The 288358-nt window shown below is 46.0% G+C and overlaps 2 protein-coding genes and 1 long non-coding RNA gene across 4 annotated transcripts; 2 read left to right on the top strand and 1 right to left on the bottom strand.

The window, feature by feature from the left end:
• The first annotated feature begins 159465 nt into the window (after positions 1-159465).
• On the top strand, positions 159466-181311 carry COL1A1 (collagen type I alpha 1 chain). The gene is made up of 51 exons (XM_077252546.1): positions 159466-159669; positions 161356-161547; positions 161742-161761; positions 161870-161905; positions 162274-162366; positions 162458-162526; positions 162720-162764; positions 162877-162930; positions 164271-164324; positions 164767-164820; positions 165077-165130; positions 165218-165271; positions 165365-165409; positions 165790-165843; positions 165938-165982; positions 166205-166258; positions 166522-166620; positions 166705-166749; positions 166872-166970; positions 167186-167239; positions 167327-167434; positions 168523-168576; positions 168868-168966; positions 169102-169155; positions 169259-169357; positions 169446-169499; positions 170173-170226; positions 170322-170375; positions 170953-171006; positions 171754-171798; positions 172114-172212; positions 172522-172629; positions 172841-172948; positions 173303-173356; positions 173447-173500; positions 174373-174480; positions 174580-174633; positions 174750-174803; positions 175562-175723; positions 176237-176344; positions 176694-176801; positions 177250-177303; positions 177394-177501; positions 178143-178196; positions 178284-178391; positions 178521-178574; positions 178687-178794; positions 178892-179165; positions 179263-179453; positions 179583-179825; positions 180012-181311. Exons 1-51 carry the CDS (start codon positions 159588-159590, stop codon positions 180156-180158), a joined length of 4335 nt encoding a protein of 1444 aa, XP_077108661.1. The 5' UTR covers positions 159466-159587; the 3' UTR covers positions 180159-181311.
• A 7688-nt stretch (positions 181312-188999) lies between these two features.
• On the top strand, positions 189000-193676 carry LOC143765661 (uncharacterized). Its single transcript, XR_013213440.1, has 2 exons — positions 189000-191376; positions 192282-193676. It is a non-coding gene; the product is annotated as an uncharacterized LOC143765661 (long non-coding RNA).
• Positions 193677-193828: 152 nt separating this feature from the next.
• Positions 193829-280453, bottom strand: SGCA (sarcoglycan alpha). Of its 2 annotated transcripts, none has more exons than XM_077252544.1 (10): positions 280330-280453; positions 210403-210525; positions 203530-203672; positions 203369-203441; positions 201037-201235; positions 197951-198110; positions 197360-197559; positions 196571-196597; positions 194150-194373; positions 193829-193967 (listed from the first exon to the last, which is right to left on the bottom strand). In XM_077252544.1, exons 1-9 carry the CDS (start codon positions 280391-280393, stop codon positions 194184-194186), a joined length of 1179 nt encoding a protein of 392 aa, XP_077108659.1. In that variant the 5' UTR covers positions 280394-280453; the 3' UTR covers positions 193829-193967; positions 194150-194183. The 2 variants fall into 2 exon arrangements, with proteins under 2 accessions (XP_077108659.1, XP_077108660.1); XM_077252545.1 differs by lacking the exon at positions 280330-280453 and adding an exon at positions 233462-233534.
• Between the last annotated feature and the right edge of the window lie 7905 nt (positions 280454-288358).

Genomic DNA, 288358 nt, shown 5'->3' with positions numbered 1-288358 from the left:
ACCACCATAGGCAGTGTCAGGACTCTGAACATTTTTTATTACCTTTTGTGCATTACTGCCCTTTTCCAAGATGGCGTCTTTGGTCTCATGTTCACTGTGTCTTCCTGCTATAAAACTCCACCCCAGCCTTCAGTCTGTGCTAGAGTATTCTGCCTTGCATGCAGTCCTGACCCTGGTGACTCCCTGGCTATATACCTGCTCCTGTGAACCTGTATGGTGATCCTGCTACTCTGCTCTGAGTTCCTGCTGCATACACCAGTTTCCAGTAATCCTCCTTCATCTGCTGCTTGTGTTTTCTCCATCTGCATTTGTTTGACATGTAAGCTGTTGCTGCTCTGCAAAAAACCTGAGACTATTTCCCAGGCCTCCCTGGTTGAGCTAAGATATTATTTGAACTGCCTTATAAGCATATCTATCTGTGTTTGGACTAAACAAGGACTTATTCGTGTCAAGTATCCTCAAGAATAATTGTGCTTCATAGACTTTCTGCGTGATTGCATTTTCCTCTGAAGTTTCCTATAGACTGTAGAGCTGCGTTTAATATTTACACCAAGTGTTGTGGACTTGAGTTTCTCTCTGCACCTGTTTGAATCACCGTGTGATAATATAGACTTTACCACTTATAAAACTGTGTCCTGTAGTTGTCTTGTTCCATGCAAAGAGTCTCCTGAGTTATCCCCTATAATTATTACAGGCAGCCTGTATAGTATATTGCACCCTCATCCATAGGCAGCCTGTATAGTATATTGCACCCCCATAGGCAGCCTGTATAGTTTAATGCACCCCCATAGGCAGCCTGTATAGCATGATACACCCCCATAAAAAAAATAAATCTAATAGTCACCTCTCTTCCCCCTCTGAGCGCCTGCACTTCTCCGGACCGTGGGCACCAAGTAGATGTCTGTAACATCGCTCCTTTTCTCATCAATGCAGTCAGCTATATCGGCTAGATGCCGATACAGTTAAACCTGCGATGCAAGGCTGGGGGGTCACTGCTGGTACCGGGCCCCCCACTGCTGGCTCAAAGGCCCCATAGCGGCTGGGCAGAAGAGCAGGGAGATTGATTCTGCCTGCTCTGCCGCAGAATGTAACTGTATCGGCGCGCTGTGCACACCGATGTAGTTACAGTAGTGCAGCGCTGGGTGGGCCCCGTCAGAGCGCTGGGCCCATTGCGATGGCCCTCTCGGCCCCCCGGTAGCTACGCTACTGCTAAGCAGTGAATGCAGGGGCTGACAAAATTTTGGAGGTACTCCAATGCCCCTTTGAAGAAACATAGAGAAAGGCCTCATGAAAAAATGTTCCCATTATTAGGAAGTGGGTCTCCCATAGTGTTTGCCTATCCAGAGAATGCAAAGGCTGCCAAAAATTTGGAGGCACTCCAATGCCCCTTTGAAAAGATGTAGAGAAGGGCCTCATGAAAAAATGTTCCCATTATTAGGAAGTGGGTCTCCCATAGTGTTTGCCTATGCAGTGAATGCAAGGGCTGACAAAATTTGGAGGCACTCCATTGCCCCTTTGAAGAGACTTACAGGAGGGCCTCCTGAAAACAACGTTTCCATTATTAGGAAGTGGGTCTCCCATAGTGTTTGCCTATGCAGTGAATGCAAGGGCTGGCAAAAATTTGGAGGCACTCCAGTGCCCTTTGGAAGAGACATGGAGGAGGACATCTTGAAAAAATGTTCCCATTAGAAAGGTGTGGGTCTCCTATACTTGTAATGCCCATGCACTAAATGTATGGGCTGACAAACATTTACCCCTGGGGGGGGGGTATACATGAACATACTGTATAACCATTTTTTTTTACGAGCATCATAAACACCCTTTAAAAAATTATGTGAGTGTTCGCATCGCAGGCCACGGTCACCATGGTGATATGGTGGTGGAGGATGAGGAGAAGGAGGAGGACAACAGCAAATAGCCAAAATCAGAAAGAGTATACCCATGTGTGGGTGTGAAGAGGTGCATAAGAATAGACCTACCAAAAAAAGACAAACTGGAGTTGAATTTATGTTACACTGCTATCATTCGGTGGTGTTGAGAAGTTTGGCCCAATCAAGCCCTTGTTCATTATTATAAGAGTCAGCCTGTCAGCATTTTCAGTTGACAGGCGGATGCGCTTATCAGTTATAATTCCACCATCGGCACTTAAAACCCACTCTGACAAAATGCTAGCGGCAGGGCAGGCCAGAACCTCCAAGGCGTAGAGAGCCAGTTCATGCCGAGTGTCCAGCTTCGATACCCAATAATTATAAGGCACAGAGGAATCACAGAGGACATTGTTACAGTCTGCAAGGTACTCCCTCAGCATCTTCCCAAACTTTGCACTCCTTGTGAGAGTGCCCCGTGCATCAGGGCCTGTGCGATGGGAGGGTCTGAGAAAACTCTCCCAGAACTTTGACAGTGTTCTCCTGCTGGATTCGAGTTGTGTCTCTCTCGCCTGTACTCCTTGGTTGTCCAATGAACTGTGACCTCTGCTGCCAGCGTTTTTAGATGGGAATTTGTTTTAATATTTCTGCAACAAGGGCCTTCTGGTACTGCCAAGTTTTAGTAGACCTGTCCACATCAAGAATAAGAGATAGAAAGTTCTCCTTGTAGCATCGGTCTAGAAGTGTCACCAAACAGTTATGACTGTCACCAAAAATTTTGAGAACGCAAGGGTCACCGGAAAGGCAGTGTAACATAAACTCAACCATGCTTGTCAGATTGCTAACAGGCAAGACTTCCATGTCCTCACAAGAGGACGACTGACTATGCTCTCCTCCTCCCTGTCATTAGGCCATCCACACTGAACAGACGTATGACAGTTGTGCAGGTAGTACCATCTATGGTGCATGAAACTAGCTCCTGTTCTTCCTTTTCCTCCTCTTCCTCATTGTCACCCAATCCACTTTGGGATGAGATGAAGCTGGGCTGTGTGTAATCACGTTGTATGATTGATTGCTCCATCTCATCGTGCTCCAACTGCAATGCATCATCTTTGATTGTGAGCAGGGAGCATTTCAGAACACAGAGAAGGAGGATGATGATGCTAATTACAGCGTCATCACCGCTCACCATCTTGGTGGAGTACTCAAAGTTTTGGAGGATGGTACATATGTCTGACATCCATATCCACTCCTGAGGTCTTATGTGTGGAGTCTGAACTGAATACTGATGGTCTTGTTGATGCTGGTACACCCCCATAAAAAAAATAAATCTAATAATCACCTCTCTTCCCCCTGGTTCCTGCGCCGCTGAGGGCCTGCACTTCTCCGGACCGCGGGCACCAAGTAGTGACGTCATCGCAACCCCCTGTCAGTGTTGGCATCTGTGACATCGCTCCTTTTCTCATTAATGCAGTCAGCTGTATCGGCTAGATGCCGATACAGTTAAACCTGCGATGACGGGCTGGGAGGTCACTGCTGGCACCGGGCCCCCCACTGCTGGCTCAAAGGCCCCATAGCGGCTGGGCAGAAGATCAGGGAGATTGATTCTGCCTGCTCTGCCGCAGAATGTAACTGTATCGGCGCACTGTGCACACTGATGTAGTTTACAGTAGTGTACCTCTGGGTGGGCCCCGTCAGAGAGCTGGGTGTTGTGAATTCCGCTCTTGGGCTCCCTCCGGTGGATTTAAGTGGAACTGCTGCTCCTTGGATTTAGCAGTCAGCAGCTGCTTCCACTGATCGTTTATTCTGGCTCGGCTATTTATCCTGGCTCTATCCTTCAGCCAGGGCCAGCTGTCAATGATTCCTGGTTGGATTCACATCTCTGCTTGGATTTCCCTGATATTCTGACCAGTTCAGCAAAGATAAGTCCTTGCTTTGTTCTTTTGCAGTCCACTTGTTGTGGACTTAATCTTTCTGCACTTTCTATGTTTTTTCTAGTCCAGCTTGTCACTATGGATTTATTCAGTTAAGCTGGAAGCTCTGGGAAGCAGATTTACCCTCCACACCTTTAGTCAAGTGTGGAGATTTTTGTAAACTCTGTGGTGGATTTTTCTAGTTTTTAATACTGACCGCACAGTATTCTGTCCTGTTCTATCTATCTAGCTAGACTGGCCTCCTTTGCTACACCCTGTTTTCATTCTGCGTATGTCATTTCCCTCTCCACTCACAGTCAATATTTGTGGGGGTCTGTCCTATCCTTTGGGGATTTTCTCTGAGGCAAGATAGCTTTCCTGTTTCTATCTTTAGGGGCAGTTAGTCCCCCGGCTGTGACGAGATGTCTAGGGAGTGACAGGAACATCCCACGGCTACTTCTAGTGTTGTGTTAAGCTCAGGAACTGCGGTCAGTACAGGTACCACCTCCTCCAGAGCACGTCCCATGTTGCTCCTAAACCACCAGTTCATAACAGTACAACTGGCCAAAAATGAATTAAATGCATCTCAAAAGATGGAAAAAAGGAAAATTTTGAGCCATTTTTTTTTCTGCAGTCTGTTTTGTCTTTTTTTTCCTCTTAATCTTTGGGTGATTCAGGATTTTGGCGCTGGCATGGATGTTCAGGGTTTGTTTTCTCGTGTGGATCAACTTGCTGCAAGAGTACAGAGTATCCAAAATTATGTAGTCCAGACACCGGCTTTAGAGCCTAAAATTCCTACTCCTGATTTGTTTTTTGGGGACAGATCCAAGTTTCTGAACTTTAAAAATAACTGCAATTTGTTTTTTGCTTTGAAACCCCGTTCCTCTGGTGATCCCATTCAGCAGGTTAAAATCGTCATCTCTCTGCTGTGTGGTGACCCTCAGGACTGGGCATTCTCCCTTGAATCAGGGGATCCGGCATTGCTTAATGTAGACGCATTTTTTCAAGCGCTCGGATTATTGTATGACGAACTTAATTCTGTGGATCATGCAGAAAAAACCTTGTTGGCCCTATGTCAGGGTCAGGAAGCGGCAGAATTATACTGTCAGAAATTTAGAAAATGGTCTGTGCTCACTAAATGGAATGAGGATGCTCTGGCCGCAATTTTCAGAAAGGGTCTTTCTGAAGCCCTGAAAGATGTTATGGTGGGGTTCCCCACGCCTGCTGGTTTGAGCGAATCTATGTCTCTAGCCATTCAGATTGATCGGCACCTGCGCGAGCGCAAAGTTGTGCACCATATGGCAGTGTCCTCTGAGCGGAGTCCTGAGCCTATGCAATGTGATAGGATTTTGACTAGAGCAGAACGGCAGGGATTCAGATGTCAGAATAGGCTGTGTTTTTACTGTGGTGATTCTGCTCATGTTATTTCTGATTGCCCTAAGCGTACTAAGAGGGTTGCTAGGTCTGTTACCATCAGTACCGTACAGCCTAAATTTCTCTTATCTGTGACCCTGATTTGCTCATTATCGTCCTTTTCTGTCATGGCATTTGTGGATTCAGGCGCTGCCCTGAACTTAATGGACTTGGAATTCGCCAGGCGCTGTGGTTTTTCCTTGCAGCCTTTGCAGAGCCCTATTCCTTTGAGGGGGATTGATGCTACACCGTTGGCCAAGAATAAACCTCAGTATTGGACTCAGCTGACCATGTGCATGGCTCCAGCACATCAGGAAGATTGCCGTTTTCTGGTGTTGCATAACTTGCATGATGTTGTTGTACTGGGTTTTCCATGGTTACAGGAACATAATCCGGTGCTGCATTGGAAATCTATGTCTGTGACTAGTTGGGGTTGTCAAGGGGTACATTGTGACGTTCCTTTGATGTCAATTTCCTCTTCCCCTCTACTGAAGTCCCTGAGTTTTTGTTGGATTTCCAGGATGTATTTGATGAGCCCAAGTCCAGTTCCCTTCCTCCACATAGGGACTGTGATTGTGCTATTAACTTGATTCCTGGCTGTAAGTTCCCTAAGGGCCGACTTTTCAATCTGTCTGTGCCAGAGCATGCCGCCATGCGGAGTTATGTCAAGGAGTCTTTGGAGAAGGGGCATATTCGGCTGTCTTCGTCACCATTGGGAGCGGGATTCTTTTTTGTTGCCAAGAAGGATGGCTCCTTGAGACCCTGTATTGATTATCGCCTTCTTAATAAGATCACGGTCAAATTCCAATACCCTTTATCTTTGCTTTCTGATTTGTTTTCTCGGATTAAGGGGGCTGGTTGGTTTACTAAGATTGACCTTCGAGGGGCATATAATCTTGTTCGTATTAAACAGGGTGACGAATGGAAAACTGCATTTAATATGCCCGAAGACCATTTTGAATACCTTGTGATGCCTTTCGGGCTTTCTAATGCTCCTTCTGTATTTCAGTCCTTCATACATGATATTTTCCGCAATTATCTTGATAAATTCATGATTGTGTATTTGGATGATATTTTGATTTTTTCCGATGATTGGGAGTCTCATGTGAAGCAGGTCAGGATGGTATTCCAGATCCTTCGTGATAATGCTTTATTTGTAAAGGGGTCTAAGTGCCTATTTGGAGTTCAGAAGGTCTCTTTTTTGGGTTTTATTTTTTCTCCCTCGTCTATAGAAATGGATCCCGTTAAGGTCCAAGCCATTCATGACTGGATTCAACCCACATCGGTGAAGAGCCTTCAGAAATTTTTGGGCTTTGCTAATTTTTATCGCCGTTTCATTGCCAACTTTTCCAGTGTGGTTAAGCCCCTGACCGATTTGACGAAGAAAGGCGCTGATGTGACGAATTGGTCCTCTGCCGCTGTTGAGGCCTTTCAGGAGCTTAAACGCCGATTTACTTCTGCCCCTGTGTTGCGTCAGCCGGATGTTTCTCTTCCTTTTCAGGTTGAGGTTGACGCTTCTGAGATTGGGGCAGGGGCCGTTTTCTCTCAGAGGAATTCTGATGGTTCTTTGATGAAACCGTGTGCTTTTTTTTCCAGAAAGTTTTCGCCTGCGGAGCGCAATTATGACGTTGGTAATCGGGAGTTGTTGGCTATGAAGTGGGCATTTGAGGAGTGGCGACATTGGCTTGAGGGAGCCAAGCACCGCGTTGTGGTCTTGACCGATCATAAGAATCTGATTTACCTCGAGTCGGCCAAGCGGCTGAACCCTAGACAGGCTCGATGGTCCCTGTTTTTCTCCCGTTTTGATTTTGTGGTCTCGTATCTTCCGGGATCTAAGAATGTTAAGGCTGATGCCCTCTCTAGGAGTTTTTTGCCTGATTCTCCTGGAGTCCTTGAGCCGGTTGGCATTCTTAAAGAAGGGGTAATTCTTTCTGCCATCTCCCCTGATTTGCGGCGGGTGCTTCAGGAATTTCAGGCTGATAAACCTGACCGCTGTCCTGTGGGGAAGCTGTTTGTTCCTGATAGATGGACTAGTAAGGTAATTTCTGAGGTTCATTGTTCAGTGTTGGCTGGTCATCCTGGGATTTTTGGTACCAGAGATTTGGTTGCTAGGTCCTTTTGGTGGCCTTCCTTGTCGCGGGATGTGCGTTCTTTTGTGCAGTCCTGTGGGACTTGTGCCCAGGCCAAGCCTTGCTGTTCCCGCGCTAGTGGGTTGCTTTTGCCTTTGCCGGTCCCTGAGAGGCCCTGGACGCATATTTCCATGGATTTTTTTTTGGATCTTCCTGTTTCCCAGAAGATGTCTGTTATCTGGGTGGTTTGTGACCGGTTCTCTAAAATGGTCCATTTGGTACCTTTGCCTAAATTGCCTTCCTCCTCTGATTTGGTTCCACTGTTTTTTCAGCATGTGGTTCGTTTGCATGGCATTCCGGAGAATATTGTGTCTGACAGAGGTTCCCAGTTTGTTTCTAGGTTTTGGCGGGCCTTTTGTGCTAGGATGGGCATTGATTTGTCTTTTTCTTCGGCGTTCCATCCTCAGACAAATGGCCAAACTGAGCGAACTAATCAGACCTTGGAAACCTATTTGAGATGCTTTGTGTCTGCTGATCAGGATGATTTTGTGGCTTTCTTGCCGTTGGCCGAGTTTGCCCTTAATAATCGGGCTAGTTCGGCTACTTTGGTTTTGCCTTTCTTTTGTAATTTTGGTTTTCATCCTCGTTTTTCTTCGGGACAGGTTGAGCCTTCTGATTGTCCTGGTGTGGATTCTGTGGTGGACAGGTTACAGCAGATTTGGACTCATGTGGTAGACAATTTGACGTTGTCTCAGGAAAAGGCTCAACGTTTTGCTAACCGCCGTCGGTGTGTTGGTCCCCGGCTTCGGGTGGGGGATTTAGTCTGGTTATCTTCTCGTCATGTTCCTATGAAGGTTTCTTCCCCTAAGTTCAAACCTCGGTTTATTGGTCCTTATAAGATTTCTGAGATTATCAATCCGGTATCTTTTCGTTTGGCCCTTCCAGCCTCTTTTGCCATCCATAATGTTTTCCATAGATCTTTGTTGCGGAGATATGTGGTGCCCGTTGTTCCCTCTGTTAATCCTCCTGCCCCGGTGTTGGTTGATGGGGAGTTGGAATATGTGGTGGAGAAAATTTTGGATTCTCGTTTTTCGAGGCGGAGGCTTCGGTATCTCGTCAAGTGGAAGGGTTATGGCCAGGAGGATAATTCTTGGGTTGTTGCCTCCGATGTCCATGCTGCCGATTTGGTTCGTGCCTTTCACTTGGCTCGTCCTGATCGGCCTGGGGGCTCTGGTGAGGGTTCGGTGACCCCTCCTCAAGGGGGGGGTACTGTTGTGAATTCCGCTCTTGGGCTCCCTCCGGTGGATTTAAGTGGAACTGCTGCTCCTTGGATTTAGCAGTCAGCAGCTGCTTCCACTGATCGTTTATTCTGGCTCGGCTATTTATCCTGGCTCTATCCTTCAGCCAGGGCCAGTTGTCAATGGTTCCTGGTTGGATTTACATCTCTGCTTGGATTTCCCTGATATCCTGACCAGTTCAGCAAAGATAAGTCCTTGCTGATGCTGGTACACCCCCATAAAAAAAATAAATCTAATAATCACCTCTCTTCCCCCTGGTTCCTGCGCCGCTGAGGGCCTGCACTTCTCCAGACCGCGGGCACCAAGTAGTGACGTCATCGCAACCCCCTGTCAGTGTTGGCATCTGTGACATCGCTCCTTTTCTCATTAATGCAGTCAGCTGTATCGGCTAGATGCCGATACAGTTAAACCTGCGATGACGGGCTGGGAGGTCACTGCTGGCACCGGGCCCCCCACTGCTGGCTCAAAGGCCCCATAGCGGCTGGGCAGAAGATCAGGGAGATTGATTCTGCCTGCTCTGCCGCAGAATGTAACTGTATCGGCGCACTGTGCACACCGATGTAGTTTACAGTAGTGTACCTCTTGGTGGGCCCCGTCAGAGAGCTGGGTGTTGTGAATTCCGCTCTTGGGCTCCCTCCGGTGGATTTAAGTGGAACTGCTGCTCCTTGGATTTAGCAGTCAGCAGCTGCTTCCACTGATCGTTTATTCTGGCTCGGCTATTTATCCTGGCTCTATCCTTCAGCCAGGGCCAGTTGTCAATGGTTCCTGGTTGGATTCACATCTCTGCTTGGATTTCCCTGATATTCTGACCAGTTCAGCAAAGATAAGTCCTTGCTTTGTTCTTTTGCAGTCCACTTGTTGTGGACTTAATCTTTCTGCACTTTCTATGTTTTTTCTAGTCCAGCTTGTCACTATGGATTTATTCAGTTAAGCTGGAAGCTCTGGGAAGCAGATTTACCCTCCACACCTTTAGTCAGGTGTGGAGATTTTTGTAAACTCTGTGGTGGATTTTTCTAGTTTTTAATACTGACCGCACAGTATTCTGTCCTGTTCTATCTATCTAGCTAGACTGGCCTCCTTTGCTACACCCTGTTTTCATTCTGCGTATGTCATTTCCCTCTCCACTCACAGTCAATATTTGTGGGGGTCTGTCCTATCCTTTGGGGATTTTCTCTGAGGCAAGATAGCTTTCCTGTTTCTATCTTTAGGGGCAGTTAGTCCTCCGGCTGTGACGAGATGTCTAGGGAGTGACAGGAACATCCCACGGCTACTTCTAGTGTTGTGTTAAGCTCAGGAACTGCGGTCAGTACAGGTACCACCTCCTCCAGAGCACGTCCCATGTTGCTCCTAAACCACCAGTTCATAACAGCTGGGCCCAGGGCAATGGCCCTCTCAGCAAACCCCGGTAGCTACGCTACTGCTAAGCAGTGAATGCAAGGGCTGACAACATTTTGGAGGCACTCCAATGCCCCTTTGAAGAAACATAGAGAAGGGCCTCATGAAAAAATGTTCCCGTTATTTGGAAGTGGGTCTTCCATAGTGTTTGCCTATCCAGAGAATGCATAGGCTGCCAAAAATTTGGAGGCACTCCTGTTATGACCCCAATGGCGAGGGTCTCAGAGGAACAAGTAAGTCTGCGACGTACAAAAATCCAGCTCATAGGGCAGTGGTAACTGGGTTGACCATATAACTACTCCTAACGCCAACACTAGAAGTAGCCGGGGAACATGCCTACGTTGGTCGCTAGATGTCTCGCGCCAGCCGGAGGACTAACTACCCCTAGAAGAGGAAAACAAAGACCTCTCTTGCCTCCAGAGAATAGACCCCAAAAGTAGGATACAAGCCCCCCACAAATAATAACGGTGAGGTAAGAGGAAATGACAAACACAGAGATGAACTAGGTTTAGCAAAGAGAGGCCCACTTACTAATAGCAGAATGTAGTAAGATAACTTATATGGTCAACAAAAACCCTAGCAAAAATCCACACTGGAGATTCAAGAACCCCCGAACCGTCTAACGGCCCGGGGGGAGAACTCCAGCCTCCCTAGAGCTTCCAGCAAGGTTAGGATACAGATTGTGTACAAGCTGGACAAAAATGCAAACAAAAACAAATAGCAAAAAGCAAGAAAGCAGACTTAGCTTAATTTAGCAGGAACCAGGATCAGTAGACAAGAGCACAACAGATTAGCTCTGATTACAACGTTGCCAGGCATTGAACTGAAGGTCCAGGGAGCTTATATAGCAACACCCCTGACCTAACGACCCAGGTGAGCATACAAGGGATGAATGACATACCCAGAGTCAAATCACTAGTAGCCACTAGAGGGAGCCAAAAGGTAAATTCACAACAGTACCCCCCCCTTAGTGAGGGGTCACCGAACCCTCACCAAAACCACCAGGGCGATCAGGATGAGCGGCGTGAAAGGCACGAACTAAATCGGCCGCATGCACATCAGAGGCGACCACCCAGGAATTATCCTCCTGACCATAGCCCTTCCACTTGACCAGGTACTGAAGCCTCCGCCTGGAGAGACGAGAATCTAAGATCTTCTCCACCACGTACTCCAACTCGCCCTCAACCAACACCGGAGCAGGAGGCTCAGCAGAAGGAACCACAGGCACAACGTATCGCCGCAACAAGGACCTATGAAATACGTTGTGGATGGCAAACGACACCGGAAGATCCAGGCGAAAGGATACAGGATTAATGATTTCCAATATCTTGTAAGGACCAATGAAGCGAGGCTTAAATTTGGGAGAGGAGACCTTCATAGGAACAAATCGAGAAGACAGCCATACCAAATCCCCAACGCGAAGTCGGGGACCCACACCGCGGCGGCGGTTGGCAAAACGCTGAGCCTTCTCCTGTGACAACTTCAAGTTGTCCACCACATGACTCCAGATCCGCTGCAACCTATCCACCACGGAATCCACCCCAGGACAGTCAGAAGGCTCCACATGTCCCGAGGAAAAACGAGGATGGAAACCAGAGTTGCAAAAAAATGGCGAAACCAAGGTGGCGGAACTAGCCCGATTATTAAGGGCAAATTCAGCCAACGGCAAGAAGGTCACCCAATCATCCTGATCAGAAGAGACAAAACACCTCAAATAAGCCTCCAGAGTCTGATTAGTTCGCTCCGTTTGTCCGTTAGTCTGGGGATGGAAAGCGGATGAAAACGACAACTCAATGCCCATCCTACCACAAAAGGATCGCCAGAACCTGGAAACAAACTGGGATCCTCTGTCCGACACAATATTCTCAGGAATGCCGTGCAAACGAACCACGTTCTGGAAGAACACAGGAACCAGATCAGAAGAGGAGGGCAGCTTAGGCAAAGGAACCAAATGGACCATCTTGGAGAAACGATCACATATCACCCAGATGACAGACATGCCCTGAGACACCGGAAGATCAGAAATGAAATCCATAGAGATGTGTGTCCAAGGTCTCTTCGGGACAAGCAAGGGCAAGAGCAACCCGCTGGCACGAGAGCAGCAAGGCTTAGCTCGAGCACAAGTACCACAGGACTGCACAAATGACCGCACATCCCTTGACAAGGAAGGCCACCAAAAGGACCTGGCCACCAGATCTCTGGTGCCAAAAATTCCCGGGTGCCCTGCCAACACCGAGGAATGAACCTCGGAAATGACTCTGCTGGTCCATCTAGCAGGCACAAACAATCTGTCAGGTGGACAAGAGTCAGGCCTACCAGCCTGAAATCTCTGTAACACACGTCGCAGATCTGGAGAAATAGCAGACACGATAACTCCTTCCTTAAGAATACCCACAGGTTCAGTGACTCCAGGAGCATCAGGCACAAAGCTCCTAGACAGAGCATCGGCCTTCACATTCTTAGAACCTGGTAAATACGAGACCACAAAGTCAAAACGGGAGAAAAACAATGACCAGCGGGCCTGTCTAGGATTCAGGCGTTTAGCAGACTCGAGATACATCAGATTTTTGTGATCAGTCAAGACCACCACACGATGCTTAGCACCCTCGAGCCAATGACGCCACTCCTCAAATGCCCACTTCATGGCCAACAACTCCCGATTGCCCACATCATAATTTCGCTCTGCCGGCGAAAACTTCCTAGAGAAAAAGGCACAAGGCCTCATAGTAGAGCAACCCGGGCCTCTCTGCGACAAAACGGCCCCTGCCCCAATCTCCGAAGCATCCACCTCAACCTGAAAGGGAAGTGAGACGTCAGGCTGGCACAAAACAGGCGCCGAAGTAAACCGGCGTTTCAACTCCTGGAAAGCCTCCACGGCAGCAGGAGCCCAGTTAGCTACATCAGAGCCTTTCTTGGTCATATCCGTCAGTGGTTTAACAACGCTAGAGAAATTTGCGATAAATCGACGGTAGAAGTTAGCAAAACCCAAGAACTTCTGAAGACTCTTAACTGACGAGTGTTGAGTCCAATCATGAATAGCTCGGACCTTGACTGGATCCATCTCCACAGCAGAAGGGGAAAAAATGAACCCCAAAAAGGGAACCCTCTGTACACCAAAGAGACACTTTGAGCCTTTTACGAACAAAGAATTTTCACGCAGAATCTCAAAAACCATCCTGACCTGCTCCACATGCGAGTCCCAATCATCAGAAAAAACCAGAATATCATCCAGATAAACAATCAAAAATTTATCCAGATACTTCCGGAAAATGTCATGCATGAAGGACTGAAAAACTGAAGGGGCATTAGAGAGCCCAAATGGCATCACCAAGTACTCGAAATGACCTTCGGGCGTATTGAATGCGGTTTTCCATTCATCGCCCTGCCTAATGCGCACAAGGTTGTACGCACCACGAAGGTCTATCTTGGTGAACCACTTGGCACCTTTAATCCGGGCAAACAAATCTGACAACAGCGGCAAAGGATACTGAAATTTGACAGTGATCTTATTTAAAAGCCGATAGTCAATACAAGGCCTCAAAGATCCGTCCTTTTTGGCCACAAAAAAGAATCCCGCACCAAGAGGGGAAGAAGAAGGACGGATATGCCCCTTCTCAAGAGACTCCTTGATATATGAACGCATCGCGGTATGTTCAGGTACCGACAGATTAAACAGTCTCCCCTTAGGAAACTTACTGCCAGGAATCAAATCTATTGCACAGTCACATTCCCTATGAGGAGGCAGTGCACTGGACTTGGACTCGCTGAAGACATCCTGATAATCAGACAAATACGCCGGAACTTCCGAAGGCGTAGAAGAAGCAATAGACAAGGGCAGGGAATCTCCATGAATTCCATGGCAGCCCCAACTTGACACTGACATAGCCTTCCAGTCCAAGACTGGATTATGGGTCTGTAACCATGGCAAACCCAAAACAACCAAATCATGCATTTTATGCAGAACAAGAAAACGTATTACCTCCCGATGTTCGGGAGTCATGCACATGGTAACCTGTGTCCAAAACTGCGGTTTATTTTTTGCCAATGGCGTAGAATCAATACCCCTAAGAGGGATAGGATTCTCCAATGGCTCAAGAACAAATCCGCAGCGCTTAGCAAATGACAGATCCATAAGGCTCAGGGCAGCACCTGAGTCCACAAACGCCATGACAGGATACGATGACAGTGAGCAAATCAAAGTTACAGATAGAATAAATTTAGGTTGCAAATTACCAATGGTGACCGGACTAACAACCTTAGTAAGACGTTTAGAGCATGCTGAGATAACATGTGTAGAATCACCACAGTAGTAACACAAGCCATTCTGGCGTCTATGAATTTTCCGCTCATTTCTAGTCAGGATTCTATCACATTGCATTAAATCAGGTGCCTGTTCAGACAACACCATGAGGGAATTTGCGGTTTTGCGTTCCCGCAACCGCCGGTCGATTTGAATAGCCAGGGCCATAGAATCATTCAGACCTGTGGGAATGGGAAAACCCACCATCACATTCTTAATGGCTTCAGAAAGGCCATTTCTAAAATTTGCAGCCAATGCACACTCGTTCCACTGGGTCAGCACGGACCATTTCCGAAATTTTTGGCAATACACTTCAGCCTCGTCCTGGCCCTGAGACAAGGCTTTTTCTGCCTGAATCTCAAGATTGGGTTCCTCATAAAGCAAACCGAGCGCCAGAAAAAACGCATCAATGTCAGCCAATGCCGGATCTCCTGGCGCCAGCGAGAAGGCCCAATCCTGAGGGTCGCCCCGTAAAAAAGAAATAACAATTTTTACTTGCTGAGCGGAGTCTCCAGATGAACAGGGTCTCAGGGACAAAAACAATTTACAATTATTCCTGAAATTTCTAAATTTAAATCGGTCTCCGGAAAACGGTTCAGGAATCGATATCTTAGGTTCTGACACAGGATTTCTGATAACATAATCTTGTATGCCCTGCACACGAGCAGCAAGCTGGTCCACACTTGTAATCAAGGTCTGGACATTCATGTCTGCAGCAAACACAAGCCACTCAGAGGTAAAGGAGAAAAGAAAAAAAAAATGAGAGAGAGAAAAAAAAAACTCAGAACTTTCTTTCTTATAATCCCGCTTCTGCAATGCATTTAACTTTTTATACTGGCCTGGCAAACTGTTATGACCCCAATGGCGAGGGTCTCAGAGGAACAAGTAAGTCTGCGACGTACAAAAATCCAGCTCATAGGGCAGTGGTAACTGGGTTGACCATATAACTACTCCTAACGCCAACACTAGAAGTAGCCGGGGAACATGCCTACGTTGGTCGCTAGATGTCTCGCGCCAGCCGGAGGACTAACTACCCCTAGAAGAGGAAAACAAAGACCTCTCTTGCCTCCAGAGAATAGACCCCAAAAGTAGGATACAAGCCCCCCACAAATAATAACGGTGAGGTAAGAGGAAATGACAAACACAGAGATGAACTAGGTTTAGCAAAGAGAGGCCCACTTACTAATAGCAGAATGTAGTAAGATAACTTATATGGTCAACAAAAACCCTAGCAAAAATCCACACTGGAGATTCAAGAACCCCCGAACCGTCTAACGGCCCGGGGGGAGAACTCCAGCCTCCCTAGAGCTTCCAGCAAGGTTAGGATACAGATTGTGTACAAGCTGGACAAAAATGCAAACAAAAACAAATAGCAAAAAGCAAGAAAGCAGACTTAGCTTAATTTAGCAGGAACCAGGATCAGTAGACAAGAGCACAACAGATTAGCTCTGATTACAACGTTGCCAGGCATTGAACTGAAGGTCCAGGGAGCTTATATAGCAACACCCCTGACCTAACGACCCAGGTGAGCATACAAGGGATGAATGACATACCCAGAGTCAAATCACTAGTAGCCACTAGAGGGAGCCAAAAGGTAAATTCACAACACACTCCAATGCCCCTTTGAAGAGATGTAGAGAAGGGCCTCATGAAAAAATGTTCCCATTATTAGGAAGTGGGTCTCCCATAGTGTTTGCCTATGCAGTGAATGCAAGGGCAGCCAAAATTTGGGGGCACTCCATTGCCCCTTTGAAGAGACTTACAGGAGGGCCTCCTGAAAACAACGTTCCCATTATTAGGAAGTGGGTCTCCCATAGTGTTTGCATAGTGTTTGCCACTTCCGCACCCTGGTCCTCCTCCTGACTTTCTGGCAATTGTGTCTCATCATCGTCCACCTCTTGTGACACTTTCCCACCGTTGCCTTCGTATGACCATGGCTGCTCAAATATTTGGGCATCACTACATGCGATCTCTTCTTGCTCCGCTTCAAGTGGACCAGGTGAGAGGCCCAAATTTGTAAATGGAAAAGTGAATAGCTCTTCGAAGTGTTCAAGTGTGGGATCAGTTGTTTCCGGGCACTCGGAATGGTGGGAGGAAGGAGGATCAGGGTGAGGAATATGCGGTCCAGACTCATGGCTACTGAGACTTGACCGTGTGGTGGTGGGGGTTGCAAAGTGACTGGAAGCATTATCCGCTATCCAACCAACAACCTTTCGACACTGCCCTGGGTTCAGTAGTGATCTGCTACGGTCCCCTAGTAATTGGGACAGGAAGGTCGGGTGAGAAGATGAGGGTGTTTGATGTGGCATAATTTCAGCTTGCCCACGGCCTCGGCCTCTGCATGCACCATCACATCATGTCCAGTTCCCCGTCCCTTGCCACGCGCCCATTTTAAATGGAGGACAATATTATCCACGTTCACTACAAATGGCTGAATTTGGACCGAACTTACAGTACTGTATATGTGATCCGTGTGACAGAAAACCACAGTTTTAAATAGCTGGCCTGTAGGTAACTATTTTTACCAGCAAACTGGTGTCAATAACTTCGCTAACACACTGAAACAAAATTTAAAGGGAGGCCAGAAATGGCAGAATTTTGAGCTCACTTTTTATCTCTGATCCATGTGACGGACAAACCAGTTTAAAATAGCTGGATTTTTAGCACTGTAATATGGAAAGGATCTGCCTGTATTCTGCAGTGCCAACAAGCAAATGGAGCAGAAAAACGGTGTTCTCTGGATTGCATTTTAAGCAAATAATCAGGATTAAGATCCAAAAAAAAATATTCCTGGCCCTTCATACCTGGGGCTATGTCTAGAAATATCTGTAATAGCAGCAGCAGACAGAACTGGAAAGGCCCCTCTTAATATATGCACTGAAGTCTGCCACATACACTGCCTGCCTGCCTAGTACTGATATCTATGCAGCTTTATTAGTCCCCAGAGGAACTGTTAGTTGAGATGGATATGTGTATAATATATTGTGGTATACCCACACTCAGTAAGAACCAAGCAAGTCTCTCCGTAGCTCAGCAGCAACTCTCCCTACACTGCCTGATTCCGTAGTAGACTTGACGAGCATGGCGGCGCCAGGTCTGATATAGACCTGATGACGCAGTGAAGTCAGCCAATCGCTGTAATGCCACAACCAACATGGCTGCGGATTACAGTGCGTGGCAGACAATCCGTGCATGTTCATTGGCTCTCTAAAGAGTGCCAAACATGCAGGGAGGGGACCCAAGCTCCCTCCGAGCAATCCTGGAAATACTTGGCGAGCTCTGAGCATCTCGAGCAGTGAGATGCTCGGGCGAGTAACAAGTAGTGGCGAGCATGCTCACTCATCACTAGTGCCTATATTAATGGACTCATGACTATCAACATGTGACTGGTAATGCTTGGATTTTCCAACAGGGTGGCGGTAGAGAGCATTTGCACAGCAAATTCTCTACAAACCAGCTTTTAAAATGAGGTTACCAAATGTGGCATTTCAACCCACGTTTGGTTGTCCCAGTACCAGAAAACACCATGAATAACTAATCATTGGCTCACCCTTGTAATAAAAAGAAATTGTAAAATGCCTTTTAGGTACATCTAATCTTATATGATCTCCATACTTCTGCATTATTTATTCACCGACTTTTTGGTAAAGTTTGGGACAGTAACCCCTGTCGATCAGTATATATATGTACCATACAGCTCTTACTTTGTCAGAGAGTTTACATCTAATAGCTCTTTTCTCTTCCTAGCAACAGCCAGCTCCCTGACCGTCAGCAGCATCCCACCCCCACATATTATATCCCAGCTGTAATCTATAAAACAGTACTTTCTGGCTAAAATTCCTGGGCTGTGGGATCTGCGTCTCAACCTCCCCCTTTTAAATCCCAGTGCTGGCGGCTGGTGCAGTGATATGGAAAGTATTACTTGTCCATATGCAGTGCTCAGACCCCCACCCACTGCACATATGGTATATGGTTATAGGAAGAATAGACTTTAAAGGGTTATTGGCCATAATGGTATGACGTGGCCTAAAATCTATACATGAAATCACCACCCATAATGGAATTAGAAAGAGTTGCCATTGTAATGCACACTAGCGGATCTATAGTACGGTATTGGTATATGTTCATAATCTCTTTCAGGAAGCCTCTATCCACATCCCTTCCTTTTTATGTAGACACCAAAATTTGTCTTATCTCTTCTATGTACAATCCCAGTCTCCATGTCGCCTCCTCAGAACCTCCCCCATCTCCAGAACTTTATGCGTTGTGTTCTGGACTTCTATTTTCCCTCTTCTGTCCTTTTTTTCTGCCTTTTACAATTCTTTTCTTTTTCCTGTATTATTTTTTGTCTTTCTCCACCCTCATCCCCCCTTGACTTTTCGTCTATAATTCTTTTCTGCCTCTGTGTTTCTCCCCCCTTCCCAGTTGCTCTGCTCCTGAAGAATCTGGAAAGTCAGACACAGTGGAAAAAGTGATGTTACAACCCTCAGTTAAAATACTTCCACATCTCTGATCCAGGCATAACCTGGCTCTTGTCACTGACCCATATAGCACATTCATGTAACATCATATATGTCGGTTGAAAAAATACAATGTATGCCAGCCGCAAAAAAAAACACCATTTCTACTAAGTATTTTGTTCCATTCCATCGGCACCATATTTTACACACTATCCATTTTGGGCCCGTTGTTGAGCCATTAGGCCAATAATTTGGAATGAGTGCATCTAAAATGCTCACTGTGATCACTTTCTTGATATGCTAAGATACAGCTTACCTATTAGTAAGACCCTCCCAAATTTGAACACTGGTCAAAGATAAAATATGTAATAATTTGGAAAGTACTCAACTGCAGAATAGGAAGACAATGTAATTTATAATGGACTCCAATGGACATAGACAAGTCAAGGTCTTAAAGTTGTTGACCAACTACCACCAGTATAATAAATGTTAAATGGTAGGTGTTGGACCCCATGAATGAAACTCTAGTAGATGCAGCCGTTGCAGTCACAGCCAGGGCCCTAGAGTCTCTGAGGAACAAAAGCTCCCTTTGATCCACAAGAGAAACCAATATTTTTAAAGAATTTGGAGGAGATTTAGGGGCCCACATACTTCAAGCCACACCACTGAGGGAGGGGATCCTGTTTTTGATTTGGCATCGGGGCCCAGAAGCCTCAAGTTATGCCTCTGCACATTATAAATAGGGCTCAGCCATATAGTTGTCAAGATAATCTTTGAATTTTTTTGCTCTTCTAGCTAGCTCTACGTGTAGAGTTTGATCTTCTATCATATGTGTGCATGAACATACATGAGAAGTGTAAGCTTCAATCTCATAAGATGGAAGTAATTTCAGAAATAACCCAGAAGATAAATGTAATTTCAACAATCTCTGAAGTATAATCTGTATTATAAGTCCAGTATAGAATCACTGCACATAATTGAAGGAGTATGCTTCAAGTGGGTATTTTATTAACAGTGATAGGTGAAGTGACAGCTAGAGATGTTTCGGCCGGACAACGGCCTATATCACATAGTCGCCTTTTGAATGAGGAATGACCAGGTAAGCAGTGTCACTTGCTACGCAATGTTTCATAGAGCGCAATGTGTCCAGTATGGCAGGCAGTCCAGTATGAGTCTGAGGTTGCCAGGAAACCGTTGTCCTGACAGTTTTGCCCAAGGATCATTGGTGGCGCAGTGTATCATGCGTGCACAGCCATAGTGGACACATTGCGCTCTATGAAACATTGCGTAGCAAGTGACACTACTTACCCGGTGATTCCTCATTCAAAAGGCGACTATGTGATAAAGGCCGTTGTCCGGCCGAAACGTCTCTAGCTGTCGCTTCACCTATCACCGTTAATAAAATACCCACTTGAAGCATACTCCTTCAATTATGTGCAGTGATTCTATATTGCACTTGTGTAGCGCCCCCACTGCCGCAGGGCCGAGGGGTACCCGGTACCGGGCCTCTGAGTCTCTGTTCTGGGATTGTCACGGTGGCTAGACCCGGTCCGTGACCCTGCTGAGGGGCGTACAATGAATGTGGAGATATGGGGATGATGTTATGGTGCAGTGCAGGTCGCAGTAAATAACGAGGACACCAGGTTGCAGTCTCTTTACCTCTTTACTGAAGGCTTCAGGATCCTCAGTCCGGAATACGGTTAACCAGGCTGCGCAAGTCCGGCCGGTCCGATGGCACCTCCAGAGTCCCCTTTGCAGGTGGAAATCTGTGCCTACCTTCTAGCGCTTGTGTGTTGTGGTCCTCCCCTGCTGTGCTTACGGGATAGTCCCCACAACTGTTGTGTCTGTTTCTGAAGTTCCCTCACAACTCGATTATGATGTTCTGCTTCGTCCCCCAGATGATATGGCTAGGACGCACCCGTATGACGGGTAGGCTCGGAGCTCTTCCTGGACTCTAGTGTCGCCCTTCTTCTGTTGTTGCCCCCTGTGTCTTCATAGGTGATTTGTGTGAGACAGCCCGCCTATAGCTGACTGTCCTGCCGTAGGTTTGAAGTTAGGCCTGGAGCTCTATACTTCCTCGGCGTTCCGGCCACCGGCTGCGCGCCTCAGTAGGATGTTGCCTCGTCTTACAGCACGACTCCTACTGGTGTTTCTCCTTGTTGCGTTGATCTCGTTTCTCACTCAGCACAATAAACCTCGCTTCTTGTCCTTTCTTAGGGTACCGCCGCGATCAGGTGCAGGCGCGGTCCCGTAACGTTCTCTCTGTTCGCTAGGCCTCTGTCAGGATCCCACCCCTGACAGGGACCCCCCTGAGTCTCTCCCCGCAACACCCTCTGCCACAGGATGTTGCCTGTTCGATTCCCAGTCAGCTTCAGTCTAACTTCCTGCCTAACCCCCAGTTTACCAGATTGTGAGGAGTGGCCTAATACATAGCACCCTTAGCTCCCCCTGGAGGCCAGACTGTGAAGTGTATTGGTGTCTGTGATACCTGGTCAGAAGAACTCCTTCAGTGCCATCAGACGTACCATAGCCCCCCTTAGCGGCGGAGCATCAGTACTGCAACGACCAGGACTCTGGGGCGCTGCACTTGTATTTATGGAACCAATGGTTCCCTTTCACTAGCACCTTACTTATCTTCTTCAGTCGAGTGCTAACAATCTATAGTATATAATCTGTATTATAATCTGATGATTCTCAGAACTGATTGTCGTTGGTCCTTTTCTTTATCTGGTCTTAAAAGAGCTGATATGATATGTGTAGTACACACAGTACTGGGCAAAAATTTTAGGCATGTGTTGAAAAAAATGCAAGGTAAAAATGCTTTAGGGTTGTAGTACTGGCAGCGGCCGGAGTAGTGTCCATAGATGGGGTCTCACAGACGGTGATCCAGCTTCTGGCGGCAACTGGCGGTCTCCGGTTTTACCCGTTGAACCCCTAGTCCATGAGCCTGTGCAGCCAAAGCAATGAGGACTGCACCAATCCTGGAATCAAACATGAGCTCAAGCGTGCTGTCTGACATATGGTACCGCAGCCTAATGTCCTGTAACCGGTCCACACTTTGCACGTGCGCGGTCTTAAGTGCCTCTGGGCGCGCAGCACTCTTTACACGCACTCTACCGCTGACGTTACCCGAAGGTGTCGGCTGCTGTACATCGCAGCGCCGCGGCTCGGGGTTCTCACCCTGCTGCGCTCTCCCTGACGGCGAGAAACTGTTGCTTTGCACGCTTTTTTCTTTTTTTTGTTTCTGGCTTAAACAAGCCCCCTCTTCCTGCATCATGTGACCTGTCCACTCCCCTATTCCTTCCCCCGGACAACATTGGACGCAGCTTCCACAGTTCCAGAAGCAGCTCAATACAGGTACCCGCAGCCTGATCTTCCTCCTTACACTACCCGTCTCCTTTAGCTCGCCATTCCACAGGTGACAGTTTTTTCAGCAGACGTTGACACTCTTCCATTTCTCGAACAATGCATTGCCAAATAAACTGATCTTGTTCATAATAGGCGGAAGGTATTTCAGTGGTCGTCCGCTCAGTACGGCATAGTTCAGGCAGAGTGGTAGAGTCAGGTTGAGGGGTAGAAGACGGGAGCACATCCGGGTCAAATGAATCAGCCATCTCCAGAGTTTCAGGGCTACGCACTTCCCTTGGACTGGCAGGCAGCGGACTATCCAAGGCTGAGAACAAGGCATGTGGTTCTTCCTCATCCTAGTCGGGAGCCGTGGGAGTGAACATTTGGGTTGGGCTTGACTCCCTCTGCTCTTCTTCAGGGTCCCATGACACACAAGGACGCAACATGCTTCTATGGACTATTCAAGTAGGCGCCTCCTTCTCCCCTTCGGGTTGCACTTCATACACTGGACCATCAGCTCCAACTCAACCTTTCACCCGATACAGAGTTTTTTACCATTGATGCTCTAACTTGCCCTGAGGCCTCTTGTCTCAGACCAGCACCCGCTCTCCTACCTTTAGAGCTGTCCCTTGAAGGGGCAGCACTTCATGGTACTCGAGTTCTCGAAACTTGGTCTGCACCAACCGATGAAGAGTCTGCAACCGATGTCTATGTTCTCGGGCCCAGGAAGACACCCATGTCTGTGGGTAGTCTTCTTCTGGATCCAATTTCAACTCTGTTATCTCTCGTTCTTTTTGCCAGAACAGCAGGGTATACTGAGTGTATCCTGTTGTACTGTGCACTCGGTTGTTGTACACCCAGACTAATTTAGCTACGTACTCAGGCCAGCGGACTTTCCGATCTTCTTCCAATGTTCTCAACATCTGAATCAGTCTGGTTGAAGCGTTCACAGCCTCCATTTCCCTGAGGATGGTAAGGCATTGTTCTTGACTTTTCAATCCGGTACATCCTATGTAACTCTTCCATGACTCGGCCTTGGAAACAAGCACCTTGATCGGAATTAATTCTCTTGAGTCAACTATACACCCGGATTAAGTCTCGACAGATAGCTTGCGCAGCTAACTCGTCAGTCTGATCCCAGTCGGAGCCACCACAGCAAATTTGGTAAAGTGGTCGGTCATCACCAGACAATGTTCATATCCGAGATAAGTTAGACCCACGGTCAAGTAGTCGATCATCAACAACTCTAAGGGGGCAGACGTCACAATGGTCTGTGTGGGGGCTCTCTGTTCTAGAAATTTAGCCAGTTCGCAGCTCCGACATTGCTGACAGGACTCCTCTACTGTTGTCTTCAATCGAGTGTGATAGACCAGCTTATGTAACCACTGGAACATCTTTTCTGGCCCAAAGTGAGCCCCTCCATGGCCAATATGCCGATCAAGTTCTCTGGGAGGAACACTTGCCAGGTGATCCCCAAGTCTTGTACCAACCGTACTTTTCAATACAGCAAGCCGTCTTTCAGTTGGAGCCTCTCCCTCGGCCTGAGAATCTGCAGAGCACTCGGGGGCCAAAGAGCGCCTCTTTCACTTTGACTGGGAAGTCACTTCAAAGCCACCCACTGTCTCAACTGGGCAAGCTCCCTATCTTCCTGCTGTAATTGCACCCAGTCATCCCAAAGTTGTCCCAGCCCTTGTTCTTTCGACACCTCCCTGATCTATCTCTGCATCACCGCCAACGACCTGGCGAGGTCCAAGAAGCCAGGAATCTCTTCTGCCTCCAACTCTTCATCGCGGTCGCGTCCCGGTCGCTCATGAGTCACTTGGGACAGAGCGTCAGCATGCATATTCTTGGCTCCTTTCCGATATGCGATCTTATATCAATACTTTGCCATGCGGGCCACCCATCTTTGCTCCAGGGTCCCCATGTTTTGCATTTTCTAGGTGGGCGAGGGGATTGTTATCGGTGCGCACCAAGACTTCGGACCCCGACAAGTATTCAGCAAATTTTTCGGTCATTGCCCACACTAACGCCAGCAAATCCAACTTGAAGGAACTGTAATTGTCCGGGTTCCATTCAGATTCGTGGAGGGACTGGCTCACGTAGGCAATCACTCGTTCTTTCCCTTCCTGCATTTGTGATATCACAGCCGCCAGACCATGGAGACTTCCATTGGTGTGTAGAACGAAGGGCTGAGAAAAGTCTGCATAGGCGAGTATTGGAGCCTAAGTCAAGGCCATCTTCAAGGCTCAGAAGGCTTGCTCCTGGCTATATCCCCACTGAATGGTCCGATTCTTGGCATCAGATGTCACACTAGGAAATGTGCTCCACAATTGTTAATGCCATCCAGTGTACATCTTGCCACATGTATGCAGTCCTTGACCAGCCGATCGAGGGTGCATACTGCTGTGCGAGATGTGAGCACGTTGTGCATTTGGAAACCCAGATACTGGATCTAAATGTGCAGCTGGCAACACTGAGATCCATAGACAATATGGAGAGGAGTCTTCTGCTCACAGAGCAGACGCTCAATGGGATAGATGAGAAGGGGGATGGTAGGATGGAGCTGCAGGACAGTGTGGCAGTTAGCTGGGTGACAGATAGAAGGCGGGGTAGAGGGAAGAGTGCCAGGGAGGCTAGTCCTGATCTGGCACACCCCAATAAGTTTGCTAAGTTTGCAGATGAGGGGGGTGCCAGTACAGGGGTAGCACTGCTGCAGCCAGGCATGTCCTCTGAAAGCCGGAGGAGTGACTGCTCCAGTAAGGAGGGAAAAAGGAGAGCAGGGCAGGCCAGACAGGTGCTGGTAGTGGGGGACTCAATTATTAGGGGAACAGATAGGGCAATCTGTCACAAAGACAGGGATCGTCGGACGGTGTGCTGCCTACCTGGCGCTCGAGTCCGACACATCGCTGATCGGGTGGACAGATTACTGGGAGGGGCTGGTGAGGACCCAGCGGTCATGGTGCACATTGGCACAAATGACAAAGTTAGAGGTAGGTGGAAGGTCCTTAAAGATGATTTCAGGGAATTAGGCTGCAAGCTGAAAGCAAGGACCTCCAACGTGGTATTTTCCGAAATACTGCCTGTACCACGTGCCACGCCAGAGAGGCAACGGGAGATTAGGGAGGTTAATAAGTGGCTCAAGAATTGGTGTAGGAAGGAGGGGTTTGGGTTCCTGCAGAACTGGGCCGACTTCTCAGTTGGCTACAGGCTCTACGCTAGGGACGGGCTGCACCTCAATGGGGAAGGTGCAGCTGTGCTGGGGGAGAAAATGGTTAGAAGGTTGGAGGAGTGTTTAAACTAGGGATTGGGGGGGAGGGTATTCATTTTATAGGAGGGGAAGATAGTGCAGATAGAGACCTGGGCACAAATAAGGAAGTTGGGGGTGGCGGTGGCATGGGGGGTGGGGTTAGAATAGTTAGTAATTTAAGAAAGAATAGAGGTACAGAGAGTAACATCAAGTGCATGTATACTAATGCCAGAAGCCTCGCCAACAAAATGGATGAATTAGAACTAATGTTGTTGGAGCATAATTATGACATGGTGGGGATATCTGAGACGTGGCTGGATGCGAGCCATGACTGGGCTGTTAACTTGCAGGGCTATAGCCTGTTCAGAAATGACCGTACAGATAAGCGAGGGGGAGGGGTGTGTCTGTTTGTAAAATCGACCTTAAAACCCATCCTGCGTGATAATTTAGGTGAATCTAATGAAAATGTAGAGTCTCTGTGGGTGGATATAAGGGGAGGGGGAAAAAATAATAAATTACTGATAGGGGTTTGTTATAAATCTCCAAAACTAATGGAAGCAATGGAGAATATCCTCGTAAAGCAAATAGATGAAGCTGCGACTCAAGGAGAAGTCATTATTATGGGGGACTTCAACTACCCTGAAATAGATTGGGGAACAGAAACCTGCAGTTCCAGCAAAGGTAATCGGTTTTTGACAACTATGAGAGACAATTACCTTTTACAACTGGTTCAGGACCCAACAAGGAGGGGGGCACTGCTAGACCTAATATTAACCAACAGGCCAGACCGCATATCAAATATAAGGGTTGGGGGTCACTTGGGGAATAGTGATCACAAAATAATAAGTTTTCATGTAACCTTTAATAAGATGGGTAGTAGGGGGGTTACAAGGACACTAAACTTCAGGAGGGCAAATTTCCAACGGATGAGAGAGGATCTTGGTGCAATTAACTGGGACAATATCCTGAGACACAAAAATACACAAAGAAAATGGGAGACATTTATTAGCATCCTGGATAGGACCTGTGCACAGTATATACCATATGGGAATAAACATACTAGAAATAGGAGGAAACCAATATGGCTAAATAGAGCTGTAAGGGGCGCAATAAGGGACAAAAAGAAAGCATTTAGAGAATTAAAGGAAGTAGGTAGTGAGGAGGCATTAAATAAATACAGAAAATTAAATACATTCTGTAAAAAGCAAATCAAGGCAGCAAAGATTGAGACAGAGAGACTCATTGCCAGAGAGAGTAAAAATAATCCCAAAATATTCTTTAACTATATAAATAGTAAGAAACTAAAAAATGACAGTGTTGGCCCCCTTAAAAATAGTCTGGGTGAAATGGTGGATGAGGATGAGGAAAAAGCCAATATGCTAAATGACTTTTTTTCATCAGTATTTACAAAAGAAAATCCCATGGCAGACAATATGACTAGTGATAAAAATTCCCCATTAAATGTCACCTGCTTAACCCAGCGGGAAGTACAGCGGCGTCTAAAAATAACTAAAATTGACAAATCTCCGGGCCCGGATGGGATACACCCCCGAGTACTGCAGGAACTAAGTACAGTCATCGATAGACCATTATTTTTAATCTTTAAAGACTCAATAATAACAGGGTCTGTACCACAGGACTGGCGTATAGCAAATGTGGTGCCAATATTCAAAAAAGGGGCAAAAACTGAACTCGGTAATTATAGGCCAGTAAGTTTAACCTCTACTGTGGGTAAAATCCTGGAGGGCATTCTAAGGGATGCTATGCTGGAGTATCTGAAGAGGAATAACCTCATGACCCAGTATCAGCACGGGTTTACTAGGGACCGTTCATGTCAGACTAATTTGATCAGCTTCTATGAAGAGGTAAGTTCAGGACTGGACCAAGGGAACCCAGTGGACGTAGTATATATGGACTTTTCCAAAGCTTTTGATACGGTGCCACACAAAAGGTTGTTACATAAAATGAGAGTAATGGGGATAGGGGAAAATATGTGTAAGTGGGTTGAGAGCTGGCTCAGGGATAGGAAACAAAGGGTGGTTATTAATGGAGCACACTCGGACTGGGTCACGGTTAGCAGTGGGGTACCACAGGGGTCAGTATTGGGCCCTCTTCTTTTTAACATATTTATTAATGACCTTGTAGGGGGCATTCAGAGTAGAATTTCAATATTTGCAGATGACACTAAACTCTGCAGGGTAATCAATACAGGGGAGGACAATTTTATATTACAGGATGATTTATGTAAACTAGAAGCTTGGGCTGATAAATGGCAAATGAGCTTTAATGGGGATAAATGTAAGGTCATGCACTTGGGTAGAAGTAATAAGATGTATAACTATGTGCTTAATTCTAAAACTCTGGGCAAAACCGTCAATGAAAAAGACCTGGGTGTATGGGTGGATGACAAACTCATATTCAGTGGCCAGTGTCAGGCAGCTGCTACAAAGGCAAATAAAATAATGGGATGTATTAAAAGAGGCATAGATGCTCATGAGGAGAACATAATTTTACCTCTATACAAGTCACTAGTTCGACCACACTTAGAATACTGTGCACAGTTCTGGTCTCCGGTGTATAAGAAAGACATAGCTGAACTGGAGCGGGTGCAGAGAAGAGCGACCAAGGTTATTAGAGGACTGAGGGGTCTGCAATACCAAGATAGGTTATTACACTTGGGGCTATTTAGTTTGGAAAAACGAAGACTAAGGGGTGATCTTATGTTAATGTATAAATATATGAGGGGACAGTACAAAGACCTTTCTGATGATCTTTTTAATCATAGACCTGAGACAGGGACAAGGGGGCATCCTCTACGTCTGGAGGAAAGAAGGTTTAAGCATAATAACAGACGCGGATTCTTTACTGTAAGAGCAGTGAGACTATGGAACTCTCTGCCGTATGATGTTGTAATGAGTGATTCATTAATTAAATTTAAGAGGGGACTGGATACCTTTCTGGAAAAGTATAATGTTACAGGGTATATACACTAGATTCCTTAATAAGGCGTTGATCCAGGGAACTAGTCTGATTGCCGTATGTGGAGTCGGGAAGGAATTTTTTTCCCCATGGTGGAGTTACTCTTTGCCACATGGGGTTTTTTTGCCTTCCCCTGGATCAACATGTTAGGGCATGTTAGGTTAGGCTATGGGTTGAACTAGATGGACTTGCAGTCTTCCTTCAACCTTAATAACTATGTAACTATGTATGTAACACCTTTCAATAGTTCCAGCAGCGGATTAGCGATGCCAGTGAAATTCTTCACGAACCTTCGGTAGTATCCTGTAAGCCCCAGGAAGGCCCGAACATCCTTTACTGTCTTCAGAGTGGGACAGACCTGGACTGCCGCTATCTTCTCACGTGCAGGTCTCACCCCTTCAGCGGAGACAACATGTCCCAGGTACTCGCTTTGCTCACAGAAGAGGTGACATTTTTGGGGCTTCACTTTCAGGCCGTGCTTCTGCAGTTGACTCAACACTTGCTCCAGCCACTGGAGGTGCTCTTCAAAGCTGCATAGACAATGATATCGTCCAGGTAGATAAGTGTTGCTTCGAAGTTCAGATCCCCCAAACACCTTTCCATCAATCGCTGAAAGGTCCCAGGAGAATTAGTCAGGTCGAAGGGCATCCGATTAAATTCAGACAATCCCACGGGCAGTATGAATGCTGTCTTCGTCCGGTCATGTTCAGCCATGGGAACCTGCCAGTATCCACTTCCTGTAGGTATTTCATGGGTTATAGCTGTAGTGCACCCGAAGTCATCTTCATAACTGGCGAAGACATCCTAGTAATGCTCCAGTACAGCTTCCACCTGTTTCACCTGTCCCATCACTTCAGCCCACATCTGCTCCAAGATTCGGCGCCCCTCCTTCATACTTCCAGGTGGGTGCTCCGGAGTCATTGTAATGGCAACAGTCCATGGATCTCCTTTTTTTAAGGCATACTGAATGGCCTCCGGCTGCATCAATTCTTCCAGCATGCCCAGCAACTGAGCCACTTCACTCTGGGGCAAGAGAGTAAGATTGTCTTCCCCCAGGTTGACCCACCACCACGTTACTATCATGGACGATGGCTAATGTCTGAGCAATGAGGAGTCCTGAGGGTATTTTTTCCATTAAGGTTGGCTCTATCTAGACTTCCACCCTTTTGAGGGGTGTACAAGGTCGTACGGGCAGCGTGAGCACAGTCTGACCAGGCAGTAAAATGAGTTTAGCAGCGGCAGGGACTATCATTTTTCCTAAGACTTTCCCTTCACTCGATGTTTCTTTGGTCTGGGCAACCTGCATCAGTTGTTGAAACACTTTCCTCTGGGGAGTTTGTGGGCTCCATCGGTCCAGCAAAGCGTCTGGTGACTCGCTGATCAAAAGAGTCCCGAGTTCCTTCAGCACATTCATCCCCAAAGTCACTGCAGGGCCTCCTTGACTCCGGGCGGCATTTCCCAGCCATGGAGCCCACTAGTTTTAATGGCTGCCGAGGTAGGGACCGCCTCCGTCTCACAAACCCTCAGGCATAGTGTCCGGCATTTCCACACTTGAAACAAGTCAGATTCCATTCTGCATGGGGTTGTCCCATTCCCCAGCGATGTTCAACGTGCAAGCGGGACTCGGATTCAGTCTTGTCTCTAGGCATATTTCAGGCTGCAGTGGGAGCTCTCCTGAGGCTTGACCACTCTTCCCACATTTCATGTATTTCCTTCTGGATTTCTGGGGCCCACTCTGGTTCAGCTGTGGACAAGGCGGGTACCTCACTACTCCGGACCCTCCCTGCCAAGGCTGCTGTCCCCTGCTCCTGCTCTCTTGGGCGCACTTCTGCCCCAATTTCTAGGAGGGTCATACGCGGTTTGGCACGCAGGCGCTCCCACAGAGCTTGCTTAAGCGACGCATCCCTGAGGTCTGCCACAAATTGGCCCCTCAATATCACATCAGGGTCCCCACTCCTATTACCTCTACGTCATCCCGTCGAGCGATATGCGCATGCACTCTTGTTGCACATTAATGTATTGTGTCACTGACTCCCCCTCCCTCAGAACACGGCGGAACAATCGCATCCGCAACTCTCCAACATTGGTGTAATCCCCATGCATCTCTTCTAAAATCTGTAACACCTTGTTCAAAATGTCCAGTTCATGAGGGGGCAAAACATTACAGTACGTCTAGCCTCACCGTCCAGGGCCATCAGGGCAATCTCTGCCTGTATACCAGGAGTCACAGGATGCATCTTCAACATGCCTTTAACCCACCCAGTCAAGTCCACAGCATTCAATTACTCACCGTGAATATAGGGAGATTGCTAAGCATGGCCCCCAGCAGCAAGCTGCACTTTGGGGCACCCATGACAGATTGGTCTGCTGCCTCTGCGTTCCTAGACTGCATCCTGCCAACCACGCCAAATGTAAGCTGGTTGCGGGATGCAGTGACACAAAAGGGAGACAGAGCAGGGGGTTAACAATATAACAGCTTAATTAACACAAAGGAGAAACCTCCTCGTAGGGAGATAAACAGTTACATTTGAAAAAAGAGCAAATGTAAGATGACAGCAGTCCAATTATCAAACTTATTGTGTCCTTATGGTCCTCCACTGCATATGGTCCCTTGAGTGTTGTAGTACTGGCAGTGGCCGAAGTAGTGTCCACAGATGGGGTCCCACAGACGGCGATCCAGCTTCTGGCGGCAACTGGCAGTCTCCGGCTTTACCCGTTGAGCCCCTAGTCCATGAGCCTTTGCAGCCAAAGCAATGAAGGCTACACCAATCCCGGAATCAAACGTGAGCTCAGGTGTACTGTCCACCATTTGGTACAGCAGCCTAACTTCCTGCAACCAGCCCACACTTCTTTGCACGTTCACGGCCTTATCAGCCTCTGGGAGCGCAGCGCTCTCTACACGCACTGTCCTGCTGATGTTACCCAAAGGTGTCGGCTGCCGTACGTCGCAGCGCCGGGGCTTGGGGTGCTGCGCTCTCCCTGACGGCGGGAAACTAACTGTTGCTTTGCGCTCTTTTTTTCTCTGTTTCTGGCTTAAACATGCCCCCTCTTCCTGGGTCATGTGACCTGTATGGTACCCTATTCCTTTCCCCGGGCAACATGGGCCGCAGCCTCCACAGTTCCGAATCTGGCTCAATACAAGTACACGCAGCCCGGTCTTCCTCCTTACAGTACTGCATTATGAGTAGATATCTTATATTTCTCAGCACTGAGGACATCAAGAAATGGGCAACTTGAGGACCATAGAATCAGCAGTTGGCCAAGGAAATTTAGTGCAGCAGATGAAAGACACATGTTTACTTGAAGGAATCGTAAGAAGTCCAGCAGTGCCATCAGCTCAAAACTGTCAGAAACTAGCCATACCATGATTTAGGCTTCTACCTGAAACGTGTCGTTTATGTATTGTGGACTTTCAGGCTATGTGCACACTTTGTAAACATATAACCCAGACCCATCTCACCAAGCCAAGGGATGGGCTACACTCCGATCAACTATTAAACATAAAGATCCATGGAGCAGCTATTAAGGTGCTTATTGAATCAAGAAGTGTTAGGCTTTTTTGTCCAATAAAACACTATAACTTTATTAATGTACAAACTACATACAATAAAAACACATAATAAAACAATGCCTCATCAACTTGAAAATTTCTAAATTATCATGGCAGAAAGGGACTGAAAAAAGTCCAAAGGCTAGCAGGAGCAAACGGTAATAACCAAGTTTCAATAGTTAGATAATAGTCTGATCCAGTGCTTCTATGTAGCACAACCACATAATCAGGTGCATATAGTTATCATGCCCTTTAATTGTACTTCTATATAGGTGTATATAATTATCATGCCCTTTAGTTGTACTTGATGTAACTGAAATATATTACAGCATATTGCCAGTACAATAATACCGGAGCTTTCAATATTATGAAATTTAAGAAGATTTCACAGGGCAAATGCGATTACTCGATTTGTAACATATAAATACGGACTAACACTGCAGCTGTGCTCAACAATGAAGCACTAGGTCAGACCAGTACACATCAAAAAATGGCCTTTAAGCCAAACAATACATTGCTACTAAGCATATGTTCGGCAGCAGCTAAATGTCTTCAGTATAAAGCATGGCTTCTACGCACACCCATGAATTCAAAGTGTCATTTTGCTACTATCTAATACATCTTACTATAACAAGATCCGCTGCTCGCCGGTACATGGCATATGCGAATAAAGAAAGTTAACAGAAACTGCAAAAATACATATTACCTGGAAATATATTGTAATGCTAGGCTTCCTGCTGCCAGCCGCGTGCGGCACACCAGTCTCTGCCCAACCCCGACGCGCGTTTCGTGACAGCTTCCTCTTGGGGGCGTGAGGAAGAGGAAGAGGAAGCTGTTGCGAAACGCGCGTCGGGGTTGGGCAGAGACTGGTGTGCCGCACGCGGCTGGCAGCAGGAAGCCTAGCATTACAATATATTTCCAGGTAATATGTATTTTTGCAGTTTCTGTTAACTTTCTTTATTCGCATATGCCATGTACCGGCGAGCAGCGGATCTTGTTATAGTAAGATGTATTAGATAGTAGCAAAATGACACTTTGAATTCATGGGTGTGCGTAGAAGCCATGCTTTATACTGAAGACATTTAGCTGCTGCCGAACATATGCTTAGTAGCAATGTATTGTTTGGCTTAAAGGCCATTTTTTGATGTGTACTGGTCTGACCTAGTGCTTCATTGTTGAGCACAGCTGCAGTGTTAGTCCGTATTTATATGTTACAAATCGAGTAATCGCATTTGCCCTGTGAAATCTTCTTAAATTTCATAATATTGAAAGCTCCGGTATTGTTGTACTGGCAATATGCTGTAATATATTTCAGTTACATCAAGTACAACTAAAGGGCATGATAATTATATACACCTATATAGAAGTACAATTAAAGGGCATGATAACTATATGCACCTGATTATGTGGTTGTGCTACATAGAAGCACTGGATCAGACTATTATCTAACTATTGAAACTTGGTTATTACCGTTTGCTCCTGCTAGCCTTTGGACTTTTTTCAGTCCCTTTCTGCCATGATAATTTAGAAATTTTCAAGTTGATGAGGCATTGTTTTATTATGTGTTTTTATTGTATGTAGTTTGTACATTAATAAAGTTATAGTGTTTTATTGGACAAAAAAGCCTAACACTTCTTGATTCAATAAGCACCTTAATAGTTGCTCCATGGATCTTTATGTTTAATAATATGTGCACACTTTGCCGGGTCCTCTGCGGGTTCTCCCGCAGCGGATTTGATAAATCTGCAGGGCAAAACCGCTGCGGTTATCCCTGCAGATTTATCACAGTTAGTTTTGCGGTTTCCGCTGCGGGTTTACTCCTATACTATTGATGCTGCATATGCAGCAATATGCAGCATCAATAGTAATGTTAAAAATAATAAAAAATGGTTATACTCACCCTCTGACGTTGCGATCTCCTCGGCGCTGCATGCGGCGGTCCGGTTCCAAAGATGCTGTGCGAGAAGGACCTTCGTGACGTCACGGTCATGTGACCGCGACGTCACCGCAGGTCCTGCTCGCACAGCAACCCTGAGACCGGACGGCCACGTGCAGCGCTGAGAGGTGAGTATATCATTATTTTTTATTTTTATTCTTTTTTTTACACTAATATGGTTCCCAGGGCCTGGAGGAGAGTCTCCTCTCCTCCACCCTGGGTACCATCTGCACATGATCCGCTTACTTCCCGCATCGTGGGCACAGCCCCATGCGGGAAGTTAGTGGATCAATGCATTCCTGTGTGTGCAGAATCGCAGCGATTCTGCACACAGAAGTGACATGCTGCGGAATGTAAACCGCTGCGTTTCTGCGTGGTTTTTCCCGCAGCATGTGCACAGCGGATTGCGGTTTCCATAGGGTTTACATGTAAATGTAAACGCTATGGAAACTGCTGCGGATCCGCAGCATCAAAATCGCCGCGGATCCGCGGTAAAACCCGCAAAGTGTGAACATGGCCTCATGGTGACCAGTGCTTTTTTACATTTTTTACTACTTTAATATAGTTTTTTTTCACTTTTAATTGGATTTGTCTTCGCTGGAGAACCACCCTCTTTCTTCTGTATGCTACTATCACGTCCCAGAGTAGGACGGCTCCGTGCGATGATCTCTGTCTAACCAGACTGCATCTAAATGTGGTGAGCTGACTTTCCTTGTCCCATATACCTCGGTTATCTGTCAGAAACTAGTGGGACCATCTTCTGGCCAGATGTGATCTTCATAGAAGAATTGTGGCCAAAAAAACCTTACCTTCGACACCTTTATGCAAACATAGTAGCTGCAGTGCAGAAAAGTGGCAGCAGCTGATCTGGACTGAGGAGTCAAAATATGAAATATTTGGCTGTAACAAAAGGAAGTTTCTTCGACAAAGGGCTGATGAGCAGTACAATATGACTGACTGCAGGCAACAGTGAAGCTTTGTATATGTTCCTTGTGGGTTGGGAATGATTTCAGCAAATGGAGTTAGAGATTTAGTCAGGAATAATGGTGTCCTCAATACTGAGAAATACAGCACATACTTATTCATCATGCAATGCCATCAGGAAAGCATTTGATTGGCTCCAAATTTATTCTGCTGCAGGACAGCGATCCAAAACATATAGCCAATGTAATTTAGAACTATGGGAAGTGATGATATGGCCCCTACAGAGCCCTGATCTCAACATAATCGAGTCTGGGATAATAATAATTTTACTTCTATTGCGGCAACAAATTCTGCATCACTTTACATTTTAGAGGGGGCTTGTACAGAAATAAGACATTACAGAGCAGAGTAACATATAATTCAACAGATACCAATAGGAGTGAGTGCCCTGCTTGCAAGTTTACAATCTATGTGGCCTCTCTTTTGTTTAGGGAGGGCTATAAGTTACCGCACTGGTGCTGGTGCTATGCTTGCTGTCACTGATACATCCGTTCCTGACTGAGTAGCTGACCTTTATATACCTGTGTATATTGCCTGCTTCTGTATGATTGCTCTGTGTATGACCCAGTCTGTTTCCCATTTGATATTCATCTGCTGATTCTGTACTTTCTGTGTTACTCTTGGTTCTACCCCGACTACATCCCTGACTTCCCGCTCACCTGTTCCCCTGGCACTGCGTTGCTCTCTTTGGCTTCTGACTTCCGGTTTGCTTCTTACCACTCTTTTCGTGTTGCCTGCTTCTTACTGGCTGCCCTCTGGTCTGACCTCGGCTTTTCTGACTATTCTCCCGGCTCTGCTGGGTCCCAATATCCTGCTATGAGTTCGGGACCTAGCTCCACCCCCAGTCACTCCCCCAGTGGTCATGTGTTGCAGGTCCTGTTCCTCCTGCAGCACACTTTCAGCCGTGTTCACATTCCACTGCAAAAACTCCTCGGGTTTCCCCAGCACATCTTTGGACATGCATACAGTCTCTGATGGTGAGTCTGATACTGTGTCCATCATACCTACTCAATGCAGGATTCACTAAACCATCACAGACAGATGTCTGTCCAGCCTCTGTTTGAAGACTTCCATTGAAGGGGAACTCACCACCTCTCTTGGCAGCTTGTTCCACTCATTGATCACCCTCACTGTCAAAAAGTTTTCTAATATCTAAACTGTATCTTCTCCCTTTCAGTTTCATTCCATTGATTCTCGTGCTTCCATGTGCAAATGAGAATAATGATGATTCCCCCTACACTGTGACATCCCTTCAGATGTTTGTAGACAGCTATTAAGTCTCCTCTTAGCCTTCTTTTTTACAAGCTAAATATTCTCAGATCCTTTAACCGTTTCTCGTAGGCATATTTTGCAGTCCACTCACCATCCTGGTAGCTCTTCTCTGAACTTGCTCCAGCTTTTCAATGCCTTTTTTAAAATGTAGTGCCCTGAACTGAACACAGTATTCCAGATGAGGCCTGACCAAGGAGGAGTAGAGGGGGATAATTACTTCACGTGATCTAGACTCTATGCTTCTCTTAATACATCCTAGAATTGTGTTTGTCTCTTTTGCTGCTGCATCACACTGTTGACTCATGTGCAGTCTGTGATCCTTTAGTATACCCAAGTCTTTTCCACACATGCTGTTGCTTAGTTCTATTCCTCCCAATCTATAGATGTAATTTTCATTTTTCTTGCCCAGATGTAGAATCTTTCATTTGTCCCTGTTAAATACCATTCTGTTAGTCACTGCCCATTGTTTAACCTTATCTAGATCCTTCTGAATCCTTTCTCTGTCTTCTCTAGTGTAAAGGCCCCGTCTCACTAAGCGATTTACCAACGATCACGACCAGCGATATGACCTGGCCGTGATCGTTGGTAAGTCGCTGTGTGGTCGCTGGGGAGCTGTCACACAGACCGCTCTCTCCAGCGACCAACGATCAGGGGAACGACTTCGGCATCGTTGAAACTGTCTTCAACGATGCCGAAGTCCCCCTGCAGCACCTGGGTAACCAGGGTAAACATCGGGTTACTAAGCGCAGGGCCGCGCTTAGTAACCCGATGTTTACCCTGGTTACCAAAAAAAACAAACAGTACATACTCGCCTTTCGGTGTCCAGGTCCCTCGCCGTCTGCTTCCTGCTCTGACTGAGATCCGGCCGTACAGTGAGAGCAGAGCGCAGCGGTGACGTCACCGCTGCGCTCTCGCTGTACGGCTGCTCAGTCAGAGCAGGAAGCAGACGGCGAGGGACCTGGACACCGAAAGGCGAGTATGTACTGTTTGTTTTTTTTTACATTTACGCTGGTAACCAGGGTAAACATCGGGTTACTAAGCGCGGCCCTGCGCTTAGTAACCCGATGTTTACCCTGGTTACCAGTGAAGACATCGCTGGATCGGTGTCACACACACCGATTCAGCGATGTCAGCGGGGCCTCAACGACCAAAAAAAGGTCCAGGCCATTCCGACACGACCAGCGATCTCACAGCAGGGGCCTGATCGCTGGTACGTGTCACACATAGCGAGATCGCTATGGAGGTTGCTGTTGCGTCACAAAACTAGTGACTCAGCAGCGATCTCGCTAGCGATCTCGCTATGTGAGACGGGGCCTTTAGCTATCCCTCCTAGCTTAGCATTGTCTGCAAATTTGATTAGTTTACCTTCAGTTCCCTTATCTAGATCATTTATAAAAAATGTTGAACAACAGTCGGGCCAGGACAGAGCCTTGTGGTACCCCACTTGAAACACTTTTCCAATTGGATGTGCAACCATTTATTACCACTCTTTGAGAATGATCACTGAGCCAGTTATGAATCCACCAAACCATAGCCTTGTCAGTCCCATACTTGGTCATTTTTTTCAATAAGGATAGTATGAGATACTTTATCAAATGCTTTGCTAAAGTCGAGATATACTAAATCTACTGCATTTCCCTGATCCACCCAGTCAGTGATTCCATCATAGAAGGAAATTAGATTAGTCTGGCATGACTTGTTTGCTACAAACCCATGTTGGCTCTGGTTAATTGATGTATTCTTATCCCAGTACTTACATACATGCTGTTTAATAATTATTTCAAATATCTTTGATGGTATAGATGTTAGGAATAGCCACTCTGCCAAGTCCCTTTAAACACTGTGTACAACGGTACCTGGAAGAGATGATGCTCTTTTAAAGAAAAAAAAGGAGGTCACACCAAATGTTGATGTCATTTAGATTTCTCGTTTGTTCATTCACTGTGCATTTTGTCAATTGATGAAAATAAACCAGCAATACTTATATTTGTAAAAGTATACTTACTGTGCAGCATTATTTTACATCTGCCTAAAATGCTTGCACATTACTAAATATATTTTAGTTTTTTCTACTGTAACATGCATAATAATTTTAACACAGACATACGGTGTGCTATTTCAGTGCCACGATGCATTAATCATATTGTATAGTGCATTCTACATATTCATAATACACTCCTATGGTGTAATTTTACCACTGCATGTTACAGTGACAAAAAGCATTTCTAATACAGACCTACTGTATAATATATTATTAGACTGCCAACAAGCATTCAACAATCAGTACTTTAGTGCATTTTCAAGTACTGTGAAATATATACACCGCAGATTGGTGGTGTACTATTGGAGTCATATAAAGCATTCATCATATAACAGTAGAGTGTACTAAAGTAGTGTCTTAAAGAGTTATTCATCCAGCCCCGTAAGGTACTATAATATTACCCTATTGCATTCATCCTACAGCTCAATGGTGTATTATTATTTCACTATATGGTATGCATTGTACAGCTCCATATTGTTTATTATATCACTACATTGTATCCATCATAAAGCTCTGTAGTGTATTATTAATTCCCTTTAGTATATAATAAACGAAGCTCTGTAATGTTCCATTAAATTACTATAATGTATGCATCATACAACTCTATAGTTGTCCTGTCGGACGCTGTTCGGACCAGGTCGTTCGACAGACAGCGGTAATTCCGCTTTTGACCACTATTTGCTCATTGGCGTCGGTTGGATTTTGTCTAGCTGTTCCGGGGTTAATTTACCTGTTCCTCAGATTGGAAGCTGGGCCATGCCCATTGCCTTTAAATAGTTCTCCTGATCATTGGGCGTCGCCGATTATAGCTTCTGTCTTGTGCGTTGTTATCTTGGTCTGGAGTGGAGAGCTGGTTGTTGGAGATTCGTTGCTGGTGGTGTATTTTCCTTAGTCTTATTTACTCCTTCCTATATTTGTATTTATTTTGCCCTGCACATTTATAGTGTTTTCCTGAGTGACTGCGGCGTGGTGTATATTTTCCGTTATCCCTGTCTGTGCTAACTGTGGGTATTGGTGTATTACCTCTTCACTGGGTGGTGGGCGGTTGGTTTCAGCCTAGGGTTGAAACAGGAGACAGGGCGAGGGTCAAGGCCTGGACATGCACACCATCAGTGTAAACTCCAGGTAGAGGGTCAGTCAGGATTTCCCTAGTCTGAGGGAAATTGCAGGGGCCCGGGTTATTAGCTCTCGCTCACCTAGTCTCCCCGTGACAATAGTGTACTATTATAGTAGCATATTGTATCCATTATACAGCTCTTTAGTATACTATTATATCACTAAATTGTATCCATCTCACAGCTATACACTGTACTATTATATAAAAATAGTGCATCCATCATACAGCTCTATAGTATACTATTATATCACTATATTGCATCCATCATATAGCTCTGTAGTATACTATTATATCACTATATTGCATCCATCATATAGCTCTGTAGTATACTATTATATCACTATATTGCATCTACCATACAGCTCTATAGTGTACTATTATATTACTATATTGCATCCATCATACAGCTCTATAGTATACTATTATATCACTATATTGTATCCATCATACAGCCCCTATAGTGTACTATTATATTACTACATTGCATCCATCATACAGCTTTCATAGTGTACTATTATGTCACTATATTGTATCCATCATACTGCTCTATAGTGTACTATTATATCACTATATTGCATCCATCATATAGTCCTATAGTATCTATATATATAATTGTCTAAGGGTTTTTCTGTCTGTCTGTCCTGGAAATCCCGCGACTCTGATTGGTCGAGGCCGCCTGGCCTCGACCAATCAGCGACGGGCACAGCATGGCGACGATGATGTCATAAAGGTTGCCTCGACCAATCAGCGACGGGCAGTCTGCCGCGAATTCGCCTCGACCAATTAGCGACGGGCACAGTATCGACGTAGATGTCATAATAGTTGCCATTGCGATGATGATGTCATAAAGGTTGCCTCGACCAATCAGCGACGGGCACAGTCTGCCGCAAATTCTGGAATCATCATTGTCCATATACTACAGGGACATGCATATTCTAGAATACCCGATGCGTTAGAATCGGGCCAAAGTCCGCACAGTCTGCTGCGAATTCTGGAATCATCATTGTCCATATACTACGGGGACATGCATATTCTAGAATACCCGATGCATTAGAATCGGGCCACAGTCTAGTCTATATATAAGAGGCATCGTGATTACTCGCTAATCCCGCCCCCTACACAGTAGCTCCGCCCCCCACCACATCACCACACACAATCCCGCCCCCCACCACATCCCAACACACAATCCCGCCCCACCACATTACCACACACTATCCCGCCCCCACCACATTACCACACACAATCCCGTCCCCACCACATCACCACACACAATCCCGCCCCCAACACATCACCACACACAATCCCGCCCCCAACACATCACCACACATAATCCTGCCCCCATCACATTACCACACACAATCCCGACCCCACCACATCACCACACACAATCCCGCCCCCCCACCACATCACCACACACAATCCCGCCCCCCACCACATCACCACATACAATCCCGCCCCCACCACATCACCACACACAATCCCGCCCCCCCACCACATCACCACACATAATCCCGCCCCCAACACATCACCACACATAATCCTGCCCCCATCACATTACCACACACAATCCTGCCCCCAACACATCACCACACACAATCCCGCCCCCAACACATCACCACACATAATCCCGCCCCCACCACATTACCACACATAATCCCGCCCCCCACCATATTGCCACACACAATCCCACCCCCCACCACATCACCACACATAATCCCGCCACCAACACATCACCACACATAATCCCGCCCCCACCCCATTACCACACATAATCCCCCCCACCACATCACCACACATAATCCCGCCCCCAAAACATCACCACACATAATCCTTCCACCACATCACCACACATAATCCCGCCCCCAACACATCACCACACATAATCCCGCCCCACCCCATTACCAAACACAATCCCGCCCCCATCATATTACCACACACAATCCCGCCCCCCCACCACATTACCACACACAATCCCGCCCCCATCATATTACCACACACAATCCTGCCCCCACCACATTACCACACATAATCCCACCCCCACCACATCACCACACATAATCCCGCCCCCCCACCACATTACCACACATAATCCCGCCCCCACCACATTACCACACACAATCCCGCCCCCACCGCATTACCACACACAATCCCGCCCCCACCACATTACCACACACAATCTCGCCCCCTCACCACACAATCCCGCCCCCACCACATCACCACACATAATCCCGTCCCCAACACATCACCACGCATAATCCTGCCCCCACCCCATTACCTCAAATCCCGCCCCCATAACATTACCACACACAATCCCGCCCCCCACCACATTACCACACACAATCCCACCCCCCACCACATCACCACACATAATTCCGCCCCCCCACCACATCACCACACATAATCCCGCCCCAACACATCACCACACATTATCCCGCCTCCCAACACATCACCACACATAATCCCGCCCCCTAACCCCATTACCACACATAATCCCGCCCCCACCACATCACCACACATAATCCTGCCCCCCAACCCCATTACCACACATAGTCCTGCCCCCCTTCACATCACGACACATAATCCCCCCACCACATTACCACAGATAATCCCGCCCCCCACCATATCACCACACATAATCCCGCCCCCCACCACATCACCACACATAATCCCGCCCCCCCCCACCACATTACCACAGAGAATACCACCACCCACTACATCACCACACATAATCCCGCCCCCACCACATTACCACAGATAATCCCGCCCCACCACATTACCACACATAATCCCACCCCCCGCCACATCACCACAAATAATTCTGCCCCCACCACATTACCACACATAATCCCGCCCCCAACACATCACCACACATAATGCTGCCCCCCACCCCATTACCACACAATCCCGCCCCATCACATTACCACACACAATCCTGCCCCCACCACATTACCATACACAATCCCGCCCCCCACCACATTACCACACATAATTGCGCCCCCCCACCACATCACCACACATAATCCCGCCCCCCACCACATTACAACACATAATCCCGCCCCCCCACCTCATTACCACACATAATCCCGCCCCCACCACATCACCACACATAATCCCGCCCCCCACCACATCACCACATAATCCCGCCCCCACCACATCACCACACATAATCCCGCCCCACCACATCACCACACATAATCCCGCCCCCCCACCACATTACCACACATAATCCCGCCCCCCCACCTCATTACCACACATAATCCCGCCCCCACCACATCACCACACATAATCCCGCCCCCCACCACATCACCACACATAATCCTGCCCCCCAACCCCATTACCACACATAGTCCTGCCCCCCTTCACATCACGACACATAATCCCCCCACCACATTACCACAGATAATCCCGCCCCCCACCATATCACCACACATAATCCCGCCCCCCACCACATCACCACACATAATCCCGCCCCCCCACCACATTACCACAGAGAATACCACCACCCACTACATCACCACACAATCCCGCCCCCACCACATTACCACAGATAATCCCGCCCCACCACATTACCACACATAATCCCACCCCCCGCCACATCACCACAAATAATTCTGCCCCCCACCACATTACCACACATAATCCCACCCCCACCACATTACCACACACAATCCCGCCCCCACCACATTACCACACACAATCCCGCCCCCCACCACATCACCACAAATAATCCCGCCCCCAACACATCACCACACATAATGCTGCCCCCCACCCCATTACCACACAATCCCGCCCCCATCACATTACCACACACAATCCTGCCCCCACCACATTACCATACACAATCCCGCCCCCCACCACATTACCACACATAATTGCGCCCCCCCACCACATCACCACACATAATCCCGCCCCCCACCACATTACCACACATAATCCCGCCCCCACCACATCACCACACATAATCCCGCCCCCCACCACATCACCACATAATCCCGCCCCCACCACATCACCACACATAATCCCGCCCCCACCACATCACCACACATAATTTCGCCCCCCCACCACATTACCACACATAATCCCACCCCCCCACCTCATTACCACACATAATCCCGCCCCCACCACATCACCACACATAATCCCGCCCCCCAACCACATCACCACATAATCCCGCCCCCACCACATCACCACACATAATCCCGCCCCCACCACATCACCACACATAATCCCGCCCCCCCACCACATTACCACACATAATCCCGCCCCCAACCCCATTATTACACATAATCCCGTCCCCCACCACATCACCACACATAATCCCGCCCCCCCCACCACATCACTACACATAATCCCACCCCCCCACCACATTACCACAGATAATCCCGCCCTCCCACCACATTACCACACATAATCCCGCCCCCCACATTACCACACGAGGCTCCGTTCCCACACATTACCACATGAGGCTCCGTCCCCACACATTACCACACGAGGCTCCATCCCCACACATTACCACACGAGGCTCCGTCCCCACACATTACCACACGAGGCTCCGTCCCCACACATTACCACACAAGGCTCCGTCCCCACACATTACCACAAGAGGCTCTGTCCCCACACATTACCACACCAGGCTCCGTCCCCACACATTACCACACGAGGCTCAGTCCCCACACATTACCACACGAGGCTCCGTCCCCACACATTACCACACGAGGCTCAGTCCCCACACATTACCACACGAGGCTCCGTCCACACACATTACCACACGAGGCTCCATCCCCACACATTACCACACTAGGCTCCGTCCCCACACATTACCACACGAGGCTCCGTCCCCACACATTACCACACGAGGCTCCGTCCCCACACATTACCACATGAGGCTCCGTCCACACACATTACCACACGAGGCTCAGTCCCCACACATTACCACACGAGGCTCCGTCCCCACACATTACCACACGAGACTCCGTCTCCACACATTACCACACGAGGCTCCGTTCCCCTACATTACCACACGAGGCTCCGTTCCCCTACATTACCACACAATACTCCTTCCCCCTACATTACCACACGAAGCTCCGTCCCCGCACATTACCACACGAGACACCATCCCCGCACATTACCACACGGGGCTCTTGAGCGTGCCGAGCGTTAGCTGGCTGGAAACAGCTAGTACTATTATATCACTATATTGTACCCATTATACAGCAAAACAATGCACACACAAGTACAGAAGGAGAGAGGACCCTGCCCGCGAGGGCTCACAGTCTACAGGGGAGGATACACTAGGAGAGGGTAGAGCTGGTCGTGCGGCGGTTCAGCAGACTAACGATCACTGCAGGTTGTAGGCTTGTCCGAAGAGGTAGGTCTTCAGTTTCTTCTTGAAGGTTTCCGTGGTAGGTGAGAGTCTGATGTGTTGAGGTAGAAAGTTCCAGAGTATGGGAGAAGCACGGGAGAAGTCTTGTATGCAGTTGTGAGAAAAAGAGATAAGAGGGGAGTAGAGAAGGCGATCTTGAGAGGATCGAAGGTTGCATTTGGGTAAGTACCGGGAGACCATGTCACAGGATAGCATAGGTTATGGATAGCTTTGTATGTCATAGTTAGGGTTTTGAACTGGAGCCTCTGGACAACAGGAAGCCAGCGAAGGGCTTGGCAGAGAGGAGAGGCTGGGGAAAAATGGGGAGACAGGTGGATTAGTCGGGCAGCAGAATGTAGGATGGATTGGAGTGGTGCCAGAGTGCTAGAGGGGAGGCCAGAGAGTAGGAGGTTGCAGTAGTCGAAGCGGGAGATGATAAGGGCATGCACTAGCGTTTTTGTGGTTTCACGGTCAAGGAATGCACGGATCCGGGAAATGTTTTTGAGTTTAAGTCGGCAGGAGGAGGCAAGGGCTTGGATATTGGCTTGAAAGAGAGGGCAGAGTCAAGGATCACCCCGAGGCACCGAGCGTGTGGGACTGAGGAAAGTGAGCAGCCATTGACATTGATGGATAGGTCTGGTGGAGGGGTAGAGAGAGATGGGGGACAGATGATGAATTCTGTTTTGTCCATGTCCAGTTTTAGAAAGCAAGCAAAAAAGAAAGCTGAAATAGCAGATAGACATTGTGGGATTTCGGTCAGTAAGGAGGTGAGGTCACGTCCGGACAGGTAGATCTGCGTGTCATCGGCGTAGAGATGATACTGCAAACCATGGGATTCTATGAGCTGTCCCAGGCCGAAGGTGTAGATGGAGAAGAGCAGGGGCCCTAGGATTGAGCCTTGGGGAACACTGACAGACGGGGGGTGAGGTGAGGAGGTGGTGTGGGAGAGGGAGACACTGAATGTTCAGTCTGTTAGATATGACAAGATCCAGGATAGGCCCAAATCTGGGATGCCAAGAGATGAGAGAAACTGTAGCAGGAGGGAATGGTCTACAGTGTCGAAGGCAGAAGACAGGTCCAGGATCATATCACTATATTGTACAGAGTACATTATACAGCTCTATAGTGTACTATTATATCACTATATTGTATCCATCATACAGCTCTATAGTGTACTATTATATCAGTATATTGTACCCATTATACAGCTTTATAGTATACTATTACACCACTATGGTGTATCCATCATACAGCTCTATGGTGTGCTATTATATCACTATATTGCATTAATCACCTAGTTTTATAGTGTACTTTTATATCACTATACTGTACGTCCTTAATCACAGCACTCCAGAGTTCTTTTTTTCAACCGCTAGAATGGCGTTTCAAATATAAGTCCCTGGTCATATACTCACCCCCTCTGGCATCTTCACCGTTTTTCGGTGCCGCACCGTTCCCGTGATTCCATCTTGTGAGCGCTGCTTCTGACTGCCCAGAAGTCAGAAGTTACGTCACAAAAGCTCAATGCAAATCTACGACAGCCAGAACGAGGCTTTCATAGACTTTTATTGAAAAGTGACCCCCGCGAGTTCCATGAAACACTGGAGTTGCGGGGCAGGTAACTTTTCACAGGAAACTGATGGGAGCAATGCTGGAAAACAATGAACGCAGCGACAGGTGAGTATGAGACAGGGATCGGGGACTTGCATTTAATGCACAACTCTAATATGCAATAAAAAAATGCTGGAGTGGATCTCTAACCCCTTAGTGACAGAGACATATTGGTACTTAATGACCAAGCCAATTTTTACAATTCGGACCACTGTCACTTTATGAGGTGCTCGCATTGACATCAGAAAGGTGAAGTGAGTTCATAGCGGTGAACTCACAGGACCTGTCTGACGGCACCGCGAGCAGGAGAACTGTAATAATTATAGGGGATAACTCAGGAGACTCTTTGCGTGGAACAAGACAACTACAGGACACAGTTTTATAAGTGGTACAGTCTATATTATCACACGGTGATTCAAACAGGTGCAGAGAGAAACTCAAGTCCACAACACTTGGAGTAAATATTAAATGCAGCTTAGTAGTCTATAGGAAACTTCAGAGGAAAATGCAATCACGCAGAAAGTCTATGAAGCACAATTACTCTTGAGGATACTTGACACGAATAAGTCCTTGTTTTAGTCCAAACACAGATAGATATGCTTATAAGGTAGTTCAAATAATATCTTAGCTCAATCAGGGAGGCCTAGGTAATAGTCTCAGGTTTTTGCAGAGCAGCAACAGCTTACATGTCCAGCAAATGAAGATGGAAGTAAACACGAGCAGCAGATGAAGGAGGATTACTGGAAACTGGTATATGCAGCAGGAACTCAGAGCAGAGTAGCAGGATCACCACACAGGTTCACAGGAGCAGTTATATAGCAAGGGAGTCATCAGAGTCAGGAGCTGGATGCAAGGCAGAATACTCTAGCACAGACTGAAGGCTGGGGTGGAGTTTTATAGCAGGAAGACACAGTGCACATGAGACCAAAGACGCCATCTTGGAAAAGGGCAGTAATGCACAAAAGGTAATAAAAAATGTTCAGAGTCCTGACAAGAACTTTTTTACGCTCACGGTGCTCTCAGACAGGGAAAAGCAGTTAACAGGCAGACAATGAGAACACGGTGCTCAGTGTCTACTGGATGACAGGCTGCATGGTCGCATCGTGCAACCACACATCCTGCCATTTAGATGTAGCAGAGCTGGACCAGTCGTGGATTAGCAGCATCTCTGAGGAAAGGTGAGAAATATTGTTGTTTGTTTTTTTTTACTCTTGCAGATGACGAGGGCATCGGGGGAATGGGCTAGGTCTAAATATGGTTTAATTAAGATTACAGGAATCTGAGCCATTCTTTCAATTAAAATACTTTTTTCTGGGTGTCTGTGTTTTCATAAAATGTGACTTTGAGGTTAGTAATGGGGGCGTCTTATTGAGGCCTCTCCATTACTAACCTCGGGGCTTGATGTCACCTGACAATACAAAGGTGACATCAAACCCCCAACTATCACCCCACTTGCCAGCGAGGCTAAGTGCCAGAATTGGCGCATCTTAGAAATGCACCTTTTCTGGGGTTTTTAGGGTCCTTCATTTTAATAGCCAGTAAAGGCGAAGTATACAGCTATAAGTTGATATTACTAGTGTGGGAAGCTCCATGGGTATTACCCCCTTCCCATTATCCAAGAAGTAATGGTCTGACACCATGGTCTGTCTCACATAGCCAAACTAGACCTCCGCTTTGCACTGATGAGGGGCAGTACCCCGAAACACAGTGTCTACAAATTGAGATTCTGGTTTGGCTATTATCCTAAGTTATGTGACAAGGTTCGTTAAAGGGTCAACATTGACTTGTAGGATTGCTACCTTCCAATTCTAGCTCTCTTCCTCTCTGAAGAGACAACTTGCAAAACTTACTGTACGTGGCACGTGAATTGTCGACTTTTCAAAGGACACCGGTGGTAAAAATCAGACAGCACTCGCATAGTCCGAGTGCTGTGCGATTTTTTTCTCGCACCCATAGGCTTGCATTGGTGAGTCTCGGACGATATACGCATACAATCGCAGAATGCTGCAATTGTACATGCACGCTGAATACGCCTGAGAAAATAAATGGTGATGTGAGCTGCCCCATAGATTAACACCGGGCTGAGTACTATGCAATGTTTTCTCGCATAGCACTCACCAGTATTCTACGCTAGTATGACGCCGGCCTTAGGGCCATTATGCTTTGCAAATATTTCATTAATCAATTTGCGCCTATTTTTAAGTTCTCATTTGTTGTACGGTTTTCAAATTTTTATGTCATTGTGCCTTTTCCAGATGTTTTAGATAGATTGATTCATCAAATGTCACTTTTTGAAAAAGTTTAAAAATTTGGCGTACCGTAACTCTACCACTGGGAGTAATTTTATGTATGCCAGTTATTTTGTTCAATTTTTGCAACATTTTTGCGAAATGTGTTTGTACAAAAACAGCTGAAAGGCAAAAAGAAAGACAATTTTGTGCACTGCTTCAAAATTCATGAACATCGTGCGTGATTTTTATGAATTAGGCACAAAAATAAGTCAGCAGACCCACAAGTCAAAGAAGAAAAGCAACTTAAAACTCCCCACAAATGGTGAATAGGGCAGACAATATGTACATTTCTTTTCTTCTTGCTCTAAATGTAACTATGACATACTGTATCATATATCAGTCACGGCTGTTTCCCTAGTTCCCCCATCTTCAGTGATGGCTCTGATCAGCCGGTGATTGGGGAGGATCAGTGATTCATGGTCTATATGGTCTCATACATGCTGGCACAGGCACGCTCATACATTGACAGTCCGCACCGCAGAACACACACCTCATTGTTCTGCCGCTGTGTTTCCAGTGTAAGTGGCTGTGTTAATGGTTATTTCAAGTTTAATTTCCCATGTCCCAGGAGTCGCTGGAATAAGACTTCCACTTTCTATTAGACTTTTGGGTAAATAAACATCTCATTGCACATCTGTATCTGCTTAAGACAACATCTGGCAGAGACGGCACAGGTGTAATGTGCCCATTTTCCAAAAAAGCATGGATTCTCTGTGCACAGACTTGTATGTATCTTATATAGTCACGGGCATATGTACCAAAGAGCTGGGCCCTGGGGTTGTTATGGGACCCATAATGAGGGTTATTAAATACATCCCTGGGTGATTTATCGCCTATAAAACAAATTAAGTTTCTAAAGACTTATTAGCATGCTCTGCCAATAAATTAAGGAATAATGGTGCAAACCATTTTAGCGACAATGTTCTCGACACAAATCTGTTAAAAAAACCACTGATAAGTCTCCAAAATTTTGCTTAATTCAAGATTGCACAAAATTGTCTAGACATTCAGCGTTTTCATGACAGTTTTGGCCAGCTAAACCAAAATGGGCAGAGCTGGGGCAGGACAGGGGTGTATTGCCACAACTCGTCTAATTTATGACGAGCTATGGAATACCTCATGTCAGAACTCTTACTCCAGTCTCTGACTAGAGTAGCATTTGCAGCGAGGTGCACGCCACTTGTTAGAGGAGCCTGATTCATTTAGAGGAGGCCAATCTAAATAAATCAGAAATGTCTGACTCTAACACATCTCCTCATCAAGACCAGCTTTGTTCACCTGATGAACTTGGGCCGTAGAGTGACACGCACAGTGTAGGAAAGACTAAGTACAACTCGAAGGGATAAGGGGAAGGGAACTGTTGTGAATTCTGCTCTTGGGTTCCCTCCGGTGGTTGTTGATAGTAATACAGTTGTCCCTGGGTTGCAATCCTGGGCAGGTGTTCCTGCTGATTGCAGCTCTGACTGGGATATTTAGGTGTGCAGGATTCATTAGCCCTTGCTAGTTGTCCATTGTTCTTGGAGGTTTTGCATCTCTGTCTGGTTCCTCCTGCCCTGCTGCCAAATCAGCAAAGATAAGTGTCTGGGTTTTGTTTCTACAGCACACATGCTGTGTGCTTTACAATTCAGTGCTATTCATGGTTTTTTCTTGTCCAGCTTAGACTGTGTTTGGATATTTCAGTCAAGTTGGATTCTCAGGAGAAGCAGATATACATTCCATGTCTTTAGTTAGATGGTGGAATTTTTGTATTACCTGCTGTGGATATTTTTAGGGTTTTAATACTGACCGCTTAGTATTCTGTCCTATCCTATCCTATTTAGCTAGCGTGGCCTCTTTTGCTAAATCCTGATTTCTGCCTGCGTGTGTCTTTTCGTCTAATACTCACAGTCAATATTTGTGGGGGACTGCCTATCCTTTGGGGTTCTGCTCTAGGCAAGATAGAATTCCCATTTCCATCTATAGGGGTATTTAGTCCTCCGGCTGTGTCGAGGTGTCTAGGATGTGTTAGGTACACCCCACAGCTACTTCTAGTTGCGGTGTCAGTTTAGGGTTTGCGATCAGTACAGGTTCCACCTCTCCTGAGAAAGTCCCATGCGGCTCCAAGGTCACCAGATCATAACAGTACAACTGGCCAACAATGAGTTAAATGCATCTCAGAAGAAGGGAAGAAAGGTGTTGAGCCATTTTTTTTTTTCTGTAGCCTGCTTTGTCTTTTCTTCCCTCTTTTTCTCTGGGTGACTGAGGAGTCTTGTGCTAGCATGGATGTTCAGGGATTAGCTTCTCGTGTAGACCAGCTTGCTGCTAGGGTACAGAGTATTTCTGATTATATTGTTAAGACTCCAGTTTTAGAGCCTAAGATTCCTACTCCTGATTTGTTTTTTGGGGACAGGTCCAAATTTTTGAGTTTTAAAAACAACTGTAAACTGTTTTTTGCTCTGAAACCTCAATCCTCTGGTGATTCCATTCAGCAGGTTAAAATTGTCATCTCCCTGCTGCGTGGCGATCCTCAGGATTGGGCATTTTCCCTGGAATCTGGGAATCTAGCCTTGCTTAATGTAGACGCCTTTTTTCAGGCTTTAGGATTATTATATGATGAACCAAATTCTGTGGATCAAGCGGAGAAGACCTTGTTGGCCCTGTCTCAGGGTCAAGAAGCGGCAGAATTGTATTGTCAGAAATTTAGAAAGTGGTCTGTGTTGACCAAATGGAATGATGATGCTTTGGTGGCAATTTTCAGAAAGGGTCTTTCTGAATCCGTTAAAGATGTTATGGTGGGGTTTCCCACGCCTTTCGGTCTGAGTGATTCTATGTCTTTGGCCATTCAGATTGATCGGTGCTTGCGGGAGCGCAGAACTGTGCGCGCTGTGGCGTTGTCCTCAGAGCAGATGCCTGAGCCAATGCAGTGTGATAGGATTCTGTCTAGAACGGAACAACGGGGATTCAGACGTCAGAATAGGTTGTGTTTTTATTGTGGCGATGCTTCTCATGTCATTTCAGTCTGCCCTAAGCGTACCAAGAGGATCGCTAGTTCATTTACCATCAGTACTGTACAACCTAAATTTCTGTTATCTGTGTCCTTGATTTGCTCATTGTCATCATTTTCTGTCATGGCGTTTGTGGATTCAGGCGCCGCTTTGAACTTAATGGACTTTGAGTTTGCCAGGCGTTGTGGTTTTCCCTTACAGTCTTTGCAGAACCCTATTCCTTTAAGGGGCATCGATGCTACACCTTTGGCTAAAAATAAGCCCCAGTTCTGGACACAGGTGACCATGTGCATGGCGCCAGCCCATCAGGAAGATTGTCGATTTCTGGTGTTGCATAATTTGCATGATGCTATCGTGCTGGGTTTTCTGTGGTTGCAGGTACATAATCCTGTGTTGGATTGGAAGTCTATGTCTGTGACTAGTTGGGGATGTCAGGGGGTTCATAATGACGTTCCTTTGATGTCAATCTCCTCTTCTTCCTCTTCTGAAATTCCAGAGTTTTTGTCTGATTTTCAGGATGTATTCGATGAGCCCAAGTCCAGTTCCCTTCCACCGCATAGGGACTGTGATTGTGCTATTGACTTGATTCCAGGCTGTAAGTTTCCTAAGGGCTGACTTTCCAACCTGTCTGTGCCTGAACATACCGCCATGCGGAGTTATGTTAAGGAGTCTTTGGAGAAAGGGCATATTCGGCCATCTTCTTCACCGTTGGGAGCAGGATTTTTTTTTGTTGCTAAGAAAGATGGTTCCTTGAGACCCTGTATTGATTATCGCCTCTTGAATAAGATCACGGTCAAGTTTCAATACCCTTTACCTCTGCTTTCCGATTTGTTTGCTAGGATTAAGGGGGCTAGTTGGTTTACGAAGATTGACCTTCGGGGGGCATATAATTTTGTTTGTATTAAGCAGGGTGATGAATGAAAAACTGCGTTTAATACGCCCGAAGGCCATTTTGAATACCTTGTGATGCCATTCGGGCTCTCTAATGCTCAATCTGTTTTTCAGTCCTTCATGCACGATATCTTCCGGACTTACCTTGATAAATTCATGATTGTATATTTGGATGACATTTTAATTTTTTCCGATGATTGGGAGTCTCATGTGAAACAGGTCAGGATGGTATTTCAGATCCTTCGTGATAATGCTCTGTTTGTGAAGGAACCTAAGTGTCTCTTTGGAGTGCAGAAGGTTTCTTTTTTGGGCTTCATTTTTAATCCCTCATCTATAGAGATGGATCCGGTTAAGGTTCAGGCCATTCATGATTGGATTCAACCCACATCCGTGAAGAGCCTTCAGAAATTTTTGGGCTTTGCTAATTTTTATCGCCGTTTCATTGCTAACTTCTCCAGTGTGGTTAAACCCTTGACCGATTTGACGAAGAAAGGCGCTGATGTGATGAATTGGTCCTCTGCGGCTGTCTCTGCCTTTCAGGAGCTTAAACGCCGATTTACTTCTGCCCCGGTGTTGCGTCAACCCGATGTTTCCCTTCCGTTTCAGGTTGAGGTTGACGCTTCTGAGATTGGGGCAGGGGCCGTTTTGTCTCAGAGGGATCCGGTTGGTTCCTTGATGAAACCGTGTGCCTTCTTTTCCCGTAAGTTTTCGCCTGCTGAACGCAATTATGATGTCGGCAATCGGGAGTTGTTGGCTATGAAGTGGGCGTTTGAGGAGTGGCGACATTGGCTTGAGGGAGCTAAGCACTGTATTGTGGTCTTGACCGATCATAAAAATCTGATTTACCTCGAGTCTGCCAGACGGCTGAATCCTAGTCAGGCTCGATGGTCCTTGTTTTTTTCCCGTTTTGATTTTGTGGTCACGTATCTTTCGGGTTCTAAGAATATTAAGGCTAATGCCCTCTCTAGGAGTTTTTTGCCTGATTCTCCTAAGGTCCTTGAACCGGTCGGCATTCTGAAAGAAGGGGTGGTCCTTTCTGCCATTTCCCCTGATTTACGACGGGTTCTTCAGGAATTTCAGGCTGACAAACCTGATCGCTGTCCAGTGGGGAAACTGTTTGTTCCTGATAGATGGACTAGTAGAGTGATTTCTGAGGTTCATTGTTCTGTGTTGGCTGGCCATCCCGGTATTTTTGGTACCAGAGAATTGGTTGGTAGGTCCTTTTGGTGGCCTTCTTTGTCACGTGATGTGCGTTCTTTTGTGCAGTCCTGTGGGACTTGTGCGCGGGCCAAGCCTTGTTGTTCCTGTGCTAGTGGGTTGCTTTTGCCTTTGCCGGTCCTTGAGAGGCCCTGGACGCATATTTCTATGGATTTTATTTCTGATCTTCCGGTTTCCCAGAAGATGTCGGTCATCTGGGTTGTTTGTGACCGGTTCTCTAAGATGGTCCATTTGGTGCCTTTGCCTAAATTGCCTTCCTCTTCTGATTTGGTTCCGTTGTTTTTTCAGCATGTGGTTCGTTTGCATGGTATTCCGGAGAATATTGTGTCCGACAGAGGTTCCCAGTTTGTTTCTAGGTTTTGGCGGGCCTTTTGTGCTAGGCTGGGCATTGATTTGTCTTTTTCTTCCGCATTTCATCCTCAGACAAATGGCCAGACCGAGTGAACTAATCAGACTTTAGAAACTTATCTGAGATGCTTTGTGTCTGCTGATCAGGATGATTGGGTGGCTTTCTTGCCATTGGCCGAGTTTGCCCTTAATAATCGGGCTAGTTCGGCTACCTTGGTTTCGCCCTTCTTTTGTAATTTTAGTTTTCATCCTCGTTTTTCTTCGGGGCAGGTTGAGCCTTCTTACTGTCCTGGTGTGGATTCTGTGGTTGACAGGTTGTAGCAGATTTGGGCTCATGTGGTGGACAATTTGGTATTGTCTCAGGAGGAGGCTCAACGTTTTGCTAACCGTCGTCGGTGTGTTGGTTCCCGGATTCGGGTTGGGGATTTGGTCTGGTTGTCTTCCCGTCATGTTCCTATGAAGGTTTCTTCCCCTAAGTTTAAGCCTCGCTTTATTGGTCCTTATAGGATTTCTGAGATTATTAATTCGGTGTCTTTTCGATTGGCCCTTCCGGCTTCTTTTGCTATCCATAATGTCTTCCATAGATCTTTAGTGCGGAAATATGTGGTGCCCGTTGTTCCCTCTGTTGATCCTCCGGCCCCTGTGTTGGTTGATGGGGAGTTGGAGTATGTGGTTGAGAAGATTTTGGATTCTTGCTTTTCGAGGCGGAGGCTTCAGTACCTTGTCAAATGGAAGGGTTATGGCCAGGAGGATAATTCTTGTGTTTTTGCCTCTGATGTCCATGCTGCTGATTTGGTCCGTGCCTTTCATCTGGCTCGTTCTGATCGGCCTGGGGGCTCTGGTGAGGGTTCGGTGACCCCTCCTCAAGGGGGGGGTACTGTTGTGAATTCCGCTCTTGGGTTCCCTCCGGTGGTTGTTGATAGTAATGCAGTTGTCCCTGGGTTGCAATCCTGGGCAGGTGTTCCTGCTGATTGCAGCTCTGACTGGGATATTTAGGTGTGCAGGATTCATTAGCCCTTGCCAGTTGTCCATTGTTCTTGGAGGTTTTGCATCTCTGTCTGGTTCCTCCTGCCCTGCTGCCAAATCAGCAAAGATAAGTGTCTGGGTTTTGTTTCTACAGCACACATGCTGTGTGCTTTACAATTCAGTGCTATTCATGTTTTTTTCTTGTCCAGCTTAGACTGTGTTTGGATATTTCAGTCAAGTTGGATTCTCAGGAGAAGCAGATATACATTCCATGTCTTTAGTTAGATGGTGGAATTTTTGTATTATCTGCTGTGGATATTTTTAGGGTTTTAATACTGACCGCTTAGTATTCTGTCCTATCCTATCCTATTTAGCTAGCGTGGCCTCTTTTGCTAAATCCTGATTTCTGCCTGCGTGTGTCTTTTCCTCTAATATTCACAGTCAATATTTGTGGGGGCTGCCTATCCTTTGGGGTTCTGCTCTAGGCAAGATAGAATTCCCATTTCCATCTATAGGGGTATTTAGTCCTCCGGCTGTGTCGAGGTGTCTAGGATGTGTTAGGTACACCCCACGGCTACTTCTAGTTGCGGTGTCAGTTTAGGGTTTGCGGTCAGTACAGGTTCCACCTCTCCTGAGAAAGTCCCATGCGGCTCCAAGGTCACCAGATCATAACAGGGAACCCAACACTAGGGAAGGGAGAAGTGGAGACCCCTAGGCAGGTCTAATGTCACGCTGTCTGCCCTAAGTGTCCCTATATAGGTTCCGCACCTATTGCCAAGCAGGATACCTAACCCCTGCCTGACCCTGGCAATAAGCCCTGCATAGGGAAGGACAGGGAGACAAAAGTCAATCCCCACTACCACTAAAGACAGACGGGATACAAAAATAAGGAGAACACTTAGCTTGAGTAGACCCAGAGAGAAACACAGACGTCCTTCAAACACCAAAGAGGAAGATAGCCAACTGCTACAGCTCCAAGCCTCAACAGGAAAATAAAAATGGAAATATCACTGGCTATAAACACTCCGGTCCAGGTGTGTCAACTAGAGCTGAGGGGGAAGATTGCCACTGGGTCCAAGAGTCAGAAGAACCAGGAGAAGTCTGCAAAGCAAACCACTAAGACCCTCTGCAGTCAGAAGCAGTGTGATGGTCTGCAGCCTCTGACAAACCCGTGTCATAGAGTTTCCCACAGAAAGACTATGTTTGGCAGATCAACAGGATGTTGCACCTCCATATTTCCATTTCAAAATTTGCTGATATATGAGTGAAACACTACCAGAATATTGGATTAGATGCATCGTAAACAACCATTCATCAATGTTGTGCTGGCCTCCACCATCATTAGATTTAACAGCCTGTGACTTCTTTCTGTAGGGCTACATCAAGGGCTCAGTTTATTCCCCCCAGCCCTATGATAATAATAATCTTTATTAATAATAATCTTTATTTTTATATAGCGCTTCACACCGTGACCGTCACCCCTACGTCACGGATCGGGGTGACTTTAGGCCAACAGACGGCTACCACATGTGCAGAGGCTTATCTTAGTTATCCCTCCACTCGACAATGTGATGAAAAACACACACAAGGCTATTGACCTCTTAGTTTACAGCAGGGGCTTATTCTAGGTATCCCACTGCTCTTCAATATACCACGAACTGCAGGGATTTATGTATATCCCGCTTACAGTTCCACTTAAACCTTGCAGCTCTCTGGCGCCCCCCTTACTCTCAGGTCAGATTAGGTACTGCACCTTGGGTAATTAGTCGCCAGAAAGGCTGCCTGCTATGCACTGGCTATTGGGCATGCTGCAGCGACGCGATAAACTACTCCCACTCAGGCAGGAACAATAATTATCAACATCGCAGTCGCTACAACAACACCCAAAGGCCTGCACGGTATGCTGCCACCAGCTTCGATTAAACGGGTCCGAAGCTAACTCAACACAGTAGCGTAATTCCCTTCAGGAGACAGGGTATGTTTTAGAGCATGAAGAACGAACTAGTACTTTAAATATTTTACTCCGAAAGAAGGCAGTGTTTTTATATAAAAAAAAATATTACACGGATGTTACAGAAGAGACAATTGCAAATATGTACAAGGTAATTATAAAAAAACAGGGATTACAATAAGAAATAACACTTACATGTGGTCAGATCATTTGAGGCAACCAGGCTAGTGGAGTTTCCATCTGTCCCAGTGCATTAGGACTCTGGGTAGGAACAGCTCTTCAAGTCAGACTCCAGCAGACAGACCCTTGCTGGAGTCTGGCCAAAAACTTATAGCTGCAGCCTATGACATCACCAAAAGGGTTGAGTTAAGATCGCCCTCCTCTTTCTTCAGTCTTAGTAAATGTCACACAAGTTTGTCTAATACCTATATCTCTGCTCCAGAACATTTCATAGTCATAACAAACCCAGCATTCATCTCGTCTTAATATTGGCATTTTAATGAGATCAAATATGTCCTATTTGTGATGCATAATTACAGAGAAATCCCTACTTCTTTACCAGATGGAGTTAGAAGCCCGTGGTTACCGTGGCGGATAGATCCACCGAGGGAGATTAAGAATATGTATTTTCCTGTTCCTATCTTAAATGGTTGGCCCAATATCTTACAATAATGGAACAAAAGACCCTTATGGATTCTAGAGATTTCTAATCCAGTTCTAGCTGGCAAAGCTTTCCCATGCAGCTATGCCGGTCGTAAATTCCTTTCTTCAATAAAACTCCGCCCACATACATTGGCAAGGCAGCTCTTGGCTGAGTGAAAGGGAAAGGGGGTTTTTGTAGCCCACAGCATGGGCTGAAGGACAAAACTACAACATCATATTATACTTCATACAATATTGTGACACCTCCCCCTTTTGGTGTGCGCTACGGAGGCAGAACCCCTCAGTATGCCTCCATGCGTACCTCAGTAGGTTCACCCTGGCGGGACAGTCCATCTGCATTTCCATGATCCCTGCCCGCTTTGTGTTCAATGGTGAAGTCAAACTGCTGAAGGGCAAGGCTCCAGCGTAGCAACCTGCCGTTGGTTCCACACATGGCGTTTAGCCAGCGCAGAGGGTGGTGGTCGGTCACCACGGTGAAGGTGCGACCGTACAAGTAGGGCTGCAAGCGCTGCAGGGCCCAGACTATTGCCAGGCACTCCTTCTCGATGGTGGAGTAGGCCACTTCCCTCGGCAAAAGTTTCCGGCTCAGGTACAACACGGGGTGCTCTTGGTCCTCCGAGTCAACCTGGCTGAGCACAGCACCAAGGCCAAACTCGCTGGCGTCGGTCTGTACCAAGAACGGTCAACTGCTGTCGAATGCTTTAAAGGGAACCTATCACCCCATTTTTTAAAAATTAGATAAAAATAGTGTGAAATAGGGGCAGAGCTGGGCTTTACATTAGTGCCTTTTTGGTGCCTTTACACCCCCGTTAGGCTGCCGAAATACCTTTGTGAAGTGGCCGTTTTGTCCTGTCACTCAAGTTGGTCAGGTCGGATGGGCGTGGTCACAGCGCTGTTTCTCCCCCAGATCAGGCTCATCATTACGTTGGTGGCGTAGTGGTGTGCGCATGTCCAAAGAGAAGATCCACTGCCCAGGAGATTCAAAACAGCGCGGTCTACGCTATTCGCCGTTTACCGGTGGGCGCGGCCATCTTTCCTGTGGCCGCGCGTGCGCAGATGGAGCGCTCTGCTGCCCGGGGCTTCAGGAAAATGGCCGCGGGATTCCGCGCGTGCGCAGATGGAGATCGCGGCGGCCATTTTCCTGAAGCCCCGGGCAGCAGAGCGCTCCATCTGCGCACGCGCGGCCAAAGGAAAGATGGCCGCGCCCACCGGTAAACGGCGAATAGCGTAGACCGCGCTGTTTTGAATCTCCTGGGCAGTGGATCTTCTCTTTGGACATGCGCACACCACTACGCCACCAACGTAATGATGAGCCTGATCTGGGGGAGAAACAGCGCTGTGACCACGCCCATCCGACCTGACCAACTTGAGTGACAGGACAAAACGGCCACTTCACAAAGGTATTTCGGCAGCCTAACGGGGGTGTAAAGGCACCAAAAAGGCACTAATGTAAAGCCCAGCTCTGCCCCTATTTCACACTATTTTTATCTAATCTTTAAAAAACGGGGTGATAGGTTCCCTTTAAACACAGGGGCGTTGCACAGTGCTGTTTTCAACGCCTGGAAGGCCCCCTCACAGCCATCTGTCCAGTTGACGATGTGGGGTAGCTTCTTCCTGGTGAGGTCCGTCAAAGGTTTTGCCAGGCTACTATAGTGCTGAACATCACGGAAACATTGGAGCCCAGATAAGAGGACACGCTGGCACGACAGTATTAGACTGCCAACTAAAAATCTGCCGATGTCATTAGTGGAAATTGCTTTGAACATTTGTAGTGTCTAGGTAAAACTTGGATACCTATCCAAGTTGCTTTTCTTGTAAATAATTTTTGGTCTCTTGGTTATGATTTCCAGGGTTAGGATTATTCCCCATACTTTTTGAACCACCGTGTATTGTATATGTCCTCAAATTTGAGTATTAGGAGCAAATGTGAGGCACACATATAACCTAGATATTTTAGTCTACTAACTAGTAGGGGGAAATAAAGGTAATAAAAGAGAGTATACAACAGGGTCAGCGTCAGGTTTATGAGGACTCTTGGGTGACTATTTCACATTGAGCCAATCTTCAATTTTTATGTTTCCTCCTTGATTTCTAAGAGCTATACATTTTTAATGTTTCAGTCGATAGAGTAGGATGAGAGTTTGTTTTCTGGGGTCCATATGAATTTCTGATCTTTTTTTTCTTCTATTTTTTGGGGGGGAGTGAGACAAATCAACCATTCTACAATTTTGATTTTTTTTTTCCAATTTTGACATTCACCACCTAAAAATCTGCCGATGTCATTAGTGGAAATTGCTTTGAACATTTGTAGTGTCTAGGTAAAACTTGGATACCTATCCAAGTGGCTTTTCTTGTAAATAATTTTTGGTCTCTTGGTTATGATTTCCAGGATTAAGATTATTCCCCATACTTTTTGAACCACCCTGTACTATATTAGGAGCAAATGTGAGGCACACATATAACCTAGATATTTTAGTCTACTAACTAGTAGGGGGGAAATAAAGGTAATTATTATTATCATTATTTATTTATATAGCACCATTAACTTCATGGCGCTGTACATGAGAAAAGGGGTTATGTACAGGGTTATAGATATCGTTTACAGAAAACAAATTTACAGTGACAGCTTGGTACAGAGGGGAGAGGACCCTGTCCTTGCGGACTTAGATTCTACAGGATAATGGGAAAGAGACAGAAGGTCGGGGGTGCAGCAGCTCTGGCGGTGGTGAGGCGGCAGCTCTGGCGGTGGTGAGGTGGCAGCTCGGGTGGTTGGTGAGGCGGCAGCTCTGTTAGTGGTGAGGCGGCATCTCTGGCGATAGTGAGGCGGCAGCTCTGGCGGTGGTTAGGTGGCAGATCTTGCCGTGGTGAAGCGGCAGAATGGTTATTGCAGGCTGTAGGCTTTCCTGAAGAGATGGATTTTCAGGTTCCGTCTGAAGGATCCAAGGGTGGAGGATAATCGACCCAGGCAAGAATGGATGGGCTCCTGGTAGGGGACCCAGACTAGAATGGATGGGCTCCTGATAGGGGACCCAGGCTAGAATGGATGGACTCCTGGTAGGAGCCCAGGCTAGAATGGATGGACTCCTGGTAGGGGACCCAGGCTAGAATGGATGGGCTCCTGGTAGGGGACACAGGCTAGAATGGATGGGCTCCTGGTAGGGGACCCAGGCTAGAATGGATGGGCTCCTGGTAGGGGACCCAGGCTAGAATGGATGGGCTCCTGGTAGGGGACACAAGCTAGAATGGATGGGCTCCTGGTAGGGGACCCAGGCTAGCATGGATGAACTCCTGGGAGGAGACCCAGGCTAGAATGGATGGGCTCCTGGTAGGGAACCCAGGTTAGAAAGGATGAACTCCTGGTAGGAGACCCAGGCTAGATTGGATGGGCTCCTGGTAGGGGACCCAGGCTAGAAAGGATGGGCTCCAGGTAGCGGACCCAGGCTAGAATGGATGGGCTCCTGATAGGGGACCCAGGCTAGAATGGATGGACTCCTGGTAGGAAGCCCAGGCTAGAATGGATGGGCTCCTGGTAGGGGACCCAGGCTAGAATGGATGGGCTCCTGGTAGGGGACACAGGCTAGAATGGATGGGCTCCTGGTAGGGGACCCAAGCTAGAATGGATGGGCTCCTGGTAGGGGACCCAGGCTAGAATGGATGAACTCCTGGTAGGAGACCCAGGGTAGAATGGATGGGCTCCTGGTAGGGAACCCAGGCTAAAAAGGATGAACTCCTGGTAGGAGACCCAGGCTAGAATGGATGGGCTCCTGGTAGGGGACCCAGGCTAGAAAGGATGGGCTCCAGGTAGCGGACCCAGGCTGGAATGGATGGGCTCCTGGTAGGGGACCCAGGCTAGAGTGGATGGGCTCCTGATAGGGGACCCAGGTTAGAATAGATGGGCTCTTGGTAGGGGACCCAGGCTAGAATGGATGGGCTCCTGGTAGGGGACCCAGGCTAGAATGGATGGGCTCCTGGTAGGGGACCCAGGCTAGAATGGATGGGCTCCAGGTAGGGGACCCAGGCTAGAATGGATGGGCTCCAGGGAGGGGACCCAGGCTAGATTGGATGGGCTCCTGATAGGTAACTAAGGCTAGAATGAATGGGCTCCTAGTAGGGGACCCAGGCTAGAATGGATGTGCTCCTGGTAATGAACCCAGGCTAGAATGGATGTGCTCCTGGTAGGGGACCCAGGCTATAATGGATGAGCTCCTGGTAGGGGACCCAGGCTAGAATGGATGGGCTCCTGGTAGGGAACCCAGGATAGAATGGATGGGCTCCTGGTAGGGGACCCAGGCTAGAATATATGGGCTCCTGGTAGGAGACCCAGGATAGAATGGATGGGGTCCTGCTAAGGGACCCTGACTAGAATGGATGGGATTCCTGGTAGGGGGCCCAGGCTAGAATGGATGGGCTCCTGGTAGGGGACCCAGGCTAGAATGGATGGGCTCCTGGTAGGGGACCCAGGCTAGAATGGATGGGCTCCTGGTAGGGGACCCAGGCTAGAATGGATGGGCTCCTGGTAGGGGACACAGGCTAGAATGGAGGGGCTCCTGGTAGGGGACCCAAGCTAGAATGGATGGGCTCCTGGTAGGGGACCCAGGCTAGAATGGATGGGCTCCTGGTAGGGGACCCAGGCTAGAAAGGATGGGCTCCAGGTAGCGGACCCAGGCTAGAATGGATGGGCTCCTGGTAGGGGACCCAGGCTAGAATGGATGGGCTCCTGATAGGGGACCCAGGTTAGAATAGATGGGCTCTTGGTAGGGGACCCAGGATAGAATGGATGGGCTCCTGGTAGGGGACCCAGGCTAGAATGGATGGGCTCCTGGTAGGGGACCCAGGCTAGAATGGATGGGCTCCAGGTAGGGGACCCAGGCTAGAATGGATGGGCTCCAGGTAGGGGACCCAGGCTAGAATGGATGGGCTCCTGATAGGTAACTCAGGCTAGAATGAATGGGCTCCTAGTAGGGGACCCAGGCTAGAATGGATGTGCTCCTGGCAATGAACCCAGGCTAGAATGGATGTGCTCCTGGTAGGGGACCCAGGCTATAATGGATGAGCTCCTGGTAGGGGACCCAGGCTAGAATGGATGGGCTCCTGGTAGGGAACCCAGGATAGAATGGATGGGCTCCTGGTAGGGGACCCAGGCTAGAATATATGGGCTCCTGGTAGGAGACCCAGGATAGAATGGATGGGGTCCTGCTAAGGGACCCTGGCTAGAATGGATGGGATTCCTGGTAGGGGGCCCAGGCTAGAATGGATGGGCTCCTGGTAGGGGACCCAGGCTAGAATGGATGGGCTCCTGGTAGGGGACCCAGGCTAGAATGGATGGGCTCCTGGTAGGGGACCCAGGCTAGAATGGATGGGCTCCTGCTAAGGGACCCTGGCTAGAATGGATGGGCTCCTGATAGGGGGCCCAGGCTAGAATGGATGGGCTCCTGGTAGGGGACCCAGGCTAGAATGGATGGGCTCCTGGTAGGGGACCCAGGCAAGAATGGATGGACTCCAGGTAGGGGACCCAGGCTAGAATGGATTGGCTCCAGGTAGGGGACCCAGGCTAGAATGGATGGGCTCCTGGTAGGGGACCCAGGCTAGAATGGATGGGCTGCTGATAGGGGACCCAGGCTAGATTGGATGGGCTCCTGGTAGGGGACCCAGGCTAGAATGGATATGGTCTTGGTAGGGGACCCAGGCTATAATGGATGGGTTCCTGGTAGGGGACCCAGGCTAGAATGGATAGGCTCCTGGTAGGAGACCCAGGCTAGAATGGATGAGCTCCTGGTAGGGGACCCAGGCTATAATGGAGGGGCTCCTGGTAGGGGACCCAGGCTAGAATGGATGGGCTCCTGCTAAGGGACCCTGGCTAGAACGGATGGACTCCTGGTAGGGGACCCAGGCTGGAATGGATGGGCTCCTGGTAGGGGACCCAGGCTAGAATGGATGGACTCCAGGTAGGGGACCCAGGCTAGAATGGATGGGCTCCTGGTAGGGGACATATTATTCCAAAACAACTAATACCTAAAATACCTTTATTTAGAAAATTATTTAAAATGTAGTAGACAAAAATTATTACCCTGCAACAATGTGACCAAAATTAAAAAATGAATGCTTAGGGCTATTGTTACCATATCCTTCCTTAATGCACTTTTTTTTATATATATCCGTAAGGGGTGGTGCCCCACCCGGTATCTTATATCACCTCCTTTATATATATCCGTAAGGAGTGGTGCCCCACCCGGTATCTTATATCACCTCCCCACTTTATACCGGTTTATACCAAGAACACTAGTCGGCCCTACTGCCCACAGGACTGCAAGATACCCCGTGCTTATAAGGGCATGCCGCTAGAGAATGTGCAAACGGGGGATAGATGATACATATAGGAAAGATATGCAGTAATGATATCAAATTGTCAAAATGCCACAGGCCTACTGCTTTGCCTATGGTTAGGGTACACAATAGCCTAAAATTACCAGATGATAATAGGACACCCGCAATATTTGGAGTGGGGGTATAATGTGCTTTAAAGGTACTGTAATCTAACCTTACCAATCCCTATAACCCCTGTCCCTACCTAGCATGCGGAGGTTGGCACCCCTGAATAGTCACGCAAATGGCGCCCCCGGTCTCGTCGACTATCCCTCAGTAGCCCTATTGTCTTGACCTGACCCATATGCCATACATGCAATGGGAAAATGGGTCTGAAGAGAAGGGGAGAGGGAAATAAGGAGATAGGTATGGGATAGTATAGGGACAAACAACAATACAGGTAGGTATGAGGAGTATTTAGATAAGAATATAATCAAAACACAGAAGATATTAATACAACAGTGGTACCATCTTTCTATATCATGTGCACCCTATTTATAAATCTCCGGATAGTAGTCAAGTAGTTGCACAATATCATATTAGGGTACCCTCTAACCAATCATTGGTCAAATAATGACCTGCACAGTTTTTTAGTTATAGGGGACATTTATGCAGTGCAAAAAAATAACCATGCTCATATACTTTGTGTTTGACCAGCAAGGACGCCTCCTCTCATTGTACACTACCCAGCACGTATATATACCACATAATACTCAATAATATGCAATTATCTTATCTGGTGTCCGGACGATCATTTCATGCCTCAACGCGTTTCCCTGCCATGATACCAGTTCATCAGGAGGCTGATGGAAAGACCGCTATGCGGGGATACAGCATACGGCCGTCATCATACACTGCTTGTAGGCGTGCAGTGCCCCTAACTGCAGGGGACCCAGGCTAGAATGGATGGGCTCCTGGTAGGGGACCCAGGCTAGAATGGATGGGCTCCTGGTAGGGGACCCAGGCTAGAATGGATGGGCTCCTGGTAGGGGACCCAGGCTAGATTGGATGGGCTCCTGGTAGGGGACACAGGCTAGAATGGATATGGTCTTGGTAGGGGACCCAGGCTAGAATGGATGGGCTCCTGGTAGGGGACACAGGCTAGATTGGATGGGCTCCTGGTAGGGGACACAGGCTAGAATGGATATGGTCTTGGTAGGGGACCCAGGCTAGAATGGATGGGCTCCTGGTAGGGGACCCAGGCCAGTATGGATGGGCTCCTGGTAGGAGACCCAGGCTAGAATGGATGAGCTCCGGGTAGGGGACCCAGGCTATAATGGAGGGGCTCCTGGTAGGGGACCCAGGCTAGAATGGATGGGCTCCTGGTAGGGGACCCAGGCTAGAATGGATGTGCTCCTGGTAGGGGACCCAGGCTAGAATGGATGGGCTCCTGGTAGGGCACCCAGGCTAAAATGGATGGGCTCCTGGTAGGGGACCCAGGCTAAAGTGGATGGGCTCCTGGTAGGGGACCCAGGCTAGAGTGGAAGGGCTCCTGGTAGGGGACCCAGGCTAGAATGGATGGGCTCCAGGTAGGGGACCCAGGTTAGAGTGGATGGGCTCCTGGTAGGGGACCAAGGCTAAAGTGAATGAGCTCCTGGTAGGGGACCTAGGCTAGAATGGATGGGTTCCAGGTAGGGGACCCAGGCTAGAATGGATGGGCTCCTGGTAGGGGGCCCGGGCTACGATGGATGGGCTCCGGGTATGGGACCCGGATTGGAGTGGATGGGCTGCTGTTGGGGGGAACAGGCTAGAGTGGATGGGCTCCTGGTGGGGGACACGGACTGGAGTGGATGGGCTCCTCGTGGGGGGCCCAGGCTGAAATGGATGGGCTCCTAGGAGGGGGCCCAGGCTGGAGTGGAAGGGCTCCTGGTAGGGGACCCAGGCTGGAATGGATGGGCTCCTGGTAGGGGACGGTAGGGGACCCAGGCTAGAATGGATGGGCTCCTGGTAGGGGACCCAGGCTAGAATGGATGGGCTCCTGGTAGGGGACCGAGGCTAGAATGGATGGGCTCCTGGTAGGTGACCCAGGCTACAATGGATGGGCTCCTGGTAGGGAACCCAGGCTAGAATGGATGGGCTCCTGGTAGGGGACCCAGGCTAGAATGGATGGGCTCCAGGTAGGGGACCCAGGCTAGAATGGATGGGCTCCTGGTAGGGGGCCCAGGGTAGAATGGATGTGCTCCTGGTAAGGGACCCAGGCTACAATGGATGGGATCCTGGTAGGGGACCCAAGCTAGAATGGATGGGCTCCTAGTAGGGGACACAGGCTAGAATGGATGGGCTCCTGTTAGGTGACCCAGGCTACAACGGATGGGCTCCTGGCAGGGGACCCAGGCTAGAATGGATGGGCTCCTGGTAGGGGGCCCAGGGTAGAATGGATGGGCTCGTGGTAAGGGACCCAGGCTACAATGGATGGAGTCCTGGTAGGGGACCTGTTATGAACTGGTGGCCTAGGAGCAGCATGGACGAGCTCTGGAGTAGGTGGCCTCTATACTGACCGCAGACCCTGAACTTAACACATCAACTAGAAGTAGCCGTGGGATGTTCCTGTCACTCCCTAGACACCTCGTCACAGCCGGAGGACTAATTACACCTAAAGAAAGAAACAGGAATACTAACTTGCCTCAGAGAAAATACTCAAAGGAAAGGCAGCCCCCCACAAATATTGACTGTGAGAGGAGAGGGAAATTACAAACGCAGACTGAAAACAGAATTTACCAAAGGAGGCCACGCTACCTAGAAAGAAAAGACAGGAAAGAGTACTGTGCGGTCAGTATAAAAAATACTACAAAATCCACCACAGAGAATACAAAAATCTCCACACCAAACTAAAGGCATGGAGGGTAACTCTGTGACTCCAGAGCTTCCAACTTGGCTGAGTAAATCTTAACACAGACAAAGCTGGACAAGAAAAAACATAACAATTCACAGAACTATTAAGTCCACCGCATGTGGACTGCAAAAACAGAGCCAGGACTTATCTTTGATGATTTCGACAATCCAGAAGGAGAAACCAAGCAGAGATGTGGATCCCTAGAAAACAATGGACAACTGGCACTCACTAAAGGAAGAAGCCAGACTAAATAGCCCCGTCCAAAGTGGAAGCAGCTGATGACTGTTGTGAAGGACAAACAGCAGCACCACCACTTATAACCACCGGAGGGAGCCTAAGAGCAGAACCCACAACAGAAATCACAACAGGGACCCAGGCTACAACGGATGGGCTCCTGGCAGGGGACCCAGGCTAGAATGGTTGGGCTCCTGCTAGGGGGCCCAGGCTAGAATGGATGGGCTCCTGGTAGGGGGCCCAGGCTAGAATGGATGGGCTCCTGGTAGGGGACCCAGGCAAGAATGGATGGGCTCCTGGTAGGGAACCCAGGCTAGAATGGATGGGCTCCTGGTAGGGGACCCAGGCTGCAATGGATGGGCTACTGGTAGGAGACCCAGGGTAGAATGGATGTGCTCCTGGTAGGGGACCCAGGCTAGAATGAATGGGCTCCTAGTAGGGGACACAGGCTAGAATGGATGGGCTCCTGTTAGGGGACCCAGGCTACAATGGATGGGCCCCTGGTAGGGGACCCAGGCTAGAATCGATGTGCTCCTGGTAGGGGACCTAGGCTAGAATGGATGGGCTCCTGTTAGGGGACCCAGCCTAGAATGGATGGGCTCCTTGTAGGGGACCCAGGCTAGAATGGATGGGCTCCTGGTAGGGGACCCAGGCTAGAATGAATGGGCTCCCAGTAAGGGACCCAGGCTAGAATGTATGGGCTCGTGGTAGGGGACCCAGGCTAGAATGGATGGGCTCCTGTTAGGGGACCCAGGCTAGAATGGATGGGCTCCTGTTAGGGGACCCAGGCTAGAATGGATGGGCTCCTGGCAGGGGACCCAGGCTAGAATGGATGGGCTCCTGGTAGGGGACCCAGGCTAGAATGGATGGGCTCCTGGTAGGGGACCCAGGCTAGAATGGATGGGCTCCTGGTAGGGGATCCAGGCTAGAATGGATGGGCTCCTGGTAGGGGACCCAGGCTAGAATGAATGGGCTCCTGGTAGGGAACTCATGCTAGAATGGATGGGCTCCTGGTAGGGGACCCAGGCTAGAATGGATGGGCTTCTGGTAGGGGACCCAGGCTAGAATGGATGGGCTCCTGGATGGGCTCCTGGTAGGGGACCCAGGCTAGAATGGATGGGCTCCTGGTACGGGACCCAGGCTAGAATGGATGGGCTCCTGGTAGGGGACCCAGGCTAGAATGGATGGGCTTCTGGTAGGGGACCCAGGCTAGAATGAATGGGCTCCTGGTAGGGTACCCAGGCTAGAGTGGATGGGCTCCTTGTAGGGTACCCAGGCTAGAATGGATGGGCTCCTGGTAGTGGACCCAGGCTAGAATGGATGGGCTCCTGGTAGGGGACCCAGGCTAGAATGGATGGGCTCCTGTTAGGGGACCCAGGCTACAATGGATTGGCCCCTGGTAGAGGACCCAGGCTAGAATGGATGTGCTCCTGGTAGGGGACCTAGGCTAGAATGGATGGGCTCCTGTTAGGGGACCCAGGCTAGAATGGATGGGCTCCTGGTAGGGGACCCAGGCTAGAATGGATGGGCTCCTGGTAGGGGACCCAGGCTAGAATGAATGGGCTCCCGGTAAGGGACCCAGGCTAGAATGTATGGGCTCGTGGTAGGGGACCCAGGCTAGAATGGATGGGCTCCTGTTAGGGGACCCAGGCTAGAATGGATGGGCTCCTGGCAGGGGACCCAGGCTAGAATGGATGGGCTCCTGGCAGGGGACCCAGGCTAGAATGGATGGGCTCCTGTTAGGGGACCCAGGCTAGAATGGATGGGCTCCTGGTAGGGGATCCAGGCTAGAATGGATGGGCTCCTGGTAGGGGACCCAGGCTAGAATGGATGGGCTCCTGGTAGGGAACCCAGGCTAGAATGGATGGGCTCCTGGTAGGGGACCCAGGCTAGAATGGATGGGCTCCTGGTAGGGGACCCAGGCTAGAATGGATGGGCTCCTGGTAGGGGACCCAGGCTAGAATGGATGGGCTACTGGTAGGGGACCCAGGCTAGAATGGATGGGCTCCTGTTAGGGGACCCAGGCTAGAATGGATGGGCTTCTGGTATGGGACCCAGGCTAGAATGGATGGGCACCTGGTAGGGTACCCAGGCTAGAATGGATGGGCTCCTGGTAGTGGACCCAGGCTAGAATGGATGGGCTCCTGGTAGGGGACCCAGGCTAGAACGGATGGGCTCCTGGTACGGGACCCAGGCTAGAATAAATGGGCTCCTGGTAGGGGACCCAGGCTAGAATGGATGGGCTCCTGGTAGGGGACCCAGGCTGGAATGGATGGGCTCCTGGTAGGGGACCCATGCTAGAATGGATGGGCTACTGGTAGGGGACCCATGCTACAATGGACGGGCTCCTGGTAGGTGACCAGGCTAGAATGGATGCGCTCCTGGTAGGGGACCCAGGCTAGAATGGATGGGCTCCAGGTAGGGGACAAAGGCTAGGGACAAAGGCTAGAATGGATGGGCTCCTAGTAGGGGACCCAGGCTAGAGTGGATGGGCTCCTCGTAGGGGACCCAGGTTAGAGTGGATGGGCTCCTGGTTGGGGACCCAGGCTAGAGTGGATGAGATCCTGGTTGGAGACCCAGGCTAGACTGGATGGGCTCCTGGCAGGGGACCCAGGCTAAAGTGGAGGGGCTCCTGGTAGGGGACCCAGGCTAGAGTGGATGGGCTCCTGGTAGGGGACCCAGGCTAGAATGGATAGGCTCCTGGAAGGGGACCCAGGCTAGAATGGATGGGCTCCTGGTAGGGGACCCAGGCTAGAATGGATGGGCTCCTGGTAGGGGACCCAGGCTAGAATGGATGGGCTCTTGGTAGGGGACCCAGGCTAAAATGGATGGGCTCCTGGTAGGGGACCCAGGCTAGAATGGATGGGCTCCTGGTAGGGGGCCCAGGCTAGAATGAATGGGCTCCTGGTAGGGGGCCAAGGCTAGAATGGATGGGCTCCTGGTAGGGGGCCCAGGCTAGAATGGATGGGCTCCTGGTAGTGGACCCAGGCTATAATGGATCGGCTTCCGGTAGGGCGGTAGGGGGCCCAGGCTACAATGGATGGGCTCCTGGTAGGGAACCCAGGCTAGAATGGATGGGCTCCTGGTAGGGGACCCAGGCTAGATTGGATGGGCTCCTGGTAGGGGACCCAGGCTAGAATGGATGGACTCCTGGTAGGGGACCCAGGCTAGAATGGATGGGCTCCTGGTCGGGGACCCAGGCTAGAATGGATGGGCTCCTGGTAGGGGACCCAGGCTAGAATGGATGGGCTTCTGTTAGGGGACCCAGGCTTGAATGGATGAGCTCCTGGTAGGGTACCCAGGCTAGAATGGATGGGCTCCTGGTAGTGGACCCTTGCTAGAATGGATGTGCTCCTGGTAGGGGACTCAGGCTAGAACGGATGGGCTCCTGGTAGGGGACCCAGGCTAGAATGGATGGGCTCCTGGTAGGGGACCCAGGCTAGAATGGATGGGCTCCTGGTATGGATCCCAGGCTGGAATGGATGGGCTCCTGGTAGGGGACCCATGCTAGAATGGATGGGCTACTGGTAGGGGACCCATGCTAGAATGGACGGGCTCCTGGTAGGGGGCCCAGGCTAGAATGGATGGGCTCCTGGTAGTGGACCCAGGCTATAATGGATGGGCTTCCGGTAGGGCGGTAGGGGACCCAGGCTACAATGGATGGGCTCCTGGTAGGGAACCCAGGCTAGAATGGATGGGCTCCTGGTAGGGGACCCAGGCTAGATTGGATGGGCTCCTGGTAGGGGACCCAGGCTAGAATGGATGGACTCCTGGTAGGGGACCCAGGCTAGAATGGATGGGCTCCTGGTCGGGGACCCAGGCTAGAATGGATGGGCTCCTGGTAGGGGACCCAGGCTAGAATGGATGGGCTTCTGGTAGGGGACCCAGGCTTGAATGGATGGGCTCCTGGTAGGGTACCCAGGCTAGAATGGATGGGCTCCTGGTAGTGGACCCTTGCTAGAATGGATGTGCTCCTGGTAGGGGACTCAGGCTAGAACGGATGGGCTCCTGATAGGGGACCCAGGCTAGAATGGATGGGCTCCTGGTAGGGGACCCAGGCTAGAATGGATGGGCTCCTGGTATGGATCCCAGGCTGGAATGGATGGGCTCCTGGTAGGGGACCCATGCTAGAATGGATGGGCTACTGGTAGGGGACCCATGCTAGAATGGACGGGCTCCTGGTAGGGGACCAGGCTAGAATGGATGGGCTCCTGGTAGGGGACCCAGGCTAGAATGGATGGGCTCCTTGTAGGGGACAAAGGCTAGGGACAAAGGCTAGAATGGATGGGCTCCTGGTAGGGGACCCAGGCTAGAGTGGATGGGCTCCTCGTAGGAGACCCAGGTTAGAGTGGATGGGCTCCTGATTGGGGACCCAGGCTAGAGTGGATGAGCTCCTGGTAGGAGACCCAGGCTAGACTGGATGGGCTCCTGGCAGGGGACCCAGGCTAAAGTGGATGGGCTCCTGGTAGGGGACCCAGGCTAGAGAGAATGGGCTCCTGGTAGGGGACCCAGGCTAGAATGGATAGGCTCCTGGAAGGGGACCCAGGCTAGAATGGATGGGCTCCTGGTAGGGGACCCAGGCTAGAATGGATGGGCTACTGGTAGGGGACCCAGTCTAGAATGGATGGGCTCCTGGTAGGGGGCCCAGGCTAGAATGGATGGGCTCCTGGTAGGGGACCCAGGCTAGAATGGATGGGCTCCTGGTAGGGGACTCATGCTAGATTGGATGGCTCCTGGTAGGGGACCCATGCTAGAATGGATGGGCTCCTGGTAGGGGACCCATGCTAGAATGGATGGGCTCCTGGTAGGGGACCCAGGCTAGAATGAATGGGGTCCTGGTAGGGGACCCAGGCTAGAATGGATGGGCCCCTGGAAGGGAACCCAGGCTAGAGTGGATGGGCTCCTGGTAGGGGACAAAGGCTAGAATTAATGGGCTCCTGGTAGGGGACCCAGGCTAGAGTGAATGGGCTCCTCGTAGGGGACCCAGGTTAGAGTGGATGGGCTCCTGGTAGGGGACCCAGGCTAGAGTGGATGAGATCCTGGTAGGGGACCCAGGCTAGACTGGATGGGCTCCTGGCAGGGGACCCAGGCTAAAGTGGAACGGCTCCTGGTAGGGGACCCAGGCTATAGTGGATGGGCTCATGGTAGGTGACCCAGCCTGGAATGATTAGGCTCCTGGTAGGGGACCCAGGCTAGAATGGATGGGCTCCTGGTAGGGGGCCCAGACAAGAATGGATGGGCTCCTGGTAGGGGCCAAGGCTATAATGGATGGGATTCTGGTAGGGGGCCCAGGCTAGAATGGATGGGCTCCTGGTAGGGGGCCCAGGCTAGAATGGATGGGCTTTTGATAGGGGGCACAAGGTAGAATGGATGGGCTCCTGGTATTGGGCCCAGGCTAGAATGGATGGGCTCATGGTAGGGGACACAGGCTAGAATGGTTGGGCTCCTGTTAGGGGACCCAGGCTAGAATGGATGGGATCCTGGTAGGGGACCCAGGCTAGAATGGATGGGCTCCTGGTAGGGGACCCAGGCTAAAATGGAAGGGCTCCTGGTAGGGGACCCAGGCTAGAGTGGATGGGCTCCTGGTAGGGGGCCCAGGCTAAAATGAATGGGCTCCTGGTATGGGTCCCAGGCTATAATGGATGGGCTCCTGGTAGGGGGCACAGGCTAGAATGGATGGGCTTCTGGTAGGGGACCCAGGCTAGAATGGATGGGCTCCTGGTAGGGGGCACAGGATAGAATGGATGGGCTCCTGGTAAGGGACACAGGCTAGAATGGATGGGCTCCTGTTAGGGGTCCCAGGCTAGAATAGATGGGATCCTGGTAGGGGACCCAGGCTAGAATGGATGGGCTCCTGGTAGGTGACCCAGGCTAGAATGGATGGGCTCCTGGTAGGGAACCCAGGCTAGAATGGATGGGCTCCTGGTAGGAGACCCAGGCTAGAATGGATGGGCTTCTGGTAGGGGACCCAGGCTAGAATGGATGGGCTCCTGGATGAGCTCCTGGTAGGGGACCCAGGCTAGAATGGATGGGCTCCTGGTAGGGGACCCAGGCTAGAATGGATGGGCTCCTGGTAGGGGACCCAGGCTAGAATGGATGGGCTCCTGGTAGGGGACCCAGGCTAGAACGGATGGGCTCCAGGTAGGGGACCCAGGCTAAAATGGATGGGCTCCCAGTAGGGGACCCAGGCTAGAATGGATGGGCTCCTGGTAGGGGATCCAGGCTAGAATGGATGGGCTCCTGGTAGGGGACCCAGGCTACAATGGATGGGCTACTGGTAGGAGACCCAGGGTAGAATGGATGTGCTCCTGGTAGGGGACCTAGGCTAGAATGGATGGGCTCCTGTTAGGGGACCCAGCCTAGAATGGATGGGCTCCTGGTAGGGGACCCAGGCTAGAATGGATGGGCTCCTGGTAGGGGACCCAGGCTAGAATGTATGGGCTCCCAGTATTTGACCCAGGCTAGAATGTATGGGCTCGTGGTAGGGGACCCAGGCTAGAATGGATGGGCTCCTGTTAGGGGACACAGGCTAGAATGGATGGGCTCCTGTTAGGGGACCCAGGCTAGAATGGATGGGCTTCTGGTATGGGACCCAGGCTAGAATGGATGGGCACCTGGTAGGGTACCCAGGCTAGAATGGATGGGCTCCTGGTAGTGGACCCAGGCTAGAATGGATGGGCTCCTGGTAGGGGACCCAGGCTAGAACGGATGGGCTCCTGGTACGGGACCCAGGCTAGAATAAATGGGCTCCTGGTAGGGGACCCAGGCTAGAATGGATGGGCTCCTGGTAGGGGACCCAGGCTGGAATGGATGGGCTCCTGGTAGGGGACCCATGCTAGAATGGATGGGCTACTGGTAGGGGACCCATGCTACAATGGACGGGCTCCTGGTAGGTGACCAGGCTAGAATGGATGCGCTCCTGGTAGGGGACCCAGGCTAGAATGGATGGGCTCCAGGTAGGGGACAAAGGCTAGGGACAAAGGCTAGAATGGATGGGCTCCTAGTAGGGGACCCAGGCTAGAGTGGATGGGCTCCTCGTAGGGGACCCAGGTTAGAGTGGATGGGCTCCTGGTTGGGGACCCAGGCTAGAGTGGATGAGCTCCTGGTTGGAGACCCAGGCTAGACTGGATGGGCTCCTGGCAGGGGACCCAGGCTAAAGTGGAGGGGCTCCTGGTAGGGGACCCAGGCTAGAGTGGATGGGCTCCTGGTAGGGGACCCAGGCTAGAATGGATAGGCTCCTGGAAGGGGACCCAGGCTAGAATGGATGGGCTCCTGGTAGGGGACCCAGGCTAGAATGGATGGGCTCCTGGTAGGGGACCCAGGCTAGAATGGATGGGCTCTTGGTAGGGGACCCAGGCTAAAATGGATGGGCTCCTGGTAGGGGACCCAGGCTAGAATGGATGGGCTCCTGGTAGGGGGCCCAGGCTAGAATGAATGGGCTCCTGGTAGGGGGCCAAGGCTAGAATGGATGGGCTCCTGGTAGGGGGCCCAGGCTAGAATGGATGGGCTCCTGGTAGTGGACCCAGGCTATAATGGATCGGCTTCCGGTAGGGCGGTAGGGGGCCCAGGCTACAATGGATGGGCTCCTGGTAGGGAACCCAGGCTAGAATGGATGGGCTCCTGGTAGGGGACCCAGGCTAGATTGGATGGGCTCCTGGTAGGGGACCCAGGCTAGAATGGATGGACTCCTGGTAGGGGACCCAGGCTAGAATGGATGGGCTCCTGGTCGGGGACCCAGGCTAGAATGGATGGGCTCCTGGTAGGGGACCCAGGCTAGAATGGATGGGCTTCTGTTAGGGGACCCAGGCTTGAATGGATGGGCTCCTGGTAGGGTACCCAGGCTAGAATGGATGGGCTCCTGGTAGTGGACCCTTGCTAGAATGGATGTGCTCCTGGTAGGGGACTCAGGCTAGAACGGATGGGCTCCTGGTAGGGGACCCAGGCTAGAATGGATGGGCTCCTGGTAGGGGACCCAGGCTAGAATGGATGGGCTCCTGGTATGGATCCCAGGCTGGAATGGATGGGCTCCTGGTAGGGGACCCATGCTAGAATGGATGGGCTACTGGTAGGGGACCCATGCTAGAATGGACGGGCTCCTGGTAGGGGGCCCAGGCTAGAATGGATGGGCTCCTGGTAGTGGTCCCAGGCTATAATGGATGGGCTTCCGGTAGGGCGGTAGGGGACCCAGGCTACAATGGATGGGCTCCTGGTAGGGAACCCAGGCTAGAATGGATGGGCTCCTGGTAGGGGACCCAGGCTAGATTGGATGGGCTCCTGGTAGGGGACCCAGGCTAGAATGGATGGACTCCTGGTAGGGGACCCAGGCTAGAATGGATGGGCTCCTGGTCGGGGACCCAGGCTAGAATGGATGGGCTCCTGGTAGGGGACCCAGGCTAGAATGGATGGGCTTCTGGTAGGGGACCCAGGCTTGAATGGATGGGCTCCTGGTAGGGTACCCAGGCTAGAATGGATGGGCTCCTGGTAGTGGACCCTTGCTAGAATGGATGTGCTCCTGGTAGGGGACTCAGGCTAGAACGGATGGGCTCCTGATAGGGGACCCAGGCTAGAATGGATGGGCTCCTGGTAGGGGACCCAGGCTAGAATGGATGGGCTACTGGTAGGGGACCCATGCTAGAATGGACGGGCTCCTGGTAGGGGACCAGGCTAGAATGGATGGGCTCCTGGTAGGGGACCCAGGCTAGAATGGATGGGCTCCTTGTAGGGGACAAAGGCTAGGGACAAAGGCTAGAATGGATGGGCTCCTGGTAGGGGACCCAGGCTAGAGTGGATGGGCTCCTCGTAGGAGACCCAGGTTAGAGTGGATGGGCTCCTGATTGGGGACCCAGGCTAGAGTGGATGAGCTCCTGGTAGGAGACCCAGGCTAGACTGGATGGGCTCCTGGCAGGGGACCCAGGCTAAAGTGGATGGGCTCCTGGTAGGGGACCCAGGCTAGAGAGAATGGGCTCCTGGTAGGGGACCCAGGCTAGAATGGATAGGCTCCTGGAAGGGGACCCAGGCTAGAATGGATGGGCTCCTGGTAGGGGACCCAGGCTAGAATGGATGGGCTACTGGTAGGGGACCCAGTCTAGAATGGATGGGCTCCTGGTAGGGGGCCCAGGCTAGAATGGATGGGCTCCTGGTAGGGGACCCAGGCTAGAATGGATGGGCTCCTGGTAGGGGACTCATGCTAGATTGGATGGCTCCTGGTAGGGGACCCATGCTAGAATGGATGGGCTCCTGGTAGGGGACCCATGCTAGAATGGATGGGCTCCTGGTAGGGGACCCAGGCTAGAATGAATGGGGTCCTGGTAGGGGACCCAGGCTAGAATGGATGGGCCCCTGGAAGGGAACCCAGGCTAGAGTGGATGGGCTCCTGGTAGGGGACAAAGGCTAGAATTAATGGGCTCCTGGTAGGGGACCCAGGCTAGAGTGAATGGGCTCCTCGTAGGGGACCCAGGTTAGAGTGGATGGGCTCCTGGTAGGGGACCCAGGCTAGAGTGGATGAGATCCTGGTAGGGGACCCAGGCTAGACTGGATGGGCTCCTGGCAGGGGACCCAGGCTAAAGTGGAACGGCTCCTGGTAGGGGACCCAGGCTATAGTGGATGGGCTCATGGTAGGTGACCCAGCCTGGAATGAATAGGCTCCTGGTAGGGGACCCAGGCTAGAATGGATGGGCTCCTGGTAGGGGGCCCAGACAAGAATGGATGGGCTCCTGGTAGGGGCCAAGGCTATAATGGATGGGATTCTGGTAGGGGGCCCAGGCTAGAATGGATGGGCTCCTGGTAGGGGGCCCAGGCTAGAATGGATGGGCTTTTGATAGGGGGCACAAGGTAGAATGGATGGGCTCCTGGTATTGGGCCCAGGCTAGAATGGATGGGCTCATGGTAGGGGACACAGGCTAGAATGGTTGGGCTCCTGTTAGGGGACCCAGGCTAGAATGGATGGGATCCTGGTAGGGGACCCAGGCTAGAATGGATGGGCTCCTGGTAGGGGACCCAGGCTAAAATGGAAGGGCTCCTGGTAGGGGACCCAGGCTAGAGTGGATGGGCTCCTGGTAGGGGGCCCAGGCTAAAATGAATGGGCTCCTGGTATGGGTCCCAGGCTATAATGGATGGGCTCCTGGTAGGGGGCACAGGCTAGAATGGATGGGCTTCTGGTAGGGGACCCAGGCTAGAATGGATGGGCTCCTGGTAGGGGGCACAGGATAGAATGGATGGGCTCCTGGTAAGGGACACAGGCTAGAATGGATGGGCTCCTGTTAGGGGTCCCAGGCTAGAATAGATGGGATCCTGGTAGGGGACCCATGCTAGAATGGATGGGCTCCTGGTAGGTGACCCAGGCTAGAATGGATGGGCTCCTGGTAGGGAACCCAGGCTAGAATGGATGGGCTCCTGGTAGGAGACCCAGGCTAGAATGGATGGGCTTCTGGTAGGGGACCCAGGCTAGAATGGATGGGCTCCTGGATGAGCTCCTGGTAGGGGACCCAGGCTAGAATGGATGGGCTCCTGGTAGGGGACCCAGGCTAGAATGGATGGGCTCCTGGTAGGGGACCCAGGCTAGAATGGTTGGGCTCCTGGTAGGGGACCCAGGCTAGAACGGATGGGCTCCAGGTAGGGGACCCAGGCTAAAATGGATGGGCTCCGAGTAGGGGACCCAGGCTAGAATGGATGGGCTCCTGGTAGGGGATCCAGGCTAGAATGGATGGGCTCCTGGTAGGGGACCCAGGCTACAATGGATGGGCTACTGGTAGGAGACCCAGGGTAGAATGGATGTGCTCCTGGTAGGGGACCTAGGCTAGAATGGATGGGCTCCTGTTAGGGGACCCAGCCTAGAATGGATGGGCTCCTGGTAGGGGACCCAGGCTAGAATGGATGGGCTCCTGGTAGGGGACCCAGGCTAGAATGTATGGGCTCCCAGTATTTGACCCAGGCTAGAATGTATGGGCTCGTGGTAGGGGACCCAGGCTAGAATGGATGGGCTCCTGTTAGGGGACACAGGCTAGAATGGATGGGCTCCTGGCAGGGGACCCAGGCTAGAATGGATGGGCTCCTGGTAGGGGACCCAGTCTAGAATGGATGGGCTCCTGTTAGGGGACCCAGGCTAGAATGGATGGGCTCCTGGTAGGGGATCCAGGCTAGAATGGATGGGCTCCTGGTAGGGGACCCAGGCTAGAATGAATGGGCTCCTGGTAGGGAACTCAGGCTAGAATGGATGGGCTTCTGGTAGGGGACCCAGGCTAGAATGGATGGGCTCCTGGATGGGCTCCTGGTAGGGGACCCAGGTTATAATGGATGGGCTCCTGGTACCAGTGGCGTTACTACAAAGCTATGGGCCCCGGTGCGAACTTCCAAATGGGCCCCCCCCCACATTCCCCTAGATACGCCTCGGACTGTTGCAGGAATCTCCTGCACTGCAACATGGTGTTGGGTGCCAGCACAGCCCGCACAGTGGTATATCCAGCACAGCCCGCACAGTGGTATATTCAGCACAGCCCGCACAGTGGTATATAGAGCACAGCCCGCACAGTGGTATATCCAGGACAGCCCGCACAGTGGTATATAGAGCACAGCTCGCACAGTGGTATATCCAGCACAGCCCGCACAGTGGTATATAGAGCACAGCCCGCACAGTGGTATATCCAGGACAGCCCGCACAGTGGTATATCCAGCACAGCCCGCACAGTGGTATATCCAGCACAGCCCGCACAGTGGTATATAGAGCACAGCCCGCACAGTGGTATATAGAGCACAGCCCGCACAGTGGTATATCCAGCACAGCCCGCACAGTGGTATATAGAGCACAGCCCGCACAGTGGTATATAGAGCACAGCCCGCACAGTGGTATATAGAGCACAGCCCGCACAGTGGTATATAGAGCACAGCCCGCACAGTGGTATATAGAGCACAGCCCGCACAGTGGTATATCCAGGACAGCCCGCACAGTGGTATATCCAGCACAGCCCGCACAGTGGTATATAGAGCACAGCCCGCACAGTGGTATATTGTTATGACCCCAATGGCAGAGGGTCTCAAAAGTACATACCAAGTCTGCAAACACAAAAAACCAGCTCATAGGGCAGTGGTAACTGGGCTGACCATATATCTAATCCTAGCACCACAAATAGCAGCAGCCGGGGAACATGCCTACGTTGGTTCTAGACGTCTCGCGCCAGCCGGAGAACTAACTAACCCTAGAAGGGAAAAGATAGACCTTTCTTGCCTCCAGAGAAAAGACCCCAAAAGTTGGATACAAGCCCCCAACAAATAATAACGGTGAGTTAAGGAGAAAAGACAAACGTAAGAATGAACTAGATATTTAGCAAAGAGAGGCCCACTGACTAATAGCAGAATAGTAAGATGACTTATATGGTCAGCAAAAACCCTATCAAAATTTCCACGCTGGATATTCAAGAACCCCCGAACCGTCTAACGGCCCGGGGGGAGAACACCAGCCCCCTAGAGCTTCCAGCAAAATCAGGAATCACATTTAGTACAAGCTGGACAAAAAATAAGAGCAAAGCAAATAACCAAAAAACAAGGAAGCAGGACTTAGCTTAATTTTGCAAGATCCAAGACCAGCAGACAGGAGCAAACAGAAAGGAACTGATTACAACGATGCCAGGCACAGGACTGAGAAACCAGGAAGTTTATATAGCAACACCCCTGGACTAACGACCCAGGTGGGTGCCAAACTGAGGAAAGACAATCCCAGAGTCATATCACTAGTGACTAGGGTTGAGCGACTTTCATTTTTTTAAGATCGAGTTGGGTTTTGTGAAACCCGACTTTGTCCAGAGTCGAGTCGAGTGCAGTCGGCCGATTATCGCTAAAAGTCGGGGATCGACCAAAACACGAAACCCAATGCAAGTCAATGGGGAAGCATAGTCGGCAGTGAGTGGAGGCCAGGAAAACACCTACAGTGCCCATTTTAATGCCAAAAACATCCATTCTTGTTTCTGAAGCTTGTCAATCTTAATTAACTTTATAATAATAGTTGGGCATAGGAAATTGGGGGTCATTTGGCAAAAGTTGTGGGGGGAGTAGGGCTGGCTCAAGTTTTTCGTTGGCCCAGGAAATGCGGACTACGTCACGGCGGTGTTGCAGGGAGAGGTAAGTATTTCAACGTTGCAAGTGCTGTGATCCTGAGCAAGCAGGGGGGGCCCACTCGTTCGCATTGGCACTGGCACAGGGCCCATCAAAGTACGGCGGTGTGTTTGCACGGCGGGGGCGCCTCCCACCAGCAGCGACACTTTTGCATACTCTGAGGGGCCCTGTGCCAGTGACGTCGCCAACGAGTATGCCCCCCCACCTGATGAAGGAACCTGCACTTTCATCTGCACCTTCCTCTTTGTCCCTGTGTAAGGTGGTATAACATGCGGGAAGGGGAACCTTACTTTCAGCAGGGTCAGATTCTGGCTGTGTAGAGTACAAGGGGAATGTAGTGGTCTAGGTCAATGTACCAGCAGACTCATCTAGCAGTGGCTGAGCAATGGGCAGGATGAGGAGGAAACAGATATAGGGCCAAAGAATAAAGTAGGCTAAATGCAGTTCAAAATTGGTAACAGGACTAAACAGGCGGCATTGCTTTGTTCAGTGGAGTAGCAAACCCAAGAGCAGCAGACACTGTTTCAAGGGCCTAACCACACTAGTAGGCCAAATGCAGTTTAATATCTGATAGTATAGGCCGAAAGCCAGAATGTGGAAGCTCAGCTTTGTTCAGTTGAGGACAACACCAGGGAGGGGCAGACACCGTTAGTAGGCCGGAACAGCCAATTTTTTAAAAAACAGCAGTTAATAAGAGCCAGAAGGTAGAAGCTCAGCTTTATTCAGTTGAGGACAACACCAGGCAGGGGCAGACACCTTTAGTAGGCCGGAACAGCCAATTTCATTTTTAAAAATCGTAATTTGGAACATAAGGTTGAAGCACAGCTTTATTCAGTTGCAGCTTCTTGGCAATAATATAAAGAAGACACGACAGGACAACACTCGGTGGATGCCATATCTGTGTTTTCAATGGAAAAAAACCTTTCAGTTAACTACTTGCAGGAGAAAGTTTTTGTAGCTGGTGGCCAATTTTTGTACTGTACCATTTTTTGGTTGTATGTTTGGAACAGAACGTTGAAGCACAGCTTTATTCAGTTGAGGACAACACCAGGCAGGGGCAGACACCTTTAGTAGGCCGGAACAGCCAATTTCATTTTTAAAAATCGTAATTTGGAACAGAAGGTTGAAGCACAGCTTTATTCAGTTGAGGACAACACCAGGCAGGGGCAGACACCTTTAGTAGGCCGGAACAGCCAATTTCATTTTTAAAAATCGTAATTTGGAACAGAAGGTTGAAGCACAGCTTTATTCAGTTGAGGACAACACCAGGCAGGGGCAGACACCTTTAGTAGGCCGGAACAGCCAATTTCATTTTTAAAAATCGTAATTTGGAACAGAAGGTTGAAGCACAGCTTTATTCAGTTGAGGACAACACCAGGCAGGGGCAGACACCTTTAGTAGGCCGGAACAGCCAATTTCATTTTTAAAAATCGTAATTTGGAACAGAAGGTTGAAGCACAGCTTTATTCAGTTGAGGACAACACCAGGCAGGGGCAGACACCTTTAGTAGGCCGGAACAGCCAATTTTTTTTAAAAAAAGCAGTTAATAAGAGGCAGAAGATAGAAGCTCAGCTTTATTCAGTTGCAGCTTCTTGGCAATAATATAAAGAAGACGCGACAGGACAACACTCGGTGGATGCCATATCTGTGTTTTCAATGGAAAAAAACCTTTCAGTTAACTACTTGCAGGAGAAAGTTTTTGTAGCTGGTGGCCAATTTTTTTTAAAAAAAGCAGTTAATAAGAGGCAGAAGGTAGAAGCTCAGCTTTATTCAGTTGAGGACAACACCAGGCAGGGGCAGACACCTTTAGTAGGCCGGAACAGCCAATTTTTTTTTTAAAAAGCAGTTAATAAGAGGCAGAAGATAGAAGCTCAGCTTTATTCAGTTGCAGCTTCTTGGCAATAATATAAAGAAGACGCGACAGGACAACACTCGGTGGATGCCATATCTGTGTTTTCAATGGAAAAAAACCTTTCAGTTAACTACTTGCAGGAGAAAGTTTTTGTAGCTGGTGGCCAATTTTTTTTAAAAAAAGCAGTTAATAAGAGGCAGAAGGTAGAAGCTCAGCTTTATTCAGTTGAGGACAACACCAGGCAGGGGCAGACACCTTTAGTAGGCCGGAACAGCCAATTTCATTTTTAAAAATCGTAATTTGGAACAGAAGGTTGAAGCACAGCTTTATTCAGTTGAGGACAACACCAGGCAGGGGCAGACACCTTTAGTAGGCCGGAACAGCCAATTTTTTAAAAAAACAGCAGTTAATAAGAGGCAGAAGGTAGAAGCTCAGCTTTATTCAGTTGAGGACAACACCAGGCAGGGGCAGACACCTTTAGTAGGCCGGAACAGCCAATTTTTTTTTAAAAAAAGCAGTTAATAAGAGGCAGAAGATAGAAGCTCAGCTTTATTCAGTTGCAGCTTCTTGGCAATAATATAAAGAAGACGCGACAGGACAACACTCGGTGGATGCCATATCTGTGTTTTCAATGGAAAAAAACCTTTCAGTTAACTACTTGCAGGAGAAAGTTTTTGTAGCTGGTGGCCAATTTTTTTTAAAAAAAGCAGTTAATAAGAGGCAGGGGGTAGAAGCTCAGCTTTATTCAGTTGAGGACAACACCAGGCAGGGGCAGACACCTTTAGTAGGCCGGAACAGCCAATTTTTTTTTAAAAAAAGCAGTTAATAAGAGGCAGAAGGTAGAAGCTCAGCTTTATTCAGTTGCAGCTTCTTGGCAATAATATAAAGAAGACGCGACAGGAAAACACTCGGTGGATGCCATATCTGTGTTTTCAATGGAAAAAAACCCTTCAGTTAACTACTTGCAGGAGAAAGTTTTTGTAGCTGGTGGCCAATTTTTTAAAAAAAAAGCAGTTAATAAGAGGCAGAAGGTAGAAGCTCAGCTTTATTCAGTTGAGGACAACACCAGGCAGGGGCAGACACCTTTAGTAGGCCGGAACAGCCAATTTCATTTTTAAAAATCGTAATTTGGAACAGAAGGTTGAAGCACAGCTTTATTCAGTTGAGGACAACACCAGGCAGGGGCAGACACCTTTAGTAGGCCGGAACAGCCAATCTTTTCAAAAAACAGCAGTTAATAAGAGGCAGAAGGTAGAAGCTCAGCTTTATTCAGTTGAGGACAACACCAGGCAGGGCCAGACACCGTTAGTAGGCCGGAACCACCATTTTTTTTTAAAAACAGCAGTTAATCAGAGCCAGAAAGTAGAAGCTCAGATTAATTCAGTTGAGGACAACATGAATTAGGGACTGCAGACAGACTTAGCAGGCTGTCCCCTGTGTGGACCATGCATCCAATACATTAACCCATTGAGCCACAAAGGACACGTAACCTTCCGTGGCCATGCCTACAGGTCTATGTGTCTGTTGTCAGGTGTACCTTTGGACTCACAGATTGACAGAATGCAAGGACAATGCGGTCTTTAACATGCTGGTGGAGGGGTGGGATGGCTTTTCTCGCAAAAGAATTGTCAACTGGGTAGCTCATAGCGTGGTACATCGTAGTCCATCCTGGCTTCATTAATATTAAATAAAAAAAAAATATAGGCTCTATGCACTGTAAAATAGCTTCCAGGGGTACACGGGCAGCAGTGGTCTGGTCAGTGGAGGCCTAGTGGAAGGAGGGACCGCAGACAGGCTTCGAAGGCCTAACATAATAAAATGGGCTGGCTGTAGGCACTTTATAATTGGTTCCAGGGGTACACGGGCAGCAGTGGTCTGGTCAGTGGAGGCCTAGTGGAAGGAGGGACCGCAGACAGGCTTCGAAGGCCTAACATAATAAAATGGGCTGGCTGTAGGCACTTTATAATTGGTTCCAGGGGTACACGGGCAGCAGTGGTCTGGTCAGTGGAGGCCTAGTGGAAGGAGGGACCGCAGACAGGCTTCGAAGGCCTAACATAATAAAATGGGCTGGCTGTAGGCACTTTATAATTGGTTCCAGGGGTACACGGGCAGCAGTGGTCTGGTCAGTGGAGGCCTAGTGGAAGGAGGGACCGCAGACAGGCTTCGAAGGCCTAACATAATAAAATGGGCTGGCTGTAGGCACTTTAGAATTGGTTCCAGGGGTACACGGGCAGCAATGGTCTGGTTAGTGAAGGCCGATTGTAATGAGTGTCTGCCAGTTAGTAGTCCAAAACAACAAATAAATGTGAATGTCTCGCATTAAAACAAAACAAAAACACTAAAGGGTGCAATCATTAGGTTCAGGGGTGGGATCCTCTGCGTTGTTTCAGACCTAATAATTTAGCGCAAAGTATTTACTGTGGTAAATAGAGGACACTGCCCCTGACTATGTTAAGTACCATCATACATGTTAACACAATGGTATTGTCAGTGGCAGGTATGGAAGGATGTCAGCGCATAGACTAAACATTGGTGGAAGTGTGAGAGATAACTGTGGAAGTGGTAGAGCAATGTTTGACCTGGGGGTGGGTGAACTCTCTTGTGGCTGGCGGTACAGGCCCAGGGCCCCTCATGTTACAACAGTGTGTCTGACGTTGGGTGCGCACCACCACCACCAGAGACACTTTATTGTACTATGAGGGACCCAGTAGCAATGCCGTCGACCAAAAGCGAGCACACCCACCTCTTCAGACAAACAGCAGTCTCACGGGTGCTTGCGCCAAGTCGCGATACCAAGGCCCCGTGTGGGGAGTTTGGCCATTTAGTGAGGTGTAAACATGTCGTAGGCTGGACAATCAGCTGCAGAAAATTAGACATTAGAAAAGTAATTCACAGTAGTCCACAGGTAAGAGCTTTTCATAGGAAAGCTAGTTGTCGGCCGGGCAAGGTGGGGCAAAAGATTTCGAAATACAGTTGTGGTTCATTTTAATGAATGTTAGATCATCAACATTTTGGGTAGCCAGACGAGTCCTTTTTTCGGTTAATATTGAACCTGCAGCACTGAATACTCTTTCTGATAGGACACTTGCTGCCGGGCAAGCAAGCTCCTGCAATGCATATTCTGCCAATTCTGGCCAGGTGTCTAATTTTGATGCCCAGTAATCAAATGGGAATGACGGTTGAGGGAGAACATCGATAAGGGATGAAAAATAGTTAGTAACCATACTGGACAAATGTTGTCTCCTGTCACTTTCAATTGATGCAGCAGTACCTGTCCTGTCTGCGGTCATAGCAAAATCACTCCACAACCTGGTCAGAAAACCCCTCTGTCCAACGCCACTTCTGATGTGTGCACCCCTAACACTCCTAGTCTGCTGCCCCCTGGAGCTCGTGTGAGAACGATCACGTGCGCTGTGTGCTGGGAATGCCTGAAGCAAACGGTCAACAAGAGTTGATTGTTTGGTTGCTAATATTAGTTCCAAGTTCTCATGTGGCATAATATTTTGCAATTTGCCTTTATAGCGTGGATCAAGGAGGCAGGCCAACCAGTAATCGTCATCGTTCATCATTTTCGTAATGCGTGTGTCCCTTTTTAGGATACGTAAGGCATAATCCGCCATGTGGGCCAAAGTTCCAGTTGTCAAATCTCCGGTTGTGATTAGTTGAGGGGCAGTTTCAGGCAAATCTACGTCACTTGTGTCCCTCAAAAAACCAGAACCCGGCCTTGCCACGCAAACAATTTCCAGTGCCCCCGGGAAAGCTTCCGCATTAAAAATATACTCATCCCCATCATCCTCCTCGTCCTCCACCTCCTCTTTGCCCGCTACCTCGTCCTGTACACTGCCCTGACCAGACAATGGCTGACTGTCATCAAGGCTTTCCTCTTCCTCTGGTGCAGACGCCTGCTCCTTTATGTGCGTCAAACTTTGCATCAGCAGACGCATTAGGGGGATGCTCATGCTTATTACGGCGTTGTCTGCACTAACCAGCCGTGTGCATTCCTCAAAACACTGAAGGACTTGACACATGTCTTGTATCTTGGACCACTGCACACCTGACAACTCCATGTCTGCCATCCTACTGCCTGCCCGTGTATGTGTATCCTCCCACAAAAACATAACAGCCCGCCTCTGTTGGCACAGTCTCTGAAGCATGTGCAGTGTTGAGTTCCACCTTGTTGCAACGTCTATGATTAGGCGATGCTGGGGAAGGTTCAAAGACCGCTGATAGGTCTGCATACGGCTGGCGTGTACAGGCGAACGTCGGATATGTGAGCAAAGTCCACGCACTTTGAGGAGCAGGTCGGAGAACCCAGGATAAGTTTTCAATAAGCACTGCACCACCAGGTTTAAGGTGTGAGCCAGGCAAGGAATGTGTTTCAGTTGGGAAAGGGAGATGGCAGCCATGAAATTCCTTCCGTTATCACTCACTACCTTGCCTGCCTCAAGATCTACTGTGCCCAGCCACGACGGCGTTTCTTGTTGCAAGAACTCGGACAGAACTTCCGCGGTGTGTCTGTTGTCGCCCAAACACTTCATAGCCAATACAGCCTGCTGACGCTTGCCAGTAGCTGGCCCATAATGGGACAACTGGTGTGCAACAGTGTCATCTGCCGATGGAGTGGTTGGCCGACTGCGGTCTGTGGAAGAGCTGTAGCTTCTGCAGGAGGACGAGGAGGAGGAGGGGGTGCGAACGCCTACAGCCAACTGTTTCCTAGACCGTGGGCTAGGCAAAACTGTCCCGAAATTGATGTCCCCTGTGGACCCTGCATCCACCACATTCACCCAGTGTGCCGTGATGGACACATAACGTCCCTGGCCATGCCTACTGGTCCATGCATCTGTAGTCAGGTGCACCTTTGTACTCACAGATTGCCTGAGTGCATGGACGATGCGCTGTTTAACATGCTGGTGCAGGGCTGGGATGGCTTTTCTTGAAAAAAAGTGTCGACTGGGTAACTCGTATCGTGGTTCAGCGTACTCCATCAGGGCTTTGAAAGCTTCGCTTTCAACTAACCGGTAGGGCATCATCTCTAACGAGATTAGTCTAGCTATGTGGGCGTTAAAACCCTGTGTACGCGGATGCGAGGATAAGTACTTCCTTTTTCTAACCAGAGTCTCATGTAGTGTGAGCTGAACTGGAGAGATGGAGATCGTGGAACTTGCGGGTGTGCCGGTGGACATGGCAGACTGAGAGACGGTTGGAGACGGAATTGTTTCCGCCGGTGCCCTAGATGCAATATTTCCTCCTACAAAACTGGTGATTCCCTGACCCTGACTGCTTTTGGCTGTCAAAGAAACCTGCACAGATACTGCCGGTGGTGCGGAAAATGGTGGCCTTACAGTGACGGAAGGGATGTTGCGTTGCTGACTATCTTCATTGGCCGAGGGTGCTACAACCTTAAGGGACGTTTGGTAGTTAGTCCAGGCTTGAAAATGCATGGTGGTTAAGTGTCTATGCATGCAACTAGTATTGAGACTTTTCAGATTCTGACCTCTGCTTAAGCTAGTTGAACATTTTTGACAGATGACTTTGCGCTGATCAATTGGATGTTGTTTAAAAAAATGCCAGTCTGCACTCTTCCTAGCATCGGATCCCTTTTCAGGGATTGCAGACTGAGCTTTAACCGGATGGCCACGCTGTCCTCCAACAGGTTTTGGCTTTGACACGCGTTTTGGGCCAGATAGGGGCCCGGCAGATGGAACCTGTTGCGATGTTGATGCCTGCTGCGGCCCCTCCTCCACCTCCGCTTCTGAACTACTGCCGCCTGCACCCTGTTCCCCCAATGGCTGCCAATCGGGGTCAACAACCGGGTCATCTATTACCTCCTCTTCGAGCTCGTGTGCAACTTCGTCTGTGTCACTGTGTCGGTCGGTGGTATAGCGTTCGTGGCGGGGCAACATAGTCTCATCAGGGTCTGATTGTGGATCAGTACCCTGAGAGGGCAATGTGGTGGTCTGAGTCAAAGGAGCAGCATAGTACTCTGGCTGTGGCTGTGCATCAGTGCACTCCATGTCAGAATCTACTTGTAATGGGCATGGCCTGTTAAGTGTTTCACTTTCTAAGCCAGGGATGGTATGTGTAAAGAGCTCCATGGAGTAACCCGTTGTGTCGCCTGCTGCATCCTTCTCTCTTGTTGTAGTTTTTGCTGAGGAGGACAAGGAAGCGACTTGTCCCTGACCGTGAACATCCACAAGCGACGCGCTGCTTTTACATTTACCAGTTTCAGAAGAGGAGGCAAAAGAGCTAGAGGCTGAGTCTGCAATGTAAGCCAAAACTTGCTGTTGCTGCTCCGGCTTTAAAAGCGGTTTTCCTACTCCCAGAAAAGAAAGCTTTCGAGGCCTTGTGTAGCCAGACGACGAAACTGGCTCCACAGCTCCAGACTTAGGTGGAATATTTTGATCCCCACGACCACCTGATGCTCCACTACCACTACCATCATTACCAGCTGACAATGAACGCCGCCCACGGCCACGACCTCTTGCACCAGACTTCCTCATTGTTTTAAAAACTTAACCAAAGTAACTTTATTTGTTGCTGTCAAACAACTTACACGGTGAGCTATAACTTCAGTATGATTTCTATATCCCTTAAAAGGTTGGTGAGACCACAAGGAAAATCAGGCACAATGTTACACACTCTGTTTTCTGTGGCACCAAATCACAGAGATGACACACACGCAGGACTGTCACTCAAGCACAAATGTCAATATTAATCTCCCACCTATTTTTTTTTTTTTTGTTTTCTCAGGGAGACTTTAGAAACCAAATAAGATAAAATGTTTTTTTCAGGGACAATTTAGAAACCAAATAATAAAAAAAATAAAAAAAATAAATAGGCTTTCTATGGCCCACAATTTGAGAGAGAGAGGTGGCACACCCAGGAGTCAAGACTGGCACACAAGCTGAAAGGGCAATATTAATCTCCCACTGTTTTTTTATTTAATTTTTTTTTTTTAAGGGAGACTTTAGAAACCAAATAATTAAAAAAAAAAAAAAAAAAAAGGCTTTCTATGGCCCACTGAATGAGAGATGGCACACACAGGAGTGGCACACAAGCCCTGACTGAGGCCAATATTTTTCTCCCACTGATTGATGTAGTGTTTTTTTTAAGGTAGATTTTCGAACCCAAATCAAGGAAAAAAATAAATAGGCTTTCTATGGCCCACTAAGTGAGAGATGGCACACACAGGAGTGGCACACAAGCCCTGACTGAGGCCAATATTTTTCTCCCACTGATTGATGTAGTGTTTTTTTGTTGAGGTAGATTTTAGAACCCAAATCAAGGAAAAAAATAAATAGGCTTTCTATGGCCCACTGAATGAGAGATGGCACACACAGGAGTGGCACACAAGCCCTGACTGAGGCCAATATTTTTCTCCCACTGATTGATGTAGTGTTTTTTAAGGTAGATTTTCGAACCCAAATCAAGGAAAAAAATAAATAGGCTTTCTATGGCCCACTGAGTGAGAGATGGCACACACAGGAGTGGCACACAAGCCCTGACTGAGGCCAATATTTTTCTCACACTGATTGATGTAGTGTTTTTTTTTAAGGTAGATTTTCGAACCCAAATCAAGGAAAAAAATAAATAGGCTTTCTATGGCCCACTAAGTGAGAGATGGCACACATAGGAGTGGCACACAAGCCCTGACTGAGGCCAATATTTTTCTCCCACTGATTGATGTAGTGTTTTTTTTTAAGGTAGATTTTCGAACCCAAATCAAGGAAAAAAATAAATAGGCTTTCTATGGCCCACAATTTGAGAGAGAGAGGTGGCACACCCAGGAGTCAAGACTGGCACACAAGCTGAAAGGGCAATATTAATCTCCCACTGTTTTTTTATTTAATTTTTTTTTTTTAAAGGGAGACTTTAGAAACCAAATAGTAAAAAAAAAAAAAAAAAAAAAAAAAAAAGGCTTTCTATGGCCCACTGAATGAGAGATGGCACACACAGGAGTGGCACACAAGCCCTGACTGAGGCCAATATTTTTCTCCCACTGATTGATGTAGTGTTTTTTTGTTGAGGTAGATTTTAGAACCCAAATCAAGCAAAAAAATAAATAGGCTTTCTATGGCCCACAATTTGAGAGAGAGAGGTGGCACACCCAGGAGTCAAGACTGGCACACAAGCTGAAAGGGCAATATTACTCTCCCACTGTTTTTTTATTTATTTATTTTTTTTAAGGGAGACTTTAGAAACCAAATAATAAAAAAAAAAAAAAAAAAAAAAAAAAAAAAAGGCTTTCTATGGCCCACTGAATGAGAGATGGCACACACAGGAGTGGCACACAAGCCCTGACTGAGGCCAATATTTTTCTCCCACTGATTGATGTAGTGTTTTTTTTAAGGTAGATTTTCGAACCCAAATCAAGGAAAAAAATAAATAGGCTTTCTATGGCCCACTAAGTGAGAGATGGCACACACAGGAGTGGCACACAAGCCCTGACTGAGGCCAATATTTTTCTCCCACTGATTGATGTAGTGTTTTTTTGTTGAGGTAGATTTTAGAACCCAAATCAAGGAAAAAAATAAATAGGCTTTCTATGGCCCACTAAGTGAGAGATTGCACACACAGGAGTGGCACACAAGCCCTGACTGAGGCCGGAGACACACTGGTGCGAGATACGGCCGAGTCTCGCTGGTTAAAAGCAAGCTGTGGCACCTGCACTCCGGAGCGGAGCGTGCAGCTGCATAGCAATACATGGAGCTGCACAGCTCCGCTCTGGAGTGCCGGCGCCACAGCTTGCTTTTAACCAGCGAGACTCGGCCGTATCTCGCACCAGTGTGTCTCCGGCCTGAGGCCAATATTTTTCTCCCACTGATTGATGTAGTGTTTTTTTTTTAAGGTAGATTTTCGAACCCAAATCAAGGAAAAAAATAAATAGGCTTTCTATGGCCCACTAAGTGAGAGATGGCACACACAGGAGTGGCACACAAGCCCTGACTGAGGCCAATATTTTTCTCCCACTGATTGATGTAGTGTTTTTTTTTAAGGTAGATTTTCGAACCCAAATCAAGGAAAAAAATAAATAGGCTTTCTATGGCCCACAATTTGAGAGAGAGAGGTGGCACACCCAGGAGTCAAGACTGGCACACAAGCTGAAAGGGCAATATTAATCTCCCACTGTTTTTTTATTTAATTTTTTTTTTTTAAAGGGAGACTTTAGAAACCAAATAATTAAAAAAAAAAAAAAGGCTTTCTATGGCCCACTGAATGAGAGATGGCACACACAGGAGTGGCACACAAGCCCTGACTGAGGCCAATATTTTTCTCCCACTGATTGATGTAGTGTTTTTTTTAAGGTAGATTTTTGAACCCAAATCAAGGAAAAAAATAAATAGGCTTTCTATGGCCCACAATTTGAGAGACAGAGGTGGCACACCCAGGAGTCAAGACTGGCACACAAGCTGAAAGGGCAATATTAATCTCCCACTGTTTTTTTATTTAATTTTTTTTTTTTAAAGGGAGACTTTAGAAACCAAATAATAAAAAAAAAAAAAAAAAAAAAAAAAAAAAAAAAAAGGCTTTCTATGGCCCACTGAATGAAAGATGGCACACACAGGAGTGGCACACAAGCCCTGACTGAGGCCAATATTTTTCTCCCACTGATTGATGTAGTGTTTTTTTTAAGGTAGATTTTCGAACCCAAATCAAGGAAAAAAATAAATAGGCTTTCTATGGCCCACTAAGTGAGAGATGGCACACACAGGAGTGGCACACAAGCCCTGACTGAGGCCAATATTTTTCTCCCACTGATTGATGTAGTGTTTTTTTGTTGAGGTAGATTTTAGAACCCAAATCAAGGAAAAAAATAAATAGGCTTTCTATGGCCCACAATTTGAGAGAGAGAGGTGGCACACCCAGTAGTCAAGACTGGCACACAAGCTGAAAGGGCAATATTACTCTCCCACTGTTTTTTTATTTATTTATTTTTTTTTAAGGGAGACTTTAGAAACCAAATAATAAAAAAAATAAAAAAATAAAAAGGCTTTCTATGGCCCACTGAATGAGAGATGGCACACACAGGAGTGGCACACAAGCCCTGACTGAGGTCAATATTTTTCTCCCACTGATTGATGTAGTGTTTTTTTGGTGAGGTAGATTTTAGAACCCAAATCAAGGAAAAAAATAAATAGGCTTTCTATGGCCCACTCAGTGAGAGATGGCACACACAGGGATGGCACTCTAGCAGAAATGCAAATCTTAATCTTCCACAAAAAAAAAAAAAAAAAACAGGGACTGTCCTACAATTACTATCTCCCTGCAGTAATCTCAGCCAGGTATGGCAGGCAGCAACAGGAGTGGACTGATGCACAAATTAAATAAAAAGTGTGGACAAACAAAAAAGATAGCTGTGCAGAAAGGAAGGAACAAGAGGATATGTGCTTTGAAAAAAGCAGTTGGTTTCCACAGTGGCGTACACACAGCAATACAGCTATCACGGAGCCTTCTAGGGCAGCCCAATGAGCTACAGCGCTGAGAGAAAAAAAAAAAAATGTAGCTTCCACTGTCCCTGCACACCGAAGGTGGTGTTGGACAGTGGAAATCGCTACAGCACAAGCGGTTTGGTGGTTAGTGGACCCTGCCTAACGCTATCCCTGCTTCTGACGAAGCGGCAGCAAGTTCTCCCTAAGCTCAGATCAGCAGCAGTGAGATGGCGGTCGGCGGGAACGCCCCTTTATAGCCCCTGTGACGCCGCAGACAGCAAGCCAATCACTGCAATGCCCTTCTCTAAGATGGTGGGGACCAGGACCTATGTCATCACGCTGCCCACACTCTGCGTTCACCTTCATTGGCTGAGAAATGGCGCTTTTCGCGTCATTGAAACGCGACTTTGGCGCGAAATTCGCGTACCGCATGGCCGACAAGCACAGGGGTCGGATCGGGTTTCATGAGACGCCGACTTAGCCAAAAGTCGGCGACTTTTGAAAATGAACGACCCGTTTCGCTCAACCCTACTAGTGACCACAAGAGGGAGCCAAAAAAGTCTAATTCACAACAGTACCCCCCCTTTAAGGAGGGGTCACCGAACCCTCACCAAGACCACCAGGGCGATCAGGATGAGCAGCGTGAAAGGCACGAACTAAATCGGCCGCATGCACATCAGAGGCAACCACCCAGGAATTATCCTCCTGACCATAGCCCTTCCACTTGACCAGATACTGAAGCCTCCGCCTGGAGAGACGAGAATCCAAGATCTTCTCCACCACGTACTCCAACTCGCCCTCAACCAACACCGGAGCAGGAGGCTCAACAGAAGGAACCACAGGTACAACGTACCGCCGCAACAAAGACCTATGGAACACGTTGTGAATGGCAAACGACACCGGAAGATCCAAGCGAAAGGACACAGGATTAAGGATTTCTAATATCTTGTAAGGACCGATGAAGCGAGGCTTAAATTTAGGAGAGGAGACCTTCATAGGAACAAATCGAGAAGACAGCCATACCAAATCCCCAACACGAAGTCGGGGACCCACACCGCGGCGGCGGTTGGCAAAACGCTGAGCCTTCTCCTGTGACAACTTCAAGTTGTCCACCACATGATTCCAGATCCGCTGCAACCTATCCACCACGGAATCTACCCCAGGACAGTCAGAAGGCTCCACATGTCCCGAGGAAAAACGAGGATGGAAACCAGAGTTGCAAAAAAATGGCGAAACCAAAGTAGCGGAACTAGCCCGATTATTAAGGGCAAACTCAGCCAACGGCAAGAAGGTCACCCAATCATCCTGATCTGCAGAAACAAAACACCTCAAATAAGCCTCCAGAGTCTGATTAGTTCGCTCCGTTTGTCCATTAGTCTGAGGATGAAAGGCAGACGAAAACGACAAATCAATGCCCATCTTAGCACAAAAGGATCGCCAGAACCTGGAAACAAACTGGGATCCTCTGTCAGACACAATATTCTCAGGAATGCCGTGTAAACGAACCACATTCTGAAAGAACAAAGGAACCAGATCGGAAGAGGAAGGCAGCTTAGGCAAAGATACCAAATGGACCATCTTGGAAAAGCGATCACATACCACCCAGATGACAGACATGCCCTGAGACACCGGAAGATCTGAAATGAAATCCATGGAAATGTGTGTCCAAGGCCTCTTCGGGACAGGCAAGGGCAAGAGCAACCCGCTGGCATGAGAACAGCAAGGCTTAGCTCGAGCACAAGTCCCACAGGACTGCACAAATGACCGCACATCCCGTGACAAGGAAGGCCACCAAAAGGACCTAGCCACCAGATCTCTGGTGCCAAAAATTCCCGGATGCCCTGCCAACACCGAGGAATGAACCTCGGAAATGACTCTGCTGGTCCACTTATCAGGAACAAACAGTCTGTCAGGTGGACAAGAGTCAGGTCTACCAGCCTGAAATCTCTGCAACACACGTCGCAAATCCGGAGAAATGGCTGACAGGATAACTCCCTCTTTGAGAATACCAACTGGTTCTGCGACTCCAGGAGAGTCAGGCACAAAGCTCCTTGAAAGAGCATCAGCCTTCACATTCTTTGAACCTGGTAAATACGAGACCACAAAGTCAAAACGGGAGAAAAACAATGACCAGCGGGCCTGTCTAGGATTCAGGCGTTTAGCAGACTCGAGATACATCAGATTTTTGTGATCAGTCAAGACCACCACACGATGCTTAGCACCCTCGAGCCAATGACGCCACTCCTCAAATGCCCACTTCATGGCCAACAACTCCTGATTGCCAACATCATAATTCCGCTCAGCAGGCGAAAACTTCCTAGAGAAAAAAGCACATGGTCTCATTACAGAGCAACCAGGGCCTCTCTGCGACAAAACGGCCCCTGCCCCAATCTCAGAAGCATCCACTTCAACCTGAAAGGGAAGTGAGACATCAGGCTGGCACAAAACAGGCGCCGAAGTAAACCGGCGCTTCAACTCTTGAAAGGCTTCCACGGCTGCAGGAGCCCAGTTAGCAACATCAGAACCTTTCTTGGTCATATCCGTCAAAGGTTTAACAACGCTAGAAAAATTAGCGATAAAACGACGGTAGAAGTTAGCAAAACCCAAGAACTTCTGAAGACTCTTAACTGACGTGGGTTGAGTCCAATCATGAATAGCTCGGACCTTGACTGGGTCCATCTCCACCGCAGAAGGGGAAAAAATAAAACCCAAAAAGGGAACCTTCTGTACTCCAAAGAGACACTTTGAGCCCTTAACAAACAAAGCATTCTCACGCAAAACCTGAAACACCATCCTGACCTGCTCTACATGCGAGTCCCAATCATCAGAAAAAAACAGAATATCATCCAGATAAACAATCATAAATTTATCCAGATACTTCCGGAAAATATCATGCATAAAGGACTGAAACACTGAAGGAGCATTAGAGAGCCCGAAAGGCATCACCAAGTACTCAAAATGACCTTCGGGCGTATTAAATGCAGTTTTCCATTCATCTCCTTGCTTAATGCGCACAAGGTTGTACGCACCACGAAGATCTATCTTGGTGAACCACTTGGCACCTTTAATCCGGGCAAACAAGTCTGACAACAGAGGCAAAGGATACTGAAATTTAACAGTGATTTTATTCAGAAGCCGATAGTCAATACAAGGTCTCAAAGATCCGTCCTTCTTGGCCACAAAAAAGAATCCCGCACCAAGAGGGGAAGAGGATGGACGGATATGCCCCTTCTCCAGAGATTCCTTGATATACGAACGCATTGCGGTATGCTCAGGTACAGACAGATTAAATAATCTTCCCTTAGGAAATTTACTACCTGGAATCAAATCTATAGCGCAGTCACAGTCCCTATGAGGAGGAAGAGCACTGGACCTGGACTCGCTGAATACATCCTGGTAATCAGACAAATACTCAGGAACTTCCGAAGGAGTAGAGGAAGCAATAGACACCGGCGGGGAATCACCATGAATTCCCTGACAGCCCCAACTTGACACAGACATTGCCTTCCAATCCAAGACTGGATTATGGGTCTGTAACCATGGCAGACCCAAAACGACCAAATCATGCATTTTATGCAGAACAAGAAAACGAATCACCTCCCGATGTTCAGGAGTCATGCACATGGTTACCTGTGTCCAAAACTGCGGTTTATTTTCCGCCAATGGCGTAGCATCAATACCTCTAAGAGGGATAGGATTTACCAACGGCTCAAGAACAAAACCACAGCGCTTGGCAAACGACAGATCCATAAGACTCAGGGCAGCACCTGAATCCACAAACGCCATAACAGGGTAGGAGGACAATGAGCAAATTAAAGTCACAGACAAAATAAACTTAGGTTGCAAATTACCAATGGCGACAGGACTAACAACCCTAGTTAGGCGTTTAGAGCATGCTGATATAACATGTGTAGAATCACCACAGTAAAAACACAACCCATTCTGATGTCTATGATTTTTCCGTTCATTTCTAGTCTGAATTCTACCACATTGCATTAAATCAGGTGTTTGTTCAGACAACACCACCAGAGGATTCGCGGCTTTGCGCTCCCGCAAACGCCGGTCAATTTGAATAGCCAGTGCCATGGAATCATTCAGACCTGTAGGAATGGAGAAACCCACCATCACATTCTTAATGGCTTCAGAAAGGCCATTTCTGAAATTTGCGGCCAGAGCACACTCATTCCACTGAGTAAGCACGGACCATTTCCGAAATTTTTGGCAATACACTTCAGCTTCATCCTGACCCTGAGAAATAGCCAGCAAGGCTTTTTCTGCCTGAATTTCAAGATTGGGTTCCTCGTAAAGCAATCCGAGCGCCAGAAAAAACGCATCAATATTTGCCAATGCCGGATCTCCTGGCGCTAGCGAGAAGGCCCAATCCTGAGGGTCGCCCCGTAAGAAAGAGATAACAATTTTTACTTGCTGAGCTGAGTCTCCAGATGAACGGGGTCTCAGAGATAGAAACAATTTACAATTATTCCTGAAATTCCTAAACTTAAATCGGTCTCCAGAGAACAGTTCAGGAATAGGTATTTTAGGTTCAGACATTGGACTACTGGTAACAAAATCTTGTATGCCCTGCACACGAGCAGCAAGCTGATCCACACTTGTAATCAAAGTCTGGACATTCATGTCTGCAGCAAGCACAAGCCACTCAGAGGTAAAGGGGAGGAAAAAAGAGAGGAAAGAAAAAAAAAAAACAAAAAAAAAACTCAGACTTTCCTTTCTTGTAATCCCACTTCTGCAATGCATTAAACATTCAACCTTGGCCTGGCATACTGTTATGACCCCAATGGCAGAGGGTCTCAAAAGTACATACCAAGTCTGCAAACACAAAAAACCAGCTCATAGGGCAGTGGTAACTGGGCTGACCATATATCTAATCCTAGCACCACAAATTGCAGCAGCCAGGGAACGTGCCTACGTTGGTTCTAGACGTCTCGCGCCAGCCGGAGAACTAACTAACCCTAGAAGGGAAAAGATAGACCTTTCTTGCCTCCAGAGAAAAGACCCCAAAAGTTGGATACAAGCCCCCAACAAATAATAACGGTGAGGTAAGGAGAAAAGACAAACGTAAGAATGAACTAGATATTTAGCAAAGAGAGGCCCACTGACTAATAGCAGAATATAGTAAGATGACTTATATGGTCAGCAAAAACCCTATCAAAATTTCCACGCTGGATATTCAAGAACCCCCGAACCGTCTAACGGCCCGGGGGGAGAACACCAGCCCCCTAGAGCTTCCAGCAAAATCAGGAATCACATTTAGTACAAGCTGGACAAAAAATAAGAGCAAAGCAAATAACCAAAAAACAAGGAAGCAGGACTTAGCTTAATTTTGCAAGATCCAAGACCAGCAGACAGGAGCAAACAGAAAGGAACTGATTACAACGATGCCAGGCACAGGACTGAGAAACCAGGAAGTTTATATAGCAACACCCCTGGACTAACGACCCAGGTGGGTGCCAAACTGAGGAAAGACAATCCCAGAGTCATATCACTAGTGACCACAAGAGGGAGCCAAAAAAGTCTAATTCACAACATATATAGAGTGCAGCGCCCCAGAGTCCTCGTCGTTGCAGTACTGTGGCTCCGCCACTAAGGGGAGCTATGGTACGTCTGATGGCACTGAAGGAGTTCATCTGACCAGGTATCACAGACACCAATACATTTCACAGTCAGGTCACCAGGGGGAGCTAAGGGTTCTATTCATTAGGCCACTCCCCACCATTGTGGGTAAACTGGGGGTCAGGCAGGAAGTTAGACAGAAAGCTGACTGGGTTGGAACCAGGCAACACCTTGTGGCAGAGGGTGTTGTGGGAGAAGATTCGGTAGGGTCCCTGTCAGGGGTGGGATCCTGACAGAGGCTTGGCAACTTGAGCGAACGTAACGGGACCGTGCCTGCTCAGTATAGCGGCGGTACCCAAGGAGGGATTGGAAGCGAGATAGATTGTGCTGAGTGAGAAACGAGATCAAAGCTAGAAAGAAAATACCAGTAGGAGTCGTGCTGTAAGACCGAGGCAACATCCTACTGAGGCGCACAACCGGCGGCCGGAACGCCGAGGGAGTATTACAATATTCAGCTTCAAGCAATACTCTAAACCAACGGCAGGACAGTCAGTCTAAGGTGGGCTGTCTCACCTAAATCACCTATGCAGTCTTGGGGGGCAACTTGTGGAGAGGGGCGACTCTAGGGTCCCGGAAGAGCTCCGAGCCTACCCGTCATACGGGTGCCATCCTAACCGTAACATCAGGGAGGGACGGAGGATTAGCAGAACATCATCTAATCGAGTTGTGAGGGAACTTCAGAAACGGACACAACAGTTGTGGGGACTTTCCGTAAGCACAGCAGGGAAGGATCACAACACATAGCGCTAGCAGGAAGGCGCAGATTTCCACCTGTTAAGAGAACTCTGGAGGTGTCATTGGACCGGCCGGACTTGCGCAGCCTGGTAATCCGGATTCCAGACTGAGGACCCAGAGATCTTCAGTAAAGAGGTAAAGAGACTGCAACCTGGTGTCCTCGTTATTTACTGCACCGCACCACTACGGCATCACCACCACCATCATCTATCCACACCTATTACTGTACGCCCCTCAGCAGGGTCACGGACCGGGTCTAGCCACCGTGACAACCCCAGAGCAGAGACTCAGAGGCCCGGTACCGGGTACCCCTCGGCCCTGCGGCAGTGGGGGCGCTACATAAAGCACAGCCCGCACAGTGGTATATCCAGCACAGCCCGCACAGTGGTATATCCAGCACAGCCCGCACAGGGGTATATAGAGCACAGCCCGCACAGGGATATATACAGCACAGCCCGCACTGGGGTATATAGAGCACAGCCAGCACGGGTATATACAGCACAGCCCGCACAGGGATGTATACAGCTCAGCCGGCACAGGGGTATATACAGCACAGCCCGCACAGGGATATATACAGCACAGCCCACATCTCATCCCACCACCCCCGATAATGGCCCCACAGTCCGGTTAAAAAGAAAAAAAAAAAACACTCTCCTCACCTTTCCTTTTGCCCGCGCTGCTCGTCCCTGCTCCTGTCTCGGTGGCTGCAGTCTGCGCAGGACACAGCAGGTGCGCGATGATATGACGTCATCGCGCACCCGCAGTGTACTGTCAGAGGCAGAGCGGGGAATGATGGGAGAGGGAGCGTCAGGAGACGCTCTCTCCGACATCATTGCATTGAACTATACCGATGTCATAGACGCCGGTATAGTTAAATGCTGCTGCGGCACTGGCGGGGGGTGGGGGGGAACAGTACAGCGGGCGGCCCACTACTGGCACCGGCTCTTCTGGCATTTGCCAGAAGTGCCCGATGGCCAGTCCGGCCCCGCAGGTCAGGGGCCGGCCCTGGGCCCCTGTCCTGCGGGGCCCGGTCGCAATGGCGACCGCTGCGACCGCGGTAGTTACGCCCCTGCCTGGTACGGGACCCAGGCTAGAATGGATGGGCTCCTGGTAGGGGACCCAGGCTAGAATGGATGGGCTTCTGGTAGGGGACCCAGGCTAGAATGGATGGGCTCCTGTTAGGGGACCCAGGCTAGAATGGATGGGCTCCTGGTAGGGGATCCAGGCTAGAATGGATGGGCTCCTGGTAGGGGACCCAGGCTAGAATGAATGGGCTCCTGGTAGGGAACTCAGGCTAGAATGGATGGGCTCCTGGTAGGGGACCCAGGCTAGAATGGATGGGCTTCTGGTAGGGGACCCAGGCTAGAATGGATGGGCTTCTGGATGGGCTCCTGGTAGGGGACCCAGGCTAGAATGGATGGGCTCCTGGTACGGGACCCAGGCTAGAATGGATGGGCTCCTGGTAGGGGACCCAGGCTAGAATGGATGGGCTTCTGGTAGGGGACCCAGGCTAGAATGGATGGGCTCCTGGTAGGGTACCCAGGCTAGAATGGATGGGCTTCTGGTAGGGGACCCAGGCTAGAATGGATGGGCTCCTGGTAGGGTACCCAGGCTAGAATGGATGGGCTCCTGGTAGGGTGCCCAGGCTAGAATGGATGGGCTCCTGGTAGTGGACCCAGGCTAGAATGGATGGGCTCCTGGTAGGGGACCCAGGCTAGAACGGATGGGCTCCTGGTACGGAACCCAGGCTAGAATGGATGGGCTCCTGGTAGGGGACCCAGGCTAGAATGGATGGGCTCCTGGTAGGGGACCCAGGCTGGAATGGATGGGCTCCTGGTAGGGGACCTATGCTAGAATGGATGGGCTCCTGGTAGGGGACCCAGGCTAGAATGGATGGGCTCCTGATAGGGGACCCAGGCTAGAATGGATGGGCTCCTGGTAGGGGACCCAGGCTGGAATGGATGGGCTCCTGGTAGGGGACCCATGCTAGAATGGATGGGCTCCTGGTAGGGGACCCAGGCTACAATGGATGGGCTACTGGTAGGGGACCCAGGCTAGAATGGATGGGCTCCTGGTAGGGGACCCAGGCTAGAATGGATGGGCTCCTGGTAGGTGACCCAGGCTAGAATGGATGGGCTCCTGGTAGGGGACCCAGGCTAGAATGGATGGGCTCCTGGTAGGTGACCCAGGCTAGAATGGATGGGCTCCTGGTAGGTGACCCAGGCTAGAATGGATGGGCTCCTGGTAGGGGACCCAGGCTAGAATGGATGGGCTCCTGGTAGGGGACCCAGGCTAGAATAAATGGGCTCCTGGTAGGGGACTCAGGCTAGAATGGATGGGCTCCTGGTAGGGGACCCAGGCTAGAATGGATGGGCTCCTGGTAGGGGACCCATGCTAGAATGGATGGGCTCCTGGTAGGGGACCCAGGCTGGAATGGATGGGCTCCTAGTAGGGGACCCAGGCTAGAATGGATGGCCTCCTGGTAGGGGACCCAGGCTAGAATGGATGGGCTCCGGGTAGGGGACCCAGGCTAGAATGGATGGGCTCCTGGTAGGGGACCCAGGCTAGAATGGATGGGCTCCTGGTAGGGGACCCAGGCTAGAATGGATGGGCTCCTGGTAGGGGACCCAGGCTAGAATGGATGGGCTCCTGGTAGGGGACCCAGGCTAGAATGGATGGGCTCCTGGTAGGGGACCCAGGCTAGAATGGATGGGCTACTGGTAGGGGTCCCAGGCTAGAATGGATGGGCTCTTGGTCGAGGACCCGGGCTAGAATGGATGGGCTCCTGGTAGGGGACCCAGGCTAGAATGGATGGGCTCCTGGTAGGGGACCCAGGCTAGAATGGATGGGCTCTTGGTAGAGGAACCAGGCTAGAATGGATGGGCTCCTGGTAGGGGACCCAGGCTAGAATGGATGGGCTCCTGGTTGGGGACCCAGGCTAGAATGGATGGGCTCCTGGTTATTGACACAGGCTAGAATGGATGGGCTCCTGGTAGAGGACCCAGGCTAGAATGGATGGGCTCCTGGTAGGGGACCCAGGCTAGAATGGATGGGCTCCTGATAGGGGACCCAGGCTAGAATGGATGGGCTCCTGGTAGAGGACCCAGGCTAGAATGGATGGGCTCCTGGTAGGGGACCCAGGCTAGAATGGATGGGTGTCATGATCTCTGCAGGCAGAGATCATAGCAAGCCTATAGAGGGACAAGCTCTCGGAAGATGGAACTATACTGACCATGAACTAAGCCTGCCGCGCAACTAGAAATAGCCAGGTAGCATTTCCTATTTATCGCTAGATGCCCAGCTCTGGCCTAAGACCTAAATAGCTAGCAGAGGGAAATATAAGACCTGGCTCACCTCTAGAGAAATATTCCAAAGAAGACAGTAGCCCCCCACATATAATGACGGTGAGTTCAGATGAAACAACAAACGCAGCAGGAAAATAGTCTTAGCAAATTTGAGGTCCGCTTACTAGATAGCAGAAGACAGATAGTATACTTTCATGGTCAGCAGAAAAACACTAACAAAACACCATCCAGAGATTACCTTAAACTCTGGCATTAACTCATAACGCCAGAGTAGCAATCCCTGATCAACGAGAGCTTTCCAGACACAGTAACAAAACTTCAGCTGTGAACTGGAACAAATAGGCAAAACAAAACATGGACAAAAGTCCAACTTATCTAGAAGTTGTCTAGAAGCAGGAACAAGCACTGAGAGGCATCAGATAACATTGTTGACCGGCAAGAAACCACCAGAGAAATGAGCTTAAATAGCGACACCCACTACTGATGGAACCAGGTGAAACAGGAAAGAGGATGACAAGTCCAATTCCACAAGCGGCCACCGGGGGAGCCCAGAATCCAAATTCACAACAGTACCCCCCCCTCAAGGAGGGGGCACCGAACCCTCACCAGATCCACCAGGGCGACCAGGATGAGCCCTATGGAAGGCACGAACAAGATCAGAAGCATGAACATCAGATGCATTGACCCAAGAATTATCCTCCTGGCCGTAACCCTTCCAGTTGACCAGATACTGGAGTTTCCGTCTGGAAACACGAGAGTCCAAAATTTTCTCCACAACGTACTCCAACTCACCCTCAACCAACACCGGAGCAGGAGGCTCAACTGAAGGTACAACAGGTACCTCATACCTGCGCAATAACGACCGATGAAAAACGTTATGAATGGAAAAGGACGCAGGGAGGTCCAAACGGAAAGAAACAGGATTAAGAATCTCCAATATTCTATAAGGGCCGATGAACCGAGGTTTAAACTTAGGAGAAGAGACCCTCATAGGGACAAAACGAGAAGACAACCACACCAAATCTCCAACACAAAGCCGAGAACCAACACGACGATGACGGTTGGCAAAACGCTGAGTCTTCTCCTGGGACAACTTCAAATTGTCCATAACCTGCCCCCAGATGTGATGCAATCTCTCCACCACCGCATCCACTCCAGGACAATCCGAGGATTCCACCTGACCGGAGGAAAATCGAGGGTGAAACCCCGAATTACAGAAAAACGGGGACACCAAGGTGGAAGAACTGGCCCGATTATTGAGGGCGAACTCTGCCAATGGCAAAAAAGCAACCCAATCATCCTGGTCAGCAGAGACAAAACACCTCAGATATGTCTCAAGGGTCTGATTAGTCCGCTCGGTCTGGCCATTAGTCTGAGGGTGAAAAGCAGATGAAAAAGACAAATCTATGCCCATCCTAGCACAGAATGCCCGCCAAAATCTAGACACAAATTGGGTACCTCTGTCAGAAACAATATTCTCAGGAATACCGTGCAATCGGACAACATTCTGAAAAAACAGAGGAACCAACTCAGAAGAAGAAGGCAACTTGGGCAGAGGAACCAAATGGACCATTTTAGAGAAACGGTCACAGACCACCCAGATGACAGACATCTTCTGGGAAACAGGCAGATCTGAAATAAAATCCATCGAGATGTGTGTCCAAGGCCTCTTAGGAATAGGCAAGGGCAACAGCAGTCCGCTAGCCCGAGAACTACAAGACTTGGCCCGAGCACAAACGTCACATGACTGCACAAAGACTCGCACATCTCGTGACAGGGAAGGCCACCAGAAGGATCTTGCCACCAAATCCCTGGTACCAAAAATTCCGGGATGACCTGCCAATGCAGAAGAATGTACCTCAGAGATGACTCTGCTGGTCCAATCATCCGGAACAAACAGTCTATCAGGCGGACAACGATCCGGTCTATCCGCCTGAAACTCTTGCAAGGACCGCCGCAGATCAGGAGAAACGGCCGACAAAATTACTCCCTCCCTAAGGATACCTGTGGGTTCAGAATTACCAGGAGAGTCCGGGTCAAAACTCCTAGAAAGGGCATCTGCCTTAACATTCTTAGAACCCGGTAGGTATGACACCACAAAATTAAAGCGAGAAAAAAATAAAGACCAGCGCGCCTGTCTAGGATTCAGGCGTCTGGCAGTCTCAAGATAAATCAAATTTTTGTGGTCAGTCAATACCACCACCTGATGCCTAGCCCCCTCGAGCCAATGGCGCCACTCCTCAAAAGCCCACTTCATGGCCAAAAGCTCCCGATTCCCAACATCATAATTCCGCTCTGCGGGCGAAAATTTGCGAGAAAAGAAGGCACAAGGCCTAATGACGGAGCAGTCGGAACCTTTCTGCGACAACACTGCCCCAGCTCCGATCTCCGAAGCGTCAACCTCAACCTGAAAAGGCAGATTCACATCAGGCTGACGCAACACAGGGGCAGAGGCAAAACGGCGCTTAAGCTCCTGAAAGGCCTCTACAGCATGAGGGGACCAATTAGCAACATCAGCGCCTTGTCTGGTCAAATCAGTCAGTGGTTTAACGACATCCGAAAAACCAGCAATAAATCGGCGGTAAAAGTTGGCAAAGCCCAAAAATCTCTGAAGACCCTTAAGAGAGGAGGGCTGAGTCCAGTCACAAATAGCTTGCACCTTGACGGGATCCATCTCAATGGAAGAGGGAGAAAAAATATACCCCAAAAAGGAAATTTTCTGGACCCCAAAAACGCACTTAGACCCCTTCACACATAAAGAATTAGACCGCAGAACCTGAAAAACTCTCCTGACCTGCTGGACATGAGAGTCCCAGTCATCAGAAAAAATCAGAATATCATCCAGATATATTATCATAAATTTATCCAGAAAATCGCGGAAAATATCATGCATAAAAGACTGGAAAACTGAAGGGGCATTAGAAAGACCAAAAGGCATGACCAAATACTCAAAGTGGCCCTCGGGCGTATTAAATGCGGTCTTCCACTCATCCCCCTGCCTGATCCGCACCAAATTATACGCCCCACGAAGATCAATTTTAGAGAACCACTTAGCACCCTCTATACGAGCAAACAAATCAGTAAGCAATGGCAATGGGTATTGATACTTAACAGTGATCTTATTCAGAAGCCGATAATCAATACATGGTCTCAAAGAGCCGTCTTTTTTTGAGACAAAGAAAAACCCAGCTCCCAAGGGAGAAGAAGATGGACGAATATGTCCCTTTTCCAAAGACTCCTTTATATATTCCCGCATAGCAGCATGTTCCGGCACAGACAAATTAAACAAACGACCCTTTGGATATTTACAACCCGGTATCAAATCTATGGCACAATCGCACTCACGGTGCGGAGGTAACGACCCAAGCTTGGGTTCGTCAAAGACGTCTTGATAATCAGAGAGGAACTCAGGGACTTCAGAGGGAATGGACGACGAAATAGAAACCAAAGGTACGTCCCCATGAATACCCTTACATCCCCAGCTCAACACAGACATTGCTCTCCAGTCCAAGACTGGGTTGTGAGACTGCAACCATGGCAATCCCAGTACCAAATCGTCATGTAAATTATACAGCACCAGGAAACGAATAATCTCCTGGTGATCCGGATCGATACGCATGGTTACTTGTGTCCAGTATTGTGGTTTATTATTAGCCAATGGGGTGGAGTCAATCCCCTTCAGAGGAATAAGAGTCTCCAAAGGCTCTAAATCAAAACCACAACGATTGGCAAAGGACCAATCCATAAGACTCAGAGCGGCGCCAGAGTCAACATAGGCGTCCGTGGCAATGGATGACAAAGAACAAATCAGGGTTACAGACAAAATAAACTTAGACTGAATGGTGCCAATGGAAACAGACTTATCAAGCTTCTTTGTACGCCTAGAGCATGCTGATATAACATGAGTAGAATCCCCCTGCTGGCAATGAGAAGGCCCAATCTTGAGGGTCACCCCTGAGCAAGGAAATCACAATCCTAACCTGCTGAGCAGGGTCTCCAGCTGAACGAGACTTCAGGGACAAATAAAGCTTACAATTATTTCGGAAATTCTGGAAGCTAGCTCTATTCCCTGTGAAGAACTCCGGCAAAGGAATTCTCGGCTCAGATACCGGAGCATGTACCACAAAATCTTGTAAATTTTGTACTTTCGTGATGAGATTATTCAAACCCGCAGTTACACTCTGGAGATCCATTATTGTCAGGTGCACACAGAGCATACAGAGATTAGGAGGAGAGAGAGAAAAAAGACTGCAGCAAGGCAGACTGGAGGAAAAAAAAAAAAAAAAAAAATTCCAGCAGACTTCTTATAACTCTCCTTTCTCAACCTGGGTCTTTAACACTTTATTGGCCGGTCAAACTGTCATGATCTCTGCAGGCAGAGATCATAGCAAGCCTATAGAGGGACAAGCTCTCGGAAGATGGAACTATACTGACCATGAACTAAGCCTGCCGCGCAACTAGAAATAGCCAGGTAGCATTTCCTATTTATCGCTAGATGCCCAGCTCTGGCCTAAGACCTAAATAGCTAGCAGAGGGAAATATAAGACCTGGCTCACCTCTAGAGAAATATTCCAAAGAAGACAGTAGCCCCCCACATATAATGACGGTGAGTTCAGATGAAACAACAAACGCAGCAGGAAAATAGTCTTAGCAAATTTGAGGTCCGCTTACTAGATAGCAGAAGACAGATAGTATACTTTCATGGTCAGCAGAAAAACACTAACAAAACACCATCCAGAGATTACCTTAAACTCTGGCATTAACTCATAACGCCAGAGTAGCAATCCCTGATCAACGAGAGCTTTCCAGACACAGTAACAAAACTTCAGCTGTGAACTGGAACAAATAGGCAAAACAAAACATGGACAAAAGTCCAACTTATCTAGAAGTTGTCTAGAAGCAGGAACAAGCACTGAGAGGCATCAGATAACATTGTTGACCGGCAAGAAACCACCAGAGAAATGAGCTTAAATAGCGACACCCACTACTGATGGAACCAGGTGAAACAGGAAAGAGGATGACAAGTCCAATTCCACAAGCGGCCACCGGGGGAGCCCAGAATCCAAATTCACAACAGATGGGCTCCTGATAGGTGACCCAGGCTAGAATGGATGGGCTCCTGGTAGGGGACCCATGCTTGAATGGATGGGCTACTGGTAGGGGACCCAGGCTAGAATGGATGGGATCCTGGTAGGGGACCCAGGCTAGAATGGATGGGCTCCTGTTAGGGGACCCAGGCTAGAATGGATGGGATCCTGGTAGGGGACCCAGGCTAGAATGGATGGGCTCCTGGTAGGGGACTCAGGCGAAAATGGATTGGCTCCTGGTAGGGGACCCAAGCTAGAATGGATGGGCTCCTGGTAGGGGACCCAGGCTAGAATGGATGGTCTCCTGGTAGGGGACCCAGGCTAGAATGGATGGGCTCCTGGTAGGGGACCCAGGCTAGAATGGATGGGCTCCTGGTAGGGGACCCATGCTAGAATGGATGGGTCCCCTAGGTTGAGAGCTGGCTCAGGGATAGGAAACAAAGGGTGGTTATTAATGGAGTACACTCGGACTGGGTCGCGGTTAGCAGTGGGGTACCACAGGGGTCAGTATTGGGACCTCTTCTTTTTAACATATTTATTAATGACCTTGTAGGGGGCATTTAGAGTAGAATTTCAATATTTGCAGATGACACTAAACTCTGCAGGGTAATCAATACAGGGGAGGACAATTTTATATTACAGGATGATTTATGTAAACTAGAAGCTTGGGCTGATAAATGGCAAATGAGCTTTAATGGGGATAAATGTAAGGTCATGCACTTGGGTAGAAGTAATAAGATGTATAACTATGTGCTTAATTCTAAAACTCTGGGCAAAACCGTCAATGAAAAAGACCTGGGTGTATGGGTGAATGACAAACTCATATTCAGTGGCCAGTGTCAGGCAGCTGCTACAAAGGCAAATAAAATAATGGGATGTATTAAAAGAGTCATAGATGCTCATGAGGAGAACATAATTTTACCTCTATACAAGTCAGTGAGGTTAGGCTATGGGTTGAACTAGATGGACTTAAAGTCTTCCTTCAACCTTAATAACTATGTAACTATGTATCTTTAGCTGAGGGGAGGCCGGTGCACGGAATAAAATGAGCAGCTTTAGTCAGGCGATCAACTCCCACCATGATTGTATTCATGCCCCCCGATGTAGGCAGCTCCACAATAAAGTCCTTTGATATAGACCCCCAAGGGCGGGACGGAACAGGTAATGGTTGTAGAAGACCCGTAGGTGCCACATGAGGAGTCTTGTAACGAGCACATACCTCGCAAGAGAGAACATAGTCCTTGGTATCTTTCAGGCAAGTTGGCCACCAGAAGAATCGGCTCAGGAACTCTTGTGTCTTCTTTACCCCCCTGTGACCAGCCAACTTGGAGTCATGTACCAACTGGAGGATCTGCAGACGGACGACCTCAGGGACGTAGATACGTCGATCTCTGAACCACATGCCACCCTTAAAGACAAGATTAATATCCACAGGTGGGTTGGCCAGAAATACATCACCGTCATAAGCCTCCGTGCACTCCTTCCACAAGTCCTGATCGTGGATAACTCCGATGAAATTGGCATCAGATAGAATGGTCTTGGATGGGGCTCCAGGTACGGAATCCGCAGCATGGATTCGGGATAAAGCATCAGCCTTCCCATTATGAGAACCTGGACGGTACGAGATAACAAAGTTAAATTGATTTAAAAATAATTTCCAACGAGCCTGACGAGGAGAAAGACATCTAGCGGATCTAAGGAACTCTAAATTGCGATGGTCAGTTAGCACTATGATCTGTTGTGCAGCTACTTGCAGATGATGCCTCCATTCTTTGAAAGCCGCAATAATAGCCAGCAATTCCTTGTCTCCCACGTCGTAATTCTTCTCTGCTGAGGTTAGTCTACGGGAAAAGAAAGCACAAGGATGTAGCAGACCCTTCTCTCCAGTTCTTTGGGAGAGAATAGCCCCCAAAGCATTATCAGGAGCGTCCACCTCCACAATGAAAGAAAGTGTTGGATCTGGGTGTATCAACAGCGGTGCTGATGTGAAACAGATCTTAAGCCGATCAAAAGCTTCTTGAGCCTGTGATGACCACTTAAAGGGCTTTATCTTCTTTGTCAAGGAAGTAATGGGACGGACAATATCAGAAAAATTTCGAATGAAGCGTCTGTAGAAATTTGCAAAACCAATAAAACGTTGGACCTCCTTAACGTTCTTGGGTACCAGCCAGTCAAGGATAGCCTGAATCTTACCAGATTCCATGTTCAGCCCCTGGGGAGAGATGATATAACCTAAGAACTGTATCTCAGAATGATGGAACTCGCATTTCTTTGGATTAATATACAGATGGTTCTCTTTCAGACGTCTTAAAACAGTTTTGACATGTTCTTTATGTTCCTGTAGAGAGTCAGAAAAGATTAGTATATCGTCCAAATAGATCACTACAAACTGGTCCAACAAATCTCTGAAAATGTCATTAGCAAGGTGTTGAAATGTTGCAGGGGCGTTACAAAGCCCGAAGGGCATCACAAGAGATTCAAAGTGTCCATACCAGCATCTGAATGCTGTCTTCCACTCATCCCCTGGACGAATACGCACCAAATTATAAGCCCCAGGAAGATCCAGTTTAGAGAACACCTTAGCACGGTGGACTCTTTCCAGTAATTCGGGAATCAGAGGCAAAGGGTAACGGTTTCGTACGGTTACCTTATTGAGTTCCCGATAGTCAACACAGGGTCTCAGGGTCCCATCCTTCTTCTTTACAAAAAAGATAGGTGTCCCTGCTGGTGAGGAAGAAGGACGTATGAAGCCTTTGGCCAGATTTTCATCAATATACTCCTTTAAGGCTTGAAGCTCAGGTGCCACCAAAGGGTATACGTTACCAAAAGGAATAGCTGCCCCGGGAAGCAACCCAATGGGACAGTCATAATGCCTGTGTGGAGGAAGCTGATCTGCATTCTTCTTGTCACAGATGTCAGAGAACTCTTTATATGCTGAAGGTAAAGAAAATACCTGTACATGTGGTTCCGTAGCCGTGGACTCAGGGACAGCTTCTGTTAATGCTGAGTTGCTCCTTGTTGGAAAGATAATCTCCTTGGTCTCCCAGTTGATAATTGGGTTCTGAGAAAGCAACCAAGGAATGCCTAAAATCACAGGAAAATGAGGAGAAGAAATTCGCAAGAAAGAAAGTTGCTCCTGATGATTAGACTCCAACAAAATTTCAAGGGGTACGGTCTCCTGATCCACAGGCCCAGAGATTAAAGGTGACCCATCCACTGTTTCAATGGTAATTGGAGAGGCTCTTTGCTGAGTTTCAATACCATGTTCCTTGGCAAATGCGATATCCATGAAATTGCCACCTGCACCAGAGTCAATCATAGCTGCACTGGAAATCCACTGTCCTGAACACAGGATCTTAATAGGGAGAGAACAGTGAGAGTTATTTTCCTTAAGCTCCTTGGGGGGGTGAAGTCATAGAAAGTGAATGGAATACAGCGTTTAAAGGCAGACTACATTCAGAGATGTCAGATTCATCATCACAGTTGTCCTACTCCCCTACTGCTGCTAGCACCTTGTTAGGCCATCTAGGACACTTAGGACAATTGATCAAGAAGTGGTCAGACTGGCCGCAGTAGAAACATAGACTTTCACGAAGGCGATGCTCCCGGCGCTCATTGATCTCGCGCCTCTGAACGGAATCAATTTGCATGGGCACCTCCACCTCCCGAGATGTTTTACCTGCAGGCTCTTTGGCAGGAAGGGAAAAGTTAGAAATACGGTTATATGCAGCAAACTTCTCCTGCCTACGCTCAGTAAGGCGAATGTCAATGCGCACACAATGCTGTATAAATGTCTCTAGCTCTTGTGGTGACTCAGATCGAGCTAGTTCATCTTTTACAATACTAGACAGACACCTTTTAAAAATAGGCAATTGTGCATAACTATTCCAATTGGTATCTACCGCTAATCTCCTGAATTCAGTAGCATACTCAATAACAGAACGTTTTGCCTGGCGTAAAGACAATAAAGCAGATTCAGTGGTTGCACGGCAATTAGGATCATCAAACATTAATGCCATAGCGGCCAAGAAATCATCCAAGTTATTTAACCGTGGGTCACGAGACTCAATCATCGGATTCGCCCAGGCGAGCGCTCGTGAGGTCAGTAACATTATTACACACAATACTTTGGATCTATCAGTAGGAAAACGGTCAGCATGCACATCAAAATATAGCATACATTGATTCACAAAGCCACGAAATTTGTCGCGATCACCATTAAATCTGAATGGGGGCAACTTAGGTGGGCTAGCTGGTGGCGGTTGCCCAGAGGGAAAAGTCGCTTGTGCAGCTATTTGCGTGCTTATGTCCTGAAAAGCCCGTCCATACTGGGACTCTATGCCAGCAAGTTTGTTTTCCTGGGCTGCCATGCGGGTGCTTAAGTCCTGCAAAGTCTGTCCAAACACTTGTTGATTGTGTTCAAAGCTTCCAAACTTCTTTTGCAGACCTTCCACATCTTTCTGCAGTGATCTAATTATGGAAAACACCTGCTCTAGTCTGCTTTCTGTAGTCATTGTTCCAGCAGTCTCCTTTTTTTTTTTTTTTTTAGGCTAGAGTATCCTGTAATAATTATAGGGGATAACTCAGGAGACTCTTTGTGTGGAACAAGACAACTACAGGACACAGTTTTATAAGTGGTAAAGTCTATATTATCACACGGTGATTCAAACAGGTGCAGAGAAAAACTCAAGTCCACAACACTTGGTGCAAATATCAAATGCAGCTCAGCAGTCTATAGGAAACTTCAGAGGAAAATGCAATCACGCAGAAAGTCTATGAAGCACAATTATTCTTGAGGATACTTGACACGAATAAGGCAGTTCAAACAATATCTTAGCTCAACCAGGGAGGTCTGGGTAACAGTCTCAGGTTCTTGCAAAGCAGCAACAGCTTACATGTCCAGCAAATGCAGATGGAAGCAAACACGAGCAGCAGATAAAGGAGGATTACTGGAACTGGTGTATGCAGCAGGAACTCAGAGCAGAGTAGCAGGATAACCCCACAGGTTCACAGGAGCAGGTATATAGCCAGGGAGTCACCAGAGGTCAGGAGCTGGATGCAAGGCAGAATACTCTAGCACAGACTGAAGGCTGGGGTGGAGTTTTATAGCAGGAAGACACAGTGCACATGAGACCAAAGACGCCATCTTGGAAAAGGGCAGTAATGCACAAAAAAGGTAATAAAAAATGTTCAGAGTCCTGACACAGACAGGGAAAGTCCTGAAGATAGTTAGGCTGACCAGAAGGAACGCTGCAGTACCGGACGAGTCGGTGCTTCCCTGGGACATTCCAGAGGAAGTGAGGGAAAGCGCAGGGCAAGATAAGGATGTGTTCTGTGATGTTCCCTATGATGTTGCTGTGACTGAGCTAGACCTACTGAGAATGGAACCAAGTAAAACCATTTATGTTAAGCTGGAACTGGACTCTGACTCTCTTTGACGGCGTCAAGAAGAACTCCTCAGCAGATCAGAGAGGACCCTGATGGTTCGGAAAGCGGACCTTTGTCAGCCACGACTACGGCCCTAGCCTCCCTGTCACGATGTGACCGAAGCAGTGTGACATGACTTCACGATAGGTCGTAAATTGAAGTGAAGGACAGCATCCAATCCGGGTGAAAAACGTATCTCTTTATTGTGCAAAATGCGACGTTTCAACCACAAAGGTCTTTCCCAAGCATACAAAACAGTGAAAATGGCAGCCTTAAATAGGAAGGGAGTAACAACCCTCCAATCACCATCGCAGGAACTGCCCATACAATTTAAATATCAGTGTTTAGTGATCAACAAGTATAATACAAATTGCATAACTTACATAACACATAAAGCTTAAAAACATCCATTTTGTCATTGTTGTACTGTAAATCATTTCAATCAATCGTTAAATGATTTACAGTACAACAATGACAAAATGGATGTTTTTAAGCTTTATGTGTTATGAAAGTTATGCAATTTGCATTATACTTGTTGATCACTAAACACTGATATTTAAATTGTATGGGCAGTTCCTGCGATGGTGATTGGAGGGTTGTTACTCCCTTCCCTATTTAAGGCTGCCATTTTCACTGTTTTGTATGCTTGAGAAAGACCTTTGTGGTTGAAACGTCGCATTTGGCACAATAAAGAGATACGTTTTTCACCCGGATTGGATGCTGTCCTTCACTTCAATTTATGGTATGTACTCCTCCACTTGGGTCCAGTGGAACTAGGACGGGCATCCGTTTGTCCAGTTGTGCTGTCAGCTAACTTCTATTTTTGGACTCACGATAGGTCGGTCACCAACAGTACAACAAACAAGGGAACACTGGGGACACAATTACAATGGTGGGCTCTGCGATAGGAAACGGGGAGATGGACACCTCCTGCACTCTCCTAAGGATGTGCCCTGATCTCCCTGACGTTCCTATACAGTTTTTTTCAACCTGTCGCAGAGCAGGATACCTAAGCCCTTGCTTGCCCTGCACCTATCCCTGGGTAGGGAATTGGCAAGCGAGAACACTGGTCCCACCGCTGCACTAATAAAACACCAAGGGAAAGTAAAACAGACAAGGCATAGGAAAACAACACTTAGCTTATTGCTGCAAAGCACAGCACAGCGGGAAAGAAACACCATATACACCGGACTCAACTGAAGAACTACTGCACCCAGCAATCTGCTTCTCCCAGCTTGGTCGCTGCAGAATGAACTAACACCGAAAGTCAGCTGATGCACCAGGTGACCTCTTAAAGGATGGTGGGAGTGGTCACCACCCACATCAGCTGACCCAGCAGCAATGCAATACACCAGCAGGCCACCAGGGAAACTGCATTAACCCCTGATGACCTGAAAGGAAAAAGGGTTTAATCTGAGGGAAACCAGACCTGCCACAAATCCAAAAATGGATCGTGACACTCCCTCACAAATGCCCAAATAGAGTTTGCTAAAAAACACATGAAGGACTCCCAAACTATGAGAAATAAGATTCTCTGGTCTTATGAGACGAAGATAGACCTTTTTGGTGATAATTCTAAGTGGTATGTGTGGAGAAAACCAGGCACTTCTCATCACCTGCCCAATACAATACAATCAAGCAGCCTGAATGGTAAACATATCATTCATTCTCTGAACTGAAATATCCTGCATGTCTATTGCTCCATTCCCTGACAGCAAGCAGCCTGAATGGTATCTGAGTCATTCTATCTTCGGCATTGAATCCTGCATATATCTATATATGTTAGTCATCTTATTATGCAATTGTTTGTGTTTATAGATATTTAACTCACTTCTGCTTGTCCTTATGCAGAGAGATCACATAACTGTTTCAAAGGGGTTTATGATCCATGTAGACCTGGACATTTGTTTATCTGATCACTACATTTATTGTGTCCTGCTGTCTCAACTGAGTTAGATTGATTGGTAACGAGAGGGGGATAAAAAAAAAAAGGAAAAAAGTGAGATCTAAGAGCTAGCCTTCTATAAATGTAGACATAGCTTGGGGATGCATTCGTGCAGGGGTGCATTCGTGCACTATTATTCGTGTACATTTATTCAAAGTACTTTTTTCTAAGTATTCGGCAGTTATAACATGGCAGTTAGACAGGGCAGGAGACAGGTAAGAAAAACTAAATCTATTCCCTATTCACTTGAAACAGAACAAATACTCACCATATGTATTTGTATAATCTATATCCTGGCTGCTGCATTCACTCACATTCACCGCTCTTGCATAAACTCTTTACACTCCATCCATATCGGCCCCTCTGTCCTTGCCTCTCCTATGTATAGCACTCATGCTCTGTTCACATTGCTTAACAGCGCAGATCCATTTAGTCCCACCATCCAACACAAGAGACGCTCTCACAAATCACTTAATCATCTGCTCACTCTTTCTATTCTCCTTCTCCTAGTGGCTGGAGACATCTCTCCCAACCCCGGCCCCCCATGTTATAGTCAGTCAAACCTCCCAATTGCTACACCCAGAAACCCCTCTAACCTTATTAATATTCCATGCATGCCTTCTGTCTCTTTCAATTGTGCCCTTTGGAATTCTCGCTCTGTGTGTAATAAACTCTCCTTCATTCATGACTTCTTCCTTTCTAATTCTCTTAATCTCCTGGCTCTTACTGAAACCTGGATCCAGCAGTCAGACACCACCACTGCTGCTGCTCTTTCATATGGTGGACTACACTTTTCTCATACCCCAAGATCAGACAACAGAGCAGGTGGAGGCGTTGGTCTGCTCCTTTCACCCAAATGTACCTAACAAGTTATCCCCCAAGTACCCTCATGTCAGGACTCTGACATTTTTTACCTTTTGTGCATTACTGCCCTTTTCCAACATGGCATCTTTGGTCTCATGTGCACTTGTCTTCCTGCTATAAAACTCCACCCCAGCCTTCAGTCTGTGCTAGATTAGTCTGCTTTGCATCCAGCTCCTGATTAATCCCTGGCCTTGCACCTGCATCTGCTCCTGTGAACCTGTGTTGGAGATCCTGCCACTCTGCTCTGAGTTCCTGCTGCATACACCAGTGTTCAGTAATCCTCCTTCATCTGCTGCTCGTGTTACTTCCATCTGCATTTGCTGGACATGTAAGCTGTTTCTGCTCTGCAAAACCTGAGACTATTAACCAGGCCTCCCTGGTTGAGCTAAGATATGATTTGAACTGCCTAATAGCATATGTATCTGTGTCTGGACTAAGTCAAGGATCTATTCGTGTCAAGTTTCCTCAAGAATAACTGTGCTTCATAGACTTTCGGTTTGTTTTAATTTCCCTCTGAAGTTTCCTATTGACTGCTAAGCTGCGTTTATTATTTGCACCAAGTGTTGTGGACTTGAGTTTCTCTCTGCACCTGCTTGAATCACCGTGTGATAATATAAACTTTACCACTTATAAAACTGTGTCCTGTTGTCTTCTTCCACGCAAAGAGTCTACTGAATTATCCCCTATAATTATTACACCTCACTTGTATTCCCTTCCTTTGAGGTCCATACTGTCAGACTCTACGTCCCCTTCTCCATGCGAGTGGCGGTGGTGTATCGTCCTCCCGGCCACTCTCATCAGTTCCTGGATCACTTTGCCACCTGGCTTCCACACTTTCTCTCCTGTGACACCCCCACCCTCATCATGGGTGATTTCAACATCCCCATTGCTTCTCCCCTCTCCCCATCTGCTTCTCACCTTTTATCTCTAACCTGCTCTTTCGGCCTCTCGCAGCATACTAACTCTCCAACGCATGAAGATGGAAACTCCCTTGACTTGGCCTTCTCCCGGCTTTGCTCAGTGGATGATTTCACAAACTCCCCTCTCCCGCTCTCTGACCACAACCTTTTTTCATTCTCTATCAAGAACTGCCATCCCGCTCAGGTCACCCCCACTTTCCACACTTATAGAAACATACAGGCCATTAACACCCAGAAACTTATGAAGAACTTGCAGTCCTCATTGGCCCCAATCTCCTCCATCTCATGTCCTGATTCTGCTCTGAAGCATTACAATGAAACCCTGCAAAGTGCCCTGGATGAAGCTGCACCTCCTATACATAGAACAACTTGGCACAGACGGCGACAACCGTGGCACACGCTGCAAACACGTTTCCTGCAGCGGTGCTCCAGGTGCGCCGAACGTCTGTGGAGAAAATCTAATCTACCCGAAGATTTCATCCATTATAAGTTCATGCCAAAAACATACAACTCTGCCCTTCACCTCTCCAAACAAACCTATTTCAACACCCTCATCACCTCACTGTCAAATAACCCTAAACGTCTCTTTGACACTTTCCAGTCCCTACTCAACCCAAGAGAGCAGGCCCCAACCACAGATCTCCGCGCTGACGATCTGGCCAATTACTTCAAAGAAAAAATTGACCACATTCGACAGGAAATCATCTCCCAATCTCTTCATACCATGCACTGTCCTCCCTCCCCCACTGCATCTAGTTCACTCTCTGACTTTGAACCAGTTACAGAAGAAGAAGTAAGCAGGCTCCTTGCATCTTCTCGCTCGACCACTTGCACCAGTGACCCCATTCCGTCACATCTCCTCCAGTCCCTTTCCCCGGCTGTCACCTGTCACCTAACAAAAATATTCAACATTTCCCTCACTTCTGGTATTTTTCCATCCTCATTTAAGCATGCCATCATACATCCATTACTTAAAAAACCCTCCCTCGACCAAAATTGTGCCGCTAATTATAGACCTGTCTCTAATCTTCCCTTCATCTCTAAACTCCTCGAACGCCTGGTCCACTCCCGTCTTACCCGCTATCTCTCAGATAACTCTCTTCTTGACCCTCTTCAATCTGGCTTCCGCTCTTTACACTCTACTCAAACTGCCCTCACTAAAGTCTCTAATGACCTACTAACAGCTAAATTTAATGGTCACTACTCCATGCTAATTCTCTTGGATCTCTCCGCAGCATTCGACACTGTGGATCATCAGCTCCTCCTCACTATGCTCCGCTCCATTGGCCTCAAGGACACCGTTCTCTCTTGGTTCTCCTCCTATCTCTCTGACCGATCCTTCACTGTATGTTTTGCTGGTTCCTCCTCCTCTCACCTTCCCTTTACTGTTGGGGTTCCTCAAGGATCAGTCCTAGGCCCCCTCCTCTTCTCTTTGTATACTGCCCCTATTGGACAATCAGTAGATTTGGTTTCCAGTACCATCTCTATGCTGTCGACACCCAATTATACACCTCTTCTGTTATCACGCCGACCTTTTTAGAAAACACCAGTGATTGTCTTACCGCTGTCTCTAACATCATGTCCTCCCTCTATCTGAAACTGAACCTGTCAAAAACTGAACTCCTCGTGTTCTCTCCCTCTACTAACCTACCTTGGCCTGACATTGCCATCTCTGTGTGCGGTTTCACCATTACTTCAAAGCAACATGCCCACTGCCTTGGGGTCATCCTTGATTCCGAGCTTTCATTCACCCCCCCACATCCGATCACTGGCTCCCTCTTCTTATCTGCATCTCAAAAACATTTCTAGAATTCGCCCTTTTCTTACTTTCGACTCGGCAAAAACTCTTACTGTCTCACTTATTCATTCTCGTCTGGACTATTGTAACTCTCTACTAATCGGCCTCCCTCTTATCAAACTCTCCCTGCTCCAATCTGTCCTGAATGCTGCTGCCAGGGTCATATTCCTCACCAACCGTAACACCGATGCCTCTACCTTGTGCCAGTCATTACACTGGCTACCCATCCACTCCAGAATCCAATACAAAACTACTACCCTCATCCACAAAGCACTCCATGGCTCAGCACCACCCTACATCTCCTCTCTGGTCTCAGTCTACCACCCTACCCGTGCCCTCCGCTCCGCTAATGACCTCAGGTTAGCATCCTCAATAATCAAACCTCCCACTACCGTCTCCAAGACTTTACACGTGCTGCGCCGATTCTTTGGAATGCACTACCCAGGTTAATATGATTAATCCCTGATCCCCACAGCTTTAAGCGTGCCCTAAAAACTCATTTGTTCAGACTGGCCTACCGCCTCAATGCATTAACCTAACTATCCCTGTGTGGCCTATTAAAAAAACAACAACAAAAAAAAACAACATAAAAACATAATCAGGTTCCTCGCATCATGTTCTCTCATACACTTTATGCAGTTAATAGCCCTCTGTGTCTGTACTGTTACATACTTAGGCAATTAACTGGTTCATGCAGCTTTACATGAACACCCGAGCCTTACACTATGGCTGGTCCAAATAACTAAAGCAATTGTTACCATCCACCTCTCGTGTCTCCCCTTTTCCTCATAGTTTGTAAGCTTGTGAGCAGGGCCCTCATTCCTCCTGGTATCTGTTTTGAACTGTGATTTCTGTTATGCTGTAATGTCTATTGTCTGTACAAGTCCCCTCTATAAGTTGTAAAGCGCTGCGGAATATGTTGGCGCTATATAAATAAAACTTATTATTTTTTTTTTATTATTATAATTATTATTATTATTATAATACAATCCCAACATCATGGTCTTTGGGGGTGTTTCTCAGCTGCAGGGACAGGACGACCAGTTGCCATTGAAGGAAACACGAATGCAGCCAAGTACAGAGATATCTTAGATGAAGAGGCTCACCTTCCAACAAGACAATGACCCTAAGCACACAGCTAAAATAACAAAGGAGTGGCTTCAGAACAGCTCTGTGACCTTTTTTGACTGGCCCAGCCAGAGCCCTGACCTAAGCCCAATTGAGCATATCTGGAGAGACCTGAAAATGGCCGTCCACCAATGTTCACCATCCAACCTGACGGAACTGGAGAGGATCTGCAAGGAAGAATGGCAGAGGATCCCCAAATCCAGGTGTGAAAAATTGGACTAGCTCAAAAGGGTGCTTCTACTCAATACTGAGCAAAGAGTCTGAATACCTCAGACTAGTGATGAGCGAATATACTCATTACTCGAGATTTCCCGAGCACGCTCGGTGTCCTCCGAGTATTTTTTAGTGCTCGGAGATTTAGTTTTCATTGCCGCACCTCGATGATTTACAGCTACTAGCCAGCTTGATTACATGTGGGGATTCCCTAGCAACCCCCACATGTACTTATGCTGGCTAACAGATGTAAATCATTCAGCTGAGGCGATGAAAACTTGATTATTTAGTTTTCTGTGCTGCAGCTGAATGATTTACATCTGTTAGCCAGCATAAGTACATGTGGGGGTTGCCTGGTTGCTAGGGAATCCCCACTTGTAATCAAGCTGGCTAAGAGATGTAAATCATTCAGCTGAGGTGAGGAAAACGAAATCTCGGAGCACTAAAAAATACTCAGAGGACACCCGTGCGTGCTCGGGAAATCTCGAGTAACGAGCATATTCGCTCATCACTACTTATGACCATGTGATATTTCAGTTTTTGTTTTTTAATAAATTTGCAAAAGTTTCTACATTTCTATATTTTTCAGTCAAGATTGGGTGCAGAGTGTACATTAATGAGAAAAAAATGAACTTTTTTGAATATCCCAAATGGCTGCAATGAAACAAAAATTTAAAGGGGTCTGAATACTTTCCGTACCCACTGTATGATAGTAGGCTTTGGTTAATATTTGCATTGATGTACATTAATTTTTCTATTCAATAAAAACAAGGTTTAAAAAAATATATATTAGTCTGGCATGACTTGCTTGCTACAAATCCATGCTGACTCTCATTAATTACTGTATTCTTATCCAAGTACTTACATACATGCTGCTTTTATAATTTGTTCAATGATCTTTCCTGACATAAAAGTAAGGCTCACTGGCCAGTAATTTCCTAGCTTGTTACTGATTGTGCAGTGTGAATTTCATTTAGCAAAATCTCCATCCTTTCTGGACATTTCTGTCCTTTAGAACATTAGAACATACAACCATTGGATCCTTCGTACCCTCTTTCTGAGTCCATTAAAATCTGCCTTTCTGAAACCTCAAAGTTATTAGTTAGTGATAGATCTAGCACTGTGCATGGGAACCAGTGTTACTAAAAAGGAGGACACTTCCTGGTAGTGGAGGAATTAGAGAAGCGCATAGTAAAAGTCAAGTTCAGGTGCGGTGTATTGCTAGGGTAAGCATGTGTCACTTTTTCCATGCAGTGGGTGGCATTACTGGGACCCCGAGCGGTCGCTCCTGTCACGTCCGGAGCCCCAAGTCTGGCACAGGGGCTGACGGACACATCGTGTATAGTGATGAGCAAGTGTTCTTGTTGTTCGGGTTTTCCCGAGCACCCTCGGGTGGTCTCCGAGTATTTGTGAGTGCATGGAGATTTAGTTTTTGTTGATGCAGCTGCATGTGTAGCGCCCCCCACTGCCGCAGGGCCGAGGGGTACCCGGTACCGGGCCTCTGAGTCTCTGCTCTGGGGTTGTCACGGTGGCTAGGCCCGGTCCGTGACCCTGCCGAGGGGCGTACAGTGATAGATATGACGGATGATGGTGGTGAAGCTGTAGTGGTGCGCTGCAGTAAATAACGAGGACACCAGGTTGCAGTCTCTTTACCTCTTTACTGAAGATCTCTGGGTCCTCAGTCCGGAATCCGGATAACCAGGCTGCGCAAGTCCGGCCGGTCCAATGGCACCTCCGGAGGTCTCTTAACAGGTGGAAATCTGCGCCTTCCTGATAGCGCTATGTGTTGCGGTCCTTCCCTGCTGTGCTTACAGAAAGTCCCCACAACTGTTGTGTCTGTTTCTTAAGTTCCCTCACAACTCGATTAGATGATGTTCTGCTAATCCTCCGTCCCTCCCTGGTGTTATGGTTGGGACGGCACCCATTTGACGGGTAGGCTCGGAGCTCTTCCGGGACCCTAGAGTCGCCCCTCTCCACAAGTTGCCCCCCAAGACTGCATAGGTGATTTAAGTTAGACAGCCCGCCTTAGACTGACTGTCCTGCCGCTGTTTAGAGTATCGCTTGAAGCTGGATGTTGTAATACTCCCTCGGCGTTCCGGCCACCGGTAGTGCGCCTCAGTAGGGTGTTGCCTCGGTCTTACAGCACGACCCCTACTGGTATTCTCCTTATTGCCTTGATCTCGTTTCTCACTCAGCACAATCTATCTCGCTTCTGGTCCTTCCTTGGGCACCGCCGCTATCCTGAGCAGGCATGGTCCCGTTACGTTCATTCAAGTTGCCAAGCCTCTGTCAGGATCCCACCCCTGACAGAGACCCTACTGTATCTTCCCCCACAACACCCTCTGCCACAAGGTGTTGCCTGGTTCCAACCCAGTCAGCTTTCTGACTAACTTCCTGCCTGACCCCCAGTTTACCCACTATGGTGGGGAGTGGCCTAGTGAATAGAACCCTTAGCTCCCCCCGGAGGCCCGGCTGTGAAATGTATTGGTGTCTGTGATACCTGATCAGATGAACTCCTTCAGTGCCATCAGACGCACCATAGCTCCCCATAGTGGCGGAGCCACAGTACTGCAACGACCAGGACTCTGGGGCGCTGCACATGCTTTACAGCTGCTAGCCAGCCTGAGTACATGTGGGGGTTGCCTAGTTGCTAGGGAATCCCCACATGTATTCAAGCTGTCTAGCAGCCGCAAATCATGCAGCTGCGGTGACGAAAACTAAATCTCCGAGCGCATCCACATACTCTTAGGACACCCGAACGTGCTCTGGAAAACCCGAGCAACAAGTATACTCGCTCATCACTAATCGTGTCCTTTGGCACTCAGAGGAAGATGGATAGGGACACACATAGACAGAAGGTGATGGCCGGTCCCGCGTACAGTGACGAGGTGGATGTGAAATCCCTAAGGCTGACAGAGTAATTGGGCTTGGGGGTAGTGCAGGAGAAACTAGTGACAGGACTGAAGAGAAGTTGTACTAAGGAGGAAGAAACTGCTGTGCACTATCCCACCTGTCGCAACCTGATGAACTTGAACTGACGAGTAAACATTTGCCTGATATAAAGGACTTGGTGTCCCCAGAATTGTGTGTGGCAGCTCCTGAACCTGAAAGCCAGGAAGCAGCAGAGGCCATCAGTACCCCACACTCTACAGCACACTGGGACTTGAACACCATCTGGCTGTAAAGTGCCAGAGCAAAACCGGACAGACGCTCAGTCATGACTACTGCTCTGTGCAACTTTACATTTGACGTAGTCAAAGAACCAACACTATGGATGACCATGAAATACCAGACTAGGTAATACTGATAAAAAGATACCTTTGTTAATGCATATAACAGTAGGGATAATAAATAAAAATGTGCACACAACATGGAGCATATACCAAAATTAAAATAAATCGAGCAATTTGACCAATAGGAATTGCAATATATAATTAGACCAAAATGACCCACTGGACCCTTATAAGGTGCCTCCTAAAAGACCAATAAGTTGATTGTGGTCCCATAATATGTAAAAAATATATATATAAAAATATTTTTAAAAATAAGGTGGAACAGGAAATATTCATATGATTGTGCCAAAATAAAGTGCAAAAAAGTGTCACATTAGGAAAAAAGAAAAAAAACAAATGGTGATCTCCATATAGGAGCAAAGTGCACCGTGACAAGGGTAGGTGACGATCACATTAGGGGTCTATACCTTTAAGGTCTCTATGGTGTGCGCACCCTGACGCGCGTTTTGGAAAGATGTTTGCCAGAATGGCAGGAAGGTTTATGTTTTTTCCAGCTTCTAAATGTTTTATGCACGGTTGTGTATCCCCCTGCTGTATTGAGGGACTGTGAACCACTAAGGGTCTCAAACCCTCTCTGCTTATATGGACTGTTCACATGCCCCATGGACTCTGTCCCATCTTCCCATGAACTCTATCTCTTATTTTCCATGAACTTTGCCTCATGGACTGTGAACCTAAAGGTACCGTCACATTAAGCGACGCTGCAGCGATAGCGACAGCGATGCCGATCGCTGCAGCGTCGCTGTTTGGTCGCTGGAGAGCTGTCACACAGACCGCTCTCCAGCGACCAACGATGCCGAGGTCCCCGGGTAACCAGGGTAAGCATCGGGTTGCTAAGCGCAGGGCCGCGCTTAGTAACCCGATGTTTACCCTGGTTACCAGCGTAAAAGTTAAAAAAACAAACAGCACATACTCACCAGCGCGTCCCCCAGCGTCCGCTTCCTGACACTGACTGAGCTCCGGCCCTAACAGCACAGCGGTGACGTCACCGCTGTGCTTTCACTTTCAGTTTAGGGCCGGCGCTCAGTCAGTGTCAGGAAGCAGAGGCTGGGGGACTCGCTGGTGAGTATGTGCTGTTTGTTTTTTTAACTTTTACGCTGGTAACCAGGGTAAACATCGGGTTACTAAGCGCGGCCCTGCGCTTAGTAACCCGATGTTTACCCTGGTTACCAGTGTAAAATATCGCTGGTATCCTTGCTTTTGCTGTCAAACACGGCGATACACGGCGACCTAGCGACCAAATAAAGTGCAGACCTTCTAGCAGCGACCAGCAATTTCACAGCGGGATCCAGATCGCTGCTGCGTGTCAAATACAGCGATATCGCTATCCAGGTCGCTGCAACGTCACGGATCGCTGGCGATATCGCCTAGTGTGACGGTACCTTAACACCAGGGCAGCATTGTGCAATTTAAAGAGACTGTTGTTCGCACAAAGATGGAAGGTAGGAAACGGACCACCCAAAGATTCTAACTGGGTCAGGACTGTGTGGACTGTGCTGTTTTACTGCTGAAGCTATTGATGAGTTGGCCTCTGCGCCTGTGATTACAAGGAACTTGGACATGCTGTGTCGGGGTCTCCAAATTGGTGAAACTGGGGTCATGCGGACCCATGAAGAAACTGGACTATGCATATGGACTATAGGACAACTGTTGTTGTGTGGGCCTAAGGGCCATTTTTTTCTGAAACATGGACTCGAATGGACATTGATCTGAAGGTCTCAAAGAAGGGACTGCCTATTTCAAGTTTTGCAAAGAAGAAGGACATAGTATGCACCCAAGGACCTTTGGGTGGTAGTTATGCTGTTGTCACCAAAGCTCGTGATGAATTAGACGAGTGGGTGTCACCACACGCTGTCCAGCAATTTTTGATGTTTTCAAGCCAGTCTCGCCCAGCTTCCCCAAAATGAGTGGAGATGGGACGTAACTGGCATGAAAACTGTTGTGAATTAGACTTTTTTGGCTCCCTCTTGTGGTCACTAGTGATATGACTCTGGGATTGTCTTTCCTCAGTTTGGCACCCACCTGGGTCGTTAGTCCAGGGGTGTTGCTATATAAACTTCCTGGTTTCTCAGTCCTGTGCCTGGCATCGTTGTAATCAGTTCCTTTCTGTTTGCTCCTGTCTGCTGGTCTTGGATCTTGCAAAATTAAGCTAAGTCCTGCTTCCTTGTTTTTTGGTTATTTGCTTTGCTCTTATTTTTTGTCCAGCTTGTACTAAATGTGATTCCTGATTTTGCTGGAAGCTCTAGGGGGCTGGTGTTCTGCCCCCGGGCCGTTAGACGGTTCGGGGGTTCTTGAATATCCAGCGTGGAAATTTTGATAGGGTTTTTGCTGACCATATAAGTCATCTTACTATATTCTGCTATTAGTCAGTGGGCCTCTCTTTGCTAAATATCTAGTTCATTCTTACGTTTGTCTTTTCTCCTTACCTCACCGTTATTATTTGTTGGGGGCTTGTATCCAACTTTTGGGGTCTTTTCTCTGGAGGCAAGAAAGGTCTATCTTTTCCCTTCTAGGGTTAGTTAGTTCTCCGGCTGGCGCGAGACGTCTAGAACCAACGTAGGCACGTTCCCCAGCTGCTGCTATTTGTGGTGCTAGGATTAGATATATGGTCAGCCCAGTTACCACTGCCCTATGAGCTGTTTTTTTGTGTTTGCAGACTTGGTATGTACTTTTGAGACCCTCTGCCATTGGGGTCATAACAGTATGCCAGGCCAAGGTTGAATGTTTAATTCATTGCAGAAGTGGGATTACAAGAAAGGAAAGTCTGAGTTTTTTTTTTTTGTTTTTTTTTTTTCTTTCCTCTCTTTTTTTCCTCCCCTTTACCTCTGAGTGGCTTGTGCTTGCTGCAGACATGAATGTCCAGACTTTGATTACAAGTGTGGATCAGCTTGCTGCTCGTGTGCAGGGCATACAAGATTTTGTTACCAGTAGTCCAATGTCTGAACCTAAAATACCTATTCCTGAACTGTTCTCTGGAGACCGATTTAAGTTTAGGAATTTCAGGAATAATTGTAAATTGTTTCTATCTCTGAGACCCCGTTCATCTGGAGACTCAGCTCAGCAAGTGAAAATTGTTATCTCTTTCTTACGGAGCGACCCTCAGGATTGGGCCTTCTCGCTAGCGCCAGGAGATCCAGCATTGGCAAATATTGATGCGTTTTTTCTGGCGCTCGGATTGCTTTACGAGGAACCCAATCTTGAAATTCAGGCAGAAAAAGCCTTGCTGGCTATTTCTCAGGGTCAGGATGAAGCTGAAGTGTATTGCTTCCTCTACTCCTTCGGAAGTTCCTGAGTATTTGTCTGATTACCAGGATGTATTCAGCGAGTCCAGGTCCAGTGCTCTTCCTCCTCATAGGGACTGTGACTGCGCTATAGATTTGATTCCAGGTAGTAAATTTCCTAAGGGAAGATTATTTAATCTGTCTGTACCTGAGCATACCGCAATGCGTTCGTATATCAAGGAATCTCTGGAGAAGGGGCATATCCGTCCATCCTCTTCCCCTCTTGGTGCGGGATTCTTTTTTGTGGCCAAGAAGGACGGATCTTTGAGACCTTGTATTGACTATCGGCTTCTGAATAAAATCACTGTTAAATTTCAGTATCCTTTGCCTCTGTTGTCGGACTTGTTTGCCCGGATTAAAGGTGCCAAGTGGTTCACCAAGATAGATCTTCGTGGTGCGTACAACCTTGTGCGCATTAAGCAAGGAGATGAATGGAAAACTGCATTTAATACGCCCGAAGGTCATTTTGAGTACTTGGTGATGCCTTTCGGGCTCTCTAATGCTCCTTCAGTGTTTCAGTCCTTTATGCATGATATTTTCCGGAAGTATCTGGATAAATTTATGATTGTTTATCTGGATGATATTCTGTTTTTTTCTGATGATTGGGACTCGCATGTAGAGCAGGTCAGGATGGTGTTTCAGGTTTTGCGTGAGAATGCTTTGTTTGTTAAGGGCTCAAAGTGTCTCTTTGGAGTACAGAAGGTTCCCTTTTTGGGTTTTATTTTTTCCCCTTCTGCGGTGGAGATGGACCCAGTCAAGGTCCGAGCTATTCATGATTGGACTCAACCCACGTCAGTTAAGAGTCTTCAGAAGTTCTTGGGTTTTGCTAACTTCTACCGTCGTTTTATCGCTAATTTTTCTAGTGTTGTTAAACCTTTGACGGATATGACCAAGAAAGGTTCTGATGTTGCTAACTGGGCTCCTGCAGCCGTGGAAGCCTTTCAAGAGTTGAAGCGCCGGTTTACTTCGGCGCCTGTTTTGTGCCAGCCTGATGTCTCACTTCCCTTTCAGGTTGAAGTGGATGCTTCTGAGATTGGGGCAGAGGCCGTTTTGTCGCAGAGAGGCCCTGGTTGCTCTGTAATGAGACCATGTGCTTTTTTCTCTAGGAAGTTTTCGCCTGCTGAGCGGAATTATGATGTTGGCAATCGGGAGTTGTTGGCCATGAAGTGGGCATTTGAGGAGTGGCGTCATTGGCTCGAGGGTGCTAAGCATCGTGTGGTGGTCTTGACTGATCACAAAAATCTGATGTATCTCGAGTCTGCTAAACGCCTGAATCCTAGACAGGCCCGCTGGTCATTGTTTTTCTCCCGTTTTGACTTTGTGGTCTCGTATTTACCAGGTTCAAAGAATGTGAAGGCTGATGCTCTTTCAAGGAGCTTTGTGCCTGACTCTCCTGGAGTCGCAGAACCAGTTGGTATTCTCAAAGAGGGAGTTATCCTGTCAGCCATTTCTCCGGATTTGCGACGTGTGTTGCAGAGATTTCAGGCTGGTAGACCTGACTCTTGTCCACCTGACAGACTGTTTGTTCCTGATAAGTGGACCAGCAGAGTCATTTCCGAGGTTCATTCCTCGGTGTTGGCAGGGCATCCGGGAATTTTTGGCACCAGAGATCTGGTGGCTAGGTCCTTTTGGTGGCCTTCCTTGTCACGGGATGTGCGGTCATTTGTGCAGTCCTGTGGGACTTGTGCTCGAGCTAAGCCTTGCTGTTCTCGTGCCAGCGGGTTGCTCTTGCCCTTTCCTGTCCCGAAGAGGCCTTGGACACACATTTCCATGGATTTCATTTCAGATCTTCCAGTGTCTCAGGGCATGTCTGTCATCTGGGTGGTATGTGATCGCTTTTCCAAGATGGTCCATTTGGTATCTTTGCCTAAGCTGCCTTCCTCTTCTGATCTGGTTCCTTTGTTCTTTCAGAATGTGGTTCGTTTACACGGCATTCCTGAGAATATTGTGTCTGACAGAGGATCCCAGTTTGTTTCCAGGTTCTGGCGATCCTTTTGTGCTAAGATGGGCATTGATTTGTCGTTTTCGTCTGCCTTTCATCCTCAGACTAATGGACAAACGGAGCGAACTAATCAGACTCTGGAGGCTTATTTGAGGTGTTTTGTTTCTGCAGATCAGGATGATTGGGTGACCTTCTTGCCGTTGGCTGAGTTTGCCCTTAATAATCGGGCTAGTTCCGCTACTTTGGTTTCGCCATTTTTTTGCAACTCTGGTTTCCATCCTCGTTTTTCCTCGGGACATGTGGAGCCTTCTGACTGTCCTGGGGTAGATTCCGTGGTGGATAGGTTGCAGCGGATCTGGAATCATGTGGTGGACAACTTGAAGTTGTCACAGGAGAAGGCTCAGCGTTTTGCCAACCGCCGCCGCGGTGTGGTCCCCGACTTCGTGTTGGGGATTTGGTATGGCTGTCTTCTCGATTTGTTCCTATGAAGGTCTCCTCTCCTAAATTTAAGCCTCGCTTCATCGGTCCTTACAAGATATTGGAAATCCTTAATCCTGTGTCCTTTCGCTTGGATCTTCCGGTGTCGTTTGCCATTCACAACGTGTTCCATAGGTCTTTGTTGCGGCGGTACGTTGTACCTGTGGTTCCTTCTGTTGAGCCTCCTGCTCCGGTGTTGGTTGAGGGCGAGTTGGAGTACGTGGTGGAGAAGATCTTGGATTCTCGTCTCTCCAGGCGGAGGCTTCAGTATCTGGTCAAGTGGAAGGGCTATGGTCAGGAGGATAATTCCTGGGTGGTTGCCTCTGATGTGCATGCGGCCGATTTAGTTCGTGCCTTTCACGCTGCTCATCCTGATCGCCCTGGTGGTCTTGGTGAGGGTTCGGTGACCCCTCCTTAAAGGGGGGGTACTGTTGTGAATTAGACTTTTTTGGCTCCCTCTTGTGGTCACTAGTGATATGACTCTGGGATTGTCTTTCCTCAGTTTGGCACCCACCTGGGTCGTTAGTCCAGGGGTGTTGCTATATAAACTTCCTGGTTTCTCAGTCCTGTGCCTGGCATCGTTGTAATCAGTTCCTTTCTGTTTGCTCCTGTCTGCTGGTCTTGGATCTTGCAAAATTAAGCTAAGTCCTGCTTCCTTGTTTTTTGGTTATTTGCTTTGCTCTTATTTTTTGTCCAGCTTGTACTAAATGTGATTCCTGATTTTGCTGGAAGCTCTAGGGGGCTGGTGTTCTCCCCCCGGGCCGTTAGACGGTTCGGGGGTTCTTGAATATCCAGCGTGGAAATTTTGATAGGGTTTTTGCTGACCATATAAGTCATCTTACTATATTCTGCTATTAGTCAGTGGGCCTCTCTTTGCTAAATATCTAGTTCATTCTTACGTTTGTCTTTTCTCCTTACCTCACCGTTATTATTTGTTGGGGGCTTGTATCCAACTTTTGGGGTCTTTTCTCTGGAGGCAAGAAAGGTCTATCTTTTCCCTTCTAGGGTTAGTTAGTTCTCCGGCTGGCGCGAGACGTCTAGAACCAACGTAGGCACGTTCCCCGGCTGCTGCTATTTGTGGTGCTAGGATTAGATATATGGTCAGCCCAGTTACCACTGCCCTATGAGCTGTTTTTTGTGTTTGCAGACTTGGTATGTACTTTTGAGACCCTCTGCCATTGGGGTCATAACAGAAAACGTCAAGAGTCACAATACTTTTTTTCAGAACTCTGTGTTGCGCAAAGATTTCTGGGGTAGTCACTTTGATGAATCGGGGCGAGGGGTGTTCATTTTGGTGTTGCTCCCAATACTGGATAGTCCCTGCAGGTCAAAAATGCCTAATACTAAGTCTGTTAGCCCGCAAAGCTTGTGATTGCAAGATCATGGCGTAGGACTAACCTACCAACTGAAGAAGAATAGGGAAACACAGGACGGAAAATAATGAATTATTAGAAAATCTGGTACAGAAGAAGGGGAAAGCCTTTAATTGGGAGAGAAATTACTAATATGGAACTGCAATGGTCAATAGGATGCCTCTCTAATTTTTTTCTTTTCTGGCTTGGGTGGGTGGAAAGGATAGGGTGCTGAGATGGGTTTTATACATGATATATCTTATTGTTTTTACAATGCGCATTGTTAAAGTAAAACTCAAAAAAAAAGTTTATTTAATAAAAAAAAATGGATCTGGCATGTTGAAATCCAATGTGCCTATTCCTTTTTTCCCCAACATCTGTCATCATGGTGCAGTTGGGCTGTCTCCATTCACATTAGATAGTATATGCCTATCCACCAAGATTAGCCATTTCAGCCAACATTAATGTAACTGAAAGAGGTTATGTAGAGCCCATTAACGTTATAGTGGAAACTGGATCCTCTACTTGTTCACATACTTCCAGATGTTTCTGTTGAGTCTCATGGTTAAACAATAGAATAAATATTTAAAGGTAACCTGTCCTGTTACAGATGAAGGAACCAAGTAGATTGAAATTTAGATTTGTAGGAAAACAATCTGAATATAAAGGGGCATTTATATCTCTAAGATCCTATCCCAATATGTAGTAGGTATAATAATATTAGCAATTACCTCCAATTGGAAATGTAGACTAGTTCTCCTTATAACCTATGTCTCTTACCCCATATCCAGGGCATTGCAGTAGCCTAGGCGATCCATGGTTACTACCACTCATATAGACAGTTAATTTCTAGTAGTCATAACCATGGCTACCTAAGCTACTGCAATGCCCTGCACATGGGGTAAGCGATATAGCAAATCAGGAGAACTATACTACATATTTAATTGGAGGTATTTGATGATATTGTTATTATTACACCTACTACTTATTGGGATAGGATCTTGGAGGTGGGAATATGCCTTTAAATCTCTGCTGTTTCTATGCTTCAGAGTCAGGTGGGTGGAACAAACATAACCGTCAATCATTAAATAGGACCACCCATTGGACTCCTCAGCATAAAAAATCGAAATTTAAATGAATGAAATATATGTTTTAGGCTGGTTTCACACTTGCGTTTTTATCTGCATGCGTTTTTAAAAAAAACGCATGTGTGAAAAACGCATGTAAACGCGGTAAAACGCATGCGTTTTTATAGAAAAACACAAGAAAACACAAGAAAAAACAAGAAAACCCTAACCCTACCCCTACCCCTAACCCTAACCCTAAACGTGACTGAAATACGTGGCACTGAAATACGTGCAACTGAAATACGTGGTACTTAAATACGTGGCACTTAAATACGTGGCACGTGGCACTTAAATACGTGGCACGTGGCACTTAAATACGTGGCACGTGGCACTTAAATACGTGGCACGTGGCACTTAAATACGTGGCACGTGGCACTTAAATATGTGGTACTTAAATACGTGGCACTTAAATACGTGGCACGTGGCACTTTAATACGTGGCACTTAAATACGTGGCATGTGGCATACGTGGCACTGAAATACGTGATACGTGGCACTTAAATACGTGGCAATATGACTGTCAGAAAATGTTCATTAAACGGTTAGGGGTGAGGTTAGGGGTAGAGTTAGGGTTAGGGTTTGGATCCCTTTATCACCTTGATGGTGGTGGGTGGCTTTTCAGTGTGTTTTCTGTTTTTTTTTCTATAAAAACGCATGCGTTTTTAGCGCAAACAAACGCATGTGCTTAAAAACGCATGCGTTTACATAGACAGCAATGCATTTTTTTTGCCGCGAAAAAACGCATGCGTTTTTTCGCGGCAAAAAAACGCGCAAGAAAATACTGCAGGTAGCATTTTTGAAAATGAACGCATGCAGACAAAAAACGCATGCGTTTGAAAACGCGACCAAACGCATGTGCAAAAAAACGCATGCGTTTTCAATGTTAAATATAGGAAAAAAAACGCATGCGTTTTTTGTGCAAAAAACGCTGCAGACAAAAACGCAAGTGTGAAACCAGCCTTAGGCTACGTTCACATTTGCGGGCAGCGCCGCAGCGTCGGGCGCCGCAGCGGCGCCGCATGCGTCATGCGCCCCTATATTTAACATGGGGGCGCATGGACATGCGTTGTGCTGCGTTTTGCGCCGCATGGCCGCAAGCGTTGGACGCAAGAAACGCATCAAGTTGCATTTTTTTTGCGTCCAACTTTCGGCCAAAAACGACGCATGCGGCGCAAAACGCAGCGTTTTAGCGTGCGTTTTGCCGCGTTTTTGTTTGCGTTGTGCGCTGCGGCGCCGACGCTGCGGCGCATAACGCAAATGTGAACGTAGCCTTACTGAATGTTTTCTACCAAAAACATATATATCAATTTACTCCGCTCCTCGTGCTCTATATCATGCTGCTCATGCATAGGATTGCATTCGTTTCGTGACAGGTTCCCTTTCATTTGACCAAATTGAACAATTTCCAGCCCTTAATCTAACTGATATTCTGGCTTTGTGTCTATTAATGTATTGTTACTATTGAAAGCTAAATTGGAGATTTCAAAGTAAAACATTCTTCCCAGAATTTCTTGTTTCATTAGATTGTTAAAAGACTTACGTAGGGTGAAGGACTTAGATTACGTGAGACACCTTTGGTGGAGAACTTGCCAATGGTCTGGATCTTCCTCTGTAGGCTCCCAATTTCTGAGGTGAGAAGATGACCTCTTATAAAGCCTGTTCAGCATTTTAAGCCCCCCATAAACATTAGGTAAAAGTAGTCCAAACCTGTACAGACCATCTGATGTGTATGGGTTCTTCTCGCCTCTCGCCCAACAGATCATGGGTATGGCCAGCTTTGCTTCATTTCCTATGAGACACACTCAATTTATGTGGTCACATGCATTTAATAAGATGACTCTCTAAGACTGAAATATGGCAAACTACATAATATTCCAGTAGTCCATAGGAAGTTGCACAGAAGTAGTAGTGTAGAAGAAACCGAGGTTCTTTCTTAAAAAAAAATTTTGTTTTTGTCCAGGAACAGCTGCAGTACCAGCCATGGCCTATGGACATGAGTGGCACTGTTTCTGGAAAAAAAAGAAATAAATTAAGGAAATTGTTAGTGATATTAAAGTTTTTTTTAGAACATTTCAAAGTAACCTAGCAATTATCATTGTACAGCGCTGGAGGAAAATCTTGAAGGATTCTTATTTTGTTATGGTATGCACTTTAGTGCAGCAGGTAGGTGTCTATATTCATCGCCCGCCGCTCCACCTAAATATGTTTCCCACATGGCAGAAGAATGCTGCAAATCAAAGCCAGCAGTGAAGGGGTTAACCCTGCCCCTGGGAGAATTCCTGACTGATGTGAATTCCTCCTGTTCTGTGCACTCCTCCCTCTCCAGTGACATAATGTAATGGACTTTTAACTATTTCCATCCTGGAGGAGTCGGTTCCCTCATAACCCACCATAGTGCTGATACAGAAGTAGGGAAGACCTGCAGCCCCCAGTAGAGCTCGCCTCGTGGGTGGTGGGATTTATGGCCCACTGCTTATATTACTGCCTGGTAAAATCAGATGGGAACCTTTGCAATTTCCTTGTGATTTTGGTTCCGTTAAGCCCCACTAGAAGCCACCATGTTTCTTTTTTGGACATGGCTTATTTGCATATAAATGGCACTGACCCAATGAATGGTCATAAATGAGCCATGGCAATTTGAGAAAGAGCTGCTAAAACAATGGCCGCCGTATGACATCACACAGCATCCCTATGTGTCCATATTAAGGACCATGGTCTCTGTCCGCAGCCATAAGATGTCTTCATGAGATGCTTTAGATTGGCCTTAGGCCGTGTGCACACTAGTATTTGTCTGTTGCAAAAACCAGAGTGTTGGCAGGAAAAATGCTGTATAAGGCTACGTTCACATTTGCGTTGTGCGCCGCAGCGTTGGCGCCGCAACACACAACGCAAACAAAAACGCAGCAAAACGCATGCACAACGCTGCGTTTTGCGCCGCATGCTTCCTTTTTTTCATTGATTTTGGACGCAGCAAAAATGCAACTTGCTGCGTCCTCTGCGCCCGGACGCGGGCGCCGCAGGGACGCATGCGGCGCAAAACGCAAGTGCGACGCATGTCCATGCGCCCCCATGTTAAATATAGGGGCGCATGACGCATGCGGCGGCGCTGTGGCGCCCGACGCTGCGGCGCAGACCGCAAATGTGAACGTAGCCTAACATAGCCCCGTTTTTGATGAATTTTTTTCCTGTTTTTTTTCCCATTCACTTGAAGGGAAGGAAAATTGCTGAAAGAATTGACACTGCAGATTTAAAAAAAAAATGTTTTGAAGGTTCAAATCTGCAAGTAAAAGACAAGCAGCATGTGTATGAGATTTCTGAAAACTCATGCACTTCGCTGGTACTGTAAACCGCTGCACTTTTCTCCGTGGCAAAAAATGCGGAAAAAAATCTGGCAAAAACGCAATGTGTGAACAAGCCCTTAGGTGGCACTTCCACTTACTGTGCTCCAGTTTCAGGCACCTATAGTACAGAGGCACAGTGCTCGGCTACCTCCAGCAGTTCGATAGACAAGGAATTTGAGCAGCGGCAATCATGTACACTTCTGCTCCATTTAAGACGTGACCCTGTGGATCCCGGCTACCAGGTTCCAAAGCCCCATTCTTAGGGTCACCCAAGGTCACCCAGGTTCCAGAGCCCAGTTTTTAGGGTCACCCAGTTTCCCCTACAGATAGGAATAATTTAGTATTTTGGTAATAACCTTTTAACACTTTCTGACCATAACATGACCTGTATTCAGTCTGAATGATCCTGGCTACTTATGTATTAAAGGGAACCTGTCACCCTGAAAATGCAGTCTAATCTGCAGGCGCCAAGTTATAGAACAGGAAGAGCAGAGCGATTTGATATATAGTTTTGTGAGAAAAGATTCAGTATAATCTAAGTTTTCATCGTTTAATCCTCTGCTCTTTCTGGGATTTTCGGGTCCAGAAGGCGGTGCTATCACAGACTGACAGGCTTCTATAGACTAGAGATAGCTGTCAGTCACCCTCGGACCGCCCACTGGACCAAAAATCACAGAAAGAGCAGAGGATTAAATGATGAAAACTAAGATTATACTAAATCTTTTCTCACAAAACTATATATCAAACCGCTCTGCTCCTTCTGCTCTATAACATGGCGCCTGCAGACTGGACTGCATTTTCATGGTGACAAGTTCCCTTTAAATTTATTCTCCCCTTCCTTATTTTTTATCTTTCTAAAACCAAAATCAGGAGCAGATCCCTCCTTCCCTGACCTGGGCTACCCCAAGTAGTGGTTTCCAACCTAAAACTCTTTAGCCTCACCAGATGGACCATTGGACTGCTGAAGCACCAGGACAAAACTGTGAGGGCTTTCTATTACAGGGTCTGCCTATGGGGGCTGCCTCATTACAGGGTCTGACTATAGGGGGGCTGCCTCATTACAGGGTCTGACTATAGGGGTGCTGCCTTATTACAGGGTCTGCCTATATGGGTGCTGCCTTATTACAGGGTCTGCCTGTGGGGGGGCTACCTTATTACAGGGTCTGACTATAGGGGTGCTGCCTCATTACAGGGTCTGACTATGAGGGTGCTGCCTTATTACAGTGTCTTCCTATAGGGGTGCTGCCTTATTACAGGGTCTGCCTATATGGGTGCTGCCTTATTACAGGGTCTGCCTATATGGGTGCTGCCTTATTACAGGGTCTGACTATGGGGGTGCTGCCTTATTACAGGGTTCGACTAAAGGGGCTGCCTTATTACAGGGTCTGAATATGGGGGCTGCCTCATTACAGGGCCTGACTATGGGTGCTGCCTTATTACAGGGTCTGCCTATAGGGGTGCTGCCTTATTACAGGGTCTGACTATTGGGGTGCTGCCTCATGACAGGGTCTGACTATGGGGGTGCTGCCTTATTACAGGGTCTGACTATGGGGGTGCTGCCTTATTACGGGGGCTGCCTTTTTACAGGGTCTGACTATGGGGGTGCTGCCTTATTACAGGGACTGACTATGGGGGTGCTGCCTTATTACAGGGTCTGCCTATGGGGGTGCTGCCTTATTACAGGGTCTGCCTATGGGCGTGCTGCCTTATTACAGGGTCTGATTAAGGGGGCTGCCTTATTACAGGGTCTGACTATGGGGGCTGCCTCATTACAGGGTCTGACTATAGGGGGGCTGCCTCATTACAGGGTCTGACTATGGGGGCTGCCTTATTACAGAGTCTGACTATGGGGGCTGCCTTATTAAAGGGTCTGCCACCTTATTACAGGGTCTGCCTATAGGGGTGCTGCCTTATTACAGGGTCTATGGGGGCTGCCTTATTACAGAGTCTGACTATGGGGGTGCTGCCTTACTACAGGGTCTGCTGCCTTATTACAGGGTCTGCCGATGGGGGTGCTGCCTTATACTACAGAGTCTGCCTATGGGGGTACTGCCTTATTACAGTGTCTGCCTATGGGGGCTGCCGTATGCTATAGAGTCTGCCTATGGGGAGTGCATTATATTATATTGTGGACTATTTGGTGCATTATGCTACTGTATATGGAGGCTATCTAGGGGGCCATCATACAGTATGGAGATTACAGTGTGGGGGTCATTATACATTGTTGGAGCCATCAAACAGTTTGGGGGCTACTAAGGAGTCAGTATACTGTGTGGGTGCATTATACTGTGTATAAGAGAGCATCATGCTGTGTAAAGGGGAGCTGTACAGGGGGAGACTTGGGACTTTATTAAATGTAAAGTGGGCACTTATTGTTATAGGGGAACTCAGGTTACTGTGGCTATCAAAGGGGCACACAGGGCATTATTACTTTCTAGGGGCAAAATATGGGCACTGTTTTCTAGGGCACTTGCACCTGGCATTACTATATTGTAGAGAGTTGCTTTAAAATTTAGAGGGCACAGAGAACCACAATAGGGACACATATGGCAGCAGCGGCTCAGTATTATGGTATCAGGTTCAGTGATAGGGACACATACGGCAGCAGTGGCTCAGTATTGGGGTATCAGGTGCAGTAATAGGGACACATACGGAAGCAGTGGCTCAGTATTGGGGTATCAGGGGCAGTAATAGGGACACATACTGAAGCAGTGGCTCAGTATTGGGGTATCAGGGGCAGTAATAGGGACACATACGGAAGCAGTGGCTCAGTATTGGGGTATCAGGGGCAGTAATAGGGACACATACGGAAGCAGTGGCTCAGTATTGAGGTATCAGGGGCAGTAATAGGGACACATACGGAAGCAGTGGCTCAGTATTGGGGTATCAGGGGCAGTAATAGGGACACATACTGAAGCAGTGGCTCAGTATTGGGGTATCAGGGGCAGTAATAGGGACACATACGGAAGTAGTGGCTCAGTATTGGGGTATCAGGGGCAGTAATAGGGACACATACGGAAGCAGTGGCTCAGTATTGGGGTATCAGGGGCAGTAATAGGGACACATATGGCAGCAGCAGCTTAGTATTGGGGTATCAGGGGCAGTAATAGGGACACATACGGCAGCAGCAGCTTAGTATTGGGGTATCAGGGGCAGTAATAGGGACACATACGGAAGCAGTGGCTCAGTATTGGGGTATCAGGGGCAGTAATAGGGACACATACGGAAGCAGTGGCTCAGTATTGGGGTATCAGGGGCAGTAATAGGGACACATACGGAAGCAGTGGCTCAGTATTGGGGTATCAGGGGCAGTAATAGGGACACATACGGAAGCAGTGGCTCAGTATTGGGGTATCAGGGGCAGTTATAGGGACACATACGGAAGCAGTGGCTCAGTATTGGGGTATCAGAGGCAGTAATAGGGACACATACGGAAGCAGTGGCTCAGTATTGGGGTATCAGGTGCAGTAATAGGGACACATACGGCAGCAGCGGCTCAGTATTGGGGTATCAGGGGCAGTAATAGGGACACATACGGAAGCAGTGGCTCAGTATTGGGATATCAGGGGCAGTAATAGGGACACATACGGAAGCAGTGGCTCAGTATTGGGGTATCAGGTGTAGTAATAGGGACACATACGGCAGCAGTGGCTCAGTATTGGGGTATCAGGTGCAGTAATAGGGACACATATGGCAGCAGTGGGTCAGTATTGGGGTATCAGGTGCAGTAATAGGGACACATACGGCAGCAGAGGCTCAGTATCGGGGTATCAGGTGCAGTAATAGGGACACATATGGCAGCAGTGGCTCAGTATTGGGGTATCAGATTCAGTAATAGGGACACATATGACAGCAGCGGCTTAGTATTGGGGTATCAGGTGCAGTAATAGGGACACATAGGGCAGCAGCGGCTCAATATTGGGGAATCAGGTGCAGTAATAGGGACACATACGGCAGCCGAGGCTCAGTATTGGGGTATCAGGGGCAGTAATAGGGACACATATGGCAGCAGCGGCTCAGCATTGGGGTATCAGGTGCAGTAATAGGGACACATATGGCAGCAGCGGCTCAGTATTGGGGTATCAGCAGGATGAGGAGTTTGTGCAGGTTGGGAATAGATGGTGATGGCTGGAATATGAGAAGTGAAATGTGTCTTTGTTGTATTCTCTGCAGCCAAGTCCTGGCTGGAAGAAATTGTCATGTCGGTCTGGGCCAGATGGAAAAGACGGGAAAAATGAACGATTCCATCAGAAAGGACGTCAGCGGTAAGACATTATCTGTAACTGTGCTGTGATCTCTTTTATGTTCTGTAGGACTGGTATCTACCACTGACCATATGGCGGTAATATCCATATTGGTCTTTATATAGAGATTATCTTCAGTAACAGCGCGGTCATCTGCTGAGGTTCTCCTCCAGTATTAGGGCGCGTCACCGAGTTGTAATCAAGGTTACCTGGTTAGGGGCCAACTCAGAAGCTTCGCCCCCCTGGACCAAGACCCTAGCTACGCCTCGGCTTCCTCTAGATCAGTGGCATAACATGAAGCTTGTGGGCCCCAATGCAAAGTCTCTATCACAGCCCCCAACCCTCTATCCAGGGGCTGACTGGCCCAGGTGGCAAAGAGGCAAATGCCCCCCGGGCCGCTCCCCCAGCTGCTGTTCAGGGCCGGCTGCCTGGTGGTGGCTACAGCCACACAGCAAATTGTGCGCAGCCATGTCTGCTGTACTGTGACGTGGCCAGCAGCAGACACAGCCGCATCACAGTCAGCGCACACGTCTGCGCTGGGGCCAGGAGCTATGCTTGGCTGTCACCTTGACGGCTGCGCAGCTACTGCTCCCTTCATGTTCTCTATACTTCCAGGTTAGCTGTTGGGCATGCGCGATGGCATCCTCACACACGTGCCGACATGACCCGGATGCTAGAAGCAGAGAGGCACTGCAGGGGAGCGACTGGTGAGGTAAGTATGAAGAACTTTTTTGCTTTCTTTATAAAATAAATTTAATGGTGGGTAACTGCAAGTGATGAAGTGGGAGGTGTAAGGAGACTGCACATGATGGAATTTGGGGGTTAAAGGAGACTGCACATGATGGAGTGAGGGGGTAAGTGGGGCTGCACATGATGAAGGTTGAGTGGGGCTGTACATGATGGAGTGGGGCTGCACATGATAGTTTAGTGGATAAAGGAGACTGCACATGATGAAGTGGGGAGAGTGGGGCTGCACATGATAATGTGGGGGTAAGGGGGATTGTGCATGATGAAGGGGGAGTGGGGCTGCACATGAAGTGGGGGGTAAGGGGGACTGCACATGATGAAGTGGGGGGTAAGGGGGACTGCACATGATGAAGTGGGGGTTAAAGGGGACTGCACATGATGAAGTGGGGGGTAAGGTGATCTGTACATGAAGTGGGGGGTAATGGGGACTGCACATGATAAAGCGGAGTGTAAGATGGACTGCACATGAAGTGGGGGGTAAGGGTGGCTGCACAAGTTGAAGTGGGGGGTAAGGGGACTGCACATGATGAAGTGGGAGAATGGGACTGCAGGACTGCACATGATGAAGTGTGTCTGATGTGGGACTGCTCATGATGAAATGGAAGGGGGATAGGGGGCTGCAAATGATGAAGGGGCACTGCAGATGAAGTGAGGGTGTGATGGGGACTGCAATGAATGAAGTAAGGGGACTTCAAATTAAAGTGGGGGGACTGCAAAATGATAAATTCAGTGTGAGGGACAGGGGACAGCAATTTAATTGAAGGTGGGGGTGGGGAGAGCAAATGATCAATTGAAGAGGGGGTGGGGAGAGCAAATGATGATCTAGGGGACGAACAAATAATTGATTTTAAGGGTGGGGGAGTAAATGATGTATTGAATGTGAGGTAGAGCAGTTGATAATGAATAGAGGGTGAGAGAGAAAGACATGACAATGAATTGGGGCGGGAGGGGCATGTAACTATAATGAATCGGAGTTAAGGCCCCGTCACACACAGCGACGCTGCAGCGATACAGACAACGATGCTGATCGCTGCAGCGTCGCTGTTGTGTCGCTGTGTGGTCGCTGGGGAGCTGTCACACAGACAGCTCTCTCCAGCGACCAACGATCAGGGGAACGACTTCGGCATCGTTGAAACTGTCTTCAACGATGCCGAAGTCCCCCTGCAGCACCCGGGTAACCAGGGTAAACATCGGGTTACTAAGCGCAGGGCCGCGCTTAGTAACCCGATGTTTACCCTGGTTACCAAAAAAAACAAACACTACATACTCACCATCTGTTGCCCGTCAGGTCCCTTGCCGTCTGCTTCCTGCTCTGACTGAGCCGCCGTACAGTGAGAGCAGAGCGCAGCGGTGACGTCACTGCTGTGCTCTCACTTTACGGCGGCAGTCAGAGCAGGAAGCAGACGCCAAGGGACCTGACGGACATCAGATGGTGAGTATGTACTGTTTTTTTTTTTTTACCTTTACGCTGGTAACCAGGGTAAACATCGGGTTACTAAGCGCGGCCCTGCGCTTAGTAACCCGATGTTTACCCTGGTTACCAGTGAAGACATCGCTGGATCGGTGTCACACACACCGATTCAGCGATGTCAGCGGGACCTCAACGACCAAAAAAAGGTCCAGGCCATTCCGACACGACCAGCGATCTCACAGAAGGGGCCTGATCGCTGGTACGTGTCACACATAGCGAGATCGCTACTGAGGTCGCTGTTGCGTCACAAAACTTGTGACTCAGCAGCGATCTCGCTAGCGATCTCGCTATGTGAGACGGGGCCTTTAGGGTTAGAGTGGTAGGTACATAGTGGGGGCGTTGACGATGAAGTGACTGGTAATGAATTGGGGGAAAGAGTACAGGTGCTAATTAATTTATATATTAAATGGGGAAAGTGGCTATTTATAGTTAGTGGGTGCACAGTGGTGGATTATAATTTATATTTGGAATGGTCAGGTTAATAATAATAATCATAATAATTTTATTTCTATAGTGCCAACACTTTACATTTTAGAGGGGACTTGTACAGACAATGGACATTAAGCATAACAATAAACACATAGATCAACAGATACCAAAAGGAATGAGGGCCCTGCTCGCAAGCTTACAATCTATGAGGTTGCATAATAACCAATTATATATTGTTTGTGGGTGCACCTCTGTATTCAGATGTCTAGTGTACACCATGTTCCAAATTATTATGCAAATTGGATTTAAGTGTCATAAAGATTTAATTGTTTTGTTTTTCAAATAAACTCGTGGATGGTATTGTGTCTCAGGGCTCAATGGATCACTAAAATCAATCTTAAACACATGTGATCATTAGTTTTCCAGGTGATTCTAATTAAAGGAAAACTACTTAAAAATGATGTTCCACATTATTAAGCAGACCACAGGTTTCAAGCAATATGGGAAATAAAAAGGATCTCTCTGCTGCTGAAAAGCATTAAATAGTGCAATGCCTTGGTCAAGGTATGAAAACATTAGATATTTCACGAAAACTTAAGAGTGATCATCATACTGTGAAGAGATTTGTGACTGAAACAGAGCACAGACAGAGTTCATGCAGATAAAGGCATAATGAGGAAGGTTTCTGCCAGACAAATTCATTGGATAAAGAGTGCAGCTGCCAAAATACCATTACAAAGCAGCAAACAGTTATTTGAAGCTGCTGGTGCCTCTGGAGTCCCTCGAACCTCAAGGTGTAGGATCCTTCAAAGGCTTGCTGTGGTGCATAAACCTACTATTCGGCCACCCCTAAACAGTGTTCACAAGCAGAAACGGTTGCAGTGGGCCCAGACACACATGAAGACTGATTTCCAAACAGTCTTGTTTACTGATGAGTGTCGAGCAACCCTGGGTGGTCCAGATGGATAGAGTAGTGGATGGTTGGTGGATGGCCACCATGTCCCAATAAGGCTGCAACGTCAGCAAGGAGATGGAGGAGTCATGTTTTGGGCCAAAATCATGGGGAAACAGCTTGTAGGGCCCTTTAAGGTTCCTGAAGGTGTGAAAATGACCTCGGCAAAGTATATAGAGTTTCTGACTGACAACTTTCTTCCATGGTATAAAAATCAGAATTGTGCCTTCAGGAGCAAAATCATCTTCATGCATGTCAATGCACCATCTCATGCTGCAAAGAATCCCTCTGAGTCATTGGCTGCTATGGGCATAAAAGGAAATAAACTCATGGTATTGCCACCATCTTCCCCTGACCTCAACCCTATACAAAACCTTTGGAGTATCATCAAGCAAAATATCTATGAGGGTGGGAGGCAGTTCACATCAAAACAGCAGCTCTGGGAGGCTATTCTGACTTCATGCAAAGAAATACAAGCAGAAACTCTCCAAATACTCACAAGTTCATTGGAGGCGAGAATTGTGAAGGTGATAACAAAGAAGGGTTCCTATGGTAACATGTGACTTGGCCTGTTAGGATGTTTTGGGGTTAAATAGCTTTTTTGTTCAGTGAATGTGACCTCCTAATGCTGCAAATTCCACAAATGAGCATTTTCAGTTCTTTAAAACAGATCAAATGTTTAGAAATTCTACTGTGCCTAATAATTTGGAACAGTGCATTTTGAGTTTTTATTCATTTTGGAGATTATACTGTTATCATTGGGAGGTTTCTTCAATAAAATTCGATGTATAATCTAACAGGTGATGACTTTTATTAGACTGTCATTTGCACCGACCATTTAGGAAAATCCGAGAAAAATATAATTTGCATAATAATTTGGAACATGGTGTAGAAGAAAGGGAAAAAGTGGGGAATGTGGTCTGGAGGCCGTGCTCTAGGTAACTGTGTTATTTTATGCAGAGACGAGTCCTGGCTGGAAGAAGTGACGGCAGTCTGTGCTGGATGAAAATGAAACGCAAAGATGAAGGACTTCAGCTAGAGACGTCACTAGTGAGTCAGTGTATTACCTGTACACTGACACTATACACTGTATACTATATACAAAGCTCCTGTGTATAATGTCACTGGCAGTGGTGATCACTGTATTACCTGTACACTGACACCTTATACAGATCTCCTGTGCATAATGTCACCAGTGATCACTGTAGTATCTTTACACTGACCTAAATACAGAGTTCCTGTATACAATGGCACTTAGTATTGTGCTTTTTTAAAATTAATGATCAGTATTGTAGTATACAAGTAGTAAAAGGTGTACACTCCCTGACAGAAGTAATGTCGCTTATCCATGTTATGTAAATAAAAGCTTATAACCTGATGTTAAATTCATCCATTGGTTGTATAAATTATTCTTTTGAAAACTGAAACTTTCCAAAATGTGGTTTAGGTTAAGAAAATAAATTGACATCAATGCAGAAATATTGATTAGTTAATGGACACAGAATGGTCAGATTTTAGCAAGACAAAAGTTTTGTCGCCTGGTCATATAATGCACCCAATCCTAATTTACATCCTCACCTGTGCTCAGTAAATGATCGGTTATTTAGTGTGTGTATAAAAAGAAACCCAGCACCCCAGACCTTCACTTGAACTGCAACTTAAGCTCTGACAACATGCCAAAAATCCATCCTACGACCAAAGCCTGGATTATCAAGAGGCTGAAGACCAGATCCACTGCAGAGGTGGTGGGCACCTTTAATGTGTCTCAGCATCAAGTACAAAGAATTAAAAAAAAGATTTGAAGAGACTGGAGAGGTGATTGACTAGCCCAGGTCCGGCAGACCCCGCAAGACAACTGCTCAGGAGGAACATTTGTTGGTTAGAAAATCCAAAGCAACCCCCTCTTCCACAGCAGCAGAGCTCCAACAGGTCTGGTCACCTCAAGTCCCTGTGTCAACTAGAACAGTTTGTAGGATTCTGTCTCAAAATGGCCTCCATGGTGGAATCAGTGCCCAGAAGCCAGCACTAAACAAAAGGCAAATAAAAAACCGTGTGGCATCTGCAAACTCCCACAGCCTGCTAAATAGATGGACACTGGAAAAGTGGCAGAAGGTGGATTTCTCTTCAGTAGAATTACACCACAGCTGCCACAAACACTGCAGGAGATCTACTGGAGCCCGTATGGATCCAAAATACACCCAGAAGACAGTTAAATTTGGTGGTGGAAAGATCATGGTCTGGGGTTACATTCAGTATGGGGGTGTGCGAAACATTTGCAAGGTGTTAGGCAATATCAATAGCCTAAAATATCAAGAAGTATTATCTACCTCTTATATTCCAAATCATAAAAGAGGTCATTCTGCAGCAGGATGGTGCTCCATTTCATACATCCATCTCTACAACAAAGTTCCTCCAGGCAAAAAAGATCAAGGTGCTCAAGGACTGGCCAGCCCAGTCACCAGACATGAACATCATTGAGCATGTTTGGGCAAGGATGAAAGAGGAAGCTTGGAAGACAAAACCAAAGAATCTAGAGGAGCACCACAACTTCATTCACCAATGTTATGCAACATATATTTGTATTTTAAGTTAATTATTTGTCTGTGGGCAAAAAAAATTTTGTCTTGCCAAAATCTGACCATTCTGTGTCCATTAGCTGATAAATATTTCTGCTTTAATAACAATTTATTTTCTTAACCTAAACCACATTTTGGAGGGTTTCAGCTTTCAAAAGAATAACTTATACAACCAATGGATGAATTTAACGTCAGGTTATAAGCTTTTATTTACATAACAAGAATAAGCGACATAACTTGTGTCAGGGAGTGTATGGTGGCATCATTGGTCTTTGTATAGAGTGTAGTTTCATGTAGAGGTAATTGTGATATTATAATATTATGTATTCTCTGTGTAGTGGTGATAGTACTAGGCACTGTGTAGCTGTATTGTGTGTATGTTTGTAAGTAAGCTCCGTTATGGCACCATATCTAAGCAGTAAGCTTGGTTCTGGTACTCTATCAATGTAGTAATCTAGATTATGGTACTGTATGTATGTCGTAATCTCAGCTCTGCTCCAGTTTCTATGTAGCAGATTTGGTTCCATGTAGTAGACGTATTAAGCTCGGTTCTGCTCCCTTATCTCTGTAGTAAGCTCGGTTCTGCTCCCATATCTCTGCAGTAAGCTTCTGCTCCCATATCTCTGTAGTAAGCTCGGTTCTGCTCCCTTATCTCTCTAGTAAGCTCGGTTCTGCTCCCTTATCTCTGTAGTATGCTAGGTTCTGCTCCCATATCTTTGTAGTAAGTTTGGTTCTGCTCCCATATCTCTGTAGTAAGCTCGATTCTGTTCCCATATCTCTGCAGTAAGCTCGGTTCTGCTCCCATTTCTCTGCACTAAGCTCGGTTCTGCTCCCATATCTCTGTAGTAAGCTTGGTTCTGCTCCCATATCTTTGCAGTAAGCTCGGTTCTGCTCCCATATCTCTGTAGTAAGCTCGGTTCTGTTCCCCTATCTCTGTAGTAAGCTTGGTTCTGCTCCCTTATCTCTGTAGTAAGCAAGTTTCTGCTGCCATATCTCTGTAGTAAGCTCTGTTCTGCTCCCATATCTCTGCAGTAAGCTCGGTTCTGCTCCCATATCCTTGCAGTAAGCTTGGTTCTGCTCCCATATCTCTGTAGTAAGCTCGGTTCTGCTCCCATATCTTTGCAGTAAGCTCGGTTCGGCTCCCATATCTCTGAATCTAGTAAGTTCGGTTCTGCTCCCATATCTCTGTAGTAAGCTCCGTTCTGTTCCCATATCTCTGGAGTAAGCTCGATTCTGCTCCTATATCTATGCAGCAAGCTCCGTTCAGTTTCCATATCTGTGTACCAGCCTGTTTTTAAAGCCTGTTATCTCTGCTACTTTAATGCAGTGGCCAGATATAAGCAGGGAAAAGGAGGGCCACCGCAACTCGAGGGCCACTGCCTTGTGATTGCCCCCCAGGCTGAAAATTGCCAGCCAGCCCCTGCCTCTATCCTTAGTAGTATTGATCTTCGCATATGGGCCATAAGGACTGCTTGGGCCCCCTTTTGTTAAAGGGCCTGGTTGCGCCTGTACCCCTTATATCTAGACAAGTCGTTTTTACATAGAAATGAATATGTTCATTCTTTGGAGCATTTTGTTGGCTTTTCTCAGTTGGGTTTCAGAGCAGAGCCACCTGCAAAAGTTGTCATGTCCACATACCCTAAGTGATATTTTTTATATAAAGTAGACACTAAATAAAATGTATATAAAATAAAATTTATATATGCTGCTCCCTTAACTACTTTCTAATTTCTAGAATAAGAAGTAAACATACTGTACAAACTCCTCCAAATAAGTCAGAACATCCATTATTTGGGACCCAGATGATGCCGCAGCCATATTGCTGCATCTCCAATATCGAACCAGGAATCTGTACAGCGCTGATGAGAACCACAAGACAGAAACACATCTATTCACATACGGATGTCTCTGGGAAAATTATATTCAGATTCCTTGCTGATGAGGACCAAAAACCAAAAGCAGATCTCTCCACAAATGAATATTTCTTAAAAAAAACACAGAGAATCATGTATAATAGCTGTGTAGGCTATGAAGGTCCTCAAAGTGGGTCAATTTCACTTACCTCTAGGGGAAAAAAAGAGGCTTTTAAAAGGCTACTTAGCTGTAACTTGTGGCCACCAGGCTGTTGCAAAACTACTATCCAAGCATGTCATTGAATAGAAGGATACATTTAACCAATGATGTAACATAAATCAAGTGGTAATTGTTAGGGTATATCATATACAGTGGGTACGGAAAGTATTCAGACCCCTTTACATTTTTCACTCTTTGTTTCATTGCAGCCATTTGGTAAATTCAAAAAAGTAATTTTTTTCTAAATTAATGTACACTCTGCGCTCCATCTTGACTGAAAAAAACAGAAATGTAGAATTTTTTGCAAACTTAATAAAAATGATAAACTGAAATATCACATGGTCATAAGTATTCAGACCCTTTGCTCACACACTCATATTTAAGTCACATGCTGTCCATTTCCTTGTCCATCCTCCTTCAGATGGTTCTACTCCTTCATTGGAGTCCAGCGGTGTTTAATTAAACTGATAGGACTTGATTTGGAAAGGCACACACCTGTCTATATAAGACCTCACAGCTCACAGTGCATGTCAGACCAAATAAGAATCATGAGGTCAAAGGAACTGGCCAAGATGCTCAGAGACCGAATTGTGGCAAGGCACAGATCTGGCCAAGGTTGCAAAAGAATTTCTGCAGTACTCAAGGTTCCTAAGAGCACAGTGGCCTCCATAATCCTTAAATGGAAGAAGTTTGGGACTTCCAGAAGTCTTCCTAGACTTGGCCGTCCAACCAAACTGAGCAATCGTGGGAGAAGAGCCTTGGTGAGAGAGGTAAAGAAGAACTCCAAGATCACTGTGGTTGAGCTCCAGAGATGCAGTAGGGAGATGGGAGAAAGTTCCACAAAGTCAACTATCACTGCAGCCCTCCACCAGTCGAGCCTTTATGGCAGAGTGGCCAGACGGAAGCCTCTCCTCAGTGCAAGACATATGAAAGCCGGCATAGAGTTTGCTAAAAAACACATGAAGGACTCCCAGACTATGAGAAATAAGATTCTCTGGTCTGATAAGACGAAGATAGACCTTTTTGGTGATAATTCTAAGCGGTATGTGTGGAGAAAACCAGGCACTGCTCATCACCTGCCCAATACAATCCCAACAGTGAAACATAGTGGTGGCAGCATCATGCTATGGGGGTGTTTTTTAACTGCAGGGATAGAATGACTGGTTGTCACTGAAGGAAAAATGAATGCGGCCAAGTACAGAGATATCCTCGATGAAAACCTCTTCCAGAGTGCTCTGGACTTCAGACTTGGCCGAAGGTTCACCTTCCAACAAGACAATGACCCTAAGCACACACCTAAAATAACAAAGGAGTGGCTTCAGAACAACTCTGACCATTCTTGACTGGCCCAGCCAGAGCCCTGACCTAAACTCAATTGAGCATCTCTGGAGAAATCTGAAAATGGCTGTCCACCAAGGTTCACCATCCAACCTGACGGAACTGGAGAGGATCTGCAAGGAAGAAAGGCAGAGGATCCCCAAATCCAGGTGTGAAAAACTTGTTGCATCATTCCCAAGAAGTCTCATGGTTGTGCTAGCTAAAAAGGTGCTTCTACTCAATACTGAGCAAAGGGTCTGAATACTTATGCCCATGTGATACTTCAGTTTTTGTTTTTTAATAAATTCGCAAAAATGTCAACATTTCTGTTTTTTTTCAGTCAAGATGGGGTGCAGAGTGTACATTAATGAGAAAAAGGAAGAACTTTTTTGAATTTACCAAATGGCTGCAATGAAACAAAGAGTGAAAAATTTAAAGGGGTCTGAATACTTTCTGTACCCACTGTAGGTCATAAAGATTGGATGGACTATCAAGAAGTATCAGTGCACACAACATTTTTCGCCTTCTTTGTAGTTTCAGGGAGGTGGCATTTTTAGTCCAGTCCAATGGAAGTTCCATAGAGCCAAAAATGTTGGAAGAGTCATCAACAGTATAGAGGTGGTCTGCAAGTCATTGGGACAGTCAATTAAAAGTCAAGTTCACACAGTGCAGTTCTGGTGATGGTTTTAGAACTCATATGTAGATAGATAGATAGATGGATGGATAGATAGATAGATAGATAGATAGATAGATAGATAGATAGATAGATAGATAGATAGATAGATAGATAGATAGCAGTAGTGTAGAATAGGCATTCCTTCCTCCGGTCTCTGTGCAGACTGTTAGTGGTGAGGTGGCAATGTCTGTTTTCTGCTTCTTCATATAGAAAAAAGTACATTCTTTTCTTTGCTGTCATGCTGCAAAAATTAAAGACACATCTCTGCCCTGGAAAACTTCCAGCCACAGAAAATCACAGGGAGGGCCAGGGAAATGATCATGCAACGTGTCTGCGTGGATGTGTGGGGCTGGACCATGCTTAACTTGGATGGGATTTCTGGGCTGTACGGTGGTTCTAATTACACTTTATACTATCACACAATAGTCATTGCAAAGAACACCATCCCCCAATACAACGTGTCAGAGAGGGGGAGGAATATCTGTCTATCTAGCATTTTATATCAACAGGCTAATGTCCCTGTCTGACTATCTATCTATCTATCTATCTATCTATCTATCTATCTATCATCATCTATGTATCTATCTCTCATCTATCTACCTATTATCTATCTATCTATCTATCTATCTATCTACCTATTATCTATCTATCTATCTATCTATCTATCTATCTATCTATCTATCATCTATCTATCATATATCTATCTGTCTATTATCTATCTATCTATCTATCCCATATCTATCTATCTATCTATCTATCTATCTATCTATCTATCTATCTATCTATCTATCTATATATCAATTATCTATCCCATATCTATCTATCTATCTATCTATCTATCTATCTATCTATCATCTATGTCTCTATCTATCATCTATCTAGCTATTATCTATCTATCTAGCTATTATCTATCTATCTAGCTAGCTATTATCTATCTATCTATCTATCTATCTATCTATCTATCTATCTATCTATCATCTATCTATCTAGCTATTATGTATCTATCTATCTATCTATCTATCTATCTATCTATCTATCTATCATATATCTATCTGTCTATTATCTATCTATCTATCTATCTATCTATCTATCTATCTATCTATCTATCCCATATCTATCTATCTATCTATCTGTATATCAATTATCTATCTATCCCATATCTATCTATCTATCTATCTATCTATCTATCTATCTATCTATCTATCTATCCCATATCTATCTATCTATTATCTATCTATATATATATATCTGTCTATCTATCTATCTATCTATCTATCTATCTATCTATCCCATATCTATCTATCTATCTATCTATCTATCTATCTATCTATCTATCTATCTATCTATCTATCATCTATCTATCTATTATCTATCTATCTATTATCTATCTATATATTATCTATCTATCTAAGTTGGTGATCCGCTTTTTGGATGGAATCTGTTAATAAGTCGTCATAAATTGACATTCTGATATATGGGGGAACCTCATCAAATATTGGTATATAGTGGTTAAAAATTATATATATTTGAATATTTGAGCCCCAAAAAATGATTCTGCATTGCACAGTCCAACATTCTGCAGTAGGGCACTTTTGCACCTTGTTGGTGGATTTACCATATCACACACTAGTTAGAATACAATCATAAAAGTCAGATTTTAAGGATGCACATAACTCTGTTCAACTTTTCAAAGTCAAGCCTTCTAAACAGGATTGTTTTTCTAGAGGTAGGTGGGTTCTCTATTCAGGATCCTTATATCTTTGTCATAGAAGAGTAGTTACAAAGAGTTTCTCACTTTGGAACAGGGCCGGACTGGCCATTTGGCAATTCTGGCAAATGCGAGAAGGGCCTGTCTGGTCATGGGCTGCCTTGTCTGCTACATTGTTAACAGAATCAGTGTTCTCAAGACACTCATACTGTTAACAGTTGTGACAGAGCACAAAGTCTCTGACTCTGTCACTTACCCCAGCAGGCCACAGATATCATTAGAAATATTGATCTTGTAGTAAATCTTCCTTTCCTCCATCCAGGGTAATGGAGCGCCCCCACACCGCCGCAGGGCCGAGGGGTACCCGGAGCCGGGCCTCTAGGTCTCAGTCCTGGGGTTGTCACGGTGGCTAGACCCGGTCCGTGGCCCTGTCTGTCAGTGGGGGACGTCCGGTGCAATAAGTGGTGTTGTAACGGTGCAGTTGTGGGGTGCAGGTCGCGGTAAATAACGAGGACACCAGGTTGCAGTCTCTTTACCTCTTTACTGGAGATCTCTGAGTCCTCAGTCCAGAATACGGTTCACCAGGCTGCGCAAGTCCGGCCGGTCCAATGGCACTTCCAGAGTTCTCTTCACAGGTGGAAATCGGTGCCTTCCTTCTTAGCGCTTTGTGTTGTAGTCCTCCCCTGCTGTGCTTACGGAAAGTACCCCACAACTGTTGTGTCTGTTTCTTAAGTTCCCTCACAACTCGATTAAATGATGTTCTTCTAATCGTCCGTCCCTCCCTGATGTTACGGTTAGAACGGCACCCGTTTGTCGGGTAGGCCTGGAGTTCTTCCGGGACCCTAGAGACGCCCCTCTCCCGCAATTGCCTCCCAAGACTTCATAGGTGATATGTGTTAGACAGCCCGCCTTAAACTGACTGTCCTGCCGCTGTTTAGAGTATTGCTTGAAGCTGAATGTTATAATACTCCCTCGGCGTTCCGGCCACCGGTAATGCGCCTCAGTAGGGTGTTGCTCCGGTCTTACAGCACGACCCCTACTGGAATTCTCCTATTGCTTGATCTCGTTTCTCACTCAGCACAATCTATCTCGCTTCTAGTCCTTTCTTAGGGCACCGCCGCTATTCTGAGCAGGCACGGTCCCGTTACGTTCTTTCCAATGCCAAGCCTCTGCCAGGATCCCACCCCTGGCAGAAACCCTACTGTATCTTCCTCCACAACACCCTCTGCCACTGAGTGTTGCTTTGTCCAATCCAGTCAGCTTTCTGATCTAACTTCCTGCCTGACCCCCAGTTTACCCACTATGGTGGGGAGTGGCCTAATGAATAGAACCCTTAGCTCCCCCCGGAGGCCCTGCTGTGAAACATATTGGTGTCTGTGATACCTGATCAGATGAACTCCTTCAGTGCCATCGGACGCACCATGGCTCCCCATAGTGGCGGAGCCACAGTACTGCAACGACCAGGACTCTGGGGCGCTGCACTCCCCCCTGGTTAAACACAGTACTCCGGGACTGGGAAGAAAACAACAATACAGGTTAGCAAAAATACATACAATTTTGTTGAGTGTAAACAATAAGTATACTTGAACAGGCTTCCCTTTATGGGAGGTGAGGACACTTTAACGTTACAAACATAATTAAATATCATAGCAACAGGCTACAATTAACTCTCATTACCCAACCGGGTATTCTACTAAGTGCAATTAAATGAACAATAATTTAACATTGCCTTCAAGGAACATACACTCCTAGCTCGCTAAAGGCCTTCCCATAATCACATTACAGGGCAAGTTAACTTTTCATTCTCCTACTTTGAACCTGCAGGACCGCCTGTCCCTATGGCACCAGACCTACTGCCTCTCCTTTCTTTTACAGGACCGCCCCGTTCAGCCAGGGCCTACTGCCTTTCTTTACTATACATGGTATAGACATAACATTCCTTTCAATTAGAGAACATGGAGCCGGCTCTACTTGGCTCCTATTAGGACTCACTCACTAACCCCTACGGGTTCACTTTCTGTCCTTAGTAACACATTATTAACTTTCTATGGGGACTCAGGGTTTACCTTCTATCCTCACCTTCATTATTACTTTCTTACTTTCACTTAAGCAGAACTCTAAATCTGCCCCTACGGGCTTTCTGCATCTTTCTTTTTCAAAGAACATTATCTAGGTTTCACATTTTAAACAAATTGAACACACATAACTTTCCTATATGCAAAACAGTTACATTTCTTCCAGAGCATCATCATCAGTATTTCTTTACATTTAACTAGTTAAAACACATACAACTTTTCTCATTCCAACATTGCCATGGCATTACTGTTCTTAAAACAGTATCTCTCGTAAGTACGCTGTTGGACATCCCCTTTAAAAGAGGATCAAGTCTTTCTGAGGTAGCTCGTCTTCTCAGCCTACCAGTCTTTGTTCAGCAAAGGTTCCAGAACGGTATCTTCGCAAAGAGTCTTTAAATAAAACCAGTAGGAAGCGCCTTTAATAAGGTGCAAACTATTTACAAGAAAGTTTGGATCATGCACTGTTCATGATTTCTCAGTTTGTAAAACTTGTGCAAACTTGTAGAAAAACAAACAATAAGGATCAGTAACTATTTACATCTTCAGAAGCATTAAAATCTCAGAATCCCCCACGAGGCGCCACCTGGCGGGGGAACCCTTGCAATACAGGCAGTTCAGGTTCCAGGTTCACTCCCGCGGCCAGGTACACCCCATGGGTGCAGGTCTGTTGCACAACCAGATCGTGTGCGGTGATGAGGGTCTGCGTTCCTACTTCTTTCTGCGCTGGTACATCAGGAGCATCAGTTACTTGAAAAGACACTTCTTTGGCCGCTGCGGTGGTTGCGGGGGTCATGTGGCAGATCGCAGGTTCCGTGATCAGACAGGTGGGGGTGACCAGGGTGGTTGCAGATCGGTCACACGGGGGCACTTTGGCTACAGGGGCTGGTTTCTCTTTCTTGTAGACGTTCAGAGCGAACCACCCCTTTTCCCCAAAATGCCGGGTGTAAGTAACACTGTCCCCCGGGTAGAGGTCTCGATCGGGGTGGCCCTCTCTGAGGTGCGACTCGACATCCCGTCGGTTAACAAAGACCTCCGCGTACAGCCCCGGTTCTTTAATAAAGCCCCAGCCTCCTCGGAGTTTAAAGGTGGTGACGATGCCCTGCCTGCGCGGGGCCTGGTGAGTGGTGGGGTCCTTACGGGCCCGGTCCTTAACCACCAAATCCTTTTGATGGTGGGCCTCCCACCCAGCCTGATGTATTTTCTCTTCCTCTCGCCACCGTTGTTCTAGCTGGACCCGGTATTCCTCCCAGCTTAGGGCCTGTACCATCTCCCCCTTCTGGGTCTCCACCCCGGGGAACCCCATAAGATTGGATCCGGGGTTCACCCAGCGGCACACCGTGCGCTCCGCATGGACCTCACATGGCAAGGGAGTAGGGGTGATTGGGGCTCGCATACGGTGTTCCATGCCCGTGGCTTCCTCCCATGGTAGCAGGCGCTGGAGTTTATGGGTTCCCGGGAGAGGTGGTGCCGCTACGGGACCCACTAACACACCCTCGGCTGGCGGGGCAGGATCGGCGGACTCACCAACTGGTACAAGTTCACTTTCTGCAGCAGGTCCTGCTGGTTCTTCCGGTGAGAACTCCGATGTCCGGGAACCCTCTGCCGGCACCACCGGGTGCGGAGCCTGGACTCTCACATTCAGTTGGAGGAGCTGGTTATATAAGTCCTCCATCTCGGCTCTCAGGAATCTGGTGTTATCCACGGAGGACGGGTTGCTGGGCTCATCCAGGTAGTCGGGGGAGACTTCCACTTCAACCCCACTGTCGGGTTCGGAGCTGCTGGCCATAGCGTCCTCCACGTGGGTCACTTCCTGGTCTTTTTCCCGCTCTCTCCTTCGGGAGCGGTTTCGTTTTCTCTGCCTCCGCCCCCCATTAAGGATTAAGAGGCGGATCTCTGCTGCTGACGGACACGTCCTCACCGTGCAGAAATATTTAGACTGGGCGGCCATTGCTGTTCGCGCTCTCCAGCTTGCCTACGCCCCCTTCACGCCCCTCTTCTCTTCCTGCGCTCTCCTCAGCGCTACAATGGCGGCGGATTTTGGTGGCAAATGGCACAACACACAGTCCTCTTAATAAAGTACAATCCAAGCACAACAAATCACAGTCTCTAGGCACACATGACCTGATTCTTCAGGCTTAAGTAGATCCTGTTCGTGACGCCAAGATTTGGAGCGCCCCCACACCGCCGCAGGGCCGAGGGGTACCCGGAGCCGGGCCTCTAGGTCTCAGTCCTGGGGTTGTCACGGTGGCTAGACCCGGTCCGTGGCCCTGTCTGTCAGTGGGGGACGTCCGGTGCAATAAGTGGTGTTGTAACGGTGCAGTTGTGGGGTGCAGGTCGCGGTAAATAACGAGGACACCAGGTTGCAGTCTCTTTACCTCTTTACTGGAGATCTCTGAGTCCTCAGTCCAGAATACGGCTCACCAGGCTGCGCAAGTGCGGCCGGTCCAATGGCACTTCCAGAGTTCTCTTCACAGGTGGAAATCGGTGCCTTCCTTCTTAGCGCTTTGTGTTGTAGTCCTCCCCTGCTGTGCTTACGGAAAGTACCCCACAACTGTTGTGTCTGTTTCTTAAGTTCCCTCACAACTCGATTAAATGATGTTCTTCTAATCGTCCGTCCCTCCCTGATGTTACGGTTAGAACGGCACCCGTTTGTCGGGTAGGCCTGGAGTTCTTCCGGGACCCTAGAGACGCCCCTCTCCCGCAATTGCCTCCCAAGACTTCATAGGTGATATGTGTTAGACAGCCCGCCTTAAACTGACTGTCCTGCCGCTGTTTAGAGTATTGCTTGAAGCTGAATGTTATAATACTCCCTCGGCGTTCCGGCCACCGGTAATGCGCCTCAGTAGGGTGTTGCTCCGGTCTTACAGCACGACCCCTACTGGAATTCTCCTATTGCTTGATCTCGTTTCTCACTCAGCACAATCTATCTCGCTTCTAGTCCTTTCTTAGGGCACCGCCGCTATTCTGAGCAGGCACGGTCCCGTTACGTTCTTTCCAATGCCAAGCCTCTGCCAGGATCCCACCCCTGGCAGAGACCCTACTGTCTCTTCCTCCACAACACCCTCTGCCACTGAGTGTTGCTTCGTCCAATCCAGTCAGCTTTCTGATCTAACTTCCTGCCTGACCCCCAGTTTACCCACTATGGTGGGGAGTGGCCTAATGAATAGAACCCTTAGCTCCCCCCGGAGGCCCTGCTGTGAAACATATTGATGTCTGTGATACCTGATCAGATGAACTCCTTCAGTGCCATCGGACGCACCATGGCTCCCCATAGTGGCGGAGCCACAGTACTGCAATGACCAGGACTCTGGGGCGCTGCAGTAATATTAGTAATATATCCCATCTGGTGTTTGAAGACGGTGACAACATGGGCCTGTGTGATTTCAAATGCCAGGGCTGAATTTTAGTCCCAGTCCGTACCTGCTTTGGAAGACCAGTCCGGTCATCCACATATAGGCATCCCATTGATTTGATGACATCCCCTGTTTGATGACAGGATGTCTGATCACACATATTAATGACCTATTCGCAGAAAATATCATCAATATCAGACCGGCGGGTGTATGACATCCGAACCCTCCACCAATCAGCTTCTATAAGCTCCTGGAGCCAGCAGATACAATACAATGTGTAGCTGCCGCTGTCGGGTACTGCAGAACAGCTCCTTTTGACAAGATGAAACCAGAGAAAATGACAACTAATGGGTGGGGGTGCCAAGTTTTGAACCACCACCGATTTGATACTGATAATCTACGTATAGGTAATCAATATGTCATGAGCAGGCAACCCCTTTCATTTCTCCTGTGGCAGCGCTGAAGGATAAATGAACACTTACTGCCAGCTTTCTCCTCAAATTCCAGTTAATTTCTGAGGATCTTAACAGGGCTACACTTTGTGACTAGGTTATTGACCTCAACACACCCTTCTAAAAGTGATTATTCCAAACAGAGAACCCCTTTAAAGTGAAGTTGACACCTGATACATGTAGCCTGAGCCAGGGGCAGCAGTTATCAGGCACTGGCTGTATAAACTCAGCTAGGTATGTTTGACTCTGAAATGCTGCTGGATCGGGCAGCAAGTATCAGCTGCCAGGTTCTCTTTTAGTCTCTCCCTGGAAACAATCAGAATCTAGAAGTTTGTTGGCCATGGAGTCAGGGTGTGTCTTGTGTTCACCCCATTATCAGTTGGACAAGAATAAAGTACATGAAGTGTCCAGTGGGCCTAGTAACTTGCAGAGGTTAGAACCGTGAGAACTACTGTTGAGTGGAATATGTATAATCGGGAATCCAAGAGAGACCCAACAATGTGCAAATCGTGACAGACAATGAGTTTTTTTGAATTTTTTACTTGACTTATTCAAAAGTGGACATTTTTCATTACTGTCCATCCTGTAGAGCATGTCACGGTTTGGATCCACCGATTATGGGCTGCCAGCCATTGTTACTAGCTATGATATCCAGTAAAATTGAAGGGGCTACATTATTTTATAGGATGTGACAGATAAGCTTCAAAGACCATTACTGTACTTCATAAAATATCAATAGTATAGCCCTACTTCGTGTGAGTTCGGACTGCCCCACAAGAGTACATTCTACGATGATGGGCCTATCTTCTGACACAATAATGAGGCCCAACTACAACAGGGATTCGAATAAACAATTACAACAACAAATTCCCTGCTGATAATGGTCTATTAATTACATTTTTAGATTATTTCACAAATAAATGATCAGTCCCCCTTGGTCATACACCCTTCATGCAATAGTAGTAGTACAGCTGCAGAATAAACAGGAGACAGAAACATGTTCTGTAGGGCTAAAAATGTGCAGATGGAAAAACCTTTAGCTTGGTGGGCACAATGTACACCAGTTCTTCACTGACCAACACTCAAGAGAGCTCAGTAAGCCATGGTAACCACCCTGTTTGTTGGGATCTTCCCACCACTGCTCTAGTTGTTTCTGAGCCTACCTGTTATAGGAACGAAGCAAGATAGCCAAACTGACGTTTTGACCCTTTAGCGTTACTATTTTGTAAAAATTTACCAATGACCTCAGTATTACCTCCACATAACATACAGGCACAGTTAAGCAGGTGTGGTTATAAGAACTCACCAAACAACTCTACATATCTCAGCTTCCTGATATTGTGATGTTGGGTTTAATAGCCAACACACTTAAGACTTAGATTTATGCCTTCTCTTGAAAACAAACCTATATGTATATCCTTTGAAGGCATCATATAGAGAGGGTCCCCTGATTGGGAGCCTTACCTCCTTAGAAGCCAAATTGGAGACAATCCAATCATGGACACCACAACCTGGTAAACAGCAGTGGCCTCACTTGAAGTTTGTGGGCCTCAATTTTAACGGGTCTTCAATAGTTTTGGTCTAATCATATAGGTTAAAGAGACATTTTGGGCCTGTGTAGGCCTCAGGGCCCTGGTGATGCCGCAACCCCTGTACCCACTACAGTTATGTCCCTTTGGGTTAGCCACTTGTTCCTGCAGGACAACCCTACTTATATGACTGGAGCTGCCATGTTGATTACTCAGTAGCACAGCATAATACAATCTATTCATCCAGACCCCTTTTAGAAGTCTTCCTGGGAGGTTTTCTAATGCAGAAACTTTTTCAATCAAATCCATGAACAAACCGACACCACAGAACCAGAACTGATCACCAATGGTCTGACACACACCAAAAAAACAGTACGAAACCATGGCCGGCCAGACATTTTATGTATAAACTAGAATCACAACCCCAAAACCAAAAACCATCAGCAAGTGAATATCCTCAAACAAAAAAAAATCTAAAAGACCCAATGCAAAAAAAAAAAAAAAAGAAAAAATCCCAATAATTCTATATCATTGTCTAGAATGGAGTATATGGTTCATCGAGCAGTCACTGCCGGCTAAACATACGCTGCTCCCTATAATTGCTGCCTGTAGAAAAGAAATGACATATTTCATATATCATTTTCAAGCGTCCAACGTGGCTCTTCTTAAACAGAAACAAATGTGAGCCACAACCAAAAATAGAGAGGAAAAAGAAAGGTTTCCTATAGACATCTTGAATATATACATACATATATATATATATATATATATATATATATATATATATATATACATATATATATATATATATATATAGTTAAGTCTCACTATTTTTTTTGGGGGGGGGTAATAATAAATGTATCAGATCTGAGTTGGTCATTAAGGTGTTTCTGCTGTAAGGCTTTACCTTACGTTCCTATAGTATATAACTGACACACTCAGATCTGCTATATCTTATTATAACAGGACAATAAATAAATGGATAATTCAAAGAGTATATGAAAAACTATCTAAATATATAGAAAGAAAAGTGAATCAAAATGAACCCAATCATTACCCTACATAAAATGTTTGGCAACTAATCTACTGGTCATTTATACTTCTTATGATTATATTGCGCTTTTTGTGATTGCTGTGCAATAGACTTTCTATTATTGCTAGCTCCACGTTGGCGGATGAAGAAGAGCTGGATTTGTCATTTCAATTTCTTACCAAAATTTAATGGAAAACTGCAGACATATTGTGCTATTTCAAGGTGCCCAAACTCAGCTGTGCTACATCTGACAAACTCATTTCTGCTGCAAATTACTTATGAATGAAAAAACAAGAATTGACCCTAAAAAGTTTGAGGAATCTTAAGGTGGTCTGGGACAGGTTGATATCAAAGCTGGGTAGCCCGGATAGTAATATCGAAGGTATGGGGAGCCAAATTTTAGGTTCCTTATTAAGTTCAATGTGAAAGACAAAGTATCTTGTCTCGGCTAAGAAAGCCTAAGCTAGAATAAGACTCCTCAGCCTTCTGCACAGGGAGGAGCTGCCTTTGTTTGAAGTCCTTTTTTCTCCTTAGGAGTCTGTGCATAAGATTGGTATTGGTTAAAGGGCTGGACCAATGTTCCAACCTTAAAAAAAGGGGATAGAGAGTGCAGGATCCCAGGACCCCACCTCTCAAAGTGGAGCATAGATATAAAAGGGGACCCTGTCCAGCTGGGACACAGTAGGAAGTTTCTGCTGGGGTCTGCACTGGAGATATACCACTAAACCTACCCCTGTATGACTAGGACCTAAGAAGATCTAGACAGGACCACAGAGAGTCTACATGTCTGATTGTTGACATGTTCAGCTTTGTGGATACAAGATTACTGCTGGTAATAGCAGCGACGATCCTAGCAGCAAAATGTCAAGGAGAAGATGATGGTGAGTTCAACTTTTATTATCTGCTGTGGTCTTGGATGGTCACCTACATCACCAAGGATGGGTGCACCTGAAGGGTCCATAGTAAATTGCTCAATGTTATAGATACAATGTATGCAACCTGATGCTCTCCAGATCCTGGTGCAATGCTGGGAGTTATAGTTCCACAATGAAACTTGCTTGCCTATGCATCTGGAAAGCTAATTTTTGCAAAAGTGGATATTAGTTCTGAATTTTACGTGCATGTATTTAATGGGTTAAATGTATGTAGGGATCTATGAAGAACCAATGTAAAGTGGGGGTGGGGTGGGTGGGATTCCTCTTACTCCTCTTTTCCTGTATGAGTTAATGAATTGTTTTTATTGAAAACATATTATCTCACAAGTTCTCTGCATGGAAATTGGGCTTGAGGGACAGAAAGTTGCATGTGGCTTTCATTACACTCTGTTTAACTCATCAGGTGGGGGGAGCTGGATAATAAAATATGGTAAGGAGTGATTCATCTGGGATTGTTAACAGATTCCAGTATATGGAAGTCTAGACATAACTTCAGAACTCCAGCATCAGGATGCTTACTTACCATACTGGTCCAAGCTACTACGCTGCTGCCACCTGGTGGCAGCTATAGACATTTCAGGGGAGATGCAAAATCTATTGTGTTCCATCTATCGCAAGTGTTTCTCCTTTTACCATTATAATGTATTTATTTATTTTTTTTAATTAATGTCTGGAAATCCTAAAAAGAATTAACATACAATGTTCTGTTTTTATTTCTTTTTACGCTTTATTAGTGTTTCCTGCTTATGTTGAATCGATGCCACCTAGTGGTGCTAGAAAGTATAGCAATGACATTAATGGGTGCGGTGCAAAAAAAAGTATATATCTTGAAACTTTTGTTTAACACCTGCATAGGGATTTTAAATCATTTTTAGTTGTTTTTACAATGTGTTTTTTCTTTTAGTTCTTTTTAGAACAATTAATTACGTTATTTATTTTTATTTTTAAAAAAATCTTTGACTGTTTTTGGTAGCTGGAGAAAGTAAATGTATATATGTCAATTCTGTTCTTGTGAGATGATCTTCTCAGCCCCCTATTAACATTCCACTTGTACCTGAACATGCCTCGTCCTGTACATCCTCATCTGCTTGAAGGCCACGGTTTCCGCCTCCAGCACAGGATCTCACCACCAGCCTCTACTCCCACCCAAAACATTTTCACCTTCTCAGATTCCATTATTCCTCCTCCTCCTTTTCCCTCTGCCCTGAGCGCAGCATTACTGTATTCCCCCTCTTTTGTCCCTCATGGATCAAGACCCGTTATGATGCACATTGGTTTGGAAGAGACCCTCGCCTGGAAAACACAGATCTCTTCCAAATATTTTGTTCTGCTTCCTCCTCCCACCCTCAGTATTTTTGGCAGCTTTTACCCTTGTCACTGAGTCTGGCTGATGGGAACCAGATGATGGTTTTTTTTCTCTTGTTTCTTGCTTTTAATCCAGATGTAAAAAAATAACAGCTGTGCTCCCTCCCCCCTTGCACTTTAACCCCTTGCAAGTTAATGTAAAAGGTACTTTTCATGGTTGCTAGAGGAATTATGCTTCTCTGCCGGTGGGATTTCATGCTGCCATTAGATTGTCATGGTCTACGTCATGTGCGTTCTACACTAACATTGATCATAATGTCGTTGCAGCCATCTTTTCTCAATGCACCTATGAAGGTACTAGGTATAATGACAGAGACGTATGGAAACCTGAACCCTGCCAGATCTGTGTATGCGACAGCGGAAACGTTCTTTGTGATGAAGTGATCTGTGAAGACATCACCTGCACAAACCCAGAAATCCCATTCGGAGAATGTTGTCCAGTATGCCCTGACTCTGATTGTAAGCAATGAGATAAACATGAGGGATGGTGGGCAATGTAGGCCTAGAATTTACAATGTCATGTTGGTTTTCATAGCAAAACATCCTATAGAATAAAAGCAATATAATAAGCATAGCACATCATAGCGATATATGTACATTGACGCCAGTATCCAATAATTAGTAACTGAACCCTCTCTCTTTCTATCCAACAGTCTCAGAAGCTCAAGTTGAGGTGAGTCATGTTTTGGAGAACATCTAATGTATAATCTATTATGTTTTCACTCTTCTTGAGTTATAGTTGCATCCTTGTCCTCAACATTTTATCTTTTTCTTCATTTAGGGTCCCAAGGGAGAGACCGGCCCACAAGGAGAGAGGGTGAGTGTCAGAGTTTAGGCCAAGATATCGCAGTTGGTCATATCTTGCAGTGGTCCCTGAAAATATTAATTGACATATGTAAGCTAATGACATTCATGTCAAGGCTGAGATGTTTTGCCCTTTAAGCAGGTTGTTACCTGCAGGAATCTGATCTCTGCCCTTGGAGAGTTTAATTTTGTTAAGAAATCCCAAGTGCACAGCTCAGGATCTCTACAGTTTGTTAATTCTGTCCAGACTTGTACCTAAGGCATTCCACACTTTATGGAACAATAACTCTTAGTAATTACTTCACGGCTCTTATGTGTAGAGAGTCTTGCTGTTTGATATCTTAATACCTTCTAGTAATTGGCCATTTTTTTTCTACAAAGGGACTACCTGGCACACCTGGCAGAGATGGTATTCCCGGACAACCTGGAATTCCTGGACCCCCAGGCCCTCCTGGTCCACCAGGCCTTGGCGGAGTAAGCATTCTACCTCATCATACATATTTTACCTCCATTATGGCTGACCAATCTTCACATCTAACTATGGTACCTCTCCTCTACTCTACAGAACTTTGCTCCTCAAATGTCTTACGGTTATGATGAAAAATCAGCTGGTGTCTCCATGCCAGGCCCAATGGTAAGAAGCCACTAAATTGTATTTTACAATTGGTACAATACTTCTGAAGGAAAAGAATGTCATAGTCATATGATAGTACATCAAAGTATAGATATTGTGTATCTTACATTTATGGGACAGAAAATCCCTGACTTGGTGTTATGGTAATTGAGTAGACCTAAAATCAAGTTGACTTCTTTTTCTTTTATTTTAGGGTCCAATGGGTCCTCGTGGTCCTCCTGGCCCTTCTGGCTCCCCTGTAAGTATTTTCAAGGAAGCCACATTGCTAGTAGACCTCATGCCACCACTAGGCTTTGAGTGGGACGTATTGTAGAAGTTATCCAACCTTGCTCCTCTTTCACTTTTTATAGGGACCTCAAGGTTTCCAAGGACCCCCTGGTGAACCTGGTGAACCCGGTTCTGCTGTAAGTATCTTTTTACCCTCTATATTTGGTGCTAAAGCTCTTGTAAAATTGGGAAAGTAGATTCTAATTATATCCAAGTAGATGCATCAGGCCTCAGCCAATACCAAAAGGCAATAACTTTAATGGCCTGTTGCAATGGTGACAGCCACATGGTGTCAATATGGTGCCATATCTATGGAGGTAGTCCATTGAGTTAATATGGTGTCATATCTATGCAGGTAGCCACATGGTGTCAATGTGAAGAAGAAAGTGATACCATGACTGGAGAACTAATGACCCCCTTAACATAGTTTGTTCCCATGAAATAAAATATAGACTAAGCAAGTTAATTATTAGCTATTTAGGCCTTGTTCACCGAATGTCGGTAAGGCCTTAATCCTAGAGAAAAAAAGACACATTCAGCTCACCCTTTAGATGAATTTCCTTATGAGTCCAGGAAATCTTGAGCACGGATTCACGTCTCTGGCAGACGCCTAGAGATGCACATGTGGAAAAAAGGGAATCCAGCTCCAAGAGATAAAATCACTTATCTTTAATAGTATTCATTTAAAATAAAAGTAGGCTATAAGACATACAAAAATCGGGTATACCGGAAGGAGAGTGCCTGTATAAACTGTACGCGTTTCGAACACACAAGTGCTCTTAGTCTCAGTTAGCTCTGGCCAGGCATAGCATCAATTTATACAAAGATTTGGATTTTATTTGAATTAATATAGTCTTTTCATTTTTAATGAAGGCTTCCCTGGCATAAAGCCCCAGCCATAGGCAACAAGGAAAAATCTAGAACATTATATTATGCCAGTATACTAGCTTAATAGAGGCTCATGGGCATGGTACTGGATATAGGGCTTGGTTATAGTGCACATAAGGTTGACCCAGTTTAAACCAACCAATGGACAAGTTTTACCCCAATATTTTGTCTTAATAAACATATTCTCTCAAAATAGATACCGCGCTCAGGTGTTTAAAATGAACTGCCTATGATAGCCCGAATAAAACACGAGAGTGTGTAATGATAAAATCCAGTGATGGTGGGCCCGAAGGTACCCACCAAAATACCTGTAAGTGATTAAGAGAATGCACTAAACAGCAGGGTACCTGTCAGCTGCCCTGTACGGATATCAGTGCACAAAGGTTCCCTCAAAATATAAGTGTTGGTTCAAAGAACCCTTACCGTATGATGCCACCTTGAGTCTTCCTTTTTGGTCTTTCAGAAGTGGCACATATTCTGGAGATACCAGCAGCTGGGTGTTTTTTTACAGAGCAGCCCCACAGTTCTCAGTGGGAAGAAGTGTTGAGCGCCAGTGTATTTGTATTTGTAAACATATTCTCTTTTTTAGGGTGCTATGGGACCCCGTGGACCCGCAGGACCTCCAGGAAAGAACGGTGAAGATGTAAGTATTGGAAGTTGCAAAGGAGAATATATAAATTTATTTAGATTTTTATCCAATTAGGAGTCTAAAAAGAGAGGGTATATTTATTTTTATTAGAAGCACAACTTTCATAGATTGGTAATCCCATCTTCTAAAGTCATGTTTCATTCAGAATGTTAAAATTAGATAAGGTTATTTACTTTGGTTATAGGGAAGGTATTGAAGCCTATGCTTGAAGAACCTGCTCTAAAGTAGGCTTCGGCCAACTGAGCTTCTCCAGCTGCATAGCAGGCTGCCGCAGTGTTATATTGGCATATTCCAATGTCTTCACTAGCTAGGCCTCGGGTATTGTAGTACATGGATATTATAATTACTCAGCAAAAAGGGGGAAAACTGTACCCAATGGTAGAACATTGTGGCCTTCTCTGTCCATAACCTGCCTTGTGCCTTGTGTTTCCAATAGGGTGAAGCTGGCAAACCTGGCCGCCCTGGTGAACGTGGACCCCCAGGCCCACAGGTAAGCATATCACATAATTTTAATCTTTGTAAAGGTCTTTCTTGGAGATAATTAGATGGTATGTGGCACCCATCTGAGATATATTTATTATTATCATCACAACAATTCCTATAAGGGCCCAAGAAACTGTTAAATTAATGTATTGAATGCATTGAAGATTTGTTGGTGGTGAACATATTATTAAGTCATATAGGACTTTATAGTCATTATCGTATTATCAGAGGCCATGCCTAACATTCTCCCAATTACATTTTAGGGTGCCCGTGGTCTCCCAGGAACTGCTGGTCTTCCAGGAATGAAGGGACACAGAGTGAGTTCAACATCAAATCATCATTCATATGTTTCATCATCCTCCAGAAATGGTGCAAGATTTCATACCTTTCCTCTCCATACATAGGGTTTCAATGGTCTTGATGGTGCTAAGGGTGATACTGGTCCAGCTGGCCCCAAGGTATGTTTATCTTATACAACACTGTAGATAATGGTCGTATGACCAACAACTTAACTATTGAGGTCTTAATATGTTATTCTCTATATGTTTTAGGGAGAACCTGGTGCACCTGGTGAGAATGGTTCTCCTGGACAAGTGGTAAGTAGTATTTCTTGTAAAGGGGAAGTTGAAAGTTTTAAGGTAGTAAGGGCACCACAACACCGCAATCCAGAAGATAAACAGAAAAACAAACAACATTTTGATAATTAAATAGCTATATATATATTAATTCGGTATACTTGCAATATTTATCATTGATGTCTATAGATAGAACATGGGTGGGTGAGGGGGCTATTTGTCATGTTGGATAACTAGGCCTAAAACCAATGCATATGGCTGTTCTTATGTCCATATGAAATAAGTGGTAATGCCAATGAAAAGAAACGTAGGTCAAATGGGAAACATTAAAAACCAATGTAATATCATGTGTAGTGTTGAGCTTGTAGACAATCATGGGATTTTATCCTATTCTTATTTAGGGTCCTCGTGGTCTCCCTGGTGAGAGAGGTCGTCCCGGAGCCTCTGGCCCCGCTGTAAGTATATTGGTTCTTACCTCCAAAACCCTAATGGTGTACTGAAGAATCATATAAGAGGTGTTAATGGGAATAATTTTCTTCTTTTCTCTAGGGTGCTCGTGGTAATGATGGTGCTCCCGGTGCTGCTGGTCCTCCAGTAAGTAATCTTAGATTACTATGAAAAAAAAAAATTCTATGATGGTCTCAATTTTTATAAATCTAATGGCAGTTAAAACTAACTGGATGCACCTGTCCTGTTAGAGTACACCAATATAAGGACCGAACCTCATTAGTTATTGTTATTGAGGATTTTCAGCACTTGAGAAGGAAGCAAATGTGTTCTGCTGTGACTTACCAATTTTATGTTCCATTATTTTAGGGCCCCACTGGCCCAAGTGGACCTCCCGGATTCCCTGGCGGTGTTGGTCCTAAGGTAAGATTTAATTCACCTGCAGAGAGCACAATATTTTCAGAACTGAATCTCTGTTTTATAAAGTAATTGTAGATATATGGCAGGTTACTATTTAAGTTATATACAACTCAAAATGAAACAAAGTAGTGTAAGAACGCCATATCCACCAATAGTGATGTTCATTATGCACCAGCTAAACACACTTCCGGTCACATAATCCACATCTTAGAAGACTAGAACATACAATTTATGCTCCACAGTGACCCCTATTCTTTATCACATAGGGTGATGCTGGTCCCCAAGGATCACGCGGTCCTGATGGTCCTCAGGGTGCTCGTGGTGAACCTGGTGCTCATGGCCCAGCTGGTGCTCCCGGTGGTTCTGTAAGTGTCCTTGGCATCTTCTTGCTCAAGATTCTGTAATCATCATCAGGACATATTCAATGACTGGTGTTTTCTTTATTTTAGGGAAATCCTGGTTCTGATGGTCAACCTGGTGCCAAGGGTGCTAATGTAAGTAATCGAGATGTTTTTCTGTTTAACCACTTTCATACTGCACCCCTTAGTACTACCCGCCAACAATTCTGTTGTATTGTTTAATCATCACTTTAATCCATGTTTTTTGTATTATATAGGGTGCTCCTGGTATTGCTGGCGCTCCTGGTTTCCCTGGTGCCCGTGGTGCTCCCGGACCTCAGGGCCCTGGTGGGTCTCCTGGTCCCAAAGGTAACAATGTAAGTATAACACAAAACATGTCCCTTTTGGGGTCTTGTGAGGACATCTTCTGAAAAGCTCGATTAAGTTAATATAATTCTGCTTTGTGATTTCCAATGCCTGATTACATGTAGTCTTAGTATTTAAATACTGAAAATTACCCCTAATTCTACATGGTATAAGAACTAGATTTTAAAAATTTGGTCTAAAATGTTATTTTATCTCTACTCTATAGGGAGAACCTGGTGCCTCTGGAAACAAAGGTGAACCTGGTGCCAAAGGAGAATCTGTAAGTATCATCTTGATCTTTCTTTTTTTAATTTGAATAGATCTAATCATAGTGGAACCAAAATGCTCACTTCTTAATCTTCTTCAGGGCCCCGCTGGAGTTCAAGGACCTCCTGGTCCCGCTGGTGAAGAAGGAAAGAGAGGATCCCGTGGAGAACCTGGACCTGCTGGACCTCCCGGACCTGCTGGTGAACGTGTAAGTGACCTAAAAAGTCTTATTTGCCAATGTGTCCACCTTGTCAGAATTTTTGTTTTGGACTTTTAGGAGTTCCCAATAGAACCAATACATACTGACCATTTCACTTTCTTCACCCATCTTCTCAGTTACCTCATAGATTCACTAGTTAGTAGGACCTACAAAAATATAACTGTATGGATGAAAATTGTCTACCATGAAATCTCATTCCAAATAAACCCTAAGGAAACCAGAATGTTGGTTCATAATTTTGAATATGTAGTTTATAAGATGAAAGTTTTTAAGAAATGGTCATATTTCCAGACTAATATCCCTACAAGTATTGGTTGTCTACGTTGCTTTTATAAATCTACAGTAAAAATTGCAAAAAACCACCTGGACATGTACAGAACTGAGTGCATGTTGTGGTATTCCACAATATATAGTCTCAATATTTTAGGGAACAATTCCCAGCTGATCTTCTTGTTTAGAAAAGTCTTATGACACTAGTATGTTGAGAGATATGGCCTACAACTGTGTTCAGTCCAAAAAAGGAGGGAAATAATTTCTTAGGCCAGTTTGTTAAATGGCAGTAATATAATGTGAGGAACAGGGATGTCACTATTTCCTGTTGAATTTATTGGCTGTCTTTACTCTAGAAATTTTAATCCAATCCACAATATGGCTGCCTTCATATATCAATTCAAGAACAAGGATCTCAGATCCTGTTTATTGTTTTGTTTCATGCATGGGAATGATAATATATACAAAAATGCCTGGTTATCTGGTGTAACATCATTGTCTGGATCTGGATATAGTGGCATTCTTCAGATGAGGTATTATCTATTTGGCCATTTATTAAGAATTTCTTACACTCATATAATAGTATTGAGCTTTGAACATACACAGAAGAAAGGATGGTGGCCATTTTCTCAACCCTACTTCATGATTCAGAGTCTTAAATATTTTGTTTGACTTATTGATGGATCTTGGGCTCTGGTTTGTAAGAATGGGCTTAATAATAGATTTTATTTCTCTTTTTATCAATCTTATTATTCTATGTCTACCTTTTCAGCAACATTTGTTTGACCATATCTTGTCCTCAATAGGGTGGACCTGGAAGCCGTGGTTTCCCTGGTGCTGATGGTGCTGGTGGACCCAAGGTGAGACGTCTCTATGGACAACTTAATATTAATATTAAGTTGCGTCAGGAATATAGCTACATTGAATGTCCCACTTGATGGGAAGATGTACGATTTCAAATATAGTTGACAATCTACAACTATTACACATTGTATATGTGTATGTGTATACCACACACTGGATTGAATGGTAATGCCACTTGTTGTAGACATGATATTTTACTACACTTGCTGATGTGGCCACCTCTAAGACTGTGACTTAAAAGTTATATTCTTTCCTGTATCTAAACATTGACTTTTGCTCTAACCTAGGGCCCCCCTGGTGAACGTGGTCCCGTTGGTGCTGCTGGTCCTAAAGGATCTAATGGCGAGTCTGGTCGCCCTGGTGAACCTGGTCTTCCTGGTGCTAAGGTAAGAAATTATACCAGGACATAACACAAAAAGCCAAAGAGGGCTAAAAGCTATTACTAAGAAAGAAAACATATGGAACTCTGTTTACCAGGAGAATACAACTTAACCTTGTTTCTTTCTGCCCTCCATTTCTAGGGTCTCACTGGTAGCCCTGGTAGTCCTGGCCCTGATGGCAAGACTGGTCCCGCTGTAAGTTGTCTTCCTTATCCTCCATGATTTCATCTACTTTAGATATACTTAACTGATTTTTGCGTTCTAACCTGTGATTTTTGTTTTCCTGACTATGAAATAGGGTGCCCCTGGTCAAGATGGCCGCCCTGGACCTCCTGGCCCACCTGGTGCTAGAGGCCAATCTGGTGTAATGGGATTCCCTGGTCCTAAAGGTGCTGCTGTAAGTGATTTTTATTTTTTTATTCAGTTCATTCACAGTTTTAACTGGTTTGTAAAATGTGTTTAATATATTTTTCTAACTTCCATAGGGTGAGCCTGGAAAGTCTGGTGAGAGAGGAGTTGCTGGTCCCCCTGGTGCAGTTGTAAGTATATCAAATATTACTTTTAGTCAATAATCACCAAAAATGCATCATATCTTCCAAGATTCAGATAATACTGTATACCAGGGGTGGACAGACATTATTATAACGCCATTTATTCCATGGCGCTTTACATGTGAGGAGGGGTATACGTAATAAAAACAAGTACAGTAATCTTAAAACAATACAAGTCACCGACTGGTACAGGAGGAGAGAGGACCCTGCCTGCGAGAGCTCACAATCTACAAGGGATGGGTGAGGACACAGTAGGCGAGGGCAGAGCTGGTCATGTAGTGGTTTGTTATATGGGCCCTTTGCTGTGTAATGATGTGTCTATGACATAATCTGTTTGCTGCTTTGGGGATGGAAGTGGGCTCCCTTTATCTTTTGGGCTCTGTGCATTTGCATAGGTTGCACCAGTGGTATGTCCACTTCTGCCAGATATACAATAAGAAGCTCATTACTACCACTATCTCTGTGTGAGCTTTCTCCATCTATCCCTCCTCCAAGCTGCAGTAATTCCTAACTTCAGTAATTATAAGTCGCTAGCTACCGACATCATATACCAATACCATAACCTAGGAGTCACTCCAACATTGTTAAGCAATTAACTGAAGAGTAGCTTGTTAGCCATGTTTAAGTCTTCATTCATAATGATATTCTCTGCCTCTTTTAGGGTGTCCCAGGCAAAGATGGTGAAGTTGGTGCTCAAGGTCCCCCTGGCCCTTCTGTAAGTATTATTATTTCTTATTATTGCTCAATAATATCCATTGAGTATTGGTTTTGCAGCAGATATAACTAACCGTTGCCTTTATTCTTTTGTAGGGTCCCGCTGGTGAGAGAGGAGAACAAGGTCCCGCTGGTCCCCCTGGATTCCAAGTACGTTTTTTACATAGAGCATAGCAGTAGTCTGTCCTTGATTTCCAGACTTTTTTCCATTGACTTTCATTACAGTCATAAGGAGGACATGCACCTTAGTAAGCTGTCGTCCAATGTCTACTTTTCCCAACTCTCCATACTCACATTGGCCGAGTGTGCATACAATCTCAATGAGAAGTGGGAGTAAGCTGATGTCATACACCCTAAGTGGCAGCTTAGCTTCCGTGAATTCAAAAGGAGCAAGCATGTTGAGATTTAACATATCTAACCATGCTTTCACTTAACATTTTCTGTTGTGGGAGAGTTAAGATACTATCATACACATTAGTTGACTGGTAATGCCAAAATTGGGAGGACCATTTATCTAATATATGACCACCTTACACCTGAGCTTACAAAGCTCAATTTAGTTACTTTACAGTGGATGAAAATAATGCCTCGACTCTTTATGTAGTCATATGATTGCAGCACAATACATCCACCTACGTTTATACTAATAGTCCTGGAAATTAATATTCAGCTATTTACAACTATACATTAAACCAGTAAAAGTCAACCTTATTTTTACTTTTTTTAGGGTCTTCCCGGATCTCCAGGTGCTTCTGGTGAGAGTGGCAAGCCCGGTGAACAGGTGAGGATATACATATAGATAAATAAAACTGTTATCATTGTTTGGAATACCAATAATGGATTTGAATTATTTAGTCACCAATTTGGTGTCACAAGTGAAAACTATATCCAATACGTATTAAGGTCGACAAGTCATAATACATATTTTATTATCATTATTATTATTAATTATTTTATAAATGCCATTAATTCCAAGAAGGTGTACTCATGAAAAAGGTTTGAGTACAAGTACAAAACATGGACTAAGTAAAAGACAGACCGGTTCAGAGAAGGAGTACTTTGCCCTTGAGGGTTTGCAAACAACAAGGGAAGAGGGAAAAACTAAACAGATGAGGGTAATAGCTGTTTAAATGGCAGTGAAGAGTCAAAATGGTCTGAACTCTGAAGACATGGGTTTTCAGGTTTTTTTTTAAGGTTTCAAAGATGAGGAAAAGTCTTATCAGTTGGGGGTAGCAAATTCCAAAGCATTGGGAAGAACAGGAGAGAACTTGGAGATGGACATGTAATGAGCAGCTACATGTGGGGATGTATCTAGAGATCAGCTCAGATGCATGGCAGGGGCTGGTTGTAGACAGCCATGTATTATATACTAAATGCTCCAGACTATGGGTAACCATTGGAGGGATTGGTAGCGGAGGGCAGAGGGGAGAGGTAGATTGCTACAAAAAAAAAACCCTTTTGGATTAAATTTTAAATATTCAGTCACTTTTGCATTTAATGATATTAACATTCAACTTTTTCATCATAGGGTGCTCCTGGAGATGTTGGTCCTCCTGGTCCTGGTGGCCCAAGAGTAAGTATCATAATTTAATACAGAAGTCTTTATACATTGACTATGACATTGATTATGTAATGCCCAATAGTCAGTTCTTTTACTGGTCATTGTATAAAAGCAGTTAGTCTAAAATAGTAATTTGTAGTATTTGACTATCAGATAAGCATTACTCTGATGGGTAATGTCTGGTATATTCTATAATATTAGGCCTGACAAATATTAGTAAGAAACTCTGCTTAGTTTAGACTACAATGAATTATTAGTGATAGACCACTCTTAGTATGTTTGCCATAAATTTGATCATCTCACGCTTACTACCTTTATCTTATATAGGGTGAAAGAGGTTTCCCTGGTGAACGTGGTACCCAAGGTCCTCCTGGCCCTCAGGGACCCCGTGGTTCTAATGGTGCTCCTGGTAACGATGGTGCTAAGGTGAGTTTACATTGACATGACCACAAATGATGGCGCACAATTTCATCTTCAGAGGCCTAGTGTTCAGTAATGAATGACTGTAATAGTCAATGTAGACATTTAGAACATTGATTCATGTTAGGTAAAGAGATAAAAACATAAAGTGGACTGAAATTGATTTGGATTGATTTCTGCATGTAAACCAGAAATGAACCATTATATATCGGCAAATATTGGAAGTTTAGTCAATTTCATCAGTTTGCAAGAACCTTCATGTACACAAATTCTAAGTTTAGTTTGTCATGTGTTCTTATGTTTTCCTTATAATAGGGTGAAGCTGGTGCTCCAGGTGCCCCTGGTGGTCAAGGATCCCCTGGACTTCAAGGAATGCCCGGTGAGCGTGGTGCTGGCGGTCTGCCTGGTGCTAAGGGAGACAGAGTAAGTGCCAATGCATGATTTGATTTCTATAGAAATACGGTATTTGAATATTGTATTTAGTGATCTAATAATGCCTCATTTCGCCAATCCCTTCTACAGTTTCATCTCCTGAATTGTTTTTCTTCTATGATTCTCAAATGTATTTGTTACTACTCTATTTTACATTACACTATGTTTCATAGTCCTTAATTCTCTCCACTACTTCTTCCAGGGTGATCAAGGACCTAAAGGAAGCGATGGTGCCCCTGGTAAAGATGGTGTTAGAGGTCTAGCTGGCCCAATTGGTCCACCCGGCCCATCTGGTGCTCCTGGTGACAAAGTAAGTGGAGTCTTCCCAGTGATCAGGTGTTACACTTATACAGGAGTAGTCCCTAGCCCATATGCAATAAAAAGTTATATTGCCAAAATCTGTATACAATACATTTGAATATTTGTAATCCATCGCCAAGAATTAAATGGATACAAAAAATTGTCCTACACCAGACAAAATTTAGTTTTCCATGAACAATCTCTTCTGGTTATAAAACCTATCTTTCAGTTCGTACATACTAATGAGGAAGGATGATATTTCCCTCTTATCCCGTGTCTGTTATTGGGCTCTATTTTGTAGTGGGACATGGTTATAGTATTCCAATATTCATCACTGATAATAACCCATTGTTCCTTTGCACAGGGTGAAGCTGGTCCCTCTGGCCCTGCTGGCCCCACTGGTGCCCGTGGTGCTCCCGTAAGTATCTTCTGTAAATATCTGCTGACCACCACCAATTTCACAGTCGTGTAATTCCTTATGATAATGGTCTGCCTATTTCTTCCATAGGGTGAGCGTGGTGAGCCTGGTCCATCTGGCCCTGCTGGATTTGCTGGTCCTCCTGTAAGTATTCAAGATATATTTTTTGGGTTCTTGCACACATCAAGATATTATTATTGTCACCAATTTTTACATAGAAAGATATATGTTCTTTTCCATTATACCCAGTTGAAGCTATTGCAAATAAGAGACAAACTTATCTACTCCATTTTGGTGAATTACCCTTAACGTTACTTCAAGATGAACATTGTCACTCATACTGTAGATCTGAACCCTTTCTGTTAATGTCATTGTCCAATTGTTATGGACAGTGGCGGACTTGTATACCAGGGGCCCATCAGTAAAATTGATTCTGGAGGCCCATTTTTATGCTACATGCAAATATCATTGACCAGAGATGAAGGATACTAATTAATTGAATTCTACTTTTTTATATAATCCCAGCCTGAGCTTCCATAAAATATTAAAATTGGTAATTTGTTAAATAAATGAGATGCTGTATGCTGCCTTTGTCTGCATTTTGTGCATCCAGTGCACTGTGCAAGCACTGCTCATCTGGGGGGGCCCACTCATGCACAGAGGTCCACCGGAAGGTTCACCTGTTCCCTGTGGGTCATTCTGAACTTGGCTATAGACTAAAAGTTTGTTCCTTCATCAGAATAATTAGATGTAGCTAATTAACCTCCAAAGAATTTGTTAGTCAGTTTTGAATACAAAGTCACAAAATTCCCAAATATCCGAATTCCAATCCACAGACCCAATTAATAAATCTATGACAGCATCCATACAGGTAAAGCCATGTGGGCTTTTCTAACTGGCCCCATATTAAATTTAATGTTTCGACCCATGCAGGAGTCTTTGTCAAGCATAATATTTTATGGTCCATTAAGAAGTTACGGTAATACTCTTGCTTACCTGTACTTCTCTCTCTTTAGGGTGCTGATGGTCAACCTGGTGCCAAGGGAGAACAGGGAGACAATGGTCCCAAAGGAGATGCTGGTCCTCCAGGCCCTGGTGGTCCTACTGGTGCTCCCGGCCCTGCTGTAAGTTCATTTGTAGATACTTTAAACCTATCGGTTAATGATTATCATTTTTTAATATTTATAAATTCTTGATGATCTGTTTTCTTTGTCTTTATATAGGGTGCAATTGGTGCTCCTGGTCCCAAAGGTGCTCGTGGTACTGCTGGTCCTCCTGTAAGTATGAGTGGACTAGTAAATCCATTGATATATGTTCTTTTGACCTAATGTCTGCTTGAACCACCTTTATCTTGTTTAACCCTAGTTTTCTGATGTGTCTTTCACTTTTGTAGGGTGCTACTGGTTTCCCTGGTGCTGCTGGACGTGTTGGACCCCCTGGCCCATCTGTAAGTAGCACCTTTGACCATGGCATTACTCCAATGTAATAACTACACATAGAAATAGATAGATTAATGTTGATAATGTCTAATATAGGCTTCACATACACAATGGCATTAGTGATCAAAACTTATGGTAGTGGTCATACTTCATATTACCTTTATAATAGGTAACGTACATAGTTACATAGGTTGGAAAAAGACCTAAGTCAATCAAGTTTAATCTTTTTCTACCAGTTATACATTTTTTGTCACTAAATTTTCTACAACCCACAATGCTATGTTATGTGTACTGAGGAAATCATCCAGCCCTTTTGTAAAATATGTCATAGTGTCTGCCATTACTACCTCTTGTGGTCGGCATTCCACAGTCTGACTACTCCAACTGTAAAGAAACCCTTCCTATTTAGGTGTCGGAATCGCCTTTCTTCCACCTGTAATGAGTGCCCCCTGGTCATTAATATGGTCTTTTGTAAGGAATAAGTTGTGTGCCAGTCTTTTGTATTGGCCACATATATTTATAATGAGATCTCATCTGAGATGTGGTTTTTCTAAGCTAAACAAGCCCAACCTTTCCAACTCTCATCATATGAGAGGTCTTCCATCCCTTGTAATAATCGAGCTCCCCACCTTTGAACTGACTCTAACTTCTGAATATCCTTTTTAAAATGTGGAGCCCAAAACTGGATCCCATATTCTAAATGTGACATTACAAGTCATTTATAGAGGGTTAACAATACATTGACAATAGTCCAAATAATTTTTAGGGAAATTCTGGACCTCCCGGACCACCTGGCCCAGCTGGAAAAGAAGGACAGAAAGGAAATCGTGGTGAGAGTGGCCCTGCTGGACGTCCTGGTGAACCTGGAGCTGCTGGACCTCCTGGACCCTCTGGCGAGAAAGGTTCTCCTGGTAGTGATGGCCCTGCTGTAAGTGTTGCCCTAATTATGCTGATAGCAATTATTTTTTCTGTAACAAAAATTAAGCCTGGATTGGTAAAAGAATAGAAAGTAACATATGTTTTTGTCTATGGCATACTTACTATGTAGTGTAAAAAAACTTTGTCATAATGTGACCAAAGAGCAAGACCATTATGCATAGAGATTTATATAAAAAAATGAAAGTGTTATTCCCATCTTATATACAGTATTTATGACACATCCTTGGGATTTTCCATACATGTCTGATAAATGCAGGTCACTCTATTTGGACTAGCACATATTTCATCAATATGGGTCTCCAAAACCAATTTTGCAGCTGCTATGAGTGAAGAGGTGGCTGTACATGCACAGTTCTCTCTCTTCTCTTTTATGGGAGTAATGGAAATAACCAAGCATGCTTGCTTAGCTATCTGTTCAATGGTTATGACATTTCAGAAGGAAAGTGATTTTTTTCACTGTTCATGATACATTTCTGACATTTATCTGATCTTGACTTTGTAGGGTCCCCCTGGTATTCCTGGACCTCAAGGTATTGCTGGAACCCGTGGTACTGTTGGTCTTCCCGGACAGAGAGGAGAAAGAGGTTTCCCCGGTCTTCCTGGACCCACTGTGAGTATCATATTGATATAGTAAATAACACATCAATAGTTCATAAAGATTTTCCATTCTCATAGGCCTCGACAGGGGCCGTGTAAATTATGTTACATCAAAGTTAACCCACTCCCTTCAAAATGGGAGAAAATATCAGACAATTGTTGAGTATTTCATAGTATATTTTCACCACAATACCACATACTGCAGTTTATATATAAATATATATATATATATATACATCATATACTGTATATATGGATATGAGACACTCACACCATACTTCAGTATTACATTACACATGTGCATCCCCAGTAACCATATAATCACACTCATTTCATTTGTTTTCTTTTACCTTACCTTTTAGGGTGAACCTGGTAAACAAGGCCCAGGTGGTCCAAGTGGTGAACGTGGTCCCCCAGGTCCTTCTGGACCCCCAGGCTTAGCTGGTCCCCCTGGTGAACCCGGTCGTGAGGTAAATCTTTTATGATATTATTAAATATATACATTATAGGATGAATACTCTTTTTTCCAGGTCAACATATTAGGGTTATTATTAGTAGCTCTATTACTTGTCCATGTATCCTCTAATTCAGTATTCGACAAAGTGCAGGGGACGTTTGTGACAGTCCACCTTAAGACCAAGGAATGAGGGCCATCATGGCTAGTACCATATTGTCAACCTGTTTTATCAAAGCCCAGCTTGGTTTGGGTAATATACATAAGAAAGAGACAGATTTCAGTAATAAAAAATAACATCTGTGAACACTGACATGACACACATAAAAAGAAGATATTTGTCATCTTAGCAGCTGTAAAAGTTATAAAAAGAACCATGGAGAACCAAAATGACCTATGTTCTCTGCACAAAATGGGAATTTAAGGCAGCTCATCTTCACATACAATCTGTTCTTCTACTTTAGGGCTCTACTGGATCTGAAGGTTCTCCTGGTCGTGACGGTTCTGCTGGACCCAAGGTAAATACCACCAATATAGCAACATTTGTTCAATTAACTTAGTGTAGTAACAAAAAATGTTCCTTAACTTAATAATTTCATTTTCTATAGGGTGATCGTGGTGAGAGCGGACCTGCTGGACCTCCTGGTGCTCCTGGTGCCCCTGGCGCTCCCGGCCCAGCTGGCCCTGCTGGAAAGAGTGGCGATCGTGGTGAGACTGTGAGTATTCCCTCTTATCTCAATTTATACCATTAGATAAGAACTAGTGAGTAAGGACTACTGGTGTTGGATCATAGTTTTATTAGTTGCAATACTTACATTTTAGAGGTAGGATGCTACATTTACTAGTGAACATAAAGAAAGTCTTTGATATGTGTAACCAATCTAATTAAGAAAGTGAAATCTGGTTTAGGCATAGCTATAGGGAGTGCAGAGGAAGTAGTTGCACCTAGTAGTGGTGCATAAGAAGGCCCAAAAGCCAATCTGCTACATTATACTGTAAGTCCCTAGTATAGCACATGGCAAGAAGAGGCCCTGTTACATATATTATGTGGCCCAGGAGCTGCAGGTTATACATCTGAATTTTAGGGCATTTCACCATAGTTTAAAAAAGGAATATCTTAATATTTAACATAGTTCAATGTTCTTTAGTCTAATAGTCATGTGGCTTCTATAATCCGTTCAGTTCAGGTCCCTTAGTTAGATTTTGAAGGATTTCAAAAACACAAACTCATTCAAAGCCACTCTGACAAATTGTAAAACAGATTACTAACCAAATCAAAGATATTGGGTTAGCTTTGAAGATGCTGACTAGCTAAACATATTCCTAATTTCTCACTATGTTTCCTTCTTTTTTTTAGGGTCCCTCTGGTCCTGCTGGCCCCGCTGGTCCTGCTGGTGTTCGTGGCCCTGCTGTAAGTAGCCCTATTTACCACACTTGCTTCAATTTTCAACACTTTTCACATACACTTCTCAGATAACCGATATATTGTCTAATTTAGGGAGCTCAAGGAGCACGTGGAGACAAGGGTGAAGCTGGTGAACAAGGAGAAAGAGGCATGAAGGGACACAGAGGATTCAACGGTCTTCCTGGCCCTCCTGGCCCCCCTGTGAGTATTAATGGTCAATAAATAATAGATTAGGATACATGAGGAGTTTAGTCCTCATACCTGTTCCTTTCTGGGTCTTGAATGTTTAAAATTTGAGTTTCATATAGAAATAATGAAACTCTATTTCAGGGCTCCTCTGGTGAACAAGGTCCATCTGGAGCTTCTGGTCCTGCTGGTCCAAGAGTAAGTATTATTTTATTGCAATTCTCCATCAGCACTAGAAGTTAATCGGTGTAGGTTAGAAATATGAGATAACTACAATACATATGATTAACTGTGTGCTTATAAATTATAGGGGCCACCTGGATCTTCCGGCAACGCTGGTAAAGATGGTGCTAATGGTCTGCCTGGTCCCATCGGTCCTCCTGGTCCACGTGGTCGTAATGGTGATGTTGGTCCTGCTGTAAGTATCCTTATTTTATTATTCCTAGACTGGTCAAATTATATAGTATAATGTTTCACTTCTCTAAATCTTCGACTTCTACTGTGACATATTTTAGGGTCCCCCTGGACCTCCTGGTCCCCCAGGTCCTCCTGGCCCTCCCAGTGGTGGATTTGACTTCAGCTTCATGCCCCAGCCTCCACAGGAGAAATCTGATAGACACTACCGTGCTGATGATGCCAACGTCATGCGTGACCGTGATATGGAGGTAGACACCACCCTCAAGAGCCTGAGCAAACAGATTGAGAACATCCGCAGTCCTGAGGGTACCAGAAAGAACCCAGCCCGCACCTGCCGTGACCTGAAGATGTGCCACTCTGACTGGAAGAGCGGTAAGACTATTTGGCGATGATGATGCAGAAATGTCTTGACCATACCCATGCATGTATTTAAAAGATATCATATTGACATCCCTCTTCTTTTACACAGGTGAATACTGGATTGATCCCAACCAAGGCTGTACTCTTGATGCCATCAAGGTCTTCTGCAACATGGAGACTGGAGAAACCTGTGTGTATCCAACTCAATCCACAGTTGAACAGAAGAACTGGTACACCAGCAAGAACCCACGTGACAAGAAGCATGTCTGGTTTGGAGAGACAATGAGTGAAGGATTCCAGGTAAGCATGAGCATAATACAATTCAATAGAATAGGGGTCCTTAGTAAAGGATTATATCAGGACCAAACCATTTATCCAGATGTCATAACAGACAAATAGTAAGCGTAACAACCATTTTTTTACTACTAGTTTGATTACGGCAGTGAGGGATCTGACTCCGCTGATGTTGCCATCCAACTTACCTTCCTACGCCTCATGGCCACTGAAGCTTCTCAGAACATCACCTACCACTGTAAGAACAGCGTGGCTTACATGGATCAAGAAACTGGTAACCTGAAGAAGGCCCTGCTCCTCCAAGGCTCCAACGAAATTGAAATCAGAGCAGAGGGCAATAGCCGCTTCACATACAGTGTCACAGAAGATGGCTGCACGGTAAGTAAAAGTCAGGACATGCAAACCTTTAGTGCCAAAGATTTAAATATATTTCCCAATTAACCTGCCCTACTACTGTAGAAGGTGGACTTATTGCACTATATTGGTGTCTTGTAATACACCTAATTCATTCTTGTAATATATTATGGAAAAATAATCTACTAATAATCCCTATTTCTTCTACAGCAACACACAGGACAATGGGGTAAGACAGTCATTGAATACAAAACATCAAAGACATCACGCCTGCCCATCACTGACGTTGCACCCATGGATATTGGAGCTGCAGACCAGGAATTCGGAATTGAGATTGGACCAGTCTGCTTCGTGTAAAAACAAAACACAAATACCAGGACAGGAGAATATCTCATGCGGACTTGAAATTGTTGTTCCTCTCATCTCTAAAACTTTTCTTGTTTCCGTAAGCATTACACAAAAAAACAAACAGATAGTCATGCTTTGAAGAACATCTCTCAAAGGACAGACCACGCCCGTGTGTTGTGTTCACGGGATGGAGATTTATCACCTCTCCTATTTGCTGTGCCCCTGCTTACATTGGCCTTTCCAGAACCTTGAACATGTCCTTTTCCCGTTGGAAAAAAATGGAAATTATGACTGTCCCCGGATTTGAGATGATGAGATTCTTGGATCGATGATCCTAAAGTAGAAGAGGAGTAAACCAGATCATTTCATGTAATGCACCTTTTTTAAGAAAAAGAAAATGTTTTTTTTTTGTTTTTCATTTGTTCAGGTGGCAAAAAAAATAAATATGAAAAAATAAAATTGAAGGTGTGTGGAGAGTGTTTTGGAATCATGAAAGACTTAGGTTTTGTCCTCTGGGTGTGAGTGTCTCCTTTCACTGCTTCTCCACCATTCTTGAAATTCCTCTTCCATGCTAAGCTTCATCCTTGTCATACTGAAGGTCCGACAAACAGTTTAATATTGATGGTTCTTCCAGTGTTAGAAGGGTGAGCAGTGTAGAATATTAATGTGTGTTTATTTTTCCTGAGACTACCTCACTGTTGTGTCCCATTCATTTGGTGCTAAGGTCTCACTGCTTCTTTGATGGTCTTCTCCATAATAGCTTCACTTTTTGGTGCTAAGCAATAGATCAGATCTATTGTCCATATTTATCCCCTGTCCCTCCCATAATCAAAGGTGCTATTTTCATTCCATCTTACCACCTTCTTTAAACCCCTTTCCCGTGAACACAAGATTATATGGTCCTGTCTGCATTGGTGTAATTCTCACCTTCTTGTTTTGCCTCGTCCTCTTTGTCTTCACCATTGCCTTTTCTTGCTCTCCTTCTTCCTCCTTCCTTTTTCCAACTTTTTGTCCAAACCAAAACTAGACAGTGATACCATGGGGTTTGAACTGAAAAAAAACAAAGGATTTGTACCTGTTTTGTTATTGTATAATAATTTGAGATGTTTTTAATTATTTTGATTGCTGAAATAAAGCATGTGATATGGTCCAAAACAGTCAATGTGATCGGTGGTCCTTCTCTATCCGACGTTGGCATCTCCCCCATAAAAGTAGATATAGCGATGGTGTTCTCCATACATTATTAAAGTTATGTAAGAAGGAAGATATGTTAATTAACTACTATAAAGTAACTAATGGCTTTACACTTTAAGTAGTCTACCAAGGAGCTTAACGTTACTTTGACCACGTGATTCTCATGTCCATTCTTGGAACAATAAGTTCCCGCACGTAAATGGCATTGTTCTCGATTCCTTTACTTCTATCCTCACAAGCTAAAGTGTAACCATAAATTACAGATTCTAAACAGACTTGAGATCAAGTAGATGCAGTGATTATCTTTTAAGACAATCATCTCAATCAGATGACAGGTTGGTTTTACCATTTTAGTTGGGTTTACCGTGTGATCGTAGTTGGTTTTACTTTTCAGTCATGGTTCTTAATTTTTTTTTACTATTTTGAACTATGAAAGGGACTCTTAAATGAAACCTAAACATTTCCACTCATCATCGCATCATAATTTAATTTCTTGGTGACTTCTTTAATGAGGTCAGACAGATCTTTAGCTTTTGTCAATGATCAAGAAGTAAGAATCTACCAATTTCAAAGATTGGTTTCCCCATTTTATCCTTCAATACAAATGTATGCCATAGGTAATATTTGCAAGGACTAAGTGTAGAGTGTTTGATACAGGTGTGCTCTACTGACAGCAAACTATACCCCCCATGAAGATCATGGTCAATGCAAGTCTTTTATACAGTCCGTGCACCCAGTACCCTACTGTGGCCAAGCAGCACTAGCTATTTGGGTTCAAACCAAGCCGAGAGCAAAATAGGTAAAAATACAAACAGAAAGGCCTCATTTATGAAAACAGTCTAAGAAAAATCTTGTCTTTGTTGCCCATAGCAATCAATCAGCTTTCATTTATTAAACATCTCTGGTAAGATCCACTGTCATTGGTTGATACAAGTAACAAATTCAGTTTTTCTTTTAGATAATTTTGATAAATTTGCTCCAGATTCTCTATGTTCTTTTCATGGGTTTCATTTGACGCTCCAAAAATATACCAAAGGGTTAGTCTGCTTTCATAAGAGTGGCCCTAGTGTTGAGATTGGTCAATTAAATTGTGAGTATCATTAAGATCAAGGACTAATTGTAAACCATGGTGGCCTATAATGAGTCTGGTGACAATATTCCACATTTGCTAGCATTCTAAAGGACAGCACATGTCAAAAAAGAATTTCCAAAAATATATTATCTTGTTAATAGATAATCATTATTCTTGGAATTATCCTGTAAGCTGACCTCAATGAACAGTAAATGATGGTGCAGACAAGTGATAAGCCACCTCTATGGTGGGAGAATTTTCCCAAAGGAAATACAGTCAAACTCACTTTCAGGCATGTTGTGAGTTTATATCTATAAATTGATGGGGTTCGTAAGAACCACAGATTCCAGAAGACAGGGGTAAAGATTTGTCAAAACTGTCCAAAACAAAACGGACTTTTTTTTCTATAGCAACCAATCAGATTTTAGTTTTCATTTCTTAAACTGCCCTGGAAGAATGAAAGCAGCACTGTGATTGGTTGTTATGGGCAACAGTCACTGTTTTTCTATTAGGCATAAATCTGCTTCCATGTCTGTGGAATGGCCATCTCATAAATGAAGGTGGAAATTCAAGAATGCCTCCATTGTGGTCTTTTAATGCATCTCAATGACGTACCAGAAGATAACCTTTGGTTGTATCTTTGCTTTAAGATATTATTATATACAATGCAGCCCTTACACACTACCTATATATTGTGTGTATATATAGCGGCTGAAATAAGTATTGAACACATCACCAATTGTCTAAGTAAATATATTTCTAAAGGTGCTATTGACATGAAATTCTCACCAGATGTTGGTAACAACCCATCCAATCCACATAGGGAAAGAAATCAAACCATAAATCTACATCAAATTATATGTAATAATCAGAAATGACACAGAGAAAAGTATTGAACACAGGAAGAAAAAGAAATGCAAAAAGATATGGAAAGTCATGACACCAGCTGAGATCTACCAGTAATTAGAAAGCAATCCTCCCACTTAGTGAAACATAGTATCATCTGGTTCAACTGATGGCCTAAAAAAGATGTCTCATTACCAAAGTGCTACACAAGAAATATCTCATGATGGGTGAAACCAGTGTACTGTCTCAAGACCTTCACAACCTTATTATTGCAAAACATACTGATGACATTGATTACAGAAGAGTTTCTAAACTACTGAAGGCTCCAGTGAGCAGTGTTGGGGCCATAATCTGGAAGTGGAAAGATCATAATTTCACCATAAGCCAACCACGACATAGTGCCCCAGACACAGGAATGAAAAGAATTATCAGAAGAGTTGTCCAAGAGCCAAGAATTACCTATGGAGACCTACAGAAAGACCTGGAATTACAGATACAATTGATTCAAAGAAAACTATAAATACAGTCCATTTTTTTATTCAACCATTCCTGTGTACTTTTGGATGTGTGCTTTGGGCTATTGTCTTGCTGGAGGCCCATGATCTTTGACTCAAACCAAGTTTTTTTGTACCAGGTAGGACAGTTCGCTCTAAAATCTCTTGATAATTCTCTGATTTTATGTGAATTCTGAGATACAGTCAAGGCCTCCAATATCGGATGTAGCAAAGCAAACCCACAGCATTATGGATCCTCCACCATGCTTAACTGTAAGTAGGGTGTTTTATTCCTTATAATTTTCATTGGACCATCTGTAAACAAACTGTTGTTTGCATTGCCAAAAAGTTCTATTTTTGTTTCATCTGTCCACAGAACATTTTTTCAGAAGGATTGTCATGGTATTGTTTGGCAAAAATCAGTTGTTCATTTTTATGTTTTTTCTTCAGTAATGGTTTCTTTCTTGCCCTTCGCCCATAAAGCTCTGTTTGGTTTAGTGTGTGGCATATGGTACTCCAGACTGTTTCAGTTTGGCCTTCAGGTCTTTGGATGTTTGACATGGTGTTTTTTCCACCATTCGCAACAACCTTTAAAGACATCTTATTATGACTCTGTTGTTGGGTGTCCCGGGACCAGAGGCTCTTTCCCTGTCCCTGTAGCTAGGGACACCCTAGGTCCCCCTTTTCCCCGGATTACTTCTGATGGTGATGACGCTGAATCCACCCTCAGTCTGCACCCTTCCCCAACCTAGGGATGAGGGAAGTAGTAGTGTACCGTACTCCACCAACCAGAATAACAAGGTAATACAAACAGGGATAAAGGAAAATACCAATAATACAAATATACTCACACAACTTACAGAGGTATACACCGGGGAGTGGAGGATGGGGTAAAACCAAAGTAGGAGAAGAATGGGAATTAGCACACATCCAAAATCTAGCAACAGTCACAGATAAATCCACCCTTAGTCTTCTCAAATAACAACCAACAACTTCCAGCCATGCAGCAAAAGCTATCTCTGACAATGAGTGCTTACCAGGACCCAAACTATATGGGATGGGGGAGTGGCTAACAGTGAACAGCTGAACCTTAATGCAGGAAAGCTTCCAGGAGCTCTCAACTGAGCAGATTAACCCCTGCACTGCTAAAAGGAACCTGCACCGTTTAATATGAAGATGGCATGCTTTTAATCAGTGCAGGGGTAGGAGAAATCACACGCTGCGGTCTTCTGGCTCCTCTCTGTTGCGGTAAACCCATGACACATCTTTTCCCAATTTTCCTCTTTCCCCCAAGTCCAGGGAGGTTCTTTACGGTTCCATGGTTGGCAAAACTTCTTAATAACATTGTGCACTGTTGAAATTGGGATACCAAGGTCTTTGGAGATGGCTTATACCCTATGGAAGTCTTATGTTTGCTAATAATAGCAGTTCTGATGTCCTCAGACAGCTCCTTTGTCTTCACAATTGTGACAAAGGAACAGGGCCTACCATGTGGCTTTTTAAAACAGTGAAGTCGTCATTCATTGGCTAATTCATGTCACATGGGCACCGACAATGAATCACAGTTGATTCTCATTTGTGATTTACCGCAGGCGAGTCAAAATGTGTTTCCATACTTATTTAATGTAAAGGGTGCCAATACCAGTACACAGCAAGCTTTAGGTTTTTCTATTTTTTCCTCCCAATTTTTTTTGCTTTAAATTATTATTAACGATGTATATGTATATGAGCAAGGAAAAACCTCACCGTGCAATGAGTCATATGGCTGCTCTCATTAGGTATGCATGGATATATACGCACCAATTTACAGGGCCCAATTTATCATTGCATTACTGAAAACATTTTGGGGGAAAAAATATGTGTCAATCAGTGAGTTTTTTATTTGCAACAAAGTCATCAAAAAATTGCACCTTTTTTCAAGTTGTCTTCTGTGGATTGGTTAGTTTTCAGATTTTTAAGTCAATGTGGCTTTTCTTATACTGTATTGTAATAATGTAATAATACTATTTCAGGAGAAAAAATGAAAGATGTCAATGTAAAGCAGGAACCTCAGTCCAAAAAAGGAGGCAGTACTGTACAACTAGCTGAAAGATTACTTTTTCAAGTAATAATATATTGGTGGGCTGCAAATTGCAATGAAAATGTCATTAAAATCAGATTGAAAAATTATTCTAAGTATCACATCTGCAGCTCAATCAGCCTCTCTGCAGCAGCTTTTCTCCATCTGATCCCTTCTCTCCTTTCAATCCCACAGCAATCTGGCAGACAGCGAGAGAGCACAGGGATCCCACGCTGCAGTCACAGTGCTGATTAAAGATACCGAGCTGGGAATTAATCTGGGCCGGATTATTGTGAAGGGTGTCGTGTATGAAAGTCAAAGGGATCCTTGTTGTCAAGTGAGACTTGGGGCAAAGATCTCTTAAGGACAGCCAACTTCAGGTGCACAAAGAGCTATCGGCATCATTTTAAGTATAAATTGAATCTTCTAAGCCAGAGTGCAAAATCTGTAGGAGCCCCTGTCCACCATCATATGTCATCTATAGTACTGGTATCTTCATGCTATGTCTGTGCACTCTTTAGGTATCCACTGGTGCTGCAGACCAACAACGATCCTGAAAATGGGGCTCTGCAACCCCAGTAATGAAGCTCTGCTGAGTCGTGCTCTATTCATTGTCTATAGGACTGCCAGAGAAAGAAGAGTACAGTGCTCAGCTATTTATGGCAGTCCCATTCACAATATAGCGTAGGCCGAACATGGATACCCACAAGCCATTTAAGACGGGGTTCAAAAAAGCCTCGTTCTTGAGGTTCCAAAGCCTTGTTATCGGGATTTGCTGTAGGTTTCAACGGTCAGACCTCCATTGATCTATCAATAAATAGGAGAAAATATTTGATTTTGGGAAAACCTCATTAATAGAATTCTTCATTTTTTTACAGGATGATGCAACACATGAGCAGGATGCGTGATCACGGGCCACAGCAGTGACGTGGCTTTTAGTGATGTCACAACATAGGGTCCTGAGGAACTAGAACTAACTTGAGGTATCATCCCTATGGAAAAAGTGTCATCATACAGATGTATAAATGGAGATGTAGCCAATTTTGAATGTTGCTGGAGGACGCAGAAGTATCAGTCAAACCAAGAACCTTGAGCTTGTGAGACCCCTAAGGTTCTCCTGTCACATATGAAGACACAAATAATATAAATTACCTCTGCCAAATTCTGCTTTGAGGCCTCAGATCTTCTAGTTACACCTCGGCCAAATGAGTGTCTTTAATCTTGCTCATTTTTTTTACACTCCAGTAACGTCCAAGAAAAGGTCTTAATGGGTTAACCTTAGAATTTAGGGTATTGGATACGTTCTGTACAATGATTTAGGGGGCTATTTCATTACATTTCACTCCAGGATGTTAGGTGCTAATGATTGATGATGTATTATACGAAGACAAGAACTTGACCTAGGACATTAAATAAAAGTAGACAATTTTTGAACTGAATGGAGAGTATATGGGACATGGGAACTGCATACACGGTATAAAAGTGCTCCCCCACCTAAATACAAGGGCCGTGTGTTTGCAGTAGTATAAGGGAGGAGGGAGGCAGCGCGTATGCACAGCATTCCTTGTCTCCCTGCAACTCTCTCTGGTATGAAGAGCATGGTATAATGGGGGCATTATACCCTGAGCTCCACCCCTGTGATGACACCTGATGAGAAGGATGAAAAACTCTCACATTCAGAACATTTAAGATTAGCCAAGGCCAGGATAGGAGACACAAGCAACCAAGGAAGGGTCCTACAGAGCAATATACCCCAAAGACGGCAAAGACTAGACCTAATGCTTCCAAAAAACCCATTACATGGATGGTACAAAACTTGCGTCTATTTGTCTGCAGGACCCAATCCATGGAATTTATAAAGTCAACAGGACCCTTTTTCTTCACTAAGGCATCTACATGATCGTATACTGGTTGAATTGCATAGATTATATAGAACTAGCTGTTTTCAGAACCCTTAGTATGGATTATACAGAATTTCTTGAACACAAGACCTGACATGAATGATACAGACCAAGTCATGTAAATGACCTACTATGAAAAGGCAACCTCTAACTGGATTGGGGCATGGATGCTAAAGAATCGAGGAACTGCAATGATGGGACCTATATATCTATAAGATCATTTTTTTTATCATGTAAAGGATTATATATGCTACAGGTTCCCATTAAACAAGCTTATGTCCATTTCAATCACATACTCTCGTCTGAGGCCTCTGTTGTCAACACCTTCCCACAATGCATTGTGGGAGAAGAGTGGTCCTCCCATCAGTAATAACGGAAGCCAGTAATCTCTCTCTGTAGTCCACAACGGACCATCCTTGTTTAGATGCCAGGTCTAGCTGGAGAGCAGAACAACAATTTTGGAGACATTTTTCGTGGGTAAATTCTAGAACAATAATGCATACCACCTCACGGGCAATAGGTAAGTTTTTATTATCATTTGACAACTTAGCTTTTCCCTTTTTTTTTACATTAGAAGGAATTTCCAGATTTTTCTTTTATTAACAATGTATGATCGGTAGGGATCCTAAATATTGTCGCCCTCCCATACGAAGAATGAAGGAGCCTAGTGGAGAACCACAGTTCTTTTGCAAATGCAAAGGAGCTAAAAGGAGTAACAAATGTTGTAACAAGTTCAAAACAGCATATTTTATCAAAATTATCAGGTGAGTCTTATAGAGGTACACTCGCGTGCTATGCTGAAATGCGCTGTTCATTTAATATTTCTCAATAAACGAACATTGTTGATTTACTTCAATGATTCAGCAACCCCTCGTTTTGACCTAAGCAGCACCTGTCATATTGTAGTAGCACCTTTTCATTTGTATTCAGCCCCTTTACGGCAATACTCACACAGGGTAACAGAAACGCAGCGCATGGTTTGGCCTTGTTCATTGTATTGGTTTGGACATCTGCACTGAAATCTATGGATGATTTTAAGGGAATCTGTCCAGTTGTCCATACAGTATGATCTGTGGACAGGACAGTATAGAGAAGGAGAAGCGGAGCAGAATTATATATAGGTTTGATGGAAAAGATTCAGTATAACGTGTATTTTATTCATTGAAATCCTTGGTGTTTGTATGTATAGGAGTCCAGTGGGCGGTCCTACTAGTGATTGACAGCTATCTCTGCATGCGCAGTCATACAGGGCGGACTGTCAATCACTAGTAGGACCGCCCACTGGACTCCAGTACATACAAACACCAAGGAATTCAATGAATAAAATATAAGAATTATTGAAACTTTTCCCATAAAACTATATATCAATCTGATCAGCTCCTCCTGCTCTATATCATCCTGAATGCAGATCAGATATTATTTTCAACATGACAAGTTCCCTTTAAATGGGTACTTCCATAATAGAGATAAATTGCTTATCCTCAGATTGCAGATCCCATCGTTTTTCTCCAGAATATGAATTCCCTGTGACTCCCTTTGGTAAGACAGAAGAGACATCCAGGTAGCAAATAGATGGAGGTAGCTGAGCATGTACACCGCTCTCTCCATTGACTTCTATGAGAGTCACAGACATAGCCGACAATGCTCCCTCTGACAACGCTCTCAGAGGTGAACAGAGAAAGCCATCCTCTCCGGTCAATCTCCACCTGGATGGGGCCATCAAACTGGAGATAGGTGCATTTCCCAGAGGTGAGACCCAAAACTGTGAATCATGTGTGCTGTACAATGGCTGATCACAATAGATATTTAGCAGGTAACACATCTAATAGTCTGAAAAAGAAAAATCATAGAACAGAAACTAAATTTTGATTTGTGGTTGAATGGAGAAGACCAAAACTGTAAAAACTGTAAACAACCAGGGGCTTATCATGTTCTAAGGAAAAAGAATGCTGGGTGATGTAGTTCCTCAACAGTTATAACATTTCCCATAGTCAACAGGTAACAATCTTGGGAGTATGTTCAGAATTAGAAAACCAGATCTGCATTTTTTTAAACGCGCCACTCTTGTCCATGAAAATTATTTGCTAGAGAAACTTAGCCCATTCACAGCTGATGCCTTTTTCACATCCTATACAATTTCTTTACGTAAAGTAACACTGCATTATTATAAAGACCCGGATTCCCTGTTAGTTTACTGGCTGAATAATAGTTAAAAAATTCTGCCTCCTAGGATGTTGGTGGTTTGGATGAGAAGGGTAGTGTAGATACTCTCCATATGTGAACTTTAGACTCAGGCTTTCTAAATAAAAAGGCTTTTTGTTGTATTTCACTGGGAACACATTGTGTATGTCGGAGAGGGAGTGGGGTGTTCTGTACAAACAGGAACCAGTGTGGGAGGCAGGAGTGGAGAGAGGTGCAAAGGCCAGTGAGACGAGAGAGAGGAAGGAGCAGAGCATCTGAAGACTTGGAGAATAAGAGAGGATCTGGGCAAAGACATAGGGATGTCTGGTAAGGTGCATCATATGACTATCGAGGCTTTGAGACTAAAACAGACTTTCTATAGGGAAGCAAGAAATACAAAGAACGGTGAAGAGGTAGAAGTAGAGTCTTCTGAAACAAAGAAGGATCTAGGAGGCTTAGATGTGGTTAATCGATAGTAGTAGAAGTCCGTAATCTGTGGCTCCCCTTCTGGATTAAAACCCATAATGTTGAACTTGGAAAAAAAAACTTGTAAGTGTAGAAAGAGAAGGGTGACTGCAGGGATGTCAGAAAGGTCCACAGGGGAAACAAAGATGTGAATTTAGAGAAGTTATCTCAAACCTGTGGATCTGCTAATAGTTGGTCTTTGTTGTAAAAAGGGTGTGAGGTCTTCAGAGATAGAAGAAGGGTCTACCAGGAGACGTAGATGTGGTGGGTGTGAATCAAAGATCTACGACATATGACACTGAAACTACAATTTCCAGCATGCTCTAACAGCCTGAAAAAAGGAGATGTACATGTGAAGTTGTAGTGGGGTTTACATAAACAGGAGAAGGATCTATGAGAAGGCATAGCTATTTATTCAGAGGAGTGACCACCGACATGTAATTTTGCAATGGTTGCTAACTACACCTACCAGCATAACCTGACAGCTGTGAGTTGTAGTTTGACAACTGCTAGGGACACACTGGTTCAGGAGCACTACAGTAGAGATAAAGGATTCTATAGGGTCTATGATGCTAGCAAAGTATGTCTAGAAGTGTCTACAGAGGCTTGAAAGTGAGAAGGTCAAGATAAGGGGGTTCTATACAGATGTAGCAGTCTACATTAAGTACTTAAGGGAAAAGGAAAAATAGTGTCAATGGGAGTAGTAAAGCCAGAAAGAAAGAGGAGGAACAGAGAATACAGAAAGGGATGCTGAGTCTACAGAACCAATGTTCAGAAGACACTACAAGTGACGTAGACTGACAGAAAACTGAAGAAGTAAAGCCAACTCCAGAGGCATGAAAAGACATTTGAATCACACGATGAAAGGTAAAGATGGAGCATATGGAGACCACAAAGAAGGATGGAACACATGGGGACAAATGATTCCAGAACATTAACCCAGAATGGTGAGAATTTCAGAAGACAATTCAAGTCCTTGAGGCATAAAAAGGAGCAGAGGAGGAAACCCTATAAGGTACAAAGACTAAAAATGTGAGCTGCCTAAGTGATATGTGTTTGCGTGTTATATATATATATATATATATATATATATATATATATATATATATACTTACATGCATACTATAGATAAATATATGATATAGTGAAAATGCTATCATTTCAGGGCCCCCATTTGCTCACCTCACCTAGATTCCAGGATCACCTTAGCATTATTTGATATAATCTAAGTTTTTGTCACTAGGAAAACAGGTGGTCCTGATGTTGTAGTCACAGCATAGACCCCAAAATGTGACCATATGTAAGCATCCGCACATGTATATGATATAGCACACTAAATTTAGCACACATACTGTCAGTAGATACAGTAGATATGACTATGGGTATCTCAAAATAAGACATAAACTTATGAAATATTTGAGTGGGTATAATACTAAAAAATATGTTATGATACGTCATAATGAAGATAGATATGTTCTAAATGTCAACTTAGTGGGGAACTCATGCTAGGCTCAAGAACAAGGGAGTCCCAATGGTTAATGAAAAGGGGGTGACAACATGCAGTCACTCTCCATTGATATGAATGGGAATTACAGGAGTGTATGACTACTGCTCTGTTCACATCCGCATTGGCAAATCTGTAAGATGCCTCTGTTGCAGATTCGGTCGCATTTCACAGAAAAAATAGCTCTTTTCTGTCAAAACCACAAAAAACTTATTGAACCCCAATGAACTTCATTGTAAGGGCACGTCCACAAGAGCCTATAAAAAATTGTACATAATTTTATACAGAAAACTCGGAAAATCTTATGCTCGTTTGTCATCCGTATACAATCCGTTTTTCACAGCATCAGCTATTAATAATTTACAAGACCATTTACAGACCATTTACAAGACCATTTACAGTTTCCTATGTTACAGAACTGTATGGGATCCTGATAAGAGCTTTGCCCTCCGGATCAGTGGAGGTTTCAGTCTCTGGTCTCCCCCTTATGTGAGATTATATCTGGGAGGACCATTATGGACATCACATGAGCACTGAACACATAAAGCATATGGAGGAACGTATCTGCGTAAGAAACTTGACTGTATATTCATGGTGTGTCTTATAATTAAATAAATCTGAAACAGCCCAAATTTTTATTTTACTAAATAGTTAAGGTTCCCATGAGGCACATGAATATGTATATGAAAAGACAGAGGTGTCACCACCAAGGTGCAACACTGTGATTGAGAACAATACTTTTATTGAAGACATTTTTTAAAAATCAGACAATATAATCAAAGCAGATGCCGAAAATGCAGGTACAGACAATAAAGACAATTGGAGGGTGAGCTAGTCGAAAATATCCAGGAGTATATATATATATGAATATATATAACCTAGATATGATTTACCATAGGGCTGGTTCATTACTGCCCATATCAATAAATATAGAACATGTAATAAACAGAGAACATGTATAAAGGATTTCTGATTATATAATAGTGCAATGCAGGTACCCCAGAATAAGTAAGGCTCAGTAGCAATAAGTCTCAATAGCAATAAGGCTCAATAGCAATAAGTCTCAATAGCAGTAACGCTCAATAGCAGTAAGTATTGGAGTAGTGGATGTGATGAAGCTGTTGTGAAACACGTGTCGGGTCTGTGGGTGAGTGAGCTGATCGTATCCATGTACTTGTGATTTCTTGTGAGTATATTTTATGCAATCCCCTGTATAGATCCACTACTCAACTACTTACTGCTATTGAGCCTTATATATTCTTGGGTATCTGCATTGCATTATTATATAATCAGAAATCCTTAATATTTACATTGATGAACCAGCCCTATGATAATTCATATCTTGTTATAGCCTTCATATATTCGTATATAATCATGAATTATTTTGGACTAGCTCACCCAACAATTGTCTTTGTTGTCCATACTTGCATTTTCGGCATCTGCTTTGATCATATTGTATGATTTTTTAAAATTGCATTCAATAAAAGTATTGCTCTTAATAACAGGGTTGCAACTTGGTCCTGGCACCTCTCTCTTTTTTCCAGTTTTTTTATAATTACATAATGTTCCATAGTGTCTGACCTCCAAACAGTTTTCTATGGCATATACACCCTAAAACTTTCATAGGTATTGATCTCATCACAGGGAATAATATCTGAGCACCCCCATTATCAGGATTGCTGTAGGACCTTGCAAACCAGTCTTTTATGGCAGTGCAAAGTTTGTCGTAACAATATCCCTTTATTACTTATTCTGTCATCACTTGACTGTAAATTATACCATAATCTAATAAACGAAATTGTAAAATGTTATGTGATCCTGTGTTATTTCTATTTGACGAAGCTGATTGTTACCTATATCTGTTCCTTGGAAGGCGAGATGACAACCAGTATGACCACCATCTCAGATCTCACAGAGGTTGCGTCCCAGAGAGGTGAGAAGGGTATTTAGCTGGTATACTGTATATTCTGATGGCGGTAACTTTATTTAGCAGCTTATTATGTAACCATTGACTACATTAATACCAAAATACACTACAGCAGGAAACATCATTTTGCAGGATTCATTACTTCAGAGATCAACTTCCCGGATGACTTCATTTCCTAGGAAAAGTAAAAGACGTAAGCACACTATTACAGACATAAAATGTCAATGCATGTACCATTACAGGTCACCATTAATTTTTTATGAGTGGTGTTTTCTATATACAACGGAACATAAACTGTCTGTGCACCTCATACACTAACACATAGGGTTGTCTTCATCCTCTGTATACACTATATACCTTGCTGAGCATTGGTGAAGGATCTGGAGAACATTTATTGCTGCGCCAGGATGAGAGGTACATGGGCGCTATCTTCTGACAACTCCATCGGGGATGTCCTTTGGCCAGTGCGGGCGTTGAACATGGGCAGCGTGGAAAGGGGTCGAGGAACATCCCTGTTGGAAGCCATATGCCGTAGCTCTTCCGTGTTGGAGAAGATTGATTGTTGATGAACTAGCTGGAGTCTGTGAAGCACAAGCCATCGCACATGATAAATGATACAATGGTAAGAACCAGATACAACATGATGGGCACACAGAGTACGTGTAATATAGAGTGGCATCATAAAAACACCACCTTTAATGAACATTGAAACTTCTGGAGCCAGAGCCTGGTTCTAGATAGCAGTCCAGAACTACAGTGGGTCTAAATGTGAATGTGCCCCTAGTGCTGGGTACCAAGGGAGTGTCAACAAGGCTGCCTCTTCACACAAGCTCAAAAAAACTTAACTGCAATCATCTTAGTAGCCATCTAGAATATCCAATGTAGCCTATGAGATGCAACCTCACACTGCTCCCCTGCCATCTGCTTGTAAGCTGATAGGGAGAAACCTATCAGATGTAGGAGGGAGAAGAGACAAGCTGATGTTGAATTTCATAAGACGCAGAGATACAACATTTAGTAAGGTTTACTGTGGTGGAGTGTAGACTCTTAACAGATTTTACATGCTATACTGTAAACGTTACAGTATAGCAAGTAAAATCTATTAAGAGTCTGCTCTCTACCACTCCTCCCGCTCCCTATCTTAGAAAACCAACAAATGTCATGGCAAATGTAATCTGCATTAAAGGAACCATATCCAGGGCCGCCATCAGGGCATTACTGCCTTTTCTGGCATACGGAGCCTGGTGAGCAGAAGTGAGGAGGGGGAGCCCAGTCCAGCCCCGCCCCCTCTTTTTGCTGCTGCTCACAGGGGCCCAGGGGTAGGATACGGCAAATTCAGTAACTGGGACATGCGTCCTTGGATGCATGGCCAGTTAAAATCTATTGCTGTGCAGGAAGCTACCAGTCAATAATTAATAGCCACCACTCAATCAGAGACTGGCAAATGATGTAGGAGCACACATCGCTGGCGTATGACGTCACTGCCATGCACTAGCGAATCCGTGCCTCAAAATGGATACGGAAGAGGACGCCGCTGGACCACGGCCAGGTAAGGAGAAACTTTTTATAATTTTTTGCATGAGGCCAAGATGAGAGATCATACAGGGCCTGTGGGCAAGATGGGAGGACATATGGTGCTTGGGGCAGGAAGGGAGATAATATGAGAACTGGGTGCAGGAAGGGAAGACATATGGGACCTGCGGGTAGGATGGGAGATAATATGAGAACTGGGAGCAGGAAGGGAGGACATATGGGGCCTGGGGGCAGGATGGGAGGACATATGGGCCTAGGGGCAGGATGGGAAGACATGTGGGGTCTGGGGGCAAGATGGGAGGACATATGGGAGATGGGGGCAGGATGGAGATCCCTGTATTACCTGTACATTATACACTATATACAGAGCTCCTGTGTATAATGTCACTGGTGAGTCACTGTATTACCTGTACACTGTACACTATATACAGAGCTTCTGTGTATAATGTCAGTTGTGATCCCTGTATTATCTGTACACTGACACTATATACAGAGATCGTGTGTATAATGTCACTGGTGATCCCTGTATTACCTATACACTATATACAGAGCTCCTATGTATAATATCACTGTATTACCTGTACAATTACACTATACACTGTATACCATGTACAGAGCTCCTGTGTATAATGTCACGTATGGTAATATTAGTATTGTGAGTTTTTTTTATTAATGATTAGTATTGTAGTATTCAGTTAACATGTGTCAAATGTCTGTGAGTCTCAAGGGGGCTCGAAAATTTTGCCTGAATGTGTCCCTGAAATTCTTGGTGGGAGCCCTGACCACATCAGATAGGAAAAAGAAATCAAAAATAATGATCCACCAACTACAGATAGTGAACATCTGGGAGATGAATAGCTAAGTGTCACACACAGCATGCTGGTGAAAATGTGTGACATGGGCATGCCCCTTTCAATGCTGCACACCAAGTTTACATTCTCTTCACCCCCATCCATGCCACCTGAGGCTCCGTGGCACAAGAAACCTTGGAAATTGGTAAATTAAGGTAGTTTTCTGACATTTTCATGATGGCCTGGGAGATTTGCTTAAATAGGAGTCCGGAGAGTCTCCCTTTTGTCCTGAGAGCCTCCAGGACAATCTGTGGAAGTTTGCAAATATGTATAAATGTCACATCAACTCAAACAGGTATTCACAAGGATCCTCTGCATCATTATTTATTGTTAGCCTAGGCTAATATTGCTGGGGAGCTGCTTTAAAGAAGAAGACAGAAGTTCTGATACTTACTCGGATGCCTCAGCGTCTCTCTTTTGCCTTGGAATAAAAAAAAATAAGTGTGAGAATAAATTCACACAAGTTGTATAATAATACAATAACAATCATATTGATACCCAATACCGCATCATTGATCACAGTGCTGTATCCCATCTTCATGAGCATTCACACCGCAATAGTCACCATGATCCCTAACACCTCACCAATGATCATGATCCTTCACATCACACCAACCACCATAATTCCCCAATCAGCATAATCCCTGAAATCTCACCAGTTATCATGATCCATAACACCATGTCACCCATCATTATCCCTAACCATACACCTATCATCATGATCTTTATCATCACACCATGTCATTATGACCATGTTAATCATATGATCCTTAACACCGTGCCTTCATCCCAAACACCATGTCAATCATCATAGTCCCATCTACTGCATCCTCCATGAAATGATCCCTACTATCTTCCACAATCTACCGCATACAGCATCTGTCTCACCATAATCGCTGATGCTACTCCTTTTACCCTTCATCTTCACCACTATCCTACAGTATGTCTACATCTTGAGCTTAGGCACAACCATCTTCATGAAGCAACAATGTCTCCCCAATCTCCTAGTTTTGGTCCTATCTTTAAAATAGAGGTGTCCAAGAGATAGAAATTGATCCGGACCCCTGCCAATTCAGATTCTACTGGTAAATCCCATTGAGGATGCAAACCCCTCATACAGCAGTATGATTTCCTATGGACAATGGGAGAACACAACTCTTGAATTTTTTTTCTCTGTACTTACACTCCTTCCCTGCGGCAGCACATAATATAGGAAAGCAGGATGCACAGCAACACGGCGATGAGGATGGGAAGTAACATTGTCAGCAGGTAATCCGGTATGTAGTCAGTTTCACCTAATTCATTAGAAGGAGGATTAAATGTCGCATCCCATTCCAGCGGCTGAAAACTACGAGGAGAAGGAGAGGATCCCGACTCATCTACCTGTAACATAAACCAATGGAAGCTCAGCATTTATCAGGTGATATTTGGACTCCGGATTATTTAATGTTCTGGATGATCAAATGGAGATTGTGAAGAAAGTAAAAAATATAATTATTAAATCAGAGATCATTACTAACTGGTTACAATGGCTGGATTATTGGAATTACTAGATTGATGATGAATTAAAGGAATTTTCTATATTGCTGAGATTTTTTTTATATATAAAAAGAAATAATTGGCTACATAGCAAATTCAGCATAAACATGCATATTTTTTCAATAGATTAGCGCTGCATAATTTTTTACAAAAAACATGCATTTTTTAACTTGTGCATTGTTGGGTGAGCCTATGCCACCTGGTGGCCATATGCAGTACTACGCATGGTACTCACCAAGGTCACATTGCACCAGTCTATGCTGAAGTCATTTGCCAAGAGTTGAGGACACAGCACTGGTCTCTTGCCTTCTTTGCACTGTTGTTGGATCTGCGGCTTTTGGGTCTCGTAAAGACACTCAGGGAAGGGTACAACAGATCCCACCTTTACAAACACCCTGTACAAAGGCAAATGGTTAGTTGTAGTGAAATCTTTAGATTTGGTATCAACGTTTGCTCAGTTGGGGATTGTCAAGAGATCGTTTGTTAAAATGTGCAGGTTAGTGGCCTACAGGTAAGTCCAAAATTAACAACTTTAGTGTTGGGGGGATGGAGGATGTTTAAGTCCTGCCCCAAGCCCTGCCCAAGAATGCCCCCGATGCTCGCAAAACCTGCCAGGAAGGACCACCCACATTTGGGACTATAGTAGAATAATTAGACAGTCCAGGCAAATTTAGGACTGTAACCAGCAGCTCCATAACTTGAAACTGATGGGACCCAATGCAAAATTTCCAATGGAGCCTCACAACTACTAAGGCGCTTTAATAGTACTAGTCTACTCATATGGGAGAAAGGGACACAAAAGGTGTCTGTGAAATGAACTCTCGGAGCAGTTACACACAGCTGCCACTAGGGGAAGTCACTACATACAGATGTATACAGCTCCCATTGACCTCGGTGCTTACTGTATAAATGCATATGCATTTAGCTCCCCCTAGAGGTGCCTGGATGCAGCTGGAAAGATATAAATTACTAATTGAGAATGGTAAAGTTGGGTGATAACTATTGTCTGCTATAACAGCTCCCGTGTGTGTCGTCATCCATGTCTCCCAGGCCTTGCTAAGCAGAGATATAAAAAAGAGGGAATATATCATTGCATTACTAGGCAGGAATGCTATTCAGGGGATTAGGAAAGCTGGGTGCTTTGTTATTGAGGCATTGGTACTAGTTGTCACACAGCTTTCCCAGGAACAGGCGACCAACAGAGCCTCACTGAGTGGCTTATAGGTCCAATGACATGTTAACTAGAAAATGCAAAATGCGCTTTGAAGATGGCATTCGTGGCATTACCCTGAATGTAATTAAAGGCACGTCCTGTGAAGTAACAGGAGCGCGGACGTACGCGGATGGCAGTGACATTAATGACGGCTAATGCAGCACAGGATTACTTTCTGAGAGCGCAGACTTTAATACTGCACAGATGTTACTGCTGGGAGGATTAAAGGGACGTTGCTGGATGTACAACCTCTGCTGGTAAACAGGAAGGTCAGTCTAGACCTCTGGCTTCCAAGCTACAGCAGCACTACAAATCTCAGCATACTCTGACATGCCTTTAACTTCTGGAGAGACACAGGTTGCAGGCTACATGGCGACTTTGGCTACGGCACAAGTGCTATAAGACCGTGCAACCTTGCAGCATAATGCCGGAGAATAGGGACTCATTACCAAGCAAAGCCAGAACAGATGGATTTTTTCAGCTTGCATGTCTCAGTCATAGTATCTTTCGGATTTTAGCGCGACCCCATGCCCTTCCACTATGCTGCATTGCATACAACCATCTTTGGCATCGATCACATCCACAGTAGCTGTGCCCCCCAGCCTAAAAAAATAGATAATGTTTTGGTGTCTACAATACTCTTGGTGGCGCTGCTGATAAATCATTTCTCTTATGGGGATTATCCAGGGAATTTTTTTTTTACTAAGGTAGGACCTAAAAATTAAAAGAGAGGTAGTTACTAACTACCTGCCTGTTCTACCCAGCACTGTCCGCTCCTGCTGGCGATTCAGCTGATTCACATTAACAGAGCAGAACTTCCTTTTCTGGGCTGCTCTGTCGATGGGGTGTGACAGCCTGGCGTCATGCTGATTGACAGCCAGGGCAGATCATGTTGTCAATCAGCATGACATCAGCATTTAACAGAGGAGAGCGGAAGAGAAGCTGCTGCTCTGTCAACGTGACGTCAGCAGAAGCCACAGAATCAATGGCAGGAGAGGTGATCTGTGCCAGCAGATATCAACGCCAAGTACAGCAGACAGGTAGTTAGCAAATATCTGCCTGTTAGTCCTTAGGTCAACAGTAAAAACAATAAATAGTCCCAGATAACCCCTTTAAAGGGGCATTTCATTATAATACAATGTAAATAATGTAATTTGAAAACATTTCAATTACTCATAATCTCACCTAAGTTTTCACGCCCCCTTAACTTCCATGTGGGTGACTACCAATAGAGACCACTGACCACGCAGGTTTTCCTTTCTCTTTAATTAGCGCCATCCATGTGTCCTTCTGGAGTGTATATTTATTGGTTAATAGTAGTGTACGGGCATGTAAAGCCAAACGGGCACTAATAGCTAAATTATTTTTTCAGAGGATGGTTGCCACCCCCTCATGCTTGAGAAAGACCCTTTGAGGGTTGAAACGTCGCATTTTGGCACAATAAAACGAGTGTTTTTCACCTGGATTGGATGCTGTCCTTCATTTTTCTTGGTTGCCACCCCCTAGTCCCACATTAACACGTACATTCACCAGATGGACTTAAATAACAATAATTAAAGATCCAAACTAGAATGTAGTAGTATAATAATTTTAGCGCACCCCAAAAACCACCACAAAGCAATGAACTTTAATCCGCATCAATGGAGTAAATGCAATAATACATGGCCCCCTAGATAGTCAAAGAACAGAAGGTTAGTTGTCACTTGTCAACGTCCCAAGACTACTGTGCCAAAACAGTGCAGGGTTTATGTAAAGCCTACCCAAAAGTGGGCAGACTGAGGGCATCTACCAGCAGGAGTGTTCCCATAAACAGTTGGCTCAGGACAGGAGACCCAAGGTTTGAGCTGAGTACTTGGATCTGAGCAAGGCCTTGTGTACCCGGACCATGAAAACATAACAAATAGGTCTAAAACTTGATGCAACATTATGTGCCAGAGTTTGGTGCACTATAAATGTGCCCCAATATGTTTTGAGCTATTACACAAATTACTGATCCCTCTAATCCGCAGCTCCTCAGATCTCAGCCGCCTGGACTCAGTAATATCTCATTGTCAGTAGCCATTTGTGTTGGGCTGTGAGAATCGTTGCTTGCTCATATGTATAAATACCCTTCTTTTAGTCCGGGCAGTGGTAGCGGCACTCTACCCCCTTTGTCCAGAGCCGACGTGACGTTCATGACAGAAAGTTGCTGGGTGTTCCAAAGATCCTGCAGAGGGACCTGGAAGTTGTGGCGGGCTTCTGGTGGGAGCATCTCTTCCACATCCACATTGCTAATCAAAAATTCAGCTTCATACAAAGGTGGCGCATCTGAAATAGGACAATAAAGGAAAGCATTAATACCAGGGAGATAACAAACAAGACGAATGGGTCAATAACAGAGGGAGCGTGTAACACCGAGTGGTGGAGATCAACAACATATTAGCTGTTACGCCTATCACATCAGCATAGGGGCATCAGGTTCTAGCTCACATGATTAATATTGCACTTCTCTCTTCTGATGTCCAAGGAATGAAGACGAATAACTGAGAAACACTAAACGATGGTTTGGCCATATGTGGGGTCTTTTTCAATCAAATAACATTAGACAACATGTCGCTTATATGATATGCAGTGTTAAAAAGTGGAGACATAGTGCATCAGTTTGCCTACAGGGATCTTTAAGGGGTGTCCAAGACTTGGATATTAATGACTTGTCACAATAAAATTGGTGAGGGTCAAAAACCCAGCACCCCAAGGATCAGCTGAATGGGAGCAGAGCTGTGGTGCCCAAGAACGATCACTGCATGGTGTGCGGAGCAGAGGTCTACCGACTACATACATGGCTAACCTACCACTGATGTTCACAACCTATCCTTAGTTTACGTACAGCCTGTGCAGCCGCACAAGGCCCCAAGAGGGAAGCGGCCTATTTTCACTTACAAAACAGGTGGAATTGTGCATTATGATGATCTATTGGACTGAAAAAGGCCCATATATTGTTCTTGCACAGAGGTCCTCTTCTGTTTATGTCCACCAGTACAATTAAGCTTCTTCTGTGTTGCCTCCTTAGACATCTTTGCTGCCATAATCTTTTTTTTTTTATTTTTTTTTATTTTATATATGCATATGATACAGCTTCCACACACAAGTTATCTAAAGGATGGTCAGGTCACTTTTTAAAAAAAAAAAAAAAAAAAAAAAAAAGAAAGTTAAAAAAGACGGCTTACACTCACTGGCCACTTTATTAGGTACACCTGTCCAACTTCTTGTTAACACTTAATTTCTAATCAGCCAATCACATGGCGGCAACTCAGTGCATTTAGGCATGTAGACATGGTCAAGACAATCTCCTGCAGTTCAAACCGAGCATCAGTATGGGGAAGAAAGGTGATTTGAGTGCCTTTGAACGTGGCATGGTTGTTGGTGCCAGAAGGGCTGGTCTGAGTATTTCAGAAACTGCTGATCTACTGGGATTTTCACGCACAACCATCTCTAGGGTTTACAGAGAATGGTCCGAAAAAGAAAAAAAATCCAGTGAGCGGCAGTTCTGTGGGCGGAAATGCCTTGTTGATGCCAGAGGTCAGAGGAGAATGGGCAGACTGGTTCGAGCTGATAGAAAGGCAACAGTGACTCAAATCGCCACCCGTTACAACCAAGGTAGGCCTAAGAGCATCTCTGAACGCACAGTGCGTCGAACTTTGAGGCAGATGGGCTACAGCAGCAGAAGACCACACCGGGTACCACTCCTTTCAGCTAAGAACAGGAAACTGAGGCTACAATTTGCACAAGCTCATCGAAATTGGACAGTAGAAGATTGGAAAAACGTTGCTTGGTCTGATGAGTCTCGATTTCTGCTGCGACATTCGGATGGTAGGGTCAGAATTTGGCGTAAACAACATGAAAGCATGGATCCATCCTGCCTTGTATGGAGCATCTTTGGGATGTGCAGCCGACAAATCTGCGGCAACTGTGTGATGCCATCATGTCAATATGGACCAAAATCTCTGAGGAATGCTTCCAGCACCTTGTTGAATCTATGCCACGAAGAATTGAGGCAGTTCTGAAGGCAAAAGGGGTCCAACCCGTTACTATCATGGTGTACCTAATAAAGTGGCCGGTGAGTGTATATGCACAGCCTATTTGACATTGCTTTGCATATCGTCATTCTTTTTTATGTTTTTTTAGCCCTTTTTCAGGTAGGTTTCATGCAAAATCTGCCTGAAAAAAAAAATCCACCATGTGTACATACCCTAAGACTTACTGAAACAATACTCATTTACTGAAAACATGCTTTAAATATTTGTTATGTAATACCACATTTCTCCTGCGGGGTCGCTGCTGGAAATACTGTATGTTAAGGTTACTGGCAACTCCAACTGGCACTTAAAGAAGTGACAAGATCTATAAGGGCTCTGCATACAGCAGCACAGATCTCAGCTTCTTGTAGTATGAGCCACTTACCTGTTGCAGAAAGAATGTTAAAAATAATCTTTTCTCTAAAGATTTCGAAGGTGTCCCGGTTGTATACAGTTAACTGTAAGACAATCATTGAGAAATATTTCAGGGGAATATGTAAATACGCAGGCGACTACCGCAATGACTCCACATCGTAATTCCTATACCTCTATGACATGCTTCCCAGGCTTGGTAGGGGTACCATATAAAAACGCACTGTGCCAGGGAGAGCGCTGGGTATAGCGTAACCATCTTGGCAGGTCGGGGAACCCCATCAAATTAGCACGAAAAGAAATGGAGGAAGGTCGACCTGGTTAAAAAAAAGAAAGACATAAAGAGTGTGCCACTAATGGAACCACATAGGGACAATACATGACCTCTTGCCTGTAATTCCTTATACTCATCTAAGAGGTACAATGGAGAGATGTCCAATGTATCAAAGTTTAATCTTATAAGACCTCACAGTAACAAAGGCTTAGGGAGAAAGTTTCAGAGAAAAGCTCCCCCTAGCTTCACTACGAGCACATTGATCATTTGCTACTATAGTATCACTATTCTCTTACAATAGCTAGACCTGCACTTTTTGATTTGTACAGCAGATGGCGCCTGTCCGGTCCTGATGTTCCTTTACATAAGCAGTACCGCACTGAGGAAGATATAGGACATTCGGGGATTTTACATGTTCTGCCATTGAAGAATTTCTTGTTAAACCCTCAACCTCGAATTCATCTTCCTAAAGTATACAACTTTATTTTCATCAACTTTGCATAATAATTAGGGATGAGCGAACGTGCTTGTTGATACTCGCATATCAACCAAGTATCTTTGTGTTCGGATTTGAAGTTGGAATCCCCACCCCTCATATTTAGCGTCTGTTACACAGCCAATAAGCATACAAGGATTGCCTGCCAGTCACTGTAGTACCGTAGCCATCTTGGTAGTGGTATAAATGTGATTGGCTGGCCGCATTACCTCATCAGAGGTTATAAAAGGACTGGCGCCGCCAAGCTTGGCTCACTGACACCAATGAACAGCTCAGGGACAGTTCTGATTGGAGGGAGAGAGCAGTTATCCAGGCTTGTTTGTGCACAGTTTAACTAATCAGTGTCATCTAATGTTGATACTGGTGCTGATGTTGACCCATCACACTGACAGTCCTTCTAAGGGATAATCCTGTGCTTTGCTGTTTGTATCAGATATTTCCTGCATTTAGCCTAAGGACATTTGTGGGATTAGGGAGAGTGGCAGAATACAGCGTTTAGGCAAGGCTTAGGGCTTTGCAGTCCATTGCTAATTGCTAAATATATAGTTGCTGCACGTGGCCACATTCTTTTTTTTGGGGGGGTGAAAAAAATAAATATATTGTCATCCATAGAGTACTACGTGCATTGTGTTACATAACAGTGGTAAATAACACTCAAAAAAAGCATTAAAAAATCTTTCTGGATTAAATTTGTCATCCATATTATGTGCTTTGTTTTACATTTTGGTGATATATAACGTTCCAAAAAAGCATTAAAACATTTTTCTGGATTCAATTAATCATCTATACAGTATTACAACCTTTGTTTTACATTTCAGCGGTATATAATGCTCTAAAAAAGTATTCCAAAAATTTTTTGAAATCAGTTTAGTCATCCATAGACTATTACATGCTTTTGTGTTAAATTTCGGTGGTATATAACGCTCCAAAAAGAGTCCAAAAACTTTTCTGGATTCAATTAGTCATCCATAGAGTATTACATGCTTTGCGTTAAATTTAAGTGGTATATAATACTCAAAAAAAGCATTCAAAAATGATTCTGGATTGAATTAGTAATCCATACAGTGCTACCACTCCTGATAGATCGGACTGTCACTAGGGTTCCCCACCTCCAATGCGGGAGCAGTCGATGGTGCAGGTGACATAGAGGCTGTCACCCATTTCTACATGTCAGGAGCTATGGCACTACCTGCAGCCGGGTCACCTACAGCCCAGGCACTTGCGAATTGGGCCCCAGGAAGCAAGTGGAGGTAGTCCCTCCCATGAGAAGAAGAAGCAGACACCTTAAGAGGATCACTGTATTACCCTACTTATACTTTTTTTCAGGCTTTGCACCTTATGCAAGCCTTTACGAGTATAAGAGTACATCAACTACACTTTCAATATATTTAGATTTAAAACATTTTCAGGATTGAATTTATCATCCATAGAGTGTTATGTGCTTTGTGTTACATAACGGTGGTATCTAAAACACCAAAAAAAGTTCAAAACATTTTCCTGGATTCAATTAGTCATCCATACACTTTAAGGTTCTTTCTGTAAAATTACAGTGGTTTAAAGTAAAAATAAAAAACTTGGCCTGGTAAAGTTCACAAAATATTTTTATTCCAAAAATTTACTATTGTCATATATACTGTAGAACTCGCTTTGTTTGAAATTGAATTGGTTAGAAATAAAAACCAAAATTGGCCTGCTACAGGTGTACAAAAAAGGTTGTTCAAAAATTCACTATTGTCATATACTGTATACTGTAGAAGCTGCTTTGTGAAAAGTTTTGTTCGTTTGAAATAAAAAACAAAATTGGCCTGCTTACAGATGTACAAATGTGGTTGTTCAAAAATTGATAAATGTCAAATATACTGTAGAACTTGGTTTGTGTGAAATTTTGTTGGTTTTAAATAAAAACAAAATTGGCATGCTACAGGTGTACAAATTTGGTCCCTCGGCACTTGGTCCCCAGCTGCCACTATTTCTGCCGGTGTGGTGACCCAGCCTTGTACCAGCAGGTGTGCAGGAACATTACCAAAGCCTTTATGAGTGTAGAAGTACAACAACTACACTTTCTCAATTTTTTAAGAGGCACTCCATTTGATGCTATTGAAGGGTTTGCATTTGCTCTATGCGCAGAGCCTTTATGAGTGTAGAAGTACCACAACTACACTTTCTTAATATTTTAATGAGGTACTGATGCCTTGAAGGGTGTGTAAGGTGGCCAGGGTGGTAGTCGTGACAAGGCGCTGTTGTGGTCCCACACCCTGGCACCCCACAAAGGAAACACAATGTCCTATCTGTTGTATGTTAAATGTGCGCAGCAGGACACTTACATTAGACACCGGGATTCTCTCTGGCTCAATATTCCTGGCTCCAGACCCAGGAATGGCACAAACAGTTCCAGACTCTGTATTCTTACCCACCAGTTCAACTTTACTGGAAAATGGGGATTCTAGCACAGGGGTAACACAGTTCACACCCAAGTAACTCCAATGAGCTCGTTCCAATACAGAGGTAACACAGTTCACATTCAATTACATTCCATGAGCTCTCCCTGTTTTCTCTTTTGACAAATTCCATCCTGCAAATGCTCATTTTACCCCTGCGGCTTTCGTGCCCCTAGTTCCACCATCTTCCTACCATTCCCCCTGTCCGGTTTCAATTGGAAAAGGTAAAAGGTGTGCTCAGCTCTGCCTAGTCCCAGCCATAGGTCCTGGATCCTCTTCCGGCCATAGGCCCCGGATCCTCTTTGGAATGGTTACTTCTTTGGATGGTGACCATTCGCACGCTGCTTAGCCTGGGGTCCCTCATTGCCTCAACAATCCAGCTAGGCTTATTCTGACACTCTCACTTCTTACCTCTGTTGTGCCACCCTAATCTATTCCCAATACTGTCCTATCCTATCTTCTATATCTTTCCCTAATCTTGTACAAAGCAAATGTGAAACACATAGACGTTATCATAAGATTAAACAAATACAATAATGTTCATAAAATCCTAGGGAACAAGACATCTTTAATGCTAACACTGTATAAGAAGGGAAGAGGCACATGGCGGTCTCTGTCACCTCCTTACAGATGTATGGATGACCCTGCTTGTAATTTTTAGCAGGCTTTTCACTGTGTGCAGAGCTTTTATGAGTCTAAAAATACGACAACTACACTTTGTTCACAATATTTGAATGAGGCACTACAGTTGGTGCCTTCAAGGGTGTATGGATGACCCAGCTTATAATTTTTGGCACGCTTTGCACTTAGTGCATAGACTTCATGAGTCTAGGAGTACCACTACATGACAATTTGAACAGAATATATATGAGGCCCTCCTTAATAATAGAAATATCCATTTTATTTATATAGAGCCAACATATTCTGCAGCACTTTACATTTTAGATGGGACTTGAACAGACAATAAAAGACAATACAGAATAATAATAAAACTTACAATCTAGTAGGAATTAGGGGGGACAGGAAAGGTGGATAGTAACAATGGCTTTCATTGTACGGTCCAGCTATCAATGTAATGAATAGGGAGTTCACGTAATGCTGCATGAATCAGTAACTAACCTGTATATGTACGGACACAGAGGACTATTAAGTGCATGTAGGGTGTGTGAACAGATGATACAAGGGTCCTGATTTTGAAGAAAATTTTGTATGGGTAAACAGGGATAGATAAGTATGTTGAGGCGATAGGCTAGTCTTTATGTCTAATACAGGGTATATCTGAGTCCCCAATTTTTGGCATTTATTGCTTCCTTCATAAATTACACTGAAATTTCCAATTTTTAATAAAAAATGTAATTTTGTTTTACTTAAAAAAATGTAACTCCTTTTTTAATTTTCCCTTATATACAAGTCATTATAAAGGAAAGGATGTTTCTTAACATTTTTTTTCCTGTAAACTCCATTTTGTCGTTGATTTTGAATGTTTCATTGTCACTTGTCAGTCCTTAGATTGGGATAAAAGTGTGACACCATTGTTCTCAGCAACGAACTGGGAGTCAGATGCTTTAAGGGGTCTTCACCATGATGTCCTCCTTATGTTCAGCACTTTTTCCATCCATTTCAACATTTTCACTCCTTGTAGTGTCTTCCAGAAACATGCTTGGATTTCCCATTGACTCCTATTATACTTGTTACTCTAAACGAGCATCTGAGCATTAGGAATTGCTCGATTCGAGTAATGATCATCCGAGCATTTTAGTGCTCGCTCATCCCTAATCGTTACACTGAAATGCGCCTTTAAATCATACATTATACTTTCAGTACACTGTTACTATTTATAAACAGATATGATTTGCAAAAAAAATTGTTACATTCTGTATTTTACTCCAGAGCGGCATTCATAATTCTACAAGCTTCAATTTTGATATTCTTGCTAGCCCAATGTCTACGCAGAGCTTGCTCTGCTAATTTGGATTCTGAAAAATGTCATTCATTGGGGCCATTTCTTAGCAATAGTAGGCAGTGTTAGGGTATGATCGTGGGCACATCTAGTGGAGATCTAAATGTGCCATCCACTATGGTAGCACTATGGTGGTAAAGGGTGAGTTCCTAGAAAAAGTATTCATACACCATGAACTTTTCCACATTTCGTCACATTACACCTACAAACTTAAATGTATTTTGGGGGGATTTTATGTGATATACCAACACAAAGTATTCTCAGTACAGCTGTTCTGTGACGACCTCAGAGGATTGCTTGAGAACATTTGGGATCAAATAGCATCATGAAAAACAAGGAACACACCAGACATGTTAGGGATAAAGTTGTGGAAAAGAGTAAAGCAGGGTTAGGTTATAAAAAAAATAGCCCAAGCTCTGAACATCCAAAATCCAAAAACGGAGGGTGTATGGCACACTCCAAACCTACCAAGACATGGTTGTCCACCTAAAATAACATTCCAAGCAAGGAGAGCACTAATTAAAAAAGCAGCCAAGAGGTCCATGGTCACTTTGAAGGAGCTGCAGAAATCCACAGCTCAGATGGGAGAATCTATCCACAAGACAACTCAGTCGTATACGCCACAAATCTGGCCTTCATGGAAGAGTGGCAAAAAGTAAGCCATTTTTAAATGCAAACCATAAGAAGTCTCATTTGTAGTTTGCAAAAAGCCCTGTAGGAGACTAAGCTAGTATGTGGAAGAAGGTCCTGTGATCAAATGTGACCAGAATAGAACTTTTTGGTTTAAATGCAAAATACATCCCCACCATCATTCCCATGCTGTGGGGAAGTTTTTCTTCAAGTGATGGTGCAATATGTTAGCATTTGGGGCCCTACTTCTAACTTTGTGTAGAAACCGGACCGGTAAAGGACACTTCCATTTCAAAGAGAGGGGCATGTTGCTCTCAATCCCAAGTGCTGCAGTACATGTTTAAGATAAGTTTATATGCTACCGTCTGAATGATGTTGCCGTTTAAGGCAATCTGTAATCTGTAAATTGGCTTTAAAACTGAAGTCCACTAACATTATAGGCTACTGTAAATTATGCCATTTTTATGTTGTCTATACGACAGAAAGGGATTTGACTCCCTTCCAGTTTTCCAGGAAAGATATATCTTGGTACCGTGTTAGCCAGTGGATATTGGAACAGTTCATAGATGAGGAGTGTAAATGTTTTATTGTCCTCTGATTGGGGTCTGGTTCTATGTTATGATACCCCCACATGGTCTGAGGAGCAAATTCCTTAATTGATGTAAAAAGACATAAATCCATGCGACACATTCATTCCTGCACTGAGTGTGTCAAAGGTCATCATCAGTTTATATTCCCAGACTCTTTTGTCTCTCTGAGATTTGAACTTACCTTTTAATACAAGTAATTTAATGTCCATAATGCTGTGATCAGGGAGACAAAAATGTATTGCCACAGGTAGATCCATTCTTTTTTCTCTTATTGTGTGGCGATGAGAGTTCATTCTTGTTCTAAGCTTTTGCCCTGTCTCCCCCACATACAGACCCCCAGTTGGACATTTAGTACAAATAATTAGGTACACCACATTAGATGTGATGCAGCTGAAAGTACCTGGGATCTTGTAGTCCTGATATCCTGTTCCTGAGAACTTCTGTGATCAGCGGGAAGTGGACAATTACACAGTTCCCATTGGAATCAATGGTCAGTTCATATAATACACAGGTGCACTTGGCGATCAAGAGATCCTCTTTTTAGCTGCTCTCTGCTCTAAATCAGGGTTCTTGGCTAGAAGACTCCCCCCATTGATTACAAAGTATAGGGCATGTGTAACATGATTTAGTAACCACCAAAATTCCAGTTTGTGACTCACCAGATTTGTTCAGGAAGTGCTGCTGGTAATCCTGCGTGTCCATCTTGTGAACAAACAGCGAGCCCACTGAGGGGTAGACATTCTGATCACAGAGACAACCCAAGAGACACAACCAGAGAGATGCTGGGAAGGGAGGGAAGGAGAGCAAAATCAAATCTATGTGCATTATATTTTACTTCTTAAAGTAGTTTACTGTGGATCAAGGGATCAATTTGGTGATGACCATTACTATGGTGCATACAGTGGGGAAAATAAGTATTTGATAGATCGCAGATTTTGCAAGTTTTCCCACCTATAAAGGTCTGTAATTTTTATCATAGGTAGACTTCAACTGTGAGAGACAGAATCCAGAAAATCACATTTTCTGATTTTTACATAATTTGCATTTTATTGTATGAAATAAGTATTTCATACAATAGAAAAAAAATGAACTTAATAGTTGGTACAGAAACCTTTGTTTGCAACTACAGAGATCAGATATTTCCTGTAGTTTTTGAACAAGTTTGCACACACTGCAGCAGGGATTTTGGCCCACTCCTCCATACAGATCTTCTCCAGATCTTTCAATTTTCGGGGCTGTTGCTGCTCAACATTGATTTTCCGCTCCCTCCAAAGATTTTCTGTTAGGTTCAGGTCTGTAGACTGGCAAAGGCCACTCCAGGACTTTGAACTGCTTTTATAGAGCCACTCCTTATTTGCCATGGCTGTGTGTTTCATGACATTGTCATGCTGAAAGACCCAGCCGCGACCCATCTTTAATGCTCTTACTAAGGGAAGGAGGTTGATGGTCAAAATCTCACAATGCAGAACCCCATCCATTCTCCCTTCCATACGGTGCTGTCGTCCTGTCTCCTTTGCAGAAAAGCACCCCCAAAGTATGATGTTTCCGACACTATGGTTGGGACAGTGTTCTTAGGGTTGTTCACATCCTTCTTCCTCCTCCAAACAAGTTGAGTGGAGTTGATACCAAAAAATTCTATTTTGGTCTTGTCTGACCACGACCTTCCCTCATGCCTCCACTTGATCATCCAGATGGTCATTGGTGAAGTTCAAATGAGCCTGGACATGTGCTGGAGTGAGCAGGGGGACCTTGCATGACCTGCAGGATTTTAATCCATGACGACGTAGTGTGTTACTAATGGAAATTTTTGAGACTGTGGTCCAGCTTCAGGTTATTGACCAGGTCCTCCCATGCAGTTCTGAGCTGATTCCTGACCTTTCTCAGAATCATCCTTACCCCAGGAGGCAAGGTCTTGCATGGAGCCCTAAACCGAGGAAGTTTGACAGACACATTGTGTTTCTTCCATTCTCTAATAATTGTGCCAACAGTTGTTGCCTTCTCACCAAGCAGCTTGCCTACTGTCCTGTAGCCCATCCCAGCCTTGTGCAGATCTACTATTTTGTCTCTGGTGTCCTTAGACAGCTTTTTGGTCTTGGCCATGGTGGAGAGGTTGGAGTAAGATTGATTGTGTGGACGGGTGTATATGCAAGTAATGAGTTCAAACAGGTGCAATTAATACAGATAATGAGTGCAGAGTAGGAGGGCTTCTTAAACAAAAACTAGCAGGTCTATGAGAGACAGAATTCTTGCTGGTTGGTAGTTGAATAAATACTTATTTCATGCAATAAAATACAATTTAATTATTTAGAAAATCATACAATGTGATTTTTTTTTATTTTTAGTTTTAGATTCTGTATCCCACAGTTAAAGTGTACCTATGACCTATCTATCTATCGAGAACAAAAAACAAAACATGAGGCACCACAAGCAAATACAAAATGAAGTTGGTAGGTGCCAGCTTCTAGGTTACAGCCCAGTACCCTAATAATATAAATGCAAAAGGCAGGCAGCAGACTATAAGAATATTGGCAGGGCTTGGAAGGAAAGGAGCGCCGTTTGACATTTTAAATGCAAAATTTGCTCGAATCATTAGTGGACGTCATGTCGCATTTGGAGAGCACCTGAGGTGCCAAAAGAGTAGAAACTCCCCACAAGTGACACCATTTTGGAAACTATACCCCTCAAGGAACTTATCTAGATGTGTTGTGAGCACTTTGAACCAACTGGTGCTTTACAGAAGTTTATAACATTGAGTGGTGAAAATAAAAAAAAAATCTAATTTTTCCACCAAAAAGTTCTTTTAGCCACATTTGTTTTTATTTTCACAAGGGTAAAAGGAAAAAATGCACCATACAATCTGTTGTGCAATTTCTCCCGAGTTTGCCGAAAACCCAATATGTGGAGGAAAACTACTGTTTGGGCGCTTGGCAGGGCTCAGAAAAGAAGAAGTGATGTTTTGGAAAGCAGACTTTGATGGAATGGTCTGTGGGTATCATCTAGTATTTGGAGAGCCCCTGATGTGCCTAAACAGAGGAACACCCCCACAAGTGACCCCATTTTGGAAACTAAAACCCTCAAGGAATTTATCTAGATGTGTAGTGAACACCTTGAACCTCCCAGGTGCTTTACAGAATTTTACAACGTTGATCTGTGAAAATGAAAAAATCATATTTTCCCACAAAAATGTTGTTTTAGCCCCAATTTTTTTCATTTTCTCTCAAGGATAGCAGAAGAAAATGGCCCCCAAAATGTGTTGTGCAGTTTCTCCTAGGTATACCCCATATCTGTTAGAAAACTACATTTGAGGCACAGTGAAAAGCTCCGAAGGGAAGAATGCCATATTGGGTTTCACATTTTGCTGGACTGGTTTGAGGGTGCCAAGTCACATTGGCAGAGTCCCTGAGGTGCCATAACAGTAGAAACCCCCCATAAGTGACCCCATTTTACAAGCTACACCTCTCAATGAATTCACATAGGGGTGCAGTGATCATATTGACACCACAGGATCACAGGTCAGACGGTGTCCATAGTGCCTCCATCTGCCTCATTATAGGGAATCACGTATTTCAGAGATTTACACAGAAATCTCTGTGTATGCACTCAGCTTTCAGCTTAAAAAAATCACGGAAGCCTTAAATTTCATTTATGAACAGTGCAAAAATGGGCCGTATGCATCTATGATTCATTTATGTCATGTGTAACTGTGGTATACCAGAAATGTCTAAGAAGATTTCCTTAAAGGGAATCAGTCATCAGGTTTTTGCTATGTAACTTGAGGACAGCATAAGGTAGGGGTTAAAACACTGAATTCAACAATGTGTCACCTATCAAGCTATGTGCTGTTGTTTACTTACAATGAAGGTTTTATCACCGGGATATTATCAATGCTGGGACTAGCTGACTTGTGCCATGTTATCAGACTCCGCCCCCTCCTGTGATGAGCATCTCGCTGTCAATAGACTTTGTGCATAGAGAACCTGGTGTGGGTCGGGCAGCTTTCTGAGCTCTGCTGCATGCTAAATCTAAGAACTCTGATTGTAACACAACTGCTGCACCCAGTAAACGAAGAGATACAGTACTGGAATCAGGGTCTCTTTTCCTACATCATGCTGCTCTTAGATGAGATGGCAAAAACCTGCTGAAAGATTCCCTTTAAGAATTTGTAACAAGCCAAGAGTTTGTGAGCGAATAAATTATTTAGCTTATTTGCTTATATTTAATAAGATAAGCAGCAGAAAGCTGTTTTTAGTGTAAAAGAGGCACCTCCTAATCTGCAGCTATAAATAGAAAGACAGACAGAAAGATAAAAGATGTATTGAAATATAGAGAAAAAAAGAAAAAAAAGACTAGATAGACAGACAGACAGTGGGGGAAGGAAGTACCGTATTTTGTGGATCATAAGACGCACCCCAAATTTTGAGGAGAAAGATAGGAAAAAAATCCTTTTTTTTTTTTTAAGAAAATGGTGGTGCTTCTTACAATCCATGCGTCTTATTGCTTACTGGGGTGGTGGCTGCGGTGAAGCGGGGTCCCAGGGTCGCTGCAGTCGGAGACCGGAGTGGGGCGATGCTGCAGACCCCAGACTGGGAGAAAGAGGTGTTCGGATCTGCAACGCTGCGGGTGTTCGGTGGTGCGGGGGCTCCACCAACATTTTGTTTAAGCCCGGAACCCCCGCACTTCCATGGTTTACTTTGCGGTGGACTCCAGGAAAAAGGCTGCCGGGGGCGGCGCATGCGCAGATGGAGATATTGGCGCTGAGATCTCATCTCGCAAGATCTTGGTGCCAAGATCTCCATCTGTGCATGTACATTTTCCCAGAGTCTACCGCAATGTAAACCATGGAAGTGCGGGGTTCCTGGGCTTTCACAAAATGTCGGCGGGGCCCCGGCACCACCGAACACTGGCAGTGTCGCACCTCCAAACACCCTCCTCATCCCAGCCTGCGGCATGCAGCAACGCGCCACTCTTGCCTCCTCCAGCAGCGACCCTGAGACCCTGCTCCATTGTGACCGGTAAGGTATTTTCGAATTATAAGACGCATCCCCGTTTTCCCCTCAAATTTTTGGGGAAAAAAGTGCGTCTTATAATCTGAAAAATACAGTATTTGATCCCTTGCTGATTTTGTAAATTTGCCCACTGACAAATACATAAACAGTCTATAATTTTACGGTAGGTTAATTTGAACATTGAGAGATAGAATATCAAAAATGAAGTCCAGAAAATCACATTGTAAAAATTATATACATTTATTTGCATTTTGCAGTGAGAAATAAGTATTTGATCCCTCTGGCAAACAAGACTTAATACTTGGTGGCAAAACCCTTGTTGGCAAACACAGCAGTCAGACGTTTTTTGTAGCTCATGATGAGGTTTGTGCACATGACAGGAGGAATTTTGGTCCACTCCTCTTTGCAGATCATCTCTAAATCATTAAGATTTTGAGGCAACTCGGAGCTTCAACTCCCTCTATAAGTTTTCTATGGGATTAAGGTCTGGAGACTGGCTAGGCCACTCCATTCCCTTAATGTGCTTCTTTTTGAGCCACTCCTTTGTTGCCTTGGCTGTATGTTTTGGGTCATTGTCTTGCTGGAAGACCCAGCCACAACCCATTTTTAATGTCCTAGCCGAGGGAAGGAGGTTGTCACTCAAGATTTACGATACAAGGCTCCATCCATTCTCCCATTGATGTGGTGAAGTAGTCCTGTGCCCCTAGTAGAGAAACACCCCAAAACATAATGTTTCCACCTCCATGCTTGACAGTGGGCACAATGTTCTTTGGGTCATAGGCAGCATTTCTCTTCCTCCAAACACGGAGAGTTGGGTTAATGCCAAAGACATAAATTTTTGTTTCATCTGACCACAGCACCTTCTCCCTATCACAGAATCATCCAGGTGTTCATTGGCAAACTTCAGATGGGCCTGCACATGTGCATTCTTGAGCAGATGGACCTTGCGGGCACTGCAGGATTTTAAACCTTTATGGCATAATGTGTTAGCAATGGTTTTCTTGGTGACTGTGGTCCCAGCTGCCTTGAGATCATTAACAAGTTTCCCCCGTATAGTTTTAGGCTGATCTCTCACCTTGCTCATGATCAAGCATCCCCGACGAGGTGAGATTTTACATTGTGCCTCAGATCGATATCAATTGACAGTCATTTTGTATTTCTTCCATTTTCTTATTAATGCACCAACAATTATCTCCTTCTCACCCAGCATCTTACTTATGGTTTTGATATAAAAGATCCCAAATACATATTGTGAGAAACGAGGTCTGGCCAAAATTCTGCCAACCACCCTCGGACTCACTGAATCAGCTACAAAAATACCATAATTTTTTGAGGAGAAAGATACGGAGCATCGATGAACATAATATCAAAAAATGTTTATTCCAAATATAGTTCATACTCAAACGTGAAGTTCAATAACAATTAGCATTTATACAGTAACATATATAGGATGAATGCCTAAAACATGCTGAAACCCCCCCATCCCCAAACCCACCAATAATGCTCCCACAATGGGAAGCATAAAGGAGCCCCCCCAATGATCACACGTAATAAAGCGCTATATGCACAAAAGGCCGCAATGGGCCTGGCCCAAAAGAAGGCACCAATCTACCAAACAAATATCCATAAATAGGACTCCATAAAATCACCACTAGGTACGGTGGTTGGTATAGGTGCAGGGCTTACCAATAACGGGGGCGAGATGGGGAGACAGCCGGGAGATGGACCCCGTCGCGCGTTTCGAGGCAACACGGTACCGCTTCCTCAAGGGGATAATCACTTTGTGCCGAAAAGGACCTTGAAATAGCCCCTGACCCCGGTCACATGGTACTCGGCGGCCAATCACGGTGGCGCTATCGGCGCATGCGCGCTGCGTCCGACAGGTCCTGGCCGTGGAACTCGGCGTCAAGACCTGTGCGCACGCGCGGGGAGCTATACACGCGGGGAGCGAACGAGGCCGAAAGACGTCGATCCACACCAGGACCCAGCAGACCGCAGCGCGACACGCACGGCCGCCAATGAAAAGTATGTTCAAGTCAAGGAGCAGAGAAAGTTCTATAACGTGCCAACCACCCCACCACAAATCAGAGACCCGGTATATGCGTTTCTGCATTACAATATCATGAGACAGAGCACAAATTAAATAGTCATATCACAGTGCAACAAATCCACATTTTAAGGAGAAATTCCTCCATTCAAGAGAACAGTGTCCATTTTGATAAGCAGCATGAAAAGTTGCAGTTCTTCTTTGAGAATTTTTTTAAAACATCAGGTCCTCCCAGGGTTGAGGTGGCATCAATCACAAATATTAGCAGGGCCGGAAGCACATTCATAGGAGAAACCTTGGGCACCAAATCTATCCAAATTACTAATAATGCAAAAGAGAAAGAAGAAAAACATTAAAATCACATACAGAAAAATAAAAAATAAATAAAAATTAAAAGCAACATCCCGACTGAGACAACGGGCATGAAGAACCAAAGGGGGGGGGGGGGTTATTTGATGGGGAGCAGAAGGTTCATTTTACATAGAACACACCGAGAGCAATCATAGAGCATAAAGATAGCAAAACTACTCATAAATAGCAGGCAAAACTAAGTGCTTAATTTAGGCCATTTGGTGCCATAGTGCCAAGTTGCACTATCCATTTTGTTTCTTTTTGTGCTCGAAGCTTTTTATTATCCCCACCCCGAATCCCCAGATGTAAAACATCAATTCCCCTCACCTTAAGAAATTTTGTGTCGCATTTATGATGCGACCTAAAGTGACGGGGAATTGATTTAAGATCGGATATGTCGGACACTGTCCTGGCCGCACCAATGTCCCGCACATGCTCCCGAACTCGGACTCTGAGATCCCAAATGGTTTGCCCCACATACACCATGGGGCAAGGACATGTAGCGTAATAAATTACGTTGGTTGTGCTACAGGAAATCCGTTGTCTAATATGGAATTCTTTAGTTCTATCAGTGGAGGTGAAACTAGAGCAGCGCAGGACATTGGTGCAGGCAAGACAGTGCCCGCACGGAAAACATCTCCGATTGGGACCATTAGTACCAAATGGGTTGTTCGAGGTGGGGACATAATGGCTACGCACCAATAAATCATTTAGGTTTTTACACCTCCTAGAGGTCATCTGTGGGAATGAACCTAGGGAAGCTGCCAGGGAGGGCTCTTTCCCAAGGATGGACCAATGTTTGATAAGGATGGAGCGCATATTGTTCCACTCATGATAAGTAGAAATGAAACGGATGGAACCGGCTCCATCCCCATCCGTCCGTCCACTGGGCGGATGTAATAGAGTCTCACGTGGGGTTTTTCTGGCTCAGTCGTAACCATGCTTAACAGATCTCCGACTATATCCCCGGGCCAGAAAACGATTTTTCAAATCCGAGACTTGTGCCTCGAATCTGGACTCGGAGGAACAAATTCGCTGCATCCTCAGGAACTGTCCGACCGGGACGGCCCTAATTGTGGACAGGTCATGTGCCAATGAGGCATGTAATAATGAGTTGACTGAGGTAGACTTCCTGAAGACATCCACCTGGATACGTCGATGAGTATCGACCTCCAGGCGGATGTCCAGGAAATCGACCGTGACATCACTATAAGTATATGTGAGTCTGATATTAGAAGTTTTGTCATTCAATGTGCCCATAAAATCCTCGAGCTGGTGGACGGTCCCATCCCACAAAAAAAGAATGTCATCAATGAAGCGATACCAGCACAGCACATGGGAGGCGGCCGGCGGGCCCTCGTCGCCAAAAAGGAATCTCTCCCAGTGACCCAGGAAAAGATTGGCGTACTAGGGCGCGCAGGCCACGCCCTTGGCTGTGCCGCGTGTTATGATCCCAATGGCAAGGATCTCAGAGATTACAGCAAAAGTCTGCAAACATAAATACCAGCTCATAGGGACGTGGTAACTAGGCTGACCATATACCTGATCCTAGCACAAACAACTAACAGCAGCGGGGGAACGTGCCTATGTTGATTCTAGACGTCTCGCGCCAGCCGGAGAACTAACTAACCCTATCAGGGAAAATAAGACCTCTCTTGCCTCCAGAGAAAAGACCCCAAAGTAATACAAGTCCCCAACAAATAATAACGGTGAGGTAAGAAGAAAAGACAAACGTAAGAATGAACTAGATTTTAGCAAAGAGAGGCCCACTGACTAATAGCAGAAAATAGTAAGATGACTTATATGGTCAGCAAAAAACCCTGCAAAATATCCACGCTGAATATCCAAGAACCCCCAAACCGACTAACGGTGAGGGGGGAGAATATCAGCCCCCTAGAGCTTCCAGCAATATCAGGAATCACATATTGTACAAGCTGGACAAAAATATGAACAAAGCAAAATAACAAAAAATAAGAAAGCAGGACTTAGCTTATCTTGCAAAGAACCAGGACCTGAAGACAGGAGCAAACAGAAATGAACTGATTACAACGATGCCAGGCACTGGACTGAGAATCCAGGAAGTTTAAATAGCAACACCCCAGGCCTAACGAAGCAGGTGAGTACCAACCTGGTAAAAGACAATCCAAGTGCCAAATCACTAGTGACCACAAGAGGGAGCCAAGAAGTATAGTTCACAACAGTACCCCCCCTTTAAGGAGGGGTCACCGAACCCTCACCAAGACCACCAGGGTGACCAGGATGAGCAGCGTGGAAGGCACGAACCAAATCGGCCGCATGAACATCAGAGGCGGCCACCCAGGAATTATCCTCCTGACCATAGCCCTTCCATTTGACCAAATACTGAAGCCTCCGTCTAGAGAGACGAGAATCCAAGATCTTCTCTGCCACGTACTCCAACTCGCCCTCAACCAACACCGGAGCAGGAGGCTCAACAGCAGGAACCACAGGCACAACGTACCGCCGCAACAAAGACCTATGGAACACGTTGTGAATGGCAAACGACACCGGAAGATCCAAACGAAAAGAAACCGGGTTAAGAACTTCCAAAATTTTATAAGGACCAATAAAGCGAGGCTTAAACTTAGGAGAGGAAACCTTCAGAGGGACATACCGAGAAGACAACCAAACCAAATCCCCAACACGAAGTCGGGGGCCCACACCGCGGCGGCGGTTGGCAAAACTGTCATGATCTCTGCAGGCAGAGATCATAGCAAGCCTATAGAGGGACAAGCTCTCGGAAGATGGAACTATACTGACCATGAACTAAGCCTGCCGCGCAACTAGAAATAGCCAGGTAGCATTTCCTATTAATCGCTAGATGCCCAGCTCTGGCCTAAGACCTAAATAGCTAGCAGAGGGAAATATAAGACCTGGCTCACCTCTAGAGAAATATTCCAAAGAAGACAGTAGCCCCCCACATGTAATGACGGTGAGTTCAGATGAAACAACAAACGCAGCAGGAAAATAGTCTTAGCAAATTTGAGGTCCGCTTACTAGATAGCAGAAGACAGATAGTATACTTTCATGGTCAGCAGAAAAATACTAACAAAACACCATCCAGAGATTACCTTAAACTCTGGCATTAACTCATAACGCCAGAGTAGCAATCCCTGATCGACGAGAGCTTTCCAGACACAGTAACAAAACTTCAGCTGCGAACTGGAACAAATAGGCAAAACAAAACATGGACAAAAGTCCAACTTATCAGTAGTTGTCTAGAAGCAGGAACAAGCACTGAGAGGCATCAGATAACATTGTTGACCGGCAAGAAACCACCAGAGAAATGAGCTTAAATAGCGACACCCACTACTGATGGAATCAGGTGAAACAGGAAAGAGGATGACAAGTCCAATTCCACAAGCGGCCACCGGGGGAGCCCAGAATCCAAATTCACAACAGTACCCCCCCCTCAAGGAGGGGGCACCGAACCCTCACCAGATCCACCAGGGCGACCAGGATGAGCCCTATGGAAGGCACGAACAAGATCAGAAGCATGAACATCAGATGCATTGACCCAAGAATTATCCTCCTGGCCGTAACCCTTCCAGTTGACCAGATACTGGAGTTTCCGTCTGGAAACACGAGAGTCCAAAATTTTCTCCACAACGTACTCCAACTCACCCTCAACCAACACCGGAGCAGGAGGCTCAACAGAAGGTACAACAGGTACCTCATACCTGCGCAATAACGACCGATGAAAAACGTTATGAATGGAAAAGGACGCAGGGAGGTCCAAACGGAAAGAAACAGGATTAAGAATCTCCAATATTCTATAAGGGCCGATGAACCGAGGTTTAAACTTAGGAGAAGAGACCCTCATAGGGACAAAACGAGAAGACAGCCACACTAAATCTCCAACACAAAGCCGAGAACCAACATGACGATGACGGTTGGCAAAACGCTGAGTCTTCTCCTGTGACAACTTCAAATTGTCCATAACCTGCCCCCAGATGTGATGCAATCTCTCCACCACCGCATCCACTCCAGGACAATCCGAGGATTCCACCTGACCGGAGGAAAATCGAGGGTGAAACCCCGAATTACAGAAAAACGGGGACACCAAGGTGGAAGAACTGGCCCGATTATTGAGGGCGAACTCTGCCAATGGCAAAAAAGCAACCCAATCATCCTGGTCAGCAGAGACAAAACACCTCAGATATGTCTCAAGGGTCTGATTAGTCCGCTCGGTCTGGCCATTAGTCTGAGGGTGAAAAGCAGATGAAAAAGACAAATCTATGCCCATCCTAGCACAGAATGCCCGCCAAAATCTAGACACAAATTGGGTACCTCTGTCAGAAACAATATTCTCAGGAATACCGTGCAATCGGACAACATTCTGAAAAAACAGAGGAACCAACTCAGAAGAAGAAGGCAACTTGGGCAGAGGAACCAAATGGACCATTTTAGAGAAACGGTCACAGACCACCCAGATGACAGACATCTTCTGGGAAACAGGCAGATCTGAAATAAAATCCATCGAGATGTGTGTCCAAGGCCTCTTAGGAATAGGCAAGGGCAACAGCAGTCCGCTAGCCCGAGAACTACAAGACTTGGCCCGAGCACAAACGTCACATGACTGCACAAAGACTCGCACATCTCGTGACAGAGAAGGCCACCAGAAGGATCTTGCCACCAAATCCCTGGTACCAAAAATTCCGGGATGACCTGCCAATGCAGAAGAATGTACCTCAGAGATGACTCTGCTGGTCCAATCATCCGGAACAAACAGTCTATCAGGCGGACAACGATCCGGTCTATCCGCCTGAAACTCTTGCAAGGACCGCCGCAGATCAGGAGAAACGGCCGACAAAATTACTCCCTCCCTAAGGATACCTGTGGGTTCAGAATTACCAGGAGAGTCCGGGTCAAAACTCCTAGAAAGGGCATCTGCCTTAACATTCTTAGAACCCGGTAGGTATGACACCACAAAATTAAAGCGAGAAAAAAATAAAGACCAGCGCGCCTGTCTAGGATTCAGGCGTCTGGCAGTCTCAAGATAAATCAAATTTTTGTGGTCAGTCAATACCACCACCTGATGCCTAGCCCCCTCGAGCCAATGGCGCCACTCCTCAAACGCCCACTTCATGGCCAAAAGCTCCCGATTCCCAACATCATAATTCCGCTCTGCGGGCGAAAATTTGCGAGAAAAGAAGGCACAAGGCCTAATGACGGAGCAGTCGGAACCTTTCTGCGACAACACTGCCCCAGCTCCGATCTCCGAAGCGTCAACCTCAACCTGAAAAGGCAGATTCACATCAGGCTGACGCAACACAGGGGCAGAGGCAAAACGGCGCTTAAGCTCCTGAAAGGCCTCTACAGCATGAGGGGACCAATTAGCAACATCAGCGCCTTGTCTGGTCAAATCAGTCAGTGGTTTAACGACATCCGAAAAACCAGCAATAAATCGGCGGTAAAAGTTGGCAAAGCCCAAAAATCTCTGAAGACCCTTAAGAGAGGAGGGCTGAGTCCAGTCACAAATAGCTTGCACCTTGACGGGATCCATCTCAATGGAAGAGGGAGAAAAAATATACCCCAAAAAGGAAATTTTCTGGACCCCAAAAACGCACTTAGACCCCTTCACACATAAAGAATTAGACCGCAGAACCTGAAAAACTCTCCTGACCTGCTGGACATGAGAGTCCCAGTCATCAGAAAAAATCAGAATATCATCCAGATATATTATCATAAATCTATCCAGAAAATCGCGGAAAATATCATGCATAAAAGACTGGAAAACTGAAGGGGCATTAGAAAGACCAAAAGGCATGACCAAATACTCAAAGTGGCCCTCGGGCGTATTAAATGCGGTCTTCCACTCATCCCCCTGCCTGATCCGCACCAAATTATACGCCCCACGAAGATCAATTTTAGAGAACCACTTAGCACCCTCTATACGAGCAAACAAATCAGTAAGCAATGGCAATGGGTATTGATACTTAACAGTGATCTTATTCAGAAGCCGATAATCAATACATGGTCTCAAAGAGCCGTCTTTTTTTGAGACAAAGAAAAACCCAGCTCCCAAGGGAGAAGAAGATGGACGAATATGTCCCTTTTCCAAAGACTCCTTTATATATTCCCGCATAGCAGCATGTTCCGGCACAGACAAATTAAACAAACGACCCTTTGGATATTTACAACCCGGTATCAAATCTATGGCACAATCGCACTCACGGTGCGGAGGTAACGACCCAAGCTTGGGTTCGTCAAAGACGTCTTGATAATCAGAGAGGAACTCAGGGACTTCAGAGGGAATGGACGACGAAATAGAAACCAAAGGTACGTCCCCATGAATACCCTTACATCCCCAGCTCAACACAGACATAGCTCTCCAGTCCAAGACTGGGTTGTGAGACTGCAACCATGGCAATCCCAGTACCAAATCGTCATGTAAATTATACAGCACCAGGAAACGAATAATCTCCTGGTGATCCGGATTGATACGCATGGTTACTTGTGTCCAGTATTGTGGTTTATTATTAGCCAATGGGGTGGAGTCAATCCCCTTCAGAGGAATAAGAGTCTCCAAAGGCTCTAAATCAAAACCACAACGATTGGCAAAGGACCAATCCATAAGACTCAGAGCGGCGCCAGAGTCAACATAGGCGTCCGTGGCAATGGATGACAAAGAGCAAATCAGGGTTACAGACAAAATAAACTTAGACTGAATGGTGCCAATGGAAACAGACTTATCAAGCTTCTTTGTACGCCTAGAGCATGCCGATATAACATGAGTAGAATCCCCACAATAGAAACACAATCCATTCTTCCGTCTAAAATTCTGTCGCTCGCTCCTGGACAGAATTCTATCACACTGCATACTTTCTGGCGTCTTTTCCATAGACACCGCCAGATGGTGCATCGGTTTGCGCTCCCGCAGACGCCTATCAATCTGAATAGCCATTGTCATGGACTCATTCAGACCTGCAGGCAAAGGGAACCCCTGCTGGCAATGAAAAGGCCCAATCTTGAGGGTCACCCCTGAGCAAGGAAATCACAATCCTAACCTGCTGAGCAGGGTCTCCAGCTGAACGAGACTTCAGGGACAAATAAAGCTTACAATTATTTCGGAAATTCTGGAAGCTAGCTCTATTCCCTGTGAAGAACTCCGGCAAAGGAATTCTCGGCTCAGATACCGGAGCATGTACTACAAAATCTTGTAAATTTTGTACTTTCGTGATGAGATTATTCAAACCCGCAGTTACACTCTGGAGATCCATTATTGTCAGGTGCACACAGAGCATACAGAGATTAGGAGGAGAGAGAGAAAAAAGACTGCAGCAAGGCAGACTGGAGGAAAAAAAAAAAAAAAATTCCAGCAGACTTCTTATAACTCTCCTTTCTCCACCTGGGTCTTTAACACTTTATGGGCCGGTCAAACTGTCATGATCTCTGCAGGCAGAGATCATAGCAAGCCTATAGAGGGACAAGCTCTCGGAAGATGGAACTATACTGACCATGAACTAAGCCTGCCGCGCAACTAGAAATAGCCAGGTAGCATTTCCTATTAATCGCTAGATGCCCAGCTCTGGCCTAAGACCTAAATAGCTAGCAGAGGGAAATATAAGACCTGGCTCACCTCTAGAGAAATATTCCAAAGAAGACAGTAGCCCCCCACATATAATGACGGTGAGTTCAGATGAAACAACAAACGCAGCAGGAAAATAGTCTTAGCAAATTTGAGGTCCGCTTACTAGATAGCAGAAGACAGATAGTATACTTTCATGGTCAGCAGAAAAATACTAACAAAACACCATCCAGAGATTACCTTAAACTCTGGCATTAACTCATAACGCCAGAGTAGCAATCCCTGATCGACGAGAGCTTTCCAGACACAGTAACAAAACTTCAGCTGCGAACTGGAACAAATAGGCAAAACAAAACATGGACAAAAGTCCAACTTATCAGTAGTTGTCTAGAAGCAGGAACAAGCACTGAGAGGCATCAGATAACATTGTTGACCGGCAAGAAACCACCAGAGAAATGAGCTTAAATAGCGACACCCACTACTGATGGAATCAGGTGAAACAGGAAAGAGGATGACAAGTCCAATTCCACAAGCGGCCACCGGGGGAGCCCAGAATCCAAATTCACAACACAAAACCCTGAGCCTTCTCCTGTGACAACTTCAAGTTGTCCACCACATGATTCCAAATCCGCTGCAACCTATCCACCACAGAATCCACCCCAGGACAGTCAGAAGACTCAACATGACCCGAGGAGAAACGAGGATGAAAACCAGAATTGCAGAAGAATGGCGAAACCAAAGTGGCGGAACTAGCCCGATTATTAAGGGCAAACTTCGCCAATGGCAAGAAGGTCACCCAATCATCCTGGTCCGCAGAAACAAAACATCTCAAATAAGCCTCCAGTGTCTGATTAGTTCGCTCCGTTTGACCATTAGTCTGAGGATGGAAGGCAGATGATCAATGCCCATTCTAGCACAAAAAGATCGCCAGAATCTGGACACAAACTGGGACCCTCTGTCGGACACGATATTCTCCGGAATGCCGTGTAAACGAACCACATTATGAAAAAACAAAGGAACCAGATCGGAAGAGGAAGGCAACTTAGGCAAGGGTACCAAATGGACCATCTTGGAAAAACGATCACACACCACCCAGATGACAGACATTCCCTGAGACACCGGAAGATCAGAAATGAAATCCATGGAAATGTGTGTCCAAGGCCTCTTCGGGACGGGCAAGGGCAGAAGCAACCCACAAGCACGAGAACAACAAGGCTTAGCCCGAGCACAAGTCCCACAGGACTGCACAAATGACCGCACATCCCGTGACAAGGAAGGCCACCAAAAAGACCTAGCCACCAAATCTCGGGTACCAAAAATTCCCGGATGCCCTGCCAACACCGAGGAATGAACCTCGGAAATGACTTTGCTGGTCCATTTATCAGGAACAAACAGTCTGTCGGGTGGACAAGAGTCAGGTCTACCAGCCTGAAATCTCTGCAACACACGTTGCAAATCAGGAGATATGGCCGACACGATTACTCCCTCTTTAAGAATACCAGCTGGCTCCGAGACTCCAGGAGAGTCAGGCACAAAGCTCCTAGAAAGAGCATCAGCCTTAACATTCTTCGAACCAGGCAGGTACGAGACCATAAAGTCAAAACGAGAGAAAAACAATGACCAACGAGCCTGTCTAGGATTCAGGCGCTTAGCAGACTCGAGATACATCAGATTTTTGTGATCAGTCAAGACCACCACACGATGCTTAGCACCCTCGAGCCAATGACGCCACTCCTCAAATGCCCACTTCATGGCCAACAACTCCCGATTACCAACATCATTGTTCCGCTCAGCAGGCGAAAACTTCCTAGAGAAAAAGGCACATGGTCTCATCACAGAGCAACCAGAGCCTCTCTGCGACAAAACAGCCCCAACACCGATCTCAGAAGCATCCACTTCAACCTGAAAGGGAAGTGAGACATCAGGCTGGCACAAAACAGGCGCCGAAGTAAACCGGCGCTTCAGCTCCTGGAAGGCCTCCACGGCTGCAGGGGCCCAATTAGCCACATCAGAACCTTTCTTGGTCATATCCGTCAAAGGTTTAACAACGCTAGAAAAATTAGCGATAAAGCGACAGTAGAAATTAGCAAACCCCAAGAACTTCTGAAGACTCTTAACAGACGTGGGCTGAGTCCAATCATGAATAGCTCGGACCTTGACTGGGTCCATCTCCACAGCAGAAGGGGAGAAAATAAAACCCAAAAAGGAAACCTTCTGCACTCCAAAGAGACACTTTGAGCCCTTCACAAACAAAGCATTATCACGCAAAACCTGAAACACCATCCTGACCTGCTTTACATGAGAATCCCAATCATCCGAGAAAACCAGAATATCATCCAGATAAACAATCATAAATTTATCCAGATACTTCCGGAAGATATCATGCATAAAGGACTGAAACACTGAAGGAGCATTAGAGAGCCCAAAGGGCATCACCAAGTATTCAAAATGACCTTCGGGCGTATTGAATGCAGTTTTCCATTCATCTCCCTGCCTAATGCGCACAAGGTTGTACGCACCACGAAGATCTATCTTGGTGAACCACTTGGCACCCTTAATCCGAGCAAACAAGTCTGACAATAGTGACAAAGGATACTGAAACTTAACAGTGATTTTATTCAGAAGCCGATAGTCTATACAAGGTCTCAAAGACCCGTCCTTCTTGGCCACAAAAAAGAATCCCGCACCAAGAGGGGAAGAGGATGGACGAATATGCCCCTTCTCCAAAGACTCCTTGACATAAGAATGCATCGCGGCATGCTCGGGTACAGACAAATTAAATAATCGTCCCTTAGGAAATTTACTGCCAGGAATCAAATCTATAGCGCAGTCACAGTCCCTATGAGGAGGAAGATCACTGGACCTGGACTCACTGAATACATCCTGATAGTCACACAAATACTCAGGAACCTCTGAAGGAGTAGAAGTAGCAATAGACACCGGCGGAGAATCGCAATGAATTCCCTGACAACCCCAACTCGACACAGACATAGCCTTCCAATCCAAAACAGGATTATGGGTCTGTAACCATGGCAGACCTAACACGACCAAATCACTCATTTTATGCAGAACAAGAAAACGAATCACCTCCCGATGTTCCCGGAGTCATGCACATGGTCACTTGTGTCCAAAACTGCAGTTTATTTTCCGCCAGTGGCGTAGCATCAATTCCTCTGAGAGGAATAGGAATTTTTAAAGGCTCCAGGACAAAACCGCAGCGCTTGGCAAACGACAAGTCCATAAGACTCAGGGCAGCACCTGAATCCACAAACGCCATAACAGGGTAGGAAGACAATGAACAAATTAAAGTCACAGACAAAATAAATTTAGGCTGCAAATTACCAATGGAGACAGGACTGACAACCTTGGTTAGGCGTTTAGAGCATGCTGATATAACATGTGTAGAATCACCACAGTAAAAACACAGCCCATTCTGTCGTCTATGATTTTGTCATTCGGTTCTAGTCAGGATTCTATCACATTGCATTTAAACAGGTGTCTGTTCAGACAACACCGCCAGAGGATTAGCGGATTTGCGCTCCCGCAAACGCCGATCAATCTGAATAGCCAGCGCCATAGAATCATTCAGACTTGTAGGAATTGTGAAACCCACCATCACATTCTTAATGGCTTCAGAAAGGCCATTTCTGAAATTTGCGGCCAGAGCACATTCATTCCATTGAGTAAGCACGGACCATTTCCGAAATTTTTGGCAATACACTTCGGCTTCATCCTGGCCCTGAGAGATAGCCAGTAGAGCTTTTTCTGCCTGAATTTCAAGATTAGGCTCCTCATAAAGCAATTCGAGCGCCAGAAAAAACGCATCGACATCCGCCAATGCCGGATCTCCTGGCGCTAACGAGAAAGCCCAATCCTGAGGGTCGCCATGCAAAAAGGAGATAACAATTTTAACTTGCTGAGCTGAATCTCCAGACGAACGAGGTTTCAAAGATAGAAACAATTTACAATTATTCCTAAAATTCCTAAATTTAAATCGATCTCCAGAGAACAGCTCAGGAATAGGTATCTTAGGCTCAGACATAGGACTGCTAACAACAAAATCCTGAATGCTCTGCACTCGTGCAGCAAGCTGATCCACACTAGTAATCAAGGTCTGAACATTCATGTCTGCAGCAAAGCTTACAGCCACTCTGAGAAAAAGGGGAAGGAAGAAAGAGGAGAAAAAAAAACAAACTCAGAACTCCTTTTCTTTTAATCCCACTTCTGCAATGCATTAACTATTCATGGCCTGGCATACTGTTATGATCCCAATGGCAAGGATCTCAGAGATTACAGCAAAAGTCTGCAAACATAAATACCAGCTCATAGGGACGTGGTAACTAGGCTGACCATATACCTGATCCTAGCACAAACAACTAACAGCAGCCGGGGAACGTGCCTACGTTGATTCTAGACGTCTCGCGCCAGCCGGAGAACTAACTAACCCTATCAGGGAAAATAAGACCTCTCTTGCCTCCAGAGAAAAGACCCCAAAGTAATACAAGCCCCCAACAAATAATAACGGTGAGGTAAGAAGAAAAGACAAACGTAAGAATGAACTAGATTTTAGCAAAGAGAGGCCCACTGACTAATAGCAGAAAATAGTAAGATGACTTATATGGTCAGCAAAAAACCCTGCAAAATATCCACGCTGAATATCCAAGAACCCCCAAACCGACTAACGGTGAGGGGGGAGAATATCAGCCCCCTAGAGCTTCCAGCAATATCAGGAATCACATATTGTACAAGCTGGACAAAAATATGAACAAAGCAAAATAACAAAAAATAAGAAAGCAGGACTTAGCTTATCTTGCAAAGAACCAGGACCTGAAGACAGGAGCAAACAGAAATGAACTGATTACAACGATGCCAGGTACTGGACTGAGAATCCAGGAAGTTTAAATAGCAACACCCCAGGCCTAACGAAGCAGGTGAGTACCAACCTGGTAAAAGACAATCCAAGTGCCAAATCACTAGTGACCACAAGAGGGAGCCAAGAAGTATAGTTCACAACAGCCGCGCTTCTGTAAATAAAAAACATCTTTAAAGACAAAAAAATTGTGGGTAAGGACATAGTCCAACAGCTCGAGGATTAGTCCACGTAGAGGGCCGTCCAGGTCGGAGGTCCCCAGGAAGAAGCAAACCGCCTCAATCCCACGAGAATGTTCAATACAGGTGTACAAACCCTCTACGTCAGCAGTGATGAGAAGGGTTGTACTATCCACAAGGATGCCATCGACCTGTGCCAGGACGTGCGTAGTGTCACGAACATGTGAGGGTAAAGTTTGGACTAGGGGTTTTAGATAGAAATCTATAAATTTGCACACATGGTCACATAGTCCCCCAATCCCGGACACAATTGGACGTCCCGGGGGGTTGAGGGCATCCGTGTGGACTTTTGGTAATAAATAAAAGGTTGGAGTCCTGGGGGACTTGACCATCAAAAACATTTTTGGGAAAAATCCCTCCCTCAAATCTCTGACAAGGACCCGCTCCAGCTCCCGCAAGTAAGTGACCATCGGATTGAAGGACAACTTGAGATAAGTATTGGGGTCCCGAAGCTGACGGAATGCCTCCCGCTCATATTTCTCGCCTGGCCAGACCACAATGTTCGCCCCCTCATCGGCACATGACCCGTCCACAATTAGGGCCGTCCCGGTCGGACAGTCCCTGAGGATGCGGTGAATTTGTTCCTCCGAGTCCAGATTCGAGGCACAAGCCTCGGATTTGAAAAATCGTTTTCTGGCCCGGGGATATAGTCGGAGATTTGTTAAGCATGGTTACGACCGATCCAGAAAAACCCCACGTGAGACTCTATTACATCCGCCCAGTGGACGGACGGATGGGGATGGAGCCGGTTCCATCCGTTTCATTTCTACTTATAATAATGAGTGGAACAATATGCGCTCCATCCTTATCAAACATTGGTCCGTCCTTGGGACAGAGCCCTCCCTGGCGGCTTCCCTTGGCTCATTCCCACAGATGACCTCTAGGAGGTGTGTAAAAACCTAAACGATTTATTGGTGCGTAGCCATTATGTCTCCACACCGAATAACCCATTTGGTACTAATGGTCCCAATCGGGGATGTTTTCCGTGCGGGCACTGTCTTGCCTGCACCAATGTCCTGCGCTGCTCTAATTTCACCTCCACTGATGGAACTAAAGAATTCCATATTAGACAACGGATTTCCTGTAGCACAACCAACGTAATTTATTACGCTACATGTCCTTGCCCCATGGTGTATGTGGGGCTAACCACTCGGGAACTCAGAGCCCGAGTTCGGGAGCATGTGCGGGGCATTGGTGCGACCAGGACAGTGTCCGACATATCTGATCTTAAATCAATTCCCCATCACTTTAGGTCGCATCATAAATGCGACGTGAAATTTCTTAAGGTGAGGTGAATTGATGTTTTACATCTGGGGATTCGGGGTGGGGATAATAAAAAGCTTCTAGCACAAAAAGAAACAAAATGTATAGTGTAACTTGGCACTATGGCACCAAAAGGCCTAAATTAAGCACTTAGCTTTGCCTCCTATTTATGAGTAGTTTTGCTATCTTTATGCTCTATGATTGCTCTCGGTGTGTTCTATGTAAAATGAACCTTCTGCTCCCCATCAAATAACCCCCCCCCCCCCCTTTTGGCTCTTCATCCCCTTTGTCTCAGTCGGGATGTTGCTTTTAATTTTCATTTATTTTTTATTTTTCTGTATGTGATTTTAATGTTTTTCTTCTTTCTCTTTTGCATTATTAGTAATTTGGATAGATTTGGTGCCCAAGGTTTTTCCTATGAATGTGCTTCCGGCCCTGCTAATATTTGTGATTGATGCCACCTCAACCCTGGGGGGACCTGATGTTTTAAAAGAATTCTCAAAGAAGAACTGTGACTTTTCATGCTGCTTATCATAATGGACACTGTTCTCTTGAATAGAGGAATTTCTCCTTAAAATGTGGATTTGTTGCACTGTGATATGACTATTTATTTAATATGTGCTCTGTCTCATGATATTGTAATGCAGAAACGCATATACCGGGTCTCTGATTGTGGTAGGGTGGTTGGCACGTTATAGAACTTTCTCTGCTCCTTGACTTGAACATACTTTTCATTGGTGGCCGTGCGTGTTGCGCTGCGGTCCGCTGGGTCCTGGTGTGGATCGGCGTCTTTCAGCCTCGTTCGCACGCTCTGGGCGCTGTATAGCTCCCTGTGCGTGCGCACTGGTCTTGACGCCGAGTTGCACGGCCAGGACCTGTCGGACGCAGCACGCATGCGCCGATAGCGCCACCGTGATTGTACCATGTGACCGGGGTCAGGGGCTATTTCAAGGTCCTTTTCGGCACAGAGTGAGGAAGCGGTACCGTGTTGCCGTGAAACGCGCGTCGGGGTCCATCTCCCGGTTGTCTTCCCATCTCGCCCCCGTTATTGGTAAGCCCTGCACCTATACCAACCACCGTACCTAGTGGTGATTTTATGGAGTCCTATTTATGGATATTTGTTTGGTAGATTGGTGCCTTCTTTTGGGCCAGGCCCATTGCGGCCTTTTGTGCATATAGCGCTTTATTACGTGTGATCATTGGGGGGGCTCCTTTATGCTTCCCATTGTGGGAGCATTATTGGTGGGTTTGGGGATGGGGGGGGTTTCAGCATGTTTTAGGCATTCATCCTATATATGTTACTGTATAAATGCTAATTGTTATTGAACTTCACGTTTGAGTATGAACTATTTTTGGAATAAACATTTTTTGATATTATGTTCATCGATGCTCCGTATCTTTCTCCTCAAAAAATTACTTATGGTTTTGTAGCCCATTCCAGCTTTGTGCAGGTCTATGATCTTGTCCCTAACATCCTTTTAAAGCTCTTCCGTGTTGCCCATGTTGTAGAGGTTAGAGTCTGACTGATTAATTGAGTCTGTGGACAGGAGTCTTTTATAAAGGTGACTATGCAAGACAGCTGTCTTTAATGCAGGTAACAAGTTGATTAGGAGCGTCTAACTGGTCTGTAGGAGCCAGAACTCTTAATGGTTAGTAGGGGATCAAATACTTATTTCTCACTGCAAAATGCAAATAAATGTATTTAATTTATACAATGTGGTTTTCTGGATTTTATTTTTGATATTCTATCTTTCAGTGTTAAAATTAAACTACCCTTAAAATTATAGACTGTTCATGTCTTTGTCAGTGGGCAAACGTACAAAATCAGCAAGGGATCAAGTACTTATTTCCCCCAATGTAAATAGTAGATAGATAGATAGATAGATAGATAGATAGATAGATAGATAGATAGATAGATAGATAGATAGATAGATAGATAGATAGATAGATAAGAAAGTACATGGTATATACACTGATATATTGCTCTTCCCGCTTTTAGCTGCATGATTTGCTGCTCAATGGACTGCGCAGATTTATAATGAAGCTGGTCCATAAATAAGCTCTTTAGGACACTTATAAATACTCTGTTTCACCCACACATGAGACAATTTATTTATATCCCACAGATATATATAGAGTAGAGCTGTCACATCTGAGACTCAGGGTTATACCAGGAAGAAAGAAGAAAAACTGTAGGCGTCGGGATAAACCGAGTTGCACTAGGGGATAATAGGGATAACAGGCAATAAAAGGCATAAGAAGTTTGAAAGTAATGTAAAGAAGGTGATGGGAAAATCAAAGGAAACCTGATGTAAGTAGAAAGCGGAAAGTAAAACCCAAATAAAAAGGTAAAATACACCACACACATAACACACAACACAGCGAGGACATGCCTGTCAGACGAGCCACACTCCAAGATGCCATATCTGCTCTGACAGTGGAGGGGACTTATAGTAGAAGAGTGACAATGTCAGCTGGAAGGGGAGGAGAGACAGAAGCGCTGGTGAGGTGACACATGGACATTGGCATGTCTGCGCCTGACCACAAAAAATGCACTCAACACAGAGGATATCCTCACCAAGAAAAACGGGGGAAATACCAAAGTAACATTAGTTTACACACTAACTAGAGTGTCATTAAACTGGTTGTATGTCAAACAATCATAGGGTATCCTGATGTCTCCTTGTACTTTACAGGCGAAACTGACAATTAGAGTTCAGTTTCCCTATAGCACTACCGCAGTTGAGAAAAAGTATTACATGGTCCCTCTAAAGATCTGAGGTTGAGGGTTGTAGTAATAATCACCTAGGCAGGTTAACAATGCAACAATTTTTTATTCCTTATGTCCATGGTCTTCCAGCAATTCCAGGTAGATGGCCAAAATGCATTTCCCCCAGTCCACAACATCTCCACCCCTGGGCTGGTAGTTCTACTGCCCCCGTACAGGCGATACCTACTTTCTCCCAACTTTTGGTTGACCCACAGCTTTAGTATCGCCCGCAACAATAGTTTGTAGTCACACTCAATCCTCCTCCAGCTCCAGTCAGCATCAACAGTCATTAGGATAGTTCCTCAAATCCAGACGACAGATACCACAACCATAGCACGTGTATCCAGCTCCAGATGACGACATCAATGTCGTTGCTCAAATCCAGATAACAGATACCAGGAACATAGCATGTGTATCCAGCTCCAGCCAGCAACAACAGTCCTTAGGATAATTCCTCAAATCCAGACGACAGATACCACAACTGTATCTCATGTATCCATCTCCAGCCAGGCTTGAGAAAGGCTCATCCAGAGCCGAAACGTCGCCTGCCATGTGGGTCTGAATTAAAACACAGATTTTCACTTGAAGAAAAGGAGTGCTGCCTTATTTTTTCTTTCTTTTTTCCATCTCCAGCCAGCAACAACCCTCCATTTCTTTATCATTGTCCTAAATACCCCAAACCACCCCTCTAGAATTGAGCTCTGCCTTTGGGACACCCCACCCACAAACCAAACTGTGCATTGGTGGACGTATTTTTATGTGGTCAAGTCCCATCACCTGGGACTGCATGTGAGACCCCCAGTGTTGACAGCTCCACTGGGTCTACTATCCCCATCCACACAATGGGACTAGTAACTGGTATAACAATGGCTTAATTGAGGCCCCGAGACACTGATATGAGTAATGGAACGATAGCTTTTACTTTACCGTTACCAATATTGTGTCTGGCCTTATGTATGCATAAGATCCATCCCGCACGTCTTCCTCTGCTTACAGTTCTTGAATGGAAACATTGATTCCTAAAACTGAACACATTCCACGAGAGATTTACTCACCTTAAACTGACGAGCAAGAAAATCTCAAATAAAACACAACAACAGGATTGACATAACCAGTGAGCCGTGCTGGAAAAAGTCTGCATCCTTTAGAGCCGTCGGCTCTTCTCTATATCCATTGGTCCAATAGTCTTTAGGCTGTGGCCAGCTCCTCATAGTCCCCTGTTGTGAAATTGGATTTTGGGCTCCCCCGGTGGCCACTGGTGGAATTGAACTTGTGTGCATCATCCCCTCTGTTCACCTGTTCCCATCAGGATGTGGGAGTCGCTATTTAACCTTGCTCCTCTGTCACTTCCATGCCGGTCAACATTGTAATCAGAAGCCTTTCTGTGCATGTTCCTGCTACCAGACAACTTCCAGCTAAGTCGGACTTTTGTCCTTGTTTGTTTTTTGCATTTTGTTCCAGTTCACAGCTGCAGTTTCGTTTCTGTGTCTGGAAAGCTCTTGTGATCTGAAATTGCCACTCTGATGTTATGAGTTAATACTAGAGTCTTAAAGTAATTTCAGGATGGTGTATTGATAGGGTTTTCAGCTGACCATGAAAGTACCCTTTCTGTCTTCCTGCTATCTAGTAAGCGGACCTCGATTTTGCTAAACCTATTTTCATACTACGTTTGTCATTTTCATCTTAAATCACCGCCAATATATGTGGGGGCCTCTGTCTGCCTTTCGGGGAAATTTCTCTAGAGGTGAGCCAGGACTATATTTTCCTCTGCCAGGATTAGTTAGTCCTCCGGCCGGCGCTGGGCGTCTAGGGATAAAACGCAGGCTACGCTACCCGGCTACTGTTAGTTGTGCGGCAGGTTTAGTTCATGGTCAGTTTAAGTTTCCATCCTTCCAAGAGCTAGTTCCTATGTATGCTGGGCTATGTTCTCTTGCCATTGAGAACCATAACAGTTTGACCGGCCATCAAAGGGTTAAATTAATTGGCAGAGAAAGGAGAGAAAAAAGAAGTCTGCTGAAAATTTTTTTTTTTTTTTTTTCCTTCAGTTCTGAGTGTGCTTTCAATTGAATCACTTGCAAGTCTGCCTATATTGCAGCCTTCCTCTCTCTCTCTCCTTCTAATCCTGGAATGGCTCTGTGTTCACCTGTTTAAAATGGATATTCAGAGTTTAGCTGCAGGTTTGAATAATCTCACCACGAAAGTTCAAAATTTACAAGATTTTGTTGTTCATGTTCCTATATCTGAACCTAGAATTCCTTTGCCTGAATTTTTCTCGGGGAATAGATCTTGCTTTCAAAATTTCAAAAATAATTGCAAGTTGTTTTTGTCCCTGAAATCTCGCTCTGCTGGAGATCCTGCTCAGCAGGTCAGGATTGTGATTTCCTTGCTCCGGGGCGAACCTCAAGATTGGGCTTTTGCATTGGCTCCAGGGGATCCTGCGTTGCTCAATGTGGATGCGTTTTTTCTGGCCTTGGGGTTGCTTTATGAGGAACCTCATTTAGAGCTTCAGGCGGAAAAAGCCTTGATGTCCCTATCTCAGGGGCAAGATGAAGTTGAAATATACTGCCAAAAATTCCGTAAATGGTCTGTGCTTACTCAGTGGAATGAGTGCGCCCTGGCGGCGAATTTCAGAGAGGGTCTCTCTGATGCCGTTAAGGATGTTATGGTGGGGTTCACTGTGCCTGCGGGTCTGAATGAGTCCATGACAATGGCTATCCAGATCGATAGACGTCTGCGGGAGCGCAAACCTGTGCACCATTTGGCGGTGTCTACTGAGAAGACGCCAGAGAATATGCAATGTGATAGAATTCTGTCCAGAAGCGAACGGCAGAATTTTAGACGAAAAAATGGGTTGTGCTTTTATTGTGGTGATTCAACTCATGTTATATCAGCATGCTCTAAGCGTACTAAGAAGCTTGATAAGTCAGTTTCAATTGGCACTTTTCAGTCTAAGTTTATTCTATCTGTGACCCTGATTTGTTCTTTATCATCTATTACCGCGGATGCCTATGTCGACTCTGGCGCCGCTTTGAGTCTTATGGATTGGTCCTTTGCCAAACGCTGTGGGTATGATTTAGAGCCTCTTGAAACTCCTATACCTCTGAAGGGGATTGACTCCACCCCATTGGCTAGTAATAAACCACAATACTGGACACAAGTAACTATGCGAATTAATCCGGATCATCAGGAGATTATTCGCTTTCTTGTGCTGTATAATCTACATGATGTGTTGGTGCTTGGATTGCCATGGCTGCAATCTCATAACCCAGTCCTCGACTGGAACGCTATGTCTGTGTTAAGCTGGGGATGTAAGGGGATGCATGGGGACGTACCTTTGGTTTCCATTTCGTCATCTATTCCCTCTGAGATTCCTGAATTCTTGTCTGACTATCGTGACGTTTTTGAAGAACCTAAGCTTGGTTCATTACCTCCGCACCGGGAGTGCGATTGTGCCATAGATTTGATTCCGGGTAGTAAATACCCTAAGGGTCGTTAATTTAATCTGTCTGTGCCTGAACATGCTGCTATGCGAGAATATATAAAGGAGTCCTTGGAAAAGGGACATATTCGTCCTTCGTCATCTCCCTTAGGAGCCGGTTTTTTCTTTGTGTCTAAGAAAGATGGCTCTTTGAGGCCGTGTATTGATTATCGGCTTTTGAATAAAATCACGGTTAAATATCAATATCCGTTGCCACTGCTGACTGATTTGTTTGCTCGCATAAAGGGGGCCAAGTGGTTCTCTAAGATAGATCTCCGTGGGGCGTATAATTTGGTGCGAATTAAGCAGGGGGATGAGTGGAAAACCGCATTTAATACGCCCGAGGGCCACTTTGAGTATTTGGTGATGCCTTTTGGCCTTTCAAATGCCCCTTCAGTCTTTCAGTCCTTTATGCATGACATTTTCCGTGATTATTTGGATAAATTTATGATCGTGTATCTGGATGATATTCTGATTTTTTCGGATGACTGGGACTCTCATGTCCAGCAGGTCAGGAGGGTTTTTCAGGTTTTGCGGTCTAATTCCTTGTGTGTGAAGGGTTCTAAGTGCGTTTTTGGGGTTCAAAAGATTTCCTTCTTGGGATACATTTTTTCCCCCTCTTCCATCGAGATGGATCCTGTCAAGGTTCGGGCTATTTGTGATTGGACGCAACCCTCTTCTCTTAAGAGTCTTCAGAAATTTTTGGGCTTTGCTAACTTTTATCGTCGATTTATTGCTGGTTTTTCTGATGTTGTTAAACCATTGACTGATTTGACTAAGAAGGGTGCTGATGTTGCTGATTGGTCCCCTGCTGCTGTGGAGGCCTTTCGGGAGCTTAAGCGCCGCTTTTCTTCCGCCCCTGTGTTGCGTCAGCCTGATGTTGCTCTTCCTTTTCAGGTTGAGGTCGACGCTTCTGAAATCGGAGCTGGGGCGGTTTTGTCGCAAAGAAGTTCCGACTGCTCCGTGATGAAACCTTGTGCTTTTTTTTCTCGTAAATTTTCGCCCGCCGAGCGGAATTATGATATTGGGAATCGGGAGCTTTTGGCCATGAAGTGGGCTTTTGAGGAGTGGCGTCATTGGCTTGAGGGGGCTAGACATCAGGTGGTGGTATTGACCGACCACAAAAATTTAATTTATCTTGAGTCCGCCAGACGCCTGAATCCTAGACAGGCGCGCTGGTCGTTGTTTTTCTCTCGGTTTAATTTTGTGGTGTCATACCTACCGGGTTCTAAGAATGTTAAGGCGGATGCCCTTTCTAGGAGTTTTGAGCCTGACTCCCCTGGTAATTCTGAACCTACAGGTATCCTTAAGGATGGAGTGATATTGTCTGCCGTTTCTCCAGACCTGCGGCGGGCCTTGCAGGATTTTCAGGCGGATAGACCTGATCGTTGCCCACCTGGTAGACTGTTTGTTCCTGATGATTGGACCAGTAAAGTCATTTCTGAGGTTCATTCTTCTGCGTTGGCAGGTCATCCTGGAATCTTTGGTACCAGGGATTTGGTGGCAAGGTCCTTCTGGTGGCCTTCCCTGTCACGAGATGTACGAGGCTTTGTGCAGTCTTGTGACGTTTGTGCTCGGGCCAAGCCTTGTTGTTCTCGGGCTAGTGGATTGTTGTTGCCCTTGCCTATCCCGAAGAGGCCTTGGACGCACATCTCGATGGATTTTATTTCGGATCTTCCTGTTTCTCAGAAGATGTCTGTCATCTGGGTGGTGTGTGACCGTTTCTCTAAGATGGTCCATTTGGTTCCCCTGCCTAAGTTGCCTTCTTCTTCCGAGTTGGTTCCTCTGTTTTTTCAAAATGTGGTTCGTTTGCATGGTATTCCGGAGAATATCGTTTCTGACAGAGGAACCCAATTCGTGTCTAGATTTTGGCAGGCATTCTGTGCTAGGATGGGCATAGATTTGTCTTTCTCGTCTGCTTTCCATCCTCAGACTAATGGCCAGACCGAGCGGACGAATCAGACTTTGGAGACATATTTGAGGTGTTTTGTGTCTGCAGATCAGGATGATTGGGTTGCTTTTTTGCCTTTAGCGGAGTTTGCCCTCAATAATCGGGCCAGCTCTGCCACCTTGGTGTCTCCTTTTTTCTGTAATTCGGGGTTTCATCCTCGATTTTCCTCCGGTCAGGTGGAATCTTCGGATTGTCCTGGAGTGGATGCTGTGGTGGAGAGGTTGCATCAGATTTGGGGGCAGGTGGTGGACAATTTGAAGTTGTCCCAGGAGAAGACTCAGCTTTTTGCCAACCGCCGGCGTCGGGTTGGTCCTCGGCTTTGTGTCGGGGACTTGGTGTGGTTGTCTTCTCGTTTTGTCCCTATGAGGGTTTCTTCTCCTAAGTTTAAGCCTCGGTTCATCGGCCCGTACAAGATATTGGAGATTCTTAACCCTGTGTCCTTCCGTTTGGACCTCCCTGCATCTTTTTCTATTCATAATGTTTTTCATCGGTCATTGTTGCGCAGGTATGAGGTACCGGTTGTGCCTTCCGTTGAGCCTCCTGCTCCGGTGTTGGTTGAGGGCGAGTTGGAGTACATTGTGGAAAAAATCTTGGACTCCCGTGTTTCCAGACGGAAACTCCAGTATCTGGTCAAATGGAAGGGATACGGTCAGGAGGATAATTCTTGGGTGACTGCCTCTGATGTTCATGCCTCCGATCTGGTCCGTGCCTTTCATAGGGCTCATCCTGATCGCCCTGGTGGTTCTGGTGAGGGTTCGGTGCCCCCTCCTTGAGGGGGGGGTACTGTTGTGAAATTGGATTTTGGGCTCCCCCGGTGGCCACTGGTGGAATTGAACTTGTGTGCATCATCCCCTCTGTTCACCTGTTCCCATCAGGATGTGGGAGTCGCTATTTAACCTTGCTCCTCTGTCACTTCCATGCCGGTCAACATTGTAATCAGAAGCCTTTCTGTGCATGTTCCTGCTACCAGACAACTTCCAGCTAAGTCGGACTTTTGTCCTTGTTTGTTTTTTGCATTTTGTTCCAGTTCACAGCTGCAGTTTCGTTTCTGTGTCTGGAAAGCTCTTGTGATCTGAAATTGCCACTCTGATGTTATGAGTTAATACTAGAGTCTTAAAGTAATTTCAGGATGGTGTATTGATAGGGTTTTCAGCTGACCATGAAAGTACCCTTTCTGTCTTCCTGCTATCTAGTAAGCGGACCTCGATTTTGCTAAACCTATTTTCATACTACGTTTGTCATTTTCATCTTAAATCACCGCCAATATATGTGGGGGCCTCTGTCTGCCTTTCGGGGAAATTTCTCTAGAGGTGAGCCAGGACTATATTTTCCTCTGCCAGGATTAGTTAGTCCTCCGGCCGGCGCTGGGCGTCTAGGGATAAAACGCAGGCTACGCTACCCGGCAGTGGCGTAACTACAAAGTTATGGGCCCCGGTGCGAACTTCCAAATGGGGCCCCACCCCTAACCCCCCACCTTCCCCCGCCCCCACAACCCCCCCACCTTCCCCCGCCCCGCTTCCCCTAGATACGCCTCGGACTGTTGCAGGAATCTCCTGCACTGCAACATGGTGTTGGGTGCCAGCACAGCCCGCACAGTGGTATATCCAGCACAGACCGCACAGTGGTATATCCAGCACAGACCGCACAGTGGTATATCCAGCACAGCCCGCACAGTGGTATATCCAGCACAGCCCGCACAGTGGTATATCCAGCACAGCCCGCACAGTGGTATATACAGCACAGCCCGCACAGTGGTATATCCAGCACAGCCCGCACAGGGGTATATACAGCACAGCCCGCACAGGGGTATATCCAGCACAGCCCGCACAGGGGTATATACAGCACAGCCCGCACAGGGGTATATACAGCACAGCCAGCACAGGGGGTATATACAGCACAGCCCTCACAGTGGTATATCCAGCACAGCCCGCACAGTGGTATATAGAGCACAGCCCGCACAGTGGTATATACAGCAGAGCCCGCACAGTGGTATATACAGCAGAGCCCGCACAGTGGTATATACAGCACAGCCCGCACAGTGGTATATACAGCACAGCCCGCACAGTGGTATATACAGCACAGCCCGCACAGTGGTATATCCAGCACAGCCCACACAGTGGTATATACAGCAGAGCCCGCACAGGGATATATAGAGCACAGCCCGCACAGTGGTATATACAGCAGAGCCCGCACAGTGGTATATACAGCACAGCCCGCACAGTGGTATATAGAGCACAGCCCGCAGTGGTATATAGAGCACAGCCCGCACAGTGGTATATAGAGCACAGCCCGCACAGTGGTATATAGAGCACAGCCCGCACAGTGGTATATAGAGCACAGCCCGCACAGTGTTATATACAGCAGAGCCCGCACAGTGGTATATAGAGCAGAGCCCGCACAGTGTTATATACAGCAGAGCCCGCACAGTGGTATATACAGCACAGCCCGCACAGTGGTATATACAGCACAGCCCGCACAGTGGTATATACCGCACAGCCCGCACAGTGTTATATACAGCAGAGCCCGCACAGTGGTATATACAGCACAGCCCGCACAGTGTTATATACAGCAGAGCCCGCACAGTGGTATATAGAGCAGAGCCCGCACAGTGTTATATACAGCAGAGCCCGCACAGGGGTATATACCGCACAGCCAGCACAGGGGTATATACAGCATAGCCAGCACAGGGGTATATACCGCACAGCCCGCACAGTGTTATATACAGCAGAGCCCGCACAGTGGTATATACAGCACAGCCCGCACAGTGTTATATACAGCAGAGCCCGCACAGTGGTATATAGAGCAGAGCCCGCACAGTGTTATATACAGCAGAGCCCGCACAGGGGTATATACCGCACAGCCAGCACAGGGGTATATACAGCACAGCCAGCACAGGGGTATATACCGCACAGCCCACATCACATCTCATCTCCCCCCCCCCGATAATGGCCCCACAGTCCGGTTAAAAAGAAAAAAAAAAAAAAAAAACTCTCCTCACCTTTCCTTTTGCCCGCGCTGCTCCTGGCGGCTGCAGTCTGCCCAGGACACTGCAGGTGCGCGATGATATGACGTCATCGCGCACCCGCAGTGTACTGTCAGAGGCAGAGCGGGGAATGATGGGAGAGGGGGCGTCAGCAGACGCTCTCTCCTCCATCATTGCATTGAACTATACCGGTGTCATAGACGCCGGTATAGTTAAATGCGGTGGCGGCACTGGGGGGGGTTCCGGGGGAGGAACAGTGCAGCGGCCCACTACTGGCATCGGCTCTTCTGGCATTTGCCAGAAGTGCCCGATGGCCAGCCTGGCCCTGCTCAGACCTGCCTGCCCGGGGCCCCTGACCTGCGGGGCCCGGTCGCAATGGCGACCGCTGCGACCGCGGTAGTTACGCCCCTGCTACCCGGCTACTGTTAGTTGTGCGGCAGGTTTAGTTCATGGTCAGTTTAAGTTTCCATCCTTCCAAGAGCTAGTTCCTATGTATGCTGGGCTATGTTCTCTTGCCATTGAGAACCATAACAGTCCCCACTAAAATTAACATTCTGGGTCCTCTAGATAAAATGGATTTTTTTTGCACTTACTGTGACTAATTGATGGAATTCCTAAGAGAGTGATTCAAAATGCCCTTATTTGAAAACAACCCCTTTAAATATTACATCCCTCCAATAATTTATAAGTCTTTAATTATTTTCCTAATGGATATATCCATTTTTAGAAAAGGTCTAACAGCACCAAACTTGTCCACATATTGCAGCGAATTGTCATTCAATTTAATAGTGTCAATTGCAAAACCAGACACATCCCAAAGACAAGTGTGGTGGCACAGGTTTTTCTTACCCTGGACAATCACTTTATTCCATATTATTCCAGTATAGTATTCCAACTATGAGATCTAACAGAGTGTTAATGGGGATGGGAAGAGGTGGTGTTTAGGGCTCTATCCTAAAAAAATCCAAGTCCCTAAGGCCATTAGTATGGAAGATTATGCATAGATAAACCTTATCCAAAGGCATATTGGCTCAGCCACCAGATAAATGATACCCATCTATGTAATGATCACTATGAGACACTATGAGACAGAGGTTTCCCTCTCCAGATAATAAAGTTTCATATACTGTCCTTTTGATGGGAGATGCCCAGGCTACATAACCCTTTTAAGTAAACCTCTCAATACCTGCATCAGTGGATGCCTTCATGGATGTGTCAGCAGCTTGTAGCAATGGTGTACAATGTACTGGGGATTTGACGCTTATATCACTACTAGATGGCAGCCCGATTCTAAAGAATCGGGAGTCTAGAATCCATATATACTTTATTTATTCAAATGTAAGAATAATACAATTAATAAATAATAGTAAGAAAGAACAAAAAATGGCTGCACTCACCAGCTCTTGACAATTCTTGACAGTACGGCACATTTCTGATTGGTCGCTCGCGGCAGGCGGCAACCAATCAGAAAAGTGCCGCGCACCACGAAGGCATATATCTTTGTCCACCCTGAGCGGGTGTAGGACGCTGGTGACGTCACTTATCTCCGGACATTATCTCCGGACAAAGCCATGGAAGTTGGCACAAATTGCCGGAAGTAGTATTCTAGGCAATTATATATTAGATTTTAATGTTATCAGTGTTTACCTTTGAACGTTTAGATTGTATTGTCCTGTCACCAGCCATGTGTACGATTATCGGCCGAAAGCCTCTCTGGAACCAATAATCACCCCATGTAAAGGTATCTTTATAAGTTAAAGATTCAGAATACTATGACTTTTATCATATCCTGAACAGTCAAGTTTTTTATGAACCGTTAAGGTTTTCTGGTTGAAGTAAAAAAAACTCTGAGTGTTTACAGTTTGAAACCATAAAATGTTGAAAAATTATGTCATTCTTGAGTATATCACTCAATGGTGCTCATAAACGTGTCAAATTTGATCTATAATATACTTTAATATACGTTACTTTAATCTTTAACCCCTTCCCGACATTTGACGTACTATCCCGTCGAGGTGGGGTGGGCCCCCATGACCGCCGACGGGATAGTACGTCATACGCGATCGGCCGCGCTCACGGGGGGAGCGCGGCCGATCGCGGCCGGGTGTCGGCTGCATATCGCAGCTGACATCCGGCACTATGTGCCAGGAGCGGTCACGGACCGCCCCCGGCACATTAACCCCCGGCACACCGCGATCAAACATGATCGCGGTGTACCGGCGGTACAGGGAAGCATCGCGCAGGGAGGGGGCTCCCTGCGTGCTTCCCTGAGACGATCGGTACAAGGTGATGTACTCACCTCGTACCGAACGTCTTCTCCCTGCAGGCCCCGGATCCAAAATGGCCGAGGGGCTGTATCCGGGTCCTGCAGGGAGCACTTCCGGGTCGGAGCAGGCTGCAGATGAAAGCTGCAGCCTGCTCCGATGAAAGTATGATCGCCGATCTGATAGAGTGCTGTGCACACTATCAGATCTGCGATCTGTGATGTCCCCCCCCTGGGACAAAGTAAAAAAGTAAAAAAAAAAATTTCCACATGTGTAAAAAAAAAAATAAAAAAAATTCCTAAATAAATAATAATAATAAAAAAAATATTATTCCCATAAATACATTTCTTTATCTAAAAAAAACAAACAAAAACAATAAAAGTACACATATTTAGTATCGCCGCGTCCGTAACGACCCAACCTATAAAACTGGCCCACTAGTTAACCCCTTCAGTAAACACCGTAAGAAAAAAAAAAAAAAAACGAGGCAAAAAACAACGCTTTATTACCATACCGCCGAACAAAAAGTGGAATAACACGCGATCAAAAAGACGGATATAAATAACCATGTTACTGCTGAAAACGTCATCTTGTCCCGCAAAAAACGAGCCGCCATACAGCATCATCAGCAAAAAAATAAAAAAGTTATAGTCCTCAGAATAAAGCGATGCCAAAATAATTATTTTTTCTATAAAATGGTTTTTATCGTATAAAAGCGTCAAAACATAAAAAAATGATATAAATGAGGTATCGCTGTAATCGTACTGACCCGACGAATAAAACTGCTTTATCAATTTTACCAAGCGCAGAACGGTATAAACGCCTCTCCCAAAAGAAATTCATGAATAGCTGGTTTTTGGTTATTCTGCCTCACAAAAATCGGAATAAAAAGTGATAAAAAATGGTCACGTGTCCGAAAATGTTACCAATAAAAACGTCAACTCGTCCCGCAAAAAACAAGACCTCACATGACTCTGTGGACCAAAATGTGGAAAAATTATAGGTCTCAAAATGTGGAGACGCAAAAACTTTTTTTGCTATAAAAAGCGTCTTTTAGTCTGGTTTCACACTTGCGTTTTTATCTGCATGCGTTTTTTAAAAAAACCACATGTGTGAAAAAATGCATGTAAACGCGGTAAAACGCATGCGTTTTTATAGAAAAACACAGGAAAACAAGAAAAAAACAAAAAACCCTAACCCTACCCCTAACCCTACCCCTAACCTGAAATACGTGGCACTGAAATACGTGGAACTGAAATATACGTTTATATACGTATATACGTATATAAGTGCCACGATATTTCAGTGGCCACGTATATAAGTGCCACGTATTTAAGTGCCACGTATTTAAGTGCCACGTATTTAAGTGCCACGTATTTAAGTGCCACGTATTTCAGTGCCACGTATTTCAGTGCCACGTATTTACGTGCCACGTATTTTTCAGTGCCTGACATACGTGGCACTGAAATACGTGGCACTTAAATACGTGGCACTGAAATATCGTGGCACTGAAATATCGTGGCACTGAAGTATTTACATGCCACGTATTTTTCAGTGCCTGAAATACGTGGCACTGAAATACGTGGCACTGAAATATCGTGGCACTGAAATACGTGGCACTTAAATACGTGGCACTTAAATACGTGGCACTTAAATACGTGGCTCTTAAATACGTGGCACTTATATACGTGGCACTTATATACGTGGCACTTATGACTGTCAGAAAATGTTCAGTAAACGGTTAGGGGTGAGGTTAGGGGTAGGGTTTCAGGTAGAATTGGGGAGTTTCCACTGTTCAGGCACATCAGGGGCTCTCCAAACGCGACATGGCGTCCAATCTCAATTCCAGCCAATTCTGCGTTGAAAAAGTAAAACAGTGCTCCTTCCCTTCCGAGCTCTCCCGTGCGTCCAAAAAGGGGTTTACCCCAACATATGGGGTATCAGCGTACTAGGGACAAATTGAACAACAACTTCTGGGGTCCAAGTTCTCTTGTTATCCTTGGGAAAATAAAAATTTGGGGGGCTAAAAATCATTTTTGTGGGAAAAAAAATATGTTTTATTTTCACGGCTCTGCGTTGTAAACTGTAGTGAAACACTTGGGGGTTCAAAGTTCTCACAACACATCTAGATAAGTTCCTTGGGAGGTCTAGTTTCCAATATGGGGTCACTTGTGGGGGGTTTGTACTATTTGGGTACATCAGGGGCTCTGCAAATGCAACGTGACGCCTGCAGACCAATCCATTTAAGTCTGCATTCCAAATGGCGCTCCTTCCCTTCCGAGCTCTGTCATGCGCCCAAACAGTGGTTCCCCCCCACATAGGGGGTATCAGCGTACTCAGGACAAATTGGACAACAACTTTTAGGGTCCAATTTATCCTGATACCCTTGTGAAAATACAAAACTGGGGGCTAAAAAATCATTTTTGTGAAAAAAAAAAATAATTTTTATTTTCACGGCTCTGCGTTACAAACTGTAGTGAAACACTTGGGGGTTCAAAGTTCTCACAACACATCTAGATAAGTTCCTTGGGGGGTCTAGTTTCCAATATGGGGTCACTTGTGGGGGGTTTGTACTGTTTGGGTACATCAGGGGCTCTGCAAATGCAACGTGACGCCTGCAGACCAATCCATTTAAGTCTGCATTCCAAATGGCGCTCCTTCCCTTCCGAGCTCTGTCATGCGCCCAAACAGTGGTTCCCCCCCACATAGGGGGTATCAGCGTACTCAGGACAAATTGGACAACAACTTTTAGGGTCCAATTTATCCTGCTACCCTTGTGAAAATACAAAACTGGGGGCTAAAAAATCATTTTTGTGAAAAAAAAAATAATTTTTATTTTCACGGCTCTGCGTTATAAACTGTAGTGAAACACTTGGGGGTTCAAAGTTCTCACAACACATCTAGATAAGTTCCTTGGGGGGTCTAGTTTCCAATATGGGGTCACTTGTGGGGGGTTTGTACTGTTTGGGTACATCAGGGGCTCTGCAAATGCAACGTGACGCCTGCAGACCAATCCATTTAAGTCTGCATTCCAAATGGCGCTCCTTCCCTTCCGAGCTCTGTCATGCGCCCAAACAGTGGTTCCCCCCCACATAGGGGGTATCAGCGTACTCAGGACAAATTGGACAACAACTTTTAGGGTCCAATTTATCCTGATACCCTTGTGAAAATACAAAACTGGGGGCTAAAAAATCATTTTTGTGAAAAAAAAAAATAATTTATATTTTCACGGCTCTGCGTTATAAACTGTAGTGAAACACTTGGGGGTTCAAAGTTCTCACAACACATCTAGATAAGTTCCTTGGGGGGTCTAGTTTCCAATATGGGGTCACTTGTGGGGGGTTTGTACTGTTTGGGTACATCAGGGGCTCTGCAAATGCAACGTGACGCCTGCAGACCAATCCATTTAAGTCTGCATTCCAAATGGCGCTCCTTCCCTTCCGAGCTCTGTCATGTGCCCAAACAGTGGTCCCCCCCCACAAATGGGGTATCAGCGTACTCCAGACAAATTGGACAACAACTTTTGGGGTCCAATTTATCCTGATACCCTTGTGAAAATACAAAACTGGGGGCTAAAAAATCATTTTTGTGAAAAAAAATAATAATTTTTATTTTCACGGCTCTGCGTTATAAACTGTAGTGAAACACTTGGGGGTTCAAAGCTCTCAAAACACATCTAGATAAGTTCCTTAGGGGGTCTACTTTCCAAAATGGTGTCACTTGTGGGGGGGTTTAATGTTTAGGCACATCAGGGGCTCTCCAAACGCAACATGGCATCCCATCTTAATTCCAGTCAATTTTGCATTGAAAAGTAAAATAGCGCTTCTTCCCTTCTGAGCTCTGCTATGCGCCCAAACAATGGTTTACACCCACATATGGGGTATCGTCGTACTCAGGACAAATTGCACAACAACTTTTGTGGTCTAATTTCTTCTCTTACCCTTGGGGAAATAAAAAAATGGGGGTGAAAAGATCATTTTTGTGAAAAAATATGATTTTTTATTTTTACGGCTCTGCATTATAAACTTCTGTGAAGCACTTGTTGGGTCAAAGTGCTCAACACACATCTAGATAAGTTCCTTAAGGGGTCTACTTTCCAAAATGGTGTCACTCATGGGGGGTTTCAATGTTTAGGCACATTAGGGGCTCTCCAAACGCAACATGGCGTCCCATCTCAATTCCAGTCAATTTTGCATTGAAAAGTCAAATGGCGCTCCTTCCCTTCTGAGCTCTGCCCTGCGCCCAAACAATGGTTTACACCCACATATGGGGTATCAGTGTACTCAGGACAAATTGCACAACAATTTTTGGGGTCCAATTTCTTCTCTTACCCTTGGGAAAATAAAAAATTGGGGGTGAAAAGATCATTTTTGTGAAAAAATATGATTTTTTATTTTTACGGCTCTGCATTATAAACTTCTGTAAAGCACTTGTTGGGTCAAAGTGCTCACCACACATCTAGATAAGTTCCTTAGGGGGTCTACTTTCCAAAATGGTGTCACTTGTTAGGGGTTTCAATGTTTAGGCACATCAAGGGCTCTCTAAATGCAACATGGCGTCCCATCTCAATTCCAGTCAATTTTGCATTGAAAAGTCAAATGGCGCTCCTTCCCTTCCGAGCTCTGCCCTGCGCCCAAACAATGGTTTACACCCACATATGGGGTATCAGCGTACTCAGGACAAATTGCACAACAACTTTTGGGGTCCAATTTCTTCTCTCACCCTTGGGAAAATAAAAAATTGGGGGTGAAAAGATCATTTTTGTGAAAAAATATGATTTTTTATTTTTACGGCTCTGCATTATAAACTTCTGTAAAGCACTTGGTGGGTCAAAGTGCTCACCACACATCTAGATAAGTTCCTTAGGGGGTCTACTTTCCAAAATGGTGTCACTTGTTAGGGGTTTCAATGTTTAGGCACATCAGGGGCTCTCCAAATGCAACATGGCGTCCCATCTCAATTCCAGTCAATTTTGCATTGAAAAGTCAAATGGCGCTCCTTTGCTTCCAAGCTCTGCCATGCGCCCAAACTGTGGTTTACCCCCACATATGGGGTATCAGCGTACTCAGGACAAATTGTACAACAACTTTTGGGGTCTATTTTCTCCTGTTACCCTTGGTAAAATAAAACAAATTGGAGCTGAAATAAATTTTGTGTGAAAAAAAGTTAAATGTTCATTCTTATTTAAACATTCCAAAAATTCCTGTGAAACACCTGAAGGGTTAATAAACTTCTTGAAAGTGGTTTTGAGTACCTTGAGGGGTGCAGTTTTTAGAATGGTGTCACACTTGGGTATTTTCTATCATATAGACCCGTCAAAATGACTTCAAATGAGATGTGGTCCCTAAAAAAAAATGGTGTTGTAAAAATGAGAAATTGCTGGTCAACTTTTAACCCTTATAACTCCGTCACAAAAAAAAATTTTGGTTCCAAAATTGTGCTGATGTAAAGTAGACATGTGGGAAATGTTATTTATTAAGTATTTTGTGTGACATATGTCTGTGATTTAAGGGCATAAAAATTCAAAGTTGGAAAATTGCAAAATTTTCAAAATTTTCGCCAAATATTCATTTTTTTCACAAATAAACGCAAGTTATATAGAAGAAATTTTACCACTAACATGAAGTACAATATGTCACGAGAAAACAATGTCAGAATCGCCAAGATCCGTTGAAGCGTTCCAGAGTTATAACCTCATAAAGGGACAGTGGTCAGAATTGTAAAAATTGGCCCGGTCATTAACGTGCAAACCACCCTTGGTGGTGAAGGGGTTAATATACTTAAGAACAGGGCCCCAGACATCACACAGGGGGTCTGAAACACCGCACAGTGGTCCAAAATATTGCTGTGCTCTGCCTGGGGCCCCATATGCTGCCTGGGGACCCTGTGCTCTGCCTGGGGCCCCATATGCTGCCTGGGGCCCCTGTGCTCTGCCTGGGGCCCCTGTGCTCTGCCTGGGGCCCCTTGTTCTGCCTGGGGCCCCTGTGCTCTGCCTGGGGCCACTGTGCTCTGCCTGGGGCCCCATATGCTGCCTGGGGCCCCTGTGCTCTGCCTGGGGCCCCATATGCTGCCTGGGGCCCCTGTACTCTGCCTGGGGCCCCATAGGCTGCCTGGGGCCCCTGTGCTCTACCTGGGACCACTGTGCTCTGCCTGGGGCCCCATATGCTGCCTGGGGCCCCTGTGCTCTGCCTGGGGCCACTGTGCTCTGCCTGGGGCCCCATATGCTGCCTGGGGCCCCTGTGCTCTGCCTGGGGCCCCATATGCTGCCTGGGGCCCCTGTGCTCTGCCTGGGGCCCCTGTGCTCTGCCTGGGGCCCCATGTTCTGCCTGGGGCCCCTGTGCTCTGCCTGGGGCCACTGTGCTCTGCCTGGGGCCCCATGTTCTGCCTGGGGCCACTGTGCTCTGCCTGGGGCCCCATAAGCTGCCTGGGGCCCCTGTGCTCTGCCTGGGACCACTGTGCTCTGCCTGAGGCCCCATATGCTGCCTGGGGCCCCTGTGCTCTGCCTGGGGCCACTGTGCTCTGCCTGGGGCCCCATATGCTGCCTGGGGCCACTGTGCTCTGCCTGGGGCCCCATATGCTGCCTGGGGCCCCTGTGCTCTGCCTGGGGCCCCATATGCTGCCTGGGGCCCCTGTGCTCTGCCTGGGGCCCCTGTGCTCTGCCTGGGGCCCCATGTTCTGCCTGGGGCCCCTGTGCTCTGCCTGGGGCCACTGTGCTCTGCCTGGGGCCCCATATGCTGCCTGGGACCCCTGTGCTCTGCCTGGGGCCCCATATGCTGCCTGGGGCCCCTGTGCTCTGCCTGGGGCCCCATATGCTGCCTGGGGCCCCTGTGCTCTGCCTGGGGCCCCTGTGCTCTGCCTGGGGCCCCATGTTCTGCCTGGGGCCCCTGTGCTCTGCCTGGGGCCACTGTGCTCTGCCTGGGGCCCCATATGCTGCCTGGGGCCCCTGTGCTCTGCCTGGGGCCCCATATGCTGCCTGGGGCCCCTGTGCTCTGCCTGGGGCCACTGTGCTCTGCCTGGGGCCCCATAGGCTGCCTGGGGCCCCTGTGCTCTGCCTGGGACCACTGTGCTCTGCCTGGGGCCCCATATGCTGCCTGGGGCCCCTGTGCTCTGCCTGGGGCCCCATATGCTGCCTGGGGCCCCTGTGCTCTGCCTGGGTGTAGGACACTGGTGACGTCACTTATCTCCGGACATTATCTCCGGACATTAGCTCCGGACATTAGCTCCGGACATTATCTCCGGACATTATCTCCGGACATTAGCTCCGGACAAAGCCACGGAAGTTGGCACAAATTGCAGGAAGTAGTATTCTAGGCAATTATATATTAGATGGGCATTTCCTGAAGGAAATAAATGGTGCTTGAACAGCGCTACCAGCTTTACAGCAGCACTTTTCACACACGGGACTGGGGGGCACGCTTACTTTTGCACCCGGGGCCGGGGGCGCGCTTACTTTTGCACCCGGGGGCGCACTTACTTTTGCACCCGGAGGCGCACTTACTTTTGCACCCGGGGGTGTACTTACTTTTGCACCCGGGGGCGCACTTACTTTTGCACCCGGGGGCGCACTTACTTTTGCACCCGAGAGCGCACTTACTTTTGCACCCGGGGGCGCACTTACTTTTGCACACGGGGGCGCACTTACTTTTGGGGCCGCACTTACTTTTGGTGGGCGGGGCTCCTCGGCCTCCAATTTGGTTGGTGGGGCCCCTCGTCCTCCGATTTGGTGGGTGGGGACCCTCGGCCTCCGATTTGGTGGGCGGGGACTGGCCTCCAATTTGGTGGGCGGGGACCCTCGGCCTCCGATTTGGTGGGCGGGGACCCTCGGGCTCCGATTTGGTGGGCGGGGACCCTCGACCTCCGATTTGGTGGGCGGGGACCCTCGGCCTCCGCTTTGGTGGGCGGGGCCCCTCGGCCTCCGATTTGGTGGGCGGGGTCCCTCTGCCTCCGATTTGGTGGGCGGGGACCCTCGGCCTCCGCTTTGGTTGGCGGGGCCCCACGGCCTCCGATTTGGTGGGCGGGGTCCCTCTGCCTCCGCTTTGGTGGGCGGGGCCGCTCGGCCTTCGATTTGGTGGGCGGGGCTCCTCGGCCTCCGATTTGGTTGGTGGGGACCCTCGGCCTCCGATTTGGTGGGCGGGGACCCTCGGCCTCCGATTTGGTAGGCGGGGCCCCTCGGCCTCCGATTTGGTGGGCGGGGACCCTCGGCCTCCAATTTGGTGGGCGGGGACCCTCTGCCTCCGATTTGGTGGGCGGGGACCGTCGGCCTCCGATTTGGTGGGCGGGGCCCCTCGGCCTCCGATTTGGTGGGCGGGGCCCCTCGGCCTCCGATGTGGTGGTCGGGGCCCCTCGGCCTCCGCTTTGGTGGGCGGGGCCGGGCCCCTCGGCCTCCGCTTTGGTGGGCGGGGCCGCTCGGCCTTCGATTTGTTGGGCGGGGCTCCTCGGCCTTCGACTTGGTTGGCGGGGCCCCTCGGCCTCCGATTTGGTTGGCGGGGCCCCTTATCCTCCGATTTGGTGGACGGGGACTCTCGGCTTCCGATTTGGTGGGCGGGGACCCTCGGCCTCCGATTTGGTGGGCGGGGCCCCTCGGCCTCCGATTTGGTTGGCGGGGCCCCTCGGCCTCCGATTTGGTGGGCGGGGCCCCTCGGCCTCCGATTTGGTGGGCGGGGCCTGTTGTGAATTTGCTTTTTGCTCCCTCTAGTGGTTACTAGTTTTTTGACTCTGGTTTTTCTGTCATTCCTTTTATCCGCACCTGGGTCGTTAGTTAGGGGTGTTGCTATATAAGCTCCCTGGACCTTCAGTTCAATGCCTGGCAACGTAGTTATCAGAGCTAGTCTGCTGTGCTCTTGTCTACTGATCCTGGTTCCAGTTTTATCAGCTAAGTCTGCCTTTTGCTTTTTGCTATTTGTTTTGGTTTTGTATTTTTGTCCAGCTTGTTCCAAATCTACATCCTGACCTTTGCTGGAAGCTCTAGGGGGCTGGTGTTCTCCCCCCGGACCGTTAGACGGTTCGGGGGTTCTTGAATTTCCAGTGTGGATTTTGATAGGGTTTTTGTTGACCATATAAGTTACCTTTCTTTATTCTGCTATCAGTAAGCGGGCCTCTCTGTGCTAAACCTGGTTCATTTCTGTGTTTGTCATTTCCTCTTACCTCACCGTCATTATTTGTGGGGGGCTTCTATCCAGCTTTGGGGTCCCCTTCTCTGGAGGCAAGAAAGGTCTTTGTTTTCCTCTACTAGGGGTAGCTAGATTCTCCGGCTGGCGCGTGTCATCTAGAATCAACGTAGGAATGATCCCCGGCTACTTCTAGTGTTGGCCTTAGGAGTAGATATATGGTCAACCCAGTTACCACTGCCCTATGAGCTGGATTTTTGTATTCTGCAGACTTCCACGTTCCTCTGAGACCCTCGCCATTGGGGTCATAACAGTTTGCCAGGCCAGTATTAAATGTTTAATGCATTGCAGAAGAGGGATTATAAGAAAGAAAGATTCTGAGTTTTTTTTTTTTTTTTCTTCTTCCCCTTTACCTCAGAGTGGCTATGCTTGCTGCAGACATGAATGTCCAGACCTTGATTACAAGTGTGGACCAGCTGGCTACTCGTGTGCAGGGCATACAAGACTATGTTATCAGAAATCCTATGTCAGAACCTAAAATACCGATTCCTGAACTGTTTTCCGGAGACAGGTTTAGGTTTAGGAATTTCGTGAATAATTGTAAATTGTTTTTGTCCCTGAGACCCTGTTCATCTGGAGATTCTGCTCAGCAAGTAAAAATTGTTATTTCGTTCTTACGGGGCGACCCTCAGGATTGGGCTTTTTCGCTGGCACCAGGAGATCCGGCATTGGCTGATCTTGATGCGTTTTTTCTGGCGCTCGGTTTACTTTATGAGGAACCCAATCTTGAGATTCAGGCAGAAAAGGCCTTGCTGGCTATGTCTCAGGGGCAGGACGAGGCTGAAGTGTATTGCCAAAAATTTCGGAAGTGGTCCGTGCTGACACATTGGAACGAGTGTGCACTGGCCGCTAATTTTAGAAATGGCCTTTCTGAAGCCATTAAGAATGTTATGGTGGGTTTTCCCATTCCCACAGGTCTGAATGATACTATGGCACTGGCTATTCAAATTGACCGGCGGTTGCGGGAGCGCAAAACCGCAAATTCCCTCATGGTGTTGTCTGAACAGACACCTAATTCGGTGCAATGTGATAGAAAAACCGCAAATTCCCTCATGGTGTTGTCTGAACAGACACCTGATTTAATGCAATGTGATAGAATCCTGACTAGAAATGAGCGGAAAATTCATAGACGCCGGAATGGCTTGTGCTACTACTGTGGTGATTCTACACATGTTATCTCAGCATGCTCTAAACGTATAGCTAAGGTTGTTAGTCCTGTCACCGTTGGTAATTTGCAACCTAAATTTATTCTGTCTGTAACTTTGATTTGCTCACTGTCATCTTATCCTGTCATGGCGTTTGTAGATTCAGGTGCTGCCCTGAGTCTCATGGATCTCTCATTTGCTAAGCGCTGTGGTTTTACTCTTGAACCATTAGAAAATCCTATTCCTCTTAGGGGTATTGATGCTACACCATTGGCAGCAAATAAACCGCAGTATTGGACACAGGTTACCATGTGCATGACTCCTGAACACCGCGAGGTGATACGTTTCCTGGTTTTACATAAAATGCATGATTTGGTTGTTTTAGGGCTGCCATGGTTACAGACCCATAATCCAGTCCTGGACTGGAAGGCTATGTCAGTCTCAAGTTGGGGCTGTCGTGGTATTCATGGGGATTCCCTGCCTGTGTCTATTGCTTCTTCTACGCCTTCGGAAGTTCCGGAGTATTTGTCTGATTATCAGGATGTCTTCAGTGAGTCTGAGTCCAGTGCACTGCCTCCTCATAGGGACTGTGACTGTGCTATAGATTTGATCCCAGGCAGTAAATTTCCTAAGGGAAGACTGTTTAATCTGTCGGTACCTGAACATACCGCTATGCGTTCATATATCAAGGAGTCTCTGGAGAAAGGACATATTCGTCCGTCTTCTTCCCCTCTTGGTGCGGGATTCTTTTTTGTGGCAAAAAAGGACGGATCTTTGAGACCTTGTATTGATTATCGGCTTTTAAATAAGATCACTGTCAAATTTCAGTATCCTTTACCGCTGTTGTCTGACTTGTTTGCCCGGATTAAGGGTGCCAAGTGGTTCACCAAGATAGACCTTCGTGGTGCGTACAACCTTGTGCGCATTAAGCAAGGTGATGAATGGAAAACCGCATTCAATACGCCCGAAGGTCATTTTGAGTACTTGGTGATGCCTTTTGGGCTCTCCAATGCGCCTTCAGTTTTTCAGTCCTTTATGCATGACATTTTCCGGAAGTATCTGGATAAATTTTTGATTGTTTATCTGGATGATATTTTGGTTTTTTCTGATAATTGGGATTCGCATGTGGAGCAGGTCAGGTTGGTCTTTAAAATTTTGCGTGAAAATTCTTTGTTTGTCAAGGGCTCAAAGTGTCTCTTTGGTGTACAGAAGGTTCCCTTTTTGGGGTTCATTTTTTCCCCTTCTGCTGTGGAGATGGACCCAGTCAAGGTCCGAGCTATTCTTGATTGGACTCAGCCCTCGTCAGTTAAGAGTCTTCAGAAGTTCTTGGGCTTCGCTAACTTCTACCGTCGTTTTATCGCTAATTTTTCTAGCATTGTGAAACCTTTGACGGATATGACTAAGAAGGGCTCCGATGTAGCTAACTGGGCTCCTGCTGCCGTGGAGGCTTTCCAGGAGTTGAAACGCCGGTTTACTTCGGCGCCTGTTTTGTGCCAGCCTGACGTCTCTCTTCCCTTTCAGGTTGAGGTGGATGCTTCGGAGATTGGGGCAGGGGCCGTTTTGTCGCAGAGAGGCCCTGGTTGCTCTGTTATGAAGCCTTGTGCCTTTTTCTCTAGGAAGTTTTCGCCTGCCGAGCGAAATTATGATGTGGGCAATCGGGAGTTGTTGGCCATGAAATGGGCATTTGAGGAGTGGCGTCATTGGCTCGAGGGTGCTAAGCATCGTGTGGTGGTCTTGACTGATCACAAAAATCTGATGTATCTCGAGTCTGCTAAACGCCTTAATCCGAGACAGGCCCGCTGGTCATTGTTTTTCTCCCGCTTTGATTTTGTTGTCTCGTATTTACCAGGTTCAAAGAATGTGAAGGCCGATGCTCTTTCTAGGAGCTTTGTGCCTGATGCTCCTGGAGTCGCTGATCCTGTTGGTATTCTTAAAGATGGAGTTATCTTGTCAGCTATTTCTCCGGATCTGCGACGTGTGTTGCAGAGATTTCAGGCTGATAGGCCTGAGTCTTGTCCACCTGACAGACTGTTTGTCCCGGATAAGTGGACCAGCAGAGTCATTTCCGAGGTTCATTCCTCGGTGTTGGCAGGTCACCCGGGAATTTTTGGCACCAGAGATCTGGTGGCCAGGTCCTTTTGGTGGCCTTCCTTGTCAAGGGATGTGCGGTCATTTGTGCAGTCCTGTGGGACTTGTGCTCGAGCTAAGCCTTGCTGTTTTCGTGCCAGCGGTTTGCTCTTGCCCTTGCCTGTCCCGAAGAGACCTTGGACACATATCTCCATGGATTTCATTTCTGATCTTCCGCTATCTCAGGGCATGTCCGTTATCTGGGTGATATGTGATCGCTTCTCCAAGATGGTCCATTTGGTTCCTTTGCCTAAGCTGCCTTCCTCTTCCGATCTGGTTCCTGTGTTTTTCCAGAACGTGGTTCGTTTGCACGGCATCCCTGAGAATATTGTGTCAGACAGAGGATCCCAGTTCGTTTCCAGGTTCTGGCGATCCTTTTGTAGTAGGATGGGCATTGATTTGTCGTTTTCGTCTGCTTTCCATCCTCAGACTAATGGACAGACGGAGCGAACCAATCAGACTTTGGAGGCTTATTTGAGGTGTTTTGTCTCTGCTGATCAGGACGATTGGGTGACATTCTTGCCGTTGGCTGAGTTTGCCCTTAATAATCGGGCTAGTTCCGCCACCTTGGTTTCGCCTTTTTTCTGCAACTCTGGTTTCCATCCTCGCTTTTCTTCGGGTCATGTGGAGCCTTCTGACTGTCCTGGGGTGGATTCTGTGGTGGATAGGTTGCAGCAGATCTGGAATCATGTGGTGGACAACTTGAAGTTGTCACAGGAGAAGGCTCAGCGCTTTGCCAACCGCCGCCGCGGTGTGGGTCCCCGACTACGCGTTGGGGATTTGGTATGGCTTTCTTCCCGCTTTGTTCCTATGAAGGTCTCCTCTCCCAAATTTAAACCTCGTTTTATTGGGCCTTACAAGATATTGGAAATCCTTAATCCTGTATCTTTTCGTCTGGATCTTCCTGTGTCGTTTGCTATTCACAATGTATTTCATAGGTCCTTGTTGCGGCGGTACATTGTGCCTGTAGTTCCTTCTGCTGAGCCTCCTGCTCCGGTGTTGGTTGAGGGCGAGTTGGAGTACGTGGTGGAGAAGATCTTGGATTCTCGCCTCTCCAGGCGGAGGCTTCAGTACCTGGTCAAGTGGAAGGGCTATGGTCAGGAGGATAATTCCTGGGTGGTCGCCTCTGATGTTCATGCGGCCGATTTAGTTCGTGCCTTTCATGCCGCTCATCCTGATCGCCCTGGTGGTCGTGGTGAGGGTTCGGTGACCCCTCACTAAGGGGGGGGTACTGTTGTGAATTTGCTTTTTGCTCCCTCTAGTGGTTACTAGTTTTTTGACTCTGGTTTTTCTGTCATTCCTTTTATCCGCACCTGGGTCGTTAGTTAGGGGTGTTGCTATATAAGCTCCCTGGACCTTCAGTTCAATGCCTGGCAACGTAGTTATCAGAGCTAGTCTGCTGTGCTCTTGTCTACTGATCCTGGTTCCAGTTTTATCAGCTAAGTCTGCCTTTTGCTTTTTGCTATTTGTTTTGGTTTTGTATTTTTGTCCAGCTTGTTCCAAATCTACATCCTGACCTTTGCTGGAAGCTCTAGGGGGCTGGTGTTCTCCCCCCGGACCGTTAGACGGTTCGGGGGTTCTTGAATTTCCAGTGTGGATTTTGATAGGGTTTTTGTTGACCATATAAGTTACCTTTCTTTATTCTGCTATCAGTAAGCGGGCCTCTCTGTGCTAAACCTGGTTCATTTCTGTGTTTGTCATTTCCTCTTACCTCACCGTCATTATTTGTGGGGGGCTTCTATCCAGCTTTGGGGTCCCCTTCTCTGGAGGCAAGAAAGGTCTTTGTTTTCCTCTACTAGGGGTAGCTAGATTCTCCGGCTGGCGCGTGTCATCTAGAATCAACGTAGGAATGATCCCCGGCTACTTCTAGTGTTGGCCTTAGGAGTAGATATATGGTCAACCCAGTTACCACTGCCCTATGAGCTGGATTTTTGTATTCTGCAGACTTCCACGTTCCTCTGAGACCCTCGCCATTGGGGTCATAACAGGGGCCCCTCGGCCTCCGATTTGGTTGGCGGGGCCCCTCGGCCTCCGATTTGGTGGGCAGGGACCCTCGGCCTCCGATTTGGTGGGCGGGGCCCCTCGGCCTCCAATTTGGTTGGTGGGGCCCCTCGGCCTCCGATTTGGTGGGCGGGGACCCTCGGCCTCCGATTTGGTGGGCGGGGACCCTCGGCCTCCGATTTGGTGGGCGGGGCCCCTCGGCCTCCGATTTGGTGGGCGGGGACCCTCGGCCTCCAATTTGGTGGGCGGGGACCCTCGGCCTCCGATTTGGTGGGCGGGGACCCTCGGCCTCCGATTTGATGGGCGGGGACCCTCGGCCTCCGATTTGGTGGGCGGGGCCCCTCGGCCTCCGATGTGGTGGTCGGGGCCCCTCGGCCTCCGCTTTGGTGGGCGGGGCAGGGCCCCTCGGCCTCCGCTTTGGTGGGTGGGGCCGCTCGGCCTTCGATTTGGTGGGCGGGGCTCCTCGGCCTCCGATTTGGTTGGCGGGGCCCCTCGGCCTCCGATTTGGTGTGTGCTCTGCCTGGGGCCACTGTGCTCTGCCTGGGGCCCCATATGCTGCCTGGGGCCCCTGTGCTCTGCCTGGGGCCCCATATGCTGCCTGGGGCCCCTGTGCTCTGCCTGGGGCCCCATGTTCTGCCTGGGGCCCCTGTGCTCTGCCTGGGGCCACTGTGCTCTGCGTGGGTGTAGGACACTGGTGACGTCACTTATCTCCGGACATTAGCCTTGGACATTAGCTACGGACATTAGCTCCGGACATTAGCTCCGGACATTATCGCCGGACATTAGCTCCGGACAAAGCCACGGAAGTTGGCACAAATTGCAGGAAGTAGTATTTTAGGCAATTATATATTAGATGGGGCAGATATTAGCCAAAATTAGTTCAGTGTCTTCAGTAACCTCTAATTCTTCATATTTTTCACCCAGAAAAAAATATGGACTTAAAATTAAAGCAGGTTAAGTGAGGACACAGCTAGAAACAAGTCAAGTTGTCAACTTTGGTTGTCAGCATAGAAGAATACACCTTCATACACAGGCTACAGAAGGACCATGTGATTTTTTTTTTCAACCCACCCAACTAGTGGTGAGCGAATAAACTCGTTACTCAAGATTTCCCGAGCACGCTCGGGTGTCCTCCGAGTATTTTTTAGTGCTCGGAGATTTAGTTTTCATCGCCGCAGCTCGATGATTTACAGCTACTAGCCAGCTTGATTACATGTGGGGATTCCCTAGCAACCAGGCAACCCCCACATGTACTTATGCTGGCTAACCGATGTAAATCATTCAGCTGAGGCGATGAAAACTAAATCTCCGAGCACTAAAAAAATACTCGGCGGACCCCCGAGCGTGCTCGGGAAATCTCGAGTAACGAGTATATTCGCTCATCACTGCACCCAACTTTAAGATCCTGCAGATGGCGCGGCTTGACAGAGAAGAGCCAACATGCAGAGAGGAGAAGGGAACACCCTGAACACCCTGGGATGCTAAGTAGTTATCTTGTTATAAAAGTAGCAGATATAAATGTGAACTTTATGCTGTCCAAACCACAGGGACATTGAATCAGACCTTGGTTTCAATGTATACTTTACTCTGAAATGCTCCAGCGTTAAGTAAAAACATGATTTGAAGAGATAATTGAGGTCCATAAGGAGAGATGAATCTACTCCAACAATGCCCCGAGCCACTTTCTCCCAGCTTCCTCTAGTTGATGGGAGAGACCTGTCTAAAGAGGTGCAGGCTGGCTGGGGCAGTACCAGACCAGACGCATCTCTCCTTACGGTCCCCAACCAGCTTCTCATACTACATTTTCTCCGAAACACTGGCGCGTTTCAGAGTAAAATATACCTGGTTACAATCTTACAGCCAGGCTCCTATCCTCCTGCCTATGGATTTGGTAGCATTAATTGAGTGACAGGTTCCCTTTAGTTACATACTTAGTAGTTGCCCTTGTTAAAAGTGGGTTGCCCACATTTTGTAGGAAGAGTCTCTGATGATTGGATCCTCAATGATCATCTATCCAATACACTTCTGTGCGTTGAAACGAACTGGGTGTCCCTTGAGTTATGTGCAGCAGCTCCTGAAGATGGAGGCCTTGAGACAGTGGAGGCATGCAGTCTACAAGTGAGTGTGATATACCCCACACCTGATAGCAAATTGGACTGGGACACAATTTTCCTGTAAAGTGCAAGGGTGTTATGGAGCAGTAGCTCACCCACAGCTACCGGTCTTGGGCACCTTACACATGCTCGAATCGTGTTGCACCAACATCTGCATGAGCTCTAAGTTAGAATTCCCTAAGAAAATATAGAAAAACTGACTGAACAGCCATCTAGTCTGAACTGGTGCATAACCAAAAAGTCTTACATAGCAAATAGATAATGGCTGCACTCAAGTTTATTGTGCTAAAGCAAGGAAATGTGCAATACATGAAATGTGAACAGCATAATGGCTTGTGAAATTTATGAAAAAACACATGAGATTTTTAGCACAAAATTTGGCCAAATGTTGTGAGCCCATTCACCAAACGTCAAGGTAATCTCAGATCGAATGGGTAACTAACCTGTCTGCCTAGTGTGAACACTTACCTATGGCTAATAAAATGGTAAAGCCTGTATTTATAGAGGAGGTTAGAACCAACTGTGTTTGGATGTAATTAAAATCACAGCATGGTGAAGGGCGGGGCGTTCAAGTCAGAAAAAGCAATACATAGTAAATATAGAAAAACTGACTGAACAGCCATCTAGTCTGAACTGGTGCATAACCAAAAAGTCTTACATAGCAAATAGATAATGGCTGCACTCAAGTTTATTGTGCTAAAGCAAGGAAATGTGCAATACATGAAATGTGAACAGCATAATGGCTTGTGAAATTTATGAAAAAACACATGAGATTTTTAGCACAAAATTTGGCCAAATGTTGTGAGCCCATTCACCAAACGTCAAGGTAATCTCAGATCGAATGGGTAACTAACCTGTCTGCCTAGTGTGAACACTTACCTATGGCTAATAAAATGGTAAAGCCTGTATTTATAGAGGAGGTTAGAACCAACTGTGTTTGGATGTAATTAAAATCACAGCATGGTGAAGGGCGGGGCGTTCAAGTCAGAAAAAGCAATACATAGTAAATATAGAAAAACTGACTGAACAGCCATCTAGTCTGAACTGGTGCATAACCAAAAAGTCTTACATAGCAAATAGATAATGGCTGCACTCAAGTTTATTGTGCTAAAGCAAGGAAATGTGCAATACATGAAATGTGAACAGCATAATGGCTTGTGAAATTTATGAAAAAACACATGAGATTTTTAGCACAAAATTTGGCCAAATGTTGTGAGCCCATTCACCAAACGTCAAGGTAATCTCAGATCGAATGGGTAACTAACCTGTCTGCCTAGTGTGAACACTTACCTATGGCTAATAAAATGGTAAAGCCTGTATTTATAGAGGAGGTTAGAACCAACTGTGTTTGGATGTAATTAAAATCACAGCATGGTGAAGGGCGGGGCGTTCAAGTCAGAAAAAGCAATACATAGTAAATATAGAAAAACTGACTGAACAGCCATCTAGTCTGAACTGGTGCATAACCAAAAAGTCTTACATAGCAAATAGATAATGGCTGCACTCAAGTTTATTGTGCTAAAGCAAGGAAATGTGCAATACATGAAATGTGAACAGCATAATGGCTTGTGAAATTTATGAAAAAACACATGAGATTTTTAGCACAAAATTTGGCCAAATGTTGTGAGCCCATTCACCAAACGTCAAGGTAATCTCAGATCGAATGGGTAACTAACCTGTCTGCCTAGTGTGAACACTTACCTATGGCTAATAAAATGGTAAAGCCTGTATTTATAGAGGAGGTTAGAACCAACTGTGTTTGGATGTAATTAAAATCACAGCATGGTGAAGGGCGGGGCGTTCAAGTCAGAAAAAGCAATACATAGTAAATATAAATAATAAATAATATAATAAACTTGAGTGCAGCCATTATCTATTTGCTATGTAAGACTTTTTGGTTATGCACCAGTTCAGACTAGATGGCTGTTCAGTCAGTTTTTCTATATTTACTATGTATTGCTTTTTCTGACTTGAACGCCCCGCCCTTCACCATGCTGTGATTTTAATTACATCCAAACACAGTTGGTTCTATCCTCCTCTATAAATACATAATAAATATTTTATTAGCCATAGGTAAGTGTTCACACTAGGCAGACAGGTTAGTTACCCATTCGATCTGAGATTACCTTGACGTTTGGTGAATGGGCTCACAACATTTGGCCAAATTTTGTGCTAAAAATCTCATGTGTTTTTTCATAAATTTCACAAGCCATTATGCTGTTCACATTTCATGTATTGCACATTTCCTTGCTTTAGCACAATAAACTTGAGTGCAGCCATTATCTATTTGCTATGTAAGACTTTTTGGTTATGCACCAGTTCAGACTAGATGGCTGTTCAGTCAGTTTTTCTATATTTACTATGTATTGCTTTTTCTGACTTGAACGCCCCGCCCTTCACCATGCTGTGATTTTAATTACATCCAAACACAGTTGGTTCTAACCTCCTCTATAAATACAGGCTTTACCATTTTATTAGCCATAGGTAAGTGTTCACACTAGGCAGACAGGTTAGTTACCCATTCGATCTGAGATTACCTTGACGTTTGGTGAATGGGCTCACAACATTTGGCCAAATTTTGTGCTAAAAATCTCATGTGTTTTTTCATAAATTTCACAAGCCATTATGCTGTTCACATTTCATGTATTGCACATTTCCTTGCTTTAGCACAATAAACTTGAGTGCAGCCATTATCTATTTGCTATGTAAGACTTTTTGGTTATGCACCAGTTCAGACTAGATGGCTGTTCAGTCAGTTTTTCTATATTTACTATGTATTGCTTTTTCTGACTTGAACGCCCCGCCCTTCACCATGCTGTGATTTTAATTACATCCAAACACAGTTGGTTCTAACCTCCTCTATAAATACAGGCTTTACCATTTTATTAGCCATAGGTAAGTGTTCACACTAGGCAGACAGGTTAGTTACCCATTCGATCTGAGATTACCTTGACGTTTGGTGAATGGGCTCACAACATTTGGCCAAATTTTGTGCTAAAAATCTCATGTGTTTTTTCATAAATTTCACAAGCCATTATGCTGTTCACATTTCATGTATTGCACATTTCCTTGCTTTAGCACAATAAACTTGAGTGCAGCCATTATCTATTTGCTATGTAAGACTTTTTGGTTATGCACCAGTTCAGACTAGATGGCTGTTCAGTCAGTTTTTCTATATTTACTATGTATTGCTTTTTCTGACTTGAACGCCCCGCCCTTCACCATGCTGTGATTTTAATTACATCCAAACACAGTTGGTTCTAACCTCCTCTATAAATACAGGCTTTACCATTTTATTAGCCATAGGTAAGTGTTCACACTAGGCAGACAGGTTAGTTACCCATTCGATCTGAGATTACCTTGACGTTTGGTGAATGGGCTCACAACATTTGGCCAAATTTTGTGCTAAAAATCTCATGTGTTTTTTCATAAATTTCACAAGCCATTATGCTGTTCACATTTCATGTATTGCACATTTCCTTGCTTTAGCACAATAAACTAGAATTCCCTAAGAGACTTTGAAAATGAGTTTTCCACACTAGACAACGTCTTTAAGGTAAAGCATAATTGCTATTTATTTCCTTTATCCTTACTCCATTTGTATATACCATATATACTCGAGTATAAGCTGAGTTTTTCAGCACTTTTTTTATGCTGAAAAAGACCCCCTCGGCTTATACCTGAGTGAGGATCCCAGAAGACGGAGGGGGAACGGCAGCAGTTTAGCAGCAGGTCACAGGAGGCAGGAGCCGGCGGCTGCTGCCAAAGGCTGGGTCCGCTGCTAAAAAGAAATGAATATTCACTGCGCTGGCAGCAGTAGCGTAGCTACCGGGGGGCAGAGGGTGTGAGCGTCCCGGGCAAGGTGCTCAGAGGGGGCCCACCCGGAGCTATGCTACTGTAACTGTATCGGCGCGCGCAGCCACCCGGCCGTTATGGGGCCCCTGAGCAGGCGTGGGGGCCCGGTGCCAGCAGTGGGCCCCCCGCCCGTCACCGCAAAGTCAGCTGTATCAGCATTTAGCCACTACAGCTGACCGCATTGATGAGGGAAGGAGCGCGCAGCTCTCCCTCTCCCATCACCCCCCTGTCAGCGTCTGACGTCACCGATGCCAACACTGACAGTGGGCACGGTGATGTCACCATCTGGCACCCGCTGTCAGGAGATGAGCGGGAGTTCGGAGCACTGCTGGAACAAGGAGGAAAAGAGGTGAGTATTTATATATTTTTTATGGGGGCTGCCTTATACTACAGGGTTTGCCTATGGGGGTACTGTCTTATACTACAGGGTCTGCCTATGGGGGTACTGTCTTATACTACAGGATCTGCCTATGGGGGTGCTGCCTTATACTACAGGATCTGCCTATGGGGGTGCTGCCTTATACTACAGGATCTGCCTATGGGGGTGCTGCCTTATACTACAGGGTCTGCCTATGGGGTGCTGCTTTATACTACAGGGTCTGCCTATGGGGTGCTGCCTTATACTACAGGGTCTGCCTATGGGGTGCTGTCTTATGCTACAGGGTCTGCCTATGGGTTGCTCTTCTATTATAGGGTCTGCCTATGTGGTGCTATCTTTTACTACAGGGTCTGCCTATGGGGGTGATGTCTTATACTACAGAGTCTGCCTATGGGGTGCTGCCTTGTGCTATAGAGTCTGCCTATGGGTGCTGCCTTGTGCTATAGGGTCTGCCTGTGGGGAGTGCATTATACTATACTGAAGACTATCTGGTGCATTATACTATAAGGAGGCCATCTAGTGGGCCATTGTACAGTGTGGGGATTACAGTGAGGGGGCCATCGTACAGTGTGGGGATTACAGTGAAGGGGCCATCATACAGTGCTGAAGCCATCAAACAGTTTGGGGGCTACTAAGGGGTCAGTATACTGTGTGGGGGTGGATTACAGTGAGGAGGCATCATGGTATGTATAAGAGAGCATCATACTGTGTATAGGGAAGCTGTACAGGGGGCAGACTCGGGACATTATACAATGTGAAGTGGGCACTTATTGTTATAGGTGAACTCAGGTTACTGTGACAATTAAAGGGCCACACAGGGCAATATTACTTTCTAGGAGGTAAAATGTGGGCACTGTTTTCTAGGGCACTTGCACCCGGCATTACTATATTATAGAGGGGTGCTTTAGAATTTAGAAGGCACAGAGAACCACACAGCAGGTGCAGTAATAGGGACACATATGGCAGCAGCGGCTCAGTATTGGGGTATCAGGTGCAGTAATAGGGACACATACGGCAGCAGCGGCTCAGTATTGGGGTATCAGGTGCAGTAATAGGGACACATATGGCAGCAGCGGCTCAGTATTGGGGTATCAGGTGCAGTAATAGGGTCACATAGGGCAGCAGCGGCTCAGTAGTGAGACATCAGCAGGATGAGGAGTTTGTGCAGGTTGGGAATAGATGGTGATGGGGCTGGAATATGAGAAGTGAAATGTGTCTTTGTTGTAATCTCTGCAGATGAGTCCTGGCTGGAACAAGTTGTCATGATGGTCTGGGCCAGATGGAAAAGACGTAAAAAGTGAACGATTCCATCAGAAAGAACGTCAGTGGTAAGTCATTATCTGTAACTGTGCTGTGATCTCTTATACGTTCTGTAGGGCTGGTATCTACCACTGACCATATGGCGGTAATATCTATGTTGGTCTTGAAATAGAGATTATCTTCAGTAATAGCGCGGTCATCGGCTGAGGTTCTCCTCCACTATTTCGGTGCGTCACCGAGTTGTAATCAAGCTTACGTGGTTAGCGGCCCACTCAGAAGCTTCGCCCCCCTGAACCAAAACCCTAGCTACGCCTCTGGCTGGCAGTGAGTATCCATTTCTCTAATAGCGCGCACAGTGTCAGCCGCAGCCGCCGGCTTCCAGCAGCGGCCAGGCGGTCACGTGTGCCGCTACTTAACCCCTTCACCCCCGGAGCTTTTTCCGTTTTTCCGTTTTCGTTTTTCGCTCCCCTCCTTCCCAGAGCCATAACTTTTTTATTTTTCCGTCAATTTGGCCATGTGAGGGCTTATTTTTTGCGGGACGAGTTGTACTTTTGAACGACATCATTGGTTTTACCATGTCGTGTACTAGAAAACGGGAAAAAAATTCCAAGTGCAGTGAAATTGCAAAAAAAGTGCAATCCCACACTTGTTTTTTGCTTGCCTATTTTGCTAGGTTCACTAAATGCTAAAACTGACCTGCCATTATGATTCTCCAGGTCAGTACGAGTTCATAGACACCTAACATGACTAGGTTATTTTTCACCTAAGTGGTGAAAAAAAATTCCAAACTTTGCAAAAAACAAAACAAAACAAAATTGCGCCATTTTCCGATACTCGTAGTGTCTCCATTTTTCGTGATCTGGGGTCAGGTGAGGGCTTATTTTTTGCGTGCCGAGCTGGCATTTTTAATGATAGCATTTTGGTGCAGATACGTTCTTTTGATCGCCCGTTATTGCATTTTAATGCAATGTCGTGGCGACCAAAAAAACGTAAATCTGGCGTTTCGATTTTTTTTCTCATTACGCCGTTTAGCGATCAGGTTAATGCTTTTTTTTATTGATAGATCGGGCGATTCTGAACGCGGCGATACCAAATATGTGTAGGTTGGGGTTTTTTTTAATTGATTTATTTTGATTGGGGCGAAAGGGGGGTGATTTAAACTTTTATATTTTTTTTATTTTTTTCACATTTTTTTTTACTTTTTTTTTTAACTTTTAGGCCGGGGTCACACATGCGTGTTTTACGTACGTAAGAGCGCAAAAACTACGTACGTAAAACTCGCATTACATACGGCACAATGCTTCTCAATGGGGCTGCTCCTATTAGCCGTATATTACGGTTCAGTATTATACGGCTTTCTACGGCCGTACAAAATCGCAGCATGCTGCGTTTGTCAGCGTATTGCGCAAATAATACGCCAATGAAAGTCTATGGGGGCGAGAAAAATACGGATTCCACACGGACCTGCAGTGTGACTTGCGAGAAATACGCAGCGGTGTTAGTGAAAAGTCTGTAATTCAATTGCCGGCTTTTTCCTTCTCCTTCACAAACCCGACAGGATATGAGACATGGTTTACATACAGTAAACCATCTCATATCCCCATTTTTTTTGCATATTCCACACTACTAATGTTAGTAGTGTGTATGTGCAAAATTTGTGCACTGTAGCTGCTAAAATAAAGGGTTAAATGGCGGAAAAAATTGGCGTGGGCTCCCGCGCAATTTTCTCCGCCAGAGTGGTAAAGCCAGTGACTGAGGGCAGATATTAATAGCCAGGAGAGGGTCCATGGTTATTGGCCCCCCCTGTGGCTAAAAACATCTGCCCCCAGCCAGGGCCGGACTGGGACAAAAATTCAGCCCTGGCATTTGAAGGTACATAGGCCCACTTGTCGTATGGTGGTAACACACTAAGGCTAAGTGCACACGTTCAGGATTTTTCACTTTTTTCATGTTTTTTCGCTATGAAAACGTGAAAAAAAACTCACATTAAGCATCCTATTTTTAGAATGCATTCCGCAATTTTTGTGCACATGCTGCATTTTTTTCCGTAGCGGAAAATCATTCCGGAAAAAAACGCAGCATGTTCATTATTTTGCGGAATTACGGGGATTCCGCACACATAGGAATGCATTGATCCGCTTACTTCCCGCATTGGGCTATGTCCACCATGCGGGAAGTAAGCGGATCATGTGAGGTTGGTACCTGGGGTGGAGGAGAGGAGACTCTCCTCCTCCACGAACTGGGCACCATATCCCTGTAAAAAAAAAAAAGAGAATTAAAATAAAAAATATTGATATACTTACCTTCTGATGGCCTCCGGAGTCCTCCCGCCTCTCAGTGGTGCACGTGGCGCCTTCCGTTCCGTGGGATGCTGTGTGCGAAGGACCTGGGATGACGTCGCGGAGGTGTCAGTGCACGCTTAGTGGAGATGGGATTTCATAAAATCCCATCCACTATGCGTAACATCTGGTTGCTGTGGATAGGTCACTGCATCAAATCCACAGCAAATACGCCAAGTGGAAACATACCCTCAGCCATCAGATTTCCTTTAAGATCCCATAGGTGCCATCTACTGTATGTCCCATGGTTGACTATTAGGCCGGCCTCACACTGGGCGTAAGACAATACGCCACGTATTATACGTCCGTACTACGGCCGTAATACGGAGAAATGTTCCCAAAATATTGATCCGTAGTCAGGGTGTGTCAGCGTATTTTGCGCATGGCATCCTCCGTATGTAATCCGTATGGCATCCGTACTGCGAGATTTTCGCGCAGGCTTGCAAAACCGACATCTAATGGATTTATGTGCTCAAATGTTCATTAAAACATATATACAGTATATATATATATATATATATATATATATATATATATATGTCATTGAGACACATATATATATATTCTGTATTTATATTTACTACAGCGTGATATCTGTGAAAAGCCGGTAATTCAATTGCCGGCTTCTCATTTCTCCTGCACAAACCCGACAGGATATGAGACATGGTTTACATACAGTAAACCATCTCATATCCCCTTTTTTTTTGCATATTCCACACTACTAATGTTAGTAGTGTGTATGTGCAAAATTTCAGCGCTGTAGCTGCTGAAATAAAGGGTTAAATGGCGGAAAAAATTGGCGTGGGCTCCCGCGCAATTTTCTCCGCCAGAATGGTAAAGCCAGTGACCGAGGGCAGATATTAATAGCCAGGAGAGGGTCCATGGTTATTGGCCCCCCCGTGGCTAAAAACATCTGCCCCCAGCCACCCCAGAAAAGGCACATCTGGAAGATGCGCCTATTCTGGCACTTGGCCACTCTCTTCCCACTCCCTGTAGCGGTGGGATATGGGGTAATGAAGGGTTAATGCCACCTTGCTATTGTAAGGTGACATTAAGCCAGATTAATAATGGAGAGGCGTCAATTATGACACCTATCCATTATTAATCCAATTGTTGGAAAGGGTTAAAAAACACACACACACATGATTTAAAAGTAGTTTAATGAAATAAACACAGCGGTTGTTGTAATAATTTATTGTTCTCTCAATCCATCAGGAACACCCTCGCTTGGCAAAATAATAAACGCACAAGATACATACCTTCTGGTGAACCGTCTCGTCCCACGAAGTAATCCATCTGAAGGGGTTAACTAATATTACAGGCAGGAGCCCTGCTAAATGCAGCTGTGCTCCGTGCCTGTAATCCCCGGCGAATGAATGAAATGTAGGTCATTGACCTACATTTCCTTCAGTCGCGGTGACGCGCCCCCTGGTGGATGTTCTCATATGACCTGGAGTGTGGGAAAAAGTTCCCAGGCTGCAGTTCATGAGAACATCCACCAGAGGGCGCCTCACCGCGACTGAAGGAAATGTAGGTCAATGACCTACATTTCATTCATTCGCTGGGGAATTACAAGCACGGAGCACAGCTGCATTTAGCAGGGCTCCTGCCTGTAATATTAGTTAACCCCTTCAGATGGATTACTTCGTGGGACGAGACGGTTCACCAGAGGGTATGTATCTTGTGCGTTTATTATTTTTCCAAGCGAGGGTGTTCCTGATGGATTGAGAGAACAATAAATTATTACCACAACCGCTGTGTTTATTTCATTAAAATCCTTTTTAATCATGTGTGTGTGTGTTTTTTAACCCTTTCGTACTATTGGATTAATAATGGATAGGTGACATAATTGACGCCTCTCCATTATTAATCTGGCTTAATGTCACCTTCCAATAGCAAGGTGGCATTAACCCTTCATTACCCCATATCCCACCGCTACAGGGAGTGGGAAGAGAGTGGCCAAGTGCCAGAATAGGCGCATCTTCCAGATGTGCCTTTTCTGGGGTGGCTGGGGGCAGATGTTTTTAGCCACGGGGGGGGGGCAATAACCATGGACCCTCTCCTGGCTATTAATATCTGCCCTCGGTCACTGGCTTTACCATTCTGGCGGAGAAAATTGCGCGGGAGCCCACGCCAATTTTTTCCGCCATTTAACCCTTTATTTCAGCAGCTACAGCGCAGAAATTTTGCACATACACACTACTAACAACTAGTTAATAGCGGCGGGTGATCGCGATTTCACCCGCCGCTATTGCGCGCACATGTCAGCTGTAAAAAACAGCTGACATGTCGCGACTTTGATGTGCGCTCACCGCCGGAGCGCACATCAAAGCGGGGGTCCCGACATGTGACGTACTATACCGTCACATGTCGGGAAGGGGTTAAAAGAAATGAATATTCACTCCTCTCCACTCCCATGGGCATGGAGGGCAGTGAATATTCATTCTGTTAAGCAGCGGGCACACGTGATCGCCCGGCTGCTGCAGGTGCTGGCACCAGAACAAGACGCTGCGAGGGAGTACAGGGATGGTAAGTAGGATGGTTTATTTTGTTATGTTTTTCTGATGGGGCCATGCATACCAGGATAGGGATAAAGAGCCATGCATACCAGGATAGGGATGAGGAGCCATGCATACCAGGATAGGGATGAGAAGCCCATGCAGACCAGGATATGGATGAGGGGGTCATGCAGATGTAGCGCCCCCACTGCCGCAGGGCCGAGGGGTACCCGATACCGGGCCTCTGAGTCTCTGCTCTGGGGTTGTCATGGTGGCTAGACCCGGTCCGTGACCCTGCTGAGGGGCGCCCAATGGAGGGTGTGGGTGGTGATGATACTGTGAAGTGCCGGTCGCGGTCGATAACGAGGACACCAGGTTGCAGTCTCTTTACCTCTTTACTGAAGGCTTCAGGATCCTCAATCCGGAATACGGTTAACCGGGCCGCGCAAGCCTGGCCGGTCCGATGGCACATCCAGAGCTCCCTTTGCAGGTGGAAATCTGTGCCTACCTTCTAGCGCTTGTGTGTTGTGGTCCTCCCCTGCTGTGCTTACGGGATAGTCCCCACAACTGTTGTGTCTGTTTCTCGTGTTCCCTCACAACTCGATTCTGATGTTCTTCCACGTCCCCCAGATCTTATGGTTAGGACGCACCCGTATGACGGGGAGGCTCGGAGCTCTTCCGGGACTCTAGCGTCGCCCCACTCCTGTTGTTACCCCTCCTGTGTCTTCCTAGGTCAATTGGGTGAGACAGCCCGCCTATAACTGACTGTCCTGCCGTAGGTTTGAAGTTTGGCCTGGAGCTCTATACTTCCTCGGCGTTCCGGCCACCGGTTACGCGCCTCAGTAGGATGTTGTCTCGTCTCTCGTCTTACAGCACGACTCCTACTGGTATTCTCCTTGTTGCGTTGATCTCGTTTCTCACTCAGCACAATAAACCTCGCTTCTTGTCCTTTCTTGGGGTACCGCCGCTATATCGTGCAGGCGCGGTCCCGTAACGTTCTCTCTGGTTGCTAGGCCTCTGTCAGGATCCCACCCCTGACAGGGACCCCTCTGAATCTTCCCCTACAACACCCTCTGCCACAAGGTGTTGCCTGGTTCCAACCCAGTCAGCTTTCTCCTCTAACTTCCTATCCAACCCCCAGTTTTACCAGACTGTGAGGAGTGGCCTAATGCATAGTGCCCTTAGCTCCCCCTGGAGGCCAGACTGTGAAATGTATTGGTGTCTGTGATACCTGGTCAGGTGAACTCCTTCAGTGCCATCAGACGTACCATAGCCCCCCTTAGTGGCGGAGCAACAGTACTGCAACGACCAGGACTCTGGGGTGCTGCACAGACCAGGATGGGGATGAGGAGCCATGCACACCAGGATGGGGATGAGGAGCCATGCAGTCCAGGATATGGATGAGGAGGCCTTGCAGACCAGGATGGGGATGAGGGGACAATGCATACCCGGCTTATACTCGAGTCAATAAGTTTTCTCAGTTTTTTTGTGGTAAAATTAGGTGCCTCGGCTTATACTCGGGTCGGCTTATATTTGAGTATATGTATACAGTAATTTATTTTCTGTGTGTAATCTAAAAAACATCTACTGTATCAATTCTGTCTATAAACTTTGCACTGCAGCCTTGAATATGCTTTAGCATAGGCAAAGCAGGAAGTTAGAGTAAGCAACTAAAGCCCCTTTCACACATCAGTTTTTGCAAATAGTGAAAAACTGATGCAACGGATCCGTTTTTCCTCTGGATCCGAGAGAGAATGCATTTTTTCAGAATGGAAAATGCACGATTACTTTAAAGAAAATGGAATCGGTCGCCGGATTCCATCATTTCACCTCATGTTTCATCCGTTTTTCGTCGGATCCATCGCTGTGTGTTTCTTCGCTGGACTGAAAAAACGTTCCTCTATACTTTTTCTCCAGCCGCCGGAAAACTAATTTTCAACAGATAAAGCAAAAAACGGATGAAACGTGAGGCCATCCGTCGCAATCCGGCGCTAATACAAGTCTATGAGAAAAAACGGATCCGGCGGCAACATTTGCCGGATCCGTTTTTTTCAAAATTTGCCGGATTGTACCTAACGGCAAAAACTTGATGTGTGAAAGGGGCCTTATAAGTTATCACTGAGACTAAGACAATTACTGTGTAAATTCAAAATTAATGGTCAGCAAAGTGTTAGGCTACTTTCACACTGGCGTTTTTTGAATACGTCACAATGGGTCGTTTAGGGGAAAAAACGCATCCTGCAAAGTTGTTTGCAGGATGCGTTTTTGCCCCATAGAGTAACATTACCGACGCATTGCGACGTATTGTCACACGTCGCAACTGTCTTGCGACGGTTGCGCCGTGTTGTGGCGGACCGCCGGGAGCAAAAAACGTTACATGTAACGCTTTTTCCGACCCCCCTCCCCGCACCTCACAATGGGGCAGCGGATGCGCCGGTGAAATGCATCCGCTGCACCCGTTGTGCGGCGCATCAAACGCTAGCGTCAGTAACCTCGGCCCGACGCACCGCGACGGGCCGAGCCCGACACTAGTGTGAAAGTAGCCTTAGTTGTTTTGGGCACTGGACCATCACATGCTCTAAAAAACAGATTTCTGTCACTGGCTGCATCTCGGGACGAAAAGAGCTCTGCAGGCTGACTCACTATTTAAAGTATGCATGGGATCTAGCCGGAAACATGATGCTCCTGCATATGAGTATATAGAATGCTGCATTCAGCCCGTGTACAATTGGTATCAAAATTATTTCCTTTTTTTTTTTCCTCTCGTTACGCCAAGAGTCAACTGTTTTTTATTTTTCTTCCAACATAACTATTTGAGGATTTTTTTTTTTGCAGGACGAATTGTACGTTTGAAGGTCGCCATTCAACTAACCTTATAATGTAGTGAAAAATGGGGGGAAAATACCAAATACAGTGAAATTGTGAAAAAGCACAATTACACCATTTCTTTTTGCATTATTTTTATTTTGTGGTTAAAATTACCTGGTGACATGATTCTTCAGCTCAGTACGATTGTGACAATACCAAATATATACATTATAGGTTTTTTGTTATTTAAGTAGTGAAAAAAATCTGAAATCAGAGACTCACAACTTTTTTTTAAGGGGTATGGTTTCTCCTTATGGAGAGTGACATACCATCTCTGGCTTGTCAAGGTAAGGAGGCTTATTAGCCGTGCAATGCTCCTCTGGGAAATATAATATGCAAATTGCCTCTTCTGAGAAAAAGAGGACTTAAAACTCTATAGCGCCACCTGTTGGAAGTAGCGATCCTACAAGTCACAATCAACCCTTTTAACGAGTCGTGCAATATGACTTAAGGTACCGTCACACTAAGCGACGCTGCAGCGATACAGACAACGATGCCGATCGCTGCAGCGTCGCTGTTTGGTCGCTGGAGAGCTGTCACACAGACCGCTCTCCAGCGACCAACGATGCCAAGGTCCCTGGGTAACCAGGGTAAACATCGGGTTGCTAAGCGCAGGGCCGCGCTTAGTAACCCGATGTTTACCCTGGTTACCAGTGTAAAATGTAAAAAAACAAACAGTACATACTCACCTTCGAGTCCCCCGCTGTCCGCTTCCTGCACTGACTGAGTGCCGGCCCTAACAGCAGAGCGGTGACGTCACCGCTGTGCTGTGCTTTCACTTTATGGCCGGCGCTCAGTCAGTGCAGGAAGCGGACGCCGGGGGACGCGAAGGTGAGTATGTACTGTTTGTTTTTTTACATTTTACACTGGTAACCAGGGTAAACATCGGGTTACTAAGCGCGGCCCTGCGCTTAGTAACCCGATATTTACCCTGGTTACTATTGTAAAACATCGCTGGTATCGTTGCTTTTGCTGTCAAACACGACGATACACGGCGATCTGACGACCAAATAAAGTTCTGAACTTTAATCAACGACCAGCGATATCACAGCAGGATCCTGATCACTGCTGCGTGTCACACTCAACGATATCGCTAGCCAGGACGCTGCAACGTCACGGATCGCTAGCTATATCGTTTAGTGTGACGGTACCTTTAGGAGAAAAGCCAAATCAGTATCTCAATTCGCAGACACAGTGTTTCAGGCTGTTGGCCCTCGTCAGTGCAAAGCATGAGAACTGATTTGGCTAGGTGAGAGGCTCTGAACTGGGGTCTAAGGGGTATCGTTTCTCCTTATGGAGAGTGACATACCAGCTGGCTTGTCAAGGTAAGGAGGCTTATTCGCAGCAGGTGGCACTATAGAGTTTAAGTCCTCTTTTTCTCAGAAGAGGCAATTTGCATATTATATTTCCCAGAGGAGCATTGCACGGCGAATAAGCCTCCTTACCTTGACAAGCCAGAAATGGTATGTCACTCTCCATAAGGAGAAACGATACCCCTTAGACCCCAGTCCAGAGCCTCTCACGTAGCCAAATCAGTTCTCATGCTTCGCACTGACGAGGGCCAACAGCCCGAAACACCATGTCTGCGAATTGAGATACTAATTTGGCTTTTATCCTAAGTCATATTGCACGACTCGTTAAAGGGCTGATTGTGACTTGTAGGATCGCTACTTCCAACAGGTGGCGCTATAGAGTTTAAGTCCTCTTTTTCTCAGAAGAGGCAATTTGCATATAACTTTTTTTTATTTTTCTATAAATGGTGCTGGGTGAGGACTTGGTTTTCTTTGCATGGTGAGCTGACTTTTCTTTACGGATACCATTTTGGGGTTCATACAACATTTTTAAGATATTTTTTGCCTTACACTTTTCATTGTACGAGTTAAATAAAATGATAAATTGTGATGGATCAAACATTTGTGTATGTGGTGATAATTAATGTGCTTATTTATTAATTTATTTTAACCCTTCACCCCGTAGTCTATTTTCACCTTTATGACAGGCCAATTTTTACAATTCTGACCACTGTTAATTTATGAGGTCATAATTCAGGAACGTTTCAATGGATCCCACTGATTCGGAGATTGGTTTCTCGAGACATATTGTACTTCATGGTAATGGTAAAATATCTTTGATATGACTTGCATTTATTTATGTAAAAAAACTGAAAAAATGTAATGTAAAATATTAAAAATTTCACAGAAATATTTTATGTACATTTTTTTGAAAATTACCCAATTTTAACCCCTTCATGACCACAGGTTTTTTCGTTTTTTTTTCGTTTTCGTTTTTCGCTCCCCTCCTTCCCAGAGCCATTACTTTTTTATTTTTCCATCAACATGGCCATGTGAGGGCTTATTTTTTGCGGGACAAGTTGTACTTTTGAATGAAATCATTGGTTTTAGCATGTCGTGTACTAGAAAACAGAAAAAAAATTCCAAGTGCGGTGAAATTGCAATGCAAAATAAAGTGCAATCCCACACTTGTTTTTTGTTTGGCTTTTTTGTTAGGTTCACTAAATGCTAAAACTGATCTTCCTTTATGATTCTCCAGGTCCTTACGAGTTCATAGACCCCAAACATATCTAGGTTCTTTTTTATCTAAGTGGTAAAAAAAAAATCCACACTTTGCTTTAAAAAACAAACAAAAAAACCCGCAATATTCCGATACCAGTAGCGTTTCCATTTTTCGTGATCGGGTGAGGGCTTATTTTTTGCGTGCCGAGCTGCTTTTTTTAAATTATACCATTTTGGTGCAGATACATTCTTTTGATCGCTACATCATTTAGCGATCAGGTTAATCCTTTTTTTATTGATAGATCGGGTGATTCTGAATGCGGCAATACCAAATATGTGAAGGTTTGATTTTTTTTTATTGTTTTATTTTGAATGGGGGGTGATTTAAACTTTTATATATTTTTTTTTTTTTTCACTTTTGCCATGCTTCAGTAGCCTCCATGGAAGGCTAGAAGCTAGCACAACTCGATCAGCTCTGCTACATAGGAGCGATGCTCAGATCGCTCCTATGTAGTAGATTTACTGCATTGCTATGAGCGCCAACCACAGGGTGGCGCTCACAGCAGTCCGGCATCAACAGCCATAGAGGTCTTCAATAGATCTCTGGTTGTTATGCCGATGCATCGCTGACCCCCGATCACATGACGCAGGGCAGCGATGCACGTATTTCTGGCCCAATGGTCGGAATTGCTAGTTAAATGCCGCTGTCAGCGTTTGACAGCGGCATTTAACTAGTTAATAGTGGCGGGTGGATCGCGATTCCACCCGCCGCTATTGCGGGCACATGTCAGTTGTACAAAACAGCTGATATTTCCCGGCTTTCATGCCGACTCACCGCCGGAACCCACCTCAAAGCAGGGGTTCTGACTGTGAAGAAGGAGACCGTGTTCTCCAAAACACTTCTGCTGGTCACGTGACAGTTGATATCACACAAGGTCCTGCTGGCGTACGGCTGCAACGCAGGTTTTGATCGCGAGTCTGCCAACGCTTGTGTACCACTGGAGAGGAGGCCCAGGGAACGTGTGCCACCGGCCGGGACAGCGCTCCCAAAAAGAAATATATTTCCAAGCTGCTACCAAAACTTCAACAAAGTTTTTTTTATATAAACATTATTACTTTCCATCATCCATCCCCTTTAATTGCGCGCCCAGGGCCAAGGGCCGGGTGACTGCTGCCGTGACCACCCCTTTAAGAATCGTCCCACCAGGTTCCGAGGACTCCACGGCCCTAGCGGGTGTTGCATCTACTTTACATCGACACAATTTTTGAAATATTTTTTTTTTAAGGTTGTTATAAGGGTTAAAAGTTGACCAGTGATTTTCTATTTTTACAACAAAATTTGCAAAACCATTTTTTTAGGGACCACATCACATTTGAAGTGACTTTGAGGAGCCTACGATAGAAAATACCCAAAATTGACATAATTCTAAAAACTACACCCCTCAAGGTACTCAAAACCACATTCAAGAAGTTTATTAACCCTTCAGGTGCTTTACAGGAATTTTTGGAATGTGGAAGGAAAAAATAAACATTTACTTTTCTTTCACAGATTTGTAATCTTGCCTGAAGAAGGAGCCACTGTGCTCTGAATGCTTGCAAACATATTATTTTCTGGATAGCCAATAAAGGTATCACTCCTAGAATACTTCTGTCATCATTAGGCAGAAAAGTATTCACATCGATTTTTCTGGCTAACACGGTACCACAATACAATTTGTTATTGTACATCATCTTTTCTTTCACAAAAAATTTCCTTTAGACATTTTTTTTTTTTTACTTTCACAAGGATAACAGGAGAAAATGAACCATATATTTTGTTGTGCAATTTCTCCCAAGCATGCCGATACCCCATATGTGGGGGAAATCTACTGTTTGGGCGCACGGCAGGGCTCGGAAGGGACGGAGCGCCATTTCACTTTTTGAATGTAAAATTTACTGGCATAGATAGCGGATGCCATGTCATGTTTGGAAACCCCCTGATGTGACTAAACAGTGGAAACCCCCCCCAAGTGACCCCATTTTGGAAACTAGACCCCTTAGGGACCTTATCTAGATGTGTACTGAGCACCTTGAACCCACAGGTGTTTCACAGAAATTTATAACGTAGAGCCGTGAAAAAAAAAAAATGAAATTTTTTCCTTCAAAAATCTTTTTTATCTCCAAATTTTGTATTTTCACAAGTGTAACAGGAGAAAAAGGACCCCAAAATTTGTTGTGCAATTTCTCCTGAGTCACGGATACACCATATGTTGTCGAAAACTACTTTGAGGAACAGTGCAAAGCTCAGAAGGGAAGAAATGCCATATTACAGTGCAGATTTTGCTGCACTTGTTTGAGAGTGCCATGTCACATTGGCAGAGCCCCTGAGGTGCCAACGCAGCAGAACTCCCCATAGATGACCCCATTTTACAAGCGAAACCTTTCAAAGAATTCATCCAGGGGTGCACTGATTATATTGCCACCACAGGTGTGTCACAGACTTTTATACCATTGGGCAGTGAAGAAAAAATTATTTACATATTTACCACCAAAATTGTGTGTTAGCCCCAAGTTTTACATTTTCATACTGGGAAATGGGTAAAAATTTGTTCCACAATTTCTGCTGAATGTAGAAAAGCCCTATATGTGGATGTACAGTACTGTTTAGCCTCACGGAGAGACTCAGGAGGGATGGAGCGCTATTTGCCTCCTGGAGTGCAGATTTTCCTAGAACAGTTTGAGGACTCCATATACAGAGCTCCTAAGTGCTAGTAAGGCCGGTTTCACACGTCAGTGGCTCCGGTACGGGAGGTGACAGTTTCCTAATGTACCGGAGCCACTGACACACGTAGACACATTAAAATCAATGCATCTGTGCAGATGTCATTGATTTTTTGCGGTTTTGTGGTTTCGTGTGGTACCCAGCACGGTGCATGTGGTACCCAGTGGGCACACGTGTGCCGCACGTGTGCCACACTGATGTACACCAGAAACGTAGGGGCACACGGACACGGATAATTCCGGTACCGATTGTTTCCGGTACCGGAATTATCTGGACGTGTGAGACTGGCCTAAAGCAGAATAGCCCTTCAAGTGACCCCATTTTGGAAATTATAACCCTTTGGGAATTTATCTACAGACATAGTGATGATTTTGACTCCATGGGTGTTTTAAAGAAACAAACAGCAGTGGATGTTGCTGAGTGAAATTTGCAATCTGCCATTGTAGTGATCAGTATGTTGTAGTACCCATATATTATGCCCAGCTCATGCTTCTGAACAAACGCACCTGTAAATTAGGCAGGCTTTCATCATTACAGAAATGCCACACATGTGGGCACCAAATGTTGTTTGGGCACATTGGGGCTCAGAAGGGGGGGATTTGGATTTGGGAGCGAAGAATTTGCTGAATTTCTTTTGGGATGCAAGGATCCTTTTCGCTTTTCCAGAGACTTTGTGCTACCAGTAAAGTGGAAGTCGACTATATTTCTGTTAACAGAGAACGGACCGTTAGCACCACGCCTGATCCCTGTTCTGACAGGCATAGTCTCCAATGTGTCTCTTCACTTACCCATGCTGCAGACAGTTCTTCCCTTCCCCATGCTCTGCATGCTTCCAGCTGGTTTTCTAGCCATGTCCTTAGGGCACGTGCGCGTGTGCTCCTGCCCTCTTAGCGGGACAGCATGTGCACTTGCTATTTCCTCCCCAGCCAATGGCTGTGGGACATTATGTATATATTGCTTCCTTCCCACTGGAGAGGTGCCTTAGCAACCTTCCTGTTTCACAGTCTAAGTTGTGTAAGGTTGCATTCCAGACCCTGCTTGCAGCACTCAACTGCAGATCCTGCCTGCTGCACTCAACTACAAATCCTGCCTGCTGCACTCAACTGTAGATCCTGCCTGCTGCACTCAACTGCAGATCCTGTCAGCTGCACTCTGATACAAACACTGCCTGCTGCAGTTTGATACAAACACTCTCTGCTGCACTCGGATGCGAACTGCCTGCTGCATTCTAATACAAACTCTGCCAGCTGCTCCCTCCAGTCTGTCCTCTGGGCCCAGCTGCTGCACGTCCATTGGTCTGTCCTGGAGTGGCACCTGGCATTCATCGGGAGTCAAGTCTAACCTCACCATCAGAGGCTCTAGTGAACAGTCAGGTGTTCACTTAGTCACGCCCCTCCAGGCTCTCCATGGTCCGTGGCACGGTGGTTCCACAAACCACGTCCGTGACAGATTGCTCAGGCCATGGATCCCGCTGTACCCCGGATCCTCCCGATTCGGACCATGTACCAGGAGCTTTGCTGCAGTCTTTAACCACTAAGTTGGAGGCTTTAAGCATCCCTACTGAGTTTCAGCATGTTGAAGCAGCCATGTTTTTTTCAGAGACTTCCCAGTTTGCTTAGTTCAAGATCCAGGTCCCCGACTCGCAATCCGAAACACTGCTGCAGGTTCATCAATTAGTGCCGGCTACATTTTGAACTTCTCCTGCACCACTTCCCTTTGGACTGAGCAAAAGTAGTGTTCCTTATGTCGCACTATGGAGGCGAGGTGTGATTGAACACATTATGGGAGAGAGAGGATCCGATCATCTCCAATTTGCCTGCCTTCTTGGAAGCTTTTTGCAAAGTGTTCGATGAACCTGGGCGAACCACCTCAGCAGCTTCCGCTCTTCTCTGTTTATGTCAGTCCAATTCTTCTGTGGGGCAATATGCGGTACGCTTTCGCACCCTGGAGTCCAAACTCAGATGGAATAACGAAGCTTTGGTGGCGACATTCTGGGAAGGGCTTTCTGGAGATATTAAGGATGAGTTAGCCGGTCGAGACCTACCAACTACCTTCGATGACCTGATCTCCCTCGCCATCCGTATAGACCTCCGCTTCCGTGAGCGTGCTAGTGAGGTGGCACATGAAAGAGAACAATGGCGTCTGGCTCTGTCTTTTCAAGGACCGCCTGTTCCTTTGCCCTCCCTTGTCGAGGACTCATCGGAACCTATGCAGATAGAACACATTGCCCTTGCTAGACAGCGACTGAGGGATCGTCACACTAAAGGCCAGTGCCTGTATTGTGGAGTTATGGGTCAGTCCATTTGAGTCTGCCCGGTGAGACCGGAGAAGCTCCAGTATCTAGTGGTGGTAGGAGAAGTCTCCTTAGACAGAAAGGACATCTCCCTACCTCTGAACCTTATGGTAGACGTGACATCCGGTGAATCCCAATTTGTTGAGTCGGCGTATTTGGATTCCGGGGCAGCCGGAAATGTTATCCTCCAGGCGATAGTGAATCAGTTCCAAATCCCAGTTTATCCGCTCAAGAACCCCCTGCCAATAACATCTGTCCATGGAAGATGGTTCGTCTGGCTACTGAGCCGCTAGAGGTCCGTATTAGGATGCTTCATACTGAGAAGATTGCCTTCTATGTTCTTTTCCACATGTCTCACTCCTTTCTCTTAGACCCACCATGGCTATGGCAGCACGAACCTGTGTTGGATTGGAGAACTGGAGAGGTGCTCGCTGGGGACACTCCTGTCATGAGAAGTGTCTGGCTCCTGTAAGTCCGGTTAAGGCCCCGTCTTTTCCAGCATCGCTGCCCGGTTTGCCATCTTCCTATTGGTCCTTTGCCAATGTTTTTGACAAGAAGGAAGCAGAGACTTTGCCACCCCACAGGCTGTATGACTGCCCTATTGACTTGATTCCCGGATCTACACACCCTAGGGGACGAATTTACCCTCTGTCCCCAGCTGAGACTCAAGCTATGTCGAACTACATTCAGGAGAATTTGGCCAGGGGGTTCATTCAGAAATCCTCCTCTCCTGCTGGGGCCGGGTTTTTCTTCGTTAAGAAAAAGGATGGATCACTCCGACCTTGTATTGACTATCGAGGTCTCAACCAGATCATGGTCAAGAATAAGTACCCTATCCCATTGATTGCTGAGTTGTTCGACTGATTAAGAGGTGCCAGGATCTTCACCAAATTAGACTTAAGGGGCGCCTACAACCTAATCCGAATTCACCGGGAGACGAATGGAAGATGGCTTTTAACACCAGGGACGGACATTATGAAAACTGAGTGGTGCCTTTCGGTCTCAGTAATGCACCAGCAGTTTTTCAAGAATTCGTCAACATCATCTTCTGGGACCTGCTTTATTTCTGTGTAGTCGTGTATCTAAACGATATTCTAGTATTTTCCTCTGATCTGGCCTCCACAGATGAGCAGTTCAGCAGGTTCTTCAACGTGTGAGGGAGAATCGCCTCTACGCCAAGTATGAGAAATGCATTTTCGAACAGACCTCTCTTCACTTCTTGGGTTACATTATTTTGGATACCGGACTTAGGATGGATCCTGAGAAAGTCTCTTCCATCCTTAAATGGCTGCTGCCTGTGGGGGTCAAAGCAATTCAGCGATTCCTTGGCTTTGCTAATTACTATCAGCAATTCATTCCTCACTTCTCCACACTGTCCGCTCCTATCTCTCCTATGAATCGAAAGGGAATTGGTCTTCCGAGGCTGAAGAGGCCTTCCGCTCTCTTAAACGGTCCTTCCCCACCGCTCCCGTTCTGCATCACCTGGATTTGAGTTCTTCCTAGAGGTGGATGCATCCTCGTTAGGGGCTGGAGCTGTGCTCACCCAGAAGGCCTCCTCGGGAAGGGTCTCCTTCCTTCCCTGCTCACACGAGCTTCGGCTCCGACGTTCCCGGCCATGAATTTTATTCAAATGTATTGCCAATAAAGACTGAAATTTGAAGACCGGTGAGTGCCCTCTATTTTTCTGTTTTTTGGATTACAATTATAGTCGCATTTTCTGGAGGAGCACCCAACGTCTAGTTCAGTGAAAATTGCAGCAGTTAATTATTAAGTACTCCCACAGGGGTATACCGACTTACATAGAGCCTCAGCAGAGATTGTGCCGCCTATCGAATTCTTTCATGGTGTATGTTAACTTTATTTTACATTTCAGGTTGCATCGCGTTGTCCTGATGGAAGCGTGCAGGGAACCCAATCCCTATGTGATGCTCCTCTATGTCCCTGTTTCTACTGACAGCAGCATCAGAGGAGTTAACTGCCTGTGATCGGTGCTAGCACGCAGAGAGCTAACACCCGCACCCGATCACCGCATCTTTCAGCGTGAGGCCGCGCTATCGCAGCGCAGTACATATACTGCTGTTTGCAGTAAAGCAGTATATGTACGGTTCATGTCGGGAAGTTGTCAATATTTCTATTTATAAAGGGGAGTGATTTGAAATTTAGTTTTTTTATATATATTGAATATGCGAGCATTTGATCGATTGTTCTTTATACTGCAATGCTACAATATTGCAGTATATAACAAAAATCATGATCGGTCAGTTAGGCTTCACAGGATTACCAACATGGAAACTATGGGTGCTTCAGATGACTGCCCTGCTGTCCCTGTCTTTGAGAGCACGAAGAACACCTGAAATGGTTCCTGGACTTTGTTGTTAGCTGTGGATGCCAGCTGTACAATAGTCTTGAAACCACTCTGTCACGGGGTCCTTCTCCGATACCACACAATCAACAGAGCAAGAGAATAGTGAGCAACTCCAAGACCTTTATTTAGGCAAAAATACAAAAGGTCCATATACGATCCACCACACAAAGGATAAAATATTCCAGAACATGAATGCAGTTCAGTAACAGGATAAAAGTCCAGCAATCCAGCAAAGAGGATAACAGTCCATATTCCCTTCTTTCGCTCTCTGACATGCTGTCTTCACATCATGGTTCCACACACGATCTGATCTCTGTCTCACCTCCCTGATATTTTCAAGTCCCTCTCCTCATTCACAGGTTGTGGGGTCGTGGGTCGCAGGGGCTCATTGTTTCAACAAGCTAGGTCAACATGTCATTAGCATATTAGCAAACAACATTATTCACTGACCCTGTGGAGAGATAACAATACAGAACTGTGGGGAGAATATCAGATGGGAAATAACAACTCATCCTACAAGAGAACACCATGAAAATAGGTAAAATATAAATATACACAAAAATGATACCCACATAGCATATCACACCATCACAACCTCTCCCCCCTCATAATAAGTGAGCACGCCATTAGCTCTACACAGACCTCTGGCCTGCTCACTTTAGTCCACTTTGCTCCACTGTTTATAGTTCCTTGTACAGTCGCAGGGGTTGCAATAATCATGAGCACTTGTTGTCCATAAATTCCTGGGTCCTGGATTTACGGTCATGCCAGGTTTTTTGACTGGACTGGGCCGTTCGCTGATGTTCATTAGCCAAGATAGCTAGCTGGGCAAGACAGTCTCTGAACTCTAGAACGTAGGGAATGATGGACGTTCCGGTATCTGCGATATCTCCCTCCAATTGTTCTTTCAGAAGAGTGAGAGGCCCACGGACCTTGTGCTCCCACAAAATGACTTTGTAACTCCCCAATGTCATTTCCAAGGAGGATATCTGCAGAAAGTCCTCCTATAATGCCAATCCAACACAGTTTTTCTCCAAAACCATAACCCAAACGTACCAAAGCTAGCTGTATATATTTGCGGACACCCCCCGCCAGGAAAATGGGAATTCCCGGGCCCTGGTGAATTGCCTCGGGTCGAACCACACGGGGGTCAGCGATAGTCAGGAATGCCCCCGTGTCTCTAAATCCCAACACTTTGTATCCATCAATTAAGACATCCTGCAGGTGGCAATGCCATTGCTCTGTATTTCTGATGGACAAAGGCCGGAGTCCGTAAACTCCAGGAGGGGTATCTCTGGTGTCGTGGTTGGTGGTCCACTCTGGTGGGGGTGGTGGCAGCTCTTCCTCAGGTGGGATGGAGTGCACAAGATGCACTGGACGAGGTGGGGCTGCGTGGGGCTCCCTCCGAATCCTTGAGGGACAGCCAGACTGCAAATGTCCAGGTTGCCCACACCCATAACATCTCCTCTCTGCGATACCCCAGGTCGTGGTCGGAACTGTTGGGGCCCAGGATTGGGAGGCGTGATTGTCATAGGCCTGCGGCTGGGTGGAGGGTCAGATATAATTAGAGGGGACCGGGGCGCGGGAGCAGGCCGTGGTTCATTGTCCAGAAGCCTCCTCCATTGCGGTCGGATAGTATGGGCTTCATCAGCCAGGGCTGCAGCTCTATCCACGGTGCACGGCGTGCGCTCCCGGACCCATTCCCATACCTCTGCAGGGCACTTGGCAATAAATTGTTCTATAAGGAATGCCTGTATAACATCTTCCACAGTAAAGGTGTTTTCTGCTTCCAGCCATCTCCGACATGCCTGGGACATCTTATGTGCATACATCCTAAACGATCCCCCCGTAGTGCATGGGTGGTCTTGGAACTTGGCCCTATATGAGTCTGGGGTGATAGCATGGTAATCCAGGATAGTCTGCTTTACAATGTTATAATCCCGATTCCGCTGTGAGTCAATGGTTCGGAAAGCCTCCGCCAGGCTACCGGTCAGGAGTCATATGGGGGAAGGTGGTCGGGCTGGCACCCACCAGTAGGTCAATTAAGGCCTCTTTAGTCAGGCCCTGGTAGTTCAGTCCCAGGTCTCTGGCTCTCTCCTGTAAACTGGATACAGTCCAATTTCTGTACTCACTCTGTGGGTGGTTCTCCATTAGGTTACGCTCTGTTGATCCCACTGCTGCCACCAGTTGTCACGGGCTCCTTTTCCGATACCACACAATCAACAGAGCAAGAGAATAGTGAGCAACTCCAAGACCTTTATTTAGGCAAAAATACAAAAAGGCCATATACGATCCACCACACAAAGGATAAAATATTCCAGAACACGAATGCAGTTCAGTAACAGGATAAAAGTCCAACAATCCAGCACAGAGGATAACAGTCCATATTCCCTTCTTTCTCTCTCTGACGTGCTGTCTTCACATCATGGTTCCACACAAGATCTGATCTCTGTCTCACCTCCCTGATATTTTCAAGTCCCTCTCATCATTCACAGGTTAGGGGGGTGGGTCGCAGGGGCTCATTGTTTCAACAAGCTAGGTCAACATGTCATTATCATATTAGCAAACAACATTATTCACTGACCCTGTGGAGAGATAACAATACAGAACTGTGGGGAGAATATCAGATGGCAAATAACAACTCATCCTACAAGAGAACACCATGAAAATAAGTAACATAAATATACACAAAAATGATACCCACATAGCATATCACACCATCACAGACACCAACAAATACTGCATGATCAGCAGAGTGGCCTGGACTGGCACCAGTACATGGACCCATTTTGATTATTACTTTGGTGCCATTTGCTTTTCATGTATGCTCTTGAATACAGGGTTAATTGTTAATGTTTAACAATCATCATACAATATAGTGAAAAAACTTGGTTGCCATTTTTAGTTATTTCTCTATTGATATTTAGGACCAGGCATCTACAATGATCAGTGTCTGATCCTATGAACATTTTGAGAGTAGGGATGAGTGAGCTCATGGAAGTTCAGATCCTGGTACACAACACAAACTTTAGTGTTCAGAGTTTAGCATCGACACTAAATATCCGGTACAAAGCTTGAAATTTTAAGTTTGGGTTCGCTCATCTCTAATCGAGAGTCCTGCACTCTATGAAGCCCCAAGCCCTCAGTGGCTCAGCCATTAAAATATGGTAACCCCATATTTTGACAAACCCTGACATAAGTCACGAGCTTTGCCTGATATTAAAGCACATCTCTATTCAATTCAGCAGAGCTAATCGGAAATACAAAACGTGACTTACAAGTGGTGATGTTTTTGGAGGAAAAAAACACTTATAATCCCAGAAAAGCTCCTGTAGCTAAAAATATGGACAAATCAAATTCTTTCTAATGTGCCAGCCTTGGAAAAAATATACTAATGCACATTTCCTTCAAAATTCTGACAAGCAGAAGGCAAATACAAGTAAAAACTCATTCCAAGCAACAAAGAGCTCTCAGAATAATTAGAAACAATTCTCCCAATACTGCCAGTGACGTTACTTATATGTAGGGAAGGTGGAGGAGTAGCTGAAAAACCAATGACACATGCCAGCAGCTGCTGCAACAATAAAAGCAGAAGGTCACATCATGGTCATAGGGACAGTGCGACTGGTTTCATGCGTACATACGTTGTTTCCTTGCAAGTTGTCATTATAGGTGGGCACAGAGGTAGCTGTCATATCAGGTCATTGGTGCCTAAGTGAATCCAACTACCCCTCTGCTCCAAAAGTAGACAACAGGTTTATACATGTCACATGGTATATGGGAAGTCCTGTTACAAATTTTACATTGGGGCTCATTGCTGCACGTTATACCTATAGAATAAAGAGGTTGTCCCCTATTTAGACACTAAGAAGCCATCCTCATGATTTGGGAATTCAACACGAAACAGCCTCACCATCCAGCTCATTATACTGGCGGCAGAAGCTAGATGCTACCAGTGTACATCTGCTGAAGGTCATCTCCCTTTGAAGTAAAGAAGATATGAGCTACACTCTGAGAATGGCCATTGAACAGTAAATGGAGCATCGATGTTCCAGCTTCATACTGCCATGACTCTGGAGCCAGGGGCTCCTTCCCTGTCCCTAATGCTAGGGGTGCCCTAGCTCACCCTGTTCCCTGGATTACTTCTGATGGTGAAAAT

The sequence above is a fragment of the Ranitomeya variabilis genome, chromosome 4, assembly GCF_051348905.1.
Source record: "Ranitomeya variabilis isolate aRanVar5 chromosome 4, aRanVar5.hap1, whole genome shotgun sequence".
NCBI classification, from domain to species: domain Eukaryota; kingdom Metazoa; phylum Chordata; class Amphibia; order Anura; family Dendrobatidae; genus Ranitomeya; species Ranitomeya variabilis.
Note: the sequence above shows the minus strand (reverse complement) of the source record. Positions and strands in the feature narration are given on the sequence as shown.

What these genes read in the sequence shown, in the direction of transcription:
- COL1A1 (XM_077252546.1), top strand. Translation starts at nt 159,588, where the DNA reads ATGTTCAGCTTTGTGGATACAAGATTACTGCTGGTAATAGCAGCGACG. An exon ending in CTGGTGCCAAGGGTGCTAAT is followed by an intron (nt 166,750 to 166,871) that starts GTAAGTAATCGA and finishes TGTATTATATAG; the next exon opens with GGTGCTCCTGGTATTGCTGG. An exon ending in GTGGCAAGCCCGGTGAACAG is followed by an intron (nt 171,007 to 171,753) that starts GTGAGGATATAC and finishes TTTTCATCATAG; the next exon opens with GGTGCTCCTGGAGATGTTGG.
- SGCA (XM_077252544.1), bottom strand. Translation starts at nt 280,393, where the DNA reads ATGGCTAGAAAACCAGCTGGAAGCATGCAGAGCATGGGGAAGGGAAGA. An exon ending in CTGCCCGGACTAAAAGAAGG is followed by an intron (nt 198,111 to 201,036) that starts GTATTTATACAT and finishes GCCTTTGTACAG; the next exon opens with GGTGTTTGTAAAGGTGGGAT. An exon ending in ACTGGTGCAATGTGACCTTG is followed by an intron (nt 197,560 to 197,950) that starts GTGAGTACCATG and finishes TTTATGTTACAG; the next exon opens with GTAGATGAGTCGGGATCCTC.